Raw genomic sequence first — 205,130 nt, forward strand, 5'->3', positions numbered from 1 at the left:
GGATAATTTAGGCCCTAATTAGGTTTTGAGTTTCTGATTTAAGAGCACAATTGTCTTCTAAATTATTAAGCTACAGGCCTCTTCCAGGCTTTGTTGTTTTGTTTACAGTAACCACCTCCCACTCTCAACAAAGATTCACTGACATAAAAAAGCAAATGATCTTTTAAACAACTAATTACTAAGATATAGATATCAAGTATGAACCAGAAATTTCTCACACAGTTTGCATTGTATCATAAAAATGAGTGGGTGTTACTGGTCTGAAGAACAGGGGAGGGGCATTTCATTACTCGAAAATATTCTACTCCTTCACATAGGCCCCTATATCATAGTAAGCTCGTCATCAATACACCATTGATTAGTGAGTGCGTCAACTCTTTGTAGCATTGTCATGCAAGCCGCCTTGAGTGCCTCGACAGTAACATTAGTTTGGACATGCATACATCAGAGCCCTCAAGCCTCACTCATCACGAGTGACACTAACACATTTGGAGGTCATGCTGAAGTCTCACTCAAACCTGGCCCATTCTTCCAAACTATGGGCATTAACTACAACTTCACACATGACTATTCAGCACAGAGCAGACCCTCTGTCTCAAATTTTGTTGGCAAAACTTTTCTCATATTTCATCATGAGTACTGCACACAGTTCAGTAGAATGTTAAATTGAATGTCTATTTTTGTGAGACTTGGTTGTTTATTTTATCACTTTGCATGTGTTCTGATCATGTCTATGAATTCAGTAAAGTCTCTTCCTTTGGAACTGTCAAAGTCAAATGTTAAGTGACACCATTCCCTGTGTCTTTTTTAATACCTCATTTCTTTATTGATTTTTCATATACAATGAGCATATTACAGGGATGGAAGTTTATCGATTCAGCAGAGTCCAAGATACTGTGTAAACTAGAACCTGTGAGAAGACATTGAAAACAGGAAAAACAGTAAATTAAATAAACCCTCTAGATAGAGGTGATTTGGCTCCGAAAATCCCCCAGATGATCAGGGAAGGAGGATGAGGGAGAACACGAGGGGAAGGGACATGGGAACAGGAAAATAAAATGTCAGGGTGCCAAGCCCCATGGTTGCCCCCAAAAAGACAACTCCCACTGTGAAGGCCATAGCCAGCCAACTCTTACAGTGGTATGTTAAATCCTGGAATACTGACATTTTGTGAAGCAAGGTCAGACGGGCCATTAAATGCGGTGCCACCCCTAGGTTGGTCATCAAGGTATCCCAAATGGAGCCGCAGTAGCACAAAGTATTGTACAGTCCATAGGAAATGCAAAATGTCACAGGCGACTGCGCCACTCCGTCAGCACCTCCAGCACTTGGAATCGTCTGCCGTATGTTCTTTATAGATCCACTCCGGCGTCCAGTGCAAGTGGTGTAGGAACTTGAAATAACTGAATTTCAACCTGACCGCCTGGAGGAAACTGCCATGGTCTTTCCAAAGGTCGTGCCCATCCTGCTCAGACAGAGAGAGGCACAGCCTCTGCTCTAACACACAGCATAAAGTGTGGGCAGTGGTGCTCGAAAAAAGGCCGTCCATAGTGGTAACATACAATCCCACCCAGTGTCCTTGTATCCTTTCCACATCAAGATATTATGCAACATTGAGACAGTCTCAAGATCATAAGGGGGAGCACCCAGCATGTGTTGCAGGCTCTGCGTGAGCTGTCGGTACTGTCAGTGATGCGATTGTGGCAGCCCATAGGCACGCATGAGAGTAGCAAAGCTGCCAACTCACTTTATCGTCCACAGAGCGTATCCCTCTTGTCCTCCACTGTGTAATCGGAGTTCAGATCATACTTGGCTCCAAGCAGCTCCTTGAGAAGAGCAGGGATCAGCAATGCATTATACGTCTGAGTCAGATAAAGCGGGAGGTCAGTCAACCAACGCTGTTATGCCTCACAGGGGCACTTATAGGCAGCCAAATCATTCATCAAAGTGCCTCTCAGAGGCCATCCTGCCCTCCCACAGCACCTGTGCAGAGGAGATGGACCCAATGTTCTCCTCCAAGTCTTGGCTCAGATATTGGCACCGCCTGTGCTTGTCTTCAGGGGCTTCATACCGTGCTGTATACATACGCCAACGGGCCTGAGGGGCTTGAAACAGTCGAAGTTTATGGTCGAGTAGCAGAAGATCATGATCAGAGGTACTGTTTGGGAGGATCAAGGCATAAACGTTTACAATGGATGCAGGAGGTGAAAGTATAGTCCGCGTCCCTCAGGTGCGTCAATCACCATGGATCCATCAAGGCATGATCATCAATAATGTCAGAGAGGATGAACCGGTCTCGGGGCTGCCTGGTCGTATGGTTTCTGGACTTGTCAAGGTGGCCTATTCCAGTACCCCCCCTCATGAATACCCTGGCTGTCCAAAGGAGAGCAGGAGTTTGGTCGCCCCCGGTGCATAGATAGAGCCCACACAGAAAGATTAATTGTGTATCTGAACCTTGGCAAAATTATATATCTGACCAGTGGGGTCCCGCCATGTCCGCTGTGTGCAAACTCCCAGCCATTTGTGAAATAAGATGTCCAACCCACTCTCCCTATGTTCCAAAGGAGTAGATGGCTGTGTAAGGGTGGTCTGGATCCTGCTGGCATGTAGTACCGTACTCATCCAATCCCTTCAGAGTTTATCATGTTCACTAGGTGACAGGTGTGTTTCCGGGAGCAATGCTACATCAAGGCGTTGCATCTTCTGAAATGAGAGGATATTCTGTCTCTTGATTAAATAGGTCAGGCTGTTGTCATTAAGGGGCATATTTACAAGGACGTGGTGGAGCACGGCGTTGGCCTCCTTGGCTTAACGCCACGCTCTCCACTTCTGAAATGCAAGACTACACCGTATTTACTAGAATACGGTGCAGCCCTGCATTTCTCCCTGTGCTGGTACTGAATTTAGCTGCCTTGCGCCAATGCAGGCAGCCTTGCACCATACTGCAAGGGTGCCTGCGTTGAGGGGAGCAGGCCTGCCAAGTACCACGCATCAGGGGTTAGAGTAACACATTTCAATGTGGTGGTCCGCATCACCGTATTGAAATGCAAAGACACACATTTTTATGGCTTCCTGAGCTGTCAAGTGCTGAAGTGCTGCTATAATAATTAGAAGTCAAACTGAGCAAAGCTGGCAGCGCACATTTAGGGGTTCTGGTTTAGCTACATTCAGGCATGTTATGTATGCTGTTATGCTAAGTTAATTTCTATAGCGCATGACTCACCCGGGGGCATCTCAGCGCTCGCCTAAAAATTTGGCCCGAGGACTGAAAGTCAGAACAGAGTTAGAACAGGAATGCTTTTAGTTGTTTCCTAAAGGTGCTGTATATGGAAATTTTGTTTAGGGACAGAAGTAGTGTATTCCAGTTTCTTGAGGCCAGATACGAAAAAGCTTTTCTACCAGTCTTACTCAAACGTATACGAGGAACCTGTAGAAGGCCTGGAGTACTGGATCTGAAATTTCTGTTCGGTGTATGAAAGGTGAGTTTCTTTTGTAGATAGTAAGGGCCTCTGCCATTCAGCGCATTGTAAGTGAGACAACAGATTTTGAAAAAGGATCTCTTCCTTACAGGTAACCAATGCAGCTCTCTCATCAAGGGAGCAGAAGGGGAGCCAGCAGGGCCGTTCAGTAACATTCTGGCCGCCGTGTTCTGAATCACTTGTAATTTAGTAAGCAGGGTCTCTCCCACTTCCGCCAACAGAGCATTACCATAGTCTAATTGTCTGATGACCATGGCTTGAACTAAGGTTCTGCGGTGATTAGTGGGCATGTAGCGAAGAATTTTGCGGAGTAAACGCATACTATAGTAGCAGGAGCTAGTAGAGGCAGCAATGTGGTCTTTCATGGTTAATGACTGATCTAATTTTAGGCATAGATTTTTAACACATGTTTTAGGAACAGGAGCTGGTCCCAATTGTGAGGGCGACCATTCATCAGACCAGCTAGCTAAGGGTTTCCCCGTTAGCATGACCTCGGTTTTTCCAGGATTCAACTGGAGGCAGTTCTGTGTCATCCTGCTAGAGATTACAAGCATTCCGCTGGAGAACCACAATTTCTCTGCTTCTATCTTTGGGCCAATAATAAATATAAGCTCAGTATCATCAGCATATGAAATTATCTCAAAACCTTGCTGTTCTACAAATTTTTCTAACAGATATGGCCCTAGCATGATAGTTTGCGTTCTGTCTGACAAAGTTCTGCAACTACTTCAAGGCTGTCCCTTGAATGCCACAGGAAGCTAGTCTCTCCGCGAGCACTAAATGTGAGATGGTATCAAAAGCCGCAGAGAGATCTAGAAGGATCAGTATCCTCCAATGTCTATTTTCTGTCTGAGCGAGTCAGTTACAGCGAGCATGGCAGTCTCGGTACTGAAGCCCGGTTGAAACCCGGATTGTGATTGATACAGAATTTCCTTGGACTCCAGGCATAGATTTAGTTGCTTGTTAATTATACTTTCCAGCAGCTTGCCCAATAAGGGTACCAAAGAAATAGGGTGGCAGTTGCTTAGTTCTCGGGGATCCGCAGTTGGTTTCTTCAATATTGGACGTACGAATGCATCCTTCCATGTTATTGGAATGGTACCTGATTGTATTGAATAATTATTGATATTTAGAATTGCTGGCACGCAACGAGTGGCTAATAGGGCCACTGTCTTTGGAGGACAAAGATCTTGGGGTGAGCCAGATTTTGAGAAGGAGAGAGCATTGGAAACTTCCTCAAGCGTGGTTAACTAGAAACAATCTAAGGTGCTAGCTGCCATTTTTTCTAAGCCCTCTGTTCTAGTAGAGGCTTCAAGGTCTTGAGAGGTGATCGATGAAAAGTTAGCATAAATATCAATTATCTTTTCTTGAAAAAAGATTGCTAACGAATTACGAAAATCTTGTGTTTCCATAGGCAATTGTCTACAGACATGAAGAGATACGAAGTCTTTTACTATATTAAAAAGGGCCTTTGGGACGTTACTGGCACGTTCAATTTGGTTAATAATAAATAGACGTCTGGCTGATTTTAAATTCAGATTACAGCTAGACAAGAATTGTTTAAACCGTAGTTTGTTTTGTGGGTCTTTACTAACTCGCCAAAGTCTCTCCAATCTCTTGCATTTGGATTTTTCAATATTTAGCTCCGAAGTGCACCAGGGGGCTGATGGTGGACATTGGGGAGAATCCAAAACTGTCACAAAGGGGGTATTAAATTCTTCCAACGTCGTAGGAGCATCCTTATCCTTCTTTGGTGATTCCAGGTGAAAATCCTCATTAAAGGCTTCTACAGAAAGATTTCGCCACGGTCTTGCGCCACTTGATTTTTCCCTACACTTAAGTCTGAGCACTTAGGGCATGGCTGTTGAATGGAGAACTTAATCATTGAATGATCGGTCCAAGTGAGAGAGTTTGGGAGGTTACAGGTTAGATGATCACTATTAGAAAAGATTAGGTCTAGCGAGTGGCCAGCTGGATGAGTTGGGCCGTATCTCTTTGGGTGAGTTCAATCATGTCAAGAGTAGAGAGGAGTTTATTAACCTCAGGGTTCGTATTATTTTCACCATGAAAATTGAAATCCCCCAAACAAAAGAAATGTATTTGAGGAGAGCACATGTATAGCAATTAGATCTATCAGTTGGTCCGTGAAATTGGTCTCAGGAGAGCTCTTCCGGGGAACCCTCCCTGCTCCCGGGACCGAAGTTACAGAGCCTAACAGCAACCTAGGTCTGCTGCCGATGCCAGACACAATTCTGCCCTCCTGCTGCTGGGCCAAGGCCGAGCAGGGGAAGGTAGTACAATAGGTTTCCTGTCACAGGGAGGTCGCTCTCCACACTGCAACAGCACCACCTGTCTGCCCGTGTCTCCCAGCTCGCTGCTGTTGCCTCGGACACGAGTTACCGGCCCTCCTCCACCCGCAGGCTACCACCTGTGCCTCATCCCTTGTGGCCAGTGGTAGGTTCCTTTGTGTAATTGTATTGCTTGTTTTATTGTTCATTTTGTTTGCTTCATTCCCCCTGTTACCTCTTGCGCTAATCTGTGCCCTGTGCCCTTCTGCCTTCTCGCCGTTCCTCCTGTGGTTTCCCCTCCGCTGCGTCCCCTGCGGACCTGCCCCCCGCTCGCTACACTTCGCCTTAGTGTATTTTGTATTGCATTTTGTTGGATTGTTAGTTGTTTTCCTTTCCATTCCTCCTTTTCCTCTTGTGCCATTTCGGTGCCCTTTTTGCCTTCTGGACCCTCGCTGTTCCCCGTTTTCCCGCCGCTGCGCCCCCTGCGGCCCCAACCCCCGCTTGCCCATTCATGCGCCCCCACCTCCCAGATGCTCCTCCCTCCCATCTTCCCTTCTTATGGCTGCTGCTGCACGGTGAGGAGAACGACCCTTGACCCTTTCACAGGCAGGTTGCTCCCCACGCCACAACAGCACCACCTGTCTGCCCGTGTCTCCCAGCTTGCTGCAGCTCTCTTGGACGCGAGTTCCGGCTCTCCTCCACCTGCAGGCTACCACCTGCGCCCCATACCTGGTGACCAGTGGTAGGTTACTTTGTGTAATTGTATTGCTTGTTGAATTGTTTATTTTGTTTGTGTCATTCCCCCTGTTGCCTCTTGCGCTACTTCTGTGCCCAGTGCCCTTCTGCCTTCTCGCAGTGTATTTTGTATTGCATTTTGTTGGATTGTTAGTTGTTTTCCTTCCCATTCCTCCTTTTCCTCTTGTGCTATTTCTGTGCCCTCTCTGCCTTCTGTACCCTTGCCGTTCCTCCCCCGTTTTCCCGCTGCTGCGCCCCCGCCCCCTCGCTCGCCCATTCGTCTGCCCATCCACCCAGCTGCTCCTCCCTTTCCCCTCCCCTTCTTATGGCGTCTCCGCCTGGACCGCGCCCAGAGCCAGAACACCTGGCCCCTGTGGACACCACGACGCCCGTCTCCACTACTAAATCAGGTCCCTCCACGAACTCAACGCTGAACGATCATGCACCTGCTGCCTGGCTGCCCTGAAACGCACCCAAGGACAGTTCTCCTACCGGAACTGCAGATTCACCAGCATCTGGCCTGCCAACCCTTCTACCAGGAAAGAACGCAACTACCTTAGATGCATTCATCTCAACACTCGCAACACTAGAAAGCATGTTAAGACTCACTTACCAGCCGGGATGAGATGAAAACTGTGGATCAATGTTTTGTCCACGGGGCAAAGTAACATAATTAGGAAAATTAGTTAAATTAGGATTGCTATATAAGATACAGTGTCAAAGTTCATAATGCCATCTTTGATGTAATCTTTCCTAGTTTTTCAGTGCAGGACAGTAGAAAAACGAATTTGCGGGAAGTCGCGCTGAGTCTGGCACTTCTTTACGATCCCATCGGGATTCTATAAAGACAGTATCCACTTGTCCTAGCTCAAATTTACATTTTGTTACAATCAGTCAAAGAACTTAAATTATAAGTAAAAGATTTATATATTCATTTGAAATTTCAATGCTCCACGTTCGATTTCTGAAGAACGAATAAATCATTGTAGCTTCTCTTCACGCTTCTGGTCAACGAAACACGGCAGAGAAGACCTACAACATTAATGGGAGGCAACTGGCAGCCTCAGCGTGTACATGCAGTGTTCAAAGGCCTCGTGTAAGATGGCCGATCAGTTAAATGGCGGTTTAGCTGCCGTTTGCTGAATGGTACAAGTGGGATGATACGAAATATGTATCTAAGACTACCCAAGGTTACAGTCCTGTTTTTCTATTACAAACTTACTTCAAATGTTTTGTTTGATTTAAGTTATTGCTGTAACTGTTCAAAACAAAGAGATTGATCTTGGGAACACAATTTGTCACAAGGGTGGGCTGAGAATTAAGAAAAACAAAAAATCTCCTGGTTTTATAGATGCCATCTTGTGTTTTAGTGGATGTCACTGTCTGTGATGGTGAGACCGGGACTGTTCTTATCATGGAAATGCCACTGTTTGCGAGCTGCCCAGACCCTGAATAGAGAGTTCTCAACCACAATATTTTGCCAAAGAGGTGAAGCCACAAATAAATGAGTGAGGTTTGTGGCTGCTCAAATCAGTGAACACTTTGTTGGGGGGGTGGGGTAGATTCACAAGGATTTTTTTAAAGCACTCACTACTATAACAGAGCCAGTTTCCAAGCACTCAAAGTGTTTACCAATAAGAGACTAAGGGCCAGATGTAGGTAGCTAAATAACGGTCGGTAACAGCCAAAAATCTGTGAATTTTCCATTACAGCCTGGTATTTAGCCCTTTCCAATGTAGGACGCTGTAAATAAGGATTCGGTAATTTACCGATTCGTTATTTTAAGGAATCAGTAAAATACCGATTCCTTATTTTAAGGAATCAGTAAATTACCGAATCCTTAAAACCTATGTAGGTAGCACTTAAGTTGTAGTGTAGTTCCTATAGTCCCAATAGGCTCTGCACATTGGAATAATATATCCTGTAGTTTGGACGTAGGACTGAGGTCTACTAGGTCTCTACCGGCTATATTAGACTTAATTGTGAGTGCCAGCTAGCTCAGAGGTCACTAGAAACTTTCTCGAATAAACAAGAAGGGATTAGTTTCCGACAACCGCATAAAACATGACAACTTTGTTTCCCAAGAATAAGAAATCAAATCTCTAGAGTCGCGGAAACAATAGATAACTATTTCACTCAGTCAATCGTGCATGCTTAGTTTCACCAGAGGTGCAAGAGAAATAGAGAGACGGGTGTTTTCAATAAAAAGGTATTTATTGAACAGTCTTCTTTCTCAAGCATTGAAAATGAACTGCTACAATAGCAAAGCTTACTATGAAGTACAATGCATATAATACGAACAGTATTATAAAGTAGTACTGTAAAAGCATGATATGGTTTCTAAGCCATAAAGTGAATAAAATGAATAAAATACATAAAATACATACAGTGATAAAAGGATGACTAAAATACTCAACTGGTGCTCCTAGAGTACGCCTACCCCGGTGTACCTAACCTAAGTCTGGTAAGAGGCAGGGAGTATTAGAGGAGGAGTTTAAGTCTAGGAGTTCTCTGCCAGGAATCTGATTCCAATAATTCTCTAGGAGGTCTAATCAGCTCCGTACCTTTGTTCTAGAATGAAGGAGGTCGTGTATCTCGTTCTCGGGACTCGATTTCCCAGATACCCGCAAGGGTAGCCCGGAAACACTGGAGCTGGATTTCTCGGCAAGAGAAATGACAGAGTCTCGCAGTGCGTCTGCTGGAGGGTCGGCTTCCTTCGGCACTTGCTGCTGTAGGGCGTCAGGCAAGTAGATAGTCGATCTGCTCCAAACCACCGTGTGTTTGTTTAGCCAAATCAAGGCATATTTATACTTTGAAGGTGCCGAGTTTCACGCATGTTTGGACTTAATACCGTCACTCAAAGGCTCATTTCTTGGAAAACGCCGGGAGTTCTAGGAGAACTTAATATTCAAGCAGGGGGATGTCCCGGGCTGCTGAAGGCGGGTTTTTCCAAGAAAACGTTGTTAATTGTTGGAGCTTAGTCGAAGTATCCATGCTGTATTTGGGCTGTATGGTTTGGGCCAAATATGGTAATGATTTCTATGCCTACATAAGGGAATGATAAAGTATACCTATATAAGGGCATGAATCGGGAAATTTATACGGGTCCAAGATTCATTTACAACAAAGTGAGTGCATTTTTGCTTTAAGGATTCTCTATTTACCACCAACTACAAGTTGGTGGTAAATATCAAATACCTTTAAAAAAGCAATTATTTGCTTTTTTCAAAGTGCCATGTGGCAGACATATATGCCCTTAGGGCATGTATGTGCGCCACATGTGCACACATGCACGATTCAGGGGTGTAACATGGTGTCAATGTGACACCCTGTCACCCTTGAATATGCTCCCGCTATTACCGATTTGGTATTTAATGAATCGGTAATGGTAAATGGTTTCCTATTCATTCGAGGCCCATAGGAATGAATGGGAAGGTATTCCTCATTACCGAATCGGTATTACCGATTCGGTAATAAGGAATATTACCGAATCGGTAAATTTTACCTATTTTTTACCTACATCATATTTACCGATTCTTAAAAACCGAATCGGTAAAATTCGGTATTTAAGAATCGGAAAATTGAGATTACCTACATCGGGCCCTAAAGGTATAATAAGGTGATAGCAATGCCTAAGATTTTATTTCATACCAATCAAGTTACTTCCTGTGTAAACTTGGCTCACCAAATGCAGCAATAGCAGGCAGAAAAGGCTTACTTTAAGGTCTAGTACTGTCTAATCTATGTTTCTTCTAAACACTAAGGGATTCAACAAAATTTATTCGGTTTTAGAAATGGAAAAAGCAATAAAAGTCATAGAAAGGATGCTTTTTTGCAGCATGCTGCTGGGGTTCTGGACAAGGAGATTGAACTGGCTATTAGACGATTATCTCGCTCACCTTCCCACCCTTCCCTAGGGGTTTCTTCTGTTGCTCCATGTGCTGCGTCCCATAGTCAGTCCCCTCAAGTAGGCTTGGTGGACAAACCTCAAGATATGCCTCAAGACCAGGCTGGGGGTATCGTCCCCCTTATACCAGTTGTTGTCACACGGGTCGGTGCCCAGTCTCCAATTTTTAGGTCAGCCCCTGACATGACCCCTGGCAAAGGGTTGGGCCCAGGAGGTGCTAAGAGGAAGTGCCCCTCAGTTGGGGACCCTTGTAAACGCAAAAAGAAAATTGGATCACAGTCATCTTCAGCAGTCCACTTAGAAGTGTTGTTGTTGTATGTACTTTATTCAATAAAAATGTTATCATAAAAGTATGTACATCCTCCAATCATAAAACCAATCCATTTATACATACAACCAATATACAGGACAATAAAATGCAATAAAAAGAATATGTACAATAAAAACCTAAAGTGCCGCTACAGTACACTCGAGGAACAGCAATCTGAGTGGACCCGCTATCTCCTAACTCATGTTTTTCTTTAACAACTTTGTACGGGTAAGCCAAGCACTACCCAGGGACTTTGCTACCCCGCAGACAATGACCAAGGACGTGGTATCAGATGCTAAGATACGTTGAGCCATCCTGTGGTGCCTAAAACCCAGCTCTTTGCAGATTGGTTTCAGCCATATTCTTCTCGCCACCCTATATGCTTTACATACAAAAAGAAAATGGGCTAGTGACTCCGTGGGAGCTGTACACCCTGGGCAGGGAACAGATGGAGAATTACACTTGTTCCAGCCTGCTGTGATTTCATTAATCGGGAGGGTTCCAAACCTCAGCTTTAAATAGAGTGTCCTGTCTCTGGGATTTTGAATGAAGTCGAGAAATGGTTCGAGCTTCCTAACAGGTTTGTGCTCCAGAAACTGCTCTGTAAGGGGCCCCCATTTGGAACTATGTAACTCCTCCGCCTGCACCCATTCCAAATATACTTTCTTAATTGTTTGTTTGGGTGGCGGGCACTGGCTGGCCCACGTTTCGCTCAACCCTATATTTGAGACAAGCTGCCTAAGTTTGCTTATCCACTTGATCTTATTACCGGTATTCAATTTAATGAGTTCGTCGAAGGCTGCTGCATAATTTGCCAGTTCAGGCGTCCTTCTTAAACGCACCCAAAATAATGGAGGGCGAAGACGTACTATGTCTTTAATCGAGCATTTACCCATGTCCTGACAGAGGGGCTTTAAAGGGGTGGAGTCTGGAAGAGAAACCAGACCTCTAAGGAACTTATTCTCAGATCTAACCAGGTCAATGGTGTTCTCAAACCACCATAATTCAGACCTGCATACTGCCGAAGACAATGCTTTCCCTTCGTACACCATAAGGTCCGGAGCTATTGGTTTACTAGTAGACGCTCACTGCTCTCTTAGAATTGCTCCTGACACTCGCTTGTGGTTGAGAAGCATTTTGGCCATGTGGGAGTTCCAATTCATCCTGTTATTACCCGAACTCCCAAATAGTCAAACGACTCAACCACCTCTAGTGGAATACCATTAAGGGAGATGTTATTCTTAAATCTTTTTGAAGGTGACAGGGTCATTAGCTTGGTCTTGGTGGTGTTGATGGTTAGGCCCCTTTCCACACAAAACAAGCTAAACCTATCCAGCAGTTTTTGAAGGCCTGCTGGGCTTTTAGAAATCAGGAGGGTGTCATCGGCAAAGAGCAGGGTAGGTGTTTTCTCCCCCGCCAGGACTGGGGCATCGGCTGGGTCCTCTCTCAAATGGTCTACCACGCCATTAACGAAGAGAGAGAACAAAGTCGGGGCCAACACACAGCCCTGGCGTACCCCCCTGTTCACTGCCACCCTCTCTGTCAACTGCCCCTGATCCCCCATCTGATTTTGGCATAGTTCCCCTCGTGAAGTTTCTTAATAAAATAAAGAAGAAAAATGGGGAGGCCCAGGTCTTGCAGCACCTGCCAAAGTTTATCGCGGGGCACCAAGTCGAAGGCGGTCTTTAGGTCTATAAAGGCCAGGTATAGACTGCATTTCCCTTAATTTTCCAGTAAACCATAAAAAATCTGAATACCTGGTCCATCGTGCCCACCTTCTGTCTGAAACCTGCCTGGAAGTGTGAGAGAATGTTCCCTTCTTCCATCCAAGTACCTATCCTGGAGACAATGACCCTGCCAACTACCTTCTGGATTACATCGATTAAGCTAATCGGCCTGTAGTTGGCAGGGTCCTCTAGCACCTTCTTTATATATTTTTACCACCTCAGCTCCCTTCCACGAATCGGGGATGGCGTGGCCCCTTGCATTAAGATTCCTTAGGAGGGAAATAAAGTTGGCCCAAAGCACAAGATCATATAAGAGTAGATCTCCAGGAAGACCATCGGGCCTGCAGCCTTTCCCGGGGCTATACTCTTAATGATCAAATGTACCTCTTTGATTGAAAAGGGTTCTGCTGGTACAGAGTTCTCTGATCCAGATCTTACAGGAACGCTTTGTGGGGACTGAGATTCTCCTACGCCACAGTACAGGTTGAGAAAATGGGTGTACCATTGTTGCTCTGTAATGTGGTTTGGGATAGGATCAGCTCCCCTTCTATTGGCTTTATTAATTAACTCCTAAAATAAGGTTGGGTCTTTCATCTGGGAGGCAGATTTAAGCTCCTGCCAGTGCTGTTCCTCCCAGTCACGCTTCGCTAAAACTGTGGCTCTTGAGTACTCCTTTCTGCCTACTCTTACTAATGTCAAGTCTTTCTTGCGCAGGGCTATAGTTAAAGCCTTCCTCTTTTCTCTGCACGTGTCCGTATACCAGAGGTTACTCGATTTTACAAGGTTCCGTTTCAGCGTTCTAGGCTTCTTGATAATAAAAAACGAGCCCAGCCTCTCTATTGTGTTACTATAAAATGTAGTAAGGGGGAAGACCTGAGTTTTTTCATGGGCTACGTTAAACAATTCCAGCTCTAAAATCTTCTGCTCTATGTGCTTCCTAATACTGGATAATTTGTCCTCCTGACATGCAACCAGAAGTGCCTAACCTGGATGCAATTTCGTTAGACATGCTCAAAGCGGCCTTGCTGTCAGCATTTGAAACTAAATTGGACCCCATCCTACTCCGACTTTCTGTACTGGCAAGCAACCTGTCTGCACTGATAGCTACTTGCAAAGGGACCGTGTCCTTCTCTCCACAAGTATCCCTCTTACAAGGCCTACGATCTCGACCACCATTTCCAGTCCCAGTAGTAGTGGCACAGAAGCAGGAGACAGAGCAGTGTCTATCACGAAGCACCCTAGTCACATGGTGGGAGATACAACTGCACCTATTGCCCAGGACTGACCCCCAGCACCGTCCAGCCAACCGGAAGGGGGGCGGGGGGCACCCAGAACCCAGTATCTTTTCAGTCTCTGCAATCTCAGGGTTTCAAAGTGGGTGGATTGTACAGTTCCGATGATAGGTGGGAAGGGCTGGAAGCCATTAACCATGGGACTAGAATAACTATTATCCTAGTTTGGGTTCTATTCATCTCCTACCAGAGTCCACTCCGCTTGTTGTGGTGTTAGCTGGAGTAACATGCCTCAACCCCGGGACCAAGGAAGACTTTTACCAGCTGAACAATAAGGCGGTGCACTGGCTCAATTAAAACATTGCCCCTGGGCTTAAGGTGGAAAACCAAATTCTCATGGTATGCTGGACACAGTGGGTTGGTAGCGCCAAGAAATCCTGGCTGGGGGACTGCATTATCATAAATTTTAACAATCCAGTCATGGTAAACCGAATCTTAAGCACCGTTGCCCAGTCTAACTACAGGTGTTGGAACTCAGCAATCTTGACACTCCCGCTGGGATACTTCTGCAGACCCATTTATTACCAACTACGGTCCCAGCGCGAGCGGCTCCAAGAGGTGGGCCATAGGGGTCGTGCAGAGGGGATGATAGGGGTGAGCACAGCAAATAGGTTTACTCCTCTGAGCTCATAGGAAGATTGCGATTGACGATGTGTGGGTCCCTCGGACCCGGTGGCACCCACATCCCAGGGAAATGTATCGCCCCCAGAACAGGTATCGAGTGTGAATGGAGGGTGTAAATTTCTTTCTTGGAATATCGCGAGGCTGGGGAGTAAGATTGGGAACAACGAATGGTTGGCCCTTGTTAAGAGTTTTGATGTGATATGCCTCCAGGAAACTTGGGATGGAGACAATAATTAGCACCTGGATAGCTATAAAACCCTCTTTGTTCCAGCTACCCCATCCAGGTCAGGGAGAGCCAAGAGGGGGTTTATCACATTTGTTTCTCTAGCTGTCCTTGGCATCTCCGCTACCTGTAGGAAGGAAAATGCTACTTACGTCTGTTCTTGGCATGTAGAGCTGCAGAGATTCACACTCTGTGCATAGATCGCCATCTGGTGTGGGGCTCGGATGCTTGCACCTTGTTGTTGTTTCGGAAGAAGTCTTTTGTAGTCACAAGATAGGTGACTTCTCCTTTGGACGATAGTGCGCATGGGCATCAACTCCATCCTCAGATTGTTTTTTGCCATGAAGGGAAATGATGGAGTTTGTAAGAAACAGAGATGCCCATGAGAATGTATCTAAGATAACACTGGAACAGATACAGGGTCCGGGGAGGTGGGGGGTGTGTGAATCTCTGCAGCTATACATGCCAGGAACAGATGCATACTGGTAAGTAGCATTTTCCATTCGAGGCATATGAATCGCAGAATTCACACTCTGTGCATAGACTGTACAGCCGTGTCTCCCCTACCGGTGGTTGCTTGTATCAATCAATCAATCAAAGCATTTGTATAGCGCACTACTCACCCGGAGGGTCTCAAGGCGCTGGGGGGAGGGGGTCCGCTACTGCTCGAACAGCCAGGTCTTGAGCTGCTTCCTGAAGGCGAGGTGGTCTTGGGTCAGGCGGAGGTGGGGCGGAAGGGAATTCCAAGTCTTGGCGGCCAGGTAGGAGAAGGATATTACTCCTGTGGTGGCTCTTCAGATGCGGGGGACGGCAGCGAGGGCGTGGCTGGTCGATCGAAGCTGCCGTTTGGGAGCGTAGAAGTTGAGGCGGCTGTTGAGGTATCCTGGGCCTTGGTTGTGTAGGGCTTTGTGTGCGTGGGTGAGGAGCCGGAAGGTGATTCTCTTGTTGACCGGGAGCCAGTGCAGGTCTCTCAGGTGTCCGGAGATGTGGCTGCGGCGGGGGATGTCCAGGATGAGTCGTGCTGAGGTGTTCTGGATCCGCTGGAGTCTCTTCTGGAGTTTGGCGGTGGTTCCGGCGTAGAGGGAGTTGCCGTAGTCCAGACAGCTGGTGACGAGGGCCTGGGTGACCGTCTTCCTGGTCTCGGTGGGGATCCATCAGAAGATCTTGCGTAGCATGCGCAGGATGTTGAAGCACGACGAGGAGACGGCGTTGACTTGTCTGGTCATGGAGAGGGAGGAGTCCAGGATGAAGCCCAGGTTGCGTGCATGGTCTGTGGGTTTGGGTGCGCTGCCCAGGGCGGGGGGCCACCAGGAGTCGTCCCAGGCGGAGGGTGAAGATCCCAGGATGAGGACTTCCGTCTTGTCCGAGTTCAGTTTCAGGCGGCTGTTCATCATCCACTTGGCAACGTCTGTCATCCCTTCGTGTAGGTTGGCTCTGGCGGTGGCGGGGTCGTTGGTGAGGGAGAGGATCAGCTGGGTGTCATCGGCGTAGGAGATGTTGAGGTTGTGCTGGCGTGCGATGGCTGCGAGGGGGCTCATGTAGACGTTGAAGAGTGTTGGGCTGAGCGAGGAGCCTTGAGGAATGCCGCAGATGACTTCGGTGGCCTCCGATCTGAACGGGGGGAGGCGGACTCTCTGTGTCCTTCCGGCGAGGAAGGAGATGATCCACTTCAGTGCCTTCTCCTGGATTCCGACGTTGCTGAGGCGCTGTACTAGGGTACGGTGGCAGACAGTGTCGAAGGCCGCGGAGAGGTCCAGGAGGATGAGGGCCACCGTTTCTCCGTTGTCGAGCAGGGCTCGGATGTCATCGGTAGCTGCGATCAGGGCGGTCTCGGTGCTGTGGTTGGCCTGGAAGCCAGACTGCGAGGGGTCGACGGAGCCGTTCGTCTCGAGGAAGGCGGCCAGTTGCTTGTTGACGGTCTTCTCGATGACTTTTGCCGGAAACGGGAGCAGCGAGATGGGGCGGTAGTTCTTGAGGTCGGTGGGGTCGGCTGATGGCTTCTTAAGTAGGGCGCTGAGTTCGGCGTGCTTCCAGCTCTCCGGGAAGGTAGCGGTGTCGAAGGAGGTGTTGATGATGTCCTGCAGGTGGGGTGCGATGACAGCGTCGGCCTTGTTGAAGACGTGGTGAAGGCAGGGGTCTGTCGGAGATCCGGAGTGTATGGAGTTCATCGTGTTGATGGTGTCTTCGGTGCTGATCGGGGTCCAGGCGCAGAGGGTGGTTGTTGGGGGCGGTGGTTCGGTCGTGGCGTGCGTCGGTTGAGTGCTGAAGCTGTTGTGTATGTCTGCGATCTTGTTGTGGAAGTAGGAGGCGAGGGAGTTGCAGAGGTCTTGCGAAGGGGTGATGTCGTTGTTTCCGGCGTTGGGGTTGGAGAGCTCTTTCACGATGTTGAAGAGTTCTTTGCTGTTGTGTGCGTTGTTGTCCAGTCGTTCCTTGAATGCGGTTTTCTTGGTGGCGTGGATCAGTTGGTGGTGTTTTCGGGTGGCGAGCTTGAGGGCAGTCATGTTGTCCGGTGTTGGGTCTCTGCGCCAGGTTTTCTCGAGTGCTCTGCAGTTCTTCTTGGAGCTCTTGAGTTCGTTGTTAAACCAAGGTGCTTTCTTGCTGCCGGGTCTGCTCGGCGGGGTTTTCAGCGGGGCGAGGTCGTCTGCGCAGTCGCTGATCCATTTCGTGAGGTTCGTGGCCGCTTGGCTGGGGTTCATTGTGCTGGTGGGAGGGTACTTGCTCAGGGAAGTAGCGAGCTGGTCTGCAGTGATCTTGTTCCAGTTTCTGCGGGGAACCTGTTGCTGGTGGTGGTGGAGCGTGGGCCTTCTGAAGCTGAAGTGGACGCAGCTGTGGTCCGTCCAGTGGAGTCCCGTGGCGTGGCTGAAGGCGATGTCCTTGCTGGAAGAGAAGACCGGGTCGAGTGTGTGTCCGGTGTAGTGGGTGGGGGTGGTCACCAGTTGCTTGAGTCCGAGGTTGGCGAGGTTGTCCAGCAGGGTGGCGGTATTGCGGTCGCTGTTGTTCTCCAGGTGGAAGTTGAGGTTGGAGTTCTGGACCTTTTTGGTTCCGTCCAGAGGTGTCAGGGACAACACCCGAAGACCCCGGAGTTCAACCTGTCTTGGTACACAAACAAACAGAAACACGGGCTTCTCGATGGTGGCGTCAAAGACCAAAGGTTTATTACTGCAGGGACACAGAAGTCACAGAAACTACACATGGGCAGTATCTAGGAGCCTGTTCGATTTGTACAAAGAGGGTTGTTCCTTATATACTAAATATTGGGCTTCAGGCAAATTCTTTACATGTTACCACAGTTCTAAACATTCGTGTCTTATACAATAAATATTTGGCGTTGCACAGGAATCGTCAACAGTATCTGATGTCAAAACATTACAAATGAGGGGTTCCCACTAGTCCATCATAATCCCATGTCAATTCTTCATTCAAGACCCGGACCGCCTCATCGTAAATTTCGTTACCTCCCCCTAATAAAGGCCCAGAAGGAAAGGAGCAGAGCCAGGTGTAGAAGATAGAAAGACGGGATAAGAAATGTTTGTGGGTTGTAAATGGGCACGGTTACCAGCTTCGGCCGCCTAATCATGATCAGGCCAACGAACACAAGAACCAGTATAGCAGGACTGGCCTCAGGCTGGGGAGGCAGTTCTTGCCGAGTCATGCTGCTACAGCGTTGCTGGCCTAAGGTACACGTGTCACTAGCAAGGTGAATTGCCGGTTAAAGCCTACGTGTCCTTAAATGAAAAGGGGTCATTGCGTGTCCATTGACTATGTGAGGGCAAGGAATACAAAATGGCTTCCGTGATCTAAGATGGATGCCAAGGGTAAATCACAAATGTGTTGGTAACAGGAGTGCTCTTGCTCGTAGCATAGCGAAAACACCAGGATATACTAGATGGATCATTTGCGGTTCACCGATATCAAAATTATGTATTTACGACAGTGTTACAAACACGAGTAAAAATCGTCACGGAACCTCAGACCCTCCTTTTGCCCTTACATAGGCAATTACTCAGTCTATATCAGAGTCAGAGTCCATTTCTATGCTCATTAGGTCAGCGACATGTCGTTGTATCATCATCCTGCCTCGTGCCTTTTCTCCTAATGCAGGTGGTTTCCTGAAACAGGTTACAGCGCAGAGACTACACAGAGCGGGACCACACTGGATAATAAGACAGCACGAGAACAGAAATACTAGGATGACACCAATAACCATCAGAACCTTCCATCCCCACGCTGATACCAGAGTCCAAAACCACTCCATGAAGGACCAGTTTCCCTTATCTACATGTATAGAGTCGGAAATCTTATGTAGCTTAGAGATCGCTTCATAGACTGTTGGAGCATTATTTGGAATAAAGACACAGCAGCTCGATTGGATCATTCTGCATACCCCACCTCGATCTGCAAGTATTACATCTAGAACCATACGGTTCTGCAACGTCATGAGACGATCCGCCTGAAGCTCAGCTGTTAAGTTACTAAGGGCACCTGCAGTTTCCGTAATAGTAGATTCAACTACCCGTGTTAGTTGGCGAAGATTTCTACTATTGGCCATAGGCCCCCAAAACGGAAGAAAACCCTTGAAGAAGTCTCCAGCTTCTTGACCAGCGGTATCTTCCTTGCTGAAGACACCTCTTGCTACTCTGGTTTTGTGATAATCTGAAGAAGCAGTGTATGTCGGAGGTAACAATCGAGCAATATAACATGAACCTGAAAAGTCAGCAGGCAGCCATGTATATGCTCTGTCCTGACAAATGAAGTAGGTACCCCTAGCAGTCAGAAAGGCAGGGGAGGAGTCAGACGGAAATACGTAAGTCTCAACGCACTCACTCTTCCCTAGCTGAGCTCTCGGATTTCTCCCATTTCCTTGCAAACAGACCTGACCTCGGTGAGGCACGACCCAAACTGAAGTGGAGCTTTTACGCTTGCTTTCTCCCAAACTAAGGCGATACTCTGTAGAGTTCCAACTCAGATACACCAGTAATTCATCTCTAGGATAAGATGGGGTATTATTGACGTCTTTAATCATATCAACAATTCCCTGGACTAAAGCTTTGTTGGCTGAGTTGTATTTAGTGGACCGTGGTGGACGCGGAGGATAGGTCTCAAGGGCATATGAAAAAATGGTCTGAAAGGCCTGAAATGATCCATTATAGCTAAAAGGCAAGACTAGATAGGGAATGCCTTTATCCATAGTGTGAGGTATCAAGCCACACACCCAGCAGTTTGTAGTATTAACTATCAGTTGGTGTTGATGCAAGAGCTGTACAAATGTATTATTAATAAATTCTGAGCGTCGAGCTTGTTCGTGTTCAGGAAATGAGTGAAAAGAATGCATAGAAGAAACCGTAGAAGTAGTAGGATCAAGGGGAGGTACTGTAGCTATTGGCACAAAAATCAAATGTACGCCAAAGACGATTCCACCCACCAGCGTCATCAAAACAATTAAAAATGTAACTGCACATTGCATTAGAAAGCATTTGCTGTGTAGTATTCTGTACAGTCTATTTCTGCGAACATAAATTACATTTTCTCGTTGTAGCTCAGGAAGCTCCATCTTCTACGACCGTTCGCGACCACTGATGATGTGTACGTAGATGAAAATGCCTCTATCAGCCCTGGGAGTTCCCAGAACTAACAGAAAGATCGACCTTGTGTCAGACCCCTGCAGATTCAACTAGGCACACAGCCACGACCCTACGGCTACCCAGACGGCAAGGCAATTTTAATACAAAAAGAGACAATACAAAGTATTAGCAAACTTCCTGGCTGGAGGCAATGTATAGAAAATGCAAATCTGAAAATAGGCAGTTTTCTGCTTTATTTGTCCATATCGCGAGAACGTAAGTTGTATCTCAGTTTTGCAGGAGCTGTCTGATCTGGAAACAATGTATTTTCAGCTGACGTGGCAATGTTCACGTTCGCAGATGACAAATGTTCTTTTGGTGCAGATGACAAATGTTCAGGGTTCAAAAGAGCCGTTTCAGGAGGAGAGTCAGAATTCGGTGAATCCGTGATTAGTTCTGCATCGCTGAAAGGTATGAACCTGGGGACTTGTTCCGTTTCAGAGGCACCGATTCCTTTCTTTACCCAGTTGTCGTAAGGAAGTGGCAGAGGCACACGTTTAGCATGAGTCGTATGGATCCAATTCCTTCTTCCGGCCACACGAATAGCAGTTCTCGTTGCTAGCAGGACTTGGAACGGGCCAATAAATCTGGGCTGAAGATTTTTCGTTCTTGCAAAATTTCGGATGACCACCTGATCACCCGGTTTCAGCTGATGGCCTGGACTCTCCGATGGCTTTGGCAATGCGTCGAAAACCTGTTGGTGAATAAGACTCAATTTAGCAGTCAAATCGAAAAGGTAATCAATTAACATTGGGTATTCCAGCTGCTTAAATTCTTTCGGTCTAGGTACCCCCCAAACATTTGCAGGACGACCGAAAACTATTTCGTAGGGACTAAGCCCTACTCTAGAATGTACAGTTGCTCTTGTTGATAGCAAAGCCAAAGGCAATGCGTCTGGCCAGGACAAACCCGTGGATGCTTGTATCTTAGCGAGTTTCAGTTTAAGGGTGCCATTGTAACCCTCGACTAAACCCGCGGACTGGGGATGATTCGCACTATGAAATTTTTGCCTAATCCCTAGGCCGGCACACACACTCTGCATAACTTTCCCTACGAACTCACTTCCGTTATCTGACCATACAATCCGTGGCATTCCGTATCGGGGGAAGTATTCTTTAAGAAGAATTTTGGCAGTGGATAAGGCAGTATTGTCCTTTAGTGGGTATGCTTCGATCCATCTGGAAAAAGCACAAACTACCACTAGGACGTATTTCAGGTTATTACAACGGTCCATGTGAATGAAGTCTAGCTGGATCACTTCAAAAGGGCAGGAAGGAGGAGCGAAGTGACCCGCAGGTGTGGGGATTCCCTTGCCAGGATTATGCATCAAGCATACCATACAATTTCTCACCACTCTCTCTGCACACTTACTAATTCCGTCATTCTTCCAGACCGGAGCCAACATCTTACAAATCCCTTTTGAACTGATGTGCGCTGATCCCTGCGCCATCGTCACTACTGCAAGCACATACGCATCAGGCAACATCCAACGCTGTTGTTCCGACAAGTCAATCCAACACCCACTCGAGTCCAATTTACCCGTGCTCTCTCTCCATGCACGTTTTTCCTCCTCAGTCGCCTCTTTCTGAATTTCTTTCACGCTTTCCACTGTGTCTTCACACATTCCAGACTCAGAAATCCATCTTGTAGACGTTGCAACATACATTCTACTCATCATATTTCTAGCTGTCTGTTTTGCAGTCTCATCAGCGAAAGCATTCCCACGACCAACATCATCCGTGATTGCTTTATGAGCACTGCATTTCACAATCGCAACTTCAGTAGGCAAGGTTAGAGATTCCAATAAGTCATTAACTAGCTGACCATGTTGAATCTTAGTCCCATGGGACGTAATGAAACCTCTTTCTTTCCACAAACGGCCAAAACTATGGGCCACGCCGAACGCGTACTGACTATCTGTGAACACGTTCACTCTCTTTCCCTTAGCTAAAACGCACGCTCTTGTTAGCGCGATCAATTCTGCAGCCTGGGCAGAATTCTGACTCACTCTTGCAGTCTCCACAATCGTACTCAAAGTCGTTACTGCATAAGCAGCAGTCACATCACCATTCTCCAATTTGAAGCAAGACCCATCGACATACAACGTGCCATCTGGATCTGACAACGGAGTATTTTTTAGATCGATTCGTCCTTTTGTTTCTTCCTCAGTTCTGAAACAACAGTCGTGTGGTTCGGAATCACTCGACTCTTGGCTAGTCGGCAACAATGTTGCTGGATTCAATACATTGCATCTTTTGATCTGAATATGACTAGCTAATAGTGTCAGTTCATAGCCTGATAATCTAGCACTGGTAAGGTGTTGCGTCTTGGTTCGGTTCATGAGTGTATCCACAGCATGAGGAACCATAACTACTAGCATGTTGTTCATTACTAAACCAGCAGATTGTCGAATGGAAGCTGCAGCTGCGGCTGTAGCTCTCAAGCAACTAGGCAATGCTCTAGCTACTGGATCTAATGTTGATGAAAAATACGCACAAGGGCGTTGTTTATCACCAAATTTCTGCGTCAAAACACTCAATGCACAACCTTCTCTCTCGTGGACATAGAGCGTAAATGGCTTACTGTAGTCGGGTGTACCCAATACAGGTGCTGAACACAGTGCATTTCGTAACTCAGAAAAACTCTGCTGACATTCAACAGACCATGGTACCGGACTCGGAACACCTTTCTTAGTCAAGGCTACTAATGGTTTTGCTAAAAGAGAAAAATTTGGGATCCATTGCCTACAATAGGAGGTAATACCCAAAAAGGCACGCACTTCTCTCTGCGTGCTAGGAACATTCATCTGTGTAATTGCTTTTATTCTCTCTGGGGTCAACTTCCTTCCCTCCTTTGACAAGAGATGACCTAGGTAGGTCACTTCTTGGCAGCAGTATTGCATTTTTGAAGGTGACACCTTGTGATTTAAATCTGACAAGTGATGCAATAAAGAAATCGTAGCTGTTTTGCAAGTTTCCTTGTCATCGGCAGCCACTAGAAGATCATCGACATACTGTACTAAAGCAGAACCACGAGGAAGTACGAAGGAATCTAACTGACTTTTTAATGCTTGACTGTAAATGGATGGGCTTTCACAATAACCTTGTGGAGCGCGTTTAAATCTAAAACTTCGTCCTCCTAGAGAAAAACCGAAAATATCTCTGCTTTCCTCAGCTATCGGAATGCTGAAAAAGGCATTTTTCAAGTCGACAACTGAAAACCATGCTGCTGTAGCGGGAATCAACGTTAACAATGCAGTAATGTCTGGTACCACAGGAAACTGTGGGATCACAATTTTATTAACCTCTCTAAGATCAATTACGAACCTATATACTGGAGGCTTTGTAGGGTCAGTTCGTTTCAAAATAGGCAGTACAGGACTATTACAGACATTACCTCTAGTCTCTTCTACAACATCTTTCTTGATCAGGTCTTGTACTATCAGTAGGAGCGCACGCTCACCTTCACTAGAGATTTTGTATTGTGGAATTCGTGGAAGTTTGACATTTGCTTTCAAAGTTACTACATAGGGTGGAATTTCCAATAGACCTACATCATTAGGACCAGTCGCCCAAAGAGTATCAGGGAGTGAACGCAGCTCTGGTGGGAGCGCATCCATCGACAAGTACATCGGGGAGATGATTCTTTTACCCAACGTAAGCTGTACTCCTGCTGGAGAACAGTACAGTGTCGCGTACAGGCGTTTTAACAAGTCTAAACCAAGCAGATTTTCGTTACAACCTGTCGTCAAAATCAGGGGTGCTTTCAATTGACGGGGTCCAACAGAAATAGACAAAGGACCAGAAACAGGGTTGTGAACAGGGGCGCCCGAAAAACCTACTGAAACGTTTGTTGAGCCAGACAAAGGTGCGCCAGGGAGTTTTGCATGTATGATAGAACTTTTTGCTGCACCAGTATCCAACAGAAACGGTTCGACTATACCTGATGTTGCTACTGCGACATAAGGCCCACTCTGATCTACTGGTACTGATACTACTCCCTCTCTTTGTCCATGGCTGTCCTAGTATTCACTTTGCTGACCTTCCTCACTAGCTTCATAATAGTCTTCAACATGATACTGTGGAGACCTATTCTGTTGGGCAGATTGTCCATTTCGCTGGTCGAAATAATTAGAGGGGCGATCGCTTGTCTGTGGAGGCATAGCACCTCGTCCTCGACCTCTAGAGTTTTGCATAGAACTACCACGACCTCTCTGAGCTGCCGCATCATTATTTTGTGTTCGAACTGGACACTCACTTTTGTAATGACCTTCCTTTTTGCAATAAGCACATTGATTCCACTGGTATTGTGGCCTTTGAAAGTTATAATCCGTTCTTTGATATGACCCCTGCTGCATATTAGTTTGATTCATGCGAGGCGGATAAGCTTGTTGTAAAAGTACTTTAGTTTTTAAATCTTTCGTCTTTTTATCTGATTTTTCCTTCTCTTCTTTATCCCTATTTTCATAGTACTGAGCAGTCGCAAGTATTTGCGCAGTCGTAGAGACAGCCCACGCACTTTCAGAATTCTTTAATTTACTACTAAGTTCTGGCAACAGATTGTGCACAAATTTATCGACAAATAATCTCTGGCCCCCTTCTGTGCTCATATCCTGACCACTATGATCCACGAAAGTCTCCTCGAATCTTGTGAAAAAGTCGGAGACGCTTTCGTCTTTCTTTTGTTTGCACGCGGACAATTTGTCCCAGTTAACGCGTAATGCAGGCATTAAGGTTTTCATTAAATCTATTATTCTACCAGGCAAATTAGCAATTAAAGGTTCAGGTTTGGAACCACCTATTTGTTGACCATCCGCTGCAATTATAGCTGCCCAGTCACCACCTAGGGCAACTGGATGATTCTCTTTACGAATTTTAGCCCAAATTGGTTGCGGTACTACATTACCAAATAGCAGATCTATGTCAGCAAGATTCAATACACAAGCGTCAACTGTTTGAGCTAACTCTTTGTAGTACCCTGCAGGATTTTTACGCGGATCTGGCAAAGCCTGTTTTACTGCTAATACTTCAGCTCGCTTCCATGGAATATGTATCCATACTCTCTGGAATTGGGCCGGAGCGGCTGCAATACCAAGCGGTGCATTAGCTTGCACAGCTTCGCGCCAAATTGGTGGAACCTCTCTCATTGGATATTGACGATTTCGTTTCGTACTACGTTTCTCTAACTCTCTCGGTGAAAGAAGGGATGAGTCAGATCTATAACTTAGAACCAGTTCCATCGCTTCTTTTATATTTTGTCCAACTATCATACCTGTAGCAAACTCTTTCTGAACATTAATTAATTCTCCTAGATTTGATTCAGGGTCATCCTCTTCCAATTCCTCACGTAGAAGGAAACACATTTCATCGAACACATATCGTTGTGTCGGTTCGTTCCATTGCATAAATGTATCTAATACATTTTGTACATTATATCTTCCAACTTTCGAAACCCATCTAAGAGCAGTGGAATCTAGTATTCCTCTTTCTTCAGTACTGGGAAGCTGACTACGTCTCTGCACAGAGTCAGAGGTAGGAGTCTTAATCAGAGTTTTATAGAAGGGAGATAGAATATTAGAGACAGAATCAGTGATTCTTCGACGAACAGAAAGCGGAGTCATAATATTAGCAGAGGCAGTGAATAGAGTAGCAGTTGGAACAGATAGATCAGGAATAGTAGGAGTAGCTTGAAATTAGCTTGTGAAGTAGCAGGTGTGAGCGACACAGGCATAGGTAAAGAAGTCGGCAACCCTAGAAGAGGGGTTGTCGAAGGAACATTAATATTGACCACAGGAGGTACAGGAACTTGATTCAGGGGAGCGAGAACAGGGACACCAGGTTGTCCAGCAACCGGTAATTGAACATTCGGTATAGGTGGAGCCGTAGCACCTTGTGCATACGGTGGGGGTGATCGTAACAAGTAAGACAACAGGGGATCCTTTTCAGGGTCCTCTACTATCTTAGCCGTACTCGATGGTAAAGCAGGATAGCACTTGTCTATCGCTAAATTACGCTCTCTATCGGCCACCTCCATCGCTTTCTCAGACTCGTTGAGTTGCAGCTGCCTAGCAGACTGTTCTAAAGTCAACTCTTGCTCTTTCTGTTCTTTCCTCAACTTTTTAATTTCTCTCTGTTTAGATTCTTTTCGCCAATAACGGAAAGAATCAAACATTGCCGGCCGGGCTTTCTTCTTAAACAACCTTCTTTCTAGATTATCGAGAATTTCAGGTTCAAAACTACCATGTAGTGGCCAACTAAGGACACCATCTTTTTCTGTATAGCGGATCCATATCTCGTTATAAGAGATAGGGCCCACACCAAATTTGCAATATAGATCATAAAGGGGAGTTCCAATCGGAGGAACCAAACACGAGTCCTCCAACTGGGAATCACTGTTGCAACTAAAACAAGACAACATACAATTTTTCTGACTTACCATTTTATAATCCGGAACACAAGACAAACAAAACACAAAAAGATGCGCACTTGAACCGAGAACTTAGGCCTACCAGAACTGACAATTGTATCGATACCTGAACTGAACAGAATGATTATCGTAACTAGAATAACCAGTGATAACCTTACAGAACTGAACTGAACTGAGAACTAAAAGGATTATCCAAATAGGAGCAACCCTCACAAAATAACCAACTAGCAACCACTAAATACTTAACTGAGGCACTGAAGACGTCACCAAGGAGAAACCCGTCACGTTTCGCCGTACTGAGGACTGCACCTCGGGTCCAAGACAGGGCGACGGTCAAGGCAACGGACCACTGCAGCCGTCTGAACGGGAACCCTCGTGGAAGAGGACGTCGGGGCCACTTTTGCGATATGCCGGGATCGATGAAGTGGGGCGCCTCCCTCTGAAATCTTCACACGAAGCTCCTCGAATTCTTCAGGCTTTTGGACCGGTACCGAATGACGTCGCCCCACGTTGGGCGCCAAATGGAGTTCTGGACCTTTTTGGTTCCGTCCAGAGGTGTCAGGGACAACACCCGAAGACCCCGGAGTTCAACCTGTCTTGGTACACAGCGTCAAAGACCAAAGGTTTATTACTGCAGGGACACAGAAGTCACAGAAACTACACATGGGCAGTATCTAGGAGCCTGTTCGATTTGTACAAAGAGGGTTGTTCCTTATATACTAAATATTGGGCTTCAGGCAAATTCTTTACATGTTACCACAGTTCTAAACATTCGTGTCTTATACAATAAATATTTGGCGTTGCACAGGAATCGTCAACAGTATCTGATGTCAAAACATTACAAATGAGGGGTTCCCACTAGTCCATCATAATCCCATGTCAATTCTTCATTCAAGACCCGGACCGCCTCATCGTAAATTTCGTTACCTCCCCCTAATAAAGGCCCAGAAGGAAAGGAGCAGAGCCAGGTGTAGAAGATAGAAAGACGGGATAAGAAATGTTTGTGGGTCGTAAATGGGCACGGTTACCAGCTTCGGCCGCCTAATCATGATCAGGCCAACGAACACAAGAACCAGTATAGCAGGACTGGCCTCAGGCTGGGGAGGCAGTTCTTGCCGAGTCATGCTGCTACAGCGTTGCTGGCCTAAGGTACACGTGTCACTAGCAAGGTGAATTGCCGGTTAAAGCCTACGTGTCCTTAAATGAAAAGGGGTCATTGCGTGTCCATTGACTATGTGAGGGCAAGGAATACAAAATGGCTTCCATGATCTAAGATGGATGCCATGGGTAAATCACAAATGTGTTGGTAACAGGAGTGCTCTTGCTCGTAGCATAGCGAAAACACCAGGATATACTAGATGGATCATTTGCGGTTCACCGATATCAAAATTATGTATTTACGACAGTGTTACAAACACGAGTAAAAATCGTCACGGAACCTCAAGGTCCCCGAGGAGGATGTAGTCGGCGGAGGGGAGGGCGTGCGGGCTGATGAAGTCAGCGACCGGGGGTCTGTAGATGAGGGTGCCTCTGAGGGTGGTCCTGGGGTTGACGTGGATCTGGAAGTGCAGGTGTTCGGCGGGTGCAAGGGTATCGTTGGTGTCGGTCATGATGTGGATGGTGTTCCTGTGGACGATGGCGATGCCTCCTCCTGTCTGGTTGACGCGGTCCCTCCGGATGATCTTGTAGCCGTCCGGTATGGCGATGGCGATGTCGGGCGCTGAGGAGGCGTTCATCCAGGTTTCCGTGAGGAAGGCGACGTCGGGGGCTGTGGTGTCGAGCAGGTTCCAGAGCTCGACGGCGTGCCTGTGGACGGAGTGGGTGTTGAGCAGGATGCACTTCAGGTGGGTGCTGCTGGAGTTCGGCTTGGTGGGTGCTGGTGTAGCGTGGGTCCGGTTGCAGGTGAACTTGCAGGAGTGGCAGCTGAAGGGTCCGTGGGTGCGTCTCGGTGTGGCTCGGTAGCAGGCCGGGGATCGGCCGGTGTTGAGTGCGTTGAGTTCGGTGGCGTTGTAGGTCCGTCGGGTCGGCTTCCGTCGGTGGAGGCCAGGGGTCCTGGCGCTGGGCGCGGGCCAGGCGCGGACGGGCGCAGACGGGCTTACCTTTGGCGCACCTTCGACGCTCAATCGGTGCTCCCGCTGCGCACGTCGCTCTGGGGGCGTCATAAGTGAGGAGCCGGGAGGTCGGGTCAGCTGGGTGGTGGGAGCGGGGCGGCCAATGGGCAGGAGGGGGGGCGGAGGCGCCAGAGGGCAGTGGCGGGAAGAAGGCGGCAAGAGCACCCCGGAGGGGGAGGGCAGCCGAAGCGGGGGAGAGGGTAACAGAAGGAGAGGGTGAACAGGCGGCGGGCAGGGAAGGCAACAGGCACACAGCAGGGGTACAGAAAGAAACGGGGCGACAACAGGCGACAGGGGAACCAGGCACGCAGTGGATGGCAGGCAGGCAGCGGCGAAAACGGAGGTAACAGGAGAGCGCAGCCGTCAGCAGGGCAGCAGGGCAGGGTGCTGGCAGCAGCAGGCAGGAGCGGCGTAGGTGGGGCGACCTCATCTGGGCAGGCTCGAGCGGTCACTCTGTATCTGTTGCAGTGGTTTGAAAAAGTGTTTGCCTGCACATCTACACAATAGTGTTTGGTGAAGGTGTGTGTAGTAGACCATGTTGCTGCCTTACAAATATCTTCTAGGGGAATGTTCCCTAAGAATGCCATGGAAGCCCCTAGTTGGCGTGTTGAGTGCACTCTAGGGGAATTGTTAACATGCATTTTGCTTTCTGATAGCATATTTGAATGCATTTTACTATCCACCTGGCAATTCCAGCATTGAAAATTGGGTTGCCTTTATGAGGTGGTGAGAAAGCCACAAACAGTTGTTTTGTTTTCCTAAAGGCTTTAGTCTTGTCTATGTAATAAAGTAAAGCTGTTTTGACATCAAGCGTGTGAAGACCTCTTTCCGCTACAGAATCAGGGTTTTGGAAAAATACTGGTAACTCTACTGATTCATTAAGATGGAATGGAGAAAACACCTTTGGAAGAAATGTTTTTTTTTTCTAAGAACCACTTTGTTGCGATGTATTTGTAAAAATGGTTCCTGTACGGTTAAAGCCGGAATCTCACTTACTCTGTGAGAGAGGTGATTGCGACAAAGAAAGCTACTTTCCATGTAAGGAATTGTAATTCGCATTTGTGTGAAGGCTCAAACGGGGGTCCTATGAGCCTAGTAAGAACAATGTTTAGGTTCCACACTGGAGATGGTGGCAGTCTGCTTGGAATTATTCTTTTAAGGCCTTCCATGAAGGCTTTGATAGCAGGTACCCGAAACAATGACAAACGTTGCCTGTTTTGTAAGTAGGCTGCAAGAGCAGGTAGATGTAATCTGATTGATGAGTATGCAAGATTTCATCTTTGTAGATGTAGTAAATAGCAAATAATGTTCTGAATTGAAGCATCTAATGGGTCAATTTTATTGTTATTGCAGTTAATGACAAATCTTTTCCATTTAGCTGCATAGCAAGGTCTAGTAGTGGGACGTTTAGCTTCTTTAATAATATTCATACAGTCCGGTGGGAGGTTTAGGTAACCGAACTCTAAGATTTCAGGAGCCACATTGCTAGATTCAGTTGTGCTGGATCTGGGTGCCATATCTCTCCATGGTTCTGCGTCAGCAGTTTTGAGGACAGACATAGTTTTTGGTGTGAACTATTGAGAGTTCGAGGAGTGATGTGAACCATGGTTGCCGTGCCCATGTGGGAGCAACCAGGATCATCTTGAGAGACTGCTGTTTGAGCTTGCGTACTACTAGTGGGATGAGTGGGAGTTGCGGAAAAGCGTACGCAAATCTCCCTGACCAGTTCATCCATATTGCATTGCCCTTGGACAACGGGGTTGGGAACCTGGAAGCGAAGGTGTGGCATTTTGCGTTTGAGTGTGTGGCGAACAGATCTATGTCTGGTTGGCCCCACATTTGGAAGAACGGTTGAAGAACTTGTGGATGAAGTTCCCATTCGTGTATTTGTTGAGTCTGACGACTTAACAGATCCGCTATCTGATTGTTTACTCATGGAAGATGTTCTGCCAGGAGATATATGTTTTGTGTAATGGCCCACCTCCATATACTTTGCGCTAGGTGAGACAGCTGCAAAGAATGTGTTCCTCCTTGCTTTTGTATGTAGTACATTGCTGTCATATTGTCCATACAGACTAAGGCAGGCTTGTTGAGAAGATGTACTTGGAACTAGAAATATTGCCAGTGGTTCTAGGTGATTGATGTGGAGCGCTTTTTGTTGAGTGGTCCACTTGCCCTGAATTGTGTGATTTAGGAGATGGGCTCCCCAGCTGGTGAGTGATGCGTCTGTTAGCACTATTTGTGAAACTGGCTCTAGGAACAGCCGTCCTTTGAAAAGGTTTTGCTACATTATTGTGTGCCATGCCCACAAACCACTGCCCTGGCATACATCAGTCACCCCTCTTGCTGGGTGCCCTATGCCAGTGGTGAGTGTACAGGTGCATGAGCCCTATATCCCTACAGTGCCCAAGTCTATTCCTGGGCACTGTAAGTGCAGTGCTGCCATTAAGAGTAGATGGTGCTGTGAGTTTGTCATTACGAACTCCACAGCACCATAATGGCTACACTGAAGACTGGGAAGTTTGGTATCAAAGTTCTCAGCACATTAAACCCACACTGATGCCAGTGTGGTATTTAATGTAAAATGCACAACAGAGGGCATCTTAGAGATGCCCCCTGAAACTCGACCAACTCCTAGTGACCTGAGTGGCTGCTTAGGCTGCCACCACCAGACATGTTTCTGGACGCCTGGGTCGAGAGCTTGCTGCTCTCGGGGGCCGGAAACAATGCACATCCTGGGAGAGGTGCCAAGCCTCCTCCCCCAGGGTTCACAAAGGGGAAGCTTCAAAGGCATGCCACCTTTGTGAGACTCTCCAGACCATTTGTCGCTTTCAGCAATGGGTCCCCACTGGTTCTACCCGCCACTTTGGGTGGGAGAACCGGCAGGAAAAACAAGTGCGGAAGAGAGGTGTGCCCACCTCTGCCAACTCCACCCCTAAGGTGGGGGAGGCGAGGAGAAGCACAACCTCGAGTCCCCACCATCTTGAGAATGGGGGGACCCAGTCAACCAGGGACAGGCTCCTGCCCCCTCCCACTGGAGAGTGACATAATAGGGGGATGTACCCACCCCAGGGAAGGGACCCATTGGTACCTGCCCTTTACCTACCTGTAACGCCCCTAAATTTAGTATTTAGTGGCAGCCTGAACCTTCCTTCCTCAGATCCAGCAACAACAAGAAAAGAAGGATGAGAAGCTGTGCAGAGCTAACAAGAGGACGACGCCCACTGACTTGGCCCCAGCCCTACAGGCCTGTCTCCCCTTGATATCAAACAAGGGAGGGGAGAGGGTCAAAGGGACATACAAATATTTAAAGACCACTCCTGGTTCGAGTCCTCAAATGAATACATAATACAACAGGAGAACACAGGGGGTCTAATGCAACACACTGGGTGGCAGTATCCTGGACTCCAAAAACATGTAGCCACTAAGGAGTCGGTGCCCTAGTCAACCAGGATAACCTCAAACGTGAAGAACAAAATGACCGTGGGTCTGAGTGCATGAACTACCGTACATACAGTGCCGATTAACTCGATCCCGGAGGCTCATAAGTGGATCACCATCAAAATGAACTTCCTGATCAGTCCTATCATCTGGCTCTCCAATCACATGTGGTTAGTCCCTTGATCATCGAGACCCAAAGCCCACGGAGTTGTGCATCGAGCAAAGATGAGTCCATAGGCACTTATGGACGGTCATTCTGCGGCTGATCATTGATGGTTATTGAATAAGTGAATACGCAGTGCAAACAAACAAGTGGTGAGTGTAAAATAGAGTGGTATGTCCTGACTGTTTCTCCTGTGAACAACTGACGTATTTAAACTGCAGCTTCTGGTGCCAGCCAGAAACCGACAATCCAGCCCACTGCACAACCGCCGAACCCGACCCGAACTAGAGTGGAAAAACACCCCAAGGAGGTCCCCCCGGCGATCCTGACCCGAGATCCGGTGACCCACGACTTTCCTCAAGCCTCCAGAAGACGTCTGTATCCTCAATCCAGAGGACCCCCCTACCGTGACCGGAGCGGGTAAGAAAATCCGACGTCCAAAGGCACCCCTACATCCGACGCCCCACGGCCTTGTGTGCCCAACCCAGGTGTGCCTAACCAACCTACAAGATCCCAACTTACCACTCGAAGTGGTGGTCGCTCCTGGAAGATCCTCGTCCACAAGCCTGCAGTGTTTCTTTGTCCCGGAGAATCTCCATTGAAATCAACAGGGCACCCGACCTCAAAACAGCCCCTGCACCCGGCCGCCCTAGTGCCGCTGAGGGTGCACCTTTGGTCCCCAACTTGCCCTGAGCTAAACCCTAGGAGCTTTGCTCCCACAATCCTGTGGCCTGCTTGCCAGCCGCCACCAAACGAAGCTCCCCTATCTTCCATAGGATAACATTGGGCCTCAACACTCTGCACCCGGCCGTCCTAGTGCCGCTGAGGGTGCAACAACAGTGCATCACTGACCCTAGGAGACCCCCTGAGTCTAACCCCAGAACCTTTACTCCCACAGTCAATTACTTACCTCAGAACCGTTAACCTGTTTTCCCTTCATAGGATAACATGGACACTTTTTCTCCAAAATGTTTCGAAGTGTGGAGTTTTGAAATCTAAAAATATTTTTTTAAATTGCACAAATAACCAAAACCTGTTTACTTACCTGTTTCAAGGGAATGTCCCAGTGCTGAATCTAGGTATCCAAAGCGATACAAAAGGGGATGATGGACGGAGCGTTTGAGCAAATCAAACCCACACCCCCAGTCAACTGATCTGGGTTTAATCCATCACCATTCTTTAGCTCACTTCGCTACCCCAGTTCAGACATGGCCATATGCAAATCAGTGTGACCCTGTGCCTCATGGGAACAGTCCAGCCCTAACTGCCAAGCCATGTCTTCCCTGGACTGGAAACAAGTATCCTTGGACCGGTTTCGGGTTCATAACCCTCATCAGCCAGGCTATCTTGAATCCAGTGGCAAAGTGAGCAAGGGACTCACGTCTGAGCATACCCTGCCAACTTAGGGCGAACAAAGCGATACAAAAGGGGATGATGGACGGAATCTAGGTATCCAGCACTGAGTTAGAAAAGTAACACGAAAAGTAACTTACCTGCAATTTATTGTAGAAGCCCATTCATTTCAATGTACTGCTCCAAAAAGTTTACAAGTGTGGAGTTTTGAAAACTGAAAATATTCTTTAAAAATCATGCGAATAACCAAAACGTAATTACTTAGCTGTTTCTAGGAAATGTACCAGTGCTGAGTCTAGGTATCCAGCACTGAGTTAGAAAAGTAAAGCAAAAAGTAACTTACCTGCAATTTAGTGAAAAAGCCTATTCATATCAATGTACTGTATTTGCTAAGTGTTGCATACTACTTATTCCCTGTAAATCAAACAAAGTACAATTTCTACTGCATAATTGAACTGTGTTCATACAAGTAAATGATTACCGCAAAGTATTTCTATGCTTACCTGTGCCAGGCTTGCTTGGTTCTAGAAATAAAACAGTATATTTTTTTATACAAAAACAATTGGCCTAGAGTTCAGTTCTTGAGTGTGTGAATTCTTTTGCTGACTGAGTGTGTACATCAAATGCTTAACACTGTCCTCTGATACTGCCTCACTGCTCGACCAAGCTACCACTTTAGAAAGTAAGGCTCTATCTAACTTTAACCTCTGCCTACCTCTGGAGACCCTTGGACTCTATACACACTATACCTCACTTTGGTGCAGTATACAGATAAGGTTTCTTACAATACCTCATTGTATGTCTCTCTCAATTTACATGTGATGTTGCCCAGTGGAAGGAGCAAGCTGCTCTGGTAACTTCTTCAATGCTGGAGTTACACACCCGGATGAGGGAAATATAACTGCTGGGGTCTGTACTTCAGCATAGCATCTTAAAAGGTCAGAGTTATCACTACATTTTTTTAACAGGGGATTTTAACACTCATGTGTAGGGAAATCAGGCAAGGAGGAGTGGAAGCTATGGGCTGTGCACGACAAGCAGGCTTACACATGGAACATACTCCCAAGGGTGTTGAGCTTAACTTCATCTTGCTTGAATTTGATCTAACATCTGTAATAAATAAGCTGCCTCTGGGGAAAACAGACATTACCCCTACCTTTATTGAGAGAGGGTGTGAGACCGTTATTGATTTCACCTTTGTATATACCCCCTTTTACTCTCTGGTTATCGATTTTCCAGTGCAGGCGAGTGAATGCAGTGACCACAACCCCATTTGTGTCTCAACTTGCTGGACCCTAACACTAGGACAAACCAAGATGGGCGCGGGGCTGGTGTCCCCCTTAAAGAGGTGGAAGCGGGAAGGAGCGTAAAGTGGGGGTGTATTGTCCCAGAGCTACTCAACGAGTCCCTTTTAACTCGGTGTTGCAGCGAGTTTGCCACCTGCCTCGACGATGAGGCAAGTGCTCCAGACATCATGGGTGCATTTGGATCCAGGTCTACTGTCATAAGGAACTTTCTACGGGGCCTGTAGAAACCAGGTCCACGATGGTTTGACTTGGCGTGCTCCCAGGCTTCGAGGAACCTGAGAAAGGCCTTGGGTGTTAAGCCCCGAGACTGGGTGGCGGTCAAAGGACTACGAAGAGCATATAAGGCAGCTCTAGCAACTTGCGAGTCTGTCCTGAAGGAGGAGGCCTGGATCAATTTAGTGGAGGCTAGTACACTGCGTAATAGCTCAAAGTTCTGGGGCATTATTAACAGCCCATTTCTATCTGGCAATAATGCTAATTTACTGGATGCCCAAATCACAGAGGACGATTGGGTACATAATTTCGAGGGTATCTTCCAGTCAGATACCCCTCCAATTGAGGGGCAGGAAAGGGTGGAAGGCAAGTCGGAACTTATTTTCACCACGCAAGAGGTGAGTGCCGGTATTCTGGGTCTATCTAAAAACAAGGCCCCCGCACCAGATGGGATCCCACCAGATCTCTACATCGCCCACTTAAAAACCTGGGTGCCTGTCCTCACAGCTGTCATCAATACTGCAGTCCAGATTGGCCGCACAAATTCCTAGGCTTTATCGATTATAGTCCCGGCATTTAAAAAGGGATAACGGGACAGTACCTATTGTTATAGGCCCATTTCTCTGCTGGACTCTGTGGTGAAGGTGGTGGGCCGCATGGTACTTGACACACTTGTATCATGGGTTGAGGAAAACAACTTTTTATCCGATATCCAAAACGGCTTTCGACCAGGTCGTTCCACTGTGGAACAGTGTCTAAACCTGTACATGGTTCTGAACAAATACACTGTGGCTCGTTCCAGCCCCATAAACCTAGCCTTCATGGACCTGTCCTCAGCATTCGACTGGGTCAATAGGACCAAGCTGTGGCAGTTGATGTCCTCCATTGGCATTGACAGTAACATCATTTTATTCACTGTGATTAAACTGTGGTTGTCCGCTATTCAAATGACCTGAAAGTGTCCTGTAAGCTTGACATCAAGAGAGGGGTGCATGAGGGGTGCATTTTAACACCCTTTCTTTTTAACCTATATATTAATTCTTTAGAGAAGGCCCTTTTGGCCACAAATGTAGATTGTCCCCAAGTAGGCAAGCATAGCCTGCCAGTCCTTCTATACGCTGACGACGCAGTTCTCTTGGCGAGGACAGCTAGGGGCCTACAACTTCTTCTGAATTCTTTTGCCCTTTTAATGGAGGACTTGGACCTGTTGTTTCATCATCCCAAGTCGTTCATTATGCAGGTGGGACCTCATAAAGCTAAGCAGTTCACTTTTAAACTCTGACTTTCATCAATACCGAAGACCAATGTTTTCTCTTATTTGGGAGTTGTGTTTGACGATTCCTTGAGTTGGTGCCCTTTGCTTACTTGGAAGAAAGGGGATCTAGTGAAAGCTTTTGCAGGTTTTTTTTAACTTTGCCAGCAGAGGGGGAGGGAAGCCAATAGGGGCTCTTTTGAAGACATATGAAGACAAATATATCTCATAGGTTAGTTTTGGGAGTGAGATTTTGGGCCACATTGGGGTAGGGGCAGTGCAAAGTACTGAAAATTCTTTCCTGCGAAGGGTCCTTTCTGCCCCACAAAGCACTTCGTTTTATGTCGTGCACAAAGAGTTGGGATGCCTTTCCACTCAGATGTACTGGCTTTCCGTCCCCTGGCTTTGTGGCTTAATCTTTGGGCTAAGCAAGAAAATACACTTAGCAAAGACATCCTACGGGAATGCCTTTCACTTGACAGTGTCTCACGCATCCGATGGCTTCAGTATATAACAGTTGGCCTCTCCAGGGTAGGTAGGAACTATTCGCTAACCCTGAGCGCAGATGTAAGAGTGACTTTTCACTGGTCAAAGAATGTTTTTAGGAATGAGCCACTGTGATAGAGAGGGAAATAAGCGGTGTAAGCCTAGTGTGCGTATGTACATCGTGTTAAAAACCGTACCAACCAGAGAACCTTAACTTATAGGGCTTAAAAGCATCCATAATCATTTTCAATGACCCGGTTTCGGCTCAACCTCTTCCATTACCTCATGGCACACCCTCGCGGCTTCCACAGAGGCCAGTGCCTCATGCCCTGTAGCTGCAACAGTGAGTCTTGTCAGGACATGATGCACTTTATAATGTTTTGTAGTTTTTATGCTGTCCCTAGAAAGTTATTTATTATTCCCATTCTCAAAAAAACAGGTTTTAGGTGGGTGAGACCAGCTCTTATCTTTTTACAACTCCTCTCTAAAGACACTGTTTTAGATATGCTTTACGTTTTACGGTTCGCTGTTAGACTCAGGTCAAGTTGCGATTAACTTCGGTACTGTAATTCATGAATTTTTATCTTGTGTTTTGATTAACTTGTATGTATTATATTTGTCAATCTGTAACTTGGAAAATGTTTTATCATTTTATGTATGACTTTTATGTTTTTCTTTTATAAAACCGAATAAAGTTTGTTGATAATAATCACTAGGGGATTCATTTACAGGGTAGCGTGGTATCCCTCACAATAACTCCAGGAGTCACAGTCCACACAATGTACATGCGTTATTCACCCTACTTCTAACTTAACATGTATCCCCAATCACCTGCCCAAACCTCTCCCTCCTGATGCCAATGTGGTCCTCCGTCAACCCGCAGACCATATTTTTGGCCTCTTTGAAAGTGCCCATACAATAAAAATGCTGCAGTTGTAAATACATATCAACTACCATTTGTTGTGTTTGAAACATTTTATTGAATAATAAAACCTAATAAACATAAGCTGATTATTAAAGCAAAACAGAACATCAGTTGCCATACACATAAGAGACGAAAGTTGTACATAAAAATCAACAAACTGTAACACAGCAAAAATATATAGAGCACAATTCTTAATTTCGGGCAGTCTTTAAAGTTCAACAACAGAAACATTCATAAAGAACAGGTTAAGGAAAGAAAGAAGGTGGGATACAGTGGTTTCATTAATGTAATACATATAGAAAAACAAATATTAATTATTTTTCTTAAGCAATAAAGTCCTCACATTAAAATACTAAGAGAAATATATTGAACAATGAACATTTCATGTGTAATTAGAATTAAATTTGAATATTTTAACCTCCTGAGCATTATTTGACTCATGATTACAACCTGAATGCTTTCTGGAAAGGAACCGCCTCATGGGGTTCAAAATCACATCTTTTCCAACAATAGGATTAAAATGATAAACTTGAATTTCAATTCGATTTATTGATTTAGGCCTTCTTGGAGATCAACAATTTTAAATATATACAAAATCCATACAGTTTTGTAAAATTGTCACCTAAACTTGAATTCAATCCACCTTTTGATTAAACACTTCCCATTCCAGCAAGCATCACAGGACCACTTGTTGTTATCTTCCCAATTAGTGATAATGTGTCAGATGGCAACAATAATAAATATGTTTAGAATTTTACCTCCGAAAGCAAAACCATGCCATTTCTGAATCATGGTGCACAATAAAATGTAGGAACAGAAGGGCATCTTTAGGTATAGCATTCATTAGGGTTTGACCAGGCTTGAAACTAGAATTCCTGAACTTTTGGGCATTTAAATGTCATTTTAAAAGAATTCACACAGACCCAGCAAGAGCTCCGTGAAAAATTGAAGATGATTGAATTGCACTTAGACAACATGTGCGGATTAGTAATCTATTGATGTAAAATACAGTGGTCAGGCAATGCTTGTGGATTTAATCTACTCAGATTTTAACTCCATAGTTTGTTCAATAAATTGACTGAGCATAATACTTGAAGTCCATCTCTCAGATCAGTTCTATTACAGTTTTATTTGCTATAACAATAAAAGAGATCAATTATAAATAGGTTTTAAAAGCCATGGGTGGAATTGATCCTTGGTCTAAATCTAGATCATTGTCTGCAATAGAAACCAGTACAAACAGATCAAATCTAAAAGCATTGAATATGTTTATTATAGTGGTTTAGAGTAAACACAGATGACACACATTGTTCCTGAAACTCAGAAAATGTATTGAAAGATTATGATTACAACCTATTTTATGTCCAGAGACCGGTTTAGATGCTTTCCTGTTTAAGTGACAGCATTTGCAAATATATTTAACAAAACATTAAATCTGGATGTCAGAAATTCTGTCTTTAAGCATTGTGTAAGAGTTATGTGTGATGGTTTTTATTTGATCTGAAGCAACACTAACACTAAATAGGTACGTGCACCGGTTATCATTTAACTAACATTATTAAAGCAAACTTAATTCGGAGGGAATTGAGAAAAATTGACTCATGTACCAAGGGTTTTATTGTTAAAAAATTCACTGGTTCGGAAAATTCACAGAGTTTGCAAATGCTGAACCCCTTTTTGAAATGTAGTAAGCCCATTTAAGAATTAAGAATTTTGAAGGGGAATGTTAATAGTGTACCTTCTAAATACGTTATACCTCCTTAAGGTATGTATTAAGCTTTGAAACCATACGTGGGCTGAAAAACAGTAACAGGAGGTAGTAACCCAAGGGGACATTTGTGAATCTGAAAGTAAAATGGGGTGCATTAAAAATGCCTTTATTTAAAAGCCATCACAGACACAGTAGTGTGCTGACTCCACAAGCAAACACTTTTACCAAATGGATTATTAATACATGAACCTCAGTATTTCCTATATATTGCTGAAATGAAGTCTCTAATATTTTTGTCGTGTGGTGTAAATATTTTTTTCTATTATTTTATTTCCCATTTCAATATTGTCATGAAATGTACCTATTCTTTTTGTCAAACATATTGAAATATCTTTGTCACAATTTTTGGGGCATTCTAAAAAGTGTTTTTACTCTCTAACTTAAAGCTTTCTAAGAAAAATACTGATGCGCAGACCTGGTTTCTCCTAGATCATTTAGCTTTCTCACTAAACCGAGCACAATTTTCATTTGAGAGAGGTGGTTATTAAAGTCATACGCACTGGGGTTAGTTTAGAAAAGACAAATATAGAACTTCCTTTATCTTTAGAAATAATACTTGCAAAGTTTATGTCCAATAATTTCAGATCATTTACTGATAAAGATATCAGATAAAGATCCCCTAATTTCTTATACCTTGTGGTATCAAAAATCTGCTAGAATTAACAGACTTCTCTTCTAGATAAATCCAGGTATGAGAAGGTATTAAATGCAATTATCAACTTTCTGTTATTTTAACACATTTTCTCAGTGCACAGAGTATTTTTCCTACATTGATCACAACATTTCAAGCAATGGTCTGTGCTTAAACGTACAATAAAGGGGTAAAAATGTATTTCTACCACAATCAAGCAACCCTTGGGTCTATGAGGATTACTGTTGCAAATGAAGACCTAGCTGAGATGAAATATCCCTTTAAAGGGAAGATTTCTCTCACCCACCATAGTTGGCATGCTTCTTCATTTGGAATCTCCTCCCACCGTTATACCTAGTTACAGTCGAGGGAAGACACCCCCTCACTGAGAGGAAGGAGTTCAGGCATGTTTTGTTATAGAGAATGGTATACGAAATACCACAAAAATGAGCTCAGGGTAGTGGGGGCAGCAGAGTGAAAGTTAATAAGAGGTCAACATGTTTCAGCCTATTAACCCTCCAAAAGAGGTGTTTGCGGCTTTCTTCAGGACCTAATCAAAAGTGCGGCTGCTCATTGTACTCAATCAATAACAAGCATTGGCATAGCCAATAGGTCTCGCCTTTAGGACCTTATAAGTGTTTAGCCATGCAGATCCAGTAACAATGTGAAATAATTTCTCTTAAAAAAGAAGACTATAAACTAACTAAGCTAGAAGTGACTTTATTACTGGTTTATCAGATGTTTCTGGATGTTTAGTATATATAAAGAACTCCTTTTTTCTATGGCGTATCATATAAAATTGATGCTCTAAATTTTGGTAAGAGTACACAATGTCAAAAAATTCAATACTGCTTTTATATCAATTTACTTTTGAAAGCTTGAAGTGAAAGAGAATTCTAAATGTCATTTGCTTATGAGTATGCGCTAATGACTATTTCCGGATGTCAATGTAGTTAGCATTTTTTTTGTAAAAGATGCGTTAAAAGTATGGGTAGGGAAAATGGCTATTTTGGCCAAAGGCTCCCCTTTATATATGCATGCTTGTTTTAATTTGTAAGCAGAATCACAATTTTTTATGTGGTACACTGCAATGTTAGATGAATCTATTTTACCCTTCTGATAGCAAGGGATGACGATGAACCGTTTTTTCGTCCCTGGTTTTAAATGGATTCAGGTTGGAACAGAAGAGGTGTTGGTTGACTTTGCCTCAGAAAATGGTTGTTTCCCGTATGCTGCTTTCATGCGACTTAAATCCCTTCAGTGGAAGAGGCGGCTGCATGCCTGCAGATATGGCCAGATCAGTACTTGGCTGTTTCGGTTCTCCAGTGGGGCTAGAATAGAAGCTGTTACGGGCAGGGGCTTAGCTTCCGATTGGTGCAGCAGGTGCAGTGGCACCAGGTCCCACATGCCATAAAGGCCCACTGACCCCTGATAACTGGGGTCCACAGAATGATTATTGCTTTTTTCCACAAAATAATGCCACATAATGCCAAATAAAGGGCAGGGGTCACATTTCCTTTCTTGCCTTAGGGCCCAGGGCACACTGGCTAGGCCACTGGTTAAGGATGCAGTGTGGAAGAGGTGGCAAGACAGGTGGATTATTTAAACAGCTCGACGATTACTTCATTCCTGGGTATTACAGTATTCATTGCAATTAAAGAATGAAGCAGGAATAGATCCCATAATATAGGGAGGCCTACTTACAAATGCAGCTCGATAAGCGGCTGCCTTTTAACTTCTCACTTCTCACCTCTCCTAATTTACAGTTATTTAAGTCTGTACTTTAGATACAGACTTAAATCGTGACCTATGAATATGTTTATCTATCTTTAGGTTCCAAATGACCCATCCTTTCCATATGCAAGTATCAGACAGGTCGGGAATGCCTAATGGCTTTGAACTTGATAGAGACACATTAATCACTGGTCTTGAAATGCAAATGGCAGCATTAGGCACGCAGAGGTGTAATCTACGTAATCTCATTATGTTCAGGGTACGGGAGGGTGTTGAGGGCATAAAGCACTTTGACAAAAACATTTCCGCCACCTTAGAAATTCAATCTTCCTTGTCCTCCCAGAGTATACAAGTAGTACCACATTCTTTGTTTACCTGAATTAAATAAGCACACAAAATAGTACCGTATTTAAAGGCCCAGTTCAGAATTACATGGAAGGTGCACTGTCCCAGACTACACATTGGTGCAGCCTTCAGTGGGTGCTGTCATCCCACACAGGGATCGAGGGAAAGAGTCTTTAGAAGTGGCAAAATCGATGCCTTTTTCCAAGCATCTGGAAAAAAGACGGACTTGAGCACCATTGTAATAACAAAGTGAGATGAGCAGAAATGGTAGCTGAAACTGAATGTTGGGCAAGAATCTGCAGGGCTCCAAAATTCATAGTGTTGATAAAATAGGAGACTTTCTCTTCAGAAAGTGGAGTGAATGTACACGTTACCAGGAAATGGTAAGTTAGTTTATTCACCGTACGTTACTCCACTGTATCTGTCTCTAAAGATTATCTAGGTTCATCTTAAAATTCAGGAATATTTTATTTACTTTGGAAAAAAGAATTTGGTTAGTTCATCACAGCTTTTCGGCTGGGAGTTGCTACATTTTTATAACCAAAGGATGAATGTGATTTAACTGTGTTGAACAATAGGCTGTAATTCTGCCTCCAAAATTGTTATTGGTGCCTTCATTTTCTTTGACATTTATGGAGTTCATAGGAGTACCATGGCGCAGACAGATGGTTGGTCTTCAATCTAAAAGGCCCTACTTGTCAAACTGCCTGGTAACAATGTGCAAGATGTTTAGCCTTAAGTAGCTCAAGATTTTCCCTGATCAGAAGTAGCACTCACTACAGAAAAGTTTGAAGACCCCTGTTGCAAACACTTAATATCTCCAAAATCAAATAATTTAAAAAATGCAACAACAAAAAAACAGACATGTGCAACAAAACAAAGAGTATCCGTGGGCCAGTCCTGTGAAAGGGGGCCTGTTTTTACACTTGCAATAATTGTCTAGGATAGGACAGGCATGATGCAAATTGTGAAAGGGAGATGGGCGCACATGTTACCTCCACCCTTTTCAAGGGGGAGTTCAAAAATATGGATCCAGCCCACAAGGTTCTGAGTTTCCCAGAAGTGTACTGAACCCCAGACCGACCGGAGCTTTGAAGCAGCAAGAGTATATTGTAGTTACCAGACAGCCCAAGAGCTCTAGAACCAGCAGAATCTACCCTCCAAGACTCCACACAAGAACAAAAAGAAGTTAGAATAGCCTAGCCCTTTTCCATGTCACTCTACCCCACAGCAGTGCCACCAACCCCACCACAATAGCCTTGAAAACCATAGCTCCTTTCCCCAAAACACTGCCATCATCCGTTCCCACAAAACACTGGCCCTTTCTGCTTGCCCTAAAGCTAATCCCCCCCCACTGCAATCTACCCTCAAAACACTACATGGCTACACTGTCTGCTTCTGCCATAACACTGCCCTCTATCCTGCCACTCCCACCCAAACTGACCCCTACATTATGCCTATTGCCAAACACAAGCCTTTACATTGTACCTTGACAACACTGGACCTCCAGCACTAAAACACTAGTGAGATAAAGCTGGATTAGAAGGGGTGAGTGGGAGCCACCAAAGAAAGGCCAGAGGGCTCAACCAGTTGGTGTTTTAAAGCAGTGGACGGGGCAGTGGCGCGTTTGGTGTGCCTCTTTAGAAGAATATTGGCCCACTGGGCCCGGGGTTACACTACATTTAAACCTTGGCTTGTCCCAGGTCCCACCACATCCCCCAATGGGAGCTGGACCCCTGCATTAATATACTGCCCCCTCTCAGGGGCCCTCATGCTGGTTTGCCCATGCCCCCTTCGATTTCCTTGCCTAGGGCACCCACAGCCCTTGGCGAGGATAAGGAAGAACGGGTAAGCTGTAGGAGTGGAGGAGACAGGTGCACACTGCTGCAGCATGCCAGTATAACATACCTGATATTCTTTTTGGTGCCCCGTTCTCCGACGTACAGTCTGTTCTCTGCTCTGGCTGGAGAAGAGTCCATGCTGCAGCCAGGAAGGTCCTACTCTCTGGTGGTGGAGTCCGAAGCCCTCCAGATGAATGCAAAACAGCAGGCAGGCCGGTGAGGAATAAATAAACAAAGAACACATCACTTGCCTGCTGCTGAGACGCCTCCTTTTATTGGCCAATTAGAAGCTTTTCTGAAACTCAAGATATGCCTTACTTTTCACCTGGTGTGGATGCATTTCTCATGTTTAGTGAGATCTCCTTTCGGAGTAAAACGTTTCTGGTTTTCCCCTCCTGTATAAGGCTTTAGTCCAGTGTGAATTCTCTCATGTGAAGTGACATTGTATTCGTAATTAAACCTTATCTGACTTTCAGAACACACATAAGGCTTTTTTCTCCCGTGTGAGTTCGCTCATGACAAGTGAGAAGTAATTTGTAACCAAAACTTTGCTTGCATTTCGAGCACTCGTAAGGTTTTTCCCCAGAGTGGGATATCTCATGAAGCATAACTCTGTCTTTCAGAATCAAGCGTTTATGGCATAAGGATTTTCTCCAGGGGGGGCGTGGCTAGCAGCCAACGGAGATGGTCGCTGCCTGAAGCGGCTCCGGAACCCCGCCTGCTAATCCTGGCAATAATCGCCCTCAGATGGGGGGATACCCCCTGAAACTCGGGGGGAGCTCCTACTGAAGACCCCAGTGCCTGCTCTGTGGTAGGCTTTGCCCCGGTAGCCGCTGTGCAGCGGAGGGAGATCGCCGCCGTGGCGGGGATCCGGAGGCGGGCAAGATGGCGACTGCTCCGATGCCCTGAGAGACTGCCCGACTGAGCCCGCTACCTGAAGCTCCCAGCGCCGGGTGAGTCAGCCGCGGCCCCTCTCCAGGGGGAACAACTACGGGACTCCCCGGCTTCCGGGCCTAAGAGGGACACTACCTCCGAGGGGCGGCCGCCCCCACTTCGTCCCCATTGGAGGGCTGGCGCGCTGCGCCCCACATCTGGCAGAGCTCGCCCTGCCGGCGACAAGGAGGATCCGGCCGTCTAGAGGGTGGCGGCCTGTCCGAGTTGTGTGCCTACCTGCTGGGACGCCCGCCTACGCGACTCCCCGGTTTGAGGCCTGCGACGGATCCGGGCTCTGCCGGCGGACGAGACTCAGACGGGCCCGGTTGCACCCCTCGGGGAGACCGAGGTGGTGCCGCTAGAGCTCCTGCCGCGCCCGGGACCCCACCTGGCGGCCAGACTACCTGCGGACCATTAGTTATCGTGATTGCACCCAGGGACCGGGGAGACCCCCAGAACGGCACACCTACCACCCTCCTACGCGCGCTGAAGGCAGCTTGGGGACAGACTAAAACGTCGACTTAGGGTGCATTTGGCGCCCGGAGAGAGTTGCTGCACATGACGGGACTCGGCCGCGGCCTGGTCTCCGGCACAAGCTGAACATTGGGGACCTGCCCCGCCACGTAACTCCCTCGACCTCAACGGACCTCGGGCCCCCTCCACATCAACGTCTGTTGTCTTCCAGTGGGACCAGGATTGCATTGCGACAGAGGAGAGCTCCTGGAAGCGGAATACCCACCGGGTAAACAGCGCACCGCCGCCCACGAGCTCCGCCGCTGGCGCCGGCCCGGGGGGACTTGCCTGGACTGTGTCGGCGGGGGGGCGCCGGCGCGGAGCCACCAGTGAGGCACACGGTGACCATCAGTGTTACTGGGGAGAGCCTGCCCCCGACGGCGACACCGGGCCAGCCCGACCAGGCCCCACAAGTGCAGAGGAGCAGGTACGTGTGTAGGCCTAAAGAGGCGGAGCGCCCCCGGATCAGACTCGGACTGGTACCGGACTGGTACCGGCCTGCCCACCGCCCTCTGGATTGCCCATCTAGGGGAATATCTGACGCCTGCGGGCCTCACTGGGGATCCGGTTCAACCACATAGGAACAAGATGGGGAAGCCCAGGGGTGCGAAGGGGGATGGAAACCCCACCACTAAGGCGCCCGAGGACGGCTCGCAGACCCCAACGGATCTACAACAGATGCAAGACCGCATCCTGGAGGCAATTGCAGCCACGAAAGACGCCCTCCATCAAGACATTGTGCAGGTGTCGACGGGGTTGGGGCTCCTCCGAGCAGATCACGGGAAGCTGGCGGACAGGGTCAAATCTACGGAGGTTACCTTGAAGGACATGGTGCCGGCTCACAAGTCCATGGAGAGACGGCTCACGGAGGCGCTGGACCGCATACAAACCCTGGAGAGACGGGCGGAGGATGCCGAAAACCGCAGCCGGCGGAACAACGTGCGCCTGGTGGGCCTTCCGGAGAAAAAAGAGGGCTCGGACATGGTGGGCTACCTGAGTGACTGGCTGAGGACTGCGGTGGCCCCGGAGGGCCTATCGCCCTTTTTCACCCTGGAAAGGGCGCACGAGTGCCGGCCAAACCCCCTAAACCGGGCCTACCACCTCGCCCAGTGGTCATCAAACTGCTACATTATAAGGATAGAGACTGGCTACTGCAGCGGGCCAGGGAAGCAGGCCCCTTTCAGGTGGACAATAGCAAGGTCACGCTGTACCCGGATTATACGTTCGAGACTCAAAAGTTGTGTGCCTCTTTCCTCGCCATCAAAAAAGAACTGCGAAGTGAAGGCATACAATACTCACTACTCTTCCCGGCCAGACTCCGAATAGTGGTGGACGAGAAGTCACTGTTTTTCACCACAGCGGCGGAGGCATGGGCCTGGTGGGACACCTACAAGGCGGGCACGGACGGAGCACGGTTCAGAGCGGAGGAGGAACAGCGGGGGCAACCGGTGAGGAAATCGCAGAGGATCCGAGGACGCAGGCATAGGACCAGGAAGCCGACGGAATCCCAGACGGAGGGGGAGAGGAGGGCGGCGCTGCGCGCAGTAATGGACGTCTCGGGCTCGGTGCTTGCCCAGTCGGGCTCGGAAGAACAGGGTACGGGCTCGGAGACGGAGCTCTCGGAACTTGGTAGCACGAAGGGGCCGGAGGTCATGCCACAGACGTCTGAGGAAATAATTGGGAGCTGAGAGCGGAACATGGCACTCCCGCTGGAGTGGCGGCTATTGAGGCTGCCACCTTGGACGCTGGAGCGGGCAGATGTTAGGCCGGATTATCGTGAGTCAAACTGAGTATTGCGGGGCGGGGTGAACAGGGACTGTTGTTGAAGTTCTTGAGCCTAGTTCACGCTCCTAAGGGCCCATAAGGCCTCTGCAGTGCAGACTGCGGTGTAGGAAGATTTAAGAGCACGTTTGCTCGCATATGGTTTGGATGGGAGTAACTCTAACGAAGTTAGGTCCTGTTCTGGGGGGGGGGCCTAGAGAAGTTGGGGGGGCTCGAGGCACGGAGAAGAGAGGGGGGGGAGGGAAAGTTTTGAGGGGGGGGAACATTGTCATGCCTACTGCCTGGAAACAGTTCACCACTGGACTGAACCGAACACTATGGGACAATGGATAATGCAGGTACGATAAAATGTGTGTCTTGGAATGTGAGAGGACTGCACACAATGGCAAGGAGGCACAAGATTCATGCTTATCTGGTCCGACGAGGGGTACATATAGCGTTTCTGCAGGAAACCCACCTGACAAAGAAAGAGGGAATTGCGCTACAGCGTAGATGGAGGGGACACTTATTCAACACCACATATTCCGCCTTTGCTAGAGGGGTGTTAATCTAGATAAGAGCGGGTACTCCTTTTCAAGTAACCAGACACATAGTAGACCCCGAAGGGAGATTTGTGGCGGTTGAGGGTACACTCAGGGGCCGGCACATCCTACTCAGTAGTATCTATGCACCTAACGTAGATCAGGCAACGTAGTTCGCAAAGCTCTCTGGGGAACTGGCTAGCTACCTCACAGGTCCCATTTTGATGGGGGGGACTTCAATTCCATAGCAGATACAGTACTGGATAGATCGCACCCACCACTGCACACATCCCCAATACACAGGCTGGCAAGATGCATATTAGAATGGCAGGGGAAATGGGAACTGGTAAACGCTTGGCGCACGCAACACCCAGCGGAGCGAGATTACTCGTGCTACTCTGGCCTACACGACCTCCATGTCCGCCTTGACACCTTCCTGAGCTCCCAGTCGGTGCTTCCTGTGGTGGCCCGGACTGAGTACCTAGCGCGCACAATATCCGATCATAATCCAATACTCCTGACTCTAAACTGGATGACTGAAATTTTGCGGATTCCGACGTGGTGGCTGAGGCCGGACAAGCTGGATGATCCTCCCTTTCGGGAGGCGTTAGCGGAAAGGATCTCACAGTACTTTGCTGAAAATGAGAGTTCCGCCTCTACCAGAGCAGTAGAGTGGGACGCCTTCAAGACTGTAGTGAGAGGACATTGTATAGGGAAGCATGTGGGGATACGCAGGACTTTACTGGACGACTTAGAAAAAGCTGAGCGCAAGCTGAGGGAGGCCGAACTAGCGCGCCCTAACCGGCCCGAGCTTCAGGAGAGAGTCTGCAGGGCGCGGGAGCCTTCGCAGCTTTGACTATAGGACGTACCTCACAAAGTCACACGTTGAGGTGGATAAAACTGGGACACTCCTGGCTTGGTTAGCGAACCCCGCCAGGAACAGTCACCCGATCTTAGCCTTACAGGGGGAAGGGAACCGCGTCTGCTGCACGCAACCGGAGATCTTAGACAGCTTCAGAGCGTATTATGAGACATTATACCAGAGCGCGTTGGGAGACCAGGGTGAGGCGATAGATGCCTTTTTAGGCGAGCTGCAATTACCACGGCTGGACAAGGAACAGGCGAACGCCCTAGGTGGCCGAATAGAGTTGGCGGAAATAAGGGGAGCGGTGAAATTGATGGCGCGCAACAAAACCCCTGGTATAGACGGACTGCCTATTGAATTCTACGGTCGATACCTGGAACAACTGGCCCCAAAGCTACTGATAATGTACAATGAAGCCAAGGATAGGGGCCGACTCCCCAAATCTATGTGTGAGGCCATAATGATCCCTCTGCTAAAACCGCGTAGGGAGAGTACTGACCCGGCATGTTATCGACCATTATCCATGATAACGACAGATTACAAGATACTGAGCACAGTGCTGGCCTCCCGGTTACTGACCCACATGCAAGAACTGGTTCATAAGGACCAGTCCGGATTCATACCCACCCGACAACATCCGACGGCTGCTCAGACTGATGGGCGATCCGCCTCTGGGTGCAAGGGCCCCCCTCATGCTGGCTGTTGACATAGAGAAGGCCTTTGATAGTTTGGAATGGGAGTACCTCTATAGAGTGATGCAGAGTTTTGGCCTAGGTGAGGGGTACATCAGCTGGACAAATGTTTTGTACTCGTCGGCGAGGGCTAGAGTGAGGGTCGGGACTCTGGTGTCGCACCAGTACGACGTGAAGCGGGGTACCAGACAGGGATGTGCACTATCTCCCCTGTTATTTGCGCTGGCGATGGAGCCTCTTGCAGTACTGACCAGGCGGGGTGACTATTTTAACGGATTGGAATTTAGAGGGGCCCAGCACTTTATCTCACTCTATGCGGATGACATTCTCCTGTTTTTGGATGCTGAGGAGGGAGCTGTGGAAGGTGCAGAGAGACTGCTAGCGCGCTTCGGCGACTTGTCTGGCCTGAGAGTTAATTGGTCTAAAACCTGCCTTTTCCCCCTGCGAAAAGAGGAAGAGCAGCCCCAACTCTTCCACTGCTTAGATGGGAACCTGGTTGTCTGACCTATCTGGGAGTGCATATATACCACGAGGCTGCGGATATGCTGGACGGTAATATAGGCCGCTGTATCCGTGCTTTGCAGGGCAGTATGTCCTTTTGGGCTACCCTGCCTCTGTCGGTGGCGGGTCGTATATCCCTTCTGAAAATGGTGGCGTTGCCGAGATTACTATACTACTTCAGGAATCTTCCCATTTGGGTGCCTGGGGCGATCTTTCGGAAGCTGAGGTCGACGATTGTATCCTTTTTATGGGGAAAGGGCAGGCGCAGAATTGCATTAGACACGCTGATCCGACCTAAGAATGAGGGAGGCCTAGCAGTCCCAGATTTCGAGCTCTATTATCTGGCTGCCCAACTGCAGTCCTTTACACAGGAAATTGCGAGAGGGACAACGGTACCCCTCGTCATGTGCTGGCTTACATTGCCCTGCAGCAAAAATTAGCACTCAGAGATCTGTCCCAGGAAGAACGGACATTCCGGTTATGCTGGAATTGCTCACAAAAACAGACGGGAATCCGGCACCCATATTCGCCCGAACTCCCACTGGGCATGGTGACAGCACTCCCGCACGGCGGAGACTGGACGAGACTACAGATATGGGAAGAAGCAGGACTGCAGATGGTGGGGGATCTATACGAAGACGGAGTGTTAACCCCGTATCAGACTCTGCAGGAGCGCTACGATCTCCCGAGGGGAGATTATTTGCTGCATGCTGCGGTGGTGAGAGCTATTCAAGCACACTGGGGGGAAGGGCTGACCGAACCACCGACAATGCTGGCATGCCAGTATACCATGATGTCGGCGGGCACCTTCAAGGCAGTGACGTGCCTCTACTCGAGATTGCTGAGTGAAACCCTACAGCCTCTGGCGACACTGAATGCCAAGTGGGAAACCGACCTACAGACGGAAATCCCTGACACCACGTGGTCCCAACTGGTGCGGAGGGCTAGAAAGAGCACAAGAAATGCACGTTTTCAACTAATTCACTTCTATGTTCTCCACAGGGCTTACCTCACCTCGAGTAAGATCGCAAAATATTTCGGAGTTGAGGACGCGGTGTGCCCCAGATGCAATGCGATAGGAGCGGAGCTAATGCATATGTTGAGGGACTGCCCTCACCTGCAGGATTATTGGAGGGAGATAGTCAACACGTTAAATGAAGTGACGGATAGGGACCTGCAATACGATAAAGCAATCAGTATATTACACTGGTTCCCACATACGCCCAAAAATAAAATATCGAGCAAATTCATTGACATGGGCCTACTCTTAGCTAAGAGGGAACTAACCAAGGGGTGGAAGTCAACGGGGCCGACACACCAGAGATGGCTGAACGAATTTGTAAAATGGGCGGCGGCTGAGAGCACGATCAGGTACCAACTGGCCCGTCGCGGACCAGATGAGCGAGCCCAGGAAGCAGCGATGGCTTGGGAGATGCTGGTGCAGGCACTACACGATAGCTCAGTGGAGGAGGAGGAGGAGGAGAAGGAGTGCGAGGAACCCGAGGCCCGTACTGGGTTTGCCACGGTGCCGATACACTCGCCAGACACACACACCCAATAAACAGTGAGAAGCTTCTGTCCACCACCACATAGACGTGTTTGTTTTTACAGCGCTAGGCGTATGGGATGACAGTTGGGGGGGGAAGGGAAGTTTAGCGATTCTACATAGACGACACTGACCGACTATGGCTAAGTGGTAGAGGGGAGTTGGGGAAGGAACTTAAAAAAGCAGACAATGGTACACCTCATATAGTGATCATAACTATTAGACAATGTGATGATGCACCATGAAAACAAATGACGCCGCCCAGCCTTCGGGATGTGGGCTGAATGGACGTGTAAACTGCATGTGTGCGGGATACGAGGGCGATGGATCTGCACAAACAGATCCCATACTGATTCATGTACTGTGCATACGGTTCTGCAATAAAAATAGTTTACAAAAAAAAATGATTTTCTCCAGTGTGGAGTGTCTCATGGTGAGATAGCGTTTTTCTCTGCAGCTTTTCAGGCATTCAGAGCACTCATAAGGTTTTCATCAGTATGGAGTGGATTATGGTTATTGAGGATGTGCCTATCAAAAAATAGGAATTTCTGGCATTCACAGCATTGGTAATGTTTTTTCCCTCTGTGAGTCTGCTCATGTAGTGTGAGATTGCGTTTAAAATTGAAGCTTTTCTGGCATTCGGAGCACTGAATCATTTTTGATGGTGAGTTTTCTTATGGTGCCTGTAACCATATCTACGTCTGAATCTTTTCTGACATTTAGGGCACTGATAATGTTTTCCCCCAGTGTGGATTCTCACATGTTCATTGAGATTAGATTTTTGGCTGAAACATTTCTGGCATTCAGAGCACCTATAAGGTTTTTCCCCAGTGTGGGTTCTTATATGCCGAGTGAGAATACATTTTCCACTGAAACACTTGTGGCATTCAGAGCACTGATAAGGTTTTTCCCCAGTGTGGGTTTTTATATGCTGAGTGAGATAGCTTTTTACACTGAAACATCTGTGGCATTCAGAGCACTGATAAGGTTTTTCCCTAGTGTGGGTTCTTATATGCAGCGTGAGATTTCTTTTTTCACTGAAACATTTCTGGCATTCAGAGCACTGATAAGGTTTTTCCCCAGTGTGGAATCTCACATGAGCAGTTAGAAGTGATTTAAGTTTGAAATCTTTTGGGCATTCAGAGCACTGATAAGGTTTTTCCCCAGTGTGGGTTCTTCTATGCTGAGTGAGATGCCATTTTTCATTGAAACATTTCTGGCATTCAGAGCACTGATAAGGTTTTTCCCCAGTATGGATTCTCACATGTGCAGTTAGAAGTGATTTAAATGTGAAATATTTTGGGCATTCAGAGCACTGATAAGGTTTTTCCCCAGTGTGGATTCGCACATGTGCAGTTAGAAGTGATTTAAATTTGAAACATTTCTGGCATTCAGAGCACTGATAAGGTTTTTCCCCAGTGTGGATTCGCACATGTGCAGTTAGAAGTGATTTAAATGTGAAATATTTTGGGCATTCAGAGCACTGATAAGGATTTTCCCCAGTGTGGATTCGCTCATGTGCAGTTAGAAGTGATTTAAATTTGAAACCTTTTGGGCATTCAGAGCACTGATAAGGTTTTTCCCCAGTGTGGTTTCGCACATGTGCAGTTAGAAGTGATTTAAATTTGAAAGCTTTTGGGCATTCAGAGCACTGATAAGGTTTTTCCCCAGTGTGGGTTTTTATATGCTGCGTGAGATGCCATTTTTCATTGAAACATTTGTGGCATTCAGTGCACTGATAACGCTTTTCCCCAGTGTGGATTCTTATGTGCCGTGTGAGATTACTTTTTAGACTGAAACATTTCTGGCATTCAGAGCACTGATAAGGTTGTTCCACAGAATGGGTTATTGCATGTCGAGAAAGACTTTCTTTGTTACAAAACCTTTCTTGGCATTCAGAGCACTGATAAGGTTTTTCCCCAGTGTGGAATCTCAAATGTGCAGTTAGAAGTGATTTACGACTGAAATGTTTCGGGCATTCAGAGCACTGATAAGGGTGTTCCACAGAGTGGGTTAATGCATGTTTATATAGACTGCGTTTGATACTAAACCTTTTCTGGCATTCAGAGCACTGATAAGGTTTTTCCCCAGTGTGGATTACCATATGCTCAGTGAGATAAGATTTACTGCTGAAACTTTTTTGGCACTCTGAGCACTGGTAAGGTATTTCCACAGAGTGGGTTAATGCATGTCGATAAAGAAGCCGTTTGATACTAAACCTTTTCTGGCATTCAGAGCACTGATAAGGTTTTTCCCCAGTGTGGATTCTCATATGTTCAGTGAGATAAGATTTACTTCTGAAACTTTTTGGGCACACTGAGCACTGGTAAGGTATTTCCACAGAGTGAGTTAATGCATGTCGATAAAGAAGCCGTTTGATACTAAACCTTTTCTGGCATTCAGAGCACTGATAAGGTTTTTCCCCAGTGTGGATTCTCATATGATCAGTGTAATACGATTTACGGCTGAAACTTTTTGGGCATTCAGAGCACTGATAAGGTTTTTCCCCAGTGTGTGTTCTCATATGTTCAGTGAGATAATATTTATTGCTGAAACTTTTTTGGCATTCAGAGCACTGAGAGAGGTTTTTCCCAGTGTGCATTCTCTCAAATTCAGTGAGATGAGATTGATGGCTGAATCTTTTTTGGCACAGATAACTTATTTCCCCAACTTGGGTTATTTTGCTTTGATTGAGGCGTGTTTGAACACTGAACTTGTTCTCACAGCCCGTGTTTTTATAAGGTGTATTCCTAGAGTTACATTTAGTTTTCTCTTGCTTATATGCCACGGTACGAGTGAACCCGATTTTAGAGTTGGGCTTGTTTAGATAATGTTCAGTATTTATCTCTAAAAGAAATTGTGTGTAATCTTCTTAACACTTGAATTGAGAAAAATATGTCTGGATGCAGCCCTGTAACACCTGTCGAAATGTTTCTAGCAGATAATAGTCTTTTGGTTATAGCCTCTCCGGCAGCAACTTATTTTGTGACTGAAGTTTTTCTCTAATCTATTTGTATAGGTTCTTAGCAATGCAGTGATAAGGTGTTAGTCTGATATTTAATGATTAAACTGAGAAGTACCTTTTTGCACTGGTGTAATGACAGTAACTGAGAACATTAGAACATGCACAGTACTATTGTGGCTCACCAGTCGCAGAACATGAGTTCCTTTTACCCTTTCTATGTTTGGTGTAAGGTGTAGTTCTGAAGACGAGGATTTATTTACATTAGCTATAGCGCAACGGTGCTCATTTATTCAGTTTTTACATATCACTCCTGCACAACAGATAATGTTGAGGCGATTTACATAGAATTACAGAACAGTACACAATAAAAAGGAAACAATCTGAGATGGTCATGAAAACAATAAAGTGGTGGATTTTTAAGGATTTCGCCAGAGTGAGCAGAGTGGGTCAAGGTGTTATATCCCGAGGCAGATAGTCTCAAACTTGTGTAGCTGGTTAAAAACGGTTGTTGAACAAAGGCGATTTTCCAATCTTTTGGTTGTTAACGTGTCACCTTCTGAGTCTTCTTTCAGAGTCTTTTCTTAGATGGTTTGCAGAAGAAACCTTTTGTTGTATCTTTTTTTTATGCAGTGTGTGCTTCCTCTCTGGAATTACATGATGCTTTAGATGAACAATATTCTGTCATGCTGAGGTAATTTGTCTTTCTGATAGTATTTCAGATGAGGATGCTGTGATTGGTCTTTCTGGGTTTATTTCTGATGCTGTGTGCACAGATATGACTTTGCTCTGGGTTAATGAAATGCAAAATTAGAGACTTCACTCACAGTATAGTACTTTCCTCAGCTCCCACTTCCTCGCCACACCTTTTGGAAATTGTTTAAACTTAGAATGCTGGATGTCCTTCAGTTTTTCAAAATAATCCCTCTTATGGCACTAACATTCAGTTGCCTGGTGCTAAATCTTGCTTCCTTCGTCCGTAATTTCAATCACCTATAGTATTAAAATGAAATAGTTAATACATAATACATGTAAATTTCCCCAAAAATAATTTGAAAGCCATATCAATGCAGAATCTTTGAAAATGTAGAGCTGTTTTTCATACAGAGCAGAGTGTAGAATGGTAGCCTGAGAGTACTTGGATCTAGGAGTGAGGATTTGTAGAATTTCCAACATTTTATTAAGCTCACAAAGGATACATGTACCCTATGGACTTGTAACATAGAATCCCAAAGGCAGACATTAAAGTCATATGGACTGGCACCAAACAGATATTTAAAAAAGGATACTATTAATTAATTTTTAATGTAGATTTCTGGGACGGGAATTTCCCCTCCATGGACAACAGGCGTTTGCCTCTGCCCTGAGTTACCACCTACTTGTATCTGGTATCCTGACTTTTGAGTTCTGTCCTCTGCCGCACACAAATCTATTGTGTGCTGCGAGGACTATGCCTAGACCTATCCCTCAACTATGTCCAGAGTATGAATCAAGGGCAATGAAATTAAGGCGTACTTTCATGTGTCAGATAGTTACTAACTGGTACTATATGCCGGAGCGCGTGAATCGCATTGACCCTCGACGTAGCGATCTGTTGTTGGAGGGAGTGTGGGGAGAAAGGAACATTGGAACACATCCTCTGGAGTTGCACCCACATATAGCCATACTGGTCCCAAGTACTGGATGAAATAGATCTTCACTTAGAAACTCGGCTCCCTCGTTTTCCCTCCTATATCCTCCTGGGCCTGCCTAACCCATTGATGTATCCACTAAAATCCCGAAGGGGACGACTAATAGCGATTGCCATAGGGGCGGCCTTGCAGAACATCTTGATCCCCTGGCGCACCGCCCATATCCCTACACTCTCCGGCTGGCTTCAACGGCTTTGGATGATACTGGGTGTGGTTCTGAAAATCTGGACCCTGTTGTTATCCCGATATTGAGGTCCTTTTCCGTGTCACAAAACATCCACATACCATGACGAATTTGGTATCGACGAACCGATAATGACTAGGACATCATTCCTGTGCATTTGCATCATAATCGAAGTTTGCCAACACCCCTAAATCGTAGTTTCCGTTCCGACCCCTTAGACTCCATTTTGTAAACGGCATCCATCTTACGTCTTGCCCTCATGATAAGTCAATCAAAGGTCGAGCTTGATCCAAAAGGACACGTCCACCTTCCCCGACTTCCCCCTGACCTGTCCCAACTGACTCCACTGCCTTCGGCCAGACCTGTTTGGGCGGCTCCTCGCCCAGTGGCCGAATACGATAACATCAGTGCATAACATTCCACAAACCATTCACTACATACAGACCATGCTTTCTGCAAACACGCACCTGTCCACGTTCCTTGTTTATGGCCAGTTTTATGACTAGGAGGTGCCCTTCTTTATTGAGGTTTCATCGATATCTGATGGGAGTTCCAGGCCTAACTGGGTAATCTATCAACGAACTGGACATCTAAAATGTGGGCTTGCTTACATGACTTCGCTCTTTGTATTATTGTAGAAATATGTGTACAGCCATATCATAAACTCAAGAATTCTTGCTTGGAGCTATATACTGTGTATATAAGGAGAAGGCTGTCTCTGTAAAAATGAACAGTCTCCCGAGAACCTACTGTCCGTGAGGTGTACTTCTGGGACACGTGTTACTTGGTAGCTGACAATAAAACTTGATCTTTGACTGCGATAGAAGACTCATTGTTTCTGTGGTCCGGAACAAGGGAGAACTCAGAGGTCTTCGGGTGTTATCCCCTGGCACCACCGGGTTCCTAAAAACCTGGCACCTCAGTTGGCGCCCAACTCGGGGCGGTATCAAGCGGCGACGGTCCAAGCCATATGTTCGTGAGGAGCTTCGTGTGAAAATTCCGGAGGACGGCCAGCCACTTCAGCGACCCCTGTATGTCGACGTGGTTCCGAAAGTCTTTGCTGCGAGGTTCCCCGCGTCCCGACGGCTACGAAGGACTGCTGCCCTGACTATCGCCTTGTTTTGGACCCAGTGATCCTTGGTAGAGCGAAACGATAAACGAGTCTTCTAGCGACGTCACAGATCTTCAAATACTTCAGTTAAGTATAAGTGGAGCGTCTCCCAGTCCTTAGTTTGTCCTTAGTTTTTGGTATCCTTGAGATACGCTTTGATTTGGTACTTGCAAGCCCCAAAGCCGAAGGACTCGTGTATTCACGAGAAATATCGTAATAGATAATCCTTTGAAGTTTGAAGCTAGACTAGTGAGTGAAGATGCCTGGTGTTAGCAGACTTGGAAACTTGTTTTGTCTTGGTTGTAGTAAGGACTCCCGATTAGAGGATTCTTGTCCGGTTCCTCCGATTGGAACTCCAATGTATGAGCTCTACGTAAAACACGGCGTAGGTCCTATCGCATATAACGAAGTATGGATAAAATACACCCACAAGGATGGTGTTTTAAAATGGCCCCAATATGGTAGTTTCGACTCAGAAATATTAGATAACTTAGAGGTCAAATTGTTCAAGAAAAAAGCCCGGCCAGCGATGTTTGACTCTTTCCGCCTATGGCGCAAAGAAGCCAAACAGAAAGAAATAAAATTAGCAAAAAGGAATAAAAGAGGTATGTTGATGGTGCAAGCTGCCGTTGCATACAGAGATAACGAGGAAGAGCAGGAAAGAGAACAAATGCTTAGGAGCAAGAAACTAGCAGTAGATAAATGTTACCCGATGTTACCAAATAAGGGACAGGGTCAAGAGAAAGGATCCGAGAAAGATCCATTAATGTCCCACTTATTAAATTCGCCACCACCCTATGCACAAAATGCCACAGCACCTCCGCAACCTTTAGTTGCACCTCTGGTAGCTGTTATACAGGCTCCTTTACAGCACTCACCAGCTGCTCTTCAGCTGGCTCCTGTTTCTCTAGTGCAGCCTCCTCAAGGCTCACCAATCACATCTATTTCTCCTACTGTTCCTTCTAAAGTTTCGCCTAGCGCACCTTCTAGTCTCTCTGATACTCGTTCTACGAATGTTTCTGTTTCTGCTCTGCGTGACTCTGTTCTACCACCAGTTATTCCTCCACTTTCACCTTCCGTCTGGCATAAAATGGCCAGCATTGTTACTAACTTTCCTTCACCACTTTTTCGGTCGCCTAAAACGACCCACAATACGGAACGAAGACAATTACGAAGCCAAATGCCCGATTATCAGGAAAGGGAATCATTGAATAAGCTAGCACGGAATTGGGCTATTGACACAGCAAGATATGATGTAGAGTCTGTCATGAACGTTTTCCGTCAATGGGATGAACCAACGCAAAGATACGTGTTTGAGCAGATGTGTGTTTTTCTGTGTGAGGATTTGGAAGATAATGGTCAGAAGAGCAACCAGCAAGAGTTGTGTAGTGTACGATTTAAATTTGAGGAGGGTATGATTGTGGGTCCCGACGTTGAAAAAGCAGTTGAGATATTATTATCACATTGAAGTACGGGTGGTAATTCTGGGTCATCCTCTGAAAGTGGTACATCTAGTAGGAAAAGAGCGAGACAATACCCCATGAGAGAGGTTCCTCCGGTTTGGAGGGAAGGTGACGCAACTGCAGTTCCACCGGTTCTGCCTCATTTCCAGCGCGTATGGGTACATGTCCCCTGTAAAAGAACCCAAGTTTTAGCACTCAAGCAGACACTACCCGATCCCCGTAAAAACCCGACTGGGTATTATAAGGAGTTGTCCCAAACTGCAAGCTCATGTATAATGAATTTAGCGGATATAGACATGTTGTTTGGGAACGTTGTTCCACATCCTTTATGGAGTAAAATTCGTCATACGGATCATGACCAAGAATTAGGTGACTCGTGGGCGAACATTGCGACTACAGATGCTAGACAAGTCGGTGGTTTCAAGCCTGAGCCGTTAATAGCTGAACTTCCCGGTAGAAATATTGCGTACATGAAGACAATTATGCCTGAAGTACGTGTAAACTGGGACAAGCTATCTGCATGCAAGCAGAAGAAAGACGAGAATGTATCTGACTTTTTCACGAGATTCGAGGAAACTTTCACCGATCACAGTGGTCAGGATTTGGCTACCGAGGGTGGCCAAAGATTGTTCGTAGACAAATTTGTACATAATTTGCTTCCTGAACTGTGCACTAAACTAAAAGATTCAGAGAGTGCTTGGGCTGTCTCTACGTCAGCGCAGATTTTAGCAACAGCTCAGTACTATGAAAACAGGCGCAAAGACGAGCTAGATAAGGCAGACAAAAAGACGAAAGATTTAAAAACTAAAGTTCTTCTCCAGCAGGCCTATACGCCTCGTATGGCTAGTCAGCCCAATTATCAGCAACAACCGCAGTATTCAAGAAACGCGCAAGGAAACGAGTTTTCCCATCAGCGTGTTCCGTATGGCCCGAATCAATGTGCGTATTGCAAGGAAGAGGGCCACTTCAAAAGTAATTGTCCGGCTCTTGCGCGACGCTTAAACGGTGTTTCAGGTGTAAGGGGAAGAGGTGTTCAACATGCCCCTAGAGGTAGGGGCCGTGGAAATTTTGCCCAAAACACAGCTTCTTTTCCGCCTCAGAATTCCATGAATAGCTTTGACCAACAGAATAATGCATCGTCCAGATCAGCTCAGTACTATGCTGACGACTATTACACCGAACACGACAATGAGGGTAACGATTGCTAGGGCAGCCATGGACAAAGAGAGGGAGTTGTTTCAGTTCCAGTAGATCAGGATGGACCTTATGTCGAGGTAATTACCTCAGGAGTGTCAGAGCCATTTCTGCTGGATACTGGTGCTAAAAAAAGTTCTATTATGCACTCGAAACTTCCTGGCGCACCTTTGTCTGGCGAAATGAACGTCTCAGTAGGCTTCTCTGGCGCCCCTGTTAGAAACCCGATCTCTAGTCCTATATCCCTTTCTGTTGGCCCCTGTGAATTAGAAGCACCCCTCATTCTTACAACAGGTTGCGGTGAAAATTTGTTAGGATTGGATTTGCTAAAGAGGTTGTATGTGACTTTGTACTACTCCCTTTCTCACTGCTCCATCAGGATTCAAGCAAGCCGGGCCGAAGAGGCTGAAATGCCAGAAACCGGTCCCCGGTAGCTTGTCTCCTTTCTGGTGAAGAATTGGCTTGGTAGTTTGGTCTGCCCTGTTCCCATGATGCACTGGGCCAGGGACAGACTAATTTGCATATAGCCCGGTTCTGAGCTGGGATGGGGCAGTGAGATAAATAACGGTGATGGATCAAGCCCTGATCTTTGGACTGGGTAAGAGTGGTCTGCTTAATTCAGACACTCTGTTCATCACCACCCCCTTTTCTGTATCGCCTCCCTCGGGAGTACAACTTACTTTAGGGAAAAAAGTAATTTCTCCAATGTATTTGTCAAAAGAAGATATTCCAACTGAATTGTCATCACTTCCTGATATACTGTGGGCTAATGGTTCTAATGATGTAGGTCGTTTGAAGATAGCACCGTACGTTATAACTTTGAAAGCCAACGTTAGGTTGCCACGTATTCCCCAATACAAAATATCCAGCGAATGCGAAAGAGCGTTGTTGACGATTGTTTATGATCTGATTGACAAAGATGTCATCGAAGAAACAACAGGAAATGTTTGTAACAGCCCGGTTTTACCAGTCTTAAAGCGTACTGATCCTTCACAGCCCCCTGTGTACAGGTTTGTGATCGACCTCAGAGAAGTGAACAAGGTAGTTATCCCACAGTTTCCAGTTGTCCCCGACATTACTGCTTTATTGACAATGGTTCCAGCTTCAGCAGCTTGGTTCTCGGTGATTGACCTGAAAAACGCTTTCTTCAGCATCCCAATTGCTGAAGAGAGTAGAGATATTTTCGGCTTCAATTTAGGAGGACGAAGTTTCCGCTTCAAATGCGCTCCTCAAGGCTACTGCGAAAGCCCATCAATATTCAGTCAGGCTCTGAAAACACAACTAGACACAATTGTGCTGCCAGATGGGTCAACTTTGATCCAGTACGTAGACGATCTACTGATCGCCGCAGACACTGAGGAGATTTGCAAACAAGCCACGTTGTTATTATTGCGTCACTTATGTGACATGAAGCACAAAGTCTCTCTTTCCAAACTACAATTTTGTCGACAAGAGGTAACCTACCTAGGTCACATCTTGTCGAAGGAGGGAAGGAGACTGACACCAGAAAGAATACAGGCAATTGCAGAACTAAGTGCCCCAAGGACACAGAGAGAGGTTCGAGCCTTCTTGGGCATTACATCGTACTGTAGACAGTGGATACCGAATTTCTCACTACTAGCCAAACCTTTGCTGGCACTACTCCGCAAAGACACGCCTAATCCTATGCCTTGGTCTGAAGATTGTCAGACGAGTTTCCACGAGTTGCGTGATGCATTCTGTTCGGCACCTGTGTTGGGAAACCCCAACTACAGTAAGCCTTTTACATTGTATGTCCACGAAAAAGAAGGTTGTGCATTATCAGTCTTAACGCAATACTTTGGGGACAAACAGCGCCCATGCGCGTATTTTTCGGCAACTCTAGATCCTGTGGCTAAAGCCCTACCAAGTTGTCTGAGAGCAACCGCCGCAGCAGCTGTCTGCATTCCACAGTCTGCTGGATTAGTCATGAATAACACTCTGATCGTTATGGTTCCGCATGCAGTAGACATTTTGCTAAATAGGACAAAGACACAACATCTTACTAGCGCTCGACTATCCAGTTACGAACTTACACTGCTAGCAAGTCACATCCACATAAAGAGGTGTGGTACACTCAACCCCGCTATGCTACTTCCCATCCCAACAGAAACAGACACAGACAAGATTGATAACCATGACTGCTGCTTTAGGACAGAAGAAGAGACAAAAGGGAGAGTAGACCTACAGGACACTCCCCTTCCCGAATGCAATGACACTTTATGGGTTGATGGTTCATGTTTCAAGTTGCCGAATGGTGATACGACTACAGCATATGCCGTAACGACATTACACACCATTATAGAGACTGCTCGTATTTCCCACGATTCTGCACAAGCCGCAGAACTTATAGCGCTTACCAGAGCATGTGTGTTGGCGAAAGGAAAGCGAGTGAACGTGTACACTGACAGCCAATATGCCTTTGGTGTGGCTCACAGTTTTGGGAGATTGTGGCGTGAACGTGGGTTCCTTACGTCCCATGGTGCAAAGATACAACATGGTCAGCTAGTTAATGAGCTCCTTGAGTCACTTACCTTGCCACTACAAGTCGCCATCATAAAATGCAGTGCACACAAAAAGATTCAGGATGATGTTGGCCGCGAGAATGCATTTGCAGACGAGGTTGCGAAAGAAACTGCAAGGAACACAATGAGTCGGATGTATGTTATGGGTCCCGCTAGATGGATTGCTGATGTGGGAATGTGTGAGGACACCATTGAAAGCGTGAAATTGATACAAGCCGAGGCCACTGAGAACGAGGTGAATAAATGGAGAGAAAGCACAGGTAGATTAGATGCGAATGGTTGTTGGGTCGAACTATCAGAACACCAGCGATGGCTATTACCTAATGCATACGTACTTGCAGTAGTAACGATGGCTCACGGAATTGCGCACATCAGTTCGAAAGGAATATGTAAACTATTGGCCCCAGTATGGCAGAATAGCCATATCCCAAAATATGCAGAGAATGTGGTCAAGAACTGTATGGTGTGTTTGAAGTACAATCCTGGTAGGGGAACCCCAACTCCAGCTGGTCATTTTGCGCCTCCAACGTATCCGTTCGAGGTCTTGCAGCTCGATTTCATCCACATGGAGAGGTGCAACAATCTAAAGTATGTGCTCGTTGTTGTTTGCGCCTTTTCAAGGAGGGTGGAAGCGTACCCCCTTAAGGACAACACCGCCTTATCAACTGCCAAAGCCCTTGTCAAAGAGTTCTTCCCGAGGTTCGGTATGCCTAGAATTGTCTGGAGTGATAACGGAAGTGAATTCGTAGGATGCGTGATGAAGAGAGTGTGTGAGTGTCTAGGCATCCACCAAAAATTCCACGCTGCAAATCACCCCCAATCAGCTGGATTAGTAGAGTGCTACAATGGCACTCTAAAACTCAAACTAGCCAAGATCCAAGCCAGTACAGGTCTTAAATGGCCCGACGCCTTGCCCCTAGCACTCTTGTCAACCAGAATGACTGTCCATTCCAGATTAGGACTTAGCCCCCATGAGATAGTGTTTGGCCGCCCAGCCAACGTCTGGGGCGTGCCAAGACCAAAGAAACTCAGTGAAATAGAACACCCCGTACTGCTTGACTATTTGTGCGAATTGACAACTAAATTGCGTGTTTTACACCAACAGGTTCACAGTTCCTCTCCGCCAGCCTCTGACGATCCAGGTCACCTCATCGAACCCGGCTCGTGGGTTTTGGTGCGGAATTTTCAGCGCGCCAACAACGGACAGCCGAGGTGGACCGGACCATACCTGGTGCTGCTTTCAACGAGATCAGCAGTTCGGGTGGAAGGCAAGAAGAACTGGGTACATGAGACCCACTGTAAACGGGTCCCTCTACCCCTTCCATACGACCGATGGGTCAATAAAGGACTTGCCGACTCCGAGACCGAATCCGTACCTCGCTTCATCCCTTTCAGCGATGCATGTTTGAAAGAAACTGGTACCGAGAAGGAGAGTGATCATATTTTACAAGGACTTGTGTCACCGTCTATGCAATTGGACACTACCGAACCTGAGACATTGTTTGAAGACCACACCGTACCTGGGAAACGACGGTACAACCTACGGTCTAGACAAAGAGACTAATAAAGCTTGATCTAATGTGATTTCCCTTTTCCCCTAAGAACTATTTTTTGGATTTTTCAGCTCTCTCATCCCAGGGAACTAGCTCATTTTTGATTTTCGAACCGCCATCCGGTTCTGCTGCTAGGGTCGCGGTTGAAGTCTGGGGAGTGCAACTGGGGAAGTTTTAGGTCCACGGTTCTGGTTGGTCCACGGGAGTTACCCCGGACTGAACAGAGTGCACCCCCTGGGAGAATCAATCAACCACCGCGGGCAGCAACTAGAGGATGGAGTTTCCTAGGGTAGAGAGACCTATCAGAATCACGAACTTTGAAAAAGAGTTATGCACGATACTGTCCAAAAGAAGATTCCTGATAATATGTGTTTTAATGTTATGTAGCATAGTCGTGTTTTTTACTGGTTATACTCTATTCGTATTTAAAGTTACCTTCTCGAATGACACCCAGCCACCACCTCCTCCCACTATTTCTCCACACTACTTTCACCCTCTACCTGAACACGAGTCTGCCCGAAGACTCGAATTTGTAAATAACTCTTTCATTCAGCTTCTACACCAACACCAGTCCATAATGAACACATCAAACTGTTGGATATGCGGACTCATGCCACACACAACCGATAAGGGAATCCCATACTTCATTTTGCCATTCAGTTACTATGGTTCTCTGTGGGCTTTCCAGACCATGTTCCTATTCGCCCTAGAGCCAAACCCGACCCGCTCCACTGAGAGCGATTCCAGTAACAAGGCACTAATTGCAGGGATAAGAAATATGAGTAGGAATATCGACACATACCTGACAATACCCAAAGATGAACTCAGTCCTTACACCCGTTGGAACGTGACTAAACATGGGGTTTACCTGGTCAAGAGCCAGGCAGCAAAGAAATCCCGCCCAGTTTGGATAGTGCCCCACCGAGGTCACTTATGTTTACAGGGTATTGGTAGGGACCCCACAGCACAGTTAGGAAAGAGCATTTGCACAGAAACATATGTATTCGCTTCCCGAACTTCCCCTATACTCTTAGCAGCCAAAGGCACGTATTTCGTCTGCCACGACCAAGCCTACACCTGGTTGCCCCCTGACTTCGCAGGTACATGTTTCATCTCATTTCTGCTACCTCCCACCTACACAGCCAGAGCAGATTACCATCGGACAAGGACAGCTAGAGGTGTCGTGAGTAAAGACGACACCGCGGGTCAGGAATTCGCTGACTTCGCAAAGGGTTTTCTGCCGTTTTGGGGGCCTATGGTGAACAGCAGGAATATTCGTCAGTTAGCAAGGATAGTTGAATCCGCCGTGATTACAACGGCCGGAGCCCTTGGCAATTTGACAACCGAGCTTCAGTCGGATCGACTCATGACCCTTCAGAACCGAATTGCCCTAGATATCATACTCGCCGATCGTGGTGGTGTGTGTAGAGTCATCCAATCTAGTTGTTGCATTTTCATCCCTGATAATGCGCCGACGGTATACCAGGCCATCTCTAAGCTACATGAAATATCTGGTTCCCTTCACGTAGAGAAAGGGGATTGGTCTTTGCTTGGGTGGGTCTGGGAGCTGATCACCGCCTGGGGATGGAAAACGTTGATCTTCATTGGGATGGTCTTAGCACTCCTGTTCATGTTTTGCCTGTGTATACAGTGCGCTCCTGCACTATGTGGCCTCTGTGCTACTTCGTGTGTACGGAAGCCTGTGTCAAAGGACGAACTGAGTAACGGAATGATGCTACAGCAACATCTCCGCGAATTTCTCCATACCGATTTGGACTCAGATTAACATGAGTTATTGCCTTACATAAGGGCAAAAGGAGGGTCTGTGGTTCTGAAAATCTGGACCCTGTTGTTATCCCGATATCGAGGTCCCTTTCCGTGTCACAAAACATCCACATACCATGACGAATTTGGTATCGACGAACCGATAATGACTAGGACATCATTCCTGTGCATTTGCGTCATAATCGAAGTTTGACAACACCCCTAAATCGTAGTTTCCGTTCCGACCCCTTAGACTCCATTTTGTAAACGGCATCCATCTTACGTCTTGCCCTCATGATAAGTCAATCAAAGGTCGAGCTTGATCCAAAAGGACACGTCCACCTTCCCCGACTTCCCCCTGACCTGTCCCAACTGACTCCACTGCCTTCGGCCAGACCTGTTTGGGCGGCTCCTCGCCCAGTGGCCGAATACGATAACATCAGTGCATAACATTCCACAAACCATTCACTACATACAGACCATGCTTTCTGCAAACACGCACCTGTCCACGTTCCTTGTTTATGGCCAGTTTTATGACTAGGAGGTGCCCTTCTTTATTGAGGTTTCATCGATATCTGATGGGAGTTCCAGGCCTAACTGGGTAATCTATCAACAAACTGGACATCTAAAATGTGGGCTTGCTTACATGACTTCGCTCTTTGTATTATTGTAGAAATATGTGTACAGCCATATCATAAACTCAAGAATTCTTGCTTGGAGCTATATACTGTGTATATAAGGAGAAGGCTGTCTCTGTAAAAACGAACAGTCTCCCGAGAACCTACTGTCCGTGAGGTGTACTTCTGGGACACGTGTTACTTGGTAGCTGCCAATAAAACTTGATCTTTGACTGCGATAGAAGACTCATTGTTTCTGTGGTCCGGAACAAGGGAGAACTCCGAGGTCTTCGGGTGTTATCCCCTGGCACCACCGGGTTCCTAAAAACCCGGCACCTCATGGGTATGGAGAAACTCATACTGGCTGGTAGGGGGTCGGAGTTCCCTGAGTTGTGGCGACCCTTCTTGACCCTCCTGGTATCCGAATTTCGAGAGTTGACATGCCCCAGATATCGAAGGAGTTGTTTATGATGTTCCGGAATTGGGGTGCTATTATGGTGTCGGCTTTGTTGTAGATATGATGGGGGCACGGGTCAGAGGGAGAGCCAGAGTGGACGGTGTTCATGACGTGGGTGGTGTCTTCTGTGCTGATGGGGGTCCAGGCGCTGAGGGTGGTGTTGGGGGTCATTGGTTTGGTGACTGGAGGCGGATTCTGGGCGTCAAAGCTGTCGTGTATATCTGCGAACTTGCGTTAGAAGAACGTGGCGAGGGAGTTGCAGAGGTCTTGCGACGGTGTAATGTCATTGTGGCTGGCGCTGGGGTTGGAGAGCTCTTTTACGATGTTGAAGAGTTCCTTGCTGTTGTGGGTGTTGTTGTCCAGCCGCTCTTTGTTAACGATGTCCTTTTGGTGGTGCAGATCAGCTGGTGGTATTCGCGAGTGGTGTTCTTAAGGTCTGTCATGTTTTCTGTCATCCTTTCATGGAGAGTACGGCAGGATTTCTTTGAGTCTTTGAGGGCGTCGGTGAACCATGTCGTTTTCCTGTTGCTGGTCGTGTCTGGGTCTACACCAAAAAGAGGCATAGTGTGCAGAGAGTCCAGTGGATCCCCAGAGATTTTCAGAGGCTAAAGTAGATAATACTATTGCCCTTTTGTGGTAGTGTGGGGGAGCAGTATACAAGGGTAGTTTTAAGCATTTGTTGTACACACAGTGGCAATAAATGACGCACACTGTTGTACACACAGTGGCAATAAATGACACACACTCAATGAATAAATCTGAGACCAATTTATAAAATGATACTTGGTTAGATTTATTTTGCGGACCCACAGAATTTCATCTTGAGGTAATACGTTTTGCAATAGAAATACTGTTCAATATAAAAAGTGGAAAATTAGTGCAATTTCCAGACTTTGCAATGTTAACCTATGGGGTGAAGAAAACATTCAACATACGTATCGGCAACATCTACTTACAAGACCATTCTACGAAAGTTACGGTCAGTATTGGACATGGTTCCGTTCAGAACCAACAGTGCACCAACAGCAGCACAGGGGCGCCCATGTGAAAGTTCAAGGTTGGAAACCCAATACAAATTAAGGGGGACTTGGGAAATCGGACAGAGGCTGCTTACAGGTAAGTAACAGCGGCTTGGGGGAACTAGTCTCTCGGGGTTGAGGTCAACATTGGACATGGCTCAAAGCAGCACCATGACTACACCACACTACATGCGGCACAGGGACATCGGGGTACAGGATGTCAACACAGCATCAAAGACAAATTGGAAAATGTCTGCAGGCTCAGGCCAGGAGGCCGGTTGAAGGAAACCAAAAGCTGTCATTGTAAGTTTTGATTCTCGGGGACGTAGCAACACCTTTTGTCCTCTTCACCAAAGCCCAGGACGGATGGTTGCAGGGGTGCCTTTTGGTGTCAGAAAAGACATACCAGAGCATGTCAAGGTCGAGGGGGTCTCCTTGCAGAGGCTGCAGGTAACGTCGAGGAGTCCAGAAGAGGTCCACTCATGGTGGACTCTCGCTCTAGACTGACTGGGATCGATCCTCGAGAAAGGAGCTAATCCAGCTAAGGGCTGAACCCTGAATGCCAGCCTCCTTGACACGGCCCGCCAAGATCCCATGGTCGACCGTGTCAAAGGCAACTGAGAGATCCACAGCACCAAGGCCTGAGGAGTACCCCTGTCAGCCCTCTCTCACAGGGAGTCCAATAACGCCAGTATTAAGGTCTCCGTTGAGTGGGCAGGCCGAAACCCAGCTTGATGTGAGTCGAGATAGTTTGATTGTTCAATAAAATTGGACAGGCACTTCACCACATGAGCCTCCAGTACCTTTACCAGGTATTGGAGCAAAGAGATTGGGTGGTTATTACAACAGGATCTGGGGTCTGCCCCTGATTTCTACAGAAGGGGAACCACAATTGCCTCATTAAAGGCCTTAGGGACACAACCCTGGAATAGGGACTTATTCACAAGAGAGAGGGCTGGACCCGGGAGGCCGGTGAAGGCTTCTTTTAGGACGTGTGGTGGGCAGCAGTCCGTAGGGGATCCAGGTTTTACTTTAGACAAAAGGTCCCGGAACACCTGTGTACAGTAGAGCTCTGCAATCTTCTCTGCTGGTGCAGATCCGTAGTGCCCGGCTCTTCTTAGGTGGTCAGGAACTGAAGTTCATGGACTGGGGATGCCACCTGAAAACTAGATTTAAGGGCGTTACAGTGGAGTGACAGGTGGTGTCCAATGGGCCCTTTGCCTGGGGTGTCAACGCCCTCTAACATGCCCACCTTCTGTGAGAGGAGGAGACAGTCCTAGCCCTAACTGGATAAGTCCCATCATCTTCAAGATGGTGGGCACTGAAAAGTGTACTTGACCTAGCCTCCAGCACCCGAGGGTTGAAGTTGGAAGAGGGGGGCACATCGCCTATTCTATCAAAGGTTTCCGGCTTGTCCTGCCACTAAAAAGGGGGTGAGGACAGGATGGAGGCCAGCTCCTTCGAACAGGAGAGGCTGGGGTCACTTACATTTCCCTTCCTCTCTCCCTCTCCCTCGCTCTGCCTCCCTCATTCTGCCTCCCTCCCTCTCCCTTGCTCTGCCTCCCTCCCTCTCCCTCGCTCTGCCTCCCTTTCCCTTCCTCCCTCCCTCTCCCTCGCTCTCCCTCCCTCTGCCTCCCTTTCCCTTCCTCCCTCCCTCTCCCTCCCTCTGCTTACTTTTCCCTTCCTCCCCCCCTCTCCCTCGCTTTCCATTGCTCTCCCTCCCTCTCAGGGATAAGAAATATGAGTAGGGATATCGACACATACCTGACAATACCCAAAGATGAACTCAGTCCTTACACCCGTTGGAACGTGACTAAACATGGGGTTTACCTGGTCAAGAGCCAGGCAGCAAAGAAATCCCGCCCAGTTTGGATAGTGCCCCACCGAGGTCACTTATGTTTACAGGGTATTGGTAGGGACCCCACAGCACAGTTAGGAAAGAGCATTTGCACAGAAACATATGTATTCGCTTCCCGAACTTCCCCTATACTCTTAGCAGCCAAAGGCACGTATTTCGTCTGCCACAACCAAGCCTACACCTGGTTGCCCCCTGACTTCGCAGGTACATGTTTCATCTCATTTCTGCTACCTCCCACCTACACGGCCAGAGCAGATTACCATCGGACAAGGACAGCTAGAGGTGTCGTGAGTAAAGACGACACCGCGGGTCAGGAATTCGCTGACTTCGCAAAGGGTTTTCTGCCGTTTTGGGGGCCTATGGTGAACAGCAGGAATATTCGTCAGTTAGCAAGGATAGTTGAATCCGCCGTGATTACAACGGCCGGAGCCCTTGGCAATTTGACAACCGAGCTTCAGTCGGATCGACTCATGACCCTTCAGAACCGAATTGCCCTAGATATCATACTCGCCGATCGTGGTGGTGTGTGTAGAGTCATCCAATCTAGTTGTTGCATTTTCATCCCTGATAATGCGCCGACGGTATACCAGGCCATCTCTAAGCTACATGAAATATCTGGTTCCCTTCACGTAGAGAAAGGGGATTGGTCTTTGCTGGGGTGGGTCTGGGAGCTGATCACCGCCTGGGGATGGAAAACGTTGATCTTCATTGGGATGGTCTTAGCACTCCTGTTCATGTTTTGCCTGTGTATACAGTGCGCTCCTGCACTATGTGGCCTCTGTGCTACTTCGTGTGTACGGAAGCCTGTGTCAAAGGACGAACTGAGTAATGGAATGATGCTACAGCAACATCTCCGCGAATTTCTCCATACCGATTTGGACTCAGATTAACATGAGTTATTGCCTTACATAAGGGCAAAAGGAGGGTCTGTGGTTCTGAAAATCTGGACCCTGTTGTTATCCCGATATCGAGGTCCCTTTCCGTGTCACAAAACATCCACATACCATGACGAATTTGGTATCGACGAACCGATAATGACTAGGACATCATTCCTGTGCCTTTGCATCATAATCGAAGTTTGCCAACACCCCTAAATCGTAGTTTCCGTTCCGACCCCTTAGACTCCATTTAGTAAACGGCATCCATCTTACGTCTTGCCCTCATGATAAGTCAATCAAAGGTCGAGCTTGATCCAAAAGGACACGTCCACCTTCCCCGACTTCCCCCTGACCTGTCCCAACTGACTCCACTGCCTTCGGCCAGACCTGTTTGGGCGGCTCCTCGCCCAGTGGCCGAATACGATAACATCAGTGCATAACATTCCACAAACCATTCACTACATACAGACCATGCTTTCTGCAAACACGCACCTGTCCACGTTCCTTGTTTATGGCCAGTTTTATGACTAGGAGGTGCCCTTCTTTATTGAGGTTTCATCGATATCTGATGGGAGTTCCAGGCCTAACTGGGTAATCTATCAACAAACTGGACATCTAAAATGTGGGCTTGCTTACATGACTTCGCTCTTTGTATTATTGTAGAAATATGTGTACAGCCATATCATAAACTCAAGAATTCTTGCTTGGAGCTATATACTGTGTATATAAGGAGAAGGCTGTCTCTGTAAAAACGAACAGTCTCCCGAGAACCTACTGTCCGTGAGGTGTACTTCTGGGACACGTGTTACTTGGTAGCTGCCAATAAAAGTTGATCTTTGACTGCGATAGAAGACTCATTGTTTCTGTGGTCCAGAACAAGGGAGAACTCCGAGGTCTTCGGGTGTTATCCCCTGGCACCACCGGGTTCCTAAAAACCCGGCACCTCATGGGTATGGAGAAACTCATACTGGCTGGTAGGGGGTCGGAGTTCCCTGAGTTGTGGCGACCCTTCTTGACCCTCCTGGTATCCGAATTTCGAGAGTTGACATGCCCCAGATATCGAAGGAGTTGTTTATGATGTTCCGGAATTGGGGTGCTATTATGGTGTCGGCTTTGTTGTAGATATGATGGGGGCACGGGTCAGAGGGAGAGCCAGAGTGGACGGTGTTCATGACGTGGGTGGTGTCTTCTGTGCTGATGGGGGTCCAGGCGCTGAGGGTGGTGTTGGGGGTCATTGGTTTGGTGACTGGAGGCGGATTCTGGGCGTCAAAGCTGTCGTGTATATCTGCGAACTTGCGTTAGAAGAACGTGGCGAGGGAGTTGCAGAGGTCTTGCGACGGTGTGATGTCATTGTTGCTGGCGCTGGGGTTGGAGAGCTCTTTTACGATGTTGAAGAGTTCCTTGCTGTTGTGGGTGTTGTTGTCCAGCCGCTCTTTGTTAACGATGTCCTTTTGGTGGTGCAGATCAGCTGGTGGTATTCGCGAGTGGTGTTCTTAAGGTCTGTCATGTTTTCTGTCATCCTTTCATGGAGAGTACGGCAGGATTTCTTTGAGTCTTTGAGGGCGTCGGTGAACCATGTCGTTTTCCTGTTGCTGGTCGTGTCTGGGTCTACACCAAAAAGAGGCATAGTGTGCAGAGAGTCCAGTGGATCCCCAGAGATTTTCAGAGGCTAAAGTAGATAATACTATTGCCCTTTTGTGGTAGTGTGGGGGAGCAGTATACAAGGGTAGTTTTAAGCATTTGTTGTACACACAGTGGCAATAAATGACGCACACTGTTGTACACACAGTGGCAATAAATGACACACACTCAATGAATAAATCTGAGACCAATTTATAAAATGATACTTGGTTAGATTTATTTTGCGGACCCACAGAATTTCATCTTGAGGTAATACGTTTTGCAATAGAAATACTGTTCAATATAAAAAGTGGAAAATTAGTGCAATTTCCAGACTTTGCAATGTTAACCTATGGGGTGAAGAAAACATTCAACATACGTATCGGCAACATCTACTTACAAGACCATTCTACGAAAGTTACGGTCAGTATTGGACATGGTTCCGTTCAGAACCAACAGTGCACCAACAGCAGCACAGGGGCGCCCATGTGAAAGTTCAAGGTTGGAAACCCAATACAAATTAAGGGGGACTTGGGAAATCGGACAGAGGCTGCTTACAGGTAAGTAACAGCGGCTTGGGGGAACTAGTCTCTCGGGGTTGAGGTCAACATTGGACATGGCTCAAAGCAGCACCATGACTACACCACACTACCAGCGGCACAGGGACATCGGGGTGCAGGATGTCAACACAGCATCAAAGACAAATTGGAAAATGTCTGCAGGCTCAGGCCAGGAGGCCGGTTGAAGGAAACCAAAAGCTGTCATTGTAAGTTTTGATTCTCGGGGACGTAGCAACACCTTTTGTCCTCTTCACCAAAGCCCAGGACGGATGGTTGCAGGGGTGCCTTTTGGTGTCAGAAAAGACATACCAGAGCATGTCAAGGTCGAGGGGGTCTCCTTGCAGAGGCTGCAGGTAACGTCGAGGAGTCCAGAAGAGGTCCACTCATGGTGGACTCTCGCTCTAGACTGACTGGGATCGATCCTCGAGAAAGGAGCTAATCCAGCTAAGGGCTGAACCCTGAATGCCAGCCTCCTTGACACGGCCCGCCAAGATCCCATGGTCGACCGTGTCAAAGGCAACAGAGAGATCCACAGCACCAAGGCCTGAGGAGTACCCCTGTCAGCCCTCTCTCACAGGGAGTCCAATAACGCCAGTATTAAGGTCTCCGTTGAGTGGGCAGGCCGAAACCCAGCTTGATGTGAGTCGAGATAGTTTGATTGTTCAATAAAATTGGACAGGCACTTCACCACATGAGCCTCCAGTACCTTTACCAGGTATTGGAGCAAAGAGATTGGGTGGTTATTACAACAGGATCTGGGGTCTGCCCCTGATTTCTACAGAAGGGGAACCACAATTGCCTCATTAAAGGCCTTAGGGACACAACCCTGGAATAGGGACTTATTCACAAGAGAGAGGGCTGGACCCGGGAGGCCGGTGAAGGCTTCTTTTAGGACGTGTGGTGGGCAGCAGTCCGTAGAGGATCCAGGTTTTACTTTAGACAAAAGGTCCCGGAACACCTGTGTACAGTAGAGCTCTGCAATCTTCTCTGCTGGTGCAGATCCGTAGTGCCCGGCTCTTCTTAGGTGGTCAGGAACTGAAGTTCATGGACTGGGGATGCCACCTGAAAACTAGATTTAAGGGCGTTACAGTGGAGTGACAGGTGGTGTCCAATGGGCCCTTTGCCTGGGGTGTCAACGCCCTCTAACATGCCCACCTTCTGTGACAGGAGGACACAGTCCTAGCCCTAACTGGATAAGTCCCATCATCTTCAAGATGGTGGGCACTGAAAAGTGTACTTGACCTAGCCTCCAGCACCCGAGGGTTGGAGTTGGAAGAGGGGGGCACATCGCCTATTCTATCAAAGGTTTCCGGCTTGTCCTGCCACTAAAAAGGGGGTGAGGACAGGATGGAGGCCAGCTCCTTCGAACAGGAGAGGCTGGGGTCACTTACATTTCCCTTCCTCTCTCCCTCTCCCTCGCTCTGCCTCCCTCATTCTGCCTCCCTCCCTCTCCCTTGCTCTGCCTCCCTCCCTCTCCCTCGCTCTGCCTCCCTTTCCCTTCCTCCCTCCCTCTCCCTCGCTCTCCCTCCCTCTGCCTCCCTTTCCCTTCCTCCCTCTGCTTACTTTTCCCTTCCTCCCTCCCTCTCCCTCGCTTTCCATTGCTCTCCCTCCCTCTCAGGGATAAGAAATATGAGTAGGGATATCGACACATACCTGACAATACCCAAAGATGAACTCAGTCCTTACACCCATTGGAACGTGACTAAACATGGGGTTTACCTGGTCAAGAGCCAGGCAGCAAAGAAATCCCGCCCAGTTTGGATAGTGCCCCACCGAGGTCACTTATGTTTACAGGGTAGTGGTAGGGACCCCACAGCACAGTTAGGAAAGAGCATTTGCACAGAAACATATGTATTCGCTTCCCGAACTTCCCCTATACTCTTAGCAGCCAAAGGCACGTATTTCGTCTGCCACGACCAAGCCTACACCTGGTTGCCCCCTGACTTCGCAGGTACATGTTTCATCTCATTTCTGCTACCTCCCACCTACACGGCCAGAGCAGATTACCATCGGACAAGGACAGCTAGAGGTGTCGTGAGTAAAGACGACACCGCGGGTCAGGAATTCGCTGACTTCGCAAAGGGTTTTCTGCCGTTTTGGGGGCCTATGGTGAACAGCAGGAATATTCGTCAGTTAGCAAGGATAGTTGAATCCGCCGTGATTACAACGGCCGGAGCCCTTGGCAATTTGACAACCGAGCTTCAGTCGGATCGACTCATGACCCTTCAGAACCGAATTGCCCTTGATATCATACTCGCCGATCGTGGTGGTGTGTGTAGAGTCATCCAATCTAGTTTTCATCCCTGATAATGCGCCGACGGTATACCAGGCCATCTCTAAGCTACATGAAATATCTGGTTCCCTTCACGTAGAGAAAGGGGATTGGTCTTTGCTGGGGTGGGTCTGGGAGCTGATCACCGCCTGGGGATGGAAAACGTTGATCTTCATTGGGATGGTCTTAGCACTCCTGTTCATGTTTTGCCTGTGTATACAGTGCGCTCCTGCACTATGTGGCCTCTGTGCTACTTCGTGTGTACGGAAGCCTGTGTCAAAGGACGAACTGAGTAACGGAATGATGCTACAGCAACATCTCCGTGAATTTCTCCATACCGATTTGGACTCAGATTAACATGAGTTATTGCCTTACATAAGGGCAAAAGGAGGGTCTGTGGTTCTGAAAATCTGGACCCTGTTGTTATCCCGATATCGAGGTCCCTTTCCGTGTCACAAAACATCCACATACCATGACGAATTTGGTATCGACGAACCGATAATGACTAGGACATCATTCCTGTGCATTTGCATCATAATCGAAGTTTGCCAACACCCCTAAATCGTAGTTTCCGTTCCGACCCCTTAGACTCCATTTTGTAAACGGCATCCATCTTACGTCTTGCCCTCATGATAAGTCAATCAAAGGTCGAGCTTGATCCAAAAGGACACGTCCACCTTCCCCGACTTCCCCCTGACCTGTCCCAACTGACTCCACTGCCTTCGGCCAGACCTGTTTGGGCGGCTCCTCGCCCAGTGGCCGAATACGATAACATCAGTGCATAACATTCCACAAACCATTCACTACATACAGACCATGCTTTCTGCAAACACGCACCTGTCCACGTTCCTTGTTTATGGCCAGTTTTATGACTAGGAGGTGCCCTTCTTTATTGAGGTTTCATCGATATCTGATGGGAGTTCCAGGCCTAACTGGGTAATCTATCAACAAACTGGACATCTAAAATGTGGGCTTGCTTACATGACTTCGCTCTTTGTATTATTGTAGAAATATGTGTACAGCCATATCATAAACTCAAGAATTCTTGCTTGGAGCTATATACTGTGTATATAAGGAGAAGGCGGTCTCTGTAAAAACGAACAGTCTCCCGAGAACCTACTGTCCGTGAGGTGTACTTCTGGGACACGTGTTACTTGGTAGCTGCCAATAAAACTTGATCTTTGACTGCGATAGAAGACTCATTGTTTCTGTGGTCCGGAACAAGGGAGAACTCAGAGGTCTTCGGGTGTTATCCCCTGGCACCACCGGGTTCCTAAAAACCCGGCACCTCATGGGTATGGAGAAACTCATACTGGCTGGTAGGGGGTCGGAGTTCCCTGAGTTGTGGCGACCCTTCTTGACCCTCCTGGTATCCGAATTTCGAGAGTTGACATGCCCCAGATATCAAAGGAGTTGTTTATGATGTTCCGGAATTGGGGTGCTATTATGGTGTCGGCTTTGTTGTAGATATGATGGGGGCACGGGTCAGAGGGAGAGCCAGAGTGGACGGTGTTCATGACGTGGGTGGTGTCTTCTGTGCTGATGGGGGTCCAGGCGCTGAGGGTGGTGTTGGGGGTCATTGGTTTGGTGACTGGAGGCGGATTCTGGGCGTCAAAGCTGTCGTGTATATCTGCGAACTTGCGTTAGAAGAACGTGGCGAGGGAGTTGCAGAGGTCTTGCGACGGTGTGATGTCATTGTTGCTGGCGCTGGGGTTGGAGAGCTCTTTTACGATGTTGAAGAGTTCCTTGCTGTTGTGGGTGTTGTTGTCCAGCCGCTCTTTGTTAATGATGTCCTTTTGGTGGTGCAGATCAGCTGGTGGTATTCGCGAGTGGTGTTCTTAAGGTCTGTCATGTTTTCTGTCATCCTTTCATGGAGAGTACGGCAGGATTTCTTTGAGTCTTTGAGGGCGTCGGTGAACCATGTCGTTTTCCTGTTGCTGGTCGTGTCTGGGTCTACACCAAAAAGAGGCATAGTGTGCAGAGAGTCCAGTGGATCCCCAGAGATTTTCAGAGGCTAAAGTAGATAATACTATTGCCCTTTTGTGGTAGTGTGGGGGAGCAGTATACAAGGGTAGTTTTAAGCATTTGTTGTACACACAGTGGCAATAAATGACGCACACTGTTGTACACACAGTGGCAATAAATGACACACACTCAATGAATAAATCTGAGACCAATTTATAAAATGATACTTGGTTAGATTTATTTTGCGGACCCACAGAATTTCATCTTGAGTAAATACGTTTTGCAATAGAAATACTGTTCAATATAAAAAGTGGAAAATTAGTGCAATTTCCAGACTTTGCAATGTTAACCTATAGGGTGAAGAAAACATTAAACATACGTATCGGCAACATCTACTTACAAGACCATTCTACGAAAGTTACGGTCAGTATTGGACATGGTTCTGTTCAGAACCAACTGTGCACCAACAGCAGCACAGGGGCGCCCATGTGAAAGTTCAAGGTTGGAAACCCAATACAAATTAAGGGGGACTTGGGAAATCGGACAGAGGCTGCTTACAGGTAAGTAACAGCGGCTTGGGGGAACTAGTCTCTCGGGGTTGAGGTCAACATTGGACATGGCCCAAAGCAGCACCATGACTACACCACACTACCAGCGGCACAGGGACATTGGGGTGCAGGATGTCAACACAGCATCAAAGACAAATTGGAAAAGGTCTGCAGGCTCAAGCCAGGAGGCCGGTTGAAGGACACCAAAAGCTGTCATTGTAAGTTTTGATTCTCGGGGACGTAGCAACACCTTTTGTCCTCTTCACCAAAGCCCAGGACGGATGGTTGCAGGGGTGCCTTTTGGTGTCAGAAAAGACATACCAGAGCATGTCAAGGTCGAGGGGGTCTCCTTGCAGAGGCTGCAGGTAACGTCGAGGAGTCCAGAAGAGGTCCACTCATGGTGGACTCTCGCTCTAGACTGACTGGGATCGATCCTCGAGAAAGGAGCTAATCCAGCTAAGGGCTGAACCCTGAATGCCAGCCTCCTTGACACGGCCCGCCAAGATCCCATGGTCGACCGTGTCAAAGGCAACTGAGAGATCCACAGCACCAAGGCCTGAGGAGTACCCCTGTCAGCCCTCTCTCACAGGGAGTCCAATAACGCCAGTATTAAGGTCTCCGTTGAGTGGGCAGGCCGAAACCCAGCTTGATGTGAGTCGAGATAGTTTGATTGTTCAATAAAATTGGACAGGCACTTCACCACATGAGCCTCCAGTACCTTTACCAGGTATTGGAGCAAAGAGATTGGGTGGTTATTACAACAGGATCTGGGGTCTGCCCCTGATTTCTACAGAAGGGGAACCACAATTGCCTCTTTAAAGGCCTTAGGGACACAACCCTGGAATAGGGACTTATTCACAAGAGAGAGGGCTGGACCCGGGAGGCCGGTGAAGGCTTCTTTTAGGACGTGTGGTGGGCAGCAGTCCGTAGGGGATCCAGGTTTTACTTTAGACAAAAGGTTCCGGAACACCTGTGTACAGTAGAGCTCTGCAATCTTCTCTGCTGGTGCAGATCCGTAGTGCCCGGCTCTTCTTAGGTGGTTAGGAACTGAAGTTCATGGACTGGGGATGCCACCTGAAAACTAGATTTAAGGGCGTTACAGTGGAGTGACAGGTGGTGTCCAATGGGCCCTTTGCCTGGGGTGTCAACGCCCTCTAACATGCCCACCTTCTGTGAGAGAAGGACACAGTCCTAGCCCTAACTGGATAAGTCCCATCATCTTCAAGATGGTGGGCACTGAAAAGTGTACTTGACCTAGCCTCCAGCACCCGAGGGTTGGAGTTGGAAGAGGGGGGCACATCGCCTATTCTATCAAAGGTTTCCGGCTTGTCCTGCCACTAAAAAGGGGGTGAGGACAGGATGGAGGCCAGCTCCTTCGAACAGGAGAGGCTGGGGTCACTTACATTTCCCTTCCTCTCTCCCTCTCCCTCGCTCTGCCTCCCTCATTCTGCCTCCCTCCCTCTCCCTTTCTCTGCCTCCCTCCCTCTCCCTCGCTCTGCCTCCCTTTCCCTTCCTCCCTCCCTCTCCCTCGCTCTCCCTCCCTCTGCCTCCCTTTCCCTTCCTCCCTCCCTCTCCCTCCCTCTGCTTACTTTTCCCTTCCTCCCTCCCTCTCCCTCGCTTTCCATTGCTCTCCCTCCCTCTCCCTCGCTCTCCCTCCCTATCCCTTCCTCCCTCCCTCTCTCCCCCTCCCTCTGCCTCCCTTTCCCTTCCTCCCTCCCTCCCTCTACCTCGCTCTCCCTACCTTTCCCTTCCTCCCTCCCTCTCCCTCGCTCTCCCTCCCGCTGCCTCCCTTTCCCTTCCGCTCTCCATCGCTCTCTCTCCCTCTACCTTGCTCTCCCTCCCTTACCCTTCCTCCCCCCTCTCTCTCTCCCTCCCTCCCTTTCCCTTCCTCCCTCCCTCTCCCTCGCTCTCCCTCCCTCTGCCTCCCTTTCCCTCCCTCCCTCCCGCTCCCTCGCTCTCCCTCCCTCTGCCTCCCTCCCGCTCCCTCGCTCTCCCTCCTTCTGCCTCCCTTTCCCTTCCTCCCTCCCTCTCCCTCCCTCTGCTTCCTTTTCCCTTCCTCCCTCTGTGGTAAATAAATAATTAATTACCGGTACTATTTTTTAATACAATCAATAAAACAGATAGCTCAATAAATAAGAGTCAGGATTCGAGGTATCTTGAGTCGACAGGCTTTAATCAGGCATAAAGGACAGGAACAGGACAGCCTGTACGGGAATAGAATGAAGGCAGCTGCCGGGGGCAGGATCTGGGAATAAGGCGTAACTTTTTGTAACAGTTCACAGTATATATATCAAAACAATTGCATTACATTCAATACAGTAGGCGTAGCAGTAGGCGTGACTCGTAGCAGTCGCGAAAGATAAGGGCAAAATGATGTAACAAGAAGGCGTGTACAGGGCGTATACATAGACATGTGATGTAAACGTAACAGAAATGTCATAAACGGGGCGGAAACATGGAGGGGGCTACCTGAGCAGCTGGGACCTCTAACCTAGTGGTGCGCGCAAACGGGCAATGACGTGTTACCAGGGAGAACTGGGGGCTATGACTTCTGCGCTAGAAGAGGAGACTAAAGTCTGGAGTGTCAGAGCGACATGTACCCAAGGCATATCTGGTATCTGGTGTTTGGAGTACATATTGATAGAATCCAAAAGTTATCAGGGCAAAGACTACTAGACACTAAGACTGGTGCATGCATAATACTACATGTATTGCGTGTGCTAGGAATATTCTATGAATATTAATACAGTATTTCTCTTACATGGAGACATAAAGGCTAGACCATGACGGAAACTATTGATGCGATTCAGTAGCTTAGGAATGCAGAGAAGGAGGGCTGGACTGATAACTAGAAACATAACATACTCTTGGCAGACTGGGAGGCAGAGCCAGGCCGGGCCGGGCACTGCGAGGCATGAAGTAAGCGAAGGGTCAGGGATGCAGGTGGGGGCTGTATCGCTCCTCGGAGAGGGTTCAGGAGACAGGAGCTGAATCTGAGTCCGGGCCTTTTTGAGGCCTAGCAACGGGGACAATTCAATGAATTAACGTGCACACTGTGAAACGTGGCAACGTAGGTTTACATAAGCCTAATATTCGTTGTTTTCACGAGGACTGGAAACTGGCATACTAGAGATGGACACAACTGTTACTGCGTCTTTAATCGATCAGAGGGGAATACATGCATATCGATCATGCACATATAACATAAGATGGGGAACACGTAGGCACATACAACATGGCAAAATTTACTTTTCCACATTCCCTCCTTGTGCCCTACGTTTCCATCAGGAAACATCAATATTCATGATACCATCTATCATTTCATATAGCATCATTTGCTCGTCTCGAATTGTCTTGGAACGGGATTTAGGACTAGGAATACAAGAGGTAGCACACATGCCGCAAATCGCAGGGTCACATTGTATACAGAGGCAGCAACTGAATATGATCATTACTGCAATACCTAGGAATGACAATACTTTCCATCCCCAGGCAGATATGATACTCCAGAGCCAACCGGACCATGTCCAGGTGCCTGGATTCTGGTGTAACTGATGGGCAATTTTATGAAGTCTGGTTATAGCTGAATAAACAGACGGCGCGTTATTAGGAATGAAAATGCAGCAACTAGATCCGATGACTCTACATGCTCCTCCTCTATCGGCTAGTATGACGTCAAGGACGAGACGATTTTGGAGCACGACAAATCTCATAGCCGATTGCTCTTCAGTTAAGTTACCTAGAGCAGAAGTAGTCTCATTCACTACTGCTTCAAGGGTTCTTGTTAACCTACGTATTAACTTACTATTCTGGACAGGTCCTATAAAGAAGAAGAAACCTTTATTGAAGTCTTGATACTGTTCTAGAGTAGTTTCAGTTTGATCGACAATTGGGGACTCGATCTCCCTTCTATGTCTGACGTGTACTAGATGTGTGTTTCTGTGATAATCAGATGGGGCTAGAAAAACTGGTGGCAGTAGGAAGGCAATGTAACATGTTCCATCCCAATCGAGGGGCAGACGAACATATGCGGTCTGACCACAAACAAAATAAGAATGACGTGAGGCTTTGAAAATAGATTTCCCACTGTCACTATACTCGACAGTAGTAGTACAATCACTATGTCCTACATGTGCGGAACCATTCTTTCTGACACATAATTCGCCTTTGACTGGTAGTACTGAAATAGCAGGCAAATCTGGAGTAGTATCGGACTGAACATTCAGGACCATGAAATTCGAAGAATAATTACCTAAATCATATACTTCATTTTCTAGATCTAACCCTGTTCTATGGGAGAGACCTTGCTTGTCTGGAAAACATGTTCTATTCAGAAGGGACATATCATTGGAGGATGATGTTAACGTGGACCATGCTCCACATGAACCATTATGTGAAAACGGATAAGGAAAGAGTGGCAGAACTCCCTTCGGTGTCTGGAAAGGGGGGAGTCGACCACACACCCAACAATTAGTGGCATTGCTGGTCTGGTGTGAATAGTGCAACATTCGGATGAATGTGTTATTTCGCATAGCAAGACGATAGGATAGCTCGTGAGGAGGCAGATCACTAAATGTGTGCTCTACTGTAGCATTAGAAAACATATGTACATGTGAAATTGGAAAACATAAATGTAAAGCATAACTTGTGCAGGTAACCATAAGAATCAAAAATAAGAGGAAAAATAGAACAATAATACATCTTTTAGAGTTTTGACTAATTCTCTCACTATGGGGGTCTATCTCATACATGTCAGGAACCTGTCTAACCGTTTCACCCGAGAGGGACTTAGACAATTAAACTGGCTGACTTATTTTACTAGACCGGAGCTTCTCTTTATACTCCTGCTGCGGAGTTTTCTTTAACAGGGGAACTTCGAGTTCAGAGTCTGTTTTTATGCAGTCTTTAGGAATAAGGCAGTCCTTAGCAAAAGTCTTTTCTCGTAATCCATGGAATTTTTTGATGTGGCTCAGGTGGACCCACCCCTTCCTGCCTTCAAGTTTGACGGCGGTCCTTGTTGTTAGCAACACCATGCGAGGCTTCTTCCAACGGGGCTCCAGCGGACTTGAACGATCAAAATTTCGGACAAATACGTGATCACCGGGAACGACTTCATGCGGTTTCACCTCGGTGTTGTCTGGAAATGCGGCGGCAACCTGTGAACGACAAGAGTGTAGGGCAGACATCAAGGAAGCTAGGTAATCTGTCAGCATGTTACTGGAAACATCTGTAATACTGCGGGGTCTAGGTGTACCCCACATGTTTGGGGGGCGGCCGAATACGACCTCATACGGGGACAGACCTGATCTGGAATGTGCAACCATCCTCATATAAAATAAAGCAACTGGCAGGGCAACTAGCCAGTCTACACCTTTTTCTCTACATACTTTGGCAATGCGGATTTTCAAAGTCTGATTATGTCTCTCTACGAGACCGGCTGCTTCAGGATGGCGCACACAATGGAACTTCCACTGGTACCCTAACAGAAGGGAAACATGTTTCATGAGCTCAGATGAGAATGGCTGGCCGTAATCTGAATACACGACCCTAGGGAGTCCATAGCGGGGAAAGAACTCACGAACCAACTGCCTGGCAGTGGTCGCGGCTGTGTAATCTGGAACTGGATATGCTTCTGTCCACCTGGACAAAGCGCATACAACTACGAGGACATACTTGAAACCTCGACATCGCTCCATCTGAATATAATCCATCTGGAGGACTTCAAAAGGGTGGTCAGGAGGTTGGAATCCACCTTGTTCCACCGGGACACTTTTACCTGGATTGAACTGACAACATATCATACAGGTACGGACTTTATGCTTGGCTGCAGCTCGTAGGTGCTTGTTGAACCAAAGGTTCTGAATACTGTCTAACATAGCTTTTTCTCCTAGATGTGCTGGACTATGTGCGGTATTAATAATAACTTGAACCATAGAGTCGGGGAGAAACCATGTGGCTTTTCCCTTCGTCAACCATCCTTGATCTGTCTGGACCCCTCCTTGTTCGGACCATTTCTTGATTTCTTCGGGAGTAGCGTGTAACTGTATGTCTATGACATCTTGTGTAGGGTCCTTGACCATCATACAAGTAGTCGGATCTAGAGTGAGTGTCTGTGTCGTGTTAACTGGAATGTCTGGGGTCTGAGCTGTAAGTTTGGCTGTTCGATCTGCTAGATCGTTACCTTGGGAAATGATGTCAGTAACTTTCGTATGTGCCTTGCACTTCATGATAGCGATAGCTGTCGGTAAATGTATTGCATCTAACAGAGTTTGAATGAGGAGACCATGCTGAATCTTGGTTCCATGAGAAGTCATGAAACCTCTCTCCTGCCAAAGTACTCCAAAGTCGTGTACGACTCCGAATGCGTAACGTGAATCTGTATATATGTTTACTTTCAGGTTCTTGGCACGTATGCAGGCTTGGGTCAGAGCAACTAGCTCTGCTGCTTGAGCAGACAGGGTGTCAATACGATGTGTTTCTATAACTTCAGTTTCAGTAGTCACTGCATACGCGGCTACTAGTTCTCCTGTATTTGTTCTCATACATGAACCATCCACATAAAGTGTCAGGTCGGGATTAGGTAATGCAATGTCTGTCAGGTCTTGTCTTGGCTTTGTCATAGTGTTAACAACTTCCACACAGTCATGTGTGGCAGGATTTGAAGTAACTGACGGTAACAGTGTAGCAGGATTTAGAATGTTGCAGCGTCTGATTTCTATGTGTGGCTGAAACAGTGTCAGTTCATAACCTGTTAAACGTGCAATTGTCAAGTGTTGAGTCTGTGTTCGGTTTAAAAGAACTTCCACGGAGTGTGGAACTTGTACTGTCAGGGAGTGTCCTAACACTATGGAATCACTTTGTCTGATAGCTAGAGCTGTGGCTGCAACTGACTTGAGGCACGCAGGCAGAGCCTGGGCTACTGGATCTAATGTGCTCGAAAAATAAGCACAGGGCTTGTACTGTCCTGCTTGATCTTGTGTGAGAACAGATAATGCAGTACCATCACGTTCTGTGACAAAAAGTGTAAAAGGCTTACTGTAGTTCGGTGTTGCTAGAACAGGTGCTTGACATAAGGCTTTCTTTAATTCATTGAAAACAAGTGTATGTTCCTGGGTCCACGGGAGGACAGTCGATACGGCTGCCTCCTGTGTCGTTAACTGTATCAGTGGCTTGGCTAGAAATGCATACTGAGGAATCCATTGTCTGCAGTAAGAAGTGAGGCCAATAAAAGCTTGTACCTCCTTCTGTGTCTTGGGCTGTGGAAGACTCGCTATTAACTGGATACGGTCTGGTGTCAACTGCCTACCCCACTTGGACAGTAAGTGTCCTAAGTAGACCACTTGCTGGACACAGAATTGTAATTTGGAAGGGGACACCTTGTGCCCCTGCTCGGCCAGAAAATACAGAACCGTGAGTGACGCACGCTCGCAGTCACGTTCAGAACGGGCTGTGATCAGTAGATCATCGACATACTGGAGCAGGGCAGTGTCAGTTGGCATGTGAATATTGTCTAGTTGTCTCTTAAGTGCTTGACTGTAAATACTAGGACTTTCTGTGAAACCTTGAGGAGCTCGTGTGAATTTATAGCTCCTTCCATTTAAACAAAAACCGAAAAGGTACTGACTGTCTGGATGAATGGGGACACTGAAAAATGCGTTCTTGAGATCGATAACTGTGAAGAACGTGGCTTCAGAATCAATGGCTGTCAATAGGGAAGAAATATCTGGGACTACTGGATACTGCGGTATGATACATTTATTAAGCTCTCGAAGGTCAATCACTAATCGATATACTGGAGGTGCATTTGGATCAGTACGTTTCAGGACTGGAATGATAGGAGAATTACATACATTGGAGTCAGTTTCTACAACCACTCCTTGAGCAATAGGTTCGTCAATGATTTTGGATAAGGCTGCTACAGCCTCAGGTGGCAATCTGTACTGTCTGATTCGTGGCAAAACTATACCTTGCTTGAGAGTCACACGATGGGGTGTGATATGCATACAACCTACATCAGTTGGACCTTGCGCCCATAAATGCTGTGGTACATTCAATAATCTTGGATCAAAATCACGTAATACATAATGACCTTCAAAAACTCTCAGGAACAATCGGACCCCTTCTGGGGAGCAGCAAATAACTGCACCTAATTCTTTTAATGTTTTAATGCCTAACAAATTTTCTGGACATGATTTCGTGAGTAACAAATCAGTAGTTCGGGACAATGGACCAACTTCTAGAATAACAGGTTTCGAAATTTCATTAACAATCGGCTTTCCTGAAAATCCAAGGGAAACATTTTTAGAGCCTGAGAGCGGAGCCCCTGGAACCTCGTCATGACTGATAGTAGTCCTACTTGCCCCTGTATCAATCAAAAACTTTCTGTCTTTCCCTAATACTTGACTGTGTACATAGGGACCCTCTTGATCTACAGGTATCTCGATGAGAGGCAAGCCTACCTCCCTCTCTAGGCTGTTTCATGAATACTGTTGATACTCTGGATACTCTGTCTGGGCATACTGGTACATTTGCTGTGTAACATGCTGTGTTGCAGCGATAGGCTGCGGTGCTGGAACTGTCTGTTGTGCATTCTGTGGTGGCTGAGAAGTCTGTGAAACTTGTTTTGTCTAGGCGGACGTGGTCTTTCTTTAGTTTTACCAGTAGCTATGTTGTGTTTCAGAACTGCACACTCGTTTATAAAATGACCTGGCTGTTTACAGTAATTGCAAGTCCCTTTAACGGGAGCTGCAGGATGACTGGCTTGATTCGGACCCCTCTTCTGACTGTCTTGTGGAACAGATTGTGCAACTAATACTTTCATTTTCGTGTCTTTCATACGTCTCCTTTCGTGTTCTTGCTCTTCCCTGATTCTGTTCTGGTGATACTGGAGCATTTGTAACATCTGTGACGGAGTATTAGCTTGCCAACTACTTTCGACTTTCAATACTCGATTTTTAACTTGTGGACTTGAATTCTCGACTAGTTTGGTAACAAAAAGATGAGGGTACGATTCACTACTTGTTTTCAGACCACTGTTAATAATAAAACATTTTTCAAATCTAGAATAAAAATCACTAGTGTCTTCATCCTGTTTCTGTTTACAAGCTGAGATGGCATCCCAATCTTCCTTTTTCGTGGCTAGTAATCTTGGCAAAACCTGTATCAATAACTCGGGCAATTCTTTAACTTTACCCCCAAGACCGGTACCTGGTACTCGTGAATTATCTTCAGCTTCTAGAGCTGTCCAATCTATCTTTTTCTCTCCCACCTCCCATTCTTTTTCCTTGAGTTTTTCATATACCCCTGCGGGCAACAGGACCTTTAACATTTTAATGATATCAGGATACGTGTATTCTCCCATACGGAGCATGTCTTTTAATTCTCGATGGAACCCTGCTGGATCTTTGTCGTGACAGGGAATTAACTTTTTCATCTCTAAGAGTTCCATCTTTGTGATAGGGGTGTAAACAAATACTCGTTCTAACTCACCACCCGCTGTCCTAACTGGGTGTACTTCTCGTAACGGATGCTGTCTATCTATGTAAAATGATTTACTTTCTGGAGGTGGGACACGAACAAAATGCGGATTCAGAAACGTTCGATATTTGTGGCGCTGTTCTAGAATGATACTAATTAAATCGGTACCTAGACCTCTCCATCTATACTGGAGTAACTCGTTCAGAACATCATGTAACGGACCTGGATCAGAATGCTGTCCCTCATACAGTGTAATGAGGTGCTGGATCATATACATACCCACCAGTCGCTGCTCGGCTGGGGGCAGTTTCAGAAACATTTGTGCCACTATTTCGTCTGGAAAAGTGGTAGAATCAGTAGTCCATCGGACTGCTGATCGGGCTAGTTCTTGTTCATGCATGGTACTAAGTTCACTATAACCGATTCGTGATTTCAGAATGTGATCGGTAACTTGAAATACTTGCTCAAGAGAACCTTGTTCTGGTGCTGGAGGAGGGAAAACTTTCTTGTGTTCTAGGCGTGAATGTCGGTCGGGAAGTCTAGTTCTACCTACATACGCTATTCTGGAGGGATTCTCGTCGTCTACCTCTTCAGTATCAGAGTTATCTTCTTTCTCGGTTACTTGTGCTGCTTCTCGTTTCTCGTGTATCTTTATTATTTCCCTACGGATCTTCTTGTACATACTCTCTATACAGTTCTGTGTCTTGTGTCTTCCCTCGGCTATATGGTCACTCCACCTGGTCAGGACTTTCATTTCTTCCGGATCTTTATCCGGATAATCTTGTTCCCTTATTAAACAATTAATTAGAAACTTTAAAAGCATGAGCTGAATCTCGACTTTTCTTTGGACCATGGCGTCGCCAATACTTTCTGGATCTACTCCTGTACGGATGAAACGATATATTCTGTCTAGATAACCTTTCATATTCGGTAGGGTGTCCAAATATTCGGTCACCCGTCTTACACGTAATGAATACAGGACCATATCATCATCGCCTGGGACTGGATCATAACGGCATTCGGTAAGGGCTCGCTTGATATCTGCAACTGACTGAAGTTTGGGCGAACGCTGTAACGCTCGTTCATGTAGCTCGAGTAGCGTTATACGTCTGGGTTGAGGCGGGGTTCCAGGAGGACTTCCCCCCGTGGCCCCTAGACTAGAATCGTTGACGGGTATTGTACGTGCTGGGAGAGTGACTGATGTAGCGGGTACATGTACTGTAGGCTGGACCGGGGGTACCGTAACAGGTGCTGTAACGGGTGCCCCGGTGGCTGGAGGAACAGGAATTGCATTATTTACGGGAGCTGGCGGAACAGGATTTGCATATGCTGGGACTGTGTCGTCCAAATAGGACGAGAGAAAAATATCAGCTGCGGTCGGTTTGTGACGTAGCTTAATCGGAACTAATGGCGGCGGAAAATTACATGGTGCTTCCGAGGTTGCTTTCGGCAAGCCCTCGGCAAGAAGAGGATACATACCCTTAATAAGGGCATTTCTCTGTCTGTCTGACTGTTCGGCTTTAACTCGTTCACCTACTTCGATCAATTCCCTTTCTTGGGCTCTTTCTGAGGATTCCCTACTTAATTCTGTTTTTCTGATTTCTTTTTCGGTTCTTCTATGAGATTCTTTGCGCCATAACTCGATGGCATCTTTCTGGGACTGTCTGGCTTTCTTTTTCCATAATACTTCTTCTACTCGCATGATGCACTCGGCATCCCACGTACCTGATACGGGCCATCTATATTTCTCTTCTAATTCCTTGGTGTAATCCACCCATAAGTCTAGATATAATATGGCACTTAAGCCATGCTTATGATACATAAAATGACCTGGACTGTCCCTAGGCGGGACAGGAACTGCTTCCTCGAGCAATCCTTTTCTGGTTTTTAACTGACGTAACTTCGAGAATAGAGGCATTATCTAGGCTGGAATCTAGACACAATACAATACACAATAAACACAATAATAACTGGAAAAACAAATCACTCATACCACGACATTGAAAAAACACATGGAATAACATTTAAAATAACAGTTCGGACAAAATACTACCTGGAATACTGAGAACAGAACACATGAATTTCTCGAGAACAGAACTTACTAGAATGACTAGATGCACTGCTAAAACAGCACGAAACTTACCGGTCCCATAAAGAGACACGTCAGGACCCGCGTCCACCTAGGTGAACACTTCGTGTTGGATCTGCGTACCCAAACCCACGGACCAGAGACAAATTAATTGACCCTGTCTAGATACTACCCCAGCAACGGTACTCACCGGGCAGCAAGAACGGAAGGCCTCGGACTGGACTGGACTGCTACGACGACGGACTACGAACTTCGGACTTCAGTTACAGGTGGGCCTCCGGATACCTCGGACCTTGGACTCTCGGCTTGGGCTCTGGTCGGGACTCGCCGCGTTCCTCACCGCCTCGTCTGGATGCTGGACCGCAACCTCCGTCTCCTCCGTGGGCCTGATGGATACTTGAAGCAGAAATATCTGCACGTGCACGGTATGGTTCCGTCACGGCTGCAGAGGATCAGGGGGGCTGCGTTGCTTCTCCGGCGCGTGGGGAAAGGGCAAGTCCCTATTCGGGCGCCATTATGTGGTAAATAAATAATTAATTACCGGTACTATTTTTTAATACAATCAATAAAACAGATAGCTCAATAAATAAGAGTCAGGATTCGAGGTATCTTGAGTCGACAGGCTTTAATCAGGCATAAAGGACAGGAACAGGACAGCCTGTACGGGAATAGAATGAAGGCAGCTGCCGGGGGCAGGATCTGGGAATAAGGCGTAACTTTTTGTAACAGTTCACAGTATATATATCAAAACAATTGCATTACATTCAATACAGTAGGCGTAGCAGTAGGCGTGACTCGTAGCAGTCGCGAAAGATAAGGGCAAAATGATGTAACAAGAAGGCGTGTACAGGGCGTATAGATAGACATGTGATGTAAACGTAACAGAAATGTCATAAACGGGGCGGAAACATGGAGGAGGCTACCTGAGCAGCTGGGACCTCTAACCTAGTGGTGCGCGCAAACGGGCAATGACGTGTTACCAGGGAGAACTGGGGGCTATGACTTCTGCGCTAGAAGAGGAGACTAAAGTCTGGAGTGTCAGAGCGACATGTACCCAAGGCATATCTGGTATCTGGTGTTTGGAGTACATATTGATAGAATCCAAAAGTTATCAGGGCAAAGACTACTAGACACTAAGACTGGTGCATGCATAATACTACATGTATTGCGTGTGCTAGGAATATTCTATGAATATTAATACAGTATTTCTCTTACATGGAGACATAAAGGCTAGACCATGACGGAAACTATTGATGCGATTCAGTAGCTTAGGAATGCAGAGAAGGAGGGCTGGACTGATAACTAGAAACATAACATACTCTTGGCAGACTGGGAGGCAGAGCCAGGCCGGGCCGGGCACTGCGAGGCATGAAGTAAGCGAAGGGTCAGGGATGCAGGTGGGGGCTGTATCGCTCCTCGGAGAGGGTTCAGGAGACAGGAGCTGAATCTGAGTCCGGGCCTTTTTGAGGCCTAGCAACGGGGACAATTCAATGAATTAACGTGCACACTGTGAAACGTGGCAACGTAGGTTTACATAAGCCTAATATTCGTTGTTTTCACGAGGACTGGAAACTGGCATACTAGAGATGGACACAACTGTTACTGCGTCTTTAATCGATCAGAGGGGAATACATGCCTATCGATCATGCACATATAACATAAGATGGGGAACACGTAGGCACATACAACATGGCAAAATTTACTTTTCCACACCTCCCTCTCCCTCGCACTCCCTCCCTCTCCCTCCCTTTCCCTTCCTCCCTCCTCTCCCTCGCTCTCCCTCAGCCTCCCTTCCCTTCCTTCCTTCCTCTCCCTCCCTCTGCTTCCTTTTCCCTTCCTCCCTCCCTCTCCCTCGCACTCGCTCCCTCTCCCTCCCTTTCCCTTCCTCCCTCTCCCTCCCTCTCCCTCGCTCTCCCTTCCTCACTCCCTCTCTCTCCCTCCCTCTCCCTCCCTTTCCCTTCCTCCCTCCCTCTCCCTCTCTCTCCCTCCCTCTGTCTCCCTTTCCCTTCTTGCCTCCCTCTCCCTCGCTCTCCCTACCTTTCCCTTCCTCCCTCCCTCTCCCTCCCGCTGCCTCCCTTTCCCTTCTGCTCTCCATCGCTCTCCCTCCCTCTCCCTCCCGCTGCCTCCCTTTCCCTTCCGCTCTCCATCGCCCTTTCTCCCTCTACCTCGCTCTCCCTCCTTTCCCTTCCTCTCTCTCCCTCGCTCTCTCCCTCTGCCTCCCTTTCCCTTCCTCCTCCCTCCCTCTCCCTCCCTCTCCCTCGCTCTCCCTTCCTTTCCCTTCCTCCCTCCCCCTCCCTTGCTCTCCCTCCCTTTCCTTTCCGCTCTCCATCGCTCTCCCTCCCTCTGCCGCCCTTTCCAGCTCTCCATCCCTCTCCCTCACTTTCCCGCTCTCCCTCCCTCTACCTCACTTTCCTAATCTCCCTCGCTCTCCCTCTATCTCTCTCCCTCTATCTCCCTCTGTCTCCCTCTGTCATCTCACCCTGCCTGTGTGTGCCCGAGCTGAGACAGCTTCCCGGGCACACACACACACAGCCGCACCCGAGCATTTCACAGGTCTTTTAAAGAACATTTTCATGTTAATGAGGCTTTTGTATTTCACCTTTTAGTGCCCCTGCAGCTCCACTCTGACTATCACTGGAATGCCATGCCCCCACAGAGCAGCAGAGTCTCTCAATGTCGCGCCCAGTGTTTGCAGAAACTCTTTAAAAACATTTTTTTAAATCACGGGTATGATGTCTGCAAGGTCCGTGGGCCACCAAGGAAGGTTTGCCGGGCCGCTGGCGGCCCGCGGGCCGTACTATGAGTACCCGTGATCTTGATCAACTAAAAGCCTTGGCATCTCAATTGACTGGGATCTGTCTATGAAATCCCAGATTGGGACGGTGGTCTCTACCTGCTTTTTTCAGCTCCGGAAGATCAGGAAGATGAACATAAGTTACTTACCTGTAAACTGTGGTTCTCCAGTATTGGTATCTTTGATAGATTCACATGCTTGTGGGAGCTCCACAGTACATAGAATAAAAAGGGTTATAGCAATAGCATCGCTAAAAGAGCAATAGGACGTATTGTAACATAGAAGTTAATAGGAAAAAACTTGTCACTTTAATAACTTGTCCAAGTCATTAGATATTTTCCAAATTCTAGCCAATCAGTCAACAGCACTCTCAGGAACCTTCTCCTCAGAGGCTCTGTCATGTATTCCTATAGGTCCTGAATCGATCCCCCTATTCCTGACCCTATTCTAGTTAAACAAACCAACAAGTTAACTAGCAGTCAGCCCATGAGGCAGAAAACCCCCATGATGCAGATACCGTTATCTGACGCAGTCACACTACGGCACAGGAACGTGTTATCTGATTAGGTCATAACGCTTGCGATCTAATTAGACAAGCGATATTCCTCCAGCCCCTGATAAGACATACGGAGTTCTCATAACAAATCAAACCTATGACAACCTGGGCAAAACCCTGCGGCCATTGTTTTGATTTCACCGAGAACTTCAGTAAAAGAATGTGCTAACGAGCAAGTCGTATGACATCCTTATTGACGTATCTATGTCCATCCTTACATCAATCTCGGCACCTTAAAGGTATAAATATTACCGATCTTGCCCTATGCAAACACACGCGTGGTGACGAGACGGAGCAGCCATACTTGCCGAAGCCAAGAGCAGAGCAGACCCCGCTGGCAGCAGCCCCGCCTTCCTGACGCTGTGGAAAAGTAAATTTTGCCATGTTCTGTGTCCCTACGCGTCCTCCATCATATGTTATCTGTGCATGATTAATATGCATATGTATTCCCCGTGTTCGATTAAAGACGCAATTACAGATTGTGTCCATCTCTAGTATGTCAGTTTCCAGTTCTCGTGAATACTACGAATATCAGGCCTATGTAAAGCTACGTTGCCACGTTTCTTAGTGTGCACGTTATTTCATTGTAAAGTTCCCGTTTCTAGCCCTCAAAAGGGCCCGGACACTAGATTCAGCTCCTGTCTCCTGAGCCTCGCTGAGGAGCGATACAGCCCCCACCTGTATCCTCGACCCTTCACTTACTTCCTGCCTCACAGTGCCCGGTTCAGCCTGGCTCTGCCTCTGAGTCTGCCAAGAGTAAGTTATGATTCTAGTTATCAGTCCAGCCCTCCTTCTCTGCATTCCTAAGCTACTGAATCGCATCAATAGTTTCCGTTATTGTCTAGCCTTTACGTCTCCATGTAAGAGAAATACTGTATTAATGATCATTTAATATTCTTCATCACGCACTACATGTAGAATAATGCATGCTCCAGTCTTAGAGTCTGTTCGCCTTTACCCCGATAACTTTTGGATTCTATCAACATGTTCTCTAAACATCAGATACTAGATACTGCTTAGGTACATGTCGCCCTGACTCTCCAGACTTCAGTCTCTGCTCCTAGCACAGAGTTCATAGCCCCCAGCTTCTTCTAGTAACACGTCATTGCCAGTTTGCGCACACCATTAGGTCAGAGGTCCCGGCTCCTTAGGTAGCCCCCTCCATGTTTCCGCCCCATTTATGACATATTCTGTTACGTTTGCATCACATGTCTATGTATACGCCCCTGTTACACCCATTTTCACCCTTATCTTTCGCGACTGCTATTGACCACACCCACTGCTCCGCCTATCGTATGTATTGTAATGCAACTGTTTTAGTATATATGATCGTGGATTGTTATTAAATGTTAGCGCGCTCATCCCAGATCCTGCCCGGCAGCTGTCGGGGCCCCCCTGTCAGGCCCTGCCATCCTATTCCTGTGCAGGTTGTCCTGTTCCTGCCCTTTATGCTGTAATAAACCTGCAAACTCCTACTACCTCGAATCTTGACTCTTATTTATTGAGCTATCTGTTATTGCTATGCCTAGTCAAACCTAGATCCGGTATTATATATTTATATACCACATAATGGCGCCCGAATAGGGACTTGCCCTTTCCCCACGCGTCGGTGAAGCCACGCCGACCCCCTGACCCTCTGCAGTCGTGACGGAACTCTTCTGCGCACCGGCAGATATTTCTGCTTTAAGTATCCCTCAGGCCAACGGAGGAGACGGAGGAGGCGGTCCAGCATCCAGACGAGACGGTGGAGGAACGCGGCGAGTCCCGACCAGAGCCCAAGCCGAGAGTCCAAGGTCCGAGGTATCCGGAGGCCCACCCGTAACAGAAGTCCGAAGTTCGTCCGTCCGGCGTCGAAGCAGTCCAGTCCAGTCCGAGGCCTTCCGTTCTTGCTGCCCGGTGAGTACCGTTGCTGGGGTAGTATCTAGACAGGGTCAATCTAATTGACTCTGGTCCGTGGGTTGGTGGTACACAGACCCACAAAACGAAGTGTCCACTTCGGTGGATGCGGGTCCTGACGTGTCTCTGTATGAGACCGGTAAGTTTCGTACTGTTTCAGCAGTGCATCTAGTTTCTGTTCTAGTCAGTTCCGTTCTCGAGAAAATTCATGTATTCTGTTTTCCGTATTCCAGGTAGTATTCTGTTCGAACTGTTATTCTGAATGTTATTCATGTATTTTAATGTCGTGGTATGAGTGTGAAGTAATTATCGTGTTTATTGTGTATTGTGTTGTGTCCAGATTATAGTTCAGTCATGCCGCTCTTTTCAAAACTGCGTCAGTTAAAAACCAGAAAAGGTCTGCTAGAAGCAGCAGTTCCTGTTCCGCCTAGGGACAGTCCAGGTCATTTTATGTATCAGAAGCATGGCATAAGCGCCATATTGTATCTAGATTTATGGGTAGAGTATACCAAAGGTTTGGAAGAAAAGTATAGATGGCCCGTATCGGGTACATGGGATGCCGAGTGCATCATGAGAGTAGAAGAGGCATTATGGAAAAAGAAAGCCAGACAGTCACAGAAAGATGCCATTGAGTTATGGCGCAAAGAATCTCATAAAAGAACCGAAAAAGAAATCAGAAAGTCAGAACTAAGTAGAGAATCCTTGGAACGAGCCCAGGAAAGGGAACTAATCGAGATAGGTGAACGAGTTAAAACAGAACAGTCAGACAGACAGAGGCATGCCCTCATCAAGGGTATGTATCCTCTTCTTGCCGAGGGCTTGCCAAAAGCGACCCCGGAGGCATCCAGTAATTTCCCGCCACCATTAGTTCCGCTCAAGCTACGTCACAAACCAACCGCAGCTGATATTTTTATTTCGTCCTATTTGGACGACACAGTCCCAGAATATGCAAATCCCGCTCCGCCAGTCCCTGTAAATCAGGCACTTCTCGCTCCTCCAGACACCGGAGTACCTGTTACGGTACCCCCGGTCCAGCCCGCCATACAAGTCCAGCCTGCATTTCCATTTCCCACTCTGCCAGGACGAAGAGCATCAGTAGACGACTCTAGTTTAGGGGCCGCAGGGGGAGGTCCTCCAGGAACCCCGCCGCCACACAAGCGTTTAACGTTAGCCGAATTACATGCACAAGCGTCACAGCGTACGCCCAGATATCAGTCTGTTGCAGAAATAAGAAAAGCCCTTACCGAATGTGGCTATGATCCAGTCCCAGGCGAGGATAATATGGTTTTATATTCATTACGCGTGAGAAAGGTGACCGAGTATCTAGTCACCCTACCAGATATGAAAGAAGATCTAGACAGAATATATCGTTTCATCCGTACAGGGGATGATCCAGAAAGTATTAGTGAAGTCATGTCTCAAAGGAAAGCTGAGATCCAGCTCATGTTATTAAAGTTCCTGATTAATTGTCTAATAAGAGAACAAGATTCCCCGACTAAAGATCGAGCCGAAATGAAAATCCTGACAAGGTGGAGTGATAATATAGCCGAGGGTAAGCATAAGACCATCAGTAGTATAGAGAGTATGTACAAGAAGATTCGTAAAGAAATAATAAGGATACACGAACAACGCAAAGAAGCACAAGTAAGCGAGAAAGAAAGTAACTCTGATACTGAAGAGGTAGAGGACGAGAATCCTGACAGAATAGCGTATGTAGGAAAATCTAGATTTCCAGATCGCCATTTGCGCCTAGAACACAAGTCAGTTTTACATCATCCAGCACCAGAACCAGGTTCTCTAGAACAAGTATTTCAAGCTACCGATCACATTCTGAAATCACGAATCGGTTATAGCGAGTTAAGTACTATGCATGAACAAGAACTAGTCCGATCAGCAGTCCGATGGATTACTGATTCTACCACTTTTCCAGACGAAATAGTGGCACAAATGTTTCTGAAAATGCCCCCAGCCGAGCAACGACTGGTGGGTATGTATATGATCCAGCACCTCATTACATTGTATGAGGGTCAACATTCTGATCCAGGTCCGTTACACGATGTCCTGAATGAGTTACTCCAGTATAGATGGAAAGGTTTAGGTACCGATTTGATTAGTGTCATTCTAGAACAGCGCCACAAATACAGAACGTTTCTGAACCCACATTTTGTTCATGTCTCACCCCCAGAAAGTAAACCCTTTTACATAGACAGACAGAATCCGTTACGAGAAGTACATCCAGTTAAGACAGAGGGTGGTGAAATGCAACAAGGGTTTGTTTACACCCCTATCACAAAGATGGAACTCTTAGAGATGAAAAAATTAATTCCCTGTCATGATAAAGATCCAGCAGGGTTCCACCGAGAATTAAAAGACATGCTCCGTATGGGAGAATACACGTATCTAGATATCATTAAAATGTTAAAAGTCTTGTTGCCCGCAGGGGTATATGAGAAACTCAAAGAAAAAGAATGGGAGGTGGGAGAGAAAAAGATCGATTGGACAGTCCTAGAAGCTGAAGACAAGGCACGAGTACCAGGTACCGGTCTTGGAGATAAATGTAAAGAATTACCTGAACTGTTAATACAAGTTTTGCCTAGGTTATTGACAACTAGAAAGGAAGACTGGGATGCAATCTCAGCCTGTAAACAGAAACAAGATGAAGATATTAGTGATTATTATTCCAGATTTGAGAAATGTTTTACCATAAACAGTGGCCTCAAGACAAGTAGCGAATCATACCCTCATCTTTTTGTTACTAAATTAGTCGAGAATTCAAGCCCACAAATTAAAAACCGAGTTTTGAAAGTCGAAAGTACCTGGCAAGCTAATACCCCGTCCCAAATGTTACAGATGCTTCAATATCACCAGAATAGAATCAGAGAAGAACAAGAACATGAAAGGAAACGTATGAAAGACACGAAAATGAAAGTACTAGTTGCACAATCCGTTCCTCAAGACAGTCAGAAAAGGGGTCCGAATCAAGCCAGTCATCCTGCAGCTCCCGTTAAAGGAAACTGCAATTATTGTAAACAGCCAGGTCATTTTATAAACGAGTGTGCAGTTCTGAAACACAACATAGCTACCGGTAAGACTAAAGAAAGACCACGTCCGCCTAGACAAGAACAAGTTACACAGACTCCTCAGTCACAGAATGCACCACAGACAGTTACAGCACCGCAGCCTATCGCTGCAACACAGCATGTTACACAGCAGATGTACCAGTATGCACAGTCTGAGTATCCAGAGTATCAGCCATATTCATGAAACAGCCTAGAGAGGGAGGTAGGCTTGCCTCTCATCGAGATACCTGTAGATCAAGAAGGTCCCTATGTTTATAGTCAAGTATTAGGGAAAGACAGAAAGTTTTTGATTGATACAGGGGCAAGTAGGACCACTATAAGTCACGCCGAAGTTCCAGGGGCTCCGCTCTCAGGCTCTAGAAATGTTTCCCTTGGATTTTCAGGAAAACCTATTGTAAATGAAATATCAAAGCCAGTTACCCTAGAAGTAGGTCCACTGTCCCGCACTACTGATCTGTTACTTACTAAGTCATGTCCAGAAAATCTATTAGGCATTAAGACACTGAAAGAGTTAGGTGCAGTTATATGCTGTTCCCCAGAGGGAATACGATTGTTCCTACGTGACTTCAAGGGTCACTATGTATTACGAGATTTTGATCCCAGATTGTCCAATGTTCCGCAGCATCTATGGGCGCAAGGTCCAACTGATGTTGGTTATATGCAAATCACACCCCATCGTGTGACTCTCAAGCCAGGTGTAGTGTTACCACGAATCAGGCAGTACAGATTGCCACCTGAGGCTGTAGCAGCCTTATCCAAAATTATTGACGAGCTCATGGCTCAAGGAGTAGTTGTAGAAACTGACTCCAATGTATGTAATTCTCCGATCATTCCTGTCATGAAACGTACTGATCCAAATGCACCTCCAGTATATCGATTAGTGATTGACCTACGAGAACTTAACAAATGCATTATTCCCCAGTACCCAGTTGTCCCAGATATCTCTTCCCTATTGACCGCCATTGATTCCGAAGCCTCATTTTTCACTGTCATAGACCTCAAGAATGCGTTTTTCAGTGTCCCCATTCATCCAGACAGCCAGTTTCTTTTCGGATTTTGTTTAAATGGAAGGAGCTATATGTTCACCCGAGCTCCTCAAGGTTTCACAGAAAGTCCTAGTATTTACAGTCAAGCACTTAAGAGACAACTAGACAATATTCACATGCCAACTGACACTGCCCTGCTCCAGTATGTCGATGATCTACTGATCACAGCCCGTTCTGAACGTGCTTGCGAGCGAGCCTCACTTACAGTCTTGTATTTCCTAGCCGAGATGGGGCACAAGGTGTCCCCTTCAAAGCTTCAATTCTGTGTCCAGCAAGTGATCTACTTAGGACACTTACTGTCCAAGAGGGGTAGGCAGTTGACACCAGACCGTATCCAGTTAATAGCGAGTCTTCCTCAGCCAAGGACCCAGAAGGAGGTACGTGCTTTTATTGGCCTTACTTCTTATTGCAGACAATGGATTCCTCAGTATGCATTTCTAGCTAAACCACTGATACAGTTAACGACACAGGAGGCAGCCGTATCGACTGTTCTCCCTTGGACATCTGAACATACACTTAGTTTTAATGAGTTAAAGAAAGCCCTATGTCAAGCCCCAGTTCTAGCAACACCGAACTACAGTAAGTCTTTTACACTTTTCGTCACTGAACGCGAAGGTACAGCATTATCTGTCCTCACACAAGATCAAGCAGGACAATACAAGCCTTGTGCTTATTTTTCGAGCACATTAGATCCTGTAGCCCAGGCTCTGCCTGCGTGCCTCAAGTCAGTTGCAGCCACAGCACTTGCTATCAGACAAAGTGATTCCATAGTATTAGGACACTCCCTGACAGTACAAGTTCCACACTCCGTGGAAGTTCTTTTAAACCGAACACAAACTCAGCACTTGACAATTGCACGTTTAACAGGTTATGAACTGACACTGTTCCAGCCACACATAGAAATCAGACGCTGCAACGTTTTAAATCCTGCTACATTGTTACCATCAGTTACTTCGAATTCTGCCACACACGACTGTGTGGAAGTAGTTAACATCATGACAAAGCCAAGACAAGATCTGACAGACATTCCATTACCAGATCCCGACCTGACACTTTATGTGGATGGTTCATGTATGAGAACAAGTACAGGAGAACTAGTCGCCGCGTATGCAGTGACTACCGACACTGAAGTTATTGAAACACACCGTATTGACACCCTGTCTGCTCAAGCAGCAGAGCTAGTTGCTCTGACACAAGCCTGCATACACGCCAAGAACCTGAAAGTTAATGTTTATACAGATTCACGTTACGCATTTGGAGTTGTACACGACTTCGGAGTGCTCTGGCAAGAGAGAGGTTTCATGACTTCTCATGGAACCAAGATTCAGCATGGTCTCCTTATTCAGGCTCTGTTAGATGCCATACATTTACCGACATCCATTGCTATCATGAAGTGCAAAGCACATACGAAAGTCACTGACATTATTTCCCAGGGTAATGATCTAGCAGATCGCACAGCCAAGCTTACAGCTCAGACTCCAGACATTTCAGTTAATCCGACACAGACACACACTCCAGATCTGACTACCTGTATGACAGTTAAGGACCCTACTCAAGATGTCATAGATATCCAGTTACATGCAACTCCCGATGAAATCAAGAAATGGTCTGAACAAGGAGGGGTCCAGACAGATCAGGGATGGTTGACGAAGGGTACAGCCACATGGTTTCTCCCCGACTCTATGGTTCAAGTCATTATTAATACCGCACATAGTCCAGCACATCTAGGAGAAAAAGCTATGTTAGACAGTATCCAGAATATTTGGTTCAACAAGCATTTACGAGCTGCAGCCAAGCAGAAAGTCCGTACCTGTATGATATGTTGTCAGTTTAATCCAGGTAAAAGTGTCCCGGTGGAACAAGGTGGATTCCAGCCCCCTGACCACCCTTTTGAAGTCCTCCAGATGGATTACATTCAGATGGAGCGATGTCGAGGTTTCAAGTATGTCCTTGTAGTTGTATGCGCTTTGTCCAGGTGGACGGAGGCATATCCAGTCCCAGATTACACAGCCACGACTACTGCCAAGCAGTTGGTTCGTGAGTTCTTCCCCCGTTACGGACTCCCTAGAGTCGTATATTCTGATAACGGCCAGCCATTCTCATCTGAGTTGATGAAACATGTTTCCCTGTTGTTAGGGTACCAGTGGAAGTTCCATTGTGTACGCCATCCTGAAGCAGCCGGTCTCGTAGAGAGACATAATCAGACCCTGAAAATTCGGATTGCAAAGGTTTGTCAAGAGAAAGGTGTGGACTGGCTCATAGCTCTGCCGGTCGCCCTGTTCTATATGCGCATGGTCGCACATTCCAGATCAGGTCTGTCCCCGTATGAGGTCGTTTTCGGCCGCCCCCCTAACATGTGGGGTACTCCTAGACCCCGAAGTATTACCGATGTTTCAAGTAATATGCTGACAGATTACCTAGCTTCCTTGATGTCTGCCCTCAACTCTTGTCGTTCACAGGTTGCCGCCGCATTTCCAGACAATACCGAGGTGGCACCGCATGAAATCGTTCCCGGATCCATGGTCCTAGTGCGAAATTTCGATCGTTCAAGTCCACTGGAGCCTCGCTGGAAGGAGCCCCGACAGGTCCTCCTGGCCACCCGCACAGCAGTGAAGTTGGAGGGACGCAAAGGCTGGGTGCATCTTTCACACATCAAAAGGTTTTATGGATTGAAACCAATTTCAAAGAACATTTCCGAGGATTTAAAGGACTGCCAAAGTACTATTCTTAAGGACTGTCCCGCAAAAGACAATGAAACTGCACCCTCCCTGTTAGAGAAAACTCCGCAACAGGAGTATAAGAAGAAATTAAGGTCTAGTAAAATAAGTCAGCCAGTTTGATTGTCTAAGTCCTCCCCTAGGTGAAACGGTTAGACCGGTTTCTGACATGTATAAAATAGACCCCCATACTGAGAGAGTTAGTCAAAACTCAATCCGATGTATCGTTTTTCTATGTTTCATATTATTTCTCAGCATTATGATTTCCTGCACCAGTTATGCATTTTATCTGTATTTTCCAGTTTCTCATGTAAATTAGTCCTCTAATGCTACAGTAGAGCACACGTTTAGTGATCTGCCTCCTCATGAACTCTCTTACCGCCTCGCTATGCGTAACAATTCTTTTATCCGTATGTTACATTATTCACACCAGACCAGCAATGCCACTAATTGTTGGGTGTGTGGTCGACTCCCCCCTTTCCAGACACCGAAGGGAGTTCTGCCACTCTTTCCTTATCCATTTTCACATAATGGTTCGTGTGGAGCATGGTCCACGTTAACGTCATCTTCAACAGATATGTCTTTTCTTAACAGTACATGTTTCCCAGACAAGCAAGGTCTTCCCCACAGAACAGGGTTAGATCTAGAAAACGAAGTTTACAATTTAGGTAATTATTCTTCGAATTTCATGGTCCTGAATGTTCAGTCTGATTCCACTCCAGACTTACCTGCTATTTCAGTACTACCAGTCAAAGGCGAATTATGTGTTAGAAATAATGGTTCCGTACATGTAGGACATAGCGATTGTACTACTATTGTCAAATATAGTGACAGTGGGAAATCTATTTTCAAAGCTTCACGTCATTCTTATTTTATTTGTGGTCAGACCGCATATGTTCGTCTCCCCCTCGATTGGGAGGGAACCTGTTACATTGCCTTCCTACTGCCACCAGTTTTCCTAGCCCCATCTGATTATCATAGAAACACACGTCTAGTACACATTAGACATAGAAGGGAGATTGAGTCCCCAATTGTCGATTATACTGAAACTGCTCTAGAACAATATACAGATTTCAATAGAGGTTTCTTCTTCTTTATAGGACCTATCCAGAATAGTAAGCTAATTCGTAGGTTAACCAGAACCCTTGAAGCAGTAGTTAATGAGACTGCCTCTGCTCTAGGTAACTTAACTGAAGAGCAATCTGCTATGAGATTTGTCGTTTTACAGAATCGTCTCGTCCTTGACGTCATACTGGCCGATAGGGGCGGGGCCTGTAGAGTCATCGGATCTAGTTGCTGCATTTTCATTCCAAATAACGCACCGTCTGTTTATTCAGCTATAACCAGACTTCATAAAATTGCCCATCTGTTACACCAAGACCCAGGCACCTGGACATGGTCCGGTTGGTTCTGGAACATAATTTCCGCTTGGGGATGGAAAGTCTTGTCCTTTCTAGGTATTGCAGTAGCGATCATATTCAGCTGCTGCCTCTGTATACAATGTGGCCCTGCGATTTGCGGCATTTGTGCTACCTCTTGTATTCCTAGTCCCAAGCCCCGTTCTAAATCCCGTTCCAAGAAAATTCGAGACGAGCAAATGATACTGTATGAAATGATAGATGGTATCATGAATATTGATGTTTCCTGATGGAAACGTAGTGACAAGGAGGGAATGTGGAAAAGTAAATTTTGGCATGTTCTGTGTCCCTACGCGTCCTCCATCATATGTTATCTGTGCATGATTAATATGCATATGTATTCCCCGTGTTCGATTAAAGACGCAATTACAGATTGTGTCCATCTCTAGTATGTCAGTTTCCAGTTCTCGTGAATACTACGAATATCAGGCCTATGTAAAGCTACGTTGCCACGTTTCTTAGTGTGCACGTTATTTCATTGTAAAGTTCCCGTTTCTAGGCCTCAAAAGGGCCCGGACACTAGATTCAGCTCCTGTCTCCTGAGCCTCGCTGAGGAGCGATACAGCCCCCACCTGTATCCTCGACCCTTCACTTACTTCCTGCCTCACAGTGCCCGGTTCAGCCTGGCTCTGCCTCTGAGTCTGCCAAGAGTAAGTTATGATTCTAGTTATCAGTCCAGCCCTCCTTCTCTGCATTCCTAAGCTACTGAATCGCATCAATAGTTTCCGTTATTGTCTAGCCTTTACGTCTCCATGTAAGAGAAATACTGTATTAATGATCATTTAATATTCTTCATCACGCACTACATGTAGAATAATGCATGCTCCAGTCTTAGAGTCTGTTCGCCTTTACCCCGATAACTTTTGGATTCTATCAACATGTTCTCTAAACATCAGATACTAGATACTGCTTAGGTACATGTCGCCCTGACTCTCCAGACTTCAGTCTCTGCTCCTAGCACAGAGTTCATAGCCCCCAGCTTCTTCTAGTAACACGTCATTGCCAGTTTGCGCGCACCATTAGGTCAGAGGTCCCGGCTCCTTAGGTAGCCCCCTCCATGTTTCCGCCCCATTTATGACATATTCTGTTACGTTTGCATCACATGTCTATGTATACGCCCCTGTTACACCCATTTTCACCCTTATCTTTCGCGACTGCTATTGACCACACCCACTGCTCCGCCTATCGTATGTATTGTAATGCAACTGTTTTAGTATATATGATCGTGGATTGTTATTAAATGTTAGCGCGCTCATCCCAGATCCTGCCCGGCAGCTGTCGGGGCCCCCCTGTCAGGCCCTGCCATCCTATTCCTGTGCAGGTTGTCCTGTTCCTGTCCTTTATGCTGTAATAAACCTGCAAACTCCTACTACCTCGAATCTTGACTCTTATTTATTGAGCTATCTGTTATTGCTATGCCTAGTCAAACCTAGATCCGGTATTATTTATTTATATACCACAACGCGCTGAGAGACGCGCTGCTTTCTCCTGCCGAGAAATCCAGCCCCGGCGTTTCTGGGTAGCCCTCGCAGGCAGCCTGGAATATCGAGACCAGAGAGAGAGATACCATTCCTCATTCATCCTAACTTCCAGGTACAGAACTGAATAACCCCTCACAGAGAATTCTTTAGTTATTCACTTGGCAAAAACAAACTTAACTTAAACTGTAACTTTCTATTCCCGCCCACGCATTAGACTTAGGTCAGGTACACGGGGTAGGCGTATCTAGAAACACCAGTTGAGTACGTTTAGTCAAATGTATATGTGTATGTAATATATTTTATTCACTTTAAAACATCTTATGGCTTAGAAACCATATCAATGTTTTTACAGTATTACTTTATACTATTGCTTTTAATGTATGCACTTTACTTAACTATAAGTATTGCAATAATATCGATCCATTTCTCTTGTATGAGAAAAGAGACTGATCAATAAATAACACCTTTTTATTGAACACGCCCGTCTCTTCCTTTTCTCTACATTCTGATGAGACTAAGAATGCACGTACTGACTGAGTAAAATAAATTGCCTTTTGTTCACACGACTCTCGAGATTTACTCTTGATTAGGGGAGAGCAAAGTTGTCATGTTCTATGGTTGTCAGAAACTAAATCCCTTCTTGTCTAATCAGGGAAGTTAAGTCCTCCTTGAACATTCGAGAAAGTTTCTAGTGAACTCTGAGCTAAGCTGGCAAACCCAAAACTTTAAGTCTAGTATCGACAGTAGTAGACCTAGGTAACGTCTGGCCTAGGCCTTTACTGCTGTAGGTATTATTCCAATGCGCAGAGCCTATTGGGATGATAGGAGCTACACTACATGGTGCCCAACGCGTTTGGAAAGGGCGATAAAACTAACGTAAGACATTTAGAGTAACTCAGTCGTGCTTTCTCACTCAGACCCCTTTCTCCCATAATACTCCAAAGACGTCTGGAGTGGGTAAAAGGTTATATCCTCCAAAACCTCGCAGGAGGGAACTCCTATGTATGGTTCTTGGTATAGTCAACGTTGAAGGATACACTGTTCCAAAATATTGTGCATCTAATCTTTGTTTCCATAAGAAACCTGATCTGCAAACAAACATAATAACCTTCAGGACAGTAAAATGTCAGACAATGAAGAAGAAAGAGAGGCAGTTAGATTAGCAGCTGAACTCGCAGCGGCTGATGCTGCAGCACTAGATGCGGACGGGGATATAATACTCATCCCGGTCATCAAAAGGAGATCTATAACCCTGAAACTTATAGAAAATGGACTGACACCTAGAGGTGGCACAGTCATATTCGTAATTGAGGCACACGAATATCGGCAGACAGAGGTATATTATTCATGGATACATTTTCCAGCAGCAAATGCTGTAACAAAGTACTTCCACTATTACAAAATAGAGGAACCTCCTAATGAGTACACTCCTTTCGAGGAGGTGGAAGTACCACTCAAATTCCAAGAGCATTTGCTCTTATTTGATGGCGCCCTAAAACACAATAATCACATCACCAGGCTCGGTCCTTTAGGTAGACCAGGAGCAACGTGGCCGGTCCTAGCCGGATACACACCACATCCAGACATCGAAGGGATGTCTACGGCAGAGCTGTTAACACAGCTAAAACAATTAATAAAAATTCACAGACAATTAGTCCAATATGTGATGCGGACTTCAACAATTCAGCCAGCGATTAAACTTCCACAGCTGACCCCTCACCAGGGGAACACAAATAAAATTACACCACAGAACATCCAATCCTGCCTAGGTAAAGTACCGGCTAAACGGGAACAAATACCATTCTGGTTGGCACAGAAAATTACCCAAATAGAGGCGGTGTTTCCTGACACCACCCCGCTAGAAAAGCACAGGATTCTGACTATCTGTCTTCCAATGGGAATCGCACCACACATTGAGGACTGTGACACTTGGGGTACAGTCTTTGCTTCCATCTACACAAAAACGTACGGTGTTCCATCCATTTCGGTAATACCAGATGTGCTAAAACAAATTCAAGATGAATATGGTCCGGAACCCGCTTTAACTCTTGGTATGAAATTACTGAAAGACTTCAAGCAGGTCTCGGCTATATTATTAGCCAACATAAAAGGTGAAGCAGCAAACGTGGCGATCCGCCAGAGGTTAAAAGAGACAGATATAGCAGACCAACCAGCTGAAATTGCCAGAATCATAGACAAATCCTATGAGGAACTAGGCAGAGATAGTTTAGGTGGAATACCAGTAAAACCGCAACTAATTGAAAGTCCTGAAAAAATATTTTTTAATAATAAATCTACATCACCAAAAAAGATCTGGGATGGAAACAAACAATCCAATCCTAAAGAAAAGAAATTCCAGTCCCGAGGAAGGTCTCCTAGGCGAAGAGAAAAATCTCCAAACCAAAGACACAGGTCACCCCAGAGTGACCCCTCTGGGAATAGATATAACCTTAGAAATAGGGATAATATAAAAAAGCCTGATAGATATCAAGACATTGATACACGTCCCTCTCAATCTTTTCAGACTTCCTCGCAGAAATCGGAAAGAAGAGGACGATCAGAACAAAGAGAAGAGCACGCCAAGTCCAAAGACAAGGAACCTGCTCAGCTAAAAAAGAAATTACAATTTCCAAAAAAGAAGGTAGCCAGTATCAAGGTAGTTAACAATGCCGAGAATACTGAGGACACAACTGAAAAACGGGGAGTGGGCTCAGACAATGCTAGACAGTGCAGCAGAAGTGAGCATAGCTCGCAAAGTCCTTATGAATCATCTGGAGACAGTGGACACAAATGAATATCTTCAAGTGGAAACTGCGGACACCAGAGTTAGCAAACCTCACAAGATATACGAGATAACATTACGTATAGAGGGAGATAAGACTAGGAAAATAAGGGGACTATTTTGGGATAACCTCTCCGAGGGCTATGACATCCTTCTAGCTGAAAAAGACTGGCCACCAGAGTGTTAGGGAGTGCCCTCATGGCGAAGAAATAATTATGCCTGCCTTCTCGAATCATATCTCGATTCATAAAAAATACACACTTGCCAGAAAATGGGCAGTGGCTTTAGCTCCTGCCTTATATAAAAATCATGTAGGATGGGATGAGGACTCTCCTCCTCACAAAATCCAGTTAAAATCACAACCAACTGCACAAAGGCAGTACCCAATTAAGCAAGAAGCTAAAAAAACAGGTAAATGAAATACTAGATCAGCTAGAATACCAGGGGGTGATTGAAACTTGCACCTCACAAATGAACAACCCTTTGTTTCCGGTCTCCAAACCAGACAATTCATATCGTCTAGTTTTGGATTACCGACACCTTAACACATGTTGCAAAACTTTTGCAGTGCAAAACTCACACAGTGCTGCACTAATGAATAACATAGTGCGCAAAAAATACAAAACAACATTAGACATTTCTAATGGATTCTTTTGTCAAAACATAGCACCAGAGAGCAGATATTTAACTGCGTTCTCAATAAATGGCACTCAAAAACAATTCTGTCGGTTAGCCCAGGGGTACAAGAACAGCCCGGGGGTATTCTCAGCGAGAGTAACAGAATTACTACAACTATATGATGATGAAGCATTATCTTATGTCGATGACATTTACTTAACAGATTATGACTTGGAGACTCACTTGAAAAGAGTGAATACCATAATACTTGGGTTCGCAGCAGAGGGTTACAAATTCAACTTTAAAAAATCCAGAATTGCCCATCTGACAGTCCTATTCTTAGGATATGAGTTATCAAGTGAAGGCAAAAGCCTGGCTGACAATTTCCTAGAGAAATGTGCCGTACTCCAAGCACCTAGAACACTAAAAAACTTACAGTCAATTCTAGGCTTCCTAAATTTCGGAAGAACATACATTGCAAATTACGCAGAAAGGGTCAAACCCCTTTATGATCTAATTAAACCAGATTTTAAAAGATCCAATTGGACTCAAATACACACAGAAATTTTGAGATCCTTACAAACAGACATGCTAATTAAAACAAAATTAGAAACACGTGATAACACACGCAATCTTGTGATTCGAGTCATCCCAGGGAGATGCGGATTCACATACCTGACCTCTAATGAGGGAGAAAAGGTACCAATTGCATTCAAATCACACTTGTACACTAAGGCTGGAATGAAATTTAGCCCTACGGAAAAAATTCTAACTGCAACACAGACAGCTATAGCAAAAGAACGAGCCCTGGCACAAGGTAAACGAATAATAATCGTGACACCGATACCAGCCTTAGAGGCTGTAACAAAAGCAAGCATTCCGAATGCTAAAGCACTCCATCCAAGATGGATACAATGGGCTAACTCTCTTGCTGCAACAGACGTAGCATACGAATTTGATCCCAACTTAAAAACACAAGAATTTCTCCAATATGAATTTGAATGTCCTCTGCCGACCAAAATTCTGCCTCTAGAACAATACGGCTGTATAATATATACAGACGGATCAGCACAACCCGCGGTAGGGGGTAAACAAGCTTACAGTGCTGCGTGCGCGATTGTCAAAGGTCGCTGGCACGAAGGAAAATTTAAACCAACCCTCACTAAAACACAATCTCTAGGAGATTGTACAGCTCAGCGAGCTGAACTACTGGCGTTCAAGATGGCGCTTGAAAATACCAATCGAGAATTCCCCACACTCATAGTGTGCGATTCGTATTATTGCGTTCAGTCTTATAATGAATACTTGCAGATCTGGCTTCAGAATGGCTTCAAGGATGCGAAAGGTGGCACAATCAAGCATAAAATGCTCTGGGAACAAGTAGTTCTTTTACAAAAAGAACTACCAAAGACTCACGTGACACACTCACTGAGTCACCAGCGTGATGGCGTTCACGTTGCAGGGAATTCATTGGCTGAGACAGCCGCAGCGGCAGCCACTAAATCGGCTCCCGTAGTTCGAAAAAAGCGTACATTAAAATACATTGACGGTGAAACAGTGCTGGCGGTGAAAACGTCATCAAAAGGCGACTGCTCAGCGTTACCGATCAACTATCCACTCAATTATACATACATAATCGATGCAAACTCCGTCCCTTTTGCTCGAATCCCTGGAGTGGGGGATAGAGTGATTCCAAACATGGACAGGAGAAACTTGTTAATCGCAGACGCACATATGGGCGAGGGTCTCAGACACCTCAAACTAAAAGATTCTCTGGAAGAATTACAATCACGGTACTGGTGGCCAGGCATGAGCCTGCGTCACACCATGTTTGTAAAAAACTGCCCAAACTGCAACAGAGATCGCAGTGGGGAGAGAAACAGTTTAATACCTCGTCGTTCTACTCCAGAAAAAATCAGGAGTAAAAAGGAAGGGTTGCGATTAACATATACAGGCTAGTTCCACTTATAATGTAGATCACCAGCACTCGGCTGACGTCCGGACTGTTATACAAAGATTTGCGAGTCTAAATGGCATATACGCTAAGAGCATGCTACGTTTGACCATTGTTTTCACTCTAGCCCTCCAGCCTGAGGGGAAACATGGCCAAATGAGCATAGCCCAGCGGGAATCTTCTCACTTCCTTCCTGAGGGTACGGGATGGTGTAAAGAAAAAACCAAGGCATAAAGCAATCTATAACGGAAAGGATATTAGGTTCGGGAGCTGGGTGGGTCAAACATCTAATAAGTGTCCAACGTAGTCTCAATAACTTGCCAAGAAATTCTCTGAAGGGATTCAGTCCGTACGAATTATTATTCGGAACTAGGATGATTATCTCTGACCTTGACAGTCAGACTTCAGTGGTGAAAGAAAAAAGCTTTGATATCAAAGACCGTTTGGCTATTTTGCAGGACTTAAACAAAACAAGAAAAGACCTGAGCAACATAAAGTTGAAACAACAGCCAACAACCACTGAAGAACCACCACCTGTCCCAGCAAGACCTGTCTGGATTCCAAAAGTCGGGGATCTAGTCAGGGAGAAGATCGCGGTAAAGAAGGAATTTGGGCCTTCTTACAGAAAAGCAGTTCCTGTCTTGTCTGTCAACGGGACAAGATCAGTTGTACTACCGCCACTTGCTGGTAAAAAGGAGAACCGAGTTGTATCCATCGACCTGGTAAAACCACAATCATGTGGCCGATAACAAACAGTAGGCCAAGTGGACTCCCAATAAGTAGCAGAACACCAAGGTTTGCTACCAGTACAGAGGTCCTAACGAAGAGGCTCATCACATTCGAAACGCCTACAGAAGAACAACAAGGACTATGCAACCATGCAATAGAACTCAGACCTCTGAAAACCCAAATAAAAACATTTAGCAGAGACACACCAATCTATAATGAAGTACCAAGTGAAAATGCAAGAAACAGAAATCCTGAACCAATTGGAACAATTGACAGAACTGCATCCGGCTACTTCATAAACTTCGATGATTCCTCTGAAAGCCTCAGTGAATCAAAGACACAGCCATCATCAAAAACCTTTAAAGATAAAGCTAAGGAACTTTTGAAACAACTGAAAGAAACATATCTGATTTCTCCATGGATTGAATTTTGGGTGGGTTTTGGTGCATTTATCCTCATACTTTGGCTCATCATGGTACTAACTTTGGGACGCTTCATTGAGGGAAAATATGCTAAAATGGACACAGCAAGTCAGAAAATCAACTTGATCCTCAAACCACACACATCTTCACACGTCGAGAAAAGAGAACTTTCTTCAGCCAACTTCACAGCCAATCGATACCTGGTGGGGTAGCCTGGGACAACACTGACTATGAAATTTATGGTCCGGTCGAGATCCTGAAATATCCACACCAAATTAAGATCTCCTTGAGTGACTTTGTAAAACCAAACTCATTTGCTGATGATTGGGACTTCGAAAGCATTAATAATATGATGTCTGATTTAGTAATGTCTGCTAAATTTACCAAACATGATTATTTGCAGGGTTCTACAAATTATGATAGTATGTACTGTTATAACCACTATGGTAACCATTTTTTACATAGATCTGCACAACCTAGAAATGTTTTAAATTATAATCAATGGGAACATTGTGCAACACCTCCTAAAGGGAGCTCAAGAACCGTTTACGACAAATATTCATATTTTTCTGGTTTTAACACAAGTAATGCTGAAGCATTTTATTTTAAATTGTCAAATAAGACAGGGACCAAGACAATGATAACCAACACAAAATTGATATATTCAGACTCATTTTTTGAACAAATGAATACTTTTGGATTTGATTATTGGGACAAAAATGTTGAATTGAAAAGTGTTTGGGGTACAAAAGAATGGCAAGTACAGGGTATAGAAGCTTTGTTTAGAGCCTGCATGATCCCAGAACAAATGATAATTTTAAATGACACTGTTCAACAAACCACCTGTCTTGGCTTAGCCAAAATCAAAGATTTAAATAAACCGTCTATTCCAAAGCCAACAATGTTTAGCAACACTTCTACAGATGAAGAGATAGACGTAAACCATATATTAAACCAAAACAGAACACATCCTGATTGGAAACAGTGGTTGATCTGGCCCACAGATACAAATAACTGTCAAGACAGATTCCTGAACAAAACACAGGGGTTCAAAATGACCAGGCCAGACCCTAGATATCCTCAAAGACATCACCCAGGGATAATAACAACCTACAGTGTGGGCAAATTATGCCTTCAGTGGCTACAAACTTCCACACTGGCAGAAATTAAGCAACACCTAACTTTACTTACTGATGGTGCTGACTTGCGTGATTTCATAATGGGACCACGCAAACAGCGTCAAAAACGTTTCATAGCAGCCTCTGTATATGCAGCATACAATGAGGCCTGGAAGGTTACTCAAATTGAAACAGCAGAGAGAATACGGGAAATTGACCGTATTAATTTGGAAAAATCACTTTCTGTAGTGGACAATGGGTTAATGACTCTGTCCTCCAGAATTTTTTCTTTGGACAGCATTGTGTCGTCAGCAATCGATATATTATCGCAAGACTTACTGTTATTACAACACGGTCAGTCACAATTGCGCTCTATTGTACAGCTTGGCTGGACGTTACAAAATCTGCGTTCAGGCTATGTGCCTTGGCGTTTAATCAACACAACGTCATTATTCCAAATCTTTAACCTTACTGATAGACAAATCAGTATGGCACAAAAGGGTGCTGATTATACAATCTTGAGCATTGAAAAACTAGAAAGATTACCAGTGACAATGTCAGAACGACCTGTCAGTGAATGGATAATACATGGAATAATAAATATTCCAATCTCAACCTTCAGGTTTCAATACTGCCAAAAATATATACAGGCTGGCATGTACGAGAAATTGGGAAAGGGGTACATTAAAACAACATGGAACCTGCCCTATTCACATGCATGTGTCAGTAATAAAGGACAGAAAGTGTTTCTTAGTGGCAACAATTGTGCGATGTCACTAAGCGGCACACTTCTGTGTAACGGAATTAGTTTGCATGGAGCCTGTGAAGGGAATTCATACAACCTTTCATGTCACCAGCAAGGCGCACCTGCAACAGAAATAGAACCATTCTTTCAAAGACTCTATAATGGGAGTTACATTCTAATTGTAGACCGCAGATGTTGTAGTCTTATGCCCGGGACTCCTTATCTAGTTACTACGACTGCGAAGGTCAAGTGCTGTGGACGCTCATTGTTCCCCAGCTCCTTCCCAGACAGGGAGGCAAGGGCATGGCCCGATTTGAAAATTACTTCTATTCGAATAGATACTTTAAGCAAAATGAAAACAGTGCTTCTTCAGACGCCTACAAGGCTCTCGTCATCAAAAGAAACGTATGATCTACAAGTCGCAAGGACGACTGCAGAGATACATACATTATTATCAACTAATTCCCCCGTACATTTCGCGGAAATCCTGAATGAAATCTTAAATATTTCTGATACCAATGGGGTCTCAAAGGTATTTAAGACAGTATTTTCGATGGCATTAACACCATTCAAAGCCATACTGGGTATTTTTCCAGATTTCGTCCATTCGATTTTTGGCGGACTTCCCCTGATCTTGGGACTAATTGCAGGAATCCTATTCTTAGTCCTTATTTTTCGTTATGGCAACCCATGTCACAGACCAAACTCTCGCGACAATGGAAGAAACAATCCTAGCCATTGGATACCGGGACCGGATAACAAAAATCCTGGGACTCTCCCGGCTTAGAGACCTGAACATGACTTGGTTTCTATCATTTCGACCAATGTGGCAAAGATGTGTTTTACCTGTATTAAGGTGTCTGCTATGCGGAGAAGAATGCGTGTTAGACACCTGTCTGACGCTACAATCGGATGCGCCAATGGATGCAGAAACATTGTTGAGCCCGATCAAGGTTCATGCTTTGTGCTGCCCTCAAAGGCTACCAATCCTGATGACGGCATTCGTGGAAGCTTCACCACTACGATTGATGGGTAGTGAAGTTCAAGATGAAAGCAGCATCGATCAGGTACGACCTTCTGTCAGCAATGCGAATCAGAATGTCAATGGAGACAATCATGCGCAAGAATGCATGATTACTACCTATTTCCGAGTTAGTGGAACTTTCCCAGGAAGCTGTTGACAGTTTTTTCGAAAGCCTAAATGATATGATGTTCTCACCCGAACAGAAATAGAGACTTTTGAGCAAGATCGCACACGGCGTTCCCTGAATTCGGCCTTCAACTTTAATAATAAAGTCACATGAACAGATTTTTCCTCCAGTTCACGGACAGCAATTTTTCAGCAGCCCCAAATATTTTTGCATATTTTTCGGGACACTATCTTCTGCTTAAAGTAAGAACTATTCTTAGAGAACTAAGGTTTCTAAATTTTAGATAGCTTATAGACATTAGCTGCCCGCTGATACGTTCATAGATATTTTATTCTGTGATGGAATGGTCTCGAACCTTTTTTCTGTATTAAGAGCCATTTCATGTGTAATTCTCATATACCAAATAAGCAATAATGTATACAAATGCGTGATTACTTTAGCATTATTCTACAGCTTGAGTGCATACAATATATATGTCTGCAAATTTTCTGTATATTTGAAGAATTTCAAAATGCATTTATGTATTTTGGGGTGGTAAGGTATACACACTACTCTATAGTATGTTGTACTATGTTATACTATGCCTAGATTAGTAAATATGACCATAGTTAGCGTGGAGTGGGTGTCATGTATTCCTATAGGTCCTGAATCGATCCCCCTATTCCTGACCCTATTCTAGTTAAACAAACCAACAAGTTAACTAGCAGTCAGCCCATGAGGCAGAAAACCCCCATGATGCAGATACCGTTATCTGACGCAGTCACACTACGGCACAGGAACGTGTTATCTGATTAGGTCATAATGCTTGCGATCTAATTAGACAAGCGATATTCCTCCAGCCCCTGATAAGGCATACGGAGTTCTCATAACAAATCAAACCTATGACAACCTGGGCAAAACCCTGCGGCCATTGTTTTGATTTCACCGAGAACTTCAGTAAAAGAATGTGCTAACGAGCAAGTCGTATGACATCCTTATTGACGTATCTATGTCCATCCTTACGTCAATCTCGGCACCTTAAAGGTATAAATATTACCGATCTTGCCCTATGCAAACACACGCGTGGTGACGAGACGGAGCAGCCATACTTGCCGAAGCCAAGAGCAGAGCAGACCCCGCTGGCAGCAGCCCCGCCTTCCTGACGCGCTGAGAGACGCGCTGCTTTCTCCTGCCGAGAAATCCAGCCCCGGCGTTTCTGGGTAGCCCTCGCAGGCAGCCTGGAATATCGAGACCAGAGAGAGAGATACCATTCCTCATTCATCCTAACTTCCAGGTACAGAACTGAATAACCCCTCACAGAGAATTCTTTAGTTATTCACTTGGCAAAAACAAACTTAACTTAAACTGTAACTTTCTATTCCCGCCCACGCATTAGACTTAGGTCAGGTACACGGGGTAGGCGTATCTAGAAACACCAGTTGAGTACGTTTAGTCAAATGTATATGTGTATGTAATATATTTTATTCATTTTAAAACATCTTATGGCTTAGAAACCATATCAATGTTTTTACAGTATTACTTTATACTATTGCTTTTAATGTATGCACTTTACTTAACTATAAGTATTGCAATAATATCGATCCATTTCTCTTGTATGAGAAAAGAGACTGATCAATAAATAACACCTTTTTATTGAACACGCCCGTCTCTTCCTTTTCTCTACATTCTGATGAGACTAAGAATGCACGTACTGACCGAGTAAAATAAATTGCCTTTTGTTCACACGACTCTCGAGATTTACTCTTGATTAGGGGAGAGCAAAGTTGTCATGTTCTATGGTTGTCAGAAACTAAATCCCTTCTTGTCTAATCAGGGAAGTTAAGTCCTCCTTGAACATTCGAGAAAGTTTCTAGTGAACTCTGAGCTAAGCTGGCAAACCCAAAACTTTAAGTCTAGTATCGACAGTAGTAGACCTAGTTAACGTCTGGCCTAGGCCTTTACTGCTGTAGGTATTATTCCAATGCGCAGAGCCTATTGGGATGATAGGAGCTACACTACAGCTCAGGCTCTCAGATTTCCGAGCACAAGTGTGGCATAAGAGCCAAGGAGAAGAGGGGAGCCTCTGAGGGGAGGTGGGTGGGTCGCATGTGAATCTATGAAAGATACTAACACTGGAGAACCACAGTTTTCAGGTAAGCAACTTATGTTTCTCTCCGCTATTGGGGTATCTTTCATAGATTCACATGCTTGAATCAGAGTCGATAGCAGTAATTCGAGAACTGTGCATGATAAGCCTTAAGTACATTGTAAACAGAGTACGAGAGAATACATATACGTACATTACAGTATAGCAGTAAACATGGGCACATCTGCAAAAGCAGAAATATACATACAATGTGTGCAGGAGGAGGTAAGAAACAGAGACTCACCTTACTTAAAAAGATTACGTAGCACCGCTTGCCCCACAGCTGTGTCAGCATTGTTGGCATCTTCCAGACAGTAGTGCTTGGTCGTAGCTCTGCAAATCTGATGAAGAGGCACACCAGCAAAGAGAGAAGTAGAAGAGGAGACTGCTCTAGTAGAGAGCACTTTATTCGTTGCATGAAGGGTCTTGCCTGCTTGCCGATTGCAAAAGGAAATTTCTCTAGATATCCAACGTGCAATAGTTTGTTTAGCAACTGGAGGTTCTTTACGCATCCTGCCGTAGGCTATGAAGAGCTGATCAGTTTTACGGATACTGGTTGTTCTTTGCAAATAAAATTTCAAACATCTCTTAACATTTAGAGAATGTACAGTCTTTTCTGCTGGCGACTGTGGATTAGGGAAAAAAGTCTTTCAGATGACCGTCTCATTCAGGTGGAACTCAGATGGAACTTTAGGAATAAAGGCCGATTTAGAGCGTCTTTGGTGAATTGAAGAAAAGGAGGTTTAAAAGTAAAAGCATGTATCTCGCTGACTTGCCGAGCCGAAGTAGGAATTAAAAGTAGCGATGTCTTCCAGGAGATGAATTTAAGATCAGCCCTACGAATGGGCTCAAATGGAGACTTTATGAGTTGTGCCAACACATTGTTCAGATGCCAAGGAGGAGGCGGGCGTCAAATTGGAGGGAACATCCGAAATAAGCCTTTGAAAAATTGTTGAATAATTCTTGAAGAATAAAGAGAATTGGAACTATCCTGACGGAATCTGGAAATTGCGGCCAGAAAAACCTTCAGGGTAGAGTGAGAGAGGTCGGATTTTGCTAATTGTAAGAAAAAAGGCAGAAGCTGCTCTGGCGTAGAGTGAACAGGGTGAACATGTATTTATTTACTTTATTCATCATTATTTGTAAAGCGCAACTGACACCCTACGGGTAACCTGGCGCTGTGATACAGGGACTAGCTTAGGGCAGAGAGGATGCCAAGAAGCATACTCAAGGGTAGAGCCAGGTTTTTAACCTTTTTCTAAACTGCAGGATGTTGTCTATTTGTCTCGTATCAAATGGAAGAGTATTCCAAAGGCGGGACGCTGCCGCACTGAAGGCCCTACCTCTTGATTTGACTTTCCTAACTCTAGGAAACCCTCACCAGATTAGCCGATGAGGAGCGCAGTGCTCGTGGAGGGACATACCATGTCAGTTTCTCCTGCAGCGATTTGGGCCCATGATCATGTAGAGCCTTAAATACTATAAATAGTGCCTTAAATCGTATCCTCTGCGAGACTGGCAGCCAGTGTAAATCTGAGAGTGCCCGGGAGGCGGAGGAGCGGCGTTGCTGCACTAGTACCAGTTGAGCCGCCATGGTCTGTACTCTCTGCAATCTCTCAATCAAATATTGTGGGGATTCTGTTAGGATGTGTCAGCAGCGCCAAAACAAGTACTGCCACTAACCTTTAGTACCACCAGCGGGGACGACGGAGTGTACAGAAGTCCCCCATCTCCCCTGAGCACAACCACACACAGAGTAGATATACACTACTATGTAAGGAAGCACCCCGGGGAATAGAGAAAATAATAAACTCTGCTGCTGTGCTGGAGTCTTCATACACCTTAAGTCTGGTCTATGGCTCAGTATAACTTCAGAAGTCACCCCACAAACATAAGCTGCAGGTGAAAAAACTGAGAGGGGTATGAGAAACAACTTAGGGATTCATTCATATCACACAACAGGATTCTCGTATAGTCAGATACTCACAATATAACAAGCAGCAATACTCTTAGGGCCCGATTCACAGAAGTAACTACCTAAACTTACTACTTTTGGTATTCACACTAGTTAGGATTTTGTCTTAAGACAGACTTAAGACAGACTTAAGTAAGAATTTTGTATTAAGTCTGTCTTAAATTTGTCTTAAGTTTGTCTTAAGTTTTTCTTAAGACAAACTTAAGACAAAATCCTAACTTCTGTGAATACCAAAAGTAGTAGTAAGTTTAGGATTTTGTTTTAAGTTAGTTCTGTGAATCGGCCCCTTAGGAAGGTTCTGAGACTATCCAATCCCAGAGAGACCATACACTGAGAGACGATGAACTGGAATGCCAGGGAGTTTATGAGCTCACTGAACCCAAGGATGATTTCAATCAACAAACAAAGTCACGGTAAATGGTGCCTTAAGAGGACTATGAATTGCACCATAAAAGAGCATAAGATCCCTGTTAATAGCACAGGGTAATAGCGAAGGAATAAAGTTGTGCACGCAGTAGTCACAAGCTCAAGTTCCATACCACTGAGCAATTGCACGCAAAACCACTGTTTGAGGGCACAGTGTAGATTGTTGGCGCAGGCTCCAAAAGAGACGACCAGCGTGGAAATAATTTCAAAATTAAACTGTTTCATAAAGCAGAAGGAGCACTCCAGCACTTCCTTTCTGAGTGCGGCTAAATACCTTGCGTTTTCAGCGTTGGGAAGATACAGAAACCTCTGACCTTTAAAGCAACCCTTCAAACACTTCAGAATGAAGAAATGTCAGCAATGGTGATTAATGTGAACCAGCTGGAACACTCCTTAGAGAAAGCCCGGGCCTCGGAAAGCAATTGCCTTGCTTTTCTATGTACGGTGGGAATCACACTTCGACGACGGGGAATGATTCAAGAATGTGAATCTATGAAAGATACCCCAATACTGGAGAACAGCAGATGTCTCACTACTGAAGCTCTTACCCAAGTTGCTTTAGCCTTAGTCATATCTCACATTGACTACACTAACTATATACTTTGGCATTCCGGCATACCAATCTAAAAGACTGCAACTAGTGCCAAACCAGGCTGCTAGATTAATCTATCGCCAGGCAAGAATGCAGTATGTCACCCCTCTTATGAAAAAGTTACATTGGCTTCTGGTAGTCGAACGCAGTGCATTCAAGTTGGGATGCCTCCTCTTTAAAGCGCTCCATGGCAACTGCCCAGTGTCTGTATCTACTCGGGTCCAGAGATATATCCACACTCGGGATATTAGGTCTTCCCATTTGAATCCCCTAGCCACTCCGTCCTTTAAATGCTAGAAATTGGGGGGGGGGGGGGGGGGGACTAAGATTTGCAGTACTGGCTCCTCAATTTTGGAATTCTCTCCCTCAGGACATTAGATACATGATATCATATCCTCAATTTTGGAAACTCTCAAAGACATGGCAATTTTACCAGGCTTATGAATGAATCACTTAGCGGCAGGACTCCCTTGTACGCAGCGCCATAAAACCTTGTGGTGTGAGCGCGCTTTATAAGTATTTTTAACATAAGATAACAACATTGTCTAAATGGGACAACCTGGAAAGTGTTATTAACAGAAACAGTGAATTCTGCAGCTTGTCTGTGTATCTTTTATCTGCACTTCGCGGACTCCTCACATTCCTCTCGAGAGAAGGTCCTGCCTCCTACTCATTACTGTTGTTTCAGTAACTGTTTCTATCACGTGTTCATGTTTCATTGACTTGTATTAGGAGAAAAGTGTATAAAAATAAATTGTGTAGCATTAGCATTATATACTCCAACTTGCTTTAGGGTGGATGCTCTCGTCCATTTCAAAGACAATTGTCACTTTTTAGTTTACTTGGCCTTTTGCTATTTTTGCATTAAATGTATGATAGATGTGTTGGCCTCCAGGTGTGTTGTGTTTTATTTTACATATCAGAAGAGATGCTGAGGAAAATGACAGTCCAATATACACTTTCTTCATATAAATCAACTCACAGTATTCTGTTCTGGAGGTTCAGTCCCATAGACATTATCTCTAACTGAACACCCTAGGAAGCATGTGCTTTTCAAACCAGTTGCCCTCTGATGCGGCGTCCTCGCTATTGGATAAGTCAGTATGTCCTGAATTTTAGGAGGGTTACCGTATCTAGTGCACCCTGTTAGACGGCGCTCACCTGTGGCAGTAAGATGTTAATAGGCACCTTATCACCTATGCACGGGGCAGGGCTTTGAGTTACAGAGCTCCTCACGCTGTGGAGAAGATTAGGTCACATTTACCTGTTTTCCCATATTTGGTCCTGATGAAATGCCAACAGATTGCTCCATTACTACACAAGGCATGAAAAAAGTTGACGTCAAGTATAGACCACAGCTTACCAGCAGGTCCATAGGTGATCGACACTTTCACACAGTGATAGGGGCCATTTGTTCCTCAATTTCTCTGCCACTGTTTTTAATCTCAACATGGACCAGGAAGATCACATTAACTATATTGCGGCAACTGGTCGATAGTTGATCTTATATTCAGACTTTCACCAATCTCACATCTTATGACACAACATCCTCTGTCCTACTATGCTCATCCGGTGTACTTAATAAAAGATCTCCGACAAAGTGCCCTCTGGTGGTGCCTGCCAGGCATTGTAGCGCCGGCCTGGTGAGGAGTATAGCCCAATGATGAAGCATGTCACCTTCAGGTGAATGAACGCAACTTGTCTTAAAAGCACATGCTTCCTAGGGTGTCTGCGTTCAGTTACAGATAATGACTCTGGGACTGAACCTCCGGAACAGTATACTGTGATTTGATTGTGTTTTATTTTAACAAATGTACATTGCAGATATTGGCCCTTCCTTGTTTCACAAATATGATCGGATACCTGCCTCAGAGCGCACTTCTTACAGACGAGTATGGGGTTATCATGTTGCTGCGACAAGCTCCTTACCTGTGTGAGTTATCGGGAACGATGCAGGGGCAGACCGAAACTAGCCACATGTGGCGATCAATGACAAATACTGAAGAATGAACAGAGCTTCCAAGCTGGTGACCATTACTTAATTGACCCTGAAAATAAAAGACACGTTTTTAGTATTCTGGTGACTCATGACCATAAAAACAAAGGATATAAATTAAATATTATGTCAAATACTTAAAAAATGGAACCGCATGTGCTGAATCGATGTTGCCCCAGGTCATGCGTGACACCTTCCACCAGGTCATGTGTGACACCTTCCACCACTATTGTTTATGGGACTTGTAGTTTTGCTTTTCTCATTAAAAGGATGGTCTCGTCCCAGTGTTCTAAGCGATGATAGTTAAAATCAGAGGCCTGAGTGAGGGTGAAGCATGACACTGCTCTGTTTAGCAGTGAGATGAATGACAGTCCCTCAGCCCTTCCATTCTTTGACAGACATTATGGTCACTGTAACACTGGGCAGGGGACGGGAGGAAAAGAACCGGATAATGTTGAGTGGTGGCGTAGTGAACTGACGTCCTCCCCCTCTCTGCCTCATTATCAGCATGACTGGAACAGGGGAGAATCCTGTTCCTGGGATCTAGCCGACGAATTGGATGACGGCCCCTTTAACTGGAAGACACACGAGTATGCAGCTCCACCCCCTGATGACGATGCAGGATTCCTAGTGGGTAAACACGCGGAAGAAGATGTCCTGGCGTGTGACGTCACCGACCAAGGATCAAGAGTGGGAGAGCGGCCCGGAGGAGCAGAGAACGGAGCTTTTGGAGGCGAACCCGAAGACGACAGGAGTTAGCCAGGAGGCCACCGGATCCATGAATCGCCGTGCCACACTCCCGAGGGAGGAGTGTGGCTACAACAGGTATGGCAGCGTTTGGCGGGCTGGGTAGGAAGACGGGGTTCTTCTAAACCGTAGCCGCATGTGTGCCAGAATATCTGCCCATCCTTTCTTTGTCTTCACCAAGTAAATATACCCCTCCTCACCAGTAATCACGCCTCCGCACCCTCGCACGTTTAATAAAGTGTTTAGCACCTTAGCACGGGTGTCCCCTGGACTTGCCCGGTTCCCTGTGGGAGAGTCCAGATAGAGTACATATCCTGATGATCTGTACCTGTTTCTTTTCCCTGGCAGAGTCCAACGAGAAGTTAGGAAGAACGGAACATCCCCTGAAGTCTGCTTCTTAACCATCTGGAAACAAGACCATAACCAGACGCCATCACGGACCCCAGAGATTTTCAGAGAGACACCTTGACAACCTGACATAAAAAACATTTTCCAAAATAAAACCTTACCTACCCCGAACTGGTCTTAGATCTCTTCTTGATCCCACGCCACAATCACACACTACAGCATCTTTCCCTTTAAACCGAAGATAACAGCCTACAATAAAAAAGTAACCAAAAAGCAACAAAACTAGAAAATGCATTTCCAAAAGCTGCAAAAGAGAAACTGTTAATACAAATGAACAATATTAAACTTTGTTGGTACCTTAGTAATGTCCTCACTTCTGGGCTTCACTCCATCTGCAGCAATAACGCTCTGAAAGGAGAAATTACTGCTGTGAGTCTCAGAGTCTTCAGTATTACTGGTCTCAGTCACGAAGACTGTGGTGTCGGAAGATAACTTTCTCTTATTTGGCATCATAGATCCACCAGTCACGCCATCGCTATTAGCAGACAGGCCACTGTCAGCAGCATCATAACTTCAGGCAGACCAGTAAAGCGGATCTCACCACTCACATTGGGTGAACAGACTCGTCTCTGCTACATGCATTCACTCTGTTCTCAAATTTGCTTGGGGCTGCCAAAATGCAAAGAGCTGCAATATATTCGCCACACTTTCCTGACTACCTTGTTTTAAAAAGTTGTGACATTCAAGCGTGATTCTTGGTTCATCTCCAAGCTGAATTTTTTTAGAGGTTCTATTGCCACACAATACTATTCCCATATTCCAGTTTGTCCACAGGGTGCTTCAAGCCTGGTAGGTTGTCTCCTGCCTGTTTTGCAGATAATTTCAGATAGTTTCTGTAAGAAACTGAATTATTATTTACGGTAGATGAGGAACAATCACAACCGTTGTCAGAATGAACTTTCAAAGCCATTCAATTAACCTAGGATCAACCCCCTGGTACCTAAGCACGGAACAGGCAGGTTTAACTTAAGGTAATATGTCAAATATTTATGCAGAAACCAAAAAAGTAAAAGTCAAAATGCAAAACAATAATAAATCCAAACCAAAATAGAAAAAAAAAAGTCAAATGTATTGAACAAAATGACACTAAAATGACAAAATCCAATAAGGGGAATGAGATATGAACTGTAACGCTGTAAGAATCACAAGGTGCCAATGGATGAGGGGCCCGGGCATGGATTAGTCTCTCTGGAGCTGACTGCCAAGTCTGAGTGAACTTGTATTCCCAGTTCAGCAGGAAGCCACTATACCGGAGAAAGGGCTTTAAGTGGAATGAAAAACCTTGTGATGGCTCCCAGAGGGACGTGGTCGATGTAATGAAGGGCGTGGCTTAAAAACCCAAACTGAAAATACATGCTCGGCATAGTGTGTCGCCCCACTGGTATTTTGCTGCTTCGCCATTCCATCCATATATAACAAGTAACATTACATCTACTACAAGCTAGGACTATTGGCTTTGTCAATGGTTGTTAGTTGCATAAGATAAATATGCAACAGCGATGGCTTCAAAGCTTGAGGGGGGCTACTAAGGGTGAGAGGGGGCTGCGAGAGGTGAGAGAACTGTAGCTGGTGTGAGAGCGGCGCTGCAAGGGTGTAATGGGTGCTGCGAGGGTGTGATGGGCGCTGCGGGTGTGATGGGTGCTGCGAGGAAGTGAGAGGCGCTGTGGGGTGGTGAGAGGACGCTGTGAGGGGTGCTGCTGGGGATGAGAGTGGCGCTACTAAGGGTGAGAGGGGCTCTGCTAGAGGTGAGAAAGAACTCCAGGTGGTGTGAAAGCTGCACTGCTTGAGCGAGAGAGGGCCCGGTGGGGGTAACAGATTTGCGGAAGAGGGAGCGAAAGGGCACTGTAGTAGACAAGCAGTAATTCGGGGGTTAGAAGGGTAACACAGGGTTCGGGGACGGGGGCTGCAGAAGGCAAGGGATGCCCTGCAAGGGGGGAGAGGGGACATTGCTGGTGGGAGAAGGACAATGACATGTACCTGGGAGCTGTGCACGAGAGGGGATCGCTGCAGACTTCATCGAGGGCATTGAAGAGGGGAGGCTGGGGGCACTACCACAGTGAGGAGTGCCTTGGCAGTGGCTAACAACAACAAAAGGATGGAGCAGATAGTGTGATAAGTGTGTAAACGGGCGCCCTCTGGTGTGAGATTGGATGCCCCACGGAGGGAGGCCGATCAGTGCGTCACTGGTTGAAGGTGTAACTCGGGGAGTGATCAGAGGTGCGCGTCTGGTAGTGAGCCGTCACAGTGAGATCTTGAAAGGAGTGAGTTTGTATGGGAGGGGAAGTCCCTGTCTACCGGGACTGTGTGTGTACGCGTGTGGTTGAGGTGTGAATAGGGCGCACACTGCAAAAAGTCACTGTGGGGAGAGTGGATGTGTGCACGGGTGATAGTGAGTGTATGGAATCACCGAGTGAAGGCTGCATCCGTGCAGGTGGTGAGGAAGCAAGGAGAGGGTGAACCAGTGTGTGTAATGACTGTCTGCTGGAGGGCTGTGTGCAGCGATGAAGGGCTGCTCGTTGAAGGTGTGTGAAGCGTGATTGTGAGGGGACTGTGAGTGCAGGTAGTGTCTGAGAACAACTGTCTGCCAGCAGTGCATGATACGTCACCGATGCCCTGAAAACGCGCTGGCGGTATATATATCGCTGTGACACCCCTCATGGAAAGTGCATGCAAGGCGCGTGTCTTCAGAGAAATGTGTGCACCGGGAACCATTATGCAGACGTTATATCAGAGGGAGTGTGTCAGTGAGATTGTGCATAGAGAGGCTTCTTGCAGAAAGTCTCTACAACAAAGTGTGTGCAGGGGGAGTGCGTGTATGGGGGTCACCAGTTAGGAAGTCACCACAGCCAATTAGGAAGTCACTGCTACCAAAGTGTGTGCAAAGGGGATCACCAGCTAGGTAGCCACTAGCCACTGCAGGGAGAGTGCGTGCAGGGTGAGTGCGTGCATGGTGAATACCAGCTAGGAAGTCACCGCAAAGAAAGTGTGTGCAAGGTAAGTGCGTGCATGGGGGGTCACTGGCTAGGAAGTTATTGCAACAAAAGTGTGTGCAGGGTGAGTGCATGCATGGGGGTCACCAGCTAGGAAGTCGCTTTAAGGAAAGTGTGTGCAGGATGAGTGCATGCATGGGGGTGTTACTGACTTGAAAGTTATGTGGCCTACACTGTCATCCACTCGAAAGGGTGCTCTGTTCTGTATTATTATATGTGTGGTATACGAGGCTCCTTGTCCACCACCAAGTCCACCACCACCACATCCACCACCACTACATCCACCACCACAATGTCCACCACATCCACCAATACCACCATGTCCACCACCACCATGTCCATCACCACCACCACGGCCACCACCACATCTACGTCCACCACCACGTCCACCCCCACATCCACCACCGCATCCACCACCACTGCGTTCAACACCACTGCGTCCATCACCACCACGTCCACCACCACCACATCCACCACCACCAACTCCACCCCAACCACCACGTCCACAACCACCACCATGTCCATCACCACCACATCCATCACCACCCCGTCCACATCGTCCACCCCCACCATGTCCACCACCACCACCTCCACCACCGCCACCTCCACCACCACCATGTCCACCACCACCACACCCACCACCACGTCCACCACCACCATGTCCACCACCACCATGTCCACCACCATCACCACGTCCACCACTAACACTTCCACCACCACCATGTCCACCACCACCACCATGTCCACAACGTCCACCACCATCACCATGTCCACCACCACCACTACCATCACCACGTCCACCACCATGTCCACCACCACCACATCCACCAACACCCCATCCACCACCCCGTTCACCACCACCACCATGTCCACCACCACCGCATCCACCACCATGTGCATCACCACCACCACATCCACCACCACCACATCCACCACCACCACCACCTCGTGCACCACCACCACATCCACCATGTTCACCACCACCATGTCCACCACCACCACCATGACACCCACCTCCACCACCACGTCAACCAGCACCACCTCCCACCACCACCACGTCCACCACCACTACCACCACTACCACCACTACCACCACCACCACATCCACCACCACCACGTCCTTCATCACTCCACTACCACCACATCCACCACAACCACGTCCACCACTACCACGTCCACCAGCCATGTCCTCCACCATCACGTCCACCACCACCACGTCCACCACCACCACCACGTCCGTCACCACTACGTCCACCACCACCGCGTCCACCACCACCACCACATCTACCACCACCACTTCCACCACCACCATGTCCACCACCACCATGTCCACCACATCCACCACCATGTCCACCACAACCACTAACATTACCACGTCCACCACTACATCCACCACCATCACGTCCACCACCATAACATCCACCACCACTACATCCACCACCACGTCCACAACAACCACATCCACCACCACCACATCCACCACCACCACGTCCACCACCACCATGTCCACCACCACCACCACGTTCACCACGAGGCCACCACCACGTCTACCACCACCACGTCCATCACCACCACATCCACCATGTCCACCACCACGTCCACCCCCACATCCACCACCACCATGCCACCACCACTACGCCCACCACTGCGTCCACCACTGTGTCCAACACCACCGCGTCCATCACCACCTCGTCAATCACCACCACGTCCACCACCACCATGTCCACCACAATGTCCACCACCACCCCCACCACCAGCATATCCACCACCACCACGTCCACCACCACCAAGTCTACCACCACCACTATGTCCACCACCACATCCACATCCACCACCACCACCATGTCCACCACCACCGCATCCACCACCACCATGTCCACCACCTTAATTTCCTATGCAATGAATAACGTTAAAAGATTTTTCAGTGGCGCATCTGCAGAAACGTCCTCTTCCTGTTGGAAATTAAGAGGAACTTAACCCCTCACCCAAACAATACATTTACGGAAAAAAATGGACTGAATGAGAGCCGTGGCCTGCGGCCTTGGTGCTACAGTAATAATACACCTGGAGGCGAAGAAACCAAGCCCGTAGAAGCCCTGAGAGCACGGCCGCCACGCCGCAGATGCACGCACCGCGGCGGCCATCTGTGGGTTCTGCCCCGGTAGCTCGCGTGGTTTAATGTAACAGGCCATTGGCTTTGAATAGATCCCAGGGGTGGGATACACTTATAGGGGCAGATTTAATCTTCCATGAAAAATCAGTGGGATGCCAGTGGAGCATGGGACAAAGAGGCGCGAGTGGTTTATAGCCGCTGCCAAAAGGACCACTGGACATAACTTCTTCAAACAGTATATGTCCATCTTCACCATTGACCCAGTAATGCACACCAGAACCGGAGTCCTCAAGGACAACTGTGGCAATCAAACCACACACACAGGTATCTAGGTAATCCATAGGATTGCTTCTGTTGTGGGGTGGGAAGGGGGAATTCCATAAATCTAATGCCATTTGAATATAATTAAATTGGGGACTTTACTGTAAGGAAAATAGTACTTCAAGGAAGTAAGCGGCCACTAAGGCATTTATGCCACACACATGTTTATTTGTTGACAGGAAAATACACTATGCAAAATGTTTCAGTAACTGACAGCTTTTGGTTAAACCTAGGCAGAATCATTCAAATTCAAACTTTGTTGACAACGAATTAGAAATGTATGGTTGTGTGTACAGCGCACTAGGCCATAAGAGCCCACACAAAAGCTGCAAATTTAAGTTGTCTAATGTTACTAAAAAGACCATGAGACTGAAGATAACAAGCATTTGCAATGCAATAGGTAGCGCATTTACACGAGTTTAAGCTATTGGGATTGTAAATGACAAAGCATTTTATTTATGTTTTGAAACCCAAAACATAAATAAAAGGCATTGTCATTTACAATGCCAATAGCTCAAACTTGCGTAAATGTGAGACCAATTGCATTGCAAATGCTTGTTCCAGTTTGTTGTGGGTCCAAACACCCATTTGGTAGCAAGTAGCAGGTTTACCCCAACTGCCTGGTATTTAGTAAACATCAAATGCATGGCTAGTGGGCTGCCAACTATCAGGGTCGCACTGAGATAGAGAATATTTACGGGCACCAAATACCAAAATAAAAATGCTCACCATTAGTGAATAGCTGAAGAAGTGGCATCTATAAGCTAACTGTAATGCACAGCTATCATGCAAAAGGAAAATAATAATAGAATACTGCATAGAATATCTGTGCAATGCAGTAAAAAAGTACATAGATATGCAAGTCAGATTCAGAGAGCACTATATTCATTCTGTATCATGCATTACAATATTTTAGCTTTCTCCCACTGGAAACTTGCTCTGCCCAATAAAAGTCAATGTTAACATGTTCCCCCACGTTTCATTAAAACTCTCCCACATTGTTGTACCAAAATACATTTAAGCCTTCTTTATTTATGTACATGAGGGTATACGCTGCTCATGTGCGTGCTTATAATACGTGAATCACGGTTCATTACCATTAAAGAGAGGCATATTAGACTTGCAATGTCCCTCTCGGTGACATTACTGCACACTGCCTATGCTAATTTGCAAACCCTGCCCCTCTGAAACCTATTTTTTGTTAGGTCTCGCGACCTGTCAATGCGCATGCGCATTGAGCGGAGCGAGACAATAGGGGCTTAAACAGACTTTAACTAACTGGCGATTTGATGCTGTGCCCGTGCGCTTTTAGGTCAATGCGCAAGCGCTTTGACGGCCGGCCGGCCGTGCTTTCAGTTTGGCGCTCCACCCCCTGCGGCATCAAAGGCTTTCACGGCCGGCCGGCTGTGCTTTCAGTTTCACGAGCGCTGCATTGTTTTCACGGCCGGCCTCCGGCCGTGACTCGCCTTTCTCCTTCCTTCGTGCCCAGCCCCCCTCCCAGCGCTGCCTTGTTTAGTCCATGTGAACAATTTATTTATAGCACTTGAAGGTGATATAAACTGCCTGTCTTTGTGTCAAAAGTCATCATCCACGTTTTAACAGTCCAGTGTCTCTAAAAGTGGGTCACGTACTTCACCCGGTGTATATGCTTATAACTCCTCACGCATCTAAACATGCCTCCTGCTCGCTTCTCTTTTTCAGTATACCTGAGGCGCCTCAACCTATCCGTCTGTGCCTCAAGCGCCTCACCCTTTCTGTACACACCTCAAGCTTCTAACTCACCGGTCTATATGACTGAGGCTCCTAACCCTATGTATATATTCCGCATCCCTCCTCATCCTCTCTTTGTATAACCTGGCATAGCTCAAGCTCCTCACCTCTCGGCATATACCTCAAGCGCTTCATCACCCTGTGTACATGCCTCGAGTTCCAGCTCACCCTGTGTATATATATTCCTCAAACTGATCCGTATTGTATAAACCAGCTGTAGCTTCCTGAAGCTCCTCAACCTGTATATATGCCTCAAGCTCCTACCTTGTACCACCACCACCACTAACACCACCACCACCAGTACTACCACCACCAGTACCACCATCACCAGTACCACCCCCACCAATACCACCAGAACCAGTACTACCACCACCAGTAACACAACCACCAACACCCCCAGTACTTCCACTAACACCACCACCACCAGTACTACCACCACCAGTACCACCACCACCAATAACACTACTATCAGAACTACCACCACCACCAGTACTACCACCACCAGTACCACCTCCACCAATACCACCACTACTACCACCACCAATACCACCACTACCAGTACTACTACCACCAGTACCACCACTATCAGTACTACCACCACCAGTACCACCACCACCACTACCAGTACTACCACCAATACCACCACTACCAGTACTACCACCACACCACCAGTACTACTACAACCAGTACCACCACCACCAGTACTACCACCACCACACCACCACCACCACCAATACCACCACCACCAGTACTACCACTACCAGTAACACCAGTACCACCACCACCAGTACTACCACTACCAGTACTACCACTACCAATACTACCACTTCCAGTACTACCACCACCAGTACCACCACCACCAGTACCACCACCACCAGTACCACCACTACCACTAATACTACCACTACCAGTACCACCACCACCAGTACTACCAGTACTACCACTATCAACAACACTACCAATACCACCACCAATACTACCAATACCACCACCACCACCAGTACTACCACCACCAGTACCACCACCACCACCAAAACTACCACCACCACCACCAATACTACCACTACCAGTACCACCACTACCAGTACCACCACTACCAGTACTACCACTACCAGTACTACCACCACCAATACTACCACTACCAGTACCACCAGTACCACCACCACCAGTACTACCACTACCAGTACCACCACCACCAATACTACCAGTACCATCACCACCAATACTACCACTACCAGTACCACCACCACCACCACCACCACCAGTACTACCAGTACCACCACCACCAGTACTACCACTACCGGTACCACCACCAGTACTACCACTACCAGTGCCACCACCACCAGTACTACCACTACCAGTACCACCACCACCAGTACCACCACTACCAGTACTACAACCACCAGTACTACAACCACCAGTACCACAACCACCAGCACCACCACCTCCAGTACCACCACCAACACTACCAGTACCACCACCACCAGTACTACCAGTACCACCACCACAAGTACTACCACTACCAGTACCACCACCACCAGTACTACCACTACCAGTACCACCACCACCACCACCAGTACTACCAGTACTACCACCACCAGTACTACCAGTACTACCACCACCAGTACTACCACTACTACAGCCACCAGTACTACCACTACTACAGCCACCAGTACTACCACCACCATCAGTACGACCACCACCACCAGTACTACCACCACCACCAGTACTACCAGTACCACCACCACCAGTACTACCAGTACTACCACTACCAGTACTACCAGTACCACTACCACCACCACCAGTACTATCACCACCAGTACTACCAGTACCACCACCACCACCAGTACTACAGCCACCAGTACTACCACTACCACCACCACCAGTACTACCAGTACCACGACCACCAGTACTACCACTACCAGTACTACCACTACCAGTACCACCACCACCAGTACTACCACCAACAGTACCACCACCACCAGTACCACCACCACCAGTACCACCACTACCACCAGTACTACCACTACCACCACCACCAGTACCACCACTACCAGTACTACCACCACCAGTACTACCACCACCAGTACCACCACCTCCAGTACTACCACTACTACCACTACCAGTACCACCACCACCAGTACTACCAGTACCACCACCACCAGTACTACCACTACCAGTACCACCACCACCAGTACTACCACTACCACTACCAGTACCACCAGTACTACCACCACCAGTACTACCACCACCAGTACTACCACTACTACAGCCACCAGTACTACCACTACTACAGCCACCAGTACTACCACTACCACCACCACTACTACCACCACCACCAGTACTACCAGTACCACCACCACCACCAGTACTACCACTACCAGTACTACCACTACCAGTACTACCAGTACCACTACCACCACCACCACCACCACCAGTACTACCACCACCAGTACTACCAGTACCACCACCACCACCAGTACTACCACTACCAGTACCACCACCACCACCAGTACTACCAGTACTACAGCCACCAGTACTACCACTACCACCACCACCAGTACTACCAGTACCACTACCACCAGTAATACCACTACCAGTACTACCACTACCAGTACCAGTACCACCACCACCAGTACCACCACCACCAGTACTACCACCACCAGTACCACCACCACCAGTACTACCACTACCAGTACTACCACCACCAGTACCACCACTACCACTAATACTACCACTACCAGTACCACCACCACCACCAGTACTGCCACTACCAGTACCACCACCACCAATACTACCACTACCAGTACCACCACCACCAATACTACCAGTACCACCACCACCAGTACCACCACCACCACCAACACTACCAATACCACCACCAATACTACCAATACCACCACCAGTACCACCATCACCACCAATACTACCACCACCACCAATACTACCACTACCACCAATACTACCACTACCAGTACCACCACTAGTACTACCACTACCAGTACTACCACCACCAATACTACCACTACCAGTACCACCACCACCAGTACTACCACTACCAGTACCACCACCACCAATAATACCAGTACCACCACCACCAATACTACCACTACCAGTACCACCACCACCACCACCACCAGTACTACCAGTACCACTACCACCAGTACTACCACTACCGGTACCACCACCAGTACTACCACTACCAGTACCACCACCACCAATACTACCACCACCAGTACTACCACCACCAGTACCACCACCACCAGTACTACCACCACCAGTACTACCACCACCAGTACTAGCACCACCAGTACCACCTCCTCCAGTACTACCACTACCAGCACCACCACCACCAGTACTACCAGTACCACCACCACCAGTACTACCACTACCAGTACCACCACCACCAGTACTACCAGTACTACCACCACCAGTACTACCAGTACTACCACCACCAGTACTACCACCACCAGTACTACCACTACTACAGCCACCAGTACTACCACTACTACAGCCACCAGTACTACCACTACCACCACCACCAGTACTACCACCACAACCAGTACTACCAGTACCACCACCACCAGTACTACCACTACCAGTACTACCACCACCAGTACCACCACCACCACTACCAGTACTACCACCAATACCACCACTACCAGTACTACCACCACACCACCAGTACTACTACAACCAGTACCACCACCACCACCACCAGTACTACTACCAATACCACCAAGCATTGGCATAGCCAATAGGTCTCGCTTTTGGGACCTTATAAGTATTTAGTTATGCAGCACAATATCCTTGGTGCAGCAACATCAACTGCTGCATGGCTAAACACTTATAAGGTCCCAAAGGCGAGACCTATTGGCTATGCCAATGCTTGTTTTGTTTAGGGCTCGTGCCCCTGTACTTTTCATTTTTGTACTTGCGGTTTGCTGTTTTCAGTATCTGTATGGACTTAAATATACAAAAGTGATGTTATTACAATCCTTAAAATAGCAAATGTGTCACAAATTGTGGCTTACGTGAGGACGGAGGGACAGGAGACTGATTAGTTAAGTGGTGAATAAATACACCAGCCTCGTCACACTCACACTTCCTTGAAGACTTGACAAGCCTGTCTGCTCAACTGCGACCCCTTTTCGAAGAACATGGAAATACACATGTAGCTGGGGTGGTCGCCGGGAGGATCTAGATCAGTGATACTCAAAGTATGGCCCGGGGGCCGCATAAAGCCCTCCAGGTCTTTACTTGCGGACCCCTGGGCAGCAGCAGCACTGCTCGAGTCAGAACTAACATGAACAAGAAACGTACATATACAGCAAACACTTATTTAAAGGTTAATTGCAGTTAGGAAAATGAAGTAACTAGGCCTTTAACTTTAGGAACACCTTCATTCTTAAAGGCAGCCACTAGATATACATGCTTTGTTTCCCCATCCCAGACTTTACACCCCGCTGGCATCAGTGCAGCCCTCGGTCACACCATAGACCAAACTTTGCGGCCCCCAGGAAAATGTTTGTGAGTACCCATGACCTAGATCAACAAAATGCGGGAGTAGTTAGACACGAGGACGAAACAGAAGCTTGCATCTCTAAAAGGCTCAAACAGGAACCAATAAAAACAAGCATTGGCATAGCCAATAGGTCTCGCCTTTGGGACCTTATACGTGTTTAGTCTTGCAACAGTTGACGTTGTTGCACCAAGGATATTGTGCTGGATATCTAAACACGTATAAGGTCCCAGAGGCGAGACCTACTGGCGATGCCAATGCTTGTTTACCTGATGGGCATTGGCTGACCGCTGCCTGGTTACTGAGGCCTTAGTGAGGTGAAGACATATTTGGGGGAGTGTTAGCCTCATCAGATGATGCTGTGCAGGGCCAGGCCCAGGTGCAATGAGGCGCAGCCGGTGCTGCCTGGGAGTGTGTTCTTTCACTTTCAATTGACGGGGCTGCCCCCCTTCACTCTGGTGAAAGCCACAAACGGGATTCAAGTCGATCTTCTCATCACAGACTTTTCAGGCGAAACAAATGTCCCCGTTTGCTGAGGCCTTCAAAAGAGTGACCCAACTCCAGCAATGAGGGCCAATGAGCATTGTGGATACAAAATAATCATGTCTAAGGATCGATGCAACAACAACAACAACAACAGATGAATCCCGGAGAGCAGGCTCGAGACCCTCCAGCACCAGACAATCTTTCCACCTTGCGACCTCACTAGGGTGACCAGGCGTCCCTGTTTTGCCAGGACGGTCCCCGTTTTTAACCAGCTGTCCCAGCAAATTTCAAGAAATTTAGCTCATGTCCCGGTTTTTAGAGAGGGTCGACTGAAAACGGTGGGAGGTGTTTTTTATGTTTTACAAAGCAGGGAAAGTTAGCAGTTGTTTCAAGAAAGCAATTTAATTAACAGGCTAGCTACTGGGTTTAAAAATTACATTTTTTGTATGTCCTTACTGCCTGTTCTGTAATTTCTCCTGAGGAGCGCTATTATCACTGAAAGTAAAAGTGTAGTCCTTCTTCTATTTTTGTGAAATATCCCGGTTTTTGGCTTTAACATACTGGTCACCCTAGACCTCACCTGGGGTTTATTTCGGGGCCTGGGCTCCCTGCTGTGGGTCATGGCCTCACCTGGGGTTTATTTCGGGGCCTGGGCTCCCTGCTGAGGGTCTGGCCTCACCTGGGGTTTATTTCGGGGCCTGGGCTCCCTGCTGTGGGTCATGGCCTCACCTGGGGTTTATTTCGGGACCTGGGCTCTCTGCTGAGCCAGAGTGCAGGACTGAACCATGAGCGCGGGGTGAAGAGGCCTTGGATTAACTGCGCATGCGCGGAGGTCTACCACGTCTACGAGGCGCCTCGCGACACAGCAAACACTGATATTTCAGTGCAAAGCGTCTCGGGTTGGCTCCTCTATCGGAGAAGTGTCTTTCCTCTGCGCAGGCGCTATGAGCAAGAAGTGTCTCTCCTCTGCGCAGGCGCAGTGAGACTGAGTGTCTTCTGTCCAGGGCAGTTCACAGGCTGCACTCCGTGCAAGGTCCTAACTCGGCGATAGAAAGTTGTGTCTTCGCTCCGCACATGCGCAGCAGTGAGGAGCGGTCCTGCGCGTGCGCAGCCGTGAGACGCCATGTTTTGTTCGCGCGCCTGTGGCTCGGCGTGAGCGTGCGCGTCACTCCCGGGGCAATAACACACCGGGACACACTCCTCACAGGCACCCGGGCCCCCAGCGTGCCCCACCTCTCCCCCAGGCCCTGCTGCCTCCACTGAGCGGCGCACAAGGAGAGGTGAGGCACTCTAATCCCAGTTTCCAAGCTCCATTGGTACCGTACTCTTTGCGCGTGCAGGAGACAGTATCTGTTTTCCGCGCATGCGCAGTTGCCCGGCGCGTGAGACTCTTTTATAGACCTATCTGCAGCATCCCGGTTTCTAAGGTGCGTTGGTCGCTTTGTATCTGGGACATTTTAAACAGCCGCTGGGGCTGGGGGGAGTTTGAAGCTGCTGCTGCCAGCGCCCCCAGTGTGGTCATGGGACGGGCGGGGAGCACTGAAGTGTTGCAGAAGCTCAGTCAGTCACCGGTCACTCCTTGTACACACCCTCCGAGGGACCATAAGAGGGTCAGTCATCGGTCACTCCTTGTACAGACCCTCCGAGGGATCATAGAGGGTCAGTCATTTGATGGTTTTGCAGATTATGTTTTCTGAGAAAACCAAAGCCCCCTGCAAGATGCCGCATTTGTCATACACCAGATGCTCCTGCAGTGCAATTAGGATGATGATAGCAAGATTTGGGCTGGATCTGAGCCTACACCTGCGTACAATGAGTGTCATTTAAGCAATACATATTCGGAGGGCACGAATGTGTGTTTGTCGACACGGCCGAACATACTATTAAGTGGACTAATAATTACTGTATTGAGTTACTCTTTCTCTTAACTATAATACACTTGCACCGATTATATGGGGCCCGGACTGAAAGCTGGGTATTTTGGTAATTCATACCAAATTTGGGCACACATACTCATCCAATATGGCGGAGTTTACCTATAGACTACATTTACACAGATATGATTCATTGTCTCTGTATAATGTGTGTGTGATGTATCGATCTCTGACACTCTACATTGTTATGAGCAGCTCTATAAAACAAATAAAACGTATATGAGAAGGTAAGTACCCTTCCATTTTCATAACTTGATTTTGATAGAAAGTGTCACTCTAAGTGTCACACATTTGGTCGTTGGAAGTCATTCATAAGTACACTGAAACTATGAAAATGTCACACATAAGCAATCTGAAACCTTGGCAGCTATGGAGATTTAGTGTGCCTCACTCACATAAATGCACTTTTTGCATCAGAGAGTGATTGATACTGCCAGGATTCTGTTCCAGTGTTAGCCAGCCAGGTGTTTGCTTGGGAACATTCAAGGGATGCTACTACTATTATGATAGTAGTATACCAGGGGTGTTAGCGTCTTCCTTGTGGCTTTATGTAGCTCATACAGTCTCAATCTCCCTGATGTACGTACTGTACTATGCAAAGGGAGACCAACTTGGCCCATCAAAAGAGGTTGGAGAAGCAAAGATCATTCATGGAAATGATTTAATAGTTCAAAATGTAATTTTAGATTAGGAATCTAGGAATAGGTTATCTGATTTAAAATAATCAATACTTTGCCTGTCAAACTGTTTTTTGTAAAGAGAGAGTACCGCCAATCATTGTTCTTTTTATCTTTATTCCTTTCATAAGCACCCAAGGGCAAGAGGGCACCTTCATAAACAGCTGCCAACACCACCAGTGCTGCGGAAGGTGGGAAGACAACCACCACCAAGTCGACTCCCACCACCAGCTCTGCAGCCTTGGCAGATGGTTCTGGCGACCCCAGTAAATCATGTTTATTATTATATCTAACTTGTAACTATTCCCACTAGTAAAAGTATGGCCTTCTACATTTATACTATTTACTTTTCTTCAACTTTACTATCAAAGGTTTTTTATCCCTTCATTTTCCAGTGTTTTTCTATCTTTTGCGGCTGACTTTCTCCTGTCTGTAACTTTTCTGCATGGACATCGATTCACCAAAATTTTAAGTATTGGGTCAAATAGTGCATTGTAAAGCACATTTTTCAAATAGATTAGCTAAAAAGGGCTCTCATTAAATATTCATGTATTTTCCTATTATGCCAAGCCAATCGACCCCATTGTTTCAAAATGTGACCTAGGGCCCCTATATGTTAAAAAATATCTCTAGCATGTCAGGACCAGCATTTGATCATGGCTGCCCCGCTCCCAGGGGAACAGAAGGCTAGAAAAACTAGTGCAATCAGGGGAGCAGAAGGCAAGAGAACAAGTACAATCAGGGGAGCAGAAGGCAAGAGAACGGGCACAATCGGGGAGCAGAAGGCAAGAAAACGAGTGCAATCAGGGGAGCAGAAGGCAAGAGAACGGGCACAATCAGGGGAGCAGAAGGCAAGAAGAAGGAGTGCAATCAGGGGAGCAGAAGGCAAGAAGAAGGAGTGCAATCAGGGGAGCAGAGGCAAGAAGAACGAGTGCAATCAGGGGAGCAGAAGGCAAGAGAACGGGCACAATCAGGGGAGCAGAAGGCAAGAAAAACGAGTGCAATCAGGGGAGCTGAAGGCAAGAGAACGAGTACAATCTGGGGAGCAGAAGGCACGAGAACGGGCACAATCAGGGGAGCAGAAGGCAAGAAAAATGAGTGCAATCAGGGGAGCAGAAGGCAAGAGAACGGGCACAATCAGGGGGCAGAGGCTAGAAAAACGAGTACAATCAGGGGAGCAGAAGGCAAGAAAAAGAAACTGTCTCACACCACTGCGGTTTTGTGTTTTAAACACAACTAGGACATAGATTGCACGACCAGAGTTTTCCTAATGCAGACTGCATAAATGAAACCAGCGGCACCGTTCGCTTTTGTTAAACAAGCTCTTGGCATTGCTGTGGGGGTGCGGGGCGGGAGCGCATTGCTTTGAAGTCTGATGGCGGGGGAGCAGCTTGGGAGGCAGCATTCCATTGCGGTGCGAGGCTGATGGGTTTGACGTGGACGCGCGTCTCACACGACTGGTTCACATGAACTGGACGTAATCTGCGCTTGGTCAAGAGTTTGTTTTGCCTACTATATACTCTCGCTATTAATCCCTGCGGGATATAATAGCGAGACCTAACAATGTACATATGCAAGCTGTTGGAAATGGGATCCCTGGCTGGCCAGGGCTTTCGCCAAAGTCAGTCAGAGACCACCACACCCAAGTCAGGGCAAGGGAGTTACACGCCAAGATAACCCCTACTCACCCTCTAGGTAACGTGGCGCGAGCAGCAAGGCTAAACTTGGAGGCGATGTAGGCTAAGTATTTGCGCACGCACCCCAGCAACTACAACCAAAGGCCCACCACAAAGGAAACTCCACACAAGGTTATATAAAAATAGCCTTTGTATTACACCAAAACACATTAGATAAAACACACACTTTACAATGTGCCAGGGGCACGGACAGAATTTACAGGGGATATGTACAAGACAGGGCCACCTGGACCACTGTCAGGAATCAGAAGTAACACTTTCAGAAAGTAAAATTACTTTAGCACAAAATAGCACACAATATAACAATAGAGCGCACAACCAGTAATTACTGGTAACCAGGATCTCACTAGCACCACCTGTACTAGGGAGAAAACAACCACCTATGTATCACAATACCTGTAGGGGTGTAAGAGGAAAACACATGATGCAATGCATAACATTCATTCAGAGGTGTAAAGGCACATGACGCATAAACAATACATTCAGAGGTGCATAGAAAGTACAATTGCGCAAAACTCAGAAGTCACCACCTGTGACTGTCCCTGTGTCCCAATGTCTGGGCCTAAACGTAGCAGTTGCCCACAAAGTGCTGGGCAACTGGTGCAGGGAAAGTTAGGGCAACGTTGGAGCCTCTCTGGGCTCAAGAACCACCACTGTGGCACTGCGGAGCCTCACTGGACTCTCAGAACAAATGGGCAATGAGCCTCTCTGGGCTCACAAAGCAATCTGCCACCTCGAGCCTCTCAGGGCTCAAACCCAAAAAGGTGCAGCCTCACTGGGCTGTTGGGGACCCTCACGGGGGAATGGCACCCTCAGAGCCTCTCTGGGTCAAAGAACAAATGGCCCCCAGGAGCCTCTCTGGGCTCCTCCACAATTAGCGCCTGGAGCCTCGTGGCGCCAACAAACAAATGCCACCTTGGACCCCTCTCTGGGCTCCAACAACACAGGTGCAGCCTCGCTGGGCTGTGGGGGCCCCTCCCGGGGGACCCTCTAACACGTGGGGGTGCTTCTGTGGTGAGTCTCCCCTCTGGGGACTCAGGACGACGACAAATGCCCCCTAAGAGCCTCTCTGGCTCTAAACACAAGGGCGCGAGGTCGCGCTGCTGAGGGGGTGGGGGGGGCGGACACCGACAACGTGTCCCGGCGCCCCTCCCTTCGCTTCTGGCCACACTCACCGGCTCTGGGCTGCAGGGCGGCTCCTCTCGCGGCGGGTCTCCTTTCCCCGCGTCCCGGGGCTCTCCTCTCCACTCGGGGAGCCTCGGGGACCCGGCCAGCAGCTTCTCTCTTCCCGGCTCGGCTGAGGAGGCGGGACTTCCGGTCGGCCTTTCCTGGGCCGCGCTGGGATTGGCCGGGCCTCTTACCACTTCCGGGTCGCCGCGGGCAGCGCGGCGGCTCGCTTCTTAGGCAGGCAGGCGGCTTCCCAGGATCCGAGGAGTGGGCTCCCTCGTGAATCCAATAAACCACGGACGCGGGCAATGCCGGGTGGGCACCGGCCTCCTAATCAATTATAAAGCGAGGTAGGCACTCGCTAGGCAGGCAAAGCGCTCCTCAGCGCTTAACAGGCAATTTCCAGCGCTCCCTGCGCTAGGCGGACAATCACAGCGCTCCAAGCGCTATAATCAAAAACAAAGCGCTTCCAAGCGCTAGAGGGCATAAAGCGCGCTCCTAGCGCTACAAACAGGATAAAGCGCTCCCAGGTGCCCTCAGCAAGCAGGGCAGTAGGCAGAGGGGCAAGGCTTGGCCCAGAGCCAGCACACTGGGTCTCCAGGCAGGGAGACAGTCCAAGTGGCGGTCCTCTGGCCCAGCGACAGCAGCAGCAGCCCCTCAGGATCCTAGAAGAGAACAACTTCAGTGGGGACACAGCCCCATTTTTATACAGTGCATTCCTTTGTCTGAAGGTGCAGAGTGGGGGCGGAACCAGTCGCAGCTGGTTCTTGAGTACTCTGTTTACCTCAGCCACCCTCTCTATTCACTGGCAGGGCTTGGGTCATTAGACACACCACAGGGGGGCGGAGCCAGCATTGTGTGGGGAAAACCCAGCCCATCCAGGACACAGGTAAACTCCTCCCACACATCACTCATGCTAAACTCCCACTCACCACCGGGCAGACCCATCCAGACTTCCTGGAGCCTGGCATGCCAGCCAGCTCCAGCCAATCACACGCCAGCACCCTCACAGCACACGTACAGCCATGTCTAGAAATGGCGCTTCTCTACTAGACACATACATGCTGCATACACCATCTCGCAGCATGCACTCTCACGAGTTCACACATACCAGACTCAAGCCTGTACACCCCACGCATCAGGAACTACCAGGGACACATACATTCCCCATGCATTCCGATGGGCGGGCAGGCCTAGCTCAGCACATGCACTCAGAGTGCGCACGCACTTTCCACTGGGACACAGTGAAAGTGCGCAGAATCCCAAAAATCACCATTGCGAGGTCACCATTTCTAGCAAAAAGTCTAGGGGTGAACCTGCCCTAAGGGCCAAAGTCCAACACAAGCATATAAAAACTGTATATAGCGTTTTCCTACTATGCTTTCCCGTATGTGTGTGTCTGTTGGTCTCTGTGTTTCTGTCTCCCATTCCCTGTAGGGAAAGTATGTAGCTCCCCGTTGTAGAAGAGTCGGTCAATAAGGAGCACATTGCATTGAATAATTTCTTGGTATGCACTTTTTATTAGTATTACAGGAAATCACAATGATTGATTGTCTCTGTTATATTCTTCAGTCCCTTAGGTGTGCCTTGGCCGCCGCCGTCCCTCGGACAGAAGGAAAAGACTCAGGTAAGTGTTTTTGCTTTATGGTTTAGTCAAGGGAAGATGTGAGGGATAAATATTAACTATGCATAAATGTGAAGGGAGGGTGTAGAGCACAGCTTTCCAAATTTTTCTTGTTGGTGACACACCCTTTTGTGAAAATATTTTCAGGGACAGTAACACGAGAAAGCGCAGCGAGCGAGCCCGAACCACCTATGGTGGGTTCGGGCCCCACACATACACGCCCCACCCCACACACACACCCCACACACACCACCCCACAGGCACCACCCCACAGACACACCACCCCACACACACCCCCCACACACAAACCCCCACACACATACCCCCCCCACACACACACACCCCACACAGAGAGACTTGAGGGACACTGTTAAAGGGTACTAGTGAGGGAATCAGTGGCAGAGGTGGCCTTTCCCTCCATCTGTCTCCCTCCATCGGTCTCCCTCCCTCCCTCTCTGTCTCAATCCCTCTCTGTCTCACTCCTTCTCTGTCTCCCTCCCTCTCTGTCTTCCTCCCTCTGTCTCACTCCCTCTCCCTCAGACTGTCTCCCTCCCTCCCTCCCTGTATCCCTCCCTCCCTGTCTCACTCCCTCTGTCTCACTCCCTCTCTCTCACTCCCTCTCTGTCTCACTCCCTCTCTGTCTCACTCCCTCTTTGTCTCACTCCCTCTCCCTCCGACTGTCTCCCTCCCTCTCTGTCTCACTCCCTCTCTGTCTCACTCCCTCTCTGTCTCACTCCCTCTCCTGCCGACCGTCTCCCTTCCTCTGTCTCACTCCCTCTCTGTCTCCCTCCCTCTCTATCTCCCTCCCTCTCTGTATCCCTCCCTCCCTCTCTGTCTCCCTCCCTCTCTGTCTCCCTTCCTCTCTGTCTCCCTTCCTCTCTGTCTCCCTCCCTCTCTCTCTATGTCTCCCTCCCTCTCCCTCTGTCTCTCCCTCCGTCTCCCTCTGTCTCTCCCTCCGTCTCCCTCTGTCTCACTCTCTCTGTTTCACTCTCTGTCTCTCTCCCTGTCTATCTCACTCCCTCCCTCTCTGTCTCACTCTCTCTCTCTCTGTCTCAATCTATCCCTCTCCCCCGACCAACATATTCTGTGGGTTCCATAAGGGTCTGTGACAAAGAGGAAAAAATGTTGCTTTCATTCTTAAATCTTTTTTATATTTTCCTGTATTGGTGGTGCCCAGGTGCGCAGCGCCCCTACCCACTCCCTCCCCCGCACTCCTCCATGCCCAAGGCTCACACGGGCATTCTCCATTGAACTGAATTGTTTATGTTTTTGTTTTCGTAAGGTTACAAGCCGCAGCGTGCAGTATGATGTAAATGTGAAAGCTTCTATAGGGCTTCTTGGCAGCTTTTTTTCCCAATGCACCGCGATCCCGGGGCTGCCCCAAACCCCAGGCCAACCCCCTGGACCCAATAACCCACTGTATTCAATCATTGAAGAGCCCTTTGCCAAATGGACTATCCACAAATGAAGACCATTTAACGTGCTAATAAGGCTTTGTTGTTATTCATATAAGAGCCCCTGCAGCGCCACTCTGCCTGTTGCTGGAAGGCCCGCGGGGGTGATCTAAACAGCATGCTAAAACCGGGACATTTGGATGTTTTACCCGGACGCTGTTGTAAAACCCGGACATTTCTCTACTTTGGAGAAAAGTGTCGGGACACTGGGACACTCCGCCAAAAACGGTGGTCACACTACTTCAGCACTCCCTCCCCCCCGCCCCGTCGTGTGTGGCAGCCCGGGACCGCTCACAGCCGCACCCGAGCACTTCACAGGTCTTTAAGACCTTGTGCATGTTAATAGGGCTTTGTTGTTGCTTCGCCCCTTCTAAGAGCCCCTGCAGCTCGACTCTGCCAATGCGACACACCTGCATATGGGTCGCGCCACATAGTTTGGAAAGCTGTGGTGTAGAGGTTGGAGCAACCAAAAGAAAAAGAGTAGCCGATGATTTCTGCTCTTGTCTCTGTTTCCGTCTCACTTATTTCCTTTTCCCTTGGTCCCTTTCACCCCTCAGCCTTCCCTCCCGTCCCTCTCTTACTCAGCCCCTTTCCAAAAGCCCTGTAGACGCCCACCCACCTGGAAGAGCCACGTCACTCCGGGGCCGTGGCGTGGTGACTCTGCGTCCTTCAGTGAGGTCTGGTCTTCTGCTTCGGCTTTCCCTCCTCCGCCAGGTTCGGGTGTTCTGCCCGCCGACAAGCTGTTACATATACAAGTGGGTCCCAGTACAGATAACAGACGAACAATTGAATACTAAATGAAAATACAACTAAACTGAAGTCTTATCACACTTGTTTTTACTCACAGTGTGATAACATAGCAAAGGATTACACAAATTACAAAACCAATAAAGGAATTTCATAATCATCATAGAAAAATGTGTGCCCCAAGGGAAGAGGGGAGAAGGGGAGGCAGTGCAGGGTGAAGGTAAAATATAGCAGATCTTAACTCCTATCTAAAGAGTAAACATTTCTTCATAGTTTATAAAACAGTCCGTAATAGCCCTGGCTTCAAATGTGAGCCAGTTATGAAGAACGACATCAACTGTTCATGACCATTTAGTTAGACAGCATGCTCAAAAAGCTCCTGCATGTATCAGGTTAACTGTTAGCGTAAGGCGTTGTTGAGGTGAAAACAAAAGTCGACGTTTTGACCCCAATATGAAGGTAGGCGGCTATTACAGCCTTAAAGCGCAGACAAGCTATGACCTCCCCTGGGCTCCGGTTCGCTCTCTCGTAAGGCTGTTAGTCCTTCTCTGTCTTTCCGGTCTTCCCCCACTTGTTTCTCCTCCTCGCGTTCCCATGCCGCGTGTAGCTGGACCAACCTGACGCGCTCTCCGCCCCGCCTTCTTCAAGTGTGTATCCTCTGATGTCCGTCCTCAGCTCCGGCTTAAAAGGGCCGCCTGCCGATTCCACTGTGAATATAGGAGGGGAGAAATATATGAAGGGATGGAATGGCAATCCTTTTCCTCTATCCAATCGTCTACCACAGGGGCTACCTGACACACCCCACCCCCAGACGTTTCCTGTTCGGGGAAATGAGGGATGCGTGAAAAAAAATCAGCAACTTGGTATGCAGAGTATAAAAGATGACAATGTTAAAACTAGTGCCCATCCTGGAATAAAAGAAGTCACACCTAAAAATAGCTTATCCTGAAAACCCACTTTCTAAAAACAAGATAACAAACAAAAAGAGAATCTTAGGAGCTTCAGGGGATGTCCCTAGTGTCTGATTACTGGTGTTTGTTTAGGTTTACAGGAGTCCAGAGGTTACATAGCAAACCTTGTCTATGCATGCCGTGTATTTTTCATTCATTATTGTAGTATTTATGTAATCCACTCATCGCGTGCCAGAAGGTAGATGTGTGTGGCTAGAGTTTATATAGCGCCAGACTAGATCTGGTCTGTGTCTCCTGCTCCACAGCTTGTACCCGTAAAAGTGCATCAATGTCTCCTTCCCTTGGAAGCAAATCCACTTGTATTCCAGTTTAAGCATATTTATTCTCATAGAATCACTTTCAAAATCCACTGTTCAGCGAGTAAATTCAAATTCAGTCTGCCCCAATTCATTTTGGGGGTTCTCCCTTCATCAGGGGGCGCACATGAGGAATCTATGTTGTATGTTGTGTGCGGAAAATAGTGACATAAGAATTAACTTGCAATGCAATCTAATCCTACAGATACATAAATTAATAGTTTACTACTTGTCCTGGTAGAACGGGCACAATCAGGGGAGAAGAAGGCAAGAAGAAGGAGTGCAATCAGGGGAGCAGAGGCAAGAAGAACGAGTGCAATCAGGGGAGTAGAAGGCAAGAAAAACGAGTGCAATCAGGGGAGCTGAAGGCAAGAGAACGAGTACAATCTGGGGAGCAGAAGGCACGAGAACGGGCACAATCGGGAGCAGAAGGCAAGAAAAATGAGTGCAATCAGGGGAGCAGAAGGCAAGAGAATGGGCACAATCAGGGGGGCAGAGGCTAGAAAAACGAGTACAATCAGGGGAGCAGAAGGCAAGAAAAAGAAACTGTCTCACACCACTGCGGTTTTGTGTTTTAAACACAACTAGGACATAGATTGCACGACCAGAGTTTTCCTAATGCAGACTGCATAAATGAAACCAGCGGCACCGTTCGCTTTTGTTAAACAAGCTCTTGGCATTGCTGTGGGGGTGCGGGGCGGGAGCGCATTGCTTTGAAGTCTGATGGCGGGGGAGCAGCTTGGGAGGCAGCATTCCATTGCGGTGCGAGGCTGATGGGTTTGACGTGGACGCGCGTCTCACACGACTGGTTCACATGAACTGGACGTAATCTGCGCTTGGTCAAGAGTTTGTTTTGCCTACTATATACTCTCGCTATTAATCCCTGCGGGATATAATAGCGAGACCTAACAATGTACATATGCAAGCATATAAAAACTGTATATAGCGTTTTCCTACTATGCTTTCCCGTATGTGTGTGTCTGTTGGTCTCTGTGTTTCTGTCTCCCATTCCCTGTAGGCAAAGTATGTAGCTCCCCTTTGTAGAAGAGTCGGTCAATAAGGAGCACACTGCATTGAATAATTTCTTGGTATGCACTTTTTATTAGTATTACAGGAAATCACAATGATTGATTGTCTCTGCTTTATTCTTCAGTCCCTTAGGTGTGCCTTGGCCGCCGCCGTCCCTCGGACAGAAGGAAAAGACTCAGGTAAGTGTTTTTGCTTTATGGTTTAGTCAAGGGAAGATGTGAGGGATAAATAATAACTATGCATAAATGTGAAGGGAGGGTGTAGAGCACAGCTTTCCAAATTTTTCTTGTTGGTGACACACCCTTTTGTGAAAATATTTTCAGGGACACAGTAACACGAGAAAGCGCAGCGAGCGAGCCCGAACCACCTATGGTGGGTTCGGGCCCCACACATACACACCCCACCCCACACACACACCCCACACACACCACCCCACAGGCACCACCCCACAGACACACCACCCCACACACACCCCCCACACACAAACCCCCACACACACAACCCCACTCACCCAACACCAACCCCACACACCCAACACCAACCCCACACACCCACACCCCACACACACCCCCGCACACACACACACACACCCACACCCCCCCACACACACACCCCCCACACACATACCCCCCCACACACATACCCCCCCCACACACACACCCCACACAGAGAGACTTGAGGGACACTGTTAAAGGGTACTAGTGAGGGAATCAGTGGCAGAGGTGGCCTTTCCCTCCATCTGTCTCCCTCCATCGGTCTCCCTCTCTGTCTCAATCCCTCTCTGTCTCACTCCTTCTCTGTCTCCCTCCCTCTCTGTCTTCCTCCCTCTGTCTCACTCCCTCTCCCTCAGACTGTCTCCCTCCCTCCCTCCCTGTATCCCTCCCTCCCTGTCTCACTCCCTCTGTCTCACTCCCTCTGTCTCACTCCCTCTCTCTCACTCCCTCTCTGTCTCACTCCCTCTCTGTCTCACTCCCTCTCCCTCCGACTGTCTCCCTCCCTCTCTGTCTCACTCCCTCTCTGTCTCACTCCCTCTCTGTCTCACTCCCTCTCCTGCCGACCGTCTCCCTCCCTCTGTCTCACTCCCTCTCTGTCTCCCTCCCTCTCTATCTCCCTCCCTCTCTGTATCCCTCCCTCCCTCTCTGTCTCCCTCCCTCTCTGTCTCCCTTCCTCTCTGTCTCCCTTCCTCTCTGTCTCCCTCCCTCTCTCTCTATGTCTCCCTCCCTCTCCCTCTGTCTCTGCCTCCGTATCCCTCTGTCTCTCCCTCCGTCTCCCTCTGTCTCTCCCTCCGTCTCCCTCTGTCTCACTCTCTCTGTTTCACTCTCTGTCTCCCTCCCTGTCTATCTCACTCCCTCCCTCTCTGTCTCACTCTCTCTCTCTCTGTCTCACTCTATCCCTCTCCCCCGACCAACATATTCTGTGGGTTCCATAAGGGTCTGTGACAAAGAGGAAAAAATGTTGCTTTCATTCTTAAATCTTTTTTATATTTTCCTGTATTGGTGGTGCCCAGGTGCGCAGCGCCCCTACTCACTCCCTCCCCCGCACTCCTCCATGCCCAAGGCTCACACGGGCATTCTCCATTGAACTGAATTGTTTATGTTTTTGTTTTCGTAAGGTTACAAGCCGCAGCGTGCAGTATGATGTAAATGTGAAAGCTTCTATAGGGCTTCTTGGCAGCTTTTTTTCCCAATGCACCGCGATCCCGGGGCTGCCCCAAACCCCAGGCCAACCCCCTGGACCCAATAACCCACTGTATTCAATCATTGAAGAGCCCTTTGCCAAATGGACTATCCACAAATGAAGACCATTTAACGTGCTAATAAGGCTTTGTTGTTATTCATATAAGAGCCCCTGCAGCGCCACTCTGCCTGTTGCTGGAAGGCCCGCGGGGGTGATCTAAACAGCATGCTAAAACCGGGACATTTGGATGTTTTACCCGGACGCTGTTGTAAAACCCGGACATTTCTCTACTTTGGAGAAAAGTGTCGGGACACTGGGACACTCCGCCAAAAACGGTGGTCACACTACTTCAGCACTCCCTCCCCCCCGCCCCGTCGTGTGTGGCAGCCCGGGACCGCTCACAGCCGCACCCGAGCACTTCACAGGTCTTTAAGACCTTGTGCATGTTAATAGGGCTTTGTTGTTGCTTCGCCCCTTCTAAGAGCCCCTGCAGCTCGACTCTGCCAATGCGACACACCTGCATATGGGTCGCGCCACATAGTTTGGAAAGCTGTGGTGTAGAGGTTGGAGCAACCAAAAGAAAAAGAGTAGCCGATGATTTCTGCTCTTGTCTCTGTTTCCGTCTCACTTATTTCCTTTTCCCTTGGTCCCTTTCACCCCTCAGCCTTCCCTCCCGTCCCTCTATTACTCAGCCCCTTTCCAAAAGCCCTGTAGATGCCCACGCACCTGGAAGAGCCACGTCACTCCGGGGCCGTGGCGTGGTGACTCTGCGTCCTTCAGTGAGGTCTGGTCTTCTGCTTCGGCTTTCCCTCTTCCGCCAGGTTCGGGTGTTCTGCCCGCCGACAAGCTGTTACATATACAGGGGGGTCCCAGTACAGATAACAGACAAACAATTGAATACTAAATGAAAATACAACTAAACTGAAGTCTTATCACACTTGTTTTTACTCATAGTGTGATAACATAGCAAAGGATTACACAAATTACAAAACCAATAAAGGGATTTCATAATCATCATAGAAAAATGTGTGCCCCAAGGGAAGAGGGGAGAAGGGGAGGCAGTGCAGGGTGAAGGTAAAATATAGCAGATCTTAACTCCTATCTAAAGAGTAAACATTTCTTCATAGTTTATAAAACAGTCCGTAATAGCCCTGGCTTCAAATGTGAGCCAGTTATGAAGAACGACATCAACTGTTCATGACCATTTAGTTAGACAACATGCTCAAAAAGCTCCTGCATGTATCAGGTTAACTGTTAGCGTAAGGCGTTGTTGAGGTGAAAACAAAAGTCGACGTTTCGACCCCAATATGAAGGTAGGCGGCAGTTACAGCCTTAAAGCGCAGACAAGCTATGACCTCCCCTGGGCTCCGGTTCGCTCTCTCATAAGGCTGTTAGTCCTTCTCTGTCTTTCCGGTCTTCCCCCACTTGTTTCTCCTCCTCGCGTTCCCATGCCGCGTGTAGCTGGACCAACCTGACGCGCTCTCCGCCCCGCCTTCTTCAAGTGTGTATCCTCTGATGTCCGTCCTCAGCTCCGGCTTAAAAGGGCGCCTGCCGATTCCCCTCTCTCCACTTCTTGATGACAGCAAAGCGGACAACTGGTAAAAGGGGACTGTGAATATAGGAGGGGAGAAATATATGAAGGGATGGAATGGCAATCCTTTTCCTCTATCCAATCGTCTACTACAGGGGCTACCTGACACACCCCACCCCCAGACGTTTCCTGTTCGGGGAAATGAGGGATGCGTGAAAAAAAATCAGCAACTTGGTATGCAGAGTATAAAAGATGACAATGCTAAAACTAGTGCCCATCCTGGAATAAAAGAAGTCACACCTAAAAATAGCTTATCCTGAAAACCCACTTTCTAAAAACAAGATACCAAACAAAAAGAGAATCTTAGGAGCTTCAGGTGATGTCCCTAGTGTCTGATTACTGGTGTTTGTTTAGGTTTACAGGAGTCCAGAGGTTACATAGCAAATCTTGTCTATGCATGCCGTGTCTTTTTCATTCATTATTGTAGTATTTATGAAATCCACTCATCGCGTTCCAGAAGGTAGATGTATTTGACTACAGTTGTTTATATAGCGCCAGACTAGATCTGGTCTGTGTCTCCTGCTCCACAGCTTGTACCCGCAAAAGTGCATCAATGTCTCCTTCCCTTGGAAGCAAATCCACTTGTATTCCAGTTTAAGCATATTTATTCTCATAGAATCACTTTCAACATCCACTGTTCAGCGAGTAAATTCAAATTCAGTCTGCCCCAATTCATTTTGGGGGTTCTCCCTTCATCAGGGGGCGCACATGAGGAATCTATGTTGTATGTTGTGTGCGGAAAATAGTGACATAAGAATTAACTTGCAATGCGATCTAATCCTACAGATACATAAATTAATAGTTTACTACTTGTCCTGGTAGAGCCTAACCGCAAGTCTGCGTTTGTGTTATACCAGGGTCTTCATCTTTTCAATAGTGAGAGCTACTTCTGATCGAGGAGAATCATCCTGATCTACTGCCTTTATCACGTGGCTTGGCTAAGGGTAGATAAATGCCAAGCAACTTAATTGCGCCCCTAGAGCGCCCAGTCTTGCTGCAGTGAGCACATAGCATTTGTAGCACTGGGTTAGGAAAGGTTTACCTGTAGGGGCCCTAAGCCTGTGTAGCACTGTTAGGTTTACCTGCGGGACCCCAAGCGTTTATGGTACTGGTAGGAACGGTGTATCTGTGGGGTCCCCAGGGACCTGTTATGTTCATTTTATTCTTATTAACGAATCACATCTGAGAGGTGAGTGTTTCACTGAGGGTTGTGGGCTCTTTGTCCTGCAATACATGGGATGGCATTGTTCTCTCTGAGTGAGTGTGAAGACAGAAGACTTCTATTATCTGGTGAGTTGCCCTCCTGTTCATTGGCTCCTGTCCAGATCCTGGCCCTGCTTTAACAATTCAAGATTAATGTTCAGTAGTGGCAGTCACAGTATAATGACTGTGAGCAAGACCTGCTGTAGAGTTTTCGATGTCCTAGGAAATATGTCTCAATGTAGGAAAGGGCCTGTTTTGGACATGGTTAGCCTTCACTTTTTACCTGCAAAATGATATCGTTTTGACTGGAGGTGCACGGGGTCCCTGCCAACCAGGTCCCATGAGCCGATCTCCTTCCCTAAAGTGTACCAGTCGTTTCCACGGTTGGCACCCCATTAGCTCACATATAAGTCCCTGGTAAAAGATACTCCTGGTACCAAGGGCCTTGTTGTTAAAGAGGGTCTCTAAAGGCTGCAGCACAAATTATGCCACCCTAAGGGACCCCTCACCAAGCACATACATTCATACACACATACATACATACATGCATACATACATACATACATACATACACACATACATACATACACACATACATACATACACACATACATACATACACACATACATACATACATACACACATACATACATACACACATACATACATACACACATACATACATACATACATACATACATACACACATACATACATACATACATACATACATACATATATACTGCCACTGCAGCTGTGTGTCTTGATGCAGACAAAACTGAAGAGTCGACGTGGCACACATCCCTGTATGCGATGCCCATAGGGACTGTCTGAGATATCGGTAAAACACCCCTCGAGCAGGCCTTATAGTGCATGCTGCTTTAGGGATATATCCTGTGAGGGCATATCTGCTTGAGCAGCTATGCCCCAGCAATATCCTTGTCTATTCCGGGATATTGCAAGTGACCAGGGAAGCTCTATAGTAAGTGCATTGGCTGCACCTTTGTCGTTACGAGTTCCACAGCTCCATGAAGGTTTCACTGAAATATGGGATATTTTCTACCAAAGATCTCAGCATAATAAACCTGCGCTGATTGCAGTGTCCGATTTATTAATAATTGCACACAGAGTGCCCCTTAGAGGGGTCCCCTAAGATCTACCAATCCTTAGTGTGATCATCGACTGTCCTAAGCCAGCCTGCTACCACCAGACAGTGTTCTGTCCTCATGGGTAGAGTGCCTGTGCACTCTGAGGTCGAGAACAATGCCTTTCCTGGGTGGAGGTGTTCACTCCTCCCCTGGTCAGGAAGAGCTATCTGTGGCAGGGATTTTCAAAGGACTTGCCACTTTTGTAATGCGGCCCCAGCCTCTCCTGTTAGAGGGAGCAAGCGATCTTCCTACCCTCACCCCCTTTTTGGGTGAAGACAGATGGAAAACCTTAGATAAAATAGGAGGCGTGCCAACTCCAACCCTCAGGTGCTGGAGTCAAGGTGAAGTACACTTTGTAGTGCCCACCATCTTGAAGATGGTGGGACTTATCCAATCAGGGCTAGGACTATGTCCCCTTCCCACAGGAGGTGGGCATGATAAGAGGGTGTAGACACCCCATGAGAGGGACCCATTAGCCTCTACCTGTCACTCCCTTGTAACACCCTTAAATCAAGATTTTAGGTGGCATCCTCAGACCCTGAATTTCAGTTCCTGGCGACCTAAGAAGAGCCGGGCACTGCAGCCTTCTCTGCTGGTGAGGCTCTGTAGAGAACTATAATAATAATAGGTCCACTTATAAAGCGCAATGGTTACACTTATGCCAGTGTGTCCCCGCGCTGCGGTAGAGTTAGCTAGTAATCAGATGCCCACTACCCTCACCCTACTAAACTTGGGGAAAGAGAAACATTTAAATTTTTTTCCTGAAGAATCTCTCCTGGGCCTCCATCCGGAGCTCCATCGAGAGAGCATTCCATTGCTTGGCCGACAATAGGCGGAAGGACCGACCTCCCATCCTTGCTTTCTTGATGGCGGGTACGCACACCAATCCTACCCCACCTGACCTCAGCTGACGTGTGGGGACATAGGGGGGTCAGGAGATCCGACCGATACGGAGGGGCCCTTCCCTGCAGGATCCGATGACAGACACAAAGTGCCTTGAAAGTGACTCTTTCTTTAATCGGGAGCCAGTGTAACATGGCCAGGGCTACCCTAGCCGATGCCCTTCTCGGACGCCTCAAAATAAGGCAGGCTGCCGCATTCTGCACTCCCTGCAGACGGAGCATGCACTTGGTTGTCGCGCCTAGATAAAGGATGTTACCATAGTCCAGGCGCGACGTCACCAGGGCATGAACCAGAGTCTTCCTAGCCGCCACAGGGAGTAGGTCCAAGGTTTTACGCAGGACCTTCAGGATCCCAAAACAGGCGCCTGCCACCCATCTGGTTTGATAGTCGAAGGAAAGGCTGAGATCTAACCAAAACCCCAAGTTCTTTGCCTGCACACAGGGCGTAGGTGACCCCCCCCCCCCAAGTCCTGGGGCCACCATGCCGATGACAACACAGTCGGGGCCTTACCCACCACAAGCACCTCTGTCTTGTTGCCATTCAACTTCAGGCAGTTCTTAGCCATCCATGCAGCCAATTCTTGCATGCATGCCATGAAGTTGGAGGCAGCTGACTCCGGTGCCTGGGTCAGGGAGACCACCAGGTGCGTTTAATCGGCATAGGATACGACCCTGATCCCAAACCCCTCAGCAGTCTCCGCTACGGGAGCTACATAGAGATTAAACTGGGTTGGGCTCAGGGTCGAGCCCTGCAGCACTCCCTGGTTCAGCATGATGACCCTGGAGTAGTGTTTGCCCTGTCTCACCTGGAAGCAGCGACCCGACAGGAAAGATTTTAGCCAATTTCTAATCACCTGAAAGACCTCCACTGGCTTCCCGTCAACAAGAGAATAACGTTCCGTCTCCTCACCCACGCACACAAAGCCCTATACAATCTAGGACGCAATGCCTCAACACGCGTCTTTCGTTTTACACCCCCACCCGCAAACTTCGATCATCCAATCAAGCCCTCGCCGCAATACCACGCATCCACAGGTCCACCATGGGGGGAAGATCCTTCTCTTACCTAGCGGCCAAAACCTGGAACTCCCTCCCCACCCACCTCCGCCTTACTCAAAACCACCTCTCTTTCAGAAAACAACTCAAAACCTGGATTTTTGATAAGTAATTTCCCACCTTTCCAAGCGCCTTGAGACCCTATGGGTGAGTAGTGCGCTATATAAATGCCAAACTTGAACTTGAACTTGAACCCCACCCTTCCTCAGACACTACCAACGTGTGATGGGCTACAGTGTCAAAGGTGGCACTTAGATCCAACAGGATCAAGGCCACCGTTTGACCTGCATCCACAAATTGCCTGATGGGTTCAGTGGCAAGAAGCAGCGCAGATTCTGTCGAGTACCCAGCTCGAAAGCCGGACATGCTCCCAGCCCTACTGGCCTGTCTGCATCCCTGGATGATCCTGAACCAAAAGTCAACTCGTCTTGCAGCCCAGCGACCTCCAGAACCTTGGGAGGACTGCCTGCCTTCGATAAAGACCAATCAATCAATCAATCAATCAATGCATTTGTATAGCGCGCTACTCACCCGGAGGGTCTCAAGGCACTTGGGGGAGGGGGGTCCGCTACTGCTCGAACAGCCAGGTCTTGAGTTGCTTCCTGAAGGAGAGGTGGTCTTGGGTCAGGCGGAGGTGGATGGGGAGGGAGTTCCACGTCTTGGCAGCCAGGTAGGAGAAGGATCTTCCTCCCGTTGTGGCTCTTCGGATGCGGGGCACGGCGGCGAGGGCGTGGCTGGTCGATCGAAGCTGGCGGGTGGGAGTGTAGAAGTTCAGGCGGTCGTTGAGGTATCTTGGGCCTTGGTTGTGGAGAGCTTTGTGTGCGTGGGTGAGGAGTCGGAACGTGATTCTCTTGTTGACGGGGAGCCAGTGCAGGTTTCTTAGGTGTGCGGAGATGTGTCTGTGTCGGGGGATGTCCAGGATGAGTCGTGCTGAGGCGTTCTGAATACGTTGGAGTCTTTTCTGGAGTTTTGCAGTGGTTCCGGCGTAGAGGGAGTTGCCGTAGTCCAGTTGGCTGGTGACGAGGGCCTGGGTGACCGTCTTCCTGGTTTTGGTGGGGATCCACCGGAAGATCTTCCGTAGCATGCGTAGGATGTTGAAGCATGACGAGGAGACAGCGTTGACTTGTCTGGTCATGGAGAGGGAGGAGTCCAGGATGAAGCCCAGGTTGCGTGTGTGGTCCGTTTGTTTGGGTGCGCTGCCCAGGGCAGGGGGCCACCAGGAGTCGTCCCAGGCGGAGGGCGACGATCCCAGGATGAGGACTTCCGTCTTATCTGAGTTCAGTTTCAGGCGGCTGTTCATCATCCACTCAGCTACGTCTTTCATCCCTTCGTGTAGGTTGGTTCTGGCGGTGGCGGGGTCGTTGGTGAGGGAGAGGATCAGCTGGGTGTCGTCGGCATAGGAGATGATGTTGAGGTTGTGTTGGCGTGCGATGGTCGCAAGGGGGCTCATGTAGATGTTGAACAGCGTGGGGCTGAGTGATGATCCTTGTGGTACGCTGCAGATGACTTCGGTGGCTTCTGATCTGAACGGGGGGAGGCAGACTCTCTGTGTCCTTCCGGCGAGGAAGGAGATGATCCATTCCAGTGCCTTCTCTTGGATTCCGACGTTGCTGAGGCGCTGCACTAGGGTGCGGTGGCAGACAGTGTCAAACACCGTGGAGAGGTCCAGGAGGATGAGGGCCGCTGTTTCCCCCGTTGTCGAGCAGGGCTCGGATGTCGTCAGTGGCTGTGATGAGGGCGGTCTCAGTACTGTGGTTGGCCCGGAAGCCGGACTGCGAGTGGTCGAGGGATCCATTCGTCTCGAGGAAGGCGGCCATCTGTCTGTTGACGGTCTTCTCGATGACTTTTGCAGGAAACGGGAGGAGCAAGATGGGGCGGTAGTTTTTGAGGTCGGTGGGGTCTGCTGATGGTTTCTTCAGGAGGGCACTGAGTTTGGCATGCTTTCAGCTCTCCGGGAAGGTTGCGGTGTCGAAGGAGGCGTTGATGATGTCCCGTAGATGGGGTGCGATGACGGAGTCGGCCTTGTTGAAGACGTGGTGAGGACAGGGGTCGGTTGGAGATCCGGAGTGGATGGAGTTCATCGTGCGGATGGTGTCTTCGGTGTTGATCGGAGTCCAGGTGCGGAGGGTGGTGGTGGGGGGCTTTGGTGCGGTCGTAGGGTGCGTTGGCTGTGTGCTGAAGCTGTTGTGTATGTCTGCGATCTTGCTGTGGAAGAACGACGCAAGCGAGATGCAGAGGTCTTGCGATGGGGTGATGTCGTTTCCAGCGCTGGGGTTGGAGAGCTCTTTGACAATGTTGAAGAGTTCCTTGCTGTTGTGGGCGTTGTTGTCCAGTCGTTCCTTGAATGCGGTTTTCTTGGTGGTGTGGATCAGTTGGTGGTGTTTTCGAGTGGCGAGCTTGAGGGTGGTCATGTTGTCTGGTGTTGGGTCTCTGCGCCAGGCTTTCTCGAGGGCTCGGCAGTTCTTCTTGGAGCTCTTGTCGTCTGTGCAGTTGCTGATCCACCTCGTGAGGCTGTTGGCGGCATGGTTGGGGTTCGCTGAGCTGGCGGGAGGGTTCTGGCTCCGGGATGCGGCGAGCTGGTCGTCTGTGATCTTGTTCCAGCTTCTGCGTGGAATCTGTTGCTGGGGGTGGTGGATCGTGGGCCTTCTGAAGCTGAAGCTTCTGAAGAGACCAAGGTCTCCAGCGAAAAGCAGACCTATTCACAAAGCAACCCTCTTCAAAGTAAAGACTCTGTGACCTGAAGAACTGCGCAGCCTGCCCCCCGGTTTTACCTCTGCACCCGATGCCACCAGCCCGAGTCCAAGTGGCCCACCGGTTCAGCAAGGTCCCCCTGCTCTCAAAAGCCCAACTCCACCATGAGCTGACCTCTCCCGGACTCCTAGAAGTTGCCTGCAGCTTATGCAAGAAGACCCCTCAACCGCGACGTGCACTGGTTAGCCATTTCTGACACCAAAAGGCGCCCCTTCACCCGTCCATCCTGGGCCTTGGTGAAGAGGACAAAAGGTGTTCCTACGTCCCTGAGCATCATAACTTACCTCAATGGCTGTTGGTTTCCTTTGATCGCCTCCTGGCTGGAGCCTGCAGCCCTTTACAGATTTGGCTGCCTCCATTGCTTTTCATTGGGCTTTTCATTGGGCACCCTGCATCCTGCCGCCCCTGTTGAGAGACTGTTCCTCCAAGCTGCTGCTTCTTGCCTGTAAGCAGCCTCTGTCTGATTGCCCAGTCCCCTTTAATTTGTATTCGGTGACTGACCTTGAACTTTCATCATGTACCCGCCCACCCCTTTGTCGCTTGTGGTTCACTGTTGGTGCTGAACTGAACCTTGCCCTGTACTGACCTTAACTTCCGAAGACTGGTCTTGTAAGTCAATGTTCCGTATACGCGTATGTTTAATGTTTTTTTCCTCCCATTGCTTAACATTGTAAAGTCTGAAAATTGCAGTGTGTCTGAAAATGTATTTCTATTGCGAAAAGTATTTACCAAAGACAAAGTTCTGTGGTTCTGCAAAATAAATCCAACCAAGTGTCATTTTTAGGGCTCGCTGCCGGTAGCAGCGCGAAGCGCTGCCGCAGCGAGTATTACAGTCACCGTGCTCACAGCCAAGGGAGTACAGAGCTGTGCACGAGCGGCTATTGGCCTGTGCCCGAGCCGATTGTGCTCTGTGAACGTGCACGTCTCCGGAAGACGTGCTGCGCCCGAGCTGGCTCCAGCTTGGTTTTTTTGGATCCATTTCGCGGCCGACGCAACTAAACGCTGACGTCTTGTAAATCGTTCTCATTGCCCCAACCTGCCACTTAACATCCCCGTGCAGTCCCCTACCCCACCACCACCTCGTAATGTAGAGCACTGGGATTTATTAAGGCAGTCGCACTGCAGGCCCAATACGTTCTCACCGCCTTCTCTGCATCGGAGAGGACGTGGCACCAGCTAAAGAAACAATAGCATAAACTGGAACGGATTTGGTGGTAGATTTCCACATTGCCTTGTGTGCACCGATCGTAAACATGCAGTAAAAATGCTGCGGTTCATTTTCAGGTCTGTAGCCCTTAAATCTTCTTTAGAGAAATTATCCTGCGCCCCACCCTCCATCACTGCTTGTTATTTTTAATCCTTTGGCGCCCTTTGCCGTCACTTTTAATGAGCATTTTCCTGTCTCAGCTCAATGACCAATTCATCAACAGCGCGCTTTATCTTTCACAAACGCTTGCTCGGTAGCCCTCTCTTACCGCACTTCTCCTCTCTCCTTCCAGGCACCTTGTCCCTCCCTCATTGCCCCCCTCTCCTTTCAGGCTTCTCGCTCCACCCTCGCTGCTCCACTCTCTCTCCAGGTTTCTTGTCCTCTCATGCTGCTCTCTTCCTCCTCTAGGCCTCACGTCCCTTCTCTGCTCCTCTCTCTTCCTCCAGGCCTCTCGTCCCTCCCCCTCTCTCTGAAAGTCTCTCGTCCCTCCCTCGTTGCTCTCCTCTCGATCCAGGCTTCTTGTCGCTCACTCGTTGCTCCCTTCTCCCTCCAGGCTTCTCATCCTCCCCTTCTGCTCTCTTCTCACTCCAGGCCTCTTGTCCCCCCTCTGCAGCTCTCCACTCCCTCCAGGCCTCTCGTCCCTCCCGTCTCCCTCCAAGCCGCTGGTCCCTCTCTTGTTGCTCGTCTCTCCCTCCAGGCTTCTCATCCCTCTCTGGGTGCTCCCCTCTCCCTCCAGGCTTCTTGTCCTCCCATGCTGCTTGTCCTCCCATGCTACTCTCTTCTCCCTCCAGGCCTCTCGTCATTTCCTTCTCCCTCCAGGCTTCTCATCCCTCCCTTGTTGCTCCCCTCCCCCTCTGCTTAATTTGAGCCGGTGGTTGCCGCACCCAGGATAATGTGCAGCATGGATAAATACTAATAAGGTCCCAAAGGCGAGACTGATTGCATTGCAAATGCTTGTGTTTGGGCTGTTCCCATTGTTTGAGTTGCTGCTTTTAAGCTTCTCCCACTGTTGATTAATTGTGGTAGACTGTTGCCTTATTTGTTGTTTTTTAAGGAGGGGGGCTCTGCTGCACAACCATTCAACAACAACTGGTTCAAATATGTTCTCTCAATGTTTCAAGCTTTATTACAAATGTCACAAAAAGATGTTAATATTTCACTTCTGGTCTTGGATTTTCGTCACAATAAAATACACTGAACATAATCTTCACAAAAGTTATTTACAAAAGTTTAGGGTATTGCCATTAAACATTACAATAACTTTTATTTAAGTATTAATTATAAAAAAAAATGCTATTGTTATTTGTAATATCAATACAGCTAAGTCACGTAAATGCAAAACATGTTGCATTACAAATGCTATAGGTGTCACATTTGCAAAAGTTATAACTATTGGCATTGTAAATGACAAAGCTATTAATTTTGCTATTTTCAAAACCAACACATAAATACAAAATTTGTCATTTACAATACCAATAGCTCAAACTTTCCTAATGCGAGACCTATTGCATTGCAAATGCTTGTTATGAATTGGTCTCAGATTTAATCATTGAGTGTGTGTCTCTTTTATTGCCACGGTGTGTACAACAAATGCTTACGACTACCCTCGGATAAGCCTAACTGCTCTTTCACACTACCACAAAAGAGAGCATTAGTATTATCGACTTGAGCCTCTGTAAAGCCTTTGGGGATCCACTGGACTCTCTGCACACTCTACCTCTTCTTGGTATAGTAGAGAGCCAGCTTCCTTCCTACACTGGTGGCGCAGCGGTAGGGTACACGACTTTGCGTTTGCTGGACCACTCTGACAATAAGTGACAACAAGATTCAATTCAGAAATTGCCTTTCGTTAAATTGTAGTTTTGCAAATTGACTATTTTTCCAAATTTTGAAATATGTCAGGGCCCTGGTTCGGTCCCCTTGAGTACATCTGTTTCAAAAGTCAAACTCTTGCTGTAGTTTGGAAACCAGTATTAGGGATTTTTCCTTTGCAAAAAGGTTCCCATCTTTGAAAGACAATGAGTGCTAGAAGTAGTCACTTAGAAGAGCTGACCTCGGACCTGGGGAACTGGGTTCGAGTCTCGGTAATGTCGCTAAAACATCCTGTGATTCTGAGCAAATCACTTAATCTCCCCGTGCCTAACAAAAATGAATGTGTGTCCTTATGTAACGTAACTGGTGCTATGTAAAGCGCTCTGATAACCTATTCGGTTCAAGTTCGCGCTATATAAAACTCTTAAAAAAAAAAAATTGACCTCACACTTTATGTCTTTAAGTATAAAATAGCTCAGAGGCTTGGGTAAAACCTATAGGCTCAGGACTGGGTCAAACCCGACCAAAGCAAAGCTCCAGGATCTTTTGGCAGAATATGACCAAAAGCATCCAGAGGATGACTCTGATCTTACAGATCAAAATACTGACAGTGGGAGTGACCGTGAGACACCCCAAGACAAAGAAGCCTCTTCAGATGAAGAGCGTGCTCTGCAAAGACTAGCCAGGAGGGCAGCTCTAGAAGCCCAACTCCTAGCTACAGAAGAGAGAGAAAGGAGTTTGGCCGAGGACCCATCTTTGGTGGCATCACAATCATAAATAAGGAGAAAGTAGATTCATTTGACCCTAAAAAACCCAAAGGGAATATTTATGTGATGATATCACCAAGTGGTTCATTGCTTTTGAACGGGCCTGTCTTAGCAGGCAGGTCCACAGGAAGCCATGGAGTGCTATCCTGTGGGAAATGTTCTCAGAAAACTCCAGGGATAGACTCCTGACACTCAGTGAGAAAGAGGCTCAATCCTATGACCTCATGAAGCGTCCCCTAAGTGAGGGCTTTGGATTCAGTACGGAGTATAGCACCAGTTTCAGGGAGGCTCGAAAAACCCACTGTCTGCAATAAGAGGCAATGCCCAAAAAGGCACGCACCTCTCTCTGTGTATATGGTACAGACATTTGCGCAATTACTTGAATTCCTTCTGGGGTCAATCGCCGTCCCTCCTTCGACAAAAGATGACCTAAATAGGTAACCTCTTGGCGACAATATTGTAATTTAGAGGGCGAAACCTTGTGATGAAACTCAGACAAGTGACGTAACAGAGAAATAGTAACTTGTTTACAAATTTCTTCAGAATCCGCAGTAACCAATAGATCATCTACGTATTGAATAAGGGTGGCACCTGGAGGCAAAGTAAAAGCGTCAAGCTGAGTTTTCAAAGGCTGACTATAAATGGATGGACTTTCACAATAGCCTTGAGGTGCACGCTTGAATCGAAAGCTTCGGCCTCCTAAAGAGAAACCAAAAATATCCCTACTTTCCTCAGCAATGGGAATGCTAAAGAAAGCGTTCTTAACGTCAATGACCGAAAACCAGGCAGACGAAGCAGGTATCATTGTCAATAAAGCAGTGATATCTGGGATGACAGGAAACTGTGGTACAACAATCTTATTGACCTCCCGAAGATCGATCACAAAACGATAAACAGGTGGCTGGGAAGAGTGAGTACATTTAAGAACAGGCAAGACAGGACTATTGCATACATTTCCCCTAGTCTATTCAACCACACCTTTCTCAACTAGATCATAAATAATAGCCAACAGTGGTCTCTCACCATCACTCGAAATCTTATACTGGGGAATGCGAGGTAGCTTAACATTAGACTTGAGGGTGACAATGTAGGGTGGGATCTGCAAGAGACCAACATCATTGGGACCTGTAGCCCAAAGATCAGCGGGCAAGGAACATAATTCAGAAGGGAGTTGGTCTCTAGACAAATATGTCGGGGAGATCACTCTCTTACCTAAAGTAAGATGCACGCCAGAAGGGTAACAATGTAGTGTCGCATACAGTCTTTTCAACAAGTCCACACCCAACAGATTCTCACCACAACCAGTCGTCAAAATAAGTGGAGCCTCTAAGTCATAAGGACCTATCGAAATGGGCAAAGGACAAGAAACTGGGTACCGAACTGGGGCGCCAGAAAATCCTACAGAAACATTTGTTAAGCCAGACAAAGGTGCCCCAGGGAGTTTGACGTGGATGATAGAACTCTTCGTTGCACCAGTGTCCAATAGAAATGGCTCTGACACACCAAGCGCAACGACTTCAACATAAGGCGCATTTTGGTGCACTGTAACTGAAATGACTCCCTCACTTTGTCTATGGCTGTCCTAGCTAGAATTAAAATACGGAGTCTCATCCTCCATACAATAATCGTCATTATAATAGTGTGCAGACTGAGTATTTTGCTGATCAAAACAATTCATGGAATTTTGGGGCGGAAAGGAAAGTTGCTCCTGGGACATTGTACCTCGCCCCCTCCCCCTTGGGGTCGACTGAAAACCACCTCGGCCTCGTGGCCCAGGCGTACCACCAGCACGCTGCAATAAAACTGGGCAATTATTCTTAAAGTGACCTTCTTCTTTACAATAGGCGCATTGATTAGTGCCCAGTGGAGGTCGTGGAACAAAGGGCTCAGGTTTCTGAAACTGGGGAGTCGGCTGAAACTGACGCTGAGCAGGGCGAGGGGGATAAGCCTGTTGCAAGAGTACTTTCGTTTTTAAATCTTTAGTCTTTTTATCCAATTTATCCTTTTCCTCCTTATCCCTATTCTCGTAATATTGAGCAGTAGCCAATATCTGGGCTGAAGAAGAAACGGCCCACGAACTTTCAGAATCCTTTGATTTATTAGAGAGTTCGGGATGTAAATGAAATACAAATTTATCCACAAATAGTCGCTGCCCACCTTCTGTGCTCATATCTTGACCACTGTGATCAAGAAACGTTTCCTCAAACTGAGTAAAGAAGTCGGAGACACTCTCTCTTCTGTTTACAGGCAGCTAACTTATCCCAATTAACGCGCAGAGCGGGCATCATAGTTTTCATTAAAGTGATTATCCTACCAGGAAGTTCTGTAATTAGATTATCAGGTTTGGAACCACCCACTTGGAGTCTATCGGCGGCAACTAAAGCAGGCCAATCTCCTCCTAATTCCTGGACATGGTCCTCTTTCCGAATTCTAGCCCACAATGGTTGCGGAACAACATTTCCCATCAGCATATCTATGTCGGCCAAATTCATAACACACGCATCAACAGTCTGAGACAGTTCTTTGTAATAACCAGCAGGGTTCTTACAGGGGTCAGGTAAGGACTGTTTAAGGGCCAGCACCTCAGATCTCTTCCAAGGTACATGTACCCATACACGTTGAAAATGAGTGGGAATAGCAGGATTTCCTCCCGCAGGTGCAACCTCGTCCCTCCAAACTGGGGGAACCTCTCTCATAGGATAGTGTTTCAGTTTCCGTCTAACGGAAAGATCGGGTTCAGGTAAAGACCAAGAAGTGAGCATGGACCTAAGGGCGACAAGTGTCTTTACAGCATTTGCAACTTCAGGACCCACAATTATTCCTTTATCGAAGTCAGCCTGAATATCTAGCAGATCCTGGGGATCTAATCCCAATCCCGTATCCTCCCACTTTTGGCTAAGAATGATGCACATGGCATCAAAAACATGTATTTGTGTTGGCGCATTCCACTGTGAAAAAGTGTCCATGATATCTTGTACACTATACTCTGGATCATTCATGATCCACTTACGAGCAAGAACATCTAACATTTTGTTCGTCAGGACCCGGGAGTTGACTACGGGCCTGCCTCCGAGGAGGAACAGGAGTCATGCTCAATGACCCAAAGAAAGGGGACAAGAAACCAGAAACGGTATCAACCATCCGTTTACGAACTGAGGGGGAGTTGGACATAAGGACAGGGGACAAGGTATTAGGCGGAGCACAAGAGGGGGCAGAAGAAGGGGTAACAGGTATAAAGGGGGTCGAAGGCAAAGGAGCCAGTGGCAAAGGAGGTGGCGGGATAGGCATAACTTGAAGGGGCTGTGGTGGAGGTGCAAGGACTGGTTGAGGAACAACAGGTGGCTGAGCAACAGGTGGCGGTGCGGGTGGTATTAACAAGGGTGCATTAGCACCTAGTGCATAGGGCGGGGGTAATCTCAACAAATGGGACATTAAAGGATCCTTTTCGGGGTCAATATCTTTGTCCGGAGGGGAAGTTGGCAACACCGGATAACACTTATCCACAGCCATACGATGTCGTCTATCTAAAACCTCAATCACATGATCAATCTCATTGTCAGTAAACTGCTGGGCAGCCTGTATGACAGTCATGCCCTTTTCCTTTCTATCTCTCTTTGGCTGTTTAATTTCTTTTTGTTTGGCTTCCTTGCGCCAGAGGCGAAAAGAGTCAAACGGCCGGGCTTTTCTTTTAAACAATGTAGCTTCCAAATTATCTAGAATGTCAGGTTCAAAACTACCATTTTGTGGCTACTGCAGAACACCATCTTTCCTAGTATAGCGGACTCACACTTCATTAAAGGTGATGGGGCCCACACCATGTTTAGAATAGAGCTCATAGGTGGGAGTTCCAGCCGGAGGAATGGGACAAGAGTCCTCCAGTTGGGAATCCCTATCACAATCACAACAGCACCAACGTTTGAACTTACTGAAACCAGGCATCGGTATTTCACTGGCCTCTTTTCAAAACATCAAGGGGTTAATCAAGCAACACAGCACAAACGTACTCACCCCTTGGCTTCGGTTATTGCAATAGTCGAATCAAAACCCAAAAACAAAAAAAGTGGGAGCTACCCACTAGTACTTAACCAAATGTCTCCTTACGCCAACAGAGGTCTGTTCTAACGTCTCGAGATACCAGTTGTCACCAAGGGACCAAGACAGGGCGGCAGTCAGGGCAGCAGTTGCCAGCAGCCGTTGGAACGGAGAAGCCGCGCGTCAAAAGACCATCGGTCCACTTTCGACATACAGGGGTCGCTGATGTGGGGCGCCTCCTCCGGAATTTTCCTGCGGGGCTCCTCTCGATCCTCGGGCTCAACCACTACCTCTGAAGCCGCCCAATGTTGGGCGCCAATTGAAGAACCGGGCCTGGCGGCGCAGGGCACACCTTAATCTCCGAGTTCACCTGTCTTGTTGCACAGAGACACGGAACACTCTGTTGTCGTAGGAAACCGAATTTATTAGCTGCAGCTAGGCACAGTTGTCCTAGAAGTACACCAAGTATGTTCTCAGGAGACTGCCACTTTACTCCGTGGCTCACAAGCCTTTATAGTGAAAATGCAGTTGTACAAACATATACCCAATGCACGAAGTTAAAGCCAGTCATAAGAGAAAACAAAGTGTTGTGCAACCTCAATGTTCTCTGCTTACATGTTTGTGTGTTATTCGGCCCCTCAAGTTAATCAGTCTGGAATGAAAAGACATGTCTTGTATGCTTCAAAGGAAAGGTTGTAAAATATTAAAACAAGAGTAGAGAATAGCAAAAGGTCGATAGATAAGATACGGCAAGAGAAGAATGCTAAAGGCTTAACAGATAGTTGGTACAAGGATTAGTTAGGCAGGGCGTTGTGTGGGCTTGGTTTCGGACAAGGACGGAGGGGGTCTTGCGACACGTTGCAGTCCAAATGGCAGAGACAATTCGTTCATCGAGCGGCCTGTGTAAAGGCAACACAAAATGGCGGTGAATGTAAGATGGAGTCGAATTTAGAGAACCTCACCTGACCCCAGGCTACCCCCCAAGCCGCACGGCTCCTCCACTGTGACCGCGTCTCTGCCCCCGGCGCCGCAGGTTCGCCCCTGACCTTGGTGTCCCGCTGCTGCTACCTTCACCTTCTTTCTGCTGCTGCCCACACTTGTGACTTGTGCTTTTTTTCTGGACTTCTGCATTTTTCGGTATTTCTCGTAGTTGCTGTTGTGTGACCTCTGTGGTGCCCCCCTCTCCCCGCTTCCCGCCGCTGCTCCCTCATGGCCCGCCCCTTTTCTTTTGTACCCCCTGCCCATTGGCCACCCCGCTCCTGCCTCCCAGCTGCTCCTCCCTCCCACTTCATCTCATATGGAGGCCGCACGGCGGCCGCGCCAAAGGCGTACCAAAGGCAAGCCCGTCTGCGCCCATCCACGCCTGGACCGCGCCCAGCACCAGGACCCCTAGCCCTCGACGATGCCTGCCCACCTGACGGACTTACGGCGCGGCAACCATCCACGCACTCAACGCCGGCTGGAACCCTGCCTGCTACCGAGCCATCCCGAAACGCACCCACGGACCCTTCACCTGCCAAGCCTGCAAATTCACCTGCCTCCAAACCTGCACCGTACCCGCCAAGTCAGCTACCAGCAACAATCACCTCAAGTGCATCCTGCTCAACACCCACTCTGTCCACAGGCACGCCGTCGAACTCTGGGACCTCCTGGACACAACATCACCAGACGTCGCCTTCCTCACAGAAACCTGGATGAACGCCTCCTCAGCCCCGACATCGCCATAGCCATCCCGGATGGCTACAAGATCACCCGGAGGGACTGCGTCAACCAAACCGGAGGAGGCATCACCATCGTCCACAGAAACACCATCCAAATCACGACCAACTCCGACGACAACCTCACCGCCGCCGAGCACCTTCACTTCCAGATACACACCGACCCCAAGACCACCCTCAGGAGCACTCTCATCTACAGACCCCGGGACCACGCACACAATTCAGCGAAGCCATCGCAGACTTCATCAGCCCGCACGCCCTAACCTCCTCAGACTACATCCTCCTAGGCGACCTCAACTTCCACCTGGAGAACAACAATGACACCAACACCGTCGCCCTGCTGGACAACCTCGCCAACCTCGGACTCAAGCAACTGGTGAACACCCCCACCCACTACGCTGACCACTCGCTTGACCCCATCTTCTCCTCCAGCAAGCACATCTCCTTCAGCCACTCCACCGGACTACACTGGACAGATCACAGCTGCGTCCACTTCAACTTCAGGAGAACCACGACCCACCACCACCCGCAACAGGTTCCCTGCAGAAGCTGGCGCAAGATCACCACCGACCAGCTCACCACCTCCCTCAGCCAGAACCCTCCCACCAACACGACGGACCCCAACGAAGCAGCCCGCAACCTCACACAGTGGCTCACCAACTGCGCCGATGACCTCGCACCACTGAAGAACCCTCCCAGCAGACCCGGCAGCAAGAAAGCCTCGTTGTTTACCAACAACCTCAAAAACTCCAAGAAAACCTGCCGCACCCTCAAGAAAGCCTGGCGCCACAACCAGACAACAAAAAACATGACAGCCCTCAAGAACGCCACCCGCAAACACCACCAGCTGATCCGCACCACCAAAAGGACAACATTCAAAGAACGACTGGACAACAACACCCACAACAGCAAGGAACTCTTCAGCATCGTTAAAGAGCTCTCCAACCCCAGCACCTGCAACAACAACATCAAACCATCGCAAGACCTCTGCCAATCACATCGCCCCCCACCACCACCCTATGCACCTGGACATCTGTCAGCACCGAAGACACCACCCGAACGTTGAACACCATCCACTCCGGCTCCCCAACCGACCTCTGGCCACACCACATCTTCAACAAAGCTGACTCCATCATCTTACCCCAACTCCGGGACATCATCAACAGCTCCTTCGCATCTGCCACCTTACCGGAGAGCCGGAAACATGCCGAGCTCAGCGCCCTCCTGAAGAAACCCACCGCGGACCCCACGGACCTCAAGAACTTCCACCCCATCTCGCTCCTCCCGTTTCCGGCCAAAGTCATCGAGAAGACCGTCAACAAACAACTCTCCACCTTCCTCGAGACAAATGGATCCCTCGACCCCTCGCAGTCCGGTTTCCGAGCAAACCACAGCACCGAGACCGCCCTCACGCAGATACCGACGACATCAGGTCCTTGCTCGACAACGGGGAAACAGCTGCCCTCATCCTCCTGGACCTCTCAGCAGCCTTCGACACCGTGTGCCACCGCACCCTAATACAGCGCCTCAGCAACACCGGAATCCAAGGAAAGGCCTTGGAGTGGATCATCTCGTTCCTCGCCGGAAGAACACAGAGAGTCCGTCTCCCCCCGTTCCGATCCGCGGCCACCGAAGTCATCTGCGGCGTACCGCAAGGATCCTCGCTCAGCCCCACCCTCTTCAACGTCTACATGAGACTCCTCGCAGCCATTGCACGCCAACACAACCTAAACATCATCTCCAACGCTGACGACACCCAGCTGATCCTCTCCCTCACCAACGACCCCGCCACCGCCAGAGCCAGCCTCCAGGAAGGAATGAAAGACGTCGTGGAATGGATGAAGCTCAGCCATCTGAAACTGTAATCAGACAAGACGGAAGTCCTCATCCTGGGACCATCCCCCTCTGCCTGGGACGATTCCTGGTGGCCCCCTGCCCTGGGCACCGCCCCCAAGCCAATGGACGATGCACGCAACCTGGGCTTCTTCTTGGACTCCTCCCTCACGATGACCAAGCAAGTCAACGCCGTCTCGTCATCCTGTTTCAACACCCTGCGCATGCTTCGAAAAATCTTCCGGTGGATCCCCACCGAAACCAGGAAGACGGTCACCCAGGCCCTCGTCACCAGCCGACTGGACTACGGGAACACCCTCTACGCTGGAACCACAGCCAAACTCCAGAAAAGACTCCAGCGCATACAGAACGCCTCTGCGCGACCCATCCTGGACATCCCCGTCACAGCCACATCTCTCCCCATCTGAAAGACCTGCACTGGCTCCCCGTCAGCAAGAGGAACACGTTCAGACTCCTCACCCACGCACACAAGGCTCTCCACGACATGGGCCCCAAATACCTCAACAGCCGCCTCACATTCTACACACCCACCCGCCAGCTCCAATCCGCCAGCTTCGCCCTCGCCACTGTCCCACGCATTCGCAAAGCCACCGCCGGAGGAAGATCCTTCTCCTACCTGGCGGCCAATACCTGGAACACCCTCCCCACCCACCTACGGCTGACCCAGGACCATCTCTCCTTCAGGAAACAACTCAAGACCTGGCTCTTCGAGCAGTAGCGACCCCCCCCCTCCCAGCGCCTTGAGACCCTTACGGGTGAGTAGCGCGCTTTACAAATCTGTTGATTGATTGATTGAACAAGCATGCATTATGTGACCAAACAAGGGGGCACGAGATACACTTTGCTATCCCTACAAGCTCACCAAATTTGGGATTGGGCGATTCAACATCAGATCACAGCAGTCCATGTTCCGGGGTTGTCCAACCTTCTAGCGGACTCCCTGAGCAGGTCAGTCTCGTCAAACCACTAGTGGGACCTTCATCAGCCGACGCTGGACCGCATCTTTCAGCTTTGCGGACACCCCAATCTGGATGTATTGGTGACCAACCTGAACCGCAAATGTCCATTCTATGCAAGTTGGCTTCCCCACTCAGAATTGTGCAGAAATGCGTTTTTGATGAACTGGTCAAAAATATATGCTCACGCTTTTCCACTGATTCCCCTAGTCGCAAGGGTACTTTGGAAAATGCAGAAAGAACCCTGCGGCATTCTTCTCATAGCCCCCAGATGGCCTCGCCAGTTCTGGTTTACGGAGCTCCTCCTTTTGTCGGAGTGCAATCCAATTTGGCTGTTCCCAATTTTTACTCTTCTTACTATGAACCATGGCCTGATCTGCCATCCGAATCCAACTGGTGCCTGAGCACTATGAGTTTGCTAATTTGATTATTCCTCCGGACTGCAGGGAGGTCCTCACTAACGCTAGAGCACCCTCCACTATCAAAACCTACAAACTCAAGTGGAAACGGTTCTATCTTTGGTGTGAAGCTTTAAATTCAAATTCTTCAGTTTAACTCTGAGAAGACAGAGATTCTACACTGTGCAGTAGATAGAATCCCTCCTAAACTTCCGCTTGAGTTTTGGCCAACATCCCCTGCTACTCCATTGGCTCCCAGTAGCGTGGTACATAATCTGGGAGTCATGGTTGACAACAAATTGACATTAGAAAACTGTCAACAAAACAGCTGGAAGTGGTTTTACTCTGATCAGAGCATTTCCGAAAATCCTTCCAATGTTCTCTTAACAGAACGGAGCGCTGATAGTTCGGAGCACCATCCTCAGTAAGCTGGACTATTGTGATGCCCTGTTACTAGAATCCCCGCAATATCTGATTGAGAGATTGCAGAGAGTACAGACCATGGTGGCCAAAATGGTACTAGTGCAACCACGCCACTCCTCCACCTCCCGGGCACTCTCAGATTTACACTGGCTGCCAGTCTCGCAGAGGATACGATTTAGGGCACTATGTATAGTATTTAAGGCTCTACATGGTCACTGTCCCAGATCTCTGCAGGAGAAACAGACATGATATGTCCCTCCATGAGCACTGCGCTCCTCATCGGCTAATCTGGTGAGGGTGCCTAGAGTTAGGAAAGTCAAATCAGGAGGTAGGGCCTTCAGTGCGGCAGCGTCCCGCCTTTGGAATACTCTTCCATTTGATACGAGACAAATGGACAACATCCTGCAGTTTAGAAAAAGGTTAAAAACCTGGCTCTACCCTCAAGTATGCTCCTTGGCATCCTGCTAACTCCTTCCAGGCAGGGGACACAGTCTCTCGGCCCTAAGCTAGTCGCCTGTATCACAGCGCCAGGTTACCGGTAGGGTGTCAGTTGCTTACTTAAATAAATAAATGTTCACCCTGTTCACTCTACGCCAATTAGCAAAATCCGGCCTCTCTCACTCTACCCTGAAGGTTTTTCTGGATGCAGTTTCCAGATTCCAGCACAATGGCTCCAATTCTCTTTATTCTTCAAGAATTATTCAACAATTTTTCAAAGGCTTATTTCAGATGTTCCCTCCAATTCGACGCCCGCCTCCTCCTTGGCATCTGAACATTGTGTTGGCATAACTCATGAAGTCCCCATTTGAGCCCATTGGTAGGGCTGATCTTAAATTCATCTCCTGGAAGACATCACTGCTTTTAGCTCTTACTTCAAGTCAGCGAGATACAAGCTTTAACTATCAAACCAACTTTTCTTCAATTCACCAAAGACGCTGTGGTGCTCCGCACTAACCCGGCCTTAATTCCTAAAGTTCCATCTGATTTCCACCTGAATGAGCATGTCATCTTAAAGACTTTTTCCCCTAATACACGGTTGCCACCAGAAAAGACTTTACATTCTCTAGATGTTAAGAGATGTTTGACATTTTATTTGCAAAGAACAACCAGTATCCGTAAAACTGATCAGCTCTTCATAGCCTACGGCAGGATGCATAAAGAACCCCCAGTTGCTAAACAGACTATTGCACGTTGGATATCTAGAGCAATTTCCTTTTGCAATCAGCAAGCAGGCAAGACACTTCAAGCAACAAATTAAAGCGCACTCTACTAGAGCAGTCTCCTCTTCTACTTCTCTCTTTGCTGGTGTGCCTCTTCATCAGATTTGCAGATCTGCGACCAAGCACTACTGTCTGGAAGCTGCCAACAATGCTGACACAGCTGTTGGGCAAGCAGTGCTACGTAATCTTTTTAAGTAAGGTGAGCCTCTGTTTCTTACCTCCTCCTGCACACATTGTATATATTTCTGCTTTTGCAGATGTGCCCATGTTTACTGCTATACTGTAATATACGTATATGTATTCTCTCGTACTCTGTTTACAATGTACTTATGGCTTACTATGCACAGTTCTCAAATTACTGCTATCTACTCTGATTCAAGCATGTGAATCTATGAAAGATACCCCAATACTGGAGAAGAACATACGTTACTTACCTGAAAACTGTGCTTCTCCAGTATTGATATCTTTCATAGATTCACATGTGACTCACCCACCTCCCCTCAGAGGCTCCCCTCATCTCCTTGGCTCTTATGCCACACATGTGCTAAAGAATTGGAGAGCCTGAGCCTCTGAGGAGAAGGTTCCAGAGGGTGCTGTCGCCTGATTGGCTGGAGTTTGGACCATATCTAATGACGTGGACATGACTGTCGCCCTCACTCTATGTGTCGCCCTCACTCTGTCTGTCGCCCTCACTCTGTCTGTCGCCCTCACTCTATCTGTCGCCCTCACTCTATCTGTCGCCCTCACTCTATCTGTCACCGGCTGTCGCCCTCACTCTGTCTGTCGCCGTCTGTCTGTCTGTCGCCCTCACTCTGTCTGTCTGTCGCCCTCACTCTGTCTGTCTGTCTGTCGCCCTCACTCTGTCTGTCTGTCTCCCTCACTCTGTCTGTCACCCTCACTCTGTCTGTCGCCGTCTGTCGCTGTCTGTCTGTCTGTCGCCCTCCCTCTGTCGGTCGCCGTCTGTCTGTCTGTCGCCCTCACTCTGTCTGTCGCCCTCACTCTGTCACCGTCACTCTGTCTGTCTGTCGCCCTCTGTCTGTCTGTCGCCCTCACTCTGTCTGTCTGTCACCCTCACTCTGTCTGTCGCCCTCACTCTGTCTGTCGCCCTCACTCTGTCTGTCTGTCTGTCGCCCTCACTCTGCCTGTCTGTCTGTCGCCCTCACTCTGTCTGTCTGTCGCCCTCACTCTGCCTGTCTGTCGCCCTCACTCTGTCTGTCTGTCTGTCGCCCTCACTCTGTCTGTCGCCCTACCACAGCATCACTCAGGGGCACCACAACATCACTATGTGCTACCACAGCATCACTCAGGGCCACCAAAACATCACTATGTGCTACCACAGCATCACTGAACGCCACAGCATCACTCAGCGCCACCAAAACATCACTATGTGCTACCACAGCATCACTGAACGCCACAGCATCACTCAGCGCCACCAAAACATCACTCAGCGCCACCACAGCATCAATCTGTGCAACAATTCAACAACAACTAGTTCAAATATGTTCTCTCAATGTTTCAAGCTTTATTACAAATGTCACAAAAAGATGTTAATATTTCACTTCTGTTCTTGGATTTTCGTCACAATAAAATACACTGAACATAATCTTCACAAAAGTTATTTACAAAGGTTTAAGCAAATGCCATTATAAATTACAATAACTTTTACTTAAGTATTAATTATTTAAAAAAATTAAAAGCCATTGTTATTTGTAATATCAATAATCTAAGTCACGTAAATACAACACATATTGCATTACAAATGCTATAGGTGTCACATTTGCGAAAGTTAAAACTATTAGCATTGTAAATGACAATGCTATTAATTTTGCTATTTTCAAAACCAACACATAAATAAAAAATGTGTCATTTACAATACAAATAACTCAAACTTTCCTAATGCAAGACCTATTGCATTGCAAATGCTTGTTATAATTACAAGGGTGTGAAAACACCACATAACACCGCATAAGCAACAAGTGCAGATTAAACCACAGGGTTCAAATAAACCCCCACACACACCGTAAGATTAAACCTGTACTAAACACACACGCCGCAAAAACAGGTACATCATAGAAAGACTGATGCACATAATGAAGCGGACCTAGAGATACATGCATAGCACAGATAAGATAAAGGTCTTGATTTATAGTTTGGTGAGCAGGGTACTCCTTCACAAGCGTGGTGGAGTACCCTGTCCAACAAACAGATGGTCTGCCTGTAAATACATTGGACAACCATTCCTTTTTAGGGCTCGCCCCTTTTCTATTCCGCAGGAATAGAAAAAGGGGTGAGCCCTTATGCAGCTAAACCGCTACTTCGCAAAAGGCTCTCTTCAAGCGGCGGATTCGGCGGATTTTCGACAGGTCACGAGAATCACGTGACTCCTAGTGCACGAGCTTGCCCGAGCCTTCCCCCTGCCAGCAGCATTTCTCCTGCACTTTCACGGCCGCCAGGCCACATCAAAGGGTTCCGCTGCCCCGCCCCAAGGCTCGCAAAAGGCTCTCCTCCCTCCCCACATCAAAGGCATTGTTGTAAGTGTATGCATGTTTGGGGCGAATTATCAGCATATGCAGTCCGGCTTTTAAGTCAAAGATTATTTATGCTTCAAGAATGCAAGAGCAATTTCTTTCCTTTTATGTTGAGGGTCAGTGTGCCTAACTGCGTGCTAATACCTGTGTGCAGTGGTGCGTGCCTGGAAACCAAATGGACGCGCCCTTCAGCCGAGCATGGAGATTTTAAATTTCATGTAATTTGCTGCCATGTGCCTACTTTTTATTATACTATTGCTCTGATTAGCCAAGCCAGAAAGTACCAAACATTGGTAAAGGCAGTAGGTCTGGGCTGTATTAGGTCTACTGTTTCTCTTCTGCAATTACTGTACTGGGTGCTGTGTGTTTGCTTCAGTTGTGTGTGTGTAGCTGAGTTGAGAATTCAGGTTGCAGGGACTTGTGTTTGCCTAGAGTGATGCATGGCAACCCAAGCTTTGCTGGCCATTGACTGCCCAAGGCAAAGGACACAAAATCAGGCTGTTAGGCCGGAGGCTTCAAACTCTAGGCCCCACAGTCCCCATCCCTATCTCATCCAGATGGCACGTTGGCATACAGAGGGTTAAGGAGAGTAACAACATTAAAGGCCATCGGAATAAGGAGCATGCTGTGATCCACCTTTGTGTCACTGTGCCAGGGCTATTGCTCTGTGCATTAGTAATAAATTATCAATTTCAGCTTGACCCATACCACAAAGAGCTTTCTGACCCACCTTAACCCACCAGCAAGAGCGGGCCAGGCAGCAGAGGCAGTTAGAGCTCACTGGTGTCTGAACATGACCCAGACCTGTCAGTGCTTTTGGGGGGCTGGGACACATGTGAGAGGGGCCCCCTCAAGCACGCGCATCAAAGGCATCAGCCTCCCTCCTAATTGCACATCAAAGGGCTACTCCCAGCGTGCGCTGCGGCCGTGACTCGCATCTGCTTCCCCAGCTCTGCTCCCCGCCCCCCGCCGTCACTTAATCATGATGGGAATCAGGCTGTGCCCGGCCACCCATCTCGTCTCCCATTCTTGTTGTGTGTGTGTCGCGCACAGTGGTTTGGCGCCAATGCTTGTTTTTTAATCCATATCACGGCCGGACAGTCTATTCAGGCTGTGCGGATTTGTAAGGCCTGCGCCTTCCCTTGAACCGATCCCCTTCAAGGCCACTCCTCGACTCGAAGAGATGGGTTTAAAACACCTCTGCAGACCCCGTCCCTCCACTCTTCTCAAAATGTAAACATATTTTTACCGCTGCGGGGGCCTTTGTTACGCCGCCTTCTCCTGATAGCACGGCAGTGTGCTCGCAGAAAGCAGCAGAAGCCTTAGCGAGTCTTCGACGTCTTCTCTGGGAGCTGAGAGTTTTACACCACGCAGTCTTTGACCATCTGAGGTTGGCATTATGACCCCTCTCCCCCCAGGCTCCTTTTCAGTCAGTTACTCGACGCAGTTTGCTTGTTTTTTAATCCATTTCACGGCCGGACAGTCTATTCAGGCTGTGCGGATTCGTAAGGCCTGCGCCTTCCCTTGAACCGATCCCCTTCAAGGCCACTCCTCGACTCGAAGAGATGGGTTTAAAACACCTCTGCAGACCCCGTCCCTCCACTCTTCAAATTGACTTCACTTTTCACGGCCGCAGGCCGTGACTCGCATAAAAACGCAGTCCAAAGTGCTTCTTTGTAACTTTTGACTTGTTGGCACTAGATATGTGTTTCTTTTTAAAATCTACAGATAATGCTGCAGATGACTGGTTATATGTCATACGTGTCAAAACTACAAGTATGCGGAAAATGCCACAGCTGCAAAATCGTATAATGTCAGTGGCCCTGCACATATGTTAATGATGCTTACATCACATGAGCCTTGCTCCAGGTATGGACGCATCGCTGAAAGCTTACACTGTCCTGGCAGCACAGTAGCCTTATGTCATGGCCAGATATGGAGACGTCACATCACCTTTCTTCAGTGCTTGTTGTTAGGTATGGGGAGATTAAGTGATTTGCCCAGAATCACAGGATGGTCAGCGTCATTGTCGAGACTCGAACTCAGTTCCCCAGCAACATCTAGATGCAATTGGAAATGTGCGCACTATACAATGGCTGTCACATTGATTGAAAAGGCAAAGGTTAATAGTGGCTGGAGACGCTACTCTAGTGGAATTGGCAAAATTATGCACACTGTAATTGAATTAGGGCGCAGAGTGCGCCTGACGGCCGTGCGGCCGTTACAATATACCACTGACACACAATCTGTGCAGTCACACTCCAGCATGCTTAATGGCTGTTGCAAAAAATGAAAAAATCAAGCAAACTGCAACAGGGCAGACATATTCGACAGTGGGGAAACTCGCTTGTATTGCTACAGTGTAAGCTCTTTACGTGCATGTTTGCATTCAAATGAAGTTCTACCACTAATAAAAGTATTGTTATACCGGGAAATTACAATTCTGAACTCCTATTTTATTAAAAATGCTCCTGATTTCAGTAGAGCTCTGCGCACATGAACACTAAGAACTGGCCACAAATATACACCTCCACTTACACCCCAGGGTACTCACTCGCTCCCCTGCCCCCCCACCCCCATCCGCCTCGCACACCACAACAAAGGCTGCTGTTCGTCCGCCCACCCACCCCTCGCGAACTGTCTCTAATTGCCTTCCATGGTTGAGTGCCCTCCATTGTCTCCAAGCTGTAAATCCTATGCTGGCTATCAAAACGTCTCAATCCCCCCACCCCTGTTATACTTTCCAGCCCTCAAAAAGGATTTTGTGGCCAGAACGCAATTTCTACAATGCTCCTCGTGCTGAAGTTATTTGTGCAGCTCAAGGTTAGATTTTCCAGTTAACTGCTATGTGGCACCATTAAACCCTCCAACTCCAACTCCACCCTCCAACTCCACCCTCCAACTCCACCCTCCAGCTCCACCCTCCAATTCCAACTTCCAACTCCACCCTCCAACTCCAAATCCACCCTCCAACTCCAAATCCACACTCCAAATAATACATGTAAGACAGGGGAAAACTAAACATGTACATTTACTAATGATATAGATGTAACATTTGCTAACTTTATAACTATTGGCATTTCTAATAACAAAATTAATACTTTTATATTTTGAAAAACATAAACGAAAATTACATTTTTTTTACATTTTACACACCAAAAGCTCAAACTTTTCTATTGCGAGACCTATTGCATTGCAAATGCTTGTTAGATCAAGCAGTCTGATGTATTTTTCTCTTATTCAGGACCACCAGGGAATACCTGGCAGTCGTGATGAGAATTTGTTTTTAAATGAATCCCACTTCTTGGGAGTAGATTAATCAGGGAGAAAGTTCCAAGGGTGTGAGGGTGATTAGTTATTGGTTTTTAAAAACAAACTCCTTCTTTGGAAGCTTGTTTTTGAAAAACAATAAAGTTGGTGAATGGCCGCCTGAAACATCCCCAAGGGATCCAGAGAATTGTAGATCAACTTCCTATAGATGGTTGAGATTGCTTTTTTGGTCAGGGGATTAGTTAGCAGCTGGTCCTCCAGTAGGGATGCATCAGGCAACTTCCCCCCCTTCCCAGATGTTACCTTGCAGAGCGTGACCCACCTGCAAATGTCAGAACCGTTTCTAGTCGCCTAATTCATACCAACCGGACCATCGAGTTGCACCTCCACCAGCGAATGGTCTGAGATTCCCCCTGCTATGTGCGTAGCGGCCCTAAAGTCATCTTTATGGACAGTCCGGGTGAAAAGATAGTGCAGGCATGCCAGACTACCATGTGCTGCAGACAGGTGCGTCCAGTTCTGATACCCTCTTCCCCTCTAGGGGCATTTAGGAGTATCATGAATATAGTATAGGGTCAGTTCTGTCACTTCAGTCACCCCAATGCGTGTATGCTCTGTCGTAAGTGTCTTACTCTTTCACAGGATGAGTCAGTCTTGTCTGGGTCTCTTTCCTGTTTCCCGACATTTGAATGGCACGCCCGAAGACTCGCGAGAGCAGTGACCCACCAGCAGGCTTTTGTGGAGCGCTTTTGTCTTGGATATAGTGCTGCATTCAGTAGGGCACCCACTCTCTTTTCTTTGCAGTTGCCTGAAGATTAGCAGTCCCAAGGTAGCAGTCACACCTGGCCTGTCTGTAAGTGCAGCCCCTCTGGAGGCCCGACCGTCAGCAATTGAGCCCACACTGTGGCCGGCTGGACCACAGGCATAAGCTCAGACAGGGTGTTCGACACGGGAGTAGTTGTAGTCCCTCATGGGCCTCTGACACAGAATAGTCAGAAATCCAGCAGCTAAAAGCCCAACACAAGCTCTACAGGAAGTCAATAGATTCAGACCCTGTTGTGTTAGGAATTTGACAAGTGAAACCTTGAACGGGCCTGTTGGCAGCACACAATCGTCGTACTGGGCCTCAACAATCATGTTGTCGTTAAGTTTTATTTTCTGCCTTGAACTACTGGGAGAGTCTTGGCGGGGGAGTAGGGGGTCCCTCAGACTAGCTGGTCCTGCTGGATGGCTTTCCGGTTCGCCCTACAGATAACGGAGATGTGTCGGACATTGCTTCTTCCAGGACAACCTTGTCCTCCTGCTCGCTAGTCAAACTCCCTTCCCTTTCTTACCAGACAGGCAAGCTTCTAGGCAGACTTCTAGGTTCTTCAGGACAGGTACACAGCTTCTCCATTAAGTAATTCAGCCTGCAGGTGATGTCCCTTCAATTCAGATAGACTGTCAGGCTGACACCATCCCTGGTGGCACAGCAGGCACCTGCGTACTTTGTAGAGCACATTATTCCTTGGTAACAGAGGACTTTGAACTAGGGTATAAAAGAGGGATAGATGGTCCCACTTGTATACACAACTGGCACGCAGGAGATGCGGTTTACTCTGTCGCACTCTCACATTGCTTCTATGCTACGCACACCAACACCCTAAACACGCACTTGATGTTAGCGCAAAGTCTGGGCACAGGCATAGAAATGGAGCATTACATGGGTGTGTCAGTAGAAAGCCACTCCACTGACCATGATGCAAAGATATCATAAGGCTATTGATCCTTACAACAGGGTGCATTGCCACCACCGCTCTAGCTGTTAAACCCATGACAGTCCTCTGCCTTAAATGAGGGCACACTTGGTGTGACCCTCCAGGTCACAGGACCCGTCCAAGACCTCTCCATAGTCCCTTGTTAGAAGTTGCACAGTACTGGAGTGGCAGAAAAATCTCATGTAATTGTTTTGTGGTAGATTTATCCCAGTAAAGTGCAGTTACTAGTTTGACGCCATGGACAGGGGAGTTGCCACGAGGAACAGATTCTTCTGCCTGTCAAACCACATGCCATTCACTATTTCATAGTGTTTTTCTACTTTTATTTACCACTTGTTTTAAGCAGGTGGTATGTATATGCATGTGGTTGGTTGGGGGGAGATGGGTGAAGCAGGGGAGGGAAGAGGAAAGCATTTTCTAACAGAGGCAAGAATTGTGTGTTTCCCCCAGTTAGTAAAAAAACAGCATACGTCTTGGCTGCTTCTGCTGCACCCAGAGTCTGGTGCGTCATTTCAGTAAAAAATTTCTGTCTGGAAAAAAAGGGTGTCCTATTTTTTCTGCACCCTGTACATCCAGGTGCAGAAAAACCTAACAACTGATAATCAGGTGGAATAAAATGAACACATGAAAGTACGCCTTAATTTCATTGCCCTTGATTCATACTCTGGACCATAGTTGAGGGATAGGTCTAGGCATAGTCCTCGCAATACACAATAGATTTGCGTGCGGCAGAGGACAGAACTCAAAAGTCAGGATATCAGATACAAGTAGGTGGTAACTCAGGGCAGAGGCAAACGCCTGTTGTCCGTGGAGGAGAAATTCCCATCCCAGAAATCTACATTAAAAATTAATTAATAGTATTCTTTTTTAAATATCTGTTTGGTGCCAGTCCATATGACTTTAATGTCTGCCTTTGGGATTCAATGTTACAAGTCCATAGGGTACATGTATCCTCTGTGAGCTTAATAAATTCTACAAATCCTCACTCATCCAAGTACTCTCAGGCTACCATTCTATACTCTGCTCTGTCTGAAGAACAGCTCAACATTTTCAAAATTCTGCAATTCTGCATTGATATGGATTGTAAATTATTTTTGGGAAAATCTACATGTATTAACTATTTAATTTTAATACTATAGGTGATTGAAATTACGCATGAAGAAAGCAAGATTTAGCCCCGGGCAACTGAATGTTAGTGCCATAAGAAGGATTATTCTGAAAAACTGAAGGACATCCAGCATTCTAAGTTTAAACAATTTCCAAAACCTAGGTGTGGCGAGGAAGTGGGAGCTGAGGAAAGTACTATACCTGTAAGTGAAGTCTCAAATTTTGCATTTCATTAACCCAGAGCAAAGTCATATCTGTGCACACAGCATCAGAAATAATGCCAGAAAGACCAATCACAGCATCCTCATCTGAAATATCAGAAAGACAAATTGCCGCAGCATGACAGAATAACGTTCATCTAAAGCATCATCTAATTCCAGAGGGGAAGCAGACACTGCATAAAAGAAAGTTATAACAAAAGGTTTCTTCTGCAGACCATCAAAGAAAATACGCTAAAAGAAGACTCCAAAGCTGACAAGCAAACAATCAAAAGATTGAAAAATCACATTTGTTCAACAACCGTTTTTAACCAGTTACGCAAGTTTAAGACTATCTGCCTCAGGATAGAACACCACGACCCACTCTGCTCACTCTGGCGAAAACCTTAAAAATCCACCACTTTATTGTTTTCATGACCATCTCAGAATGTTTCCTTTTTAATGTATTCTGTTCTGTAATTCTATGTAAATCGCCTCGACATTATCTGCTGTGCAGGAGTGATGTGTAAAAACTGATTAAATGAGCACCGTTGCGCTATAGCTAATGTAAATAAATCCTCGTCTTCAGAACTACAAACCTTAACCTTACACCAAACATAAAAAGGGTAAAAGGAACTGATGTTCTGTGACTGGTGATCCACAATAGTACTGTGCATGTTCTAATGTTCTCGGTTACTGCCATTACATCAGTGCAAAAAGATACTTCTCAGTTTAATAATTAAATATCAGACTAACACCTTATTACTGTATTGCTAAGAACCTATACAAATAGATTTGAGAAAAACTTCAGTGACAAAATAAGTTGCTGCCGGAGAGGCTATAACCAAAAGACTATTATCTGCTAGAAACATTTCGACAGGTGTTACAGGGCTGCTTCCAGACATATTTTGCTCAATTCAAGTGTAAAACACACAATTTCTTTTAGAGATAAATACTGAACATTATCTAAACAAGCCCGATTCTAAAATCGGGTTCACTCTTACCGTGGCATGTAAGGAAGAGAAAATTAAATGTAACTCAATGAATACACCTTATAAAAACATGGGCTGTGAGAACAAATTCAGTGTTCAAACCCACCTCAATCAAAGCAAAATAATCCAAGTTGGGGAAAAAGTTACCTGTGCCAAGAAAGATTCAGCCATAAATCTCATCTTACTGAATTTGAGAGAATGCACACTGGGAAAAACCTCTCTCAGTGCAAAGTATGCCAAAAAAGTTTCAAGCGTAAATCTTATCTCACTGAGCATATGAGAATCCACACTGGGGGAAAAAACTCTCCGTGCAAAGTATGCCAAAAAAGTTTCAGGCGTAAATCTTATCTCGCTGAGCATATGAGAATCCACACTGGGGAAAAACCTTATCAGTGCTCTGAATGCCAGAAAAGGTTTAGTATCAAAGCGAGTCTATATCGACATGCATTAACCCACTCTGCGGAAAACACTTACCAGTGCTTTGAATGCCAAAAAAGTTTCAGCCGTAAATCTTATTTCACTGACCATATGAGAATCCACTCTGGGGAAAAACCTTATCAGTGCTCTGAATGCCAGAAAATGTTTAGTAACAAACAAAGTCTTTCTCGACATGTATTAACCCACTCTGTGGAAAAACCTTACCAGTGCTTGGAATGCCAGAAATGTTTCATTGACAAAAGCCGTCTCACTCATCATAGAAGAACCCACACTGGAGAAAAACCTTTTCAGTGCTCTGAATGCCAGAAATGTTTTATTTACAAAAGCAGACTCACTGAACATACAAGAATCCACTCTGGGGAAACCCCTTATCAGTGCTCTGAATGCCCAAAGCATTTCAAACATAAATCACTTCTAACTGCACATGTGAGAATCCACACTGGGGAAAAACCTTATCAGTGCTCTGAATGCCAGAAATGTTTCAGTTACAAACAAAGACTCATTGAACATACAAGAATCCACACAGGGGAAACACCTTATCAGTGCTCTGAATGCCAGAAATGTTTCAGTGTAAAAAGTAGACTCACACAGCACATAAGAACCCACACTGGGGAAAAACCTTATCGGTGCTCTGAATGCCAGAAACGTTTCAGTGACAAAAGAAGACTTTCTCGACATACATTAGCCCACACTGGGGAAAAACCTTATTCATGCTCTGAATGTCAGAAATGTTTCATAAACAAACTCAGTCTCACTCAGCATATAAGAACCCACACTGGGGAAAAACCTTATCAGTGCTCTGAATGCCCAAAAGATTTCAAACTTAAATCACTTCTAAATGCACATGTGAGATTCCACACTGGGGAAAAACCTTATCAGTGCTCTGAATGTCAGAAATGTTTCATAAACAAACTCAGTCTCACTCAGCATATAAGAACCCACACTGGGGAAAAACCTTATCAGTGCTCTGAATGCCCAAAAGATTTCAAACTTAAATCACTTCTAAATGCACATGTGAGATTCCACACTGGGGAAAAACCTTATCAGTGCTCTGAATGCCACAAATGTTTCAGCGAAAAAATCAGTCTCAATCACCATATAAGAACCCACACTGGGGAAAAACCTTTTAGGTGCTCTGGATGCCAGATATGTTTCAGTCAAAAAAGACGTCTCATTCAGCATATAAGAACCCACACTGGGGAAAAACCTTATAGGTGCTCGGAATGCCAGAAATGTTTCAGTGAAAAAAGACGTCTCATTCAGCATATAAGAACCCACACTGGGGAAAAACCTTATCAGTGCTCCGAATGCCAAAAATGTTTCAGCCAAAAATATTATCTCACTGCACATGTGAGAATCCACACTGGGGAAAAACATTATCAGTGTTCTAAATGTCAGAAAAGATTCAGAGGTAGAGATGGTTACATTCACCATAAGAAAACTCACCATCAAAAATAATTTAGTGCTCCAAATGCCGAAAAAGCATAAATTTTAAATGCAATCTCACACTACATGAGCAGACGCACACAGGGAAAAACATTACCAACGCTGTGAATGACAGAAATTCCTATTTGATAGGCACAGCCTCGCTAACCAGAAGCGACTCAATACTGATGAAAAACCTTACGAGTGCTCTGAATGCCAGAAAAGCTGCAGAGAAAAACGCTATCTTACCATGAGAAACTCAACACTGGAGAGAATCCTTATGCCATAAAAGCTTGTATCCGAAAGACAGTGTTATGCTTCATGAGAGATCCCACTCTGGGGAAAAACCTTATGAGTGCTCGAAATGCAAGCAAAGTTTTGTTAACAAATTACTTCTCACTTGTCATGAGCGAACTCACACGGGAGAAAAAAGCCTTATGTGTGTTCTGAATGTCAGATAAGGTTTAATCACGAATACAATGTCACTTAACATGAGAGAATTCACACTGGACTAAAGCCTTCTACAGGAGGGGAAAGCCAGAAACGTTATACTCAGAAAGGAAATCTCACTAAACATGAGAAATGCATCCAAACCAGGCGAAAAGTAAGGCATATCTTGAGTTGCAGAAAAGCTTCTAACAACCTGACTACATGAGATAGCACATATTGTGGTTTAATCAAGAAACTCTTGCAGGATAACTTAGGCTGCCCGCATGCAACCTCCAAAGAAATTTCAGGCCTCGAAAATGTTTTAATTGCAACAAAATCCACAATTTGAGTATCTAAAAGTTTAAAAAATCTCAAGGTATTTATTTTACACAGAGAAGTGTTAGTACTTGCAAAAATCAACTAAGTACCAAAAAATTCACAATATTAATGTCTTAAATTTTCTCCACCCAAAAGGTTTCTACTCACCCTTGTTTCTTAACATATGACTGAAATCTAGATTTTCATGATAAGATTAAGCCTAGGTGGTGGTCCTCAATGAAGAACTTCGCGAAGTGTCAAAAAACTGCGCCGCACTATGCGGAGTTCTACGAGCAGCGGAGTGCGTTAGGGTCATGCCGTTCGTGGTGATGTTGATCTCCGATTGTTTGACCCGCCCTGTAAAATGTATCGCAAATGGCACCATGTGTAGCGCAAGAGGGTGCAGCTGCTCCTACTTGTGCGGCAGCTTTGTCAATGCGAAGGAAAGTTTCTCAACGCGAGTGGTTGTGACCTGGCACGACCACTCGCATTGAGAAATCCGGCAACGAATCTCGCCAGGAAGTTGATTTTGATCACCAACTAGACCTTGGCGAGCGCGAGCAAGGAAAAATCTCATCAGGAGGTGGATTTTCCTCGCTCCAATACATGACGTTGAAAAACGCGAGCGTGGAAAAAAACCTCGCTACGCTCCACGGTGCAGAGTTTTTAGGAACTCCGGGAGCTCCGTGGAATACGGAAACTCTGCAAGCGGAGTTCACCACCCAGAATTAGATAATATACAACAGCAGGAAAACATAACAAACCAGTTAGTTGCCTTCGGTAACGCTCTTTCTGGTGGATACTCCTTTGCTTACAGATTCCTCACCTTGTGAATATTTCCCACACGCCAGACTGGATCCTCAAACTTTAAAGCAGTCCTGCTGCACGCAGGAGGAGACATCAGGCAGCTCAGTGTCGACGTCATTCTGCTCCAGAAGTGACAAGCGTAGACGCATAAAAGCACTTCCCAGAGCACTGTGAACAACTACAGAGGTCTATGAGTTCATTATCTCACAGGTCTGTATCACATATGCAGGCCCTGGGCAGATATTAATACACCTTTTTTATCATGATTAGAATTCAGATGAGGCCTTTTCATTTCCCAAAATTCTAATTGTATTCTCAGCAGCAAGTGTATATATAAATTGTTGAGTGATGACTGCGCAGTGCTCAAGATGAAAGTGATATGATGATAAAACAGTCCGATCCACATTTTGTACACAAAAGCAGGGCTGTAAATTACCATTGTACAATACAAGTTAAGCAAAGGCGATTCTCAGAAGACATAATCCCTGTATAGTCAATGTTTCGACCGTTCCAGTTAATTACCATGGTCTCATCAGGATGGTAGATCGCCGTCTCTCCCATATGCTTCTCAACTATATTCAATACAACAGAGTAAGGATTCTTCTGTATCTTGGGGCAGCATACCTGGGAGCCAGTGAATCCATTGCTCGCTGTCAAACAAGTTCAAGTCTGACACTTCCTGATGAGACCATCGTCATTGACTGTCTTGTCTGTGAGAAGCTGCACCAGCCCTCCTGTGATGGTGGGCCAGAAGACCTTCATCGCCAAGTGAAATTCTCCCAACTCCAACAGCTTGATGTGGAGTTGGGGCTCTGTCGGTGACGAGGGTTCCCTAATCTCTGTCTCCCATATGACCTTCCCATCCCAGAAGTGATACATCCGTCACCACTGTTAAGTCTGGGTGGAATAGGGAGAGGGGTCTGCCACTGGCATAATCTAATTCACTGGAGAAAATGTTGGATACTGCCTACAATAGGGTGAGTCAGTGTCTGGAAGGACACCAAGAGGTTTTGCAGCTGCACCAGTTGTAGCAGCAGGTCACTCAGTGGCATGATGTCTTGGACGTTGCCTTTGTGTGCCATGGCCATGAAAGAACTGGGAGACCTGTTGGGTTTGTAGCAGGGTCTGTCGCTGGCAGAGTTGAAAAACCCTACTGTAGCCAAAAGGGGATGAGATTTGTGATGAAATTGCGTGGCGGAGGCAGACAGACCCAAGTAATCTGTCTGGGGCCTAGTCCACTTTGTTGCTTAAAAGGCGAGCGCCATCAAATAGCTTGTCCATTAACGATGCTTGGGTATCTTTAGAGAAGCATATAGACCTAATCCAGGCAATGCACCGAAGTTCCACACTCATGTCAATCACCTGACCAAAGCAATTGGTTGTGTCCAAGTCACAACATAGTACAAACTTTGCTGCAACACATCTATCCAGACAGTGTAGCCATGTATTGTTTTGAGGGTAGGTGGCAGTGTGGGGGAAGTAGCTTTAGGACAAGCAGAAAGGGCCAGTGTTTTGTGGGAACAGATGACGGTGCTTTGGGTATAGGAGCTATGGTTTTCAAGGTTATTGTGGTGGAGTTGGTGGCAGTGCTATGGGGTAGGGTGGAATGGAAAAGGACTTGGTTATTCTAACTCCTTTTTATTCTTATGTAGAGTCTTGGAGGGTAGATTCTGCTCGTTCTAGAGCTCTTGAGCTGTCTGGTAACTACAATTTTTGCAGCGTGAATCTTTCTGGATTCACTATGCTGTGCATTATTCCGCGGTCTAGTGGTTGGGTCCGGAATCGTAGTCTTTTCTTTCTTTTTTTTTTTTGTAGCCTAGTTGGGCGTTGACGTCCCACCTTCTGGTGTTACTTCCTGTGACGTCGGCCTGCTTCCTGCGGAAGCTCCCACCTTTGGGCGCCATCTTCAGATTCTATTTTCCGCCGTTGGGTCTGGATCGTCTCCGAAGAGCTCCAGAATTTTTGGAGGAAAGAAGACGCAGAAAAGGCGAATTTTCAACAGAAAAGTTTGGAGAAGACAACGAGGGACTAGACCACCAAGCCGGGACGACGAAGAAGAAGGAGAACTTCGACTTCCAACGGAGAATGCGCACACAGGGGGCCCCCTGAGCACGGAATGGACAAGACACCCTTTAAATTCTGCCATAACTGCCACCACAAATACGCACAGAAGGAGCAGCACCCGGTTTATAACCTTGCCTACCTGTCGACCATGAAAGCAAGAACTGCAACGCCTGCTCCGCCTTCTCACGGAAGACTCTCCGGGTTAGAGAGAGACACAGAAGGGCCAACTACAACATGCAAGGCAAGGGCCAACCGCCGTCGCTTCGGGACCTGGGACTCTCCAGCAATGAGGAGGATAACGTCACCGGTGAAGCCAATGACTACACGGTCGGAGAGTCCGATAAGAACACTTCTAAAGAGGTAGGAGAGTCATTGACCCCCAAACCCCTGACAGACCCTTGAAGGTCTGAGTCAGACTCTCAAGAAACAGAGTCTTAAGTCCTCAAAGGGAGCACTGGCGCCGAAAATCTCGACGGCTGCAGCTGCATCCAAGGACAAACAGCCCAGCGGATCCTTCGAAAAGGACTCCCAGGCAGCGAAGACCGGCGAAATGCCAAGGTCGTCGAAGCAAGTCCCCGAAAAGGACCGTTGGACGTCGAGAGAGAATGACCCGAAGACCGGGTCGACGCCGACGCTGATGGCGGCGAGGAAAAGATCGGCGGAAACGTTCGACGCCGAACAGGCCGCCGAGCTCCAGGGGAGGAAGAGACGGCTCGAGGCCGAAATGGATAGCACCTGCAAAGGAAAAAAGAGTTTGACAAAAAAATGAAGAGGTTCACGGTTCTGTCGAAGCCGTAGACGCCGATCGTCGAAATAGAAGAAAAAGAGGAGTTTGACGCCGAAGGGCCGCCGAAAACTCCCAAGCCCCAGGAACACCTAGAGGAGGAGGCCCTATACTACGAGGAGGAGCTGGACTATGACCAGCGGACAACCCTCGGCTCGGCATCCTCGGGGACACAGGACCTGGGATGGCAGGACCTCGACACCGAAAGGCCACAAGAGGCCGTGGACATGTGCCCTTCAAGGCCTTCGCCGCCAGATGACATTGGAGCCTATAATATGGTCATCAGGAACGCGGCAACAGGTTTTGAAGTCAGATTAGAGGAGGAAAAGCCAAAGGCAGACTTCCTCTTGGAGACCCTGCTCCCCACTCAGACCAGAAGCTAGTTCCTCCCCATGCTTCAGAGTGTCGTGGACCAAGGGAGGGAGGCTTTCAAAGACCCAGTAACATGCAGGTCCTTCATGCCAAGGACGGAGAAGAAGTACAAGCACTCCTCCAAAGAACCCCGTACATCCAAGGATCCGTCACAGTAGACTCCAATATTGCGGCAACTACTAGAAAAAGGGCAACTGTGCCAACAACATCAGGCCCACCACCAGACAAAGAAAGCAGGAGGATCGACCTAACCGGGAGGAAGATAGAAAGAAATGCCGGAAACTGGGGAAGATATGGCTCCACGAACGCACACCGGACAACCATGCAGCTCACAAGCACGCCACCCGCAGGCATCACCACCTCTACAGATTAGCCAAGAGATCCTCCTTCAAAGACCGATTGGATAACAACGCATACGACAGCAAGGAGCTCTTCAGCATCGTAAAGGAACTCTCCAACCCCAGTGCCAACGACATCCCGCCCTCACAAGAACTGTGCGACTCACTAGCCATCTTCTTCCACAGCAAGATCGCTGACATCCACGACAGCTTCAACACCACGACCACCCCGACTACGCCAGACTCCACCTCCCCTGTAAACACTTCCAGCGCCAACCGCCTGATCTCCTGGTCCAACTTCAATGACGACGAGACACGCAAGGTCATGAACTCCATCCACTCAGGACCTCCGCAGACCCGTGCCCACACCACGTATTCAACAAAGCAGACGCAGCCATCGCACCCCAACTACGGAAGGTCATCAACATCTCATTTGAAACAGCGGCATTCCCGGAAAGCTGGAAGCATGCCGAAATCAACGCCCTCCTCAAGAAGCCAAAGGCAGACCTCAAGGACCACAACGCCGGACCAGCCTACCTGAACAGCAGACTCAGCTTCTACACCCCCACCCGCCAGCTCCGCTCTGCCAGCCTCGCCCTCGCTGCTGTCCCCTGCATCCAACGAACGACCTCCGGTGGCAGATCCTTCTCCTACCTCGCCGCCAAGACCTGGAACACCCTCCCTACTCACATACGGCAGACCCAAGACCTACTCGCCTTCAGAAGACTCCTCAAGACCTGGCTCTTCGAGCAGTAGCAGCACCCCTCCTCCCCATAGTGCCTTGAGACCCTCACAGGTAAGTAGCGCGCTTTACAAGTACTCTGATTGATTGATTGATTGAAGAAATGCAGCGGTGCACTGGCGCATGGCTAACTCAAACGCCCTACTTAACCGGCACCAGTACCAAATTCTGGATGAGATCGGACAGCTGCTCAAGCACCTCCCAGACCAGTACCAACAAAGAGCCTCACACCTTGTGGAGGAGGGGAAGAATATAACGAATTCTTGCCTCAAAACAGCCTTGGATGGGGCTGACCCGTCCAGCAGGCTGATGATGTTGGGAATCACGGAGTGAAGGCAGGCCTGGCTCAGGATCTTAGGCTTCAAACCAAAGGCACAGCACAACATTCTGAGCACCCCTTTCAATGGAGAGACACTGTTTGGGGCGCCGGTGGATTAAAAGCTCACCCAGCTGAAGAAAAAAAACGAAACTGCAAGGTCCATGGGGGCCTTACAATTCAGGGGGATGAGAAGGGGTACCCCTACACGGAGACCAAACGGAAGAGAGGGAAACCAGCAAGGAACGTCACACCAGACATTCCAGCAGTCCCACCAGGGAGACAGCCAAGCACAACAGGGACAGCAAAGGCAAACCTGGCAGTACCAGCCTAGGGGCCAGTCCTTTCGCGGGAGGGCGAATGGACGCGGACAAACTAGAAGAGGGGACCAACAACCCACCTCAAAGTGACTCTGTCACGCAAGATGTGCCCACCCACACAGCACCTCCAAGGGTGGGGCAAAACAAGACAAATAAAGGGTTACACGGACAAAACATCAAAGATCATGTAACACCAGTAGGAGGCAGGCTAAGTCACTTCCTCCAGGAGTGGAAGAAGATAACCACAGACAAATGGATACTCAGCCTCATACAGTTCGGATACTGCATAGAACTGGAAAAGAGACAGTCAAACAGAAAACCAAAAAGAAAGGCGTATTCAGGGAGAGAGCTAGCGCTACACCTAGAGGAAGCGAAAGAACTCCTCCAGAAGGAGGCCATCGAACCAGTCCCATACTGAGAAAGGAACAAGGAAGTGTACTCAACCTATTTCTTAGTACCAAAAGTGGACCAAACGCTAAGACCCATCCTGGATCTAAGGTTCCTAAACAAGTACATGAAGGCACAAAAATTAAAAATGACGTCCCTACAAGAGGTCAACCCTCAGATAAGGGACGGATATTTTATGTCCACCATAGACCTCAAAGATGCCTACCTGCACATTCCCATGAACAGGCGGCACAAACATCTACTAAGATTTAAAATCAACAAAGAACACTACCAGTTCACAGCCCTAGCTTTTGGACTAAAATCTGCACCAAGGGTCTTCACCAAATGCTTTGCAGCATTGGCAGCGCACCTACGGAGGAAAGGGATTCACGTATACCCTTACCTCGACGACTGGCTATTTAAGGCAAGTTCACACAGGACGTGCAAGGAACACGCACATCGGTTGACAGAAACACTGACAAACCTAGGTTTCTCCATTCACTGGGGGAAATCCTCAATGGAACCAGAGCAAGTGAAGATCTTCCTGAGTGCACAGATCGACACCATACAGAGCAAAGTGTTCCTCAGCGACAAGAGAACACTGGTTCTACTGAAGGAGACACGCCTCTACCAGAAGATGCGAGCTCTGACAGTGAGGACAGCGAGCAAGATCATGGGGATGATGGCGTCCTGCATACACCTAGTCCGAGATGTACGGCTCCACATGAGACCATTCCAGGAATGACTGCAAGAACAATGGTCACAAGCTACAGGACGTTGGGAAGATCTAGTGGTTGTAACACACGCAGTGCAGGAGGAGATATCATGGTGGAACAAGGAGAACATAACAAGAGGGAAGCCTTTAACACCACCAAGCCCAACAGTGACCATCACCATAGACGCATCCCAGAAGGGATGGGGGGCACACATGAACAAGCTCAGGGTGAGGGGTCTGTGGACTCCAGCAGATGCGGTCAAACACATCAACTACCTGGAACTGAAGACCGTGTTCCTTGCCCTGAAGGCCTTCCAGAAAAAAAACTGTACAACCAGAGAGTGTTGATAAAAACTGACAACACACCAACGATGTTCTACATCAACAAGCAGGGAGGAACACAATCAGCACCACTATCAAACCTAGCACAGGAGATATGGAGATGGGCCATCCCGCTCAAGATAGACCGGCTAGCCATAAACCTACCACGGAAGGACAATGTGGAAGCAGACTGGCTCAGCAGACAGACATCAGCATCCCACGAGTGGGAGCTCAATGCACAGGAAACGCTAAGGCTATTCAGAAGGTAGGGATCACTGACGATAGACCTACTTGCAACACACCGGAATGCAAAATGCCAACACTTCGCATCCAGGCAACCAGGGGAACAATCCCAGGGGAATGCCCTATGGATAAGCTGGTCAAAAAGATTTGCTGTCGCTTTCCCCCCGATACCACTGATACCCAGGGTACTCAACAAGTGTAGAACCAGCAACATGACACTGATCCTGGTGGCACCACAGTGGGCAAGGCAGACGTGGTACTCACAAATAATGGAAATGACACAGGGGCCACCCCACAAGTTCGGGAAAAGAAAATACTTACTCTTCATGCAGAACGGAGAAGTACTGCACCCAGAGCCAGAGAGCCTCAGACTAGCTGCATGGCTCCTGAAAACTTAGAATTTGCACATCTAAGACTACCAGAGAGCACCCTGCGGGTGCTACGAGACGCGAGAAGACCTACAACACGAAAGTGCTATATGGCAAAATGGAGGAGGTTCACACTAAGGTGCAATAAGGGAAAACTGCACAGAAAGATGACAAAGGAATCAACGGTGCTGAGGTATCTCACACACCTGCTGAAAGCAAAGCTGAGTTCATCCTCGCTGAGGGTACACCTAGCAGCGATAGTGGCCTACACTAGAGGAGAGACAGGAAGGAGTTTCTTTACCTCACAAGCAGTAAAGAGATTCTAGAGGGGGAGAAAAGGATCGCACCACCTAAAAGGATGCCGCCGCCGGCATGGAACCTAAATTTAGTCCTAACAGAACTGATGAAAGGGCCCTTTGAACCCATCCATAAGGCATCACTACAAATGCTAGCCAGACATTGAGTTGGGTTCTTCCCTGGCTTTAAAATCAGGGCAATAACTGCATCACTCCAATAGTCAGGCAGGCGAGATGTACCTTCTAAGATCCCATTAAACAGTTATAGCCAGACCGGGATAATCTCCTCCCTCAAAATCATCCGAAACATTATCACTAATTAGGAAGATAACAAGTGGTCCTGTGATGCTCGCTGGAATGAGAAGTGTTTAATCAGAAAGTGGATTGAATTAAAGTTTAGGTGACAATTTTGCAAAAGCGTGTGGATTTTGTATATATTTAAAATTGTTGATCTCCAAAAAGGCCTAAATCAATAAATTGAATTGAAATTCAAGTTTAACATTTGAATCCTGTTGTTGGAAAATATGTGATTTTGAACCCCATGAGGCGGTTCCTTTCCAGAAAGCATTCAGGTTGTAATCATGAGTCAAATAATGCTGAGGAGGTTACAATATTCAAATTGAATTCTAATTACACATGAAATGTTCATTGTTCAATATTTTTCTCTTAGTATTTTAATGTGAGGACTTTATTGCTTAAGGAAAATAATAGTATTTGTTTTTCTATATTTAGGAAGCATTACATTAATGAAATCACTGTATCCCACCTTCTTTCTTTCCTTTCCTGTTCTTCTATTGTTGAACTTTAAAGATTGCCCGAAATTAGGAATTGTGCTCTACATAACTTTGCTGTGTTACAGTATGTTCATTATTATGTACCACTTTTGTCTCTTATGTGTATGGCAACTGATGTTTTGTTTTGCTTTAATAATCAGCTTATGTTTATTAGGTTTTATTATTCAATAAAATGTTTCAATCACAACAAATGGTAGTTGATATGTATTTACAACTGCAGCATTTTTATTGTAGGGGCACTTTCAAAGGGGCCAAAAATATATTCTGTGGGATGACGGAGGACCACATTGGCATCAGCAGGGAGAGGTTTGGGCAGGTGATTAGGGGTACATGTAAGGTTGGAAGTAGGGGGAACAAAGCATGTCCATTGTGTGAACCGTGACTCCTGGAGTTATTGTGAGGGATACCATGCTACCCTCTAAATGAATCCCCTAGTGATTATTGTATTTATTCGGTTTCATAATAGAAAACCATAAAAGTCATACATAAAATGATAAAACATCTTCCAAGTTACAGATTGACAATTATAATATGTCCAAGTTAATCAGAACACAAGATAAAAATTCATGAATTACAGTACAGAAGTTAATCGCAGCTTGACCTGAGTCTAACAGCGACCCATAAAAAGTTAAGCGTATGCAAAACAGTGTCATTAGAGAGCAGTTGTAAAAGATAAGAGCTGGTCTCACCCGCCTAAAACCCACTTTTTTGAGAATGGGAATAATAAATAACTTTCTAGGGACAGCATAAAAACTACAAAACAATAAAAAGTGCATCATGTCCTGAGGAGACTCACCGTTGCAGCCACAGGGCATGAGACACAGGCCTCTGTGGAGGACGCGAGGGTGTGCCATGAGGTAATAGAAGATGTTGAGCCGAAACCGGATCAATAGAAAACGATCATGAATGCTTTTAAGCCCTAGAAGATACGGTTCGGTGGTTGGTACAGTTTTTAACACAATGTACTTACGCACACTAGGCTTACACAGCTCATTTCCCTCTCTATCACAGCAGCTCATTCTTTAAAAAACACTCTTTGACCAGAGAAAGGTCCCTCTTACATATGCAACATCTTTGCTAAGTGTATTTTCTTAATTAGCCCAAATATTAAGCCACAAAGCCAGGCGACGGAAATCCAGTACATCTGAGAGGAAAGCCATCCCCAACTCTTTGTGCACAACATTAACCGGGGTGCTTTGTGGGACAGAAAGGGCCCATCACAGGAAAGAGTTTTCAGCACTTTGCACTGCCCCTACCACACTGGGGAAAACCCTTATCGGTGCTCTGAATGCCAGAAATGTTTCAGTGACAAAAGAAGACTTTCTCGACATACATTAGCCCACACTGGGGAAAAACCTTATTCATGCTCTGAATGTCAGAAATGTTTCATAAACAAACTCAGTCTCACTCAGCATATAAGAACCCACACTGGGGAAAAACCTTATCAGTGCTCTGAATGCCCAAAAGATTTCAAACTTAAATCACTTCTAAATGCACATGTGAGATTCCACACTGGGGAAAAACCTTATCAGTGCTCTGAATGCCAGAAATGTTTCTGTGACAAAAGAAGACTCACTAAACATACAAGGATTCACACCGGGGAAAAACCTTATAAGTGCTTTGAATGCGACAAATGTTTCAGTGAAAAATGCTATCGCACTCAGCATATAAGAATCCACACTGGAGAAAAACCTTATCAGTGCTCTGAATGCCACAAATGTTTCAGTGAAAAAATCAGTCTCAATCACCATATAAGAACCCACACTGGGGAAAAACCTTTTAGGTGCTCTGAATGCCAGAAATGTTTCAGTGAAAAAAGACGTCTCATTCAGCATATAAGAACCCACACTGGGGAAAAACCTTATAGGTGCTCGGAATGCCAGTAATGTTTCAGTGAAAAAAGACGTCTCATTCAGCATATAAGAACCCACACTGGGGAAAAACCTTATCAGTGCTCCGAATGCCAAAAATGTTTCAGCCAAAAATATTATCTCACTGCGCATGTGAGAATCCACACTGGGGAAAAACATTATCAGTGTTCTAAATGTCAGAAAAGATTCAGAGGTAGAGATGGTTACATGCACCATAAGAAAACTCACCATCAAAAATAATTTAGTGCTCCAAATGCCAGAAAAGCATCAATTTTAAATGCAATCTCACACTACATGAGCAGACGCACACAGGGGAAAAACATTACCAACGCTGTGAATGCCAGAAATTCCTATTTGATAGGCACAGCCTCGCTAACCAGAAGCGACTCCATACTGATGAAAAACCTTATGAGTGCTCTGAATTCCAGAAAAGCTGCAGAGAAAAACGCTATCTTACCATGAGAAACTCCACACTGGAGAGAATCCTTATGCCATAAAAGCTTGTATCCGAAAGACAGTGTTATGCTTCATGAGAGATCCCACTCTGGGGAAAAACCTTATGAGTGCTCGAAATGCAAGCAAAGTTTTGTTTACAAATTACTTCTCACTTGTCATGAGCGAACTCACACGGGAGAAAAAAGCCTTATGTGTGTTCTGAATGTCAGATAAGGTTTAATCACGAATACAATGTCACTTAACATGAGAGAATTCACACTGGACTAAAGACATATACAGGAGGGGAAAGCCAGAAACGTTATACTCAGAAAGGAAATCTCACTAAACATGAGAAATGCATCCAAACCAGGCGAAAAGTAAGGCATATCTTGAGTTGCAGAAAAGCTTCTAACAACCTGACTACATGAGATAGCACATATTGTGGTTTAATCAAGAAACTCTTGCAGGATAACTTAGGCTGCCCGCATGCAACCTCCAAAGAAATTTCAGGCCTCGAAAATGTTTTAATTGCAACAATCAATCAATCAATCAATCAAGGCATTTGTAACGCGCACTACTCACCCGGAGGGTCTCAAGGCGCTTGAGGGGGGGGGGTCCGCTACTGCTCGAACAGCCAGGTCTTGAGCTTCTTCCGGAAGGAGAGGTGGTCTTGGGTCAGGCGTAGGTCGGGAGGGAGGGAGTTCCAGGTCTTGGCGGCCAGGTGGGAGAAGGACCTTCCTCCTGTTGTCGCTCTTCGGATGCGGGGGACGGCGGCGAGGGCGTGACTGGTCGATCGGAGATGGCGTTTGGGAGCGTAGAAGTTGAGGCGGCTGTTGAGGTAACTCGGGCCTTGGTTGTGTAGGGCTTTGTGTGCGTGGGTGAGGAGCCGGAAGGTAATTCTCTTGTTGACCGGGAGCCAGTGCAGGTCTTTCAGGTGTCTGGAGATGTGGCTGTGTCTGGGGATGTCGAGGATGAGTCTCGCTGAGGCGTTCTGGATCCGCTGGAGTCTCTTCTGGAGCTTGGCGGTGGTTCCGGCGTAGAGGGCGTTGCCGTAGTCCAGACGGCTGGTGACGAGGGCCTGGGTGACCGTCTTCCTGGTCTCGGTGGGGATCCACCGGAAGATCTTACGTAGCATGCGCAGGATGTTGAAACAAGACGAGGAGACGGCGTTGACTTGTCTGGTCATGGAGAGGGAGGAGTCCAGGATGAAGCCCAGGTTGCGTGCGTGGTCTGTCGGTTTGGGTGCGGTGCCCAGGGCGGGGGGCCACCAGGAGTCGTCCCAGGCGGAGGGCGAGGAGCCCAGGATGAGGACTTCCGTCTTGTCTGAGTTCAGTTTCAAGCGGCTGGCCGTCATCCACTCGGCTACGTCTTTCATCCCTTGGTGTAGGTTGGCTCTGGCGGTGGCGGGGTCGTTGGTGAGGGAGAGGATCAGCTGTGTGTCGTCGGCGTAGGAGATGATGTTGAGGTTGTGTTGGCGTGCGATGGCCGCAAGGGGGCTCATGTAGACATTGAAGAGGGTGGGGCTGAGCGAGGAGCCTTGGGGAACGCCGCAGATGACTTCTGTTGCTGCAGATCTGAACGGGGGTAGGCGAACTCTCTGTGTCCTTCCAACGAGGAAGGAGATGATCCAATCCAGTGCCTTCTCCTGGATTCCGACGTTGTTGAGGCGCTGCACTAGGGTGCGGTGGCAGACCGTGTCGAATGCCGCAGAGAGGTCTAGGAGGATAAGGGCCGCTGTTTCTCCGTTGTCCAGCAGGGCTCGGATGTCATCGGTGGCAGCGATGAGGACGGTTTCGGTGCTGTGGTTGGCCCGGAAGCCAGACTGTGAGGGTTCGAGGGATCCGTTCGTCTCGAGGAAGGCGGCCAGCTGCTTGTTGACTGTCTTCTCGATGACTTTGGCTGGAAACGGGAGGAGCGAGATGGAGAGGTAGTTCTTGAGTTCGGTGGGGTCCGCTGTTGGTTTCTTTAGTAGAGCGCTGAGTTCGGCGTGCTTCCAGCTCTCCGGGAAGGTGGCGGTGTCGAAGGAGGTGTTGATGATGTCCTGCAGGTGGGGTGCGATGACGGCGACGGCCTTGTTGAAGACGTGGTGAGGGCAGGGGTCGGTCGGAGATCCATAGTGGATGGAGTTCATCGTGCGGATGGTGTCCTCGGTGCTTATTGGGGTCCAGTCGCTGAGGGTGGTGGTGGGATGCGTTGGTGCGGTCTTGGGGGGCGTTGTTTGTGTGCTGAAGCTGTTGTGTATGTCAGCGATCTTGTTGTGGAAGTACGAGGCGAGGGAGTTGCAGAGGTCTTGCAACAAAATCCACAATTTGAGTATTTGAAAGTTTAAAATATCTCAAGGTATTTATTTTACACAGAGAAGTGTTAGTACTTGCAAAAATCAACTAATTACCAAAAAATTCACAATATTAATGTCTTAAATTTTCTCCACCCAAAAGGTTTCTACTCACCCTTGTTTCTTAACATATGACTGAAATCTAGATTTTCATGATAAGATTAAGCCTAGGTGGTGGTCCTCAATGAAGAACTCCGCGAAGTGTCAAAAAACTGCGCCGCACTATGCGGAGTTCTACGAGCAGCGGAGTGCGTTAGGGTCATGCCGTTCGTGGTGATTTTGATCTCCGATTGTTTGTCCCGCCCTGTAAAATTTATCGTGAATGGCACCATGTGTAGCGCAAGAGGGTGCAGCTGCTTCTACTTGAGCGGCAGCTTTGTCAATGCGAAGGAAAGTTTCTCAACGCGAGTGGTTGTGACCTGGCACGACCACTCGCATTGAGAAATCCGGCATCGAATCTCGCCAGGAAGTTGATTTTGATCACCAACTAGACCTTGGCGAGCGCGAGCAAGGAAAAATCTCATCAGGAGGTGGATTTTCCTCGCTCCAATACATGACGTTGAAAAACGCGAGCGTGGAAAAAAACCTCGCTACGCTCCACGCTGCAGAGTTTTTAGGAACTCCGGGAGCTCCGTGGAATACGGAAACTCTGCAAGCGGAGTTCACCACCCAGAATTAGATAATATACAACAGCAGGAAAACATAACAAACCAGTTAGTTGCCTTCGGTAACGCTCTTTCTGGTGGATACTCCTTTGGTCTCCCTTGAGCTGTCTGGTAACTACAATTTTTGCAGCGTGAATCTTTCTGGATTCACTATGCTGTGCATTATTCCGCGGTCTAGTGGTTGGGTCCGGAATCGTAGTCTTTTCTTTTTTTTTTTTTGTAGCCTAGGAGGGCGTTGACGTCCCACCTTCTGGTGTTACTTCCTGTGACGTCAGCCGGCTTCCTGCGGAAGCTCCCACCTTTGGGCGCCATCTTCAGATTCTATTTTCCGCCGTTGGGTCTGGATCGTCTCCGAAGAGCTCCAGAATTTTTGGAGGAAAGAAGACGCAGAAAAGGCGAATTTTCAACAGAAAAGTTTGGAGACAACGAGGGACTAGACCACCAAGCCGGGACGACGAAGAAGAAGGAGAACTTCGACTTCCAACGGAGAATGCGCACACAGGGGGCCCCCTGAGCACGGAATGGACAAGACACCCTTTAAATTCTGCCATAACTGCCACCACAAATACGCACAGAAGGAGCAGCACCCGGTTTATAACCTTGCCTACCTGTCGACCATGAAAGCAAGGACTGCAACGCCTGCTCCGCCTTCTCACGGAAGACTCTCCGGGTTAGAGAGAGACACAGAAGGGCCAACTACAACATGCAAGGCAAGGGCCAACCGCCGTCGCTTCGGGACCTGGGACTCTCCAGCAATGAGGAGGATAACGTCACCGGTGAAGCCAATGACTACACGGTCGGAGAGTCCGATAAGAACACTTCTAAAGAATGTCAGAAATGTTTCATAAACAAACTCAGTCTCACTCAGCATATAAGAACCCACACTGGGGAAAAACCTTATCAGTGCTCTGAATGCCCAAAAGATTTCAAACTTAAATCACTTCTAAATGCACATGTGAGATTCCACACTGGGGAAAAACCTTATCAGTGCTCTGAATGCCAGAAATGTTTCTGTGACAAAAGAAGACTCACTAAACATACAAGGATTCACACTGGGGAAAAACCTTATAAGTGCTTTGAATGCGACAAATGTTTCAGTGAAAAATGCTATCGCACTCAGCATATAAGAATCCACACTGGAGAAAAACCTTATCAGTGCTCTGAATGCCACAAATGTTTCAGTGAAAAAATCAGTCTCGATCAACATATAAGAACCCACACTGGGGAAAAACCTTTTAGGTGCTCTGAATGCCAGAAATGTTTCAGTGAAAAAAGACGTCTCATTCAGCATATAAGAACCCACACTGGGGAAAAACCTTATAGGTGCTCGGAATGCCAGTAATGTTTCAGTGAAAAAAGACGTCTCATTCAGCATATAAGAACCCACACTGGGGAAAAACCTTATCAGTGCTCCGAATGCCAAAAATGTTTCAGCCAAAAATATTATCTCACTGCACATGTGAGAATCCACACTGGGGAAAAACATTATCAGTGTTCTAAATGTCAGAAAAGATTCAGAGGTAGAGATGGTTACATGCACCATAAGAAAACTCACCATCAAAAATAATTTAGTGCTCCAAATGCCAGAAAAGCATCAATTTTAAATGCAATCTCACACTACATGAGCAGACGCACACAGGGGAAAAACATTACCAACGCTGTGAATGCCAGAAATTCCTATTTGATAGGCACAGCCTCGCTAACCAGAAGCGACTCCATACTGATGAAAAACCTTATGAGTGCTCTGAATTCCAGAAAAGCTGCAGAGAAAAACGCTATCTTACCATGAGAAACTCCACACTGGAGAGAATCCTTATGCCATAAAAGCTTGTATCCGAAAGACAGTGTTATGCTTCATGAGAGATCCCACTCTGGGGAAAAACCTTATGAGTGCTCGAAATGCAAGCAAAGTTTTGTTTACAAATTACTTCTCACTTGTCATGAGCGAACTCACACGGGAGAAAAAAGCCTTGTGTGTTCTGAATGTCAGATAAGGTTTAATCACGAATACAATGTCACTTAACATGAGAGAATTCACACTGGACTAAAGCCTTGTACAGAAGGGGAAAGCCAGAAACGTTATACTCAGAAAGGAAATCTCACTAAACATGAGAAATGCATCCAAACCAGGCGAAAAGTAAGGCATATCTTGAGTTGCAGAAAAGCTTCTAACAACCTGACTACATGAGATAGCACATATTGTGGTTTAATCAAGAAACTCTTGCAGGATAACTTAGGCTGCCCGCATGCAACCTCCAAAGAAATTTCAGGCCTCGAAAATGTTTTAATTGCAACAATCAATCAATCAATCAATCAAGGCATTTGTAACGCGCACTACTCACCCGGAGGGTCTCAAGGCGCTTGAGGGGGGGGGTCCGCTACTGCTCGAACAGCCAGGTCTTGAGCTTCTTCCGGAAGGAGAGGTGGTCTTGGGTCAGGCGTAGGTCGGGAGGGAGGGAGTTCCAGGTCTTGGCGGCCAGGTGGGAGAAGGACCTTCCTCCTGTTGTCGCTCTTCGGATGCGGGGGACGGCGGCGAGGGCGTGACTGGTCGATCGGAGATGGCGTTTGGGAGCGTAGAAGTTGAGGCGGCTGTTGAGGTAACTTGGGCCTTGGTTGTGTAGGGCTTTGTGTGCGTGGGTGAGGAGCCGGAAGGTAATTCTCTTGTTGACCGGGAGCCAGTGCAGGTCTTTCAGGTGTCTGGAGATGTGGCTGTGTCTGGGGATGTCGAGGATGAGTCTCGCTGAGGCGTTCTGGATCCGCTGGAGTCTCTTCTGGAGCTTGGCGGTGGTTCCGGCGTAGATGGCGTTGCCGTAGTCCAGACGGCTGGTGACGAGGGCCTGGGTGACCGTCTTCCTGGTCTCGGTGGGGATCCACCGGAAGATCTTACGTAGCATGCGCAGGATGTTGAAACAAGACGAGGAGATGGCGTTGACTTGTCTGGTCATGGAGAGGGAGGAGTCCAGGATGAAGCCCAGGTTGCGTGCGTGGTCTGTCGGTTTGGGTGCGGTGCCCAGGGCGGGGGGCCACCAGGAGTCGTCCCAGGCGGAGGGCGAGGAGCCCAGGATGAGGACTTCCGTCTTGTCTGAGTTCAATTTCAAGCGGCTGGCCGTCATCCACTCGGCTACGTCTTTCATCCCTTGGTGTAGGTTGGCTCTGGCGGTGGCGGGGTCGTTGGTGAGGGAGAGGATCAGCTGTGTGTCGTCGGCGTAGGAGATGATGTTGAGGTTGTGTTGGCGTGCGATGGCAGCAAGGGGGCTCATGTAGACATTGAAGAGGGTGGGGCTGAGCGAGGAGCCTTGGGGAACGCCGCAGATGACTTCTGTTGCTGCAGATCTGAACGGGGGTAGGCGAACTCTCTGTGTCCTTCCAACGAGGAAGGAGATGATCCAATCCAGTGCCTTCTCCTGGATTCCGACGTTGTTGAGGCGCTGCACTAGGGTGCGGTGGCAGACCGTGTCGAATGCCGCAGAGAGGTCTAGGAGGATAAGGGCCGCTGTTTCTCCGTTGTCCAGCAGGGCTCGGATGTCATCGGTGGCAGCGATGAGGACGGTTTCGGTGCTGTGGTTGGCCCGGAAGCCAGACTGTGAGGGTTCGAGGGATCCGTTCGTCTCGAGGAAGGCGGCCAGCTGCTTGTTGACTGTCTTCTCGATGACTTTGGCTGGAAACGGGAGGAGCGAGATGGAGAGGTAGTTCTTGAGTTCGGTGGGGTCCGCTGTTGGTTTCTTTAGTAGAGCGCTGAGTTCGGCGTGCTTCCAGCTCTCCGGGAAGGTGGCGGTGTCGAAGGAGGTGTTGATGATGTCCTGCAGGTGGGGTGCGATGACGGCGTCGGCCTTGTTGAAGACGTGGTGAGGGCAGGGGTCGGTCGGAGATCCATAGTGGATGGAGTTCATCGTGCGGATGGTGTCCTCGGTGCTGATTGGGGTCCAGTCGCTGAGGGTGGTGGTGGGATGCGTTGGTGCGGTCTTGGGGGGCGTTGTTTGTGTGCTGAAGCTGTTGTGTATGTCAGCGATCTTGTTGTGGAAGTACGAGGCGAGGGAGTTGCAGAGGTCTTGCAACAAAATCCACAATTTGAGTATCTGAAAGTTTAAAAAATCTCAAGGTATTTATTTTACACAGAGAAGTTTTAGTACTTGCAAAAATCAACTAATTACCAAAAAATTCACAATATTAATGTCTTAAATTTTCTCCACCCAAAAGGTTTCTACTCACCCTTGTTTCTTAACATATGACTGAAATCTAGATTTTCATGATAAGATTAAGCCTAGGTGGTGGTCCTCAATGAAGAACTCCGCGAAGTGTCAAAAAACTGCGCCGCACTATGCGGAGTTCTACGAGCAGCGGAGTGCATTAGGGTCATGCCGTTCGTGGTGATTTTGATCTCCGATTGTTTGTCCCGCCCTGTAAAATTTATCGTGAATGGCACCATGTGTAGCGCAAGAGGGTGCAGCTGCTTCTACTTGAGCGGCAGCTTTGTCAATGCGAAGGAAAGTTTCTCAACGCGAGTGGTTGTGACCTGGCACGACCACTCGCATTGAGAAATCCGGCAACGAATCTCGCCAGGAAGTTGATTTTGATCACCAACTAGACCTTGGCGAGCGCGAGCAAGGAAAAATCTCATCAGGAGGTGGATTTTCCTCGCTCCAATACATGACGTTGAAAAACGCGAGCGTGGAAAAAAACCTCGCTACGCTCCACGCTGCAGAGTTTTTAGGAACTCCGGGAGCTCCGTGGAATACGGAAACTCTGCAAGCGGAGTTCACCACCCAGAATTAGATAATATACAACAGCAGGAAAACATAACAAACCAGTTAGTTGCCTTCGGTAACGCTCTTTCTGGTGGATACTCCTTTGGTCTCCCTTGAGCTGTCTGGTAACTACAATTTTTGCAGCGTGAATCTTTCTGGATTCACTATGCTGTGCATTATTCCGCGGTCTAGTGGTTGGGTCCGGAATCGTAGTCTTTTCTTTCTTTTTTTTTTGTAGCCTAGGAGGGCGTTGACGTCCCACCTTCTGGTGTTACTTCCTGTGACGTCGGCCGGCTTCCTGCGGAAGCTCCCACCTTTGGGCGCCATCTTCAGATTCTATTTTCCGCCGTTGGGTCTGGATCGTCTCCGAAGAGCTCCAGAATTTTTGGAGGAAAGAAGACGCAGAAAAGGCGAATTTTCAACAGAAAAGTTTGGAGACAACGAGGGACTAGACCACCAAGCCGGGACGACGAAGAAGAAGGAGAACTTCGACTTCCAACGGAGAATGCGCACACAGGGGGCCCCCTGAGCACGGAATGGACAAGACAACCTTTAAATTCTGCCATAACTGCCACCACAAATACGCACAGAAGGAGCAGCACCCGGTTTATAACCTTGCCTACCTGTCGACCATGAAAGCAAGGACTGCAACGCCTGCTCCGCCTTCTCACGGAAGACTCTCCGGGTTAGAGAGAGACACAGAAGGGCCAACTACAACATGCAAGGCAAGGGCCAACCGCCGTCGCTTCGGGACCTGGGACTCTCCAGCAATGAGGAGGATAACGTCACCGGTGAAGCCAATGACTACACGGTCGGAGAGTCCGATAAGAACACTTCTAAAGAGGTAGGAGAGTCATTGACCCCCAAACCCCTGACAGACCCTTGAAGGTCTGAGTCAGACTCTCAAGAAACAGAGTCTTAAGTCCTCAAAGGGAGCACTGGCGCCGAAAATCTCGACGGCTGCAGCTGCATCCAAGGACAAACAGCCCAGCGGATCCTTCGAAAAGGACTCCCAGGCAGCGAAGACCGGCGAAATGCCAAGGTCGTCGAAGCAAGTCCCCGAAAAGGACCGTTCGACGTCGAGAGAGAATGACCCGAAGACCGGGTCGACGCCGACGCTGATGGCGGCGAGGAAAAGATCGGCCGAAACGTTCGACGCCGAACAGGCCGCCGAGCTCCAGTGGAGGAAGAGACGGCTCGAGGCCGAAATGGATAGCACCTGCAAAGGAAAAAAGAGTTTGACAAAAAAATGAAGAGGTTCACGGTTCTGTCGAAGCCGTAGACGCCGATCGTCGAAATAGAAGAAAAAGAGGAGTTTGACGCCGAAGGGCCGCCGAAAACTCCCAAGCCCCAGGAACACCTAGAGGAGGAGGCCCTATACTACGAGGAGGAGCTGGACGATGACCAGCGGACAACCCTCGGCTCGGCATCCTCGGGGACACAGGACCTGGAATGGCAGGACCTCGACACCGAAAGGCCACAAGAGGCCGTCGACATGTGCCCTTCGAGGCCTTCCCCGCCAGATGACATTGGAGCCTATAATATGGTCATCAGGAACGCGGCAAAGGGTTTTGGAGTCAGATTAGAGGAGGAAAAAAGCCAAAGGCAGACTTCCTCTTGGAGACCCTGCTCCCCACTCAGACCAGAAGCTAGTTCCTCCCCATGCTTCAGAGTGTCGTGGACCAAGGGAGGGAGGCTTTCAAAGACCCAGTAACATGCAGGTCCTTCATGCCAAGGACGGAGAAGAAGTCCAAGCACTCCTCCAAAGAACCCCGTACATCCAAGGATCCGTCACAGTAGACTCCAATATTGAGGCAACTACTAGAAAAAGGGCAACTGTGCCAACAACATCAGGACCACCACCAGACAAAGAAAGCAGGAGGATCGACCTAACCGGGAGGAAGATAGAAAGAAATGCCGGAAACTGGGGAAGATATGGCTCCACGAACGCACACCGGACAACCATGCAGCTCACAAGCACGCCACCCGCAGACATCACCACCTCTACAGATTAGCCAAGAGATCCTCCTTCAAAGACCGCTTGGATAACAACGCATACGACAGCAAGGAGCTCTTCAGCATCGTAAAGGAACTCTCCAACCCCAGTGCCAACGACATCCCGCCCTCACAAAAACTGTGCGACTCACTAGCCATCTTCTTCCACAGCAAGATCGCTGACATCCACGACCGCTTCAACACCACGACCACCCCGACTACGCCAGACTCCACCTCCCCTGTAAACACTTCCAGCGCCAACCGCCTGATCTCCTGGTCCAACGTCAATGACGACGAGACACGCAAGGTCATGAACTCCATCCACTCAGGACCTCCGCAGACCCGTGCCCACACCACGTATTCAACAAAGCAGACGCAGCCATCGCACCCAACTACGGAAGGTCATCAACATCTCATTTGAAACAGCGACATTCCCGGAAAGCTGGAAGCATGCCGAAATCAACGCCCTCCTCAAGAAGCCCAAGGCGGACCTCAAGGACCTCAAGAACTTCCGGCCCTTCTCCCTGCTCCTGTTCCCGGCAAAGGTCATCGAGAAAATCGTCAACATGCAATTGGCCCGCCACCTGGAAGACAACAACATCTTGGACCCGTCCCAGTACGGATTCAGACGAAACCACAGCACCGAGACAGCCCTCATCGCCGCCACAGACGACATCCGGCGCCAACTAGACAACGGCGAAACATCAGCCCTCATCCTCCTGGACCTGTCAGCTGCCTTCGACATGGTCTGCCATCACACTCTAAAGACACGCCTCCTAGAAGCCGGAATCCAAGAGAAGGCCCTTGACTGGACCACGTCCTTCCTCTCCGGCAGAACCCAGAGCATCCGCCTCCCACCCTTCCGATCCGAAGCCACCGACATCATCTGCGGCGTCCCCCGAGACTCATCTCTCAGCCCAACGCTGTTCAACGTCTACATGGCCCCCCTCACAAGTGGCCCGCCAACACAACCTCAACATCATCTCCTATGCCGACGACACCTAGCTCATCCTCTCTCTCACCAAGGACCTACACACCGCCAAAACCAACCTCCATGAGGGAATGAAGGCCGTCGCCGACTGG

At 47.4% G+C, this 205,130-nt stretch overlaps 2 protein-coding genes and 1 long non-coding RNA gene across 3 annotated transcripts; 1 reads left to right on the forward strand and 2 right to left on the reverse strand.

The window, feature by feature from the left end:
• Positions 1-52,210: 52,210 nt before the first annotated feature.
• Positions 52,211-54,190, reverse strand: LOC144806345 (uncharacterized). Its single transcript, XM_078672726.1, has 2 exons — positions 53,946-54,190; positions 52,211-53,861 (listed from the first exon to the last, which is right to left on the reverse strand). The coding sequence occupies exons 1-2, from the start codon at positions 54,158-54,160 to the stop codon at positions 52,211-52,213; spliced, it is 1,866 nt and encodes a 621-aa protein (XP_078528852.1). The 5' UTR covers positions 54,161-54,190.
• A 599-nt stretch (positions 54,191-54,789) lies between these two features.
• LOC144806353 (uncharacterized) lies at positions 54,790-135,216 on the reverse strand. Its single transcript, XR_013605774.1, has 4 exons — positions 135,091-135,216; positions 122,457-122,507; positions 120,938-121,056; positions 54,790-55,513 (listed from the first exon to the last, which is right to left on the reverse strand). It is a non-coding gene; the product is annotated as an uncharacterized LOC144806353 (long non-coding RNA).
• Positions 135,217-135,508: 292 nt separating this feature from the next.
• LOC144806346 (uncharacterized) lies at positions 135,509-184,763 on the forward strand. The gene is made up of 6 exons (XM_078672727.1): positions 135,509-135,641; positions 137,104-137,238; positions 141,409-141,463; positions 146,082-146,136; positions 179,368-182,092; positions 184,532-184,763. The coding sequence occupies exons 5-6, from the start codon at positions 180,723-180,725 to the stop codon at positions 184,761-184,763; spliced, it is 1,602 nt and encodes a 533-aa protein (XP_078528853.1). The 5' UTR covers positions 135,509-135,641; positions 137,104-137,238; positions 141,409-141,463; positions 146,082-146,136; positions 179,368-180,722.
• Positions 184,764-205,130: the final 20,367 nt, after the last annotated feature.

This window comes from Lissotriton helveticus (assembly GCF_964261635.1).
Source record: "Lissotriton helveticus chromosome 1_1 unlocalized genomic scaffold, aLisHel1.1 SUPER_1_unloc_65, whole genome shotgun sequence".
In the NCBI taxonomy this organism is placed as follows: domain Eukaryota; kingdom Metazoa; phylum Chordata; class Amphibia; order Caudata; family Salamandridae; genus Lissotriton; species Lissotriton helveticus.

Bases quoted from the DNA above. Each gene is read 5' to 3' on its own strand.
- LOC144806345 (XM_078672726.1), bottom strand. From the start codon at position 54,160: ATGCACACTGGGAAAAACCTCTCTCAGTGCTCTGAATGCCAAAAAAGT. The intron at 53,862-53,945 runs GTTTAGTATCAA...GTGCCCAAAAAG, and splicing joins TGCTCTGAATGCCAGAAAAG to TTTCAGAAGTAAATCTTATC.
- LOC144806346 (XM_078672727.1), top strand. From the start codon at position 180,723: ATGCACACTGGGAAAAACCTCTCTCAGTGCAAAGTATGCCAAAAAAGT. The intron at 182,093-184,531 runs GTGCTCTGGATG...TCAATACAACAG, and splicing joins ACTGGGGAAAAACCTTTTAG to AGTAAGGATTCTTCTGTATC.